This window comes from Anopheles moucheti, chromosome 3, assembly GCF_943734755.1.
Source record: "Anopheles moucheti chromosome 3, idAnoMoucSN_F20_07, whole genome shotgun sequence".
Classification (NCBI taxonomy): Eukaryota; Metazoa; Arthropoda; class Insecta; order Diptera; family Culicidae; genus Anopheles; species Anopheles moucheti.
In genome coordinates this window covers 83,418,048-83,664,803 of record NC_069141.1, presented here as the reverse complement: position 1 = coordinate 83,664,803, position 246,756 = coordinate 83,418,048, and the positions used below count along the sequence as shown (strand labels likewise).

The 246,756-nt window shown below is 44.1% G+C and overlaps 3 protein-coding genes across 3 annotated transcripts; 2 read left to right on the top strand and 1 right to left on the bottom strand.

The window, feature by feature from the left end:
- Positions 1-12,606: 12,606 nt before the first annotated feature.
- On the top strand, positions 12,607-136,186 carry LOC128303064 (uncharacterized). Its single transcript, XM_053039918.1, has 19 exons — positions 12,607-13,663; positions 32,854-33,921; positions 99,587-99,678; positions 117,010-117,077; positions 120,951-121,303; positions 121,378-121,673; positions 121,760-122,749; positions 122,827-123,978; positions 124,053-124,322; positions 124,392-125,293; positions 125,373-125,710; positions 126,653-126,808; positions 127,705-127,772; positions 127,840-128,012; positions 128,086-128,294; positions 128,365-128,794; positions 128,864-128,938; positions 129,036-129,063; positions 129,269-136,186. Exons 1-19 carry the CDS (start codon positions 12,607-12,609, stop codon positions 129,389-129,391), a joined length of 7,848 nt encoding a protein of 2,615 aa, XP_052895878.1. The 3' UTR covers positions 129,392-136,186.
- A 7,510-nt stretch (positions 136,187-143,696) lies between these two features.
- Positions 143,697-155,009, top strand: LOC128300905 (elongation of very long chain fatty acids protein 7-like). Its single transcript, XM_053037153.1, has 6 exons — positions 143,697-143,838; positions 152,038-152,228; positions 152,301-152,381; positions 152,445-152,607; positions 153,238-153,362; positions 153,890-155,009. Exons 1-6 carry the CDS (start codon positions 143,697-143,699, stop codon positions 154,472-154,474), a joined length of 1,287 nt encoding a protein of 428 aa, XP_052893113.1. The 3' UTR covers positions 154,475-155,009.
- Positions 155,010-158,379: 3,370 nt separating this feature from the next.
- On the bottom strand, positions 158,380-189,237 carry LOC128300904 (RING finger protein nhl-1). The gene is made up of 12 exons (XM_053037152.1): positions 189,104-189,237; positions 184,403-184,543; positions 183,002-183,137; positions 181,470-182,926; positions 179,150-179,913; positions 178,817-179,056; positions 177,842-178,555; positions 177,596-177,755; positions 176,515-176,655; positions 175,773-175,849; positions 158,867-159,093; positions 158,380-158,794 (listed from the first exon to the last, which is right to left on the bottom strand). The coding sequence occupies exons 2-11, from the start codon at positions 184,535-184,537 to the stop codon at positions 158,880-158,882; spliced, it is 4,038 nt and encodes a 1,345-aa protein (XP_052893112.1). The 5' UTR covers positions 184,538-184,543; positions 189,104-189,237; the 3' UTR covers positions 158,380-158,794; positions 158,867-158,879.
- Positions 189,238-246,756: the final 57,519 nt, after the last annotated feature.

Below are 246,756 nucleotides of genomic sequence, written 5' to 3'. Positions count from 1 at the left end.
ATCGGAAGCATCTACACTACACTGTCCCTCGGCACCGCACAGGCCCACGCCACCCATACAAGATCACAACCTGAAAGGTGTCGTCCTTGGCAAAGACGACGCTGTATCAGTTCGTGTAATGACGGGCGTACGGGTTTTGCAACACGGCAACATACACCCACACACATACACACCGGCGTGTCGTCCGCTCCGGCAGCCGAAAGGTTGGGACTTAAATTAGCAATAAATTCGCCATAATTAATATTGAAGTTGTTTATGCAAATAGCGGAACAGATTTTAGCTACTGTGTTTGCCTACCGCTTGGTCGTTTCCGATCCGCCAGCCTCGATGTCCCGGGCTTTGTTCTGTTATTGTTGTGCGTTATTGCACCTTCGTGTTGCAGCACCGTGTGGCGTATACGCGCCATCCCAGCCTGGGATCACTTTAGCATGGTAAAATTATTGGCAAAACGGTTCGCTTACAGCGCGTGCCGTTGTGCACGGGGTGGCCGGTATCCTTTCGGGACGCGCGGTGCTGGAGCTGGAGTTGGCCATGTTTATAGCAAAAGTCGGTTTTGCGTGCCACCTGGCGAGGTCTTGGGCCTCGTTTATCGCGCGTGTGTGTGTGTGTTGGTGGGAGTTAGCGCTCGATCGAAATGAATCTATCGCAAAAGGAGTTACTCGGATTGCATTGCCGGTGGCAAGGGAGCGGACAGGTGTTTAAGAAGTGGCAAGCACTGGTAAGAATGTTTTGCCTTGCCGTCTTCCCGTGCACCTTCGTACGGTGGCGTGTAACGTGTGCGGCTTGCAAACGGTTGCTGGTGGCTTTGTTTTGTTGCGTGCAGCGAACTACGCCGCTTAAATTACGTCGCGAAGGACAATCTGTGTTTTCTCAGCCGGAGCGGATACAGCGTTCCGGGTTCCTGGCGCTTTCCGGGTGATGGGGAAATTTATTTTAATTGTATCGTCTGTCGTATAAAGTCTGGTACCCGGACGCGAAGTGAGTTGGAATTGAGTGGACTAAATATAACACATATTTAACGACATTAAGTACGTTTTGGTTGCTGAAAGGGTCGCAAGAAATAGATATAGTTTGATATTAAGCGAAGTATTTGTAAGGTAAATGAGGGAACTTCAAGAGTTTGAAGCTATCACCAATAAAAACCCACAAATATCCTTACGTATCATATTAATAAAATCGTAATATTATGCCACTATGTGCTTTTGCGTAGTAATTAGAGAATTATTGGTAAGAAATGGCTTTTTTTTAGACGAGAAGCCATCACTCCTCAAATGAATCTCAATTCTATAAATTGTTTTATGTTCAGGATATTTATCAATTAGGACTTTTTAATATTTCCTTTGGATAATAAATATTTCACTCTCTGTCTCCCTCTCTTGGAATGTTGCACTTCATAATAAGTGTGATTAACAATTTACCACCTTTATCCTCATAATTCCCATAAATCCCCATACTGAGCGGAATTAGAAGCATCACTTCGAGTCCAAATTTATGGACCTATCTGCCAAATGTTCCTGCTAATCCATCCAGGACAATTTACAAGGCATTATGGAAAATCGTTCTCAGTAAGACCGATTGCCATCGTCCCGGTATCGTTCGGAAACCCGTCGACCGTCGAAACCGAGCAATGCAATTCTTCTCCTGCACTTTCATTAGATTTTCGCAATGGTTCCACCCGGCCGGTGGATGCTTGTCCGGGACAGCCGGATGCCGTATTTCCGTAAAGAGTGTTTTCCGCTTTTTTTTCGCAATCGATCGAGACCATCGAACCACGGTGTGCAGCTAGGTGTAGATTTTGATCAAGTGCCATTCAGTGTCTCAAAATAATCGAAGCGCTTAAATCTTCATTGCACAAGCCGTGATGGTAATTCGGTTTTTGTGAGCTTATCCAACTGTGTTCCCTTCCTGTGTACGTGCTTCGTTTGGAAACGGCTGCACTGTTATATACCTTTGGCCAGTGTATCGGCACGGCCAATGGAATCGATAATTCTATTCCCATGCCAGCACTCTGTACGCCCCCCCGTGTGTATGTGCGTGTTCTCGCTTGGAGCAGACAAGAAATCTTCTGTCAAGGCTTGCATAAGAAGATCCATTGACATTTCCGTCCCCAATCATGCGTTTTCCTGAGGATGCCCCGAGGCATCGCTCGAGTAGCGGGAAATGGGGAAGAAGAGCGTCCGAAACATAAAAGTAAAGCTGGACAAAGAAACTTGCCACAAAAACAGTACTACTACATGTGACGCAAAAGAGAGAGAGAGAGAGAGAGAGAGAGAGAGAGAGAGAGAGAGAGAGGAAGGAATTGAGTCTATCCGGCCATCTAACCGGCCTGGCGGGCATCGAATTTGACGTTGGCATTGACGTCGCTATTTCGGGTGTCCTTATCGCGTGGATGTTTCGTTTACGCAATGCTTGACCGAAAATTGATACTGTCAGTAAGATGGCCCTTCACCGCTGCCGGTGCCGCTTCGTCCCGTTCCTCCTCTCCCCTCCCCCCTTCTCCCATTTGTCCCATTCTTGAAGCGCCGTAGGACATTACTGGTAACGCACTTCAATAGGATGCTTCGGTCCTTGATTCGATTTTACGACCGACGAGGCGAGACGGTAAGGCCCTTCCGGATGCTTGCCGATTCAAAGTTAATTTGTCTTTGCCCGGGCCTGTACGGCCGTGAATGTTTGACAGAAAACTTGTGTCCAAGCACAGGACGGAAAGGACGGACAAAAGTTTTGCCCCTTTCTGGGACGCGCTGGGCGCGGGAGCGGCGTGGATGTTTTGCTTGACCGAATGCGTGGCACAACCAGCGTGTGGTACCAGTTTCGCTTCGAAACACACTGGAAAACCGAACAACAAAACACGTTGGACCCCTTGTCAGTGTATTAAATCGCGTGTTGAAGCATTTGTTCTTGTACTTGTGCGTGTTTGGTGACAGGATTTTCATCAATTGACAACTGTGTGCTTAATCTCTTTACGAAGAATTCCAATGTATGGTGCCGTCCAAACGGTACAAAAACAACAAACAAGCAAAAAGAAAGTGAATCAGTAACAAGAAGTGAGAGAAAATTGCGTTTGTCCTTGTGTTTTTTTCCTTCCTTCCTCTCGTTGGAGCCCACGAACAACGGATAACAAACGGTAGGGAGAATGTTTCGCTGGAAAGATCTCCAGCGAGCGACATCGTTTCGAAAGGAATATTTGTTCACTTAATAACATAATCAAATATCTGTCCCGAGCATTCGTCCCACGCACCGGGGTTGTTTTGACGATCGGTCTGCACGGGGGTCTGTATGCCGCTCTGCTTCGGAATGACGACAGTGGCCCACACCCTGCTGCGGGAAGCGTTGGTATAGGTAAGTGATTGGTTGGTAGTTATCGAGCTATTGAGTGATGGTATCCGTTTATGCGTGCAACGGACAAAATACGTTTGAAGGGCGGTTGTGTTTGTGTGTTGTTTATGGGTGAAGATATTCGTGTGAGGTGATGGTATTTTTTTATCTCTCTTCGCTTCTGTGCGGATGAAGTTCATCATTTGTCTATGAAGTCCTAGCGATTGATTGTATCAGCTCGTGTGTCTGGAATGTGTGGGACGTGATAAACGAATAACAGCTGATGGGTTATCAACCTCAATTTCACGGGTTTTGTGGGGTTTTGTGCTATAATAAGTTTTGATGCTATTTATAAGGTAGACGAAACCGAAGAATAAAGATATATATTTAGGTTTCTGTTATTTTTTGAAGAACTAACTGAAATTCACAAACCTGGATCTTCTATTGATTATCTTTGATGTGGACTTCGAAGAATTCTTGTTTTTGCTGCTCAAGGTCGTTGGAAGCTTTCAATTTAATGTACTTTAAGGGTGTCGATTCCAATCAAATTGAATCCGAACTCAATGCAAAGGAATGGTTAGATCAAACTGTGATAACATTGATTGCTTTGACGTTCAGCTAAAGTGAAAGAAAATCCCGAAGGCCTCTGAATATGGACAGTCGAAGCTAACATACCTCTAGGAAGGAAGATAAGAAGGAAAATGAAATAGGAAGTCAGATATGTAAGACTGTGGACATCAGTGGACGAATTAGAAGAATATACTACATAGACTATACTCCAAGCATAAGTAAACATAAAAAAGGAATTTTGTTTTTAAAAACTGATTAATAGACTTAACCACGTTACATTTTAAAAGGTTTAGACTTTAATTTTAAAATTAAACGAAGTCCTTTTAAACAACTACATTAAGGAATCCCAGACATATGCATACTCTGTTTGCATAAGTTACGTTGTTCCAAGAAATGTACATCCGCTTACGACAGTTGCATTACGTCGACTCCGATGAAAACACACGGAAAAATCATGCAAATGTAATGTGTGGCTTAAGCATGCATTCGTGAGCAAAACTTTCATCAATCGTAGTAGTCCTGCGTCAGTGAGCTCATTAGGGCGGAAGCCGTGTAACAAGAGCGCCATTTCGGGGCGCCTTACCGATGTCACCCAGTTACGATGCGACGCCGAGTGCATGATGACGTCGGATTTGAAAGTTTGGTCACAAATCTCATAAATCTCTGCCCCAGTACGTGTGACCTTCCATCCCATACGTTCCGTTCGAAGATTGATGGAAAACTTTTCGACACCTTTTCCTGGCTGCACGGGGTTAATGGTACGTTTTTTTGTGCTCTTGCTCTGTTTTTATTGGACCAAACTGCGGATGGTGCTTTGATGCATGCAGTTAACCGGTTTTTGCTTCCAGCGGTACCGCGGAGAACCTGGAGGCAGAACTGGCAGAAGATTTGCATATGAAAGCTGGTACTCGTGGCGTTTACCGACCGAGAAGGTCGCTCTCGAACGTCTTTGACGGTTGCAACGATTATGCGCTGACGTAAACAGGGACCGTGTTTGCAGGCATCGTCTTTCGCCGCCCGGGTTTTCTCGCCCATTGGACCCCGGGAATCGGGTGCTCGTGTAGATGGGCATTCCTTGCCCGGGGGGATGGAATATACGCGGGCGTGTGTGAAACTGTGGCCAAAGTGGGCAGAAGCGCACTTATGAAGATATCCTGTTGCACGAGCTCATAAATCTTCCCGCGTCAGAGTGAATTCCGGCAACCGAACGTTCGACCCTTTCCATCATCGTTCCACCATGCACTCCGGCAAGGGATAGACGGTCTGTCTAATGTGTTAAAGGCCACGGCGTCAGCTAATACCGTAAGGCTTGCGGGACACAGCATGAGCTCGATGTGAAGGAAGGAATGAAGCCGGAATCGAGTTACAGTGAAACTCGCGGCAAATAGCTCATGAATTAACGGTTAGCCACAGGCCAGGAAGGCAGGGAAAGGATGCGTTTGATAAGCTCTGCCCGGATGAGTCTGTTTAACCTACATACACTCTATTCATTTGTCGAAATTTTCGCCGAAAAGTTCAGTAACCGAACGTAGATGGGTAGATAGTTTCTGGGATGTGGGAATGGGATAAAGTCGGTTTTTGTGGGTAATGAGCCTGCGGCATCGAGAAACGCTGAAGAATGTTGCCGAAATGTGTAGAGCTTTGTGCAGGGTTCGGAATACCATTGCAGAATTGTGTTCCTCGTATTAGCTAGCAAACAATTTTGTTATATAATAGAAATTGTGCTTAAAAATGATAAAATTGTTTTGGAAAGCATATTTGGTTTATAAAAAATTACGTAATTTAAATGAAAGCATAGCTAGAATACATAACTCCCTTAAGTCTTTAAGTTGAAATATATCATTGTCAATGAGTTTGCTGTCTTAAAAATGCATGTTGGGATATTTTCATTTTGCATTTTCAATGATCGCGCTATACGAGATTTATAATCTGAAATAAACAAACTAAACTCAATTAGTTAGTAATTAGCATAAATTCGCTTAAATCCAGAAAGATTTTTCTATTCCATTATCAGCGTTTTTCTTGGAAAATGAAAATAAATGAGCCGTGGCTTTGGCTTACATCAAAACGACGCTGGTAGCAAACTGGAATGATAGCTACCGGTATAAAATGTTTGCACCACCTTTTTCCACTTATCGCAAGTCTCCCCCCCCCCACCACCCCATTTCCCGATCAGGATGGCGGCGTGTAGCAGTTCTTTGTGCAAAACCGGGTTTTGTTACTTACTTAATTCCGTATCCCAAGCGTCGAGCCATCGTCGTCGTCAGCGCGGTATTCTCGTCGCATGCCGAGACTTTCAGAAACAAAACCGACTTACACAAGGGCACGGTTTTGTAAGGGCCGTTAATCATTCTTACGAGCTCCTGGGGTAGGACAGAGAGAGCGCAGGAGAAGGAGGTTCTCTTTTACAAATGCTTAAAGCACCGGGAAAGAGAAACGCTCGTTTGGCTCCAAATTTATGACAAAGTTGAAAAGTTATTCGACAAAGTTCTTCTGTGTTTTGCATCCACGGAGTGGAAAGAAGGTGGCGTTTTTTTTTAAAGCAGGCTATGGAAGGACCAGATTTTTTTCGGCTTCGTCGTTGAGTACACTCGCTCACAGACAGATACATAAACAGCGAATTCCCTTCACTGCTCTTGATGGTTCGCGTTGTCAACCGATGAGCGATTTCCAGCTCATGGCGTGAGGAATTCTTTCCCGCTGATTGGAGATATCATCGTTTGCTTTAAAGCGGTGGGAGAGAAATATGAATTTCTTTTCGGTTTACATTTTTCTTGATTTCTTCGCTTCGTCATACTGCAAAAGCAGTGTGAAGGAAGCTGAAAGGTGCGTACTGTCAAGAAGAAAGTTTCTGTTCCTTTTTATTGACCAATTTTTATCGTATCTTCAAGGACCGACTTTACGCTTGCCGGCTTTGGCTACGAGGCTTGCTGGAAAGCAAATCAATGCCGGTTGCCAGACACGCAGTGAGTATTTCGCTACGTTTCTTACGGCAAGTGGCAGGATGATTGGAGCATTCAATTGTTTTCCGTACATTGATTGAAGATGTATCCGTCGGTTTGGGTGAGAATGCCTCTTTCTTTTCTCAACAACCAAGGTGAAATGTGTGTGTGTGGGTGCGTTTAGACAAGTTTTTTGATTAATGATTTGCATTAAATGGTCGTAACGTTTGTCGGGAAATTTTTGTGAAACAATATTTTCTCACCCAAATGGCATGGCATGTTTGAAGACAGTCTTAAGCAAGGTAATTTTAAGAAAAAAAAAAGAACGTCTGAAGAACTTGGCAAATCAAGCATGAAATATGAAATCCTTCAGAGAAAATGTTTATTAATTTTCAGCAAATCTATATTAACTTAGTGAGATATATAAAGTAAGCAAAAGTACTTAAAGTACTAAAGGTGTAATATGAATAGTAAACTTATGCATTTGGAGTTGAATAAATTATTAGTTATATCTCAATTGTAATGGATATAAATGGCTTTCGGGTTCAATTAAGCTGTTCGTTCTTTATGAATAAAAGATTGTTATTTTTACTTACCAGTTTAGAGGTTTAAGCTATATTTTAATACCTTCAACCACTTCACAAATTTCATCCTTAATTACATATTTTCTTTGGTGACGATTTAAATGATCTGATCAGAATTCACTTTCATTCGCATCATTTCAGTCAAAACCTTTTTAACCTTTAAATTGATTCAATTAAAAACTTTTCTATAGAACACGAAACAAACAAACAAACAAAAAAACATTCGTGCTACTTCCCTTCGCTCAGTGATCAATCATTCGAATGTCCACGTCTAGGTGGATTGTGATCACGTTTACACCTTTGTACACCGACCGTCAGCGGGGACACGTCCTCGATGTGGTCTTGTCAGCAGAATGGATTCCGCTCGTCACAGCTCTGGCCTCCATTGCGTACATCTGAGGTGAGGTGTCTCGTGAAGAATAGCACAGAGAAAGAGAGAGGCAGCAGGGAAAAGCAAATTTATGCCCGAAACGCGTTAGCCAAAGTTGGAAAGCTTGGTTGGTTGGCGCCGTAGCAAAAAGGGCGGAAGTGGAAATGGTTTTCTTTTCTTCAACTTTTCACCCAAATCTTGTGGGCTAAAGGTTCGTTTTGTTGCTCTTGCTCTATCGAACCTATCCGCTGTGTTTCCCCGCGCCGTTCCCATTCTCCACCCGACCGGTTATAATGATGATCTTTTAAGTTATTTATTATTCATGCATTTGTTGAACATCGCGAACGTCGAAGAAGTTACAGTCGTAACTGTGCGCTGGTGGGATGGAATGTGATTTGTGGCGTGATAAGGCCGTAGTGTGTGAGGGGGGGGGGGGGGGGGTGATTTTTCTTCATGGGATTTTTCTTTTCAGTGTAAGAAAGCAGCACTTGAAGTTAGCGATTCATCGTACTACATGATGGAATTGTGTGGATAATGTTTTCGTTGTAGTAGAGCCGTGAGCATATGTACTCACAATCAAACTCGGCCTGAAAAGCGTTGGCCGGGTTCGCCACACGGGTTCCGTTTTTCGTATGCTTTTTTTTCTTTACATAATCTTATCAAAAAAAAAGGTCTCCAATAAATGAAGGTACACGCCATTCGTTCCACAGCTTCACCTCGTCTTCGTTTCAAAAGCGCTCGGTATTCAATAGAGCAATGCGAATGCGAAAGGAAAATGTTACCTTTTTGTCGGGGTTATCGTTTTATCAAAAGTCGGGCTTGGGTGTTTTTTTTGCTGTGTGTTGTGTCATGTCTCGTCAAGACAATGAAGTTCGTTGCTGGTCAATGATCTAGCATGGAAGAAAAATGAAGGTTAAACCAATAAAAGATTCTTGCGGCCTGGAAAAGGTAAAAACCCCGTTGCCGGTGTAACCGGCAAATGGCTTACGGGAACAATTTTAAAACCTTTTGTACCCCCACGGGGAAACTTGTTTCTGGGCGAAGGGTTTTCCTTCCTTTTTTTTTGTGTCGGAACGGCTACGATCGTAAGGATGGCGATAGAGATGTGAGCGCACGCACGCCAGGAAGATAAAGCGAGCTCGGGTGGAAAATAATCTAAATTATGATGAAGGGTAATGCCTTCTAGGAATTGGCCCGGCATCATGTTGTATGCTATTTAGAAAATGAAATTTGACCATGTAATTTCTCCGCTGCGTTTTCGTCGCAATAAGTGGCAGAATTTATGTCGTACTTGTCGTATATATTATTTTTATTTTGGAAGATTTTTGCTTCAGGTTTTAGCAGTGCATACGTTTTTTAAGGATTTTCATTAATTTTGCCCTTTTATTGTTCTTCTTGCAGAGAAATCACCAAGGCACATGCTAATCCACAAATAATCAGTGCGTGAAGATGAAAGTCAATTTGCTTCAACATCCGTCAATCAAGTAGAAGAACGTCTGGCGTCCAGCGATGACGTCACAAGCCGTGTATTGTCTAAGTCTTCAGATACGTAAGTATTAGAGGAATATAAACCGCAATTAGGGTGACTTTTTACAAATCAATTTTATTGCTCAAATCTCATCTTCTAAATCGTCGTAGAATGTTCGTCTAAAATTCTGATTTTTTGCAATTGTACCATGTACCAATTTCCATACCGAGGGATGGATTGTCCCATTTTTTTCGTTTTTCGACTCCTAAATCAAACCACTCGATACATAACCGTGTACCGTGTAGGTGATAATTTCGTTCCCAGAGTACGCACAAAATGGTAAAATGTTTACGAATTTATGGTGGTGTAATTTTACGACCATCAGCAGATTTGTGGATCCAACATACTAGGTTCTGTGGGCGTTTAATTTGTGCTTGTTTACACTCCGCACCATTTCAATCGGGATGATGCTAGTGCGCTGCTATTTTGTGTGATGAGGTGTTGTTTATAATTAGAACGTTCGGAAGGCACAAGGGAGCGGATGGGTAGAATGGGAGGTGGCCACAATGTTTAACAAATGACCAGTCGTTGAAGTCAACGATTTCATTGATTGTTACGCCGGGTATCGGTATGGGTGTGCAACAAAATCGTTGTCAATTTCTTGTGCCAAAGTTCCGTAGCGGATGTGCATTACGGATGTGATAATTTTGGAATAATTTATGGTGATAAATGAACTGCTGAATGTGAGCTATTGGTGTTTTATGAGGCATGTATTGTTCGACAGTTAGAAATATTTGTTAAAGCGATGTTTTTTACATAAATTTTTTGGATTAAATATTTCAATTTTAAAATTTCTTTGTAAAGGGAAAAAAAAATTTCCTCCACTGTTTTTATAAACAGTTGAAGAGTATGGCAAGAGGTGTTTCTCACCATGTGCTCGTGTTGTTTTATTTATTAAGGTATCAGTACAGTAATCTGCAAACAACCTTCGCAAGTTTTGCCTACCTAGTGGAACTTTTCCACTAACCTTGTTTGCTCACGTACAAGCGCTCGCGGGTAGCATCTTGTGGAGTTCGAGTAAACAGAATTTACCGTGCCCGTGTGTTGTTGTTTCCCCCCCCCCCCCCCCAAAAAAAAAAACCATACGTGTACCGCATTTGCACGTACGGCCCACGGTGTAATGCTCACCAACGTTAGGCGGTCCTTTCACCCCCACGGGCACGTCCCATCGCCCAAAAAACCCCCATCGGGTGTGGTAAATGCATCGTAAATTACTTACCAAAGTGGGTGGATGCACTCTTGGTCGGCACGAAGCCGCATTTTAACTGCTTTCTTCGTTCGTGGCGCGATCTGTCCTGAAAGGCACGAACAGCTTAAAAATATTAAACGGCCAAACGGGTGCGCTCCCGGGCACATTTTATTCGCGCTCGTGGAAGAACGGGCAGGGAAGGACAAAAGTGCACGCAAAAGGGCTAAAATAAAACAATAAAACTGGGCAACGAAACGAGCCGGGTGGGTATGTGGGATGCAGAATGAAAAGAACAGAAGAAAAGGCAACTTAAGGCAAAACCCCATTCGAGCGTGGGGTGCACGAAACAAAACAACGAAAAGCAAATGAAAAATGACGGAAAATGCAAAACAATTGTCATTAGTTGTAGTTAGGCGCGGTGGAAATGTGGCGCAGCTTGGGGGGGACTACCAACGGAAGGAGGAACTTATTTAAAGTTGCTTATTATGCCGCCGTTGTTGTTGTTGTGTGTATTTTGCGAAAGCAATCTAATTTGGCCGAAAAAGTTGTACCGTGTGTTGTGTTGTGCGCGAAATAGAGTAAGAGAATGGTAAACGCAATTGCATTTGTTCAAGCCTCCCTCGCCGAGTAAGCACGCTTTAAGGCAAATGTCATAAATCGATTTTTGCTGGATAACAATAATTAGAATGGTAATGTTTTTTTTTGGCTAGTTTGCAATAAATTATCATTCATTGCTTTCTGCTTTCCGGAGTTAATGAACATTTATATTGATTAATTAGAAAATGACTCAGTTTAACATGCTTTGGAAGAGCTTGAGCTACAAGAATTTATGTATTATCCTTATATTATTACCCTAATATTATCCTTCTATAAAACAGTTCCGGAATCTTTTAACTAATAATGAACCTTATTTATTTTGAGTTATAATTTATCTTCAAAAACTTGAAATCAAAATAATCAATAAGAAATCTCTTAAGCTCCGAACTGTTTGCTCTGTTTGCTCTGCCCTACCGTGCTTAAACTAAGGTATGTTCTCTTATTAAACTTATTCCCGTGCGATACGTAAGCGTAATCGCTTACGCACTGTTCACCGTTTGTTTCTGTGGCGAAAAGGTTCATTGAGAATGATTGATTCCATTACTTACGCTCAATTTAATGTCATCGAGCTGGATAGTGGCAGCGGCATCGTCGCTGGCCCGCTGGTTGACGTTTCGTGATTAGTCCGTTAAACGAGCATCCCGGAAGAGCAATCGTGATCCGGATGGCATATTGGCCGTTTAATCTCACCTCACTCCAGCACGATTCATTACCCTTATAGCTGGTGCTTGTGTTTGTGTGCATAGGAAAATAGCTCAACGATTTGATGTTCCCCTCGGTGTAGCACACGGTCGACGGTTGGTAGAAGGAAGTCGAAGACGTCTTGATGCCGTTGAAGACCAACTCCATGATAACGACAACGACGACAATCGTTTTGTTCGTCCTGATGGGGTGTATCAATTGTGAGGGTGGAATAATGGAGTCGTGTTTGCGAATGTGTGTGTGTCTGTGTATTTCTATTGTTTGAAAGGAAAACCTCGTTCGATGCCATCTTCCGTACTCAATTAGAGAAGGCATAGACACGGAAAAAACCCGTTCATCCAGAAGCAGGGCAGCTTTCCGGGGTTGTTTGAGTCTAGACTCTATATATTTGCCAGGGAATACTGTCAGAGAAATGATGACTCTTGCAATACCGGTAAGAAGCCACTGGAATATTGGTGTGTCTGTGTGTGTTTTATGCTCTCATTGACGACTGTGCAGCATAACGTACGACTGTGATATGGTTTCTGTTACATATTATTAGATGATACTGGCATCACTGCCCTACAATATCTGCCAGAATGCGAATTACGAATTATAGAAGGTTCTGGCAGCACTGAACTACAATTACTACAATAACGATAGGAAGCGTCAGTCGGAATTTTGGAGGGAACAGCAACAGCAGAAATAAAGAACGGAATTAATAAATACAACAGTTTGGCGACGAGGAAGTTCGAAATTGCGCGTGTTATAGGAGAAAACTGCTACATACTTCTCGTTCTGCGGAAATACTACGTTTTTCGCTTCGAATGGCACCTTTATCTAAACGTGCTAACGCGGATAAAGCTGTTGCTTCTACTTCTTCTACCGGTTCTACTGCTGCTGCCGGTAATACTGCTCCTGCCGGTTTTTCTACTGCTGCTGCCGGTAATACTGCTCCTGCCGGTTCTACTGCTGCTGCCGGTAATACTGCTCCTGCCGGTTCTACTACTATGCTGCCTGCTGCTGAGGTTGCGAAAATGATGCCAACGCTGTGCGTGTTTGAGCCATTCGACTCTACTAAATCTAATTTCGATAGATGGCTGGAACGTCTGCAAATTTCTTTTCGCATTAACCACATTGCGGAAGAGGACAAACGCGATCATTTGCTCCATTACATGGGTGGTCCTACATACGACGTGCTTTGTAATAAGCTACAAAATTCTGCACCGCATACTAAGTCATTTGATGAGATCGTAAGCTTGCTGAAAAACCATTTCAGTCCTACACCGTTGGAAATACTAGAAAACTTCAAGTTTGCTAGCCGCAAGCAGATGGATCAAGAATCATTAAGTGCTTACTTGATGGAATTGGAAAAATTATCCCAAACATGCAATTTTGGGAACTACCTGGACAAAGCTCTACGGAATCAGTTCGTATTTGGGATCCGGAATCGCGTGATAAAGTCCCGATTGCTAGAGGTTCGCGATTTGACATTAGTAAGAGCAAAGGAAATCGCTTTTAGTATGGAAATGTCTCACCGTGGTACTGATGAGATGCACGGATCGCATAAAACGGAAGTACAACATATTGAACATGGTGCAAAAAAGACTAAGAAAAAGGCTCTACCATCGATGGCACAAAAGAATATTGGACTTCACACAGTTAACCGGAATACACAACGGAAAGCATGTTTCCGATGCGGTGATCCTGATCATATGGCGGATAAGTGTAAACACAAAACCACCGTCTGCAACGGCTGCAAGAAAAAAGGTCATCTGGAAAAAGTATGTTTGTCAAAGGACAAAAAGAAGCCGGAGAATACGCATCATTTGGAGGAGTCGCGGGTCATCAAAAGCGTTTTTCACCTCAGCGCAGGAAATGCTGGTAAGTTCTGGTTGAGTCTAAGAGTAAGTCAGAGGGTATTGAATTTCGAAATCGACACCGGATCTCCCGTTACACTCATAAATATGCAGGATAAAGAAAAATTCTTTAATAATTTGGAAATCTTACCGACAAACATAAGGCTAATAAGCTATTGCGATAATGATATTGGCGTGTTAGGAAAAGTGATGGTTGCAATTACTAACAATGACAAAAAGCTCATGCTACCTTTGCATGTAGCAAAATCTAACAGGCACCCTTTGCTGGGACGCGATTGGCTAAGTGCTTTAAACTTAGATTTAAATCGTGTTTTCAAACCCGGTACACACTCTGTCTCTTACTGTGACAGTGAGAAACAAACTGCTTCCAGTGAATTAAATAATTTACTTAAAAAATTTCCACAAGTTTTTAGTGAAACTATGGGTAAAATCAATGGCATTCAAGCTTCCCTAACGATTAGGAAAAATACGAAACCTGTGTACATTAAAGCAAGACAGGTACCTTTTGCATTGCGTGATGCAGTGGATAAAGAAATGGAAAAGTTAATTAAAGATGGAATATTGCAAAAGGTGGATCATGCAGAATGGGCAACTCCTGTAGTTGCAGTGAAAAAGGCTGGGGGCAAAGTACGTTTATGCGGGGACTACAAAATAACAGTGAACCCAAACTTAATGATTGATGATCATCCATTGCCAACGGTTGAAGAATTGTTTGCCACCGTTGCGGGAGGAGAAACATTTTCTAAACTCGACTTATCCCAGGCTTATCTGCAACTCGAAGTGCGTCAAGAAGATAGAGACTTACTCACGTTAAGTACTCATAGAGGGTTATTCCGCCCTACCCGCCTAATGTATGGTGTCGCCTCTGCCCCAGCGATATTCCAACGACTTATGGAGGAAATCTTACAAGGGATACCAGGTGTAACCGTCTTTATTGACGATATTAGGGTTACGGGTCCAGATAAAAACTCCCATTTACAGAGACTGGAACAAGTATTAGAAAGGCTGAACAGGTACAACCTTCGGGTTAATAGATCCAAATGCGAATTCTTTTCCGACAAAATTGAGTATTGTGGATACATGGTGGATAAAGAAGGGATCCACAAATTACAGGAAAAAATCGAGGCAATTCAAAATATGCCAGCTCCGGAAAACAAGGATCAAGTGCGTTCCTTCGTTGGGCTTATAAATTACTATGGTCGATTTTTTCCTCACCTCAGCACAATACTATTTCCCTTAAACAATCTTTTAAAAGACGATGTGCCTTTCGTCTGGAATAAAAATTGCGAAAAATCATTTGAATACGTAAAAAAAGAGATGCAATCAGATAGATTTTTAGTACACTACGACCCGAATCTACCAGTAATTTTGGCTACTGACGCGTCTCCGTACGGAGTCGGGGCAGTACTCAGTCATCAGTTCCCTGATGGAACAGAAAAACCTCTACAATACGCCTCGCAGACATTAACGAGAACACAACAGAAGTACTCACAAATTGATAAAGAGGCTTATTCTATAATATTCGGTATACGAAAATTTCACCAATACCTTTATGGCCGTAAGTTTATATTGATCACTGATAATAAACCTATAAGCCAAATTTTCTCGGAAACAAAGGGACTTCCTACAATGTCTGCAATTCGTATGCAACACTACGCTGCATTCTTACAAGCCTACGAGTACAAAATTAAACACCGTCGTTCATCAGAACACTTTAATGCCGATGCTATGTCCCGTCTACCAATTTCCTCTACAGATCCTGAGAAGGAAATCGAAGAACCAGACTTTATAGAAGTTAACTCTATAGAGACACTACCTCTCACAGTTGAAGAACTAGGCTCTGCAACTGTAGCGGACAGTAGCGTTCGTGAACTCTTACGTGCATTAAGAATGGGGAAAAGAGTAGATGGTAAATTCAGATTTGGTGTAGATCAGGAACAGTTCAGTCTTCAGAAGAATTGTCTGATGCGAGGAACCCGGGTGTATGTACCACCTGCTTTACGAATGAAAGTTTTACGTGAACTTCATTCAACCCATTTCGGGATCTGTCGGATTAAATCCTTAGCTCGTTCCTATTGCTGGTGGGAAGGCATGGATCGAGATATTGAGGAATTGATCAAGAACTGTGTTCCTTGTCAAGCTGCTAAATCAAACCCACCTAAAGTGTCTTTCCACTGCTGGAATACACCTACAGAACCTTTTCAAAGAGTCCATATAGACTACGCTGGTCCATTCATGGGATTCTATTACCTAATATTGGTTGATGCCTACACCAAGTGGCCGTGTGTTTACGTAGTAAACAACATGACCACTGAGACAACTATACGAATGTGTAGAGAGTTCTTTAGTACTTTCGGATTACCTTCAGTTTTAGTAAGTGACAATGGAACTCAATTCACTTCAGGAGAGTTCGGAAAATTTCTAATATTAAATGGAATTGTACACAAACTCACAGCCCCGTACCATCCAGCCACGAATGGACAGGCTGAAAGATTCATACAAACGATGAAGGCAAAACTCAAATGTTTAAACTGCGATCGCTCCCAGGTACACAGCGAAGTTTGCAATATATTGCTAACGTATCGTAAAATGATCCACCCAGCTACTGGTTTCTCACCTTCTATGCTAGTTTTTGGACGACAAATGCACTGTAGACTCGATCTAATGATTCCATCAAAGGATTCCAATGCAAGTGAAATACAAGGAAAAATTAGAGAATTTACAGTAGGTTCAAAAGTTGCCGCTAGGGAATATCTTCACGATAATAAGTGGAATTTCGGTACCATCAAAGAAAGACTAGGAAAACTGCATTATATGGTACAACTGAGTGATGGGCGAGTCTGGAAGCGCCACATTGATCAGTTGCGAAGTGTTGGTGCAAATTTCCCAAGCTCGGAGGTCGACGCATTTTCTTCACCTCCCGAAGAGACCAGTCGTCAAATTGATAATGCAACCGTACCTTCTTCTAGCATGCCTTACAATACAATATCGGAAGATAACATTGATATTATTACAAAAAATAATTCTCCTCAGACCACGTTAATTCCTGCTACTACACCAGAGATCCAGTCGAGTTCGAAAGGAAATGCTAACTTTGAGGGAATCTTGGGCTCGACAGGTTTGCCAGCAAATTCAGCGATACGCCGATCCAAACGAATTACCAAACCTCCAGAAAGGTTAAATTGTAACATGCTAGGATGTAGTTAATTTTGCGGGGAAGAGTTGTTACATATTATTAGATGATACTGGCATCACTGCCCTACAATATCTGCCAGAATGCGAATTACGAATTATAGAAGGTTCTGGCAGCACTGAACTACAATTACTACAATAACGATAGGAAGCGTCAGTCGGAATTTTGGAGGGAACAGCAACAGCAGAAATAAAGAACGGAATTAATAAATACAACAGTTTCTATGGGAGACAATGGCATGGTTCCTTTTCTTATGGGTTTGGATGGAAGGTTAAGATGAATAAATCTAGCAAATAGGTAAGAAAATGATTCAAATAATGAAAATAGAAGCCCACGCGAGACAACCAATTGCGAAAAAGTAACGTTAAAAAGACTCGCTTTCAAGTGGAAGTTTGAAGACATTTTCTACTTCACACGATGTCGATGCTATTCTTCCTCTCGCACCAGAAACAATAGCTCCGGAATCGTCTGGAATGGCCGCAGGAAATATCGTGCCAGCTCGTGTTTTTTTTACCCCCCTCCCAGGAACACTTTGCAAAACAATCGTTTCTCTCCGTTTTCGGGCATTAGTCAGCGTCAGCGAGAGACGATCCGCCTGCTTCGGATTAGCAAAAGTTTTCCATCTTTTCCATTTCGCATGAAAACGCTCGTTACGTTTCGTATCGTGAAGACACACGCGTATTATCTCCCTGGATTGTCCTTCCCGGAAGCGTTCGCTCGCCCGTGCCATGTAACGCTGCGTTTTTTTTAAGAACTTCATAAAAGAAGTTAATTTTCTGAAGTGGAATTCGGATGATAAAAATATCCGTAAATCTCGTCCGTTTGGTTTGCTTTTGAAGCGTGGTTGCTTTCGCTCTGTGTGTAGCCAAGGAACAGCCAAATCCGTGTCGGTCGGGCATATGGGCATGGGACTGGGGGGGAAAATCATCCAAAGCCATTCGGAAGTGCTGTTCACTTTTGTGCAGAAAACCAAAAAAAAAAGAAAGTGAAGAAATTGCTCAAATTACACGCACACATACAGACACATTTATGGTGCTGTAATGGGGTGTGAAATAGTGAATGTTTCGAGATCAAAAGTAACTGATAAAGGTTGTGTTTTTCATGGTGTTTTCCGAGCGGAACGGAAACGGAACTGCGGTGTTGGGAAAGCGATACAGGTTTCGTGACCGTTTGCCAGATTGTTTGCTATAGCAGGCCCCGGTGTCGTTAAGATATTGCTATAATTTGACGCTTTGGCCAGTGCCAGAATCATTCGCGTTTAATTTTACAATTGTATGTTCGAAACTGTTTCGATATTCTCCATGTTTCGAAGCTACATTAATGCGAATAAAACAGTTTTCTCTTTCCATCGTTGTTACCGACGACTGTGCAGCTAATTTTCCTAACGTATTACATATGTCCTTCCGTTTGTTCGCACTTCCTACCCCGAGTTGGGGGCTAACATTCAGTCGTGTCATGACGCTATCCATCACGCTGTGAAACGTTCGGTTAGACTTAGGAGTTTGCGCTCGGTGAGAAAAAAAAACTAACCCCGGCGGTTGGCTTCACCGTGAAGCATCATGCCATTATTGGGGTGGGTTGTGTTCTTTCTGCTCTTATAAATGACTCTCTGTCATGCATCGTACATCATCGTAATGAACATAAGGAAATCCGTTTTTCGCAACCAGTAACGAACCCGGCTTTTACGTGCCGGCCAGAAATGGGTCGGGGTTTTGGATTGGGGAGCTTTTTTTTATATACGGTTCCTCCAGCCAGCAAATTCATTTTGATAGTGGTGTGTTTGTTTTAAGGGATCAGAAACTAAAACATGTGAAGCATGTGAAGGGTGAAATTTTTTTTTGCTTAAAAAAGGTCTTGCGTATTTAGTACGCGATGGTATTTTAAATTGGCACTTACCTTTGCCGTCCTTGTGGTTTGGAACGCATCAAAATAAATTACGAGCGAAGGCACATACGAAGGTAAAAGGGAAGATAAAAGGCATATATGTGAAGGTTGTTACGATGCTTTTAAATTTGAGGAAAAGGAAGGTTTCATTAAGTAAGTTTAACTTTTTTGAGTAAGACATAAAAATAAGAGTATTGTTCAACCTCTGGCAGGGTGAGCTATACATTCACGAGGAAAAAAGTTGAGCGTAACTCTTTTTCGGTTTGGTTTTGCTTTCCAATAAGCAGTCCGATAAGAGCCCGATAATAGACGGATTATAGACGGATAATCCTAAAATAGTCCGATCACAGTCCAATCACATTGCGATTATAGTCCAAAAATAGTCCGATAAGAGCCCGATAAAGTCCGATAATAGTCAAATCATAGTTCGGTCTGAATTTTGAACTCCTAGAAAGGACATCTAATAATTATAATACATATGGTGTTTAATTGCAGATTAAGATTTGAACTTAAATAAGATATTGGAACTTATAAAGATACGTAAGCAATAATACTGGCGAATAAATGTGTCCAAATATTTGCGCATGCTTCAGCTTTAGTTTAACTGATAAATGATTAACATAAAAGAAAACTATGATCGAACCGTAAATTGACTTTGTCAAAAGCAGTCAGCAATTTAATATATTTTAATATGTTTTTAGATGAAGAAATAACGGTTGAAATTTATTTGCATACGAATTTAAGGGACTTTTCAGCTGTAAGAAAAAATGCCTTCTTCAAAGAGTCATTTCCATTTATCCTACCATCATGCCGCAACACGAACACTTGTGGGGCCCCATCGGGTTGTCCCGATGGGAAAATGCACCGTTCTTTGAATGAAAATTCTATGATGCAAAAAAAAACATCTAAAATCTTCCAACACCAACCGTACGGAGGCCGATGGATGCGACAGCAGTGTTACGTTCCTCCAACGCTGCATTCCACAGTTCCAAAGTTCAATTGGAATTGGAATTTCCGATTTCAATGTCGACAAAAATGGCTTGGAATTCCCGTCCCATGCCGCCAGGGGAGTACAGTTCGGCGTCACCGGAACGGTACATCATTGCCGGAATCCCAAAACCCGCCGTTGGAAGCATGTCGATCCAACACTCCAGTCGGTGTCAGTTTGTTTAGCCGGTTACCAATCGAGTCGTTACTTCGAGGGCTTAACGCTGGGGTGTGGGATGGGGGCAGGATGTTGTAAATGTTGTAACACTTGATTTCTGAGGCCGCCCCTGCAACCTCTCACCCCTGTTATACCCCATCGCGCTTGGGAAGCAGTTTTCCAGATCCATTTTCCGATACTGCGAACCGTTCACCGTGGATGGATGTTTCGAACACCTCGCGTATTGATTCATTTGGAAAGCGGCCAACGGGTACACGGCACTCTTCGCCACACGGGCCGGCACTTGCACCAGCACCAGAAAAGCAAATAGTCGACCGGTACGAGCTGCTTCGAATCATCCTGCCACATCCTTCCCTTCCCGAGCGTTTCCGGCGTGTTCTAACAAGGATTGGGTAAAAATGTCGAATATTCTCCGGACCAGAGCAACGTTTGGGGCGCGTTTGGGTTTGAGCATGATTTATTATGCACTTTGATGGTGTGTTTGCTTCCGGTCCCCTCACTCGGGCAGGGAGGCCCGTTTTGGGGGTGGTGCGGTGAAGGCTTTTTGGTTTCCCGTGGGCTTTTCTGCCCTTGTGGGAGTTTCGGGTTGTTGTTGTTGTAGTAAGACTCGCACGACCCTGAAGCAGGCGGCCCGGAGTTGGATAAGGGATGGTGGGTGAGCAATGAGAGCAAAACATACGATGTGGTATGCTGTATGGATTTCGCACGTACAGCTGTAAATGCAACAGGGACGGCTTTGATCGGTTGGTGCTGGAGCTTTCATTTCATTCCACGGTGAAGTTGAGTGCTGGTTGAGCAACACCAACAAACAGTAATGAGCAATCGTGGGTAAGTATGATGGTGTCGATGATTGGCATACAGGATTACTAACGATTTATTGACTGACTGGTATCATAATCTGCTTTATAAGTGGTGTATCCGATTATTTTTAATGGCATCGAGGCTTACGGTAGAGATACTCAAGTGTGTGATCTGACTTGTTTGAACGGAATTGTGAAAGGAATTAAGACTCATTTTGGTACGTTAAGGTATTCTGAAATACTGGTTCTGTTTGTGGTTCTGTTATGCAACGGTTATCTTCGTAGATAGTATATGTAATGAGTGAAATGGCGTAGAATATTTTATTTATTATACTTTCTATTAAGGATTTTACTGTTCATTCAATAATTGTACCAGGTACCAGGCGTGTTCTAGAATCTTTTATTACCAAATTTACTAAGTGACTGGTCTATAAGGGTCTATTTTTGAGAGTACTATTTTTACTATTTCTATTTTTGAGGCCGTTCAATCGAAAAAAAATATTTTATTAATCTCATAAATGTGACATAAGGGAAAGCGAGGAACTGAAATTCACATAATTGTACTTTTGTCGCCAAATAAGAAAAAAAATCTAGAATTATGTTCTCATAATAGTAAACGCATTTAAATCTCCAACGTTTTTATATCGATTGAAAGCCTTCGCACCCATCACGTCAGGAACAACCTTGTGCGAAGGTCATCCATGACTTCCTGCAAAGAAAGCGTAAAATCTCCGTTTGCTAACTGCCGCTTGAAAATGGTGAAATATGCACATAAGTTGAACCGATTCAACAAATGATAAATCACTTAACCACACCGATGACACACCACCCAAATTCCCCCACCGCTTCGCAGGGAGTTGGGTATTGATTTATTATGAGCTCGAGTTCTATCTTCCCGGCGTTATTCGGTTCGTTCCCGTGGAGCTGAGCGCCTGAGTTTGATTTAATTTATTTATGCATACGGTTCAGTTCGACAGTAACGCTCGTACCAATTTCCCCCCTCAGCACCGTTGTCATCGTGCGGGGTACACGTGGAGGTATGCTTGCACGCGTAAAATTATCCCACCTCGCATGCGTTCGTTCGTGGCGCGCGAGAAGAGCAAACGGAAGAAATAGATCGCAATCGTTCCGTAACATCGTCCTTCTTCCCACCGTGCATCGAAACCGTTGTAATACGAGCCCAATATCCTTTCTGGGAAGCGAGCTGAAGGGCGTGCGATTACCGGTTTTGCCAATAATGGCAAGGCAGTCTCGTGCCTTCAGTTGCGGGTGTGCGGGTGGCTAAATCTCCTTCAAAGCTGTCTGCTCGTCCGATCCTTGAAAGGGAATCAAAATCCTAAGCTCCACCGTTGGGCCGGTGGACAAGGGTGGAACAATCCGGTCCGGTGAAAGTGGCCGAAGAAAGGTACCGGAAATGTGAGCAACTTTCGGATCGTTGTACCGGAAGCAGAAGCTCACGGGGTCGATCGTGCCTTGAGGCAGAAGTGTTTGTTTGTGTGTGTGTGTGTGCGTGTACGGTGAGCCAGAAGACAAATAACGTCGAAGCACATAAACAACAACAGGTACTTATGGCTGTATTATTTATCGTTCCATTTTCCAATTGGCATATTTGCGCCTTCGCCGTTATCGGGCGGGCGGCCCATCGTTCCCCAAAAGGAACGGTTCGATTTTCTCCCACGGCACGTCCCGGAAGTAAGCCCGCCCTATTCCCGCTTTCCTGGCGAGGGGCGTGAGTGAGTAGGGTGCGTTTCCGGGTGATGACTTCGTTTGGCTAACTTCTTGCGCTGCGCTAAGGGGGTTTACGTTTCGCCGCCATAAATCATCGGAAGGTAATTGCACGGAATCGGTTTCACTCACGACAGGTTGTGGTTTTTGGGGGCCCGGGAAATTCCGGGAGCCCAGCGAAGACGTTCGCCCGGTAGACATTTCGCTTCCAATTGGCACAATTACTGCAAACATTCAAGTACACACAAACACACAATAACGTATCAGGTCACGCAAAGCTAGAACCGTTTAAGGGTGCCGAATGCGATTGTGTGCGTGTAATTGCAAGTGTGCAGTTCGCTTCAATTGCTCATTGCATTGAACACTCTCGAGGGGTCCGGGCCATCAATCAATTAATGCACTAATGATGATGAATAATTATTGGAACATAATACACCGGCTCGGTGCGCTTGACACTTTCGGCATCGGTTGGGAAGTTGAACGTGCCATTTGCAGTGCGAGGGAGCAGTGGCACGAAAATCGGTTCCGAGAATTACCAATTGATTAGAGTTTCAGTTGAGTAGCTAATCTTTTGAGCGCAACTGCACACTGGCGATTGGCAAGGTGTGAAGGCTCTAGAGACAGGACGATGGGGATTGATGGGCCCGAAGTAGCTTCTGATCGGTGTGATAAAGAGAGGGGTGTATTGTTTCGTCGTTAAATAATGAATGGAATTTCTGGGCATTATGCTACAAGTGTAAATCAGTTCCTTAACAGCAATCAGTGATGAAAAATCGTCGGATCGTAAATATTTGATGTCATGATGCCGCAGTATTGTGAATAGTATCCTAAAAAGTCTTTTTTGGATTTTGAAAATCACAATTTATAGGTTTTTAGAAAGAATTTTAAAATGTATATATGTTGTGATGTTTTAATAAGAAAATAATAAACTAATGTAATTTTATCGAAAAGAATGTTCCAAAGGTTTAATAATGGAACATGAACTAATGAAGAATGTAAAAAAAAACTTTCAAAACAATAAAACCCAAAAGAGAAAAACAGACATCAAAACAGGACAGCAACCTGCATTCAGACGCTTGGGTTGCTTGGATTGGCAAGTGGCGCGTGAAAGCAACCCATTACTTGTCGACTTTATTGCACCGCAAATTTTCAATTTACCTCAAAAGCAAATCTGTTTCTGAACAAGATTAATCTGTCCGGAGCATGCCAAATCGCTGTAATGAATGAAGCCACCCGTTTGGAACGGTGGAACTGTCCGTACAGCAGCGTGGTGGGTTGTAAATATGGGTATTTTATTGAAAATGGTCCTGAAGTTCTGGTAAAAAAAAAAAAAAAGGTGGCAAGTGTGTCTGCCACCCGGGAGCAACCCCGAGGTGTGTACCGCTTTGTGGGTGCCAATTGGTACGGTGCCGCGTCTGTCAGCGGGTGGGTGGTTTTTGGACCCCTCTTCGACCTGTTTGCCGCCCTCATCGCCGTAGCATAAATGGTACGTTTTCCCGTGGTGTGTGCATAATACGGGTGTATGTTTAACATTTTATTGCTCCATTTTTGCTGACCCGTACCCACGGCGCGACCCGTTGTCACGGTGAACCGTTTGAGGTGTACACGGGGAGATTGCATATATTTTGGGTATGCGATTTCAATTTTCGCCCTTTGCATGTTTGCATGAAAGCGTGAAGTGCCGGCGGTTGTAGAGATTGTAGAGATTATCTTGATGCGTTGAACATTTGTTACTTTTTAAGTAGTTGTCGCTTTTGTCGCTGATGGTGAGTGTAACAAATTGACAAAACATGTTCATGCGATTGTTGAGAGATGAAGGCTCCATCTGCATTACATCTTCAGCGTATTGTAGCGGTGAGATGTCTGCGAACACGGGATCGCAAGTTTACTAGAATAAGGTAAACAAATAAATTACCTTACAAAATACAGAAAAGATAAACAAAAAAACAACTTTTCCCACGATGAAGTTTTTGGAGGCAAAGAAACAAAAAAGCAATGATAAGAAGGTATCGGAATCTTTCATCATGTTTCGCTGATATCATTAACAGAAATTGCCGTTCCGCTCTGATGGTAAGCGAAATAAATCCTCTTTCGCGCCCACTACTCTCGCCTGTGCCAACACAAAACCCATAAAAATGTTGCTCCACTGGCGCGTTTGGCACATTCCCCCCCCCCTGAATGTGACGCCGGTTTCGGAACGTGTCAACTTATTATACGGTGTGGTTTTTTGCCCTGTGCAAAAACCTCCGCACCGTCAAGTGCGGTTTTCGCCAAAACCGACGATTTGACGGAACGACCGTTGTTGGGGAAAAGGAGGCGTTGTGGAAAAAGTTTTTGCTTGCACGGAAAGTAGATAATTTTGTCAGCACCAACGATACTCGCGGGCCGTAAGTGTATGCACGCTGCCTGTATGACGCACGGAAGGGTGGACCGGTGGGTTGGTGGCTGATTTCGGACCAGGATCTCTCTCCGGAGTAGTTGTTAATTTTTTATTAACTTTTCCGCAAAGTTACTGAATCACTGCCACATGGTGGGGAATGCGAGCGAAAGCGTTGTCTTTCGTCGTGTCGTTTCGGAGAACCCGTGGTACGCACATGTGTGCGCACCGTTCAAGTGTCAGGATGGTGTGCTTTTCCCCCAGGGAACCCAAACACACAGCTTCCGACCAGGAAAACGTTCCTGCGGTGTGTGGAATGGTGCGAAATTTGAGATGGATTTTCTTCGCTCGCGTTAGTTGTCACCGTGCGAAACCACACGAAATTGGTTCAGGAGCACTCGGTGTGAGCGCGCGGTTGGCATTCCACTTCTCTATGCGTGGCGTTACTCCGCAGCCGAAAAAGGGTGAACAGGGCCTTTTGTGCGATTAAATGCGTGTGCGTGTAAAGTAAGAAATACGGCAGCTAATAATTTCAAATCTACAACGATTCGGTGCCAAATACCCCACGGCTGCCGGTACAAACGGGATCGTTAGTGAAGTATGTAATTCGGTTCAGCTGGTATCTGGCGGATGCTCATAAACAAAGCAATCCACCACACGGGATGGAGGTGGTTTTGGGCATTGGTACGGTATCGAGATTTATCTAAGCTTCGCGTTGTGGGTCGCAAACATTCGGCTCATTGTCAGATTGAAACATTGCGTGATGATCTCTTTGTTCTAGGGGGTTTGGAAGCGTTCTGAATAAAGGGAGTGTAGAATGTAGAAGGTAGTATATTACGTCTCGAATTATCAAATATCTTTTAGTATATAATCAAATATTTAGCAAGACAGTAGGTTTGTATTTTGGAAGGAAATTCTAAGGACTTTGTCATTTTCCGTATGACTAACTGTTTGGATTAAATTTGTTTCATTTTTTAAAATAATACAATGTTCGGCAGTGAGAGTCAGATAGTTTTGAAGAATTATTCTGGTCACGGCACCAGGCTAAAAATGATGGAAAAGTTAAATGAAAGATAGCCAGTTTATTGGTTATTTGCCAGGATAAGCTTGCATGAATTTGATTTAGCTTCAAACATATTTCTTTGGAATTTACAATAACTAACAGAAATAAGAAACGAATATAAAATAATACATTACAAACGCTCACAAAACATATCTACCGCATTCTGTGAATTCATACTCAAAACGGCCCATAGCTGCCCCATTCATTGCTGCTTCCATTAGCAATACAGGAATAAAATTTCTATTAGCCATCTCGTAAATGTCATCATCTCAATTTTCAAACCGACGCTACAGTGCCGGCTAGTGTCCCTTTAGCCCTTTTTTTGTTGTTGCTGTTGATGTTCCCCGAGCAGTCGGTCGTGTTATTTATGGTGCATTCTATTTATTAGCCAATGGTCAGCCATAAATTTCCGCACCCTATCGGTGCGTTCAGATCGGGCGTTTCGGGCTTATCTGGCGGTGGAAGAACGTGGCGCACGCTTGACCGTAAGAGTTTTTTAATGTGACTCAATTATGGAAAGAGATTACAGTTTATGATCGTTCTGGCTGATATCTTTTTTGAGGAACGATGGTTTGTGTGAGTGGCATGTCTGCAATGTTTATGCATCCAAGTAGGTGGTGGTCAGATTTTTGTTGCTCTTAAAAAAAGGAGCTGTTGGGAGAAAACATAAAGTGAAAGGGACGGTGTAAAATTTGTATTTTTTTCAGTTACTCACAGTACCATTATTAATCACATCAAATATAAAATTTGTTGTTAAAAAACTAATGTAAAAAATGTAGTCCGTTTGGCTTAAGCAAAAACTCTTCCAACCACACAAAACGTTCACTAACAATTGCTGTTCCGAGGGCCATTTGTGGTTTCGTACGCCTTTCAGCAAATTAATAAAATAACAAACCACCGTTCCATTTATCACCACCACCAAAGCCACGCGGCCGTGTGCAGTGACGACATTTAACATTGACCAAACGTACCGTGAGGGAAGGAGCGACTGTTTTCTTTTTACGTTTTGGGACTGTGGTTAAAACGTCGGACATTGCAAATGCAGCGCTATTGTCCCTCGGATAAGTTCGCCACAAAGCGGAAGGCCAGTTTTGAGGATGGTCATTTTTATCCTCTCGGTTTCTGTTGGGTTTTGAAGTGGTTGGCTTTCCGATATTCGTGTAACAGATACGACAGGAGCGAGAGCAGAAAGGATGGACCGGAAAAAGGGGTGTCCTTGTTTTTGGGGTTTTACTGTTTTGCTTTTTTATTCCAAGCGCTTTGCTCATCCTCAGCTTCGCCCGATGGTCGTTTGCATGCAAACAGGCTTCCCCCCGTTTGATGTAAACCAACACAATGGCGAACAATAAGTGGCGCTGCTTCACGTTGCTCGCTCCGTATGGCCCAGCGAGGACCAGCAGTGTGGCAGCGAACTACTCTCGGCTATTGTTCATGTTTGTGGAAAATCCTTAGTTTTAATGTTTTCGGTTTGCGTTCTTCTTGCTGCTTGCGATTCAATATTGAGCTGGTACGCTGGAGAGTTCGTCCAATGTACAGGATGCTCCTGCACTGCTGGTTGGGTGCTGCTGTTTGATTGCAGGACGCGTGTCCTTCCAGCAGTCCAACAGATCCAACAGTGGTGTTTGAGTAGAGGGTTGCAACTAACCGACTGCCGGTCTTACCCCGGGATGAGACACCGGTTAGCGAGGATTGAGAAAAGTAAACCACACAAAGTCATAATTAGTAGAGCGCGCGACAGGCAAGCGTACCGGTACGGGACCATTTCGGTACTGGGATGTGTATTTTGTCTGTTTGTTCTGTGTGCTGCTGTTGTGTTGCTGTCCCATTTTCTTACCTATCGAGATCAGCCAGCTTGCTGACGGTGAGTTTTTATTATCAAGCGGTACTGCATAAATCAATGGAGACATAATTTATGCGCTTAATTTCATATTAATACATTTATTGCTGGAGAGTCCTTTTTCTTCCTCGCAATGGGTGCATTAGTTTCGGAATATTGTGGTGTTTTTTTTTGTTTAATTGAAAAGTAGTAGTTGGTAGATAGTGGAACACGTAATTGGATTATTTAATTATTAATTAAAAGGAGCGTGGCGCTCTGTACATAATCTGCAGATTTAAGCGTAGTGAGAGTAAGTTGTCCTGGAATATTCTCTTTTTTAAGTGTGTCGTTTATAGTACTAGAGTTGCTTAAACATTTTTTGTGACTGGAATTACTTGGAAATAAATCAATAATAAAATAAATGTTCTTTTTAATAAAGGAATGAATGAATATTACTGATCCCAACATTACTTCAACTTCATATTTCCTCGTGCAGTTCCTCGCTTTAAACTGGAACACGGTTCACCTGATTTTTAATGGATACCGAAAAGGTCACGGAAAAACCCAACGAAGACACCAATATTACTTCGAATCGTATCACCATTCCGTCTGCGATAGTTGACTAATATTTTTGTTCCGCATCCTCCCTTTTGTAGCATGAAAACATGCAAAACAATCCTTACGACCATCAAACCACACATTCAGAGATGACCAAAGGATAAGCCTTTATTTTGTTTGTTTATTTGCTTGTGTAAGCAATAAAGCGAAACGGAGCCAAACAAAAAAGGTACCCCTTGGTAAAAGGACCATGCGAGTGTCAGAAGGAAAAGATTAACGGGAAGCGAAAAAGGCGAAAAGACAAAACGGCGTTTCCAAAGTTCGCGATGTCCTTTATTAAATATTTTTATAGCCCTTTTTGTTTTGTCGTGTGGGTAGTGCGCGTTGTCTTGTCCCGCTGTACGGGAAGTTGCATTTGACTTCTCCCGTGGCCTATGTTTTGGCGGTGTGAGATAAAGGTTTGCTGAAGCGGAAGATGGATGGATAGTATCTTTAGCTTTATGCTGCAGAGTGTGTCTGTAACATTTAATATTTGTGTTGTTCGATTGTTGCAAGAGCTCTACCTTTCAACTTTTGTTTAGGTAATATGTTGATCGTTGCGTTTTCTTTATTTATTTGTCAGTATTCGGAGTGAAATCTGTGAGTCCTGTTTTGTAATAGACCACATATGTATACACATTGCACAACGAAGACTTTTAAAATTAAATTTCCAAAGTACAACCAACAAACTAAAACAAACCAATTAAAAAAACTTTACATAGCACTATAATTCAGCGAGCGAGTACAACCACGCGGAATTTAATTATCCACCCATAACTTTACAGCTCGTTCACTAGTTTTGTAAAGCAGCATCGCTTAAGGCGGTCACATTTTTCGCTGTCGCTTCCAATGTGGAGACCGTTAGCAGGGTGGATGTATGGTCGCGTTGGAAACATTGTTTCCTTTTATTGCATTGGGGTTTTATTTGCACTTGTTTTCCGTCCGGTACACCGCTCGCGCTGAAGTGGTAAGGAACCATTTTCCCCAGAACGAGTCAACGACATCTGTCGTCATTATCCATTCATCTCGGTTGATTTTAGACAAAGTTTACGAGTGAGTTAACTACTGGCTAGTGCTGGTACATACTACATCGTTGATGATGGCGGTTGTTTACTTTGACGGGTTGTAGTAGGAATATGTTCTGAATGCGAGAAGGAGGATTTTTTTTTGCCTTCAGTTATAAGAATTTGTTGGTAGACGTGTGGAAATGATCGTCACATCGGCAAGAGCTGCAAAAAAGATCAATTTAAGTAAGAACCTTTCCTCCTGCGTCAAGCCGTATTTTTTCGACTGAAATAATTACCGAAAGTTTTCGGCACAATTGAAACAGAAACAATCTGCCCGCGTTCCTTTCGATCGTGTTTCTAGCGTGTCAGTCCCTTCCAGAGCCACTGTCAGTCCTTTCGTAACGGGGGTATCTGTTTGCTTTGGTTTTAGTTTTGCGTTTTTGCATAATATTCACTATGCGAAAGCACGTACACACCGCCCCACAGGCACGGCACGGAACGTGGTGGGAACATTTCGGTGGTGGGATTTTGTGTGATGCTAGCTGGCTACAACTGGCCAAAACTCGCCCCTTCCGGTTACGCGGTAGTACGAAACGAAACGAAACACAAAAGAAAAAATACAGCACTTTTCGGCGATACACAACCCGGACCCGGAGACAGTTACGGTTAGCCGACAGTTTTACCCGATTTTTATTTAATCCCACTGCCAATCCGGATCCGGACTTGAAGCGGAAGTACCAGTGGAGCACTTCGATTGGGAAGCACGGCACGGGAACGTACGTACTGGCCAATTGGAGTTCAGGCACGCGGGCCAGCAACTCACAGTTCTTAGATTCAATTATCATATTCGTGATGATTGCCTACGGCTTTGCTTAACCGAAACCGAGCCCGGTTCGGTCCGGAAGCTCTTGCATGGAAATTGCCACCGGGAGGATTGGACACACTAAATCCTTTGGGGGGAAAAAAGTAAGAAAAACAAACGACATGCATCAGCATCGAGGGCTAGCTTAAGGGTGGCAAAAGCCAAAGTGAAGCTCATTTGCGTTGCGAATGTATGCGACTCGCGGACTAGGCAAGTGAGTATCGAAGCAGAGAAAAACGGACAAATGAAGTAGCTTGTCCGGTGCGTGATGAGACGGATGATGGGGGGGAGTATTGGGAGTGCAAAGGGGCAACACAAAGTTTTAATTATAACCCTTGAGAAGATGTTAGGCAAGCCTAAGGCCTTATCCCGCTAAGAGTACTCGAATGTTTCGCTGCTTATTCCGAATGGACGTACGCTTCGTTTGCGTGTTTTTTCCTCCTGTTTTCGGTGCGCTCACTAAAGAAAACTATGCACGTTTATGTCAGGGAGGGACCCACCGTTGGGTCACCGACGGTGACAGTGGGAAGAAAACCGGGTGGGGTGAAACGAATGACACAGCCTATTCCGTGGAAAAGGTGTACGTGATCTGCAAGGGAATGTCTTATTTTTAATAAGTGACTTACCGCTTTACCGAGGGCCCGTGCGCGTTCGGCACGGGCGGCAGTTTCGTGCGGGAAAATGGATCGAATCTTCCCACCCTCAGTCGGTCGTGTACGGTGAAAAGCGGATTGTGAGTTGACAGAGTTATCTATCGAGTCCTTCGGCTAGGGATGTACATGGCATTGGGTTATGTGAATCCCGATGCGGTTTCATGTCGATGGTCTATCGTTAAGATGCGATCGGTATCGTGACGTAAATTTGCGAATGAAATAGTGAGTGGATGTGGCGCAGGGTTTTATGCAAGAGTTGCTCTGTTGGGATGAGATCTAATGACTTTTTCCCGTTAGAAAGTGTTATGCATTGTCGGTATATGTGTGCGTATTTGTCCCTGGAATATTCCTCGGATAATGCTTTATTTCGTAATTTTTTCTACAAAATAAACGAACATTTGAAAATATTTTATATTAAGTAGTGATAATGACAAACCCTGCTTAGAGCCACCATATTGGTTTCGCAAGAATTATTTTGAAGAATTTTTATAATACTTCAATTAGGGTTTTATTTAAGTGAGCTCCACTATTGTCAAACCTATAATATTACATTTATGCCCCAACGCCATTTTGCTCGAGTCAGCGCCAGAAGTATCAATAGACAAAATAGTTTTTCTTTATCCATAATTCTGATTTTTTACCAAGAATTAGGGAGGTTCTACTATTACTCGCCATAAAATGTTCTGGGATAGAACTATAAATTCCACATAATTCCTTCTGTTTAGTATTGAAATTACTAATCATTCATAGGTTTAGAGATGAATATCTCTGTTGGATCTTCTGCTCCGAGGAGCCAAGGAAAACAAAGAAAAAGGCGGAGTTCTTAAAATTCATTAATGTTTTAATGAGTTTGAACTGATAACTACTCACTTAATCTAAGAGTTATTTCTAGCAAAATTCATAACTTAAAAGGTATAGGCCATCTGACACGTTTACTCCAAACTGCGCACCCATGCAGAACTTTTTCACATTTTAAAATTTCCCAATTCCCAATTCCAGGTGGGAACGTTGGCTAGTTGCGATATTTATCGGTTGTTTGTATCGTTATTTACTTTCACAGCGGTTTGGCGGGTAACTGGTTTGAGGTGGGGTGCATGAACGAGGTGATAGTTTGTTTGGGAAAACATTAGCCTACCTTACCACCCGTTTCCAATCCACTCGAGCACTTGCCGTCCGATAGCTCGTGTTGGTAGCTACTGGTGGAAGGAACCGAACATTCACTTCACTCGTCCATCAGGCGAGTCGTCTGCCACACGCCGGAAGTTTATCGATGCTAACTGATTTTACAACTCGCTCTCGGTGGTGCAGAACGTTCTAACGTGCTCACGGCCGAACCGGTGCGCTAGGGATGCTGCCACAGGACGAAATGGGCAACACGGAAGTATATATCCGGCTATGGGTATGGCCATTAAATTGATCCTTTGCCACTTGCACGTCGAACGGGATGCAGCTCGTTAGAAGGGCCGTTTGTCCTGGAAGCGGGCAGTTTAGTTTTGGGAAGTTTTATAGCCCTGCGAGCCATTTGTAAATGATCGAAATTAGTTAAATGTTCCATTGCCGGAGTGAAATTAATTACCATCGGTGTGGCCATATTTCGTTCCATTTGATGGGCAGATATCCGGTCTGTGATAGGGGTTTGGCTTCCGTCTTTTTAGTGTGTTTTATTTGCTTACCAATAATTGTGCCAGACGCGTGTAAGGTGAAACTATCGAACTATCGATAATGGAATGAACTCGCTTTCGAGAGTTGTCGATTGGGAGCTATGGCTTCCTGTTGTAAAGGATGTTGGAACGTTGCAGTTTTTGTGTGCTGTGTTGTGAGGATATTGCGTTTTGTGATGAAGATAAATTATAGAGTAGAGAATTGGAGGTATCGTAATTGAATTTAATAAGAAATTGATTTTTGCATAGAAAAATTGCATCAATCAGTGCCTTTGAAACTGTTTATTTCATCGTACGTTTCTCCAGTTATTAAATATTAAATGTAAAATATGCTTAATTTAATACAACCTTAATGCTGATATCACGAATTATTTATTGTTCCTTTGCACAGGTCCAACGGCCGAGGAGGGCAATGCAACCGCAGGTTCAGCAAACGGTGGCAATGAGCAACAGCAGCTGGGTGGTAAATCGGTGGCGACGGCTCCCGGGTCGGCTACGATGGTATCGAACGCGTCCACCATGGTCACCACCAGCGGGGCAACAATTCTAAGCGGGCTGGAAAAGTCCGGCGTTACCATCTCGGCCGAAGCATCCCGTGCGCTGCAATCTCACGCCCTGCAGATCGCTCATTCGCAGATCGTAACGACCAGCCAGAGTCCGGCCACCGTTACCGTGGCCACCTCACAGCATCAACAGCAGCAACAGCACAGCAACATCATCCTGGTCCGTGGTTCACGCTCCGAAAACGGGCAGATTATACTGCAAAACACGCACGAACTGTTGAGCCTGCTGAGCGATGAGGATAAGCCGATCTTCCTGCAGCACCAGCGTCTCACAACGAACAGTGCCGGTGCGACCATCACGAAGGCACACGCTACCAAAACGCTGACCGAGTCCGGTACCGGTGGGGCTAGTACGATCCTGTTCCAGCCGGCCATTAAGAGCGGTACGCTGGAGGGTATCAGTGGTGGCGGTAGTACGATTCTGCTGCAATCGGACGCACTCAAGAAAGGTACCACGCTGGAGGTGGGCACATCGTCCGCATCGGGCAGTACCGGTGGGCCGATCTTTCTACAGCAACGGTTGAGCAAAAATGGCACCGAAGGTCCGATTCTGTTGCGCACGCTTAAACGACTTGATAAATCGCAGTCGATTTTGGTGATTCGGAATGCCACCACGGCCGGTACGGTTGCAACGGCCGGCAGTACGATGGTGGCGGCTTCGGCCGCTGCTTCCGGCGGTATCTCGGTGTCGACGGCCGGTGGTGCCACGCTGGCCAAAGTGAAACCGATTTCGACGCCTACAACGACGGTGGTCACTGTGACGGCTGCTCCGGTCGGTGCCGGCAATGTCGGCGGTGCAATCGCGCGGCGCGTGCAGGAGGAAGCGGAAGAGAAAAAGGAACCGGTCGTGGTGGCGAAGGTAGTCCACAAGACGAACAACATGCCGTTGGGAACAGGTAAGTGGATTGCAAATAATGGAGTTCTCTGGAGTTAATTTATTGTGAACATTTCTTATTCTTTTGACCATAATAATTGTCTTGACGCTACTATAACCTAAGCAGACAATTATTAGAGCTATAGTCGCAAAAGTGTTATTATTGACATTAATTTTAAATCTGATGAGCAAGCAGTGAGTTAATAATATTCTTAAGAATTTTTGAGACATATACGTTCTGAGACCTCTTATCGATATTGTAAGGGTTGCAAGATTTTTAATATCATTTATGTTGTCTTTGGACGGAGTCTAGATCACTGTCCTTTTCAATTAAATAAGGACTCCGTAAATATGGTAAATAGTGGAGTTTTAGACAATAAGTTTAAGCTATTGTATACAATTCCACAATTGCTATCTTGAGATATATTTGTCGATACGGCCAGGCCGTTCTAACGAAACAAAAAAAAAAAAAATCTTGAGATATACCAGTTATGTCTAAACATTAACTGTCACCCTGCAAGAAACGACGAAGATTTGACATTAGAATATTCAGCAGAGAGTACAGGAATTAGTTAACTGTCAGCAACATAAAATCCACTGCGATTTGCATGCTCCTTTTTTGAATCAGCATTGGTAATGAATCACTGCGCACTAACAGGTGTTCACATGTATCACTGCATTATGTTTGCCTTTTTCGTTAACGGAAGAAATATGATTCTTCCCATCGAAAAGCTATCATTGCATCCCAGACACGTTCCGTTTCTTCGGCGATGCGAGGGTTTAATATTTGCCGTCTCGACACCCACTCATTGCAACGTTAATAATTCACCGGCAAAAGTATTGATCGGCGTCGGCAAAAAACGGGGGAAAAAGGGTAACCCACCGTACTCCAGGACCGAGCGTACAGGACTCCTGGTCTCAGTCATCATTACGATCTCCGAAACGTAATCAATGGTTCGGTGCTGTGAACTTTTGTGCTGCAAGTCAAACACCTCATAAATTATGAACCAAAACCCAGGCAGTTGGGGACGCGAAAAACAATACAGCAAAGAAACATAAATCACCAAATTGCACTCGCGTGACGTGCCGATTTGGAGTGTGTACGTTGTTTGTTCCATGTTCTCTCTTTCCTTTTTTTTTGTTCGTCCAAAAACGGATTTATCTGGCTGGGTTCTTGATAGTTGGTTTGTGTGTGTGTATCCCTGTTTGTGTACCGCGAACGGATAACAACGATAACCTACCCCCTGAGCGGCTGTTAATGGGCGGGTGGATGCAGTTGGGGTAAACAGAGAAAAAAATACGTAAAATTGATTTCGTTTTCTTCTTTCGGTTGCGGACTAACGGAAAAAAACAACCAAATTAATTCAACACACTTTTGCTCACACTGGCCCACCAGTGTCAGCCAATGCGAGCGAAACCGGCGTGAAGCGAAGGAAACAGCAGCACTACATCAAAAACAATCGATAAAGAAAACAGGGAGTGAAATAGAAAATAAATCCTTTAACGCTTCGTTTGGTGCCACCTTCGAGTGTGTGGCAGCAAATATCAAAGCTACGCTTTTGTGCCGGGTTCGGTTTTCACAAACTGCCGGGTCCACCAGAGACAATAAAGGAAGAGAAATATGCGATCACAATTGCTTCGATTTGTTTTTTTTCTTCTTTCTCTGTTGGTTGAAGCGCACCATTCCTATCGGACACTCGAAAAGAAGTTGCCGTTAAGGAAGTGATTTTTGGTACAATCGACGCTGGGATTCCTTTTAACCGAGGGGCAGACACAGATGGGAAGGCTGAAATGAGGCGTAAAGGTTGCTGAATAAATTGAACAAAATCGTTTCTTTGAAGCGATGGGTTTCGGAATTGGATTCGTTCAATAGCGAGTCCGTGCGCCTAGCGGAACGTTTCGAGTAGCGCTTAATTCATCGTTTACGTTTTGTTTTTTCCCCGTAGACGACAAACACCAGCAAAAGTGGTAGCGAAACGCGAGGAAGAAAAAAATAGAAACTCTTTCTCTCGACCCTACTTGAGCCCGATAATGAGTGTAACGAGACAGTGATCGGTGGTAGGGTTGGTTTTCGCTCGCTGGGTGAGCAATGGGTGACACACCGGGTTGGTTGTCGTGTTTGGTGGCAAGCACGACAGCGATTGATCAGCCCAGGAACATGCTTTTCGACACGATATTTGTCAACCCTTGTTTTGCACGGTAGGCTGTTTAAGCGCGGACTACAGAAGGGGTAGCAACAATAACACGAAATGAAAAATATCTTCGCCTATGGTAAGGGGGAGTTTGAAAAATGGTTCGATAGGAAGGAAAAAAATAAATTTGTTAGTAGATTCGACGGTCCCTAGGAAAGAGCTTTTTGAGAGGGTTTTTCATGAAGTATAAATAAATATTCAACCGATGGAATGGTTGAAACCTGGTGGAATGGAATGGTTGGGAAAATGAATAAACTTTCTGGAATTTCCTTGAGAACTGAATAAAATCAAGGAATTCTTGAACCATTTGACGTGTTATATATAGTAGCGAATTTAATATCAAGCGTTAAAATACACGGGATTCAATCACAATAAATAAGTGTAAAAAGCATTAATGAAGCTCTCAATGAAGTTATATGAGATGAAATATGAAATGGATGAGATCCTTTCACAATAGTGAGTTGACAATAGTGAGGTCGTCACTCGCCACTTTAGTGACCATCTCTTTCTGTTAAACTTATGTCAGCTGTATTGTTTATCAATTTACAATTTTCTTGCCTTCTTGATAAGAAATCTCACGGTACGAGAAACTGTCTACATGGCAAATTGTACTTCCACTGTCCACGTACGCAGTATCAAAAACCACCCTTATTTACAACACCATTCTGTTCGTTTCAACACGCGCTGCCGTCCCCAATCTTTACGGCCACTTTCCCACCGAAACCCAAACGGACGAACGAACGAACTCATCGTTCATTGTCAGTTGTCTTTTCCAGGCCAGTGAAAAGGACAAATATTATTAAATAAAATCATCACGAGAAACATCTTGAGCGCCAACGATAGCTTTTCTTGCGCCGTGTTCGAGAAGCTGGAACCGTACCGGAGTCAGGGAACAATTTGTCAGGCTCAGCAGGCAAGTGCAAGTGCAAAGTTCAATTGCAACCACTTGGCAAACGACGTCTCGCAGGCCTTTGGTAGGTAGTTTTTCGTGTCGATACCACCAAGAGGAGCATCAAAATATTGTACCATCGAATGTGTCTATTGGCTGGCTCCATTCCGTACCCTTATAGCTACGGGCAGTATCGTAGGATGTTGAAAATCAACCGAGAAAAATGGAACCGTAACGATGGGTTTGTCTAGCAGTGGCCAAGCGTACCGAAGGCAGATGATGCAGGGAAACGTTTCTAGCTATGTACAGTCAGTAGTCAGCAGTTTTTGTTTCCCTTTTCGTGGTAAGTTCTGATGCGCTTGCAGAAAGTATCTTTGCGAGTTACCATTGATTGCCCGTGGTGAATAACTAATAAAGAGACGGAGAAGAAAGAACATGTGGGATAAAGAAAGTTTTAAGATAAGTTAAGTTTTTGGGGACCTAGGGCAGTAAAGTTTGGGATAACAATGCATGTGCTTGTGGGTAAAACAACAAAAAACTAGTTTTCAATATTTTTATGATGTTACAAAAGTATTGCAAGATTGTTGCCAGATGCTTCTGGTGTCGCTTCGTTATGTTCACATTTAGTATTCATTTTTCCTTCGTCCATCGTTATGACGCTGGGAGGATTTGTTTCGCAACATGTTTTCTCGTTTCTTTCCAATCGTATGCGAATGCCATCCCTGGCCCTTTGTGAGTCCTTAGGCAGCCTTCTCACGTATGGTGAGAAAATCCTACTTTATCAATTTTAGAGCGTAAACCATAAGCACGAGCAGAAGGGAAATTGAATTACTAATATGCTGCTAGCGAACCGGCCTGCCGGCCTGGTCAGGCGAGCAGAGGCGACCTTCGCCAGAACAGTTTCCCAATGTCCGCCATCCCTGTTTCCATCGCAACGGTCGAGGAAGAAAAAAAAATGAAACCAATGGACACCATCAATACCACCAGCGCAATAATCTTCATCATCGTTGGTGTCATTATCGACACCATCAGCGCTGGAACCATTCAGGACTCGTTCTGGCGTTGCCTTCGATTGCCGAACGACGAACCGGGAGCAACCAGTCAATTGGTTTTATCACTTCCTTTTTCACCGTCACCGCTTTTTTTCTCGACCTTTCCCCTTGCGGTGTGCTTTTTTTTCTCTCCTGTGGTTGCTTAGTGTGCTTTTCTTTTTCACACTTCCGCTAGCACAACCACGCACACACACCCACCCACACACATGTTCAAGGGCAGACGGTGTCGATGGTGTTCGGATTCCCGGCCGGACCCTAGGCAGTTCTTTCGATACCAATTTGGCGTGCTAATGAATTAACTTGTCTAAATAAGAAATAATTAGTACATGCGATCGGTTGTGGTGGTTGTCGTCTGGTTTGGAGTTTCTTACACTTTGGTCAACCGTGCACACACGGTTGCATGTTTGGCCTCCAGGGTAAGGATTCAATTTGCTAGACTGTCGGCCGACTGGGCCGGGCTTCCGGTTGCCAATCAATAATTAATCGAATTTTGTTCGCTTCCATTCCCCGGTTCGGATCGGCGCTGGGTACGGTTTGATGCGATGAAAACAATAAATGTGCGGGATGTGTTAGTTTTTATTTCATTGCTAGTTTATGTTATTCTTTCTCTCGATCGCGTTGGCATATCCTTTTTCTTCTTCGTATGGCAGTGTTTCGTGCGTACAAATTTCCATTAGGTGTTGATTACGTATTCTGTGGGTTCAAGGTGATTGATGCAGGAGTGCAGTAGTGGAGGATGATTTTGTATTTTTTTTTCAAATGTTTAAAATTTTGGCTTTCGGTTTATATTAAAATGTTGAGTGAGCTAAATACTATTTTATTGACTGCCAATAAGTCAATTAAATAATACACAAATTGAATGCGAAAGAGAAATTTCGAATGTTTTCGATTAGGTGTATATTCCACAATTCTTGTTGGTCTATTAAATCTATTTAGATTTCTGTAGCAGTTTAGTTGGTAAATTCATTTCCGCCGTATTCCTGTTTCAAATGAATAAGTAAATACCTTATTTGAGTAAATACCTTATATACCTTATATGAAAAATCCTCTAGACCGAAATATCAATAAAAAAAACGGAAGGATTCATTTAAGGACTCTTGAAAATAAAACCATTATCAAACACAGTTTTTTTGAGGGATCGTGCAAACAAGCTAACCATACACACCCCTGTGTGACCTTTTCCAAAATTACTCACCATAGCTCTAACAAGTCTTAATTTCTTGTCAACATAATCTCCACAAGTGCGAGGTCCGCATAGCTAACTTGGTTGCATGTAGTAGCGCGTGTAAATCTCTCCAAACAAATCTCTGAAATCCCCCCCCCACCCCCCCTCTGGCCATACGCCCACCCTGAAACGGTTCCGCTCCGTCTCGGTGCTCGGTGGGGGCATTTAGGAAGAAAGGATACCACTTTTCTGGCCCTCTGACCCGTGGCCCCTACTCGTCAACAGATGACCTGCAGTTAATTTGCGATCATCATCTGTGTCGTTGTGAGACGTCCTTCGGGTGAATCACAAGTCCAAAGGTCAGAAGAAATGGGATCTCCCGGTTTTTTGGGGACCGGTGCAGACGGCTAGGCACGCACCCGAACGAGCCGACCTTTCGTCACTTATCTGTCAGACTCCGTCATCACTCATCACAGCGGGCTGTGGGTTTTTGGCTGAGCGGGAGTCAAGAAAATGACCTTCGCATCCGCATCAGCACAGCACACAGCCCCGTTCGCCGTATCCATTATGGCACATTCAAACGGGCCTGCCCCTTCCGGGAGGAAATGAGTTACATGAAGACATTCCCTGACAATGGGGCAATTTAAACCTTTTCATCCGTTGACGATGGTTGGTCGGCATTGTTTGGTGTGGGGTTTGGTTTTTCGTTCGGAGTAATATTTCTAGCCAATTTGTGCTGTTACTTCACCGGTTCTTTCACGCTTATCTCATGAGTGTTCTTTTTTTCCCTCCTCGTTCTTTCACTTCGACGACGAAAGCGATACGTTCTGTGAGGCTACTGCGTTTAAGCGTGTTAGTTTCATTGAATGTAGGTTGATGGATGTGTTTTTCCGAGCGAGGAGGTCGGTGTTTACAAGCAAAAGGAAAACATTGGATAAGATCAGTCGTCATTGGGTAGAAAGCGAACCGGTTAGTTGGTTGCACACTGGTGATGATGATGATGATGATGATGGTGATGCAATCCCGTCGTCCAGGTCAAGTCCGATGGCAATCGTCATCAGCATCGCTTCATCGCACCGAACGCCTTCATTATCGGGGATTTTGTCATTTTCTTCGCACTGTACGTCCCGTCCCGGGAGCGGGACATTGGACGCTCGAGGACTTATGAAACGCTACCGCTCATCCAGTAGCGCCTGGCAATCAGCGGAGAAAGAAAAACAAGTGTGCACGAGGGTAAGCGGAAAAAAAACAACCAACGGATCAAAAGATCCCGCACTGTCCCGAAGGAGGGAAGTCAGCTCTTGAAGTACAAAAATACAGCAAAACCATCCCATCGACATGACAAAAGCGCGAACAAACGGACGAAGCTTATGACATTACTTCGCCCATTAAAGACTAATTAGCTTTACACTTTTGTTCCGTTCGCCGCTTGCGCCTCGACAGTGGATTAATTTTGTGCAAGCATCATCTTGTGACGGTGAAGGCGTTTGCGATGGGCCACACCGTGTGCTACCCAAGAAGTCGACGATGGCACTAGGTGGGTTGTGATTTTTTATTATCCCTCCACCGGTTGGAACCCATCCATCCATCCATCCAGCGGGGACGTCCAAAGTTGCAACCCGGACGCACCTGGGGGTGAGCGAGTTCGTGAAGCGCAAGTCGGTGGAAGCGGATCATTTATCAATTATCAGGTGGTGCAGGTGAAAATTTCGTTTTAAAGCGGTTCTGTCCCCCAGCTGCTCATTATAGCACCGCCCGGTCGTGCACGTACAGCACGCGATGAGCAGAATAATGGCCGAATTTTACGACGAAGTTTTCTGAAGCTTAATGAGAGCCGAAACCATCATCATCTTACAGCGCCAAGGGAGCGGCGTTGAGTGTGTGTTCGGATAATGAAGAGTTGGCATATAAAAATTGAACAAGCGAAACAAGAGATCCAATTTCAAGGAGCTACATTGTCATACGCTTGTGACAGCGTTGCGTTGTGGTGGAAAGTTTTAATTGTGTGTGTTTTTCGTACTGAAGAGGTACTTCAAGAGGATATTTTTATGACAAAAAAGAGATGATAAGTGATCCTAAAAACAAAGCAAAAGATGTTGAGAGAAAGCCGAATCCTTTCTGTTGGGATTAACGATTATAATTCTCCGAAGTTGCAGAGCAGACGATTCACGATAATATTCCCATCAATCGTCTCCCTTCCCGGTATGTCTAGTGCACTTGATTTCGTCTACAGGTACTTGAGATGGTCCATTTAACCTTTGTGACGCTTTCATTTTCACTTGCTTCCTTTAATTTTCCGAGAAGGTTATCGGTGGCTGTCTGGAGGAAAAAAGTTATAATTTGATATAACTATATATAAAAAAAATAAAAAGTATATTAAAAAAGTATAAAAGTAGTAAAATATATAATATTATTAACGAAAAGGAATATAAACCCCTGTATCTTTTTGCTTGTAATACTGATCATTTGAATGCTTTATACCAACCTGTGCAACCTTTTTTAACGAGTCCAATACAATTCTGTCAACTCTCCTCTTCAGTTGTCCACTTTTCTTCGGGGTCATTCACTTTGTGATGCGTTTTTTTTTTCATCTCTTCATCGTTTCAAGTTGACCATCATTTGCCAGCCGAAGGTACGCTGGAAACTGTTTATAAAAATAGAAAACCAGTCAAGTGGAAAACCGTTCCATTCTTGGTGCCGGCGGGGGGGGGGGGGGGGGGGGGGGGGAAGCGATCCCGGGTGCAAGTGCAATGGGCGTGTGGCGACAAATTAAAATTCAAGTCGCATCTCGAGGACACTAATTACTTAAGCCAGCGTGTACCGGCGTAACCGTAGGCCGATGAGAGCGGACCAACGATGCTGACGATGCTTCAGATAATTCGTGTTCTGCCCGATAGGGCGGACCGAACCGAAGAAAACGAATGGGAAGGAAAAAAAATGTTATTAGTTTTTCCGCATGCCCTCCCACGGTTCGGTGCTGTTTGGTGAAGGATCTCCACATGGATAAGCCCGGGGATCCCACCGGGATGCGCGACAATGGGATGGATATTTCTTCGCCGTGTTCGGTAAATCGTTGTTAATTAAATTATCAACTTTGGCTACGGACGAAAAGAAGCCATGGTTCGCAACACTGTTCCTCGCTCGCTATCGCTTCCTTCCGAACGCGAAGAAATGAGACATTTTTACCCATTTTACATTATTCGTTCACCTTGTCGCTTCACCTCCCAGGGCTCAACCTTGCGACCTTCAATTTCACCGGACCGCGAGGCATTTATCTTTTATGGCAAACGAATGAACCGCCGTCGCACACTCCCCCACCCCGGCAAGAAAAGGCGGCCGAAAAATGGCCGCGACATGATGACGGTGCTTAACGAAATTGAATGGAATAAACGGAAAGGCTGATGCGAAACGAAGCGAGAAACCAACGAATCTTTTCTCGCTTCTACTTGAAAGGGGATGGGGGGCGGTGGAAAATGGGCAACCAAAATGCTTGGGAAAAGTCCATCACCCTCCCACCCACCAGACGAGCACCGGTGCGCTGGAGTGTCGTGGGTGATGGTCATTCAATTTGCTCGGAAGAATGCCGCGTGCCGCCGGCCGTTTGGCCGAGGAAAATGACTCCTGCTCATGGTGGGGCACCTAAACAAAACCTCCCCAGAGATGGACCGGAACGGGAAATAGATTTTCAGCAAGATGAAGCGTAAAGCGCAAGCGGTTGGTTCGAGGGGGAGGGTTCTGGGGTGGTTTGGTTATGCTCACGGAGCTTTCGGGCTTTATTTTGATTTATGGCTACAGATACGAAGGCTTGTTGCGATGCTAGCGCGGATGTTACGGCAATGAGTGATGAGTTTTCCATTCACCGTGGAAATCATCCGGGGCAGCAGCGGACTTCAGAAGCAGTAGGAGGTGATTTCCGTTTTACTCGTGCGGAAATGAGGCGGACACTCGGAAGCTGTTTTATGTCTGTTTGCTCCTTGTGTTTTCCTCTTTTTTTCTGATAAGGCTTTCCTTCCGCTACTTCTACTCGCCCACGTTGGTTAATCTCACTGCAAATAGGAAGGATTGTGCAAATGAAGCTCGGTGGAAGAGGAGGAGGCTCCTTGCGAGATTATCTGATGGGATAAAATATCGATCGTGTGCAGGTTAAGCGGAAGGTCTCGGTTGGAACGAAAGTCCGTGTAAGAAGACCATTTCTTCCTGACGTCGGGCAATCATTTTGAGGAGTGTAAATCTCGTTGATTAAATTCCGAAAGATAAATGTTTGCCTGTTGATTTTTGTTGGCGCGCGAGAATGGTTCGGGAGCGACTAGGGGACTGGGATGGATCGGTTGGTCGTGGCGGAATGAGGTATAATAATTGTAAAATGTTCGAACATATTTTTGTTTGGATGTGCATTATAAAACGGGTATTAAACGATACTGACAGCGATTACAAATTGCTTGGCATGAGAAATATGATTTAATTATCCAGCTTTTGCTTATTTATTTGCTGAGATTAGCGAAACAAAACTGTTTTTTGCTAGTATTTAAAGTATGAAATTAAATAAATAAAAGTAATTTAAGTAAACTTTCGTCGAATATTTGTAAAATGTGATAAGAAAAAAAAATGCAAGCCTATCGGTTTACAAGATTTCATTGAATTTTCGAGACGGATGATTGTCCTGAGGGTTTATAGTTTGATTGAATTTCCCGAATTTCTTATAAATTTTATGTGTTATTATAATTCAGTTCTACCACAAAATTGGCTGAGTTTTTAGTCGTGGACCTCCTTTGGGGGGTACCAGTTACTGCTAGTGGGGAATAAATTTTGAAGTTTTGGGCAGGAATTTTCAATTTCGTCTAAAGCGACATTTAAACTTAAACCACCAAGTTCGGTGCTGTTAGTTCCCAACAAAGACCAGTTTCGTTTTATGCAGTTGGTGGTCTTTTATGTTGTCGGAAAATTTCAAAGCAACAGTCAATATCTAGCAGATTCATTGATTGGTATTGGCGGTAATGGTGCTTGATGCCCTGTGCCGAAAGACAGTTGATTGGAGAAGTAAACATCAATCGAAAATACATAAAACTGAAATGAGTTGAGCTTTGGGGTATGAGAGAGCGCCAAGAACAATGGTTTGATGTTTTTGTTACAAAAAAAAACGAAAGTTTCACCACTGAAATTGGTCCCGAGTGCATTTCTGGGGCGGAGTTTTCGGTAGAAGTTTTGGTTAAAGTTTGAAGCGTTGAGTTGAATTTCTAATTTCAAATTGGTTGTTTTTACGTGTGGAAGTATTTGAAGAGATGTTTATTTGAATTTGACAATAAATTTTCATGATCTTTTGAACATAAATGTAGGTTGAAATATTGTCAAAATTGTAAAGAATGTTCTTTCGAACCTCGATTATTCTTATGCGAGTGAAATATTTATGGCGTCTGAGTGCATTTTAAATTATCTTTATTGTCAACAAGCTCGTTAAAGTGGGTGTTAAATTCCACTTGACCCTCCGCGCAAACACTTTCTGATAAAGCCATAAAGTCTATCCTTTATGTCGTCGTCCATTTCGCTGCCAGAAAGCAAATGGCCCCACGAAACCGGAAACCTTTTAATAACTTGATAAAAAGTTAGGCGTTTTGTTTTGTGGCCAGTACCAGACAATGATGATAAACTTTATGTGTTAACGCGTTGGTTAATAATGGCATTCGATTGGTACGGGAGCAAACGTAAAAGGAAACGGAAGCATCCTCCCCACGCCCGCAGAAAAAGAACTTGGTTTGTCAATTGGTTTTTTTTTAGAGAGGACTTTTTGTCCACACTAAAGCACTGTAAGGAACGCGTGCGGTGCCGGAAGTTCGGAAAGAATATTGACACAAAACTTTTAAGCTAAGTCTAAGCAGGGGAAAGACTTGAAGGGAGGGATTTCGCTTCCGGTTTTTTGGAGGATGCCATGTAATAAAATGAATTGTTTTCTTGCTGTCCCATCCCTTATGGTGGTTGACCTTTTTATGAGGTTTCTATGAAAATTTTTATCTGGCTCTGGAAGTCGTTGAGGGGCAAGGGCAATGTTTTTGTGTGTCTTAAAAGCCGGTAAAGTGGCTGCTTGTATTTTATGTGGTTAATTTCGTAAGACATCATTAAGATAATTTGTGTGTGTGGATGGATGGTAAGAAAATTAGAGTAGTAAAATATGGTTTGTGTGATGGAGGGGGAGAGAATAGGAGTTTCTAAGATCGAATCATGCTGTGAAGATCAGTTAGAAAATATCGAAATAATGTAAACAAAGCAAACTTCGGTACGATTCGCGCACAATTTGCTTCTGAACCATCGGAACGCAATTCGTATTGATTGCCGTTACGAAGCAGGATTGATTCACCAACGGTTAGCGAGGTTGAGAGACGTAATTCAAAGCCGGGTCAGCCATAAAAACACGTTGACGTCGTCAAAAAATATGGTACGCTTCCGGCGTACGATTGCACGTACGCCAAAGAGCGACCCGATCCGTGCGGCGTGCGCGCTCCGGAAGGAAGCAAATTTATTTTATCAGTTTCAAAAGTTTACGACTCTAGTTTCCTCTTTGCGTGGAAAACTTTTGACCTTTCTCTTCCGTGTGGCCCTTTGTGGCTCCTGTGCCGTTTGTGCGCTACGCTATCCATCCCGAAACATATGCTACTGATGATTCTTCCGAGTGCGGTACCATTCGACTAAGGGAAGGTTGAAGTTAAAAAGAGTGATTCCTTTTTTTATCGTGCCGCCCCGTTCATGCGCCCCGTTGTTGTTTGTTCTTCTGGCTTCTGGCCTGCAAGTGTGAGTTGTCGCTCCGTACGATAGGGGTCGATTCGTACGACAGCAAAATATGATTTGTGATAACGGGGTAGTGTGCTCGATATGCTGCGGGGAGTGGAACGGTAGGCGGATAAATATGCTCTCATGAATATCGTACACGACGCCCGTTTGCTGCGAGTGACTTGACGAGGTTGGTTTTCCTTTCTGATTTTTTTTTGTTTGCGTACCCGAGAAAGGGTCGCCCTCCCAGGACGGTTAGGCGTGAGTGCGAAAGGGAATGCAAAGGCGGATGTTATCGAATTGATTGCACTTTAACGCTTGCCAGAAGCTCGTTCGTGTGGAGCACGGTTGAGTTGGTTGAAAGTAACTATGATATGATGAATGTGTTGACCTTTGAGAAACTGTGAGAGACTTTAAATTCGTTGACGTTGGCAAGATCATCTGCGTTGTGATGTTTATGAGATTTTTGTTTTGCTCGTCATTGAGTTAAATTTAATTCGTTCTTTTATATTATTGTTCTTTTAACTGGCTAACGAAATGTTATTTTATTTCTCATTACAGGTGAGTCTATGCTCTATATAAAGTTTCCAAGAAAGAAGCCTCATTAATGCAGGTTTGTATCACCACAATTTAAATATAACACGCATTTAGTTACAATTTTTCAACCCAGAAATTCAGCTAATCAGATACGAAAATAAACGCACGCATAGGTTGCGATATCGTGTAGACTACCATTGGCCAACAATCATGAAAATATAACGCGCTATCGTCGAATCGGCTACAATTTAATCGCCTAATGCCTACAGAGCATTTCATGCCAATTAATCACCAACCGATCGACCATTTCCTGGCTTTCCGGCGTGACCCGACAGCCAAACAAACGCGCTAGTTGCCCCTTATCACCAGTCCCGGTGTCAGGTAACAAACAAATTAATTTCCACTCCTATCGAACCCGAAATCACAGCAAAAGAGGGAAAAAATAACGGGTAACGCACTGATATGTTTAGATTGCTGCTAAATAGTCAATGTGAGCCACGGAAAGCGCACTAAATCATTGAATTGAGGGGTTTTTTTTTTCTCGGCGGTGCCAAAGTGCTGGTGCTGGTTCTTTATTTTGGACTACTGCGCGACTGCAAAGCCACGGTTTGGCTACTAACCCTTTTCTAAATTCTGGTGCGGACGGCGCGTGGCACGAGCTCTACTTTTTACCACTAATTGTCGGTCGTTTATTATAACCGGAACCATTACCGGGAAATAAATTAGCCAACGGAGGCCACTTTCGACGGCCGGAGGTTGTTTTTTTTGTTTGACGGCCGGGGGGGCGTTGTTGCTGACCGCAATCTCGCGATTTTGGCCAACGATTTTTCACCCGCAAACTTCAATCCATTCGCTCGTTTTCACGGGAAGGCCAAGCCGGCAGAGTTTCGTGTCGATCTTTCGCGCATCTAATTTTTATGTTGATGGTAGTAAATATTTCATAAGCCTAAACGAAACAAAGAAGAGAAAAAAAACATAAACACCCAACAGTTACCGGAGGTATCATAAAGCATTGGCCATGTTGTGCTGGCGGTTGGTACCTGGTGTGTGTTTTTCGTTCGGAACCCGGGTTAAAACCCACAAGAAAAAAGGGGTTAAAATGGGACTAATGGATGGGTTTTGGGGCGTACCGAGGTTTTGCAATCTGTGGCGCCAATGTTTTGTTGATATTAGATAAGGGATCGGTGGGTTTTATAATCCGTGGTTTTGTTTGCCAGTGGTTGGAAAAATGCGCCTTAATGAACAAAGTAAAACAAAACAGCCAGGCAAATCCTTTGCCCGAAACGATGAAGAATGGTTTTTAGTAGTTCTGAGATCGTTAAATATTAACAGAGGTGGAAATAAAACCATCAAACTTGATGAATAATCTAAGCGCCTAAACTAAAAACCACGCGTCCCAACCACGGTGGGGTAGCCGGGTGAAAAGATTTAATGACCTTGTTAGCGACATTACGTCCATTAAAATTTGTCCCCGAGTGGTCGTTGCAAAACCCCCGTGTCCCGGACAGTGTGCACGCGCGTTACGGTGTCGGTGTGGCGTTTAATTTGGCATCATAAAAGAATTATGCTGCCCGCGAGTACGCGGCCCTGTCAAGGCACGCGGACAGGTTTTTGCAGGTAAGGTGTGTAATGTTTGGTTTGCTTCTTAGTTTCGTTCCTTTTTTTTCGGTCGCTTCCAAACGCACGTGTGGCCAATAATGTAATGCACACGAACTCTAGCGTACGGGCGCGCGGTCGCCTCTAATGCGCGTTCGCGTGAAGAACGGCGTACATGAAGTACATGCTGTTCACGGTTGGGAACCGAACCTCGTAAAAACCTTGTACTCATAAAAATCAACTAGAAACACACGACACACACACCCGGCCTTTCATGCAGTTGTGGACGCGTAGTGTCCCGGGCTACAAAATATGTGCCACCATTAAGCACCGCCGAAGCAATACGAATTCATTACACTTGATGCTAGGCATTAACACCGCAGGAGATAAGCAGTAACACAATGCGAATGTGTGAGTATCGCGAAATAAAACATCGTGGCACAGAACACAGAAGTGTGGCATGTGGCTGATAGCGTCGAATAAAACAAAAGTCAAGTATGTTGGCATTTATCTCTTAGTGAAGCGAAGAATAAGCAGCGACGCACAATGAGCGGCTGAAAGAAGGGAATGAATGTCTTGTACTGACGAGCGAATAAAACATGGTGAATTAGGAAAGTGATATATTCGGACTTCTTGTCTTTGGATTAGATTCATGCTGTTTCGGCAATAAATTCCTTTCCCGTAAGAGATTTAGTTCATGAATACAATAAGGAAGCGCTCTGTAATGTTCAACGAATACATATAAAATTTTTGAACATATAAAATCCTTAGAAATTCCTCAATTGTTGCAACAGTGATTCAAAATAATTCATTCTAGTGAAAAAGGCTTTCAGATTCAGCAATCTCGTTCAGTTTCACTCAAAAATCATTACGTCAAACATCATCTTCTCACTGCAGTGAAACACGAAGTAGGCGAGTTTCTCATACCTATGATGTAGGCGAAGTAGGCGAGTTTCTCATACCTACTACACATGATGTCAAGCAGCTCGCGTGTCCCATAAATGACCGATAGTCATTATCTTTCGAGTTCTTGCGCTTCGCTTATCTGGGCACATTTTTTTGTTGTGCCCCCAGTGCCAAACGATCATCATTTGATAAGCCACCATAAACTGCACCATAACTTTCAAGGTTTTCTTGCCATGGGGACAGACGCTGTAGTCTTGTTGGTAGTGAACAACAATTTGAACAAGTTGACTCACTCACGAGATCGGCTGCCGGTGACAAGCGTTTGCTGTTTGTCACGAATTATGCACGGACAGGATCATCCGAGCCGGAAATGAAAAACGTCCAAATTCGCTGACACAAATCTTGTTGGTGGCAGTTGGTTTTTTGGCGGAGTTTGCTTTTTGGCAAAAACTAGACTGACGTGATTAAAGTTTGTCGAGGTGCAGTAAGTTTTTTGGGCGAAATTGGCGAAAGACATTCGTCCCCGGAAATGGTCGCGAAACTGTCACACGCCACCAAAACATGCCAGGATGTCCTGGGTGTTTGGTTTCCCGAAAACGCCGGTTTTCGTGAAACGAAACCGTGAAAGTTAACCAAGCGCGCAACAAATCAGTCAGCGAAGGCCTTGAACCGGGTTGGGCGAAGCATCGCGGGAAGTTGGTGGTGGTGTGCGGCAGGTCTGCAACTGAACCGCGGTTTCAATTAACATCCCTCAGCCTTATTATTAGCTCGTTTTACAGCAGATTGGGGCGTCTTGTGCGTTTCTGCTGGGGGTTATTCGGGCAGACGATTGTTGCTGTTCGAGTTTTGGTATGGAATGGATGGAAATGGGGGTCTGGTTCTGTGCTACCAAACCGAACAGCAAAATCAAGCAAAGCCGTGCCGTGAGCAACGAAGCAACAAATTTAATTTATTTCATCCATTCAAACCGGAAGACCGATGGCATCCGTCTCAGGACATGCGTTTGTTGAGGTTTGTGTGTGTGCACTGTGAGCCAAGCAGACGCCACCGGTAGACAGGCTTCTACCGAAACGGGACCACGAGCTTTACCATTAGCAGGTTTGTGAAGGGCCGTTCGGAAGCCCTGCAAGAGCAAGGGCCCGAAAATGAGGCTTTTAAAATAAGCCAAACAAATAATTTAGTGTATATTGTGGCCAAAACTTTTTCCCATCCAGCACAATCCACCCCGAAACTGATGGAAAATTCTGGGCAAAAGGGGAAAACTTCCTGCGCCTCATTATTGCCATACTCTCTTGCTTGAGCGGTCATTCGAGAGTAGGTTTATTTTTCATCGCTTTCGTAAGTACTTCCAGGCGAAGCGCTCGAAGCGCATATCTCGTCATCGCTGCTGGTACAATTCCAGTCGACGTTGCTCTACACCAGAGCACGGTTGAGCGAGTTAGAATAATGAGGCTCGTTTGAAATTTTGTAATAAAATTTGAATCATAATGAGTCGTTGTTTGGGAGTAGTTTACGGGGAGAACAGGGAGTTTGAAAAAGGCCTATCTTTTCAACAAGTTTTCGGAAGTTTTCGATAAGGTGCTACTTGTAAATTCCACCGGCATACTACACGCCAATCAATCTATCAATCACACATCGATTTATATGGGCAAATGATAATGAAGCTGCAACTGTATTGTGTTGTACATTGAATGGTGAGGGTTTTTGTTCATCCTTCTTTTATTATGTGTTTTTATTTATTTTTTAGCCGGCTTGCTTGGTAAAAAGCAACGAAGCAAGCGTGGTGATGAGTAAATCGTGCAGTTGAACTTGCACGGGAACGCTTGATTTATGCATACGGCCCAACTCGCATGCAGCACTCATCGCAGCAGCACTCTGTGCTGTGGGATGGAAATAAAAATCATAATCGCATCAACGGCCATCAGCTAACAGTGAGCTGTCGCATTCGCAAATCACATTCATACCCGAACCCATTCGGCAGCCGATTCGCGTAAATCTCTGCAACAATAATCAAATTATCGCACACTGATGAAGGGATAATTCGAGGAAATTGCTCCACTAACAAACTTCGCACCTTCGTCGCCCGTCACCTGGAACGGCGCTAGCGTCTTGTGTTTCGTCGCTCGCATGTTTATGATTTACGATCGAAATTGGAATCCGACCCACCAACGCCAGGGCTCACCATCCCGCGTACGGGTAGCTTTGGACCGGGTGGGTTCGGAGCGACACGAAGTCATTGATAATTTATTACGATGGGACTAAGATGAGGGACAAGGAACGGGCTAACGGTCGCGTTGGAACAACGCTGGGAACGGAACACCTTCGACACCATGGGAACATTACCACTGCTGGCACCCGGCTTCATGTCCATCTTTTCCCCGTCCCCCATCGGTGGGTAATTCCGTGTCATAAAGTATCTGCTTTTTGGATTCGGATCGCGGCATTGCCTTGGGTCGCGCTGGAAGGGAACGATGGAGCTTAAGAGCGACAAAGTTTACTTATTTCCGCGGTTTATCGGATGGTTCGGCTGTGTCCACGTAGGGGGGGGGTGGTATCGGGTGTCGTGGCCGGAAAACCGGATTACTGGCTAATTGAGTGACGCGAATGATGAATCGTGAACTGAAGGTGGCAATCGGTCCACTTGCACCGTTACTGCCGTGGTGTGTTTCGTTTCGTTGAGGGTTTTAGGAGTGGGACGGATGAAGCCGGAAAGCTGACACACGGAAGCCAACAGGGATTATTCGATCAACCGGAGTGGTTTTGATGGGTAGAGCTTTAGCTGAAGCTTATCGTGAATAATGCATTGGCTCGAACGGTGATGAGGATTTTCGTGGTTGTCTTTTGATGAGCATCGGCAGGAAGAGGATGTTGGAGAGGTACGGGAACAGCAGAAATCATTTACATTGATCATATTTAATTGCTCAACGCATTCATTCTGATGTGTGAGCAAAAAATGAACAAATAAAACCTCGTAAACTACAGCAATCGTAGCTGTTCTTCAGCCAAAGCTGTAGCTCTCGTAACGTTAGGGAAGTATATTAAATTAAAGATTTTTTTCTTGTTCTGATGTTTATTTGTTTCATGTTTACCTTCTCGTTTTATTTCCCTTCGTGGTTTTCAATTCATGTTGAATAAGTTTCATTACAAATTTAATTAAAATATATATTGTTTTAAGGATCTGAAAATTAACTAGGACTTTGAGTGGATTGATTTTGATCTACTCAAAGATAATCAATATTTAGAATATATTTCTGATATTTATGGAGGTTTACTCCACTTCGGCAAATTGGCAATGTTTGTAAATTGTTTTTTTATTTTATTGTCTTCTGTTTTCTTTTTTTTTTGTTGTAAAAGATTCAATTCACAATATTCCTTTAAAATATTTTATACAAATTATGTTGGTATATTTCGATGTTTTCGGAAGTAAATGCCTGAATTGTTAGGGCTTATACATAATGGGGTATTGGCTGGTTATTGAACATTTCGCTAAATTTAATGATTTAGAATTTGTGAGAATATAAATTATGCGAAAATCCATTTTCCAAATTCTTTTCGAACGCAATTCGCATAGCATAAAACAATACCAGAATCGGAAAAATGGAAACACGTTTTTTGGCACACGACACGGTACCAACGCTTTCGTTGCCTGTGTCGTCACGTAAATCTCCACCGTTCTGCACACAACCAGTTTCGTCCTTTCGAGTGTGCTGCCCGAACACCCGAATCGATGAAACTTGGAACGTTTGCACGCAAGTTTGCTCGATTTTCCACTGAGTACTTGCATCCAAGCGCTTGAATGAGGTGAAACATCCCTTGCAAGGATACACGTGAACGAAAGAATCGACGAAACGGATGCGACCCGAATGTGGAGCCGAGATGGTCACACCGGGGCATAGACGAACAATCCGAACATGCACGAGTTTCGGTTCGGCCAAAGGAAAAACCACAACAAAACAGCTGAACGGTTCGGTTTTCCTTTTTTGCATGCCGAAATACATTTCGGGTACGGTTTTCCACATGGTAGACAGTTGTACGGTGTATTCACTCGCTCCGTTAGTGTGTTGGAGACTCCCGTTGGTACGTACGCTAATGTCATCCTTTTTCAACCTCCAACATCGCACCCGCTGAGGGGTATAAAATTATACTTAATGGATATCACAGCCGATCCTTTGCTGGCATTTCGACCGTGTAGTTGTCTCGCTCTAGTACCGTAAAAGACCCTGCGAGCTGTACCGTTTGTATTGCTTTTTCATCAAAATCGGCTAACCTCCCCACCAGGCCAAGGAATTTCCCCCCTGGTTGGGAAGTTTTGCGTGACTTCACTCGCTGGCTACCGGAATTTCGGGATCGGAATGCTCGGGCTGGCGAGAAACTGGGCTTTTGCCAACGGTGGGTCAACCCGTTACTTTCAGTGCCGTTTATCCTTCCGCCGGGATAGGAAGCTATTGAACGCCTGGAGCGTACGCGTGTATTCGCCCACCCTTAGTTCTTCTCCTCGCGTCTTTTTCCACACACACACTCTCTCTCTCGCTCGCTCTCCTGCTCTCTCTCACTCTCTCTCTATGTGTCCGTGTCCGTGTGTTTGTGTACATCGCCGTCTAGTGTCCGTGTGTTTATCGCTGTAAATGTCCTGTGGGAGGCAGTAAATCCTTAGGAAAAACCGCCCCAAAACCTGGAACCCTTCAGGCAGGACAGCGCCGGAAGGGTCTCAAGGAAGAGACCCTGAAACTGTGCCGAAAACGAGCCTCCTGCCCCAGAAGAGGCGTATGAAATCGAAAATTATTGCATATGCGAAGGGCACCTGTGTCCTGTCCTTGAATTTGCATCCTGGAGAGGTCAGGAAAATGAAGGAATTCTTTTGATCAGAGTGACCTCAAAACGTATCCAAAGTACACTGGAAGATGTTTGCGAAGAAAAGCAGATACTCGGTGTGGTTTAAGCATTAAACAAGCAACTTAAACCTAATGCTTGCTTACGGTAGCATAAAAGATCTGTAAATATCTGGATGTATTTGGTTATTTCTGGAGTGAGAGAGAGACCCTTTGGTTCGATTCGATCCGTTCCCGTTGTGCGTGTCTCTGTGTCGTATGTGTGTGTGTGTGTATTTGTGTAAAGTTGGTGTCGTGCAAAATAGTAGAACGTCGGTGTTTTCCGTGCTCTAAATGTGGTTACATTGATTTTCCACGTTTGAATGTCGTGTAAACTCGCTGTCGCAAATGAGCCTTAAGCTAGATGGTGCGAATGTCGGAAGAATTGAAAATGCATTAAAACGATAATTTCAAAATAATTGTACGTGTATGGATTGGTACACAATGACCACTGGAGAACTTCACCGGAGAAATTGATCAAGTGGTGCAGATCGTATGTTGAAATATACGAACAAATAGAGTTCCAAAAACGTCAGTATTAGTGCGGTTTAGTCGTTGCGTGAAAATGTCATTAAACAGAAGAACAAACATGAAGGTATATCCATTGTGAACCTGTTCGTAATGTTACGCGAGTTAAGTAAAAACCGACACCAAAGTACTGTCGTAAGTGTGATGGAAAAATGTTTAAAAATAATTACGTTTGGTCGTTCGTTTGCGCCATCAGCTCGGTTGTTTGACGTAACTGGGAAGAAAATTATCATTTTCAAAGCAATAATGCGTTAGAACCCTCATATAGAAAAAATACTGTTTTAATGATGGAAACACTTCCATTAACCAAGATCTGTTTAGTGCAGACGATAATACTCCAATACGTTTGGAGACTTAAATTTGCGCTAAGAGAGGGAAAATGTAATAGCATGTTGATGGATGGCTTGTGGTTGATTTGAACATTTTAGATCAATCCAGAATAGCGATCCGGTCAGCAGATGCTGTGGTGAATATCAAGTAAAACAAAATTTGTCATTACGATTCTGCAATGACCCTTTGATGTGAAATATAAGTCACTTATAATTTGCAAAGAGCATTTGTGAAACGTTTGCAAAAAATCATGTTTGAAAATGAGAGTTTTATTGAATAGCAATGGTTTATTGCGAACGAATAACAGAACATGAGTCTTCTATATTGTATGATAGAATATAATATCTGACCACATATGTGTCGAATTGAATCTTTTCACCAAGTGTTTTGGAACTTCAATCGTCCTTTTTTTGCGATTGCTAGCAACAATATTGTACAAAGTTAATGAAATGTTCTTTTAAACAGTGACCCAAAGAGTGATTGCATTATAGTTCGATTAGCTTTCGATCGGGAAACTCAGTGCTCTCAATGGACCCATTAGGGTGTCCCATCGTCACCAAATGCGAAATTGATTGGTTTACCTATTTGCAGTGGTAGAAAAGAATCTATACCCAAATTTTCCGTAACCATCGATCGACGTGCGCGTTAATATTCACGCAAATTTATTTCTACCGCAAACAATTTTCCCAAATCATCACCCGTGTCTAAATTTCCGCGACAGGGGTGGAAAACCCCCGAAAAACCTCAAACCCAATTTTGGAAAGTCAATGAAATCGAGTATGTTGCACGTTTTGCTACGGTTCGGTCAAGTAGGCGCTGGCTCTGGGTGGTGAGCAAACATTTGCAGGGGGAAAATCTATCAACACATTTCCTCATACACACATGCACACAGGCATGCACACAACAATTGATCCAATTTATCATTCGAAGTGCAGTGCTGAATCTGGACGATTTGTGGACCATTCGTGGAACGATGATTACCTCCGGGAAACGAGAAACTAATTGCTAGAATGTATATATGTACACCCGCGCACACCTTACCATCCAAGTGTGTCATCAAATAGAAATACTGACACTGGGAGAATGCATTTAAAATATTTAGTTTTGCTGCAAACATATGATGCACACAGTGTGTGTGTGTGTTTTTTTTTGTTCCCCTCTCGATCCGAAATCACATCACCACGCATTCCATGGTGATGGTGTTGCTTGACTGACTGCCACAACACAGTGCGCCGTTGCTTGCAAACTGTATCCAAGTGTGCCGAGTTTCATGGTAACGAAATTTCGATAGTTGCCAAATTAAATAGTTTGTCAAATGTGTATGCACACTCGCACACACGGTTCCTGATCATCAAAACAACAAAAAGATGAGGCGGGTGGTTATGGGGGATGATGGTGATTTGTTTCGCGCCATTAAAATGGGTCTATTTATCACACCCTTGTACGCTCGCCTGTACAGACGTACGCACGTGTGCAAACATATGGCGCCCATATCCACCATATTGGTCAGTGTGAATGTTGCACCGAGTGAGTGGTGCACTGTGACGGCCGTAGCGAATGCCGTTTGCATCGACAAATGAGAGTCGAATCAAATTTGGAATATTTAAATTGAAATTCAATTTGTTGGGGGTTGGAGGAAAAATATTTATCTAGCAGATTCCTGTACCGATCGTGCGGAGGTAGCGTAGTGTAATTGGAGACCCGTATGGTTTGCTGTGCCCCAGTGGAATGTGCTAGGCAAGGATGTGAAATTGAAAGTGGCGAGCAGAAAGGATGTTCTGTTCGTACCGTTTCATGTATAGGAGACGTTTTTGAGAGGCTTAATGTGAGATTTTAGATGGAATGGATTTAATTAATATGTTATAAAAAATTCATTTAAATGTATAAGTCTAAAAGATAGTAACTTAATACTTTCACTAACTTCTCGTGAGCTTCACTTCAAACAACACAACGATACGCGACTCAATTTGTATGTGTGTGTGTGTGTGTCTCTATCATTTAGATAGATTGCGAGTCGTTGTGAGGTACTGGGCGCCTCCATCCATACGAGCTCACCGGACACGGGTGCAGCTCAACTGCTGCTTGTTTGCTGCGAGGCACTTTGGTGCTAAACATTTCAGTGATTTATATTTACATATTATTTGGGAGGATTTTCCGAAATTTTCCAACCACACCCTGCGCTTCATTCATCGCATCTCTCGCTACCCCTCGTGCAATAACGTTCGATGGGATCCAATTGTGGAATCAGTTAAGTGGCCAACCAATAAGTGGGCATGGGTGATGGGTGGAGCAGTGCGTCGTGTTTGGTTTTCGGTGCTCGGGGATATGCGTAGCGGTGAGGGTTACGAGGTCTGTCCGGAGCATCAGGAATCGCTTGAACGCAATAGCATATGTTGGATAGCGATTTCAGGAATCACAAAAAGAGAACGGATAGCATCGGGTGGAATGTAAACGATTTATGCAATAGGCTTTGTTGGAATGCTCGGGGTGGAGGAGACGTGCGCCATACGCAGAGGGAAGGTATATTTCGGTGTTAAACATTCAAACAAATACTGATAAAGCACCATGTGCGTCCGGGCGTGTGGGAAACCCGAGGTGGTGCGAGGTGAAATGGGTGGAAGAAAATTTGCTATTAAAATAAATTTTTCACTTCATCAACCCCCGTGGTCAAACGCTTCCCTGGGAGAAGAGTGATTCTGAGCGTGATAGATCAGGATTTAGAGTGAGCGGAATGAGCTGTGGCGTAGAGGGGAAAATTAGAAAATTGTTTATTTATTCTATGTAGATTAGCTGGTGATTTGTGGTTTTTGTCGGATTTTAACAGATTTCCCACGATGGAATGAGATTATCATTTCTCCGTGGGGGAATGAGCAGCAGAACTCGGTGGGCTTATAGGTGGAAACCAAGTGGGTTCGAATAGGGTAAGAATTTATTATTATCGATAAATGGACCGTGATATCCCGTGGGGGTCCCCCTTGCATTTCGAGGGACAGAAAAATTTGCACCAATCGGGTTTGGCAAATAGGTGGGAGTGTCCTGTTTGGCATGGAAAATATGTGATGGTGCTATTTTTCGGTGATTAGGATGTTTATACTAGTTTGTTTTAAAAGTACAGCACCGTGTGAAAATTAAACTTGTTGTTCGGAATGTTTGCTGCGGGAAGGGAAAAATAAATGTTGTCACAAATCTGATGGAAATAGTAATTAGTTAGGTTGGAAGAGATGGTCAGTTATTAAACTGCTATGCATAATATTATAGCCAAAAGAACATATTATCCATATGTATCACCAAAAATTGTTTTCCTTTGTTAGGATAACATTTGTCTGTCATGTGAATTTTATTGTAATTGTATAAACTCCCCAAAGTCAAGAGATATCGGAATGCTAGCGTTGAAATCTTTTGTGTTACATAAAATTCTCATTATTTTTAATTTATTTTTGGTAAATTGTATTTAAATTAATAGATAAGGAGTTTCTTTTTTAAATGGTAATTCGCAAACTTAACAAAATTCTCAAGCATATGCTTTCATGTTTGTTATATTATCGCTTTTATATTGGCATACAAGATTTAATTCGTTTTATCGTCATCACATTATTAAAATATGTTGTTGTGTTGCCAAACGAATGCAACGCAATGAAGTCGTTTCGGTGCCGTGACCTACGTCTCCTCAGTTTTGGTTAGCCACTCCATGGCCGCACGGTTAAACTGAAGAATGGAAGAAAATAGAAACACACAAACGATTACCTGACGGAGGGTGCAGGCGGATCAAACAATTCGCGAAAAAGGTACAATCGAACTTCACGGCACCCCTCTAGGTACTAGGTCAGCTCGAGCACGCAGCACCGTTATAAATATAATTTAATTTCTCACTATCGTCACTCACAACCGACAAGCGACTGCCCATGCGAAGCAATGTTCCTTTCGATTTCGAAACCCCGTTTGCTGTTGCCTTCAAACGGGGTTTTTTTTAAGAAGCCGGGAACCGGGTGTACTGGAGCTGGTACGTTTGTACTGACCCAGTCAGCAGTTCGCCCCGCGACCTTCTTCGGTCGGACGAGCGTGGTGCGTGCAGTCCGCTTTGTTTATGTTGTTTCGGGCCCGTTATTTTTATGTATGTTGTTATAAACAAATCTTCGATTGGGTGCTTTTCCGTGCATTTTTGGAGAGATTTTGCACCCGTTCTCTCCCGGGGGTGGGGGTATGTTTTTGATTGAGCAAAACAATACGTCGCTTGCCGTTCTAGCCGATGGGTTTTACGCCGTACGAGCCCGTAGAAGGGCGTAAATCGAAGGCGCTCGATAAGATGCACACACAAATCCAGTGCAGAAAAAGGGGGCTTTGTTGGCGTTATCCCAATTGAAGTTTACGGGCCGGATTTGATCGATGTTGGGTGCACACGAAACACACGGCCATACTTTTTAATTCCACCACGTGCAAGCATGGAATCCGGTGTGTTTCGAGGCGAAAAAAAAACACAAATAAATAAAATACAATTCCGTAAGACAAGGCACGATATGGCCACGGACATGGAAATGGTTCACAGACCACAAAAGAAGGGTGTGATTGGAAGGAAAAGGTGCGAAAAGGGGAGGGAAAGCCATAGTTTTTTTTGCGCCACTCCAAATTGAAGTTCTAAATTGTGTGGAGAGTTTTGGGAAGAGGACCGAATAATTTGATCGTTAAACGCACCGCTAGATGGCGGTACGAGGTGTTGGAAAACCGGCCCACTACCGAACACCGACATGTGTTGACATATCAATGGCTATCGCGATGGGGGCACGGTGGAAATATGTAGGCCCCTGTGGGCGTTTGAGAAATCCCCGTAGCATGCCCCCGGGGGCTTGCGACTGGGTGTGTTTGTGTGTCAATTCCGTGTCGTGTTGGTTCCGTGTTGGCCTGCCAGATTGGTAAGTGTGTTAGATGCCTCACATCCCTGATGTCATGATGGCCCTGATGGCGATGGCCAACGACGTATGGCAGTTTTGCACATGCCATCATGCCTCGTGACCGGGCCATGATCGGGTACGGCAAACCCGTCAAACGGTGCTACGTCTGACGGAGCCGAAACATGGCACCCGTTGCTGATGGTGGTTGCCAATAATTCGGTGGGTTGTCGAACGGAGCCAATCGCTTAGGAAAATTGTATGTATGTGTGTGTGTGTGTGTGTGTGTGGGATAAAATTAGGAAATGAAAAAAAAGAGAGTGAAACACACAAATCCAAAATCACCTTTGCATTGTTTGCCATTGAATCACAAATGTAGGAAAGCGTGAAATGGAAAAAAAACCCCGATTAATATTAAACAGTCAAAAGTGTGGGCCCGGTGGGCACAAGCCATATCCGGCAATGGGCCGAAAAACGGGTCAAATGTGTGGCGGGTTATGTGACACCAAATCATTATCACATGTAAATAAATGGATTTCTGGTCGATGAAATAAATTGGAGTCGTTTTGGTTTTTTTATTTGGCACTTTCGTTACGGTCGGTGCATTCCAGTACGGTTCCGTGTATGACAACAGCACCGCGCCCCGCGGAAGACTCCTCCGGTGGGGACTAGACTTAACAGCTGTTGATAGATGGTGCTTGCCCGGTTGCAAACAAACACCAGACATGTCGGTTAGTAGCGAATTGGTCTCGCTGCACACGAGGATAGGCCACGTGGCATACGGTTGGGCCATTTTTGATTGAAGTCTGTACGATAGTGAGACCAGCGAAAACTCGACAACCAATCCGCCAAATATCTGGTTGACTATTGGGCGGGTGCTGAAAACATGCGTCACATTTGCACATTTCGTGGTTTGTGTGTGATTTTTTTTTTGTGAACATGTGGTGAAAAATCACGCGGGTACGGAGTTCGAAAAAACAGTTCGTTATTCTTTTTTTCTGGGGGGGACAGTAGCACTAGTCTAATGTGTCCATTTTTGGTTGAATGCATATTTTTGTTGCTGAAAATTGGATGTCCTCGTGTATCGCACTCGGTTATCGAAATGTCGATTCTAGTGCGCGACATATTGAGGACTTTGTGGGCGAATGTGTGATGGTTCTTGGTGCAACAATCGAGGGCATCGCTTGAAATTGGTACAAACTGCTCCGGAAGAGCTATTACTTTTATTAAAAAGCCATTTAAAGGCATTAAATATTTCGGACACATGTGGTTTTAATCATGAGAGGAATAAGTCTAAATTACGAATTAAAGCAAAATAACTTTTAACTAAAAGTACTCATTATTTTGGGGTCATTATCTCGTCCGTAATTCATATGTTAGTGAAATAATTTCGAAGATCTATGAAACAAATCTTTAATTTATTATAAAAGTTATCTCTTAAATATCGGTCATGAAATCAAACTATGACTTATACCTTGATTGCCTTTTCCCAAATCTGAAGCGAAATTCCTTTGCCCAGCAGACGGGAGATACTTGCTGCTACTTCTCAACAACAACCACAAGCAGCTGATGTGACAAATTGACTGCCATTTATCTCGTGCAAGATTCGCCCAGGGATCGTTCAACGGTCCAACAAGTTGCGTCTCCACACGGGTCGGAGTAAACGATGGTACACTTCCCGTGCGTACGGTTCACCGCCTGTGGGTGAGTGGGTGTTGATAATGCCGATAACGATGATGACCCTCGTCTAGGGCGAGAATGATGAGACTGCTGTGTTGTTTTGGTTGGTCGTATCCCGACCGTTCGGTGTCCTGCCACCCGCCCCCCGGGACGGACGTCTATCACAACGCACACGTCCCGCATACGCGTTACCAAGAACACCAGATTGCGGGTGACAATTGATTACTGCCATTTCACTTTCTCCTCCCCGATGAGCGCGCGCCCATCCCGTACCGAGACCGAACCGCGCTGTGCACGGTTATGTTAATGGACCATATTGTTCCGTCGCACACTGGTACAGTCCGTCGCTTTCGGCTCCCCAAACATAGATCAAAAAAGTTTTTCAATAAAGCCCTTTTAGCGTGTTTCTTCCCTTTCGTGTGCCGGTGATGCTTACCGGGCAAAAGCCAATCACAGCGGTGGAAGCTTTTCTCGACGATCGGTTTTGTCGCTGTAACGGTCGCAACCGTCTGAAGCCGACGGTCCACTCATGACACATGTCTGTATTTATCGAAATGGGTCTATAATAGTCGCACCGCTGGATGCATTCCGCCTCGTTCTGGGCAGTTTCAGTTACTTAAAACCGCTACGGATGGCAGCTGGACAGTGCGATGAGCAGAAAAGAGGGTGAAAATTCCAACAGAACAAGAAAACATCCAAAACTAAAATCCCACAACAAAAACCGACACGAAAATCCCGGCTCCCCGTTCACTGATAAATGATGGCCATTATCCGAGGTACTTATTGCCAAGTGACATTTATCATACGAGCTCAGTACATGAATCAAAATAGTTGTTGATAAATATTTATCATTGCCCTTCACGGACCACTCTTTCTTTCTCTCTTTCTCTCGATCTCTCTCTCGATCTCTTCTTGCTCGCTTTTCACTGTACACATTTTCGTATGTGTACTGGTTTTAAAGACTGTCGTATGAGTTGATATCCTCGTCGCGATATTCCTTTCGGGCATTATTTTCTTCTGGTACCATTGTGATTTTTATCTCGCTCTCTCTCCTTTCTCTTCTCTTCCTGGCGACACGCGCAGGAAGAAGCACAGCCGGTGGAGGAAATGATGCGTTATGAAACATAAAGCAAGCGGATTATGTTGCTCGTCCAAATTGTTGCGTAATGTAGTGCACTTGGCATTTCGATTGCATTTATTTGGTTATGGTGTTGTCTCCACCCGGCATTTTTTTGTTTGTTTGTTCGTTGGCGCACGAAGCTGAATCACAACCTTATACGTGGATGGCTAGCGCGTAGTAGCGGTGGGTGCGGATGCATGCGCTGTGTATTGTTTAACAACAGTCACAATGGCTTGTAATGCTTATCTCAGGCTGGTACCTGATGCTTAACGGGGAATTATTATTCGTACGTGCACCATGGTTGGTTTCGAGGTTGTATGACGATGAGTAATGGTTGCTGGTGGAATTTGAATCTCACCAGGGAAGCATGGAAGAGGAATCGTTGGTTTTTGGTGTGTTTCGTTCAGCTGAGCTGTTTTTTTTTATAATGCAAATTTATGATATTTTTAGAACCTTTACTAAATTCTTTAACATGACTGTACTGACTCTCTACACGTAGTATAAAGTTGTATAATATTTTATTAATTTCTATAAGAGACTGATCTAATGATGAAGCGCAGTATCAGTTGACCTTATATTCTCCAAATGGTATCACCGTTCTACGCATTGTTGTGCGTCTTGAGGGACTTATTAAAAATTATTGCTCAACGGTCTTATCTCTTCTGTTTTGCTACAGTTTTCCAGTATCAAACGAATTATAAAATATTCATACTTGACTCATTTTATTCTCCACCGTAACACGGTTTATCAAGCCAGATAGTGAGCCAACGCTGCTGTTGGAAACGTGCAGAGCAGTGGAAAGTTATTTAAAAACATCGTGTGACAGGTGTGGTATAAAAATGAGACAATTATGATAACTCCAATGTTGGCGCTGAAATTTATCTTTCAACTATAGCGAGTTCAAGGTGTTTGCTTCAATTATCCAATTGCGTTATCGCTTGCTTGAGGAATAAAAAGATAAATTCACGAGAAACTAATCAAAATTAAATTAAAACTGATCAACTTTCGCAACATGTCGTTCGGCAAATGGTGTGGTTAGGTTTAGGTTGGGAAGCAAATTATTTTTTTAATTAGACGACCCCCACGACTATCGCACGCGATGTCAAACGATGCCGATAATAGGGGTAGTTTTGGGGATTTAGTTGTTTTCTTGTTGTCTCTAGGAATCGTATCGGAAGTAACTACAGCTAATAAATGGGAACCAAAACCTACCGTGAGACAGTGGTCTGGTCAGCACGGGGTAGCGCATCGTTCTTTTATCGTGACTTTGCTACCTTGCGATGAGGTTTGGGATTTAAGCTAGATACACGAAACGATAAGACAGATAAGACCCGAGCTGGGAAAGCGTGGAAGCAACAAATACATAGCCGTGGCGGTGGCGATACGAGTTTTGTAGTACACGGCCGTTCCGTGAATGTACAGTGAAGGAAGTTCGCTTAAAAGGCTTAGTTCAAATTTACATTAATCTATTCCTGTTGAATTAATATAGACATATGCATTTTTAAATATGGTAGTTATATTTAATTTTGAAAAGAATGAATTTCAAAGACCTCCATGTGCTCGTACGGCAAATGTTTCGTACCGCACTGTGTACATCATCATCCACAAACCTATCCGCGGTGCCGTGTGTAATCGTAATCGTCTGATGCTCCCTGGTGCTCCATGGTGGGGTCTCCACCGGTGTAATCGGATTTTCGGCGTGCAGTGATTTTTGCGCTGTCGTCGCGTTTCGTTGCGGTGTTTTTTTCCTGCTATTTTTGGTGTTTTGCGAATGCCCTAAATGCGTTCCAATGTGAGTTCTGGCGCGGTTCGCTAAAGGGTTCATGTAAAACCCAATCGTTCGGTTGTGTTATAAGTGGAAATGATAAACCGTAAATTAATTAGTCCAATATTTGGACAATATTGGACTGCCTGAGAGGCTGGTCGATGTCGGGGAATAGATGCAAAACACGATGTGGTCTTGGGAAAATTTCGTTTGATAGTGTTTTTTGGTAGAAGATGGATATTAATAAAAAAGACACACCACCAACAGTTCAATGCTGAACGAATTGTGAAAGTGTAAAAAGGATTGGGCAGATAAACGGAAGATTTAGTGCTGTTTTGGGTCACTTCTTCTGCCGTAAACCATGGCACATTATGTGTGCCGTGCCGTCGAATGGCTTACCGAGAAGAAAAAGTAGTGTGAAATCGATAAAAACGAATCATCCTCGTGTGAAATGAAAACTCCATTCTCGGACCAGATTTGTACGTGGAAAGTGATTTTTGTCCATCCTTAAAAGACCGCGCAGCAGGAATACCATATGGTGTAACTTTGTGGCACGGTGACGGCGTCTACTAGTGGCATCGTAAAAATAAAACTGTCTCCAGCCTTAAATATGGGTCGGGTGCAAATGAATTCGATTTCGTTCCGAGCCCTGTTTCATCGATAGAAATCGAAAGTCAAACATGACATAAAACTGGTGATGTTTCGGTGCTTTTGGTGCCTAGCATTGGATCGGTTCCCTTCAAAGAGGTTCGTTTTCAATGGCGCATATGATTCGCACAAGTCTCCACCCACGGTGCGAATGCAAACGTTGTCTGTTTGCCCGTTACTTTTATTTGTGCGCTACTGTCCAGAATCGTAGCAAGCGTGTAAATAGAGTAATAAAATGTGAACGCTCATAAAAATGGTAGTTCAGTAGAGAGCGAATGCAAAAGGGAGGAGGATTTTTTTTCTCTTCGACATGGATGAATAAAATCAAATAGACAACAAAACAGCCGATAAGTTGAGGTTATCTTGTGGCGTAAGCTTCATGATGATGCTGATGGCGATGTGCATGCATGGAGATGCGTGGTAATACATTGGGCCGGGTGTTGTCATCTATCATGTAGTCTTGTTTTTATACTTGTCTTCACATTGGGCTACACCATTTTATTCCACCGTGTGATGATGGCTAGTGTTGGGCGTGAGAAATTATGACCCAAAAGGATTGTTTCTTGTTCGGTTGTTAAAAAAGAATCACAGTTAAGTAGAGGGGTTCCTACTGTTTATTAATATCGTTTTGCGATAGAGGTGGCTTTTGAACACTTATCAGGATTTATCGAACAAAATTTTAATTAAACTCGATTATGTCACATACGTATTATGAGTGTTGTGCTACACAATTGCAAATGAGACCGTTGCAGAATGGATGTTTAGTGTAAAGTAGGAAGTTTTATCACGATAAGTCATACAGATTTTTTTATGTTGCTGATGTGTGTGTGTACGTGCATTTTTTATAACTCGAAATATCCGTTTACAAATAAAATAAAATGACGAAAGTACCACACACATGCACGGATTGGCCGTTTCGTGAGCCGATCAACAACAGGAGGGATGACAGTTGCAGGCCTGCATATTACAGCGGCAGGTGTCTGAAGGAAAATCAAAACCATTGAAAAGTGGTAGTAAAAAAAGGGGGAGAATGAAAGCAACATAATAAAAATAAAGTCAAACAACAAATAAAACATAAAAGCTGGGAGAAAATATTAATAACAATAAAGTGCACAGTAATAAATGTGTTACGATTTTAAGCAAACCTCTGCACACACTGCGAAGAGTTGGTTGATGAGAAAATTCCACGGCTGGATCGGAACGGGAAATCAGTTAAAACAAACAAGGATCATCTGCTTTCTCTTGTGTGTGTGTAAAAACCGCACCGTTCAATTTTCCTTCGCGATATTCTGGGAGTTTGTGCGTACGGTGAAAATAAAACAGCATCATGCGTAAATGAAATAAAGCATCAAAGAAAAAACACACACAATAACACAAATTAAAGGCTATTACGTGACAGCGGCATGTACCGCTGGGGTGAGTTTAGGATTGCGCGATGCTTGGTACAGATACGCGCGAAACGATCCCAGTTTATCCGTTCCCTTTTATGCGCGGTTTGCTTACGCGAAAATCGAATCGGTCAGCCAAACGTTGATTATAAATTTAAAACAAAGTAATAAATTCAACGTGCATTCTTTTGGGGACAAATAAAAAGGGGTGTGAAGTTAACGGTGGTCGTTCGAATGGGGTTGCGTATCGTTTTCCTTTGCTGTTCGCGTGGCCCATAATGAGGTTGTATATGACTGCTGAGAGTTTAGATATTTATGAAATGGACAGCAAAGCTCGGTACGTGTTTTTAAGGGTACAATTTGAGTGTTGTTTGGGGAACGCGTTGGTTTACGATTGACAGTGTTGGGGTTTATTTCATATCAAAATTGTTGATAGCGGAGGTGCTATGAAGGTGTGTTAATTAATTGTGTAACATTTAAAACCCCTTAAAAACTTCAAAAAAATGAACCTACTTTTGAATTAAAAACTCACAGGGATTTAGGGTGAATGTAGTGGCAAAATAGGATCTATATTTTTTTCTTCCCACTTTATGGAATTTGTTTAACACACTTGGAGCTTTGCTAACACTCCAGAAAGTGATAAGAATTTCAATTCAATTCCAGCCAATCTTGAAAATAGGACAGAAAAAGATCTAACTTCACCATTTGTACTCGAATTCCCTGTATTTCCTATTTCTAAGGTTTTTGACGATTATGTTCAGATGAACAACACTGAGAATGTGTCGAGAAAAAGACAGCAGATGTTTAAAAAAATGTTCATGGCTTCACACGAGTTCCAATATTAAACAATGCGCTGATAATGAATTATCGCTGACACGAGCAGCACGTGGAAGAAATATGATTCCGATCGATATTTTAAGCCATTCATTCATCTACGCCCAAAATACTCCCAAGCAAGCTGAGGTTATCACTAATTTCCTATCACAAATCGGAACGAACATCGGCCAGTGTGGCCGATTAGATTGAACCGGATTGAAAGCACCGTGCTACGCTTCGCGGCTGACATTATCTTATCCGGTTTTGTAACCCGTGCTGAAAGAAAAACCTTGAAACCATGATCTTGCACAGCCGGAGTTTGTGTGTGTTGCGCTTTTGCTACAGGCCGACAAATGGCGACGTAAGTTCACGTGCGACGCCGGTCCTTGCATGACTTGTAACTAAATATCCTGACCGTTTTAAATTCGATGTGTTGCTCGGTGGGTGCCACTGTGTGTGAAGGGTTAAAGCTTTCGTGATCGATCCTTAGTGGACGACGGAGGTGAAGACGGGATGGTTTGAGGCGCATACGAACGACCAACGACACAGCCCATTAGCACCGGGTAGCAATGGGTAACCGATTGCTACCAGGCTTACTGGTGCTAATGGACAAACCAGTAGCAAATCGAGAAACAAAACAGAATCATAGCAAACACAGCTACAAAAAACGCCAGTTACCGACAGCAATTAAACGTACTTCCATTTTAGATTATGTTAGATTGAGCGATAAACGTTAAAACAATTATAAATCATCGCTGAGTGCGCCAACCATCGGCGGCATGTTGGAGAAAAGTGAGACCCGTGGGTCAGGCAAGCGGAACAAAGTGAGTGAAGTGAACGATTGTGACCAGTTGTGAGCGGTGGCGTAGGTGAACCGGTTTCGTGCAATTAGTGAATAAGTGCAGGGATCGAGACTTCTGGAAGTAACTCAAAGGATTACCCGAGACATTTGGCGAATGGAAATGTCAAAATGAAAAATGAAAAGTGTGACAACATCGTTACATCGTGTTCCAGCATTAGGAAAACGTATTTAAAGCAATCGCACAGCACAACTTATTATTCTTAAAGCATTGGGAGTTGTTTTGTTTAAAAAAACCACACACACAAACTTTTCACTTAACACCCGTCACGCAAACCATTCCAAGAGAGGCGAAACTACACACCAAGCCTGTTCGCTCACTGTGCAAACGAACATCACGTGCGGCTTAGTGTCACACGCGCGTGTCACGGTCCGGCATTGCGTCCGCCAGTTTCCGGAGTGCTGGTTGCACCCAGTGCACAGAGCGCACAAGTTTTGACCGATTGGGTCGACATAATAACATAATTATTAGCCCACGGATGGAGGGAAAAAATTAAAACCCAGCGTACACATACACTTTCAACCGTAATGATATTATCCGAAGACAATGTGAGGGTAATTTATGCGCGCGAAGCAAATGGATGGACAGCGTCCATATATTAATAACACAATAGTAAAGTAATATTAATGATAATCGTGCTACATTATCCAACCGGTGCGTACGTGACACTAATAGAAAAAAAGGCGTCCCATTGCTCGGGGGAACGTACGACAGCAAAAAAAAAAGGTTTGGTCGTTTAAACTGAGTGAATCATTAAAAAATGCTTGATTTATTGACCGGTGGTTGAGTGCGGTTAAGTGTGTGGTAGTGTGCGTAAAGGATTAATGTGCCACCTGGCGGTTAGCCGAGCCTATTGAGTGGTTATGGATTCAATTATGAGCTTTGTTGAGGCTATAAGCGTGACAAGCTAACAACATACAGCACTGTTGAGGTGCTCGTTAGTGGCACCAGATACAAGTGATGTTTAAACACTGATTAAGAGTGTTACGCAAGCTGCTTAAGAGCTGTTTTTGACGAACTACATGAAATGAAGAATAAAACATAGTGGTAACACAGCTCTGGTATCGAATAAAAAGACACCAATAGAAACTATCGGTGAACGATCGTACATCTGTAGTACGTCAGCTTTGCCACCGGAACCAACCCCACAAACACCGGAAAGCTGGACCACGCACCGGTTTCCATGATGGCCGGCTATCGGCATCTACCGCCGCATCACCAAGCCCGGCCCGGGATGTACCATCCACTGGCCGGGCACGGTATGCTCTATCCGCCGCAACCGGCCCACGGTGGTCCGACAATGAACAGTCTGCAGCAGCAGCAGCAGCAACAGCAGCATCAGCAGCAGCAAGCCGCTGCCCAAATGGCCTCCCATTCCCACCATCCGCAACAGCAGCAACAACAGCAGCAGCAGGGTGGCTCATCAGCTGGCCATCATCAACCACCGATACCTCCACCGTTACCTCCCATGCACACGATGCACCCGCAACAGTCGCAAGCGCATCATCCGGCTGCGGCACATGCACATCCGGCCCATCCGCACCATATGCTGACGCGGCACTACCTCGGCATGCATGCGGGCCATCCGCGGTTGCATGGGCTCAACATGACCTCCAGTATGCCACTAAATGCAAGTAAGTAATGAACATCGGTGTAGTAACGGCCTTTCAAAGAGCTCCAAGGGATGATATACAGGAGACACTGGAGCAAGTGATCTTGTATAGGATCTTAACAACTGTAGCTCGCTATTGGAGTTTCTTAAAGGGAGTTGAGAAAAAGTGCCTGAAGATCGCTTCCTAAGAAGTTTCCAGGGATTCACAAGCTCTCTGAGATCTCTGAGAGGTCATTTAACACTGTGAATCCAATTTATTTATTGGATCTTATCAGTTCAATTGAATTTATCAGTTCAAGGCTTCACTAAAAAAATCTAAAACGATCTCTTTACAATCACGCCTACCTAACTGACTCTGAGTCGTCTCTCATACTCCTCACCCATGACACAAAATGCAGTCACGTGTTTTGTATCACTTCCAGGCGTTCGATCGTGCTAAGTCACTGGCGCGAGAGTGTAATTATGGCAGTGCAAATGTTTTAGTTCAAGTGCAGGCCAATATTGCCGTGAGTTCGAACAAGTCAAACAATCAATTACATCTGATTTTTCCAACCCGCGAAAATAGTTCGTTTTTGTGGACCGTTGCTGGAGTTGCAACGGGAGAAAAAAAAACGAGTAAAGAAATAATAAAATGAATTGGTAGGGAAAGCGAAAGAACAAACAATCTGCACGTCGGAAAGTAAGTGTAAAGGAAGGTAGGAAAAACTTTCCACAAAAAGAAACGGAAAGTTGAACTCGTTTGGCCCGGAACTTGCCAGTTCCTTCCTGCTTCGATCGAACCCTCTACGTGAGTTTTCATTTGCAGCAAGCTCTGTGCTAAGCGGATCGGTTGTAAGTGAAAAGTCAACCTTGTTTCACTCCTTCTCCAAGCTCACCCTCTGCAGGGTGGTTCATTTTTGTTGGTGCAGTTTGCTGGGTTCGATTTTTCGTCCAACCATCATAATCCACGGCATCCGCGCGAATTCGCATCCTGTTCCTGGTGAGGGAAACTTAAATTTTTCACAAAGCACATAAGAGTGTGAATGTGTGTGTGTATGTAAGGAAAAGTTTACATTTCTTCCTATCACTCTTATTCGCCCTCTTTCCCTCTCTTGGTAAGCAAACTTTGTTGCACAACCGTAAACGTTTGGCTGTTTTTTGTGTTTGCGCTCACTGGCTCACACCGGTGGCACAGTTTTTTTTAAGGTGAGGATTGATGAAAAATAGCAATTTGTAAAGTAATGAATGCAAGTCTGAATCGGACAGTTAAAACCAGCACGCCACTGGGATTAACTTTTCTCTCTCGTTCTTGAAGGCGACCGAGTTTTGATCGAGCCAAGTAGAAATTAGTTTGCTAAGCGTTGTTGTCTGTTTTTTGGTTTTCGTTGATGTGTAATTTCTTTTAATGTTACGAATGCTTGGAAAAGGGGTTTAAAAGAATTTGAGGTGTTATTTTTTACTTGAAAAATGTGTAATGAAAAATATTTCCTTACTCAATTGCCCACTTGCGGTGATGCGAGATGGCAATTTCTTGCATGATTTTTTAGTTTTCCGTTTCCAATTTTTCTCAGAAGCTAGACGACCTATTCACTTCACGCTGAATGTTTGATGAGCTGGGAATGTGAGGTTAGCGTAATGATAGTACAGCCTTCCACCAGCACAATCGCCGGTTCACTACGGTACAAGTCGGTAAAGCAACTGCCAGCACTGATTTTCGTTCCCTCGCTAGCACATAAAAGCGTTCTGTCAGTTCTACCGAACCTACCCAACGTGGTTTGGCTCGACAAGACTCACCAAGCGAGAGAGGCCACCGCCTAAAGCGCCAACTTTTTACCACTCTCCAGACATGTAACAGTTTGCTAAAGTGAACGATCGTTCCGATTGCATTTATTCTTAGATCTCGAGGCGCTGACCATTCCCGGCACCGTGCAGTGGCGTGCATGACGGAGAGTCATGAATGGCCGGAATTGGTCCGTTACTTACCCGTCGACACATATGCAACCAATAAATGTCACCGGTGTTTGAAAGTTGTGCCACTTCCGCTTATTCTTACGACCCGCACCGGATCCGCTCGGAATGGTGGACGGTTTATGTCGAGGGTGTCTCTCAATTCTTGCTTAAAGTGGAGTTTTTTTTGTACCGAACGCGTTTGTAACACATATACTACCTTCGTAGTTTCTCTTTAACGATATCTTAGTAGAAAAAGCTTTGCCAGATGCACATGAAAATCTAATCGATATTAAAAACCTCGCTGCTTCCCGGAGCACTTCAGTCGGCATGTCAGCCAAAGCTTGGAAGGATAAAAGGTTTAAGGCTCGAGAGCGTCTTATTTTGCATTTCGTAAATGTAATCGATGCTTACGGCTTTCCTTGTCCGCTCGGAAGCTTTCTAGCATCGTGACATATCGATTGTTGGGAGTACTGTTGCTACCGGTAACCTTCACCAAGGAATCCCGTGTACTCCGTGAAGGTGTTTTTCGACAACTGGTCAGAAAAGGTGCAGCTGGTTTCTGGAAACGTCTTTCCCGGCCGTAAATATAAAAGTAAAAGCAATAAAACTACGACACCGTAAGTAGGTTTATATATTTGTGAAATATCCACTTCCCGCTGGAGCACGTGTCGTTGGCCATTTTGTGTGTGTGTGTGTGTGTGTCCAAAAGGTACGTCGCCTGTGCGGTCGTTAAACTGGCTTCGGCACTGGTCGCAGCAGGCAAATTCGCTGTCAACAGGGTTCACGTTGAAATCCACACGGGGGAGAGATGGTTTTTATTTCGAAAGTGACACCTTTCCCGCCAGGGATGCAATGACTTTACGGGACACGGGACACGGAAGAAGCAATAAAACGTTAAACTGGTGGCTGCAGGGAAAAGGTCGAAAAGGGGACAATCTTTCGCTGGGAGCATGATCTGTCCGAAGTTGGGTCGTGTTTTTGGGCAATGAGATGAGTTTAGTTTTGTTGAATAAAACTCTACCAGGAATGGGAGTTGTTTTTAATTCGTAAAGTTAAAGAGAGAGAGAGTATTTAATGTGATGCATTGCTTGATCTTCATGTTTGTTGTAGACAGACAGTTTGAAGAATAACGCAATCATGCAATCGGCTTAGGTTTTTTTCTTCTCGCCACCAACACACATTCGTCAAGATAAACGGTTCCTTTCCATGTGATGCTGGTGCATCGCAATAAATCTCTTGCGTATACACTCGTACATTACCTCCGGGACCATTACTAGCACTAGTTTTGCTTTTTTTTTGGTTTGTTTATTTCTTTTAGTCTGACATCGCGAAGCTTTCCGCGTCTGTCTTCATGTGGCTTAGCGCTAGCTGGAGCCCTTTTCCGATATCATAACCAGTCCTTTTTCGTGGGTTGAAATCATCCATACGAACCTGTGGGCCAGCACGGTGTTTTTCCAAACAGCCAACCATATGGCCACCGACCACCGGCTTTTACACCCACACCGGATTTGGGGTTGGGAAAAAAGCTGACTGGTGGTTCAGGTCTATAATTCCATCTAGATAAAAAGTAATTAATTTCATAAATGTAATTTGTTAACAGAATGTTTTCCCGTCTGCCGAAATGGATGGTCTGGCAGAAGCGAATGAAAAAGATTGTGAGGTAATTGTAGAGCTTCCTTTACTTGGCATTTCTGCAGCTAGCACTGTCGGTAAAAAAAGGCTTTTGAAGGGCGAAATATTTTAACAAATAAATATCGCATGTATTTATTTAGTATATAAGATCATTTTGTTAAATTGTAAATAATAGAACTAATATAATATTTCTATTAAAGTAGTTGAGAATCTTTTCGAAACCCCAAAAATACCTCTACGAAACGTTGTTACTATCTTTCCAGCTCATTTCGGGCAAATGTTTAATTAAAGCACCACCACCACCAACAGTCTCGGTGGGGAACGCCAAATGGCAATGAAAATAGTGGTCTGGTAGTGAAAATAATTACATTAGGCAAATGTGTTACCATTTACCGAGCAGGCCGGTAAATAAGGACGGTACACCGTAAGGCAAAACGGTTGAAACGGTGGCTCATTCGCATTCATTCGAATCATTTTCGGTGGTGTTAAATTTAGGAAAACAACCGAAGTTGAACGCAGGCAATCGCTTTGGGGCGATTTTCAGCTGCTAGCCTTAAGAACGATCGCTTGTGTACGCTTTTCTCGCATTGCTTCCGGTCAAGAAGAGCGACATTCGTGTGACTTTTTTGGTAGCTTATTTTAAGCAGTTTCTAAAAGCCAAAAATACAATGAAAGAAATATCAAATCATACCAAGAAGAAATGAATTTTCCGTCCATTCAATCAGAGGGAAAATTTTCGTTCATTCTGACGCCCGCTTTGCCAAACAAAGCGCCGTAACACGATAAGCGCACGACAGAAACGAAAGGTGGTAAATTGGAATTGCATAAATAAGACGTTTCAAAAATTGATGTGTGACTATTTACAGCTCCTGCCCTATCCAATTCACCACCCCCCTCCCGGGCACCCGTCAACCAATCCGACAATTGAACAATCTGGAATGGTCCGTGACACTGCAAGCGTGACACTGGCACTGGTTCATGCCCTCGCTCGAGGAGTACCGAAGGCATGGAAGGAAACAACAAAAAAAGGGGTTAAAGAACACGCTCTTACAGCAAAAGTGGCTGTGCATAATTTTTCTTTCTCCCAAACCGATAACATTCCCCGACGAGGGGAAATTTCTGTTCGGTGGCGTGTGTGCGTTCCTTCCCTTTTGTGCATGGTTAACCATTTTCGACGAATTTCCTATGATTGCATTACATGCTCGAGCTCCGGCCAGTTCGTGTGACGATGTAAGCGTTTTCTTTCATGCATTATTATGATTTTTCCTCGTGTTTTGTTGTACCCTGGCTGTCTAACAAGTGCCCGGCATAGTTGAACGATGAGTGAACAATGTTTGACGAAGCAGCGAAACATCAGCCAACGAAAATTCAGTGGAAAATAAAGGGAAAATCGCATACAAAAAGAAAAGCTAACCACACATTGATTTTCGAGCGTTTCTCTTGGCAGAAGCTAGCGCTAGCTTCTGAAACGTATCGCTGTCTTATTACGTTTTCGTTTGTTAGCTTGAGCCATTTTGCCAATTTTTTGCTCAATCTTCTCACCCCTCATCTTTTCATTTGCAACATAATGTATTCAATAGTTTTTGTTTTGTCGACCATGGCTATGATGTCGAATTATACTTTTATTCGAAAGGATTGTTCTTATCGCTTATGTTTTACTTGATTGCGTGAGCTTGTATCGTTGGAGACCACCAAAAACCCGGGTGGGTGTAATAGATGCATGGGAAGGTGCATGTGCAACAACTTAAGTGGAATCAACAATATGCAGGTTGTTAGGTAAATGATATTGTTTGATTGAATTCTTATACTTATTGAATGTTGCATTTTTCTACGAAAAGAAGCATTTATTCCATTACATTGATTTATTTATTTATTATATTTTACGATTTGAAAATTTAACATCTAATTATCGGAAAACTTTAAACTATTTAAAACAAAATGTTATTTTTTTGTTTGCAATTTAAAAACATGTTGCTGTATGTCAAGGATAGCAGAAATATCTCATTTCATGTTTTGCATAATGTGCCATATTATCACCTAATTATTCTCCAGGGATGATGAACGATCCCATCCGTTGATGGCAATAAATTTGGGACATTATTTATTGAACACCAATGGCCACCGATACGATCACAATCAGCCAGCACAATCCCGGGGCATGACAAAATTGAGCTTTTCTCCGGTTTAAAAAAAAGTATCGGATTTTGCCTGAAGTCCATGCGATGCGATGATTGAGTGACAATTTCCGTACAAAAATGTAGTTTCCGGATAAACAAAACAGAAAACGTCAAAGTGGTAAATTATGTCCCTTAGTGCAAACACAATCCCTGGCTTCCCTGGCTAACTGGTCCCTGGTGGTGAAAAATTCTTACAGCACCTAAATTGCAAAGCTCACACGGGAAATGAATTATCTGGCTGGAGCTGGAAGCTTTCTTCATTATCAGAGTGACCGGGCTAGTTCACCTATCACGAAATGGAACCATTTGGCATTCCTTCCCCGTTTATTATACAACATTAACACCCGGCCATCGATGTTCCACCCAGGGTAACCCGGTTACTATAAAATGGGTGTAAATTTTAACGTCCGAGCGTCTGCTTCTGGATGGGCTTGGTTCGGCCGGACCGAATCAAGTGACGACGTGCCTTGATAGCTTAATAAATCATAATCGGTAACAATAAAATTGATGTCGAACGGGGCCGAAAAGTTTCGACTGAAGGTCCAGGAAAGGCCACAAGGGAAGGGCCATCGTGCAGGCCGGCACTGTGTCGACGTTTCCCGACATCCGAACGCAACGTCCGGAAGGAAGTAAATTTATGGACTAGAATCATGGACCTACACGCACACACTCGCACGTCCCGGCCAGGACGCAGGAACGGGGAAGAATGGACCAGGAACCGTACAGAGAAAAAAAATCATTAAAAACGAACGCAGCACGGCAACAACCACGACCGGTTTCGTACAAATAAACAAACATTGACCAACATGGCACTCTCGTGTGCACGCACGCACAACCGTGTTTTGGTTCTGGTGGTGTTGTGCGGCCCAGGGTAGCTGCAAATAATGTGCGGTGTGACCGTGTTGCCGAAGACTCCAGACTCGATGGCACGGGATGAGTTATTAAAATGAATAGATGTAATCAGCATTGAATTATGAAAATGATTAATTTCCACTCGTTTGTGTGTGACCCACGCAACAGCATCGAACCGATCCAGAGGTTTCCATGCCCAAACGGCACCGGTGTACCGTTGGCTGGCCCTGGCATGGCGAGCGCTAGCTATGGCTAACCCGTTTTGGGCACTTTGTCGCAAGCCACAGATTGTGACTGTGATGCAATCCCGGAAAGGTTCTTGGTGTGGGGCGGTTTTTGGAATTTTTCAACACACACACACACACGGCCGAACCGGGAAACAGTGGGTTGAACGAGGCATGAAAAGTATTGCCCAAAACCGGGCTCGCACGTGTAGAATATTTATAACGAGAAAAAGCCAATTTATCGGAAAGCAATTCCGGAGGCCCGTTTGATTATTTATTTGCGTTTTAACCTTTTCTCGCGGACTGAGCATGTTTTGCTTTTTCCTACCGAGGGGGCGACCCACCAGTCGCAGCGAACCTGCACCTGATCGTGTTCTCTGATTGCACCTTCTGGTGCTTGGTGCCCGTGTACAGCGAGACAACAGGGCGTGCGAGCGAACCCCGTGTTGATACATTTTATTGAAGGTGTCACCCGGTGCCGTGCCGTGGGCGACGGGGTTTGCAAAAGGTGGTGCACATTCTAATGGTGCTCTATCGGCGGATAATTTGAATCCAATCGAACGTAGCAAAACGAATGCCGTCCCGAGTAGATGTGCAAGTGAAAATAAAACTAAGCCCACTGTTTTGGGCCTCCCCGTTTTTGACACCAAACATCTACCGTGCCTGTTATTCAGCGAGCTTTATTTTTTACAACATTAAGTGTAGCTTTCTGTTGTGTACCAGTAGTTTAAGGGGGAGAAAATACGTCCCAACTACACTCGAAACATCGCAGGATTAGCTGGACGATAAAAAAAAACCTGGGAGGAAAAAAAGGGGAACAGTTCCAGCTGGTTCCCGTGCCCGGTGGTTCGCGGTCAGTACATGGCCCCCCCCATTTTGCCGGTGGTTAACCGTTGGTGTGATTTGAAAAATTATTGCCTAGGCTATAAATTAATCTCTCCTATCTATTTGAGGCCAGTTTTAGGGTGATAAATTTGATATGCTACACCAATGCGTTAGCGTTGTGTCGATGAACATATTCTTTTTTGACCGTTTTTATTGTGTGGGTTTTACATTTTCCTGGTAAAAACTGAAAATGCTTATTAAGTTATAAAATTAAACAAATTGCGAAAGAGTTTACAATTCATTACTGGGGTTTTTGAACCACACTGTGTCATTTCTTCGGAATTATTTGCGGAGTTTTCCAGTAGAACTAGAATAGGTCAACGTAGATTGGATATCATTCCGCACTTTTGGAAATTTGTTGGAAAGAATCAGTTTCGGCTTCAGCAATGTTTTGGAAGGTGCTCAGGATGTCTAATTTTCTAAAACACATTTTAGTTCAACTTGAAAAGAATCCAGATATAGCAAAAACTTGCCTTTTAACTTCAAAAATTCGGTATGTTCTTCTATTCATTTAATTACAGGTATCCTTTGTGTCACAATCAGTCGTACAATTTTTTATTCTACATAATTTATAATTACATAACATGTTTCATTAAATGACTTTTTTTGCTACAATACAATGTTTTCTTTTTCCTTTGCTTCCAGGTATGTGTTTCTGCCAGAGGGCCAACCTTTCTGAGGATGAGTATCTAAACATTAGTAGCAAGTAGTAATCAATGTGCATGTCCAGCTCTTCACCATGTGCGTTTTTGCAGCACAACAGGAGTAGTAATAACACTCAATTTATGGCTATAAAAAGTCATGTAGGACACATCAAGCACTTTGACAATCGAGTGCCTGCTTCCAGCTCAAGTGTCGCTCACTTGCCCGTGCTGCATGCTAATTTGCACCTTTCACGCACGACAACCAGGAGCGTGTGTGAGTGTGAGAAAGCTGTCCTTACAAAAAAAAAAAAAAACAGACAGGACGAATCCCGGCAAAGGATGACCCGATTGTAAGCGAACGTACGCTGAGGAGCGATTGTTAAATGACATGCAAATGAAAACGGGAAAATATGCTACCCGTTATCCTTTAATATCCATTCCCGGGACGGGCCTGCCCGGGCGCAAACGGTTCGGTGCCAATAAATATGCACTTGGAAACATTGCGTCCTCGGATCCGATTGTTACAGTGGTCAGAAAAAAAAGACAACAGATAGGACACGTTGACACGCGGTGGAGGCTTTCCACTGGAGTGGACCCCTTGAAAAAAAGGGTTCAAGTCGAGATTTTTCGCTTTCTCGTTTTTGTAGCACCCGGGCGTTGTAAATGTGCAACCGGGCGTTTCTTCGGATGTTGTAAACACTTGGCCGATTCCTGCGGATCGGGTCGGGAAAGAAAAATTGAAAATAAAAAATTCAAATCTAGTAAAAAGCAAATAGCCGGACCGACCATTCGACGCATTCGAATTCGCTGTGCAAGAATTCCGTTGCCGATGTTCCCATTACACAAGGGTGCGCACGTTCGAACGGTGGACAACGATCCGGCATAAGCCGAGTAAGGTCATCTACAAACAAACGATCTACGGGACCCCCCCAGAGGGGGCCGGGTGTGCCCGATACCAGGGAATCCAAAACCAACCGCGTCCGCACCGTGCGTCGGGTTCGTGTGAAAGCGGAAGTATGACCTTTTGAATAAATATTCCACTTCATGTGGTGTGGGGTTTGAAGTTGTGAAGTATCTGCTGTGAGTTGTTGTTGTTGTTGTGTGGTCTGTTCTTCGGTGTTCAGAAGAAGGTGTGATTCCTTTCGCCTCAATGAAACGGGACACTTTTTGCCCATACGGAAACACTCGTTACTATGCAGCGAGGGAGAGAGCTCAGCGGCAAGGGATTTTCGGTGGTGTAAACTTCACTTTCCGGTCACCCCGGTTAGCACCTTTGTTTATTTGCATTCGCGCACTTTGTAGTCGTCCGAATCCAGCAAAGATGCCTCCCGGAAGTTGAGGGGTGGCCAACGGCAAAACACTGGCATGTGAACGGAACGGAGCATAAAAGAAAACAAAAACCAACGACTGTTGACTGTTGTGAGGATGACTAAGGGCAAGGAAAAAAAAAGAACCCGAACGCATATACAGCCATAAGAATGACCACGGCCAGCAGAACACTTTGTGTCGGGGAACTGGCGAGCCTGGCACAGCCAAAAAATGGGTTAAAAAAGAGGGTTCACAAGAATAAAGAATGAACAAAATGTCGAATATCGAGGATATAAATTGGTGCCTTCTCTACCGGGTACTCCTAGCAACAGCAAGTCTCTACAGTGGACACACGCTCCCAGAGTCTCATCCCCGACACAGTGTGGCATAGTTTACTGCCGATGGACGGTGTACGGTGCTGTGTGTTTGGGGTTTCCGTTGAAAATTTTCGGCGGTTAATTTGCATACCGCTTTGACTTTACTTACCGGTTTGGATTATTGTTTTCATTTCGGCGTTTCTTTTGTCGGTAATCGTTTTTCGTCTACTATTCCTGGGCATTCTGGAGAAATGTCCGTGTTTGTTTTTATTTTGGGAAGTCGGACGGTGAAAGGATGAATTATTTTCAACAAGTGGAGTTTATGCAAATATAAATAGGATGGAAGTAAAACCCTATCTTTAGGATAATTACAGTAGCTAAATGCTATGTCAACAACGGAATGAGTAGAAACGGGAGGACATAAATGGTAGAGTATGTTTTATGTAAAAACGCTTTGTTTAGAAAAGGTTAAAAAAGTTCTACAAAGAAACCATTCTCAATTTTCCTAAAACTACTCACCTAGTAGCGAAGTAAATAAATATCGCAAACTCGCTGTGGCATGGTGCGTTTGCGGATAAATCAAAATAATTGGACCGACCGGTCACGAGTCGAGCGTCAAGCTCGAGTTCGAGTTGGAAAATTCCGGATGTGATAGATATTCCCCTCACGGAAGGATGCAATTGAAATGGACAAGGAAGTGGGTATGCAAAAAAGCCCCACCAAACTGAAGGAAAATCAGGAGTAAAATGAACATAAAACAGAGCAACAGTAAATATCACGAATCGCGCTCAGGATGGAAGGGCTAAGAAAACAAAAAAAAGCTCCTCGAAAAAAAAGTGGAAAATGGATGCATATCGATGGCGTTTTACAGAAGAGCCCTGACTAAAGTGAAGAAATTTATGGTCCCGGTTTGGGGAAGTTTCCGTGGTTAAATAAGTGAATTCGAAGGCCGGAAGCACGGAAACCCAAAATTGAAATTCTGTAAAATTTTTTTGCATCGGACTCTTGCACTGGGTGTGATATATGTAGTGCGAGAGCGAGAGGCAGCGAGTTAAAAACAAGCAACATTTTCTGTTGTTATTTTGTTGCGTTTGTTTTTCCCTTCAAAAAACACACCACCGAATGGGACAGGTCTTTCAAATTACAGAATAATTGCATTTCCCCAGTGTGGTGTGATGAAATGAGGCACGGAAAGTGGTCGCGATTTGTCAGGCAAGCGAAAATAAAGGAACGAATAAATAAAATATGTAGTGGCCGTTTTGGCGCTTAACAAAAAAACAGGCCCAGCAAAACTAGCTCTGCTGGACAAAAGGATTTCGGTTGGGCAAAGAAAGTGACCCACCCGTGAGACGCCCGTGCAAAGTGCCGAAATTTCTCGTACGAACTGCTCTGGAGAGTCGCGCCCAATAGTTCATGAATAAAACGCTTCTAAACATTATGTTAAATAGATATCATTAGAAACGAGCCCGAGGAGGTTCGCCCGGAAGCGGCCAGTTTGGATGGGCCGGTTCGAGACTTCCGAAGGAAGTCGGTAGTGGCAAATTATGGCAAATATCCGGACAGCTTATGGCACGGTTTCGAAAGGAATGGCCAAAAATCTTTCACTAAAGATTGTAAATGGTAGTGTGCTTTTTGGCAGGCATGGAACCTCCTTAAACAAACACGATACGATACGAAAAAGGAAACCCATTGCTGGTGTGTGTCCTTCCTTTGCTCTCGCTCACGCCGTTCGTGAGCAAATTCTAATCGACGGGGCAGAACACAACAAAAAGCATCCGAAAGTTTTACGTGGGGATAGCATATTTTGGTAGAAATAAATTATACATCCTTGCATTTGATTACACGCCGTGTGTTTGTTGGGTGGCCGAAGGACGCTACTGCTAAATAGTGGCCAGCGAAACCAGCGATCGCGGCTCGGCTGGCCGTACGAACGGAAAGGTGTCTTGTTTTTTTTGGCACCAATAAATTAACAGCTCGTGAAACATGCCTTTTTGCACTGTTCCGTGTGTAGCGCTAGGAAGCGGATGGTTTAGATGAAATGCTGAGTGATTATGCTTTGACCGGCGGCCAATGTTTTTCACCCGGCTGATGGATGGGTCCGGTAGTGGAACAGTTGATTTAAGATTGTTGAACATGTGCCACGTTTGACGGAGCATGTTTTCACCGAACGGCGGCTTGTAAATTTTGCTGCGTGAGAAAACTTCCGTCAGCACGAACATTGACGAATTGTTGCTGAGTTGTGAGGAAAACATGTTTCATCTACATTTGAGGTAATGATATTCATTTGAATTTAGGTTGGTTGCTTAATGTACAACAAGCAACGCAACGTGATCGTTTTCATTTGGTCTTGTCGCTTTTCTAGAACAATCTTAGGTCAAACTCATCGACTTTCTGTGTTTTTTGACGTTAAGGCTCTTGAGAGTATGTACGGTCAAGGATCGTAAGGAGCGCAGGAGTAGTACAGGATTATTCAGAGCAAAAACAGGAACACAGCCAGCACATTAAATTAAGAAATATGAAATGATACACAGATGCTTAATCGTGTGTTGAATCTTGATGATGTTAAAGAGTAAAATGGAGCTTAGTCAACTCTTTGCTAGATTCTACATCGGCATGTTCCTATTCTTTTGGTAATTGAAGCATTTTCAATTCATATATGATGTTTTACTGATGATTCCGTAGCATTGTGCGATAATTCGATCGTCAAACAATTTAATGACCATTAGTATAATTGTCGTACAGCTCCACCTAAGAGGTAACTTCTTAAGTACGTTTTCCGTCGCTGCTAGCAGCCTCCCGTCCCGTCCCGAAACAACATCGAAAGCAGCAAGTAATGAAACATAAAAAGGTACTACATTACCGGAGCATAAAATAAACATAATTTCTTTTTTATGTTTACGACAGCAAATTAATTGTTCAGATAATTGAAACTGTCATCGGACTGTTTTTCTGTTTGCCCAGCGCAAAATTAAACCAACAAACAAAATGAACCGTTGAACGAAAGGGCCAGACAGTTGCACTTGCGGGCGGGTCGAGTTCTTGCACCCCCGGGAGGGAGTGTAGTAAAGATAGCCTCCTGCGGGAGGGAAACACACGCCCCGGGGCTCGTAATCGTTGGAGGTTTTCTTTTTTATGGTTAAATAGCATTTTTTTTGCATCGAAATCACCGAGTTACCGGCATTCATAAAAGGACCTCCGGTTATGGGACGGGATGGAAGGGGGAGGGGTGATTTGTGAATCGCTGTCACTTTCTTTATTTCCACTTTCACTCTGTGAAACGATTGCGGTTTTCTCGCGCTTTCCATTGCTGGCATGAATAACACATTCGTCTAAGGTTCCGTTTTATGCTTACGATCTTTGGGGCATTTGATTGTTATGATACTTTTTTTTATTATTTTTACTATCCCCATCGATGATGGCATAAAATGAAGTAAGAAAAGCAATCCCTTCGTAACTGAGGGCGGTTTTGCCTGCCGTTTGGCCATTGGAAGTTGACGGCGTGTAATTTTGGTTGTGCACAAAACGTCACCATTAATGACACTCGCACTAATAAAGCACGTAAGACCCTGAGCCCGAGGGTCCGCGCCCGATGGGTTCGATTGGATAGCAATGGAACGTTTCACTTTCGTTTCGGATGTTTATGCGGCGCTGCAGTGACTGTTGACTTCGATCACACAAGATCGAACGGAAAGGTTAGTCCAGGAAGCCAGGTGATAGCACATAACATATCGCGTGAACATTAACCACAAATTTGTGCCCACAACTTTCTTCTGCGTGCGCTGAACCGGGAATTGATGCGTTAAAGTTGCATGAATTGTGTGGATCATTATTATAACTATAACCGTTTAATATTGTTTATTGCAAAACAATGTTGTGCTGAAGGACTATTATTGTACCGTGCTGCCGTAAATTACGTTTCATCAGTGTCGCATTGCAATACGGCTTTTATTGTTAATGCGAAATATATTAATTCCAGTCATTGCTAGTATCGATGACATTAGATCATCATCCTGGTGGTAGCTCGCTCTATGTAGGTTAATTTAAATGACAAATAAAGTGTACCTCTCGCAACCAACGACCTGCTTCAAACACACATCAGAAACGTCAAATCACGAGTGTGTGGAGTGATTAGAATGAAAGCAAATACTTTTGTCAGTAAAAACCAAGGGTTGGGGAATGATTTGTGTACTAAGCCATAAATAACACGTTCGCAGCTCAAGCTCTAAGGCACCTTTTCTTCGCGGTTGTCAAATGCATGAAATAGTATAGTTGAAATGTTGTTTTTTTTACTCGAATTTCCTACCCTCTCTGGTGGGATCGCTTAGAAGCAAGAGGATTATTTCATTGTGAAAAATGCCACTGAGGTGAGCTAAATACACAATAGCGTAGCGAGGTGCGTGAAATGATACGATTCTACGCAATAGCTATTGGACAGCCCAATCGATTGACGATTGACTGACGGGGGCTTTTTTCTTTAGACAAAATACATATTTTAGACAATTTTTCAAGCCCGTCCGGTTGGTGGGTTATGCGTGCTATGCGTGTGTGTCTGCCCGCGTAGAAGAGCAAACCTGTATGCATTTCACTATCAGGTGCAGACATCCATCGATCGAATGCAGGCCAAAAATTATTCTCACTTCGAATGGGCAAAGTGCATCGAACAGGTCGAATGCAATCGACCCGAAGGTTATACCCTTGCACTCCTTTCGGTTCCGGTTGGTTGTCCGCTGTGCGAATCCTTCTCGCGAGCAGCAGAGCTTAGAATACCCTTTCCCGGGTGAGGGTTTTCGGGTAAAGCCTAGAAAAAGGAAAACCCGAACCGTGTCGGGTACAGATTTTTTGGAACGGCTTATGATTTATTTTCTATAATTTGAGTGCACGTTTAAAATATTTTTCACACATCGTCCGTCCGGAACGTCGTGCGGGGCCGTCGTTTGGAAATTGAGATTGGGTTTGAGGTTATGCGCGCCATCGGACGCCGTTGTAGGACGCGAGTCCATGGAGGGTCGTGAGGCTTTTCAGGCGTTTGCGTTTCATTTAGAGCAGAAGAGCTGTGGCAAATATTTTTCGGGCGAATCGCACCGAAAGGTTAGTTTGGCTAATTTATTGCAAATTTATGCAAAACGACCTCAAGGAGTTTATGGAGAATTAACGTCCAATTAAGGTGTCTTGCAAAGGGGATTCTAATTTAAAGAGTAGTTTTTCTATCATTTTCGGTTTTGTCCAAAATGTCTAAATTTAATAATTGATGATTTCTCACACTGACATCTTTCTCCAGAGCACAGGTCAACATGATGTTGCAAATGATCATGCAACTTAGCAGGGTCGGCAAAAAGGTCCCTATTTGTTGCTGTCAACCATGCTCGGCTAATCGATCAAATAACCTCATCAGTGCAATGCTCCATGTACTTGTCGCGGGTTCGGCAGGTGTGTTGTTTATCATTCATCGTGATTCCAAACTGTCAGCGACATGCTGCCAATTGTCAAAACCCATCTCTCGTTTGCAAAGTGGAAGCGCACCCGAAATAAAATAAATTGCACACCATTTTTTATCGTCGTCCTTGCGCGACCCCTACCTGTCAGCAACGTGTTGGACGTTGCCGTTTTTACTCGTTGGAGTGTGATTTATGAAGTGCATCTTGTTTTCGTATGCGAAAATGCAAACCGACCCTTATCACCGGACGGCCGTCGGTCGTTTTTGGGCGGTAGACGATTTAAATTCAATTATCCATCAAACCCACCGGTGGAGCACCGGAGGCGAACGATAGAAAAGGAATCGAAATCAAGGAAGTTGGGTTGTGTTTTGTTTCTTCTTAGAGAAACAGAAGAATTGGCTTGCAACAGCTAATAGGGGTTGATGTTTACTTTCTGCTGAAAAGGTGAATTTCCTCCCCAATTCCAGCCCTTCCCAACTTCGTAATTATGAGCATAATCAAATTTGAATTATTTAGTCGAAAAACCCCCGAACCGGGCATGTCGCGGTTCACCTTTCTATGGGATGGTTGTGTGGAAAGGCCATTGAAGTCATTTCTAGTTTGCATAGCATTGTTTTCCAGCGTTCCGTAGCCGTATCAAACGGTGTACAAATTTCGGCATAAATAAATAACAGTTTAATGTACATTTCCTTTTCGAATTTGGAGCGTCTAGTCGTTGCCAGAAATTGTTACTTCTTGGTGTCCGTCTAGGCAGCTCCCCCGTTGAGAACAGGTGTATCAAGCCAGGTTTTCTTTTCGAGGAAAATTGATGATCGATGGACTAGAAGGCATTTGCTTTCTATCGTACAGCTTACCTTCTCCTGTTGAGCTTTCCCATTTGTATTTTGAATGTTTGTTTCCGGTGTTGTCAGTGTTGGTAGGACGACAGCACTGAGCAAAAGGTGAATTATTGCGGGAAGGAGTTGAAATTTGGCATACAGATTGAAAAGGCAGTAGAGGTAGTTCACATTTGAAGAAGCATTTAGCAGAAAAAGAAAAGGAGGCATTGAGTAGTAGTCGATATAATAGATAGAATTACAGATATTTTTGTACGAATTTCAAATTGTGAGAATTAAGACTTGTTTTAAATTCTGACAAAACATGTTTACCACGCTTTGAAGTTGTAATATTTAAAAATATGTGTTATCAAGTATTTTAAAAAGATCGAAACTATTTACGAAATCTTTTATAAATGTACCATAGACTTCGTTTTGTTCAGTTTTAACGTTAAATAAACCTCCATAAACATGGTTCCAATCAAACGAAGTTTATGCTCCAAGGCAATCGCATTGTCAACATTCCGTTGCTGTGGCTTATTAAAACAATTCATAAATTTAAATTGAAAATCTCACCCGGGCTGAAGGCTGTCCAAAATGAGCCCCAAAAGCCTAGCGTTCCTCCCGCACCTACTCCTTCTCCATCACAGCCTCTCCACTGTTACTGTGCGTTAACAGCGAACAGTGGAACAGTTAACACTTATCTCTGAATCGCGATCCTTGGCCGGGGTGCATTGCATTTTCCCCTTGCGAGTGAACATTTGTTTTCCCGTTCCGTTTTCCACAGCGACACGTTTCTTGCACATTTTTTCGGTGTGTTTGATTCCGTTGGCACCTCAAATTTGTTACCGTTTCCGGGATGCAATAATAACGTCGCGTTAACGTTGCTGCTGCTGCTGATGGTTTACGTTCGCACCGGACCAACACTGTACACCCCGAAACAAGCGAGTGTCCACGCTGGCAAGGGATGAACGCATTCGGTTGGATTTGGTAGCCCCCGAAAGCCGTGCATGTCAGGCGCGAGTAATAAGCAGCATTTTGGCCACAATTTAATTATTGTGTAATTAAAGTAAATGATACGGTCCGTATAATTTCATATTAAAGTAGCATTAATATGCACGCTCGCTCGCTCGACAAAAGGCGAAAAGGGATAAATTGAGTGCGAGAGCAATCGGAATAGATGGCAAGGGCAGTCGGTGCTGGAAAATAATGGCAAGAGTGGACATAGTAGTCGCGAGTTGGAGTGCGAAAAATGGATTGCATGCGAAATGGAGCGGTGTGTGAGAAGATGGCACCGAGATGGCTTTAAAAATGGTCATGAATAAATTGGAAAATGGGGATAAATTGATATTGAAAACTGTCCGTTTTTCGGTGCCAGGTTTGAGCCGGTGCATCGAATACCATCCTGTTGAGCAGCTGTCCATGCTGTGGGGGTGTGAGAAAAACAACAACAAAGCCATGTTTCGTTAAATTAAAGTATTCATCCTAAAAATATTCAATTAACAAAGTGCAGCGACGTGTGCGGAGTGCAGCGTGGGAGAAGGAGATTTTTTTTCTGCTGTCATGAAAAGGAAAATGTGTGTTAATGGACTTCCTGTTCACCGTTTCATCAGATTTATCCGTGAACGGAATAATAAGTGTTGAGAGCAAATACACAATCCCCGGACCTCGGTGATGGACAACCGAAAGCCGCGAGCTCGGGAGGCAGTCATTTTCGTCCTTTTTTTTCCTTTTTGCCTCACTCCCACAGGGATCGTTTGTGCAGTGCGTGATATAAACAAATTGTATAAATTATTGACGGAGTTTAAATTGTTATAAACGATCGGTGGCTCAATTGTTGAATTTATTATAAAAATAAATCAAATCATTAGCTAGCTAGCTTTCACCGCTCGCAGCTAGCCAATTAAAGTCGAATGGGAATTAAATTTATGTAAGCGTCCCGTTTCCATCGAAATGAATACATATCAATGGAGTGGCGTGACACACATTAGGCAAAAAACGCAAAATAGAATGGTGATGGAAATTAACAAAACAAAAAATAGATGGTACAATCATACCCACTCTCACTCGAGCTGCTCCCTCCCCACACGATTGGCCGGAAAACGCTCCCCGATGGCAGCAGGGGAGTTTGGAATAAAAAGTGTTAAAAATTTGCCACCGTCCAAGTGGTGGCATTCGCTGATAACTTAATTAGCATTAAACTACCATCAATTACGCCGTGTCAAAGCGAGGTGCTGTGCCACGTCCCTACGCAACAGAGCAGTGTTATTTTGTTTTTATTTTGTGGCGGTCTAGGGAAACCTTTTGAATGACAAACCCGGAAGTGCAAAACTGTGGCCACCCACCGCCATTACTGCCCTTACTCCAACGGTCACCCTTTCCTGTGTGTGTATGTTCGAAAAACTGACGATGAAATGGTAGAAAAAACACATTTTGAAGCAGAATTAGTTTTATTGAACCTTGGATAGAGGTTAAGCGGTAAACTTTGTACAAAAATTCATCTAATCTTGGATAAAACTTTCTAACCAACACGAAGAAAAAAGGCAAAACAAAACTACAAACCTCCCATATACCACCTTAAACTATCAAAACAAAACTTCCCAACACAGTAATGGCAAATTCAACTTTTATCATTAAAAGAGAGTTTTTTTATTCTCTGGAGTATGGGTGTGTGTGTAAGTGTGGCTAAAAAAATTCACAACTTTCGCAACCTTCGAAGATGGACTCAAATTTCACCCACCTTTTCAACAAGCTCCCAGGGAGCGAAGTACGAAAAAAAAACGAAAAAGAAGGACCCACACGAACACGAACCTCCCGTGCGGTTCCACGACCAAGCGGGAAGTTAATAGCATTTTTATTTGAATATGATAATGTATACAAATTAAAATTGTTTATTATAGAATTTTAGCATGCAAGTTTTAAAGCCCGGCAGATCCAACGAACCGCTTGCCCAAAAGAGGCGGAGTACAAATGCCCAACCGGCACGGCATGGCAACGGGGATTCCTTTCTTCGACGGTGGCACGGAATGGAACAACCACAGTGCACCACACTTCCCCGGCGATCAAGCTCCCAAAGGCCAATGGTCGGTATGGGCGGTATGATGGGCTTTCTTTGTTTGGTTAGGAAAATTACCGTACCCTGTTTGAAGTGGCCCTGATAGAACGCGTATGGCGTCATGTTTTTTCGGTTCATTCCGATCGTTTCGAACGCGACGATGATGAGGTACGAAGACGAAATGGGTGATGACTTCGTGATGGACGCAGGACGAGTGTCGAACTTCGGTCCCACGTAGGGGCCGCGGATGGGAAGGTGCTAATGATGGGTTTCTAATGATTGGTGAAGAGCAAACAGTTAATTTTCCGGAGTTTTGTGAAGTTTCCGTGTAACACATTGTCAGTGGTTGTTAGCATTAAAGGACTGGCGAATGCAACAGGAAAATGTTTTAAAGAGGAAAAGCGGGAATGGTTATGCTGGCAATATATTCAAACACTATTTTAATGGATGGATTGGTATACAAATATGTTTGGAAAATGAGGAACAAATGTACCTCCACAATACAGAGCTTCTGTGCGATCATTGAGCTTTGCTTCTGAGCTGTACTGTACGCAAAGTTGAGCTGTACAAAATTCTCCTAGGCATTGGTTTTGTGCACTATTAAATATTCGAGGATCATTACTAGAGGCCTCTTTAGCATATAGAATACTGCAACATAAACCGATTAAACATTAAACTGAATTATTGCATTTGTAAAGTCAATTCGTTGAAATTTGGTGCATGTGAAGGTATTGGATGTCTAATCTAAGTTGATGAGAATAGAAGTGTATCATTAGATTCAAGTATATTGGTCATTTAATTGGTAGTAATTCCAGAATCAGAAGTCCAAATCATAGATCACAAACTCAGGGCACCAGACGTGACTCTGCTATCGTATTTATGTTTAAGAAGTACCAAGATGGTTTAGAGAATACCAAAACGCAACTTCGTTCATCATTTAATTTCATTGCAACAGAACAGAAAGAAAAAAACCTCATTAAACCACAACAAGTCACTTACCGCTGTCATTGATCTGGTACCCTATGTGCCACGCAACGCATTCGCTCGTGCTCTAATTCAATTATTTTACGATGTCTTATCAATTAAAAGTGGGTACAAAATTGACCTTCCGCTGGGTTTATTTTCAGTGCATGCCCACATTTACGACCCTCGTTGTTGGTTTCCTTCACAAAACGGCTCGCTTTCTCTAGCGAGTACCGGCAACAAAATGGAACGGACGGGACGGAAGCAGGGGGCAAGCGCGTAAGGGCAGACCGCTCGTAAAGGCGCTTCCTAATTTTACGCGAGCTCTTTTGGTTACAGCTCGTTCCGTTGGCCATGGCCATCGTGGACGAGGGGGGAGGGGGACGCAGGAGGAAAACTCGGATTTACGACCGCGAGTGGCATAAATCATCGCCTATAAATTATGGCATTTCTTACATGCAGAACAGTAATCTGTTATAGTTGACCGGGGTGCTTAAAGCGGAAGGTGCAGAGAGAGAGAGAGAGAGTGGAGAACGAACCCTGCACGGAGAGATGGTGGGAATGGATTCGCAGGAGCATGTGGGGTACAAAGGTTGCAAGGGTCCTCTTTTCATGCGAGTCCATTTTTAGTCCTTCTTTTTCCCCTGTTTTTAGTTCTTTCCAAACGAAAAAAAAGGCCTCTTTAGCTCGTCCGGCGTAGCAGGGCAGGGTTGGCGGTACACCCCGCTAGCCGCGATTTTATTTTCCCCATTTACAACAAACTGTCCCGTGTGGCAGTCCGGTGTGGCAGTACTGGGCTGAAGCAATCAGATAGTGGGGGCACTATTAGAGGTGTTTTTTTGTTCGCTCTAAATGACCTTAATTAATGATGCCTTCGCAGGGAGCAAAACCCCCACGAGGCATTGCTCGTTTTTTTAGAAGAAAGAGAACCTGCTCCTATCTGTAGTTCGCACTATTTTAGTACCTTTTAGTTTTCCTGTGTTTTTTTTTCTCTTGCTGTGTGTTGGATAAGCTTCCGAGAAAAGTGGAATTACCAGCAAGTCTTTTAGATAGGCACGTGAGGTAAGAAAACGAAACAAAAACAGTTATGAAGGTTCCATTGCTCCTTACGGCCTTGCCTGAAGTCAATCATTCATCGTGTGGTGAGATTTACGTCTTTCCAGCCCTGTCCACCGTTCTTCTCTTGCTTCCTTTTCCCCCTGCAACTGGGGTGAAGCCAATAAATGTAAAAATTACGAGTCCTTCACGCACTCGGCCAGCGGGGTTTTTGGGGTAGTAATCCCCATCCGTTTTGGCTTGTCGTGATTAGGGGTGACCGTGAGAAACGATGCTCGAATGTCGCTGCAAATGGTTGCTGTTGATGCGATGAGAAACGCTTAATGACGCCATCCGTTTGACAAACGGTCCTGTACCATCCAACACGCATCCCCAGACCGGGCGGTATGGAATGACATGAAATTCAACCAAATCGCTGTGACCCACGGTGGTGTGGGGACACATACACACCGAGTCGCATAATTTAGCCTGCGGAAGGCTCAAACCAACAAGGATGAAAACTAATAAATTTAATGCTACCGGTCACGATTTTCCGATTTGTCGTTTCGAGGCTTGTGTCTTTTAATCAACGGCCCTTTCTTCCACCATTGGCAGTTATCGCTTTATGCTTGCGATCCCCTTCCGTTTTTCGTTCGGATCGCATTTGCGGTGCAGAGCGATTGAGTGATGCCAAAGGTGGCATAAAATACGAACCGGAGTGTCAATGAAGGTTTGGCGTTCCGGAACTACGGGAAACCGAAGCAACATGACACACATTTTTGCACCCTGCAAATCAACCGTTCGAAACGAACGCTCGCGGTTGATTTGCTGCCATTGCCCTGCAGCGCAGCCCCGAAGCCCCGAAAGCATATTTGTTATGTTTACACGGATGATGTACTACGCCGGAACGGAACGGTAAGAGCCCGGCACGGCCGGCAGTTGAATCGAAAGCGGGCAGCCATAATTTCGGGCAATAAAATTAGAATCAAGTCGTAAAAGTTCACAATCGAAAGCCATTAATCTGGCGGGCACGATTGGGTTGGGGGGTTTGAGCGTTCTGCTTCTTTTTTTTGCCGAGTACTTTTGTGGTGGATTAAATGTGTCTTATTAGTTTTTAACACGTTTTTCGTGTTCTTCGTGCAGTGGATGACTGCGGGAAGGGATCGGCTTGCAGCAGCAGCACGCGTTAGATTCGGCAATCGAGATTTTGTTCTTCCGTGTTGTTGCTTTTTTTATGATGCTTTTGTTAATTTAATATAGTTCATTAAAAGGTGAAATGGGCTGTTTTAACGGGGACAATGATTTTACAACTGTTTGCTGAGTTTAAACAATCGTTCTAGCATCTCGCCAAACGGTATGACTTGTTGAACCATGAGGGCTGCCGTGTAATGCCTAGAAGTGCCCATATGTTTTTGGAAGAAATTATCGAAAATAATAAATAAAAATGAAACAATGAAACAAAAACTTAGAACATGAAAAAAAAATAACAAAAACATAAAAAAGTGAAAAAAACATATAAAATAAATTAATAAAGCAAAGCATCAGTCGTAAAAAAGAAAGAAAAATATGGATGGTTATACAGTTTGCATTAAAAGAAGGAAAACAAATAAAACTTGAACTACTACAATCAGTACAAAACCCGTTCCAGGCACATTCTAACCGCGCTTATGTTTTACGATCATGTTTACTGTTCATGTTGTTATCCCATTTTATTCTTCATTTATCTGTTTTTGTATCCCCTCCCGCAGCACCGCACCACTTCCCACCCCTTCATTTACTCACTCGGGCGAGCATAAGTTTTAAACGCTCCATAAACGCCCGCGTCATATCTGTGGCATGCAAAATGGGTCGTAATAAATGGCCACAAAAAAATAAAACAACAACTGGACTGGATTCATCCGCTAGCCAGTTGGAAAAGTCTTCGGGAAGAAAGGAACAAACGCGGTTCTCGCCTATACTCACCGATCGTCTAGCAGTAAAAGGCTGCTGCTGTTGTTGGCTGTCAATAAAAACCCGCTAATTGTGGTGGCAAAACATTCGCCCGGGTTTGGCTGGGCGCGAGGAACCCCTGGAGGGCGGGGAGCAGGGCGAGGACTCGAGGACCGTAGACACCCGTAAAATTCCATTTCATGGCTCGTTTTCATGTACTAGAAATAATTCCAAACTTTTCTCCCCGTACCCCGTGTGTGGCGGGTCCTGGCGTGGTGGTTTCGGTTGTCGGAGCACCATTTCATCAGGGTAATGCATGTGCGCGTAGTGGATAATAAGCCGGTTGACGACTTTGGCTGGAGGTAGCCTATCAGTAGCTAATTTTATAGCCAGCCAATGTCGGATGGTGGCGGAAGGGCACACCATACGGTGGTTGAACAATTTTGCATTCCGTGCCAAAGCGAGCTGCGTTTCGTGCTCCGATGTGTGGCCATATGGCTTAGGGATGGCACAGTTTGGGATTTTATTCACCCAGCATTCGTGCATCCATTTATCGGATGAATTCACCAGGCTTGGGTCGTGGTTCGTAATCTTTGCTTTCCGAAAAGCATTTCCTTCTTCGAAGCGAAGGCCAAAAGCATCCGTCAATCGTGTCACGATTCTTTCGTAAACTAGCAGTACGTTGTGATGGTGCCCCCAAAAGTGCACGTACGTAGGCCGAATTCATAACGCACATCATCACCCTTTTTTACCCCCCCGGGGGTTTGGTTTTGGATTTTATTCCACAGAAAACAACCGGAACCCAAATCTTGAGGGTGTTGGAGGTCGCCACAGGGCAGACGGGCGAACAATCCGGCAGCAGGCATTTTTCAATCAATCTTCATTCACTCTACTTTCGAATTCAGCGTACCGATCGTATCGTAAAGTGAGTGAGCGTTGCTACCAGCGTTCGAATTGCAAAATTGCGAGAGTTTGCTGTAATTGTGTGTAAGTTAGTTTCAATTTAGAATTCATTGCAACCCTCTGACACATTTAACGTTTGCCATACGGCGAACGGCCAATCAGGTCCCAGATTGCCGAGGGTTTGCGGAGCGCTTGGTGTTTAATTTACCATACGCGCACGCCAGTTCGTTCTTCCGTCTCATCCGGATCTTGGTAGTAGGGGGCAAAGAGTAGGAACTACAGCGAAAAGAAACAAAAAGACAAACCAACAGTAAACAGTAAAGCCTGTAAATCGACGACTTTTGTAGCGGCGCGTGAGAGATTTACAAGTCTAATGCCATCCGTGTCGCCATCCCGCACGAGCTTCCGCACATCGGAACGTTTCGATACAATTGTCACAAGCCGTTCTGTTCGGGGCTTTCTTCGCCTTTGTAACCCCATTAGAACGTGGGTTCGGTGAAATAATGGATCGAATAATAATTTCTCTCCGTGCACTTTACGGATTCCGCGGTCGGACAAGGGGTTGATGCCAAGAGAGCATCGCGTTTGATTTCGAAACGGCGATTTGTTAGTTCGGTAGGCTTGCTGACAGGATAAACGGACTCTCGGCGCTCCGTTCTCTGTTTCGCTTCCCCCTTTTACGGATGGTATTATTTATTCCGCTCAAGTGTGTATATTTTACGATTATGGGAATTAGAAATAGTAAATTCTGGTCCCCCTCCCCCCCAACCTCTAACCCCTTTTTTGCCGTGTGTTACATTGTTTTGGGTTGTTTTCCTTCTGGCTGTTTTCCTACGGCTGCTCGCTAGGTCCGGTTTTGGTCCGGTGGTTAACGGATGGGTTCCGAATCCAATCTACAAATTCCCGCCAACACTGACACCATACGCGTCTTTTGTACGGGTGAATGTGTGTGTGCCATGGCGAGGACGATGTGTTACCACTCTGAAATGTATAACGTGCGAGGACCTTGCGACATTCTAAGTCCTCGCCGTCATTGCCATCCAAACCCGGGGGGGCTTTTTGCGGAATTGCATACAGAACCATCGTTGGTCTTGGTGAGGGAATTGTAAACGTTTTGTGTTGGAGAACTGTTGAAGAATAAGTTCGTGTACTTGTATCAGAATTTTAAGATGAATTTTGGAACTCTTAAAAACTGAGCTTATTTATACAAAATTATTTCAAGTCAGACTTCTTTTCTATATAAAATCATAAATAGCATGTGGTAAAGTTAAACCTACAGGTGTTAAATCGAAATAGAATATTTGTAAATCCATATGTTGCACACTCAACTTTCATCTCTGTCGGTTGCATATTACAATGAATTTATCCTTAATAGAACCGAAGATCGTTACACTCATCGAAAACGAGCACCGTAGGGGTTTAGTTCCCATGTGCTGTGCTCACCGGGGAATAAAGTGCATGCTTTGCCATACAAATCGCGCCACACTCATACGTGACATTAAAGAGCGTTTTGTTTGAAATAAAGTCTGTCTTTAAAAGAGCGACTCCCCGCAAAGCTACACCCCCATATGCGGGGGTACAATAATGCTAAATGGAAGAAAGTAGAAAAAATGGTCTATTGTATCCTTTCCACTGTTCGCGAAAGATGTCCTCGGTACGGTCTTTCCAGCGCGAATAGAACCACCAGTAACGGTTACCATTCTGCTTTTAAGCCATGTGGCACAACCGGCTAAGCCACAACCGGTGTGGGTGGAATTTATATTTCCGGACTCCCGGTTCCCTCCCAGTCGGGTCGGTGTGAGCATGTGTGTGTGTGTGTGTGGCCGGATGCAATCGTTCGTGCAGTTGTTATTTTTTGCTGTTGCTTGGCTTGAGCCTTGGCCTGTAGTTGGCCAGGAGCGTATAAGCTTCTCGCTAGCATATGTTGCGAACTTGTTGGCCATTATGTGCAAAAGCAATCGGTCCACATTTCGGGTGTGCCCCGATGGTTGATCTGGAGGCTTGCTTTTAATAAGAAAATATACAGCGCACCTAATTCGGGACGATAAATACTGTTTTGTGGACGGTGGTGGATGCTAATGAGTGTGTTATACTTTTTTTAACCTCTGCATGTTCTTAATGACCAGCTACTTAGAAGGTTATTTGTAAATTGTTGTAAAAAGAGTGAAAATTTTATAACACTTAAAGTGACTAACAAATAACTCATATCATCATCAAATATCTCTTCCAATAGCAAAAGCACTTGTTTAATTCCACAAAGAAAATAGCAAGAAAATGACCAACGCGACCGACTCCGTGTACGTTTCGTGACCGAAAGTGGCCGCCATATTTCACGCCTTAACTAAACTGGTCCCCCCAAAACACTGTGTGGCCTTACGAATACTATCTTCAGTGCACCGTTGTCCGACCAGACCCCGGGTGCCCTCCGACAGCTTTGGGTGCTAATGTTGTGTAAACATGCTCTCGCGCTAATAGGAGGCAAGCCATTTCATTTGTCGTTTTTAATTCGCTCCGGTTACGGATACGGTTCGCTTTGTGACGACAGCCCAGGGCTAGGGGAAAAGGCACAGGGCGAGAAGGAAAGATCCCACGAAGAAAAAAAAAACAATCTCTCTTGGTTTTGGTTACAAAAAGCTTACAACAAAGTAACGAAAATAAAAAAAAAAAACAAGTAGTGTGACACGAAGTGTGGAAAGAAAATTTTACACCGACAAGAATTTAGCACGCGAAAATCAACACACCGTGCTTCGGGTTTCTCCTGCTTTGTGTCCCGTGGCTCGCTCTGTGCTTCGCTCATTATGAAATAATAATAAGTTTTTCCCGGCTAATTTGTAATGTTTTGTTCGACGTTTACCTTCTTTCGCTACTGTTTGAAGCGAGTGGAAGGAGACGCTTCTTTTCGTTTCTTGAGAGCAGAAAGACATTGACACTCTTGGCAGTAAGGGATGGAAAGAACAAACAAGGTAATAGGGTTTTTGGTCAAAGTAGCGACTGAAACACCAGATGAAGTACCAGATGGCCGTGCTGGAGATTAAAAGACAGTTATTCAGTTAGAAAAAGAAGCAAAAAAAAACCTCAGCAACCTGACAGGATAAAGCCACTACCCACAACCCTTGCAACGACTAGACGGCAGAGACAGAAAGAAATAAAAGCCCGAAAGTATGTCCTGCTCTGGTCCCCTTAGCCACGGTGAGCAAAGTCCCAGGGCTAGCAGAAGTTTCGACATCTTTAAAACCACACCTTACCATAATGTCCCAACCAACGATTCGGCCCATTCTGTTCGGTGTCGATGCATTAAAAATGTATGTCCACCGGGTTTGGAAGGCACTCGAAAGCCAGGCAGCTCGATTGCTTTTGGTGTGACTCTCGGTGGGACCATCAATTTGTCATCTTTCGGTTGCGCGCGAACGTTTCGCGGCCAATCGGATGAAATGTGCCCGTAGGGATGCGTCCGGGAAGAGCGGGATGGGCATGGGTGGACAGCGGAACGCCGTGCAACGCTGTTCAAACATGACCCCAGCGGTGGTGAGATTTTCCTGTGGGCGTCCGGTGGCATTGTAACGCGGGTTTAAACTGGTTACACCCGCCACGGAAACGGTTTGTCGGTTTTTGTTAAGTTTTTCTTGTAAGTTGTGTCTTTTTTTTCAATTCTTGTTTTTTTTTCGTCTTGCCGAAAACTTTGCCCAACAAACTCTTTCCAGCTTTTCCGGTACATTTCCCGGTGCTCCAAGTGGTCGTTTAAATTGTGCTCATTTAACCTCAAAAATTTGGTGCATTTTTCTCCCTGCTGTGGTCCAACTCGGAAGTTTCGTTACATTCCGTATTGCTGGAAGTTGGGTGCTTGGATGAAGTTTACGCTTTGCATTCGCTCAACAGCTTCCGACGTTGGGCGAGAGTTGAGCAATCCGACGACAAAGTTTTATCGTTCACCGTCGTTTGCCGGGCGTCTGTCACAACAATTACAGCATCAACTACAACTGTTTGTGATTGTCGGCGTATTGGCATATCGCTTTGTGTACGGTTAGAGAGTAGGAAGGCGCAGGTAGGGCTTGGGATGGTTTTGCTAGTTTTTGGGATGACTTTTCTGTCAGTCTTGGCACGTGCTGGAAGAGACAGCGAAATTGATCCTTTCAATTATGTTCCGTCGAGCAGAAATTCAGGGAAGTGCACTCAATACGGAAACGTATGTAAATGAATGTTGTTAAAGAGTACGGACTTTATTAATTGAAGTTTATAAAAATAATTAAATTTAACTGTCAACAAGTGAAAAAGTGAAAGATATAATAGTTTTTATTAGTTTATTTATATATTTTATAATAATCAATAAGTCAATCAAAATTGGTTAGTTTTCTCGACAGATTTATCTACTTTTGTTCTAATTTTTATCGCTCAATAGTATGTACCATATGCTCAATTGGCGTACAAGTTCCAGATCATTATTGTCCTTCTCAATGATCTCAATGTCGTTCCCTCATTCCCTCAAATGGTCTCACCATCCGTCTACGCGTTCGAGTGCAGGGAACGTTTCCACTCATTTACATAGCTATCAGTTAACATCGGTGAGAAAGAAAGTCCATACCGTCAGTTCCTGGCTCCTGTTACTAGCTTCCTTTCAATCCTCCAGAGAACAAAGAACCTCGCACGACATCATAATCAATTAGGAGGTCTTTCGGTGCAGGAAAGATTGGCATCGATTACGGCACAGCACCGACTCGTGGCAGTTGAGTGTTGACATAGTGACACGGGTTGACATACAGGTGCTTAGCTGCGTCGTTTGCTGCAACGCGCCCGTAAATAGGTTACGGCAGCATGTGGCCACGTGGGCCCAAACCCATCAATCACCTTCAAGCGGCGTTACGGTCGGTGGAGAAAATGTGAAAGCTCATAAGGAAATGAAAACGAAGTGTTAAAATAAAATTATGTTATTGATAAAGCGGATTAAGATTGTTCCTGTTTTCGCGTTTCCAGTGTAAGTTCTTCTTGTACCGTGTTGGCGTAACGCGATTGGTTTGTGGTGTTGTATCTTGAAAAACCATCTCAGGAAAGGCAAACGACCGGAAACATTCCACTACGGAAAGGCAGGAAGGAAATTTGTTAACGAACCGAGGATTAGCCTCGTTAGCGTAAGGAGAGAACGGCAAGAGCGGAGGTGCAATTACTTCAAGCTCGCGCGTTTGTACGCTGATACGCGAAAAGAAATCGTTGGCCGTTCAGTTTAGTTCGCTTTTCTTCTCGATTGGGCAGCGATTGCTTTGGGCAGGGTTGAAACTAACTAGTTCACCGGTTGGTTTGGCGTCAGGGCCGGAAACATATTTCGCTTTATCGCTTCCCCATTATCACTGACGCGTTCTAGACGCCCGCGCTGCTTGGGAAAGTGTGCCATTTGCTAAGTGTGAGCTAATTTACAGGTACAGGTTACGCATGGACACGTGTTTTGGTAGAGTGTAGGGTGTATACAATGGGTTGAAGTTGTGTGATATGTTGTCATTCGTTTCCTATTTTGGTATTGGGGTGGTTTTTTTTGTTCGGTCAGTTCACAGTGATACATCATTTGCAATCTGAAAAAAGGTGTCGGATGAAGCAGGAAATATGATTGTATCATGCAAATAAGGTGAAATTAATTGATTACCGCCGCAATTGAAGAAGGTTATTAGTTTTTTGGCGGGTGGTGATTGTTTGCTGGTAATGTTTGTACAGTTTGATGGAAAATTGTGTTAAAAAGGAGTAAAATGTAAGGATTTAAATTGCGATTTCCTTAAACAAAACTAATGTTCTTTTCATATAATAACACTCACTCTACAGTGAAAAATTTACACAAAAAAAACACATAGAAATATTTCTCACAAATGTAGTACCGATTGTTACCGTCAAAATCGAGATGCTATACACAAATAATAAATTACCCTTAAAGCATTGCAATGGCATTATTTAAGTTCCTTCCTAACCAGAGCTCTTTTCTCGATCCACTATCGGGATGCATTCCTTTTCAGATGGTGAACCGATCAAACTTCCGGATAATTTGGAGAGTTTACCCCGGGCAGACCATTTCCCAACCCAACGACACCGGTGGAATACCAATGAGGTGAGTAACTAAAGACAAACGTAGCAATGGGTGTGTGTTTTTTCTTTTCCCTCTCTCGTTACTTCTTCTGCACAGATCTTATCGACCCCGGGGTTTTCGGGGCAAAGAGATTCTCTGTCAACTAAAAATCTTGTGTTTATTGTTTTGTGAGATTTGGTTTCGGTACATGTAGCGCTTATCTTAATACTTTCTTCATCAAAGTTGGCATTGGAAGAATTGAATATGTTTTTAAAGTGTATTTTACATACAAAATAGGGAAGTTACTACTGTTACCCGAATTGTCTCGAGTAAAATCGTACAAAACGAAGCTCGAGCACAAGTTTGTAGTTCACACAAAATTCTATCAACCAACCTCAACCCATCGCCAGTAAACAAGTTTTGTTGCTTTCCTTTTCCATTTTCCACACTGTTTACCTTGTCTGGCCACAGCCGCCGCGTCGTGTGGTCGATAAAGCGGTGGCCAGGAGATGTTTAATATTTTCGATTGAATTGTTTTATACACACTTGCTTTATTGGATTACACCGGTCCCAACCCCTTGGCGTTTTGTGGACTGTGCACCGAAACAAAACAACAACGAAAAGGAAGCAAAACCCGGTTTGGCCGTGATCGGCATTATTTAGCCCATGCTTGCATCAGTTGTGCTTTTGAAGACTCGTGCAAAATAATGTACAAATAAAGAAAGCAAAACACCCCCGACATCTTCTCACACTGAACTGGTTACTGTTTGGAACGAAAATTGGAACTGTTAACTTTGTATCCTTTTGCTTTTTTCGGGTGTGTGTCCCTGAATTCTCACCCGCCCTTCTGGCTTGTTATTATTTTTGCCTATTTTTGTTCAATGATTTCGCTTATGTTCACGTACTTGATTTCTTGGATTGTTGTACGACGTCAGCATAAGTGACAGGCAGACCGGAGGGCACAGTTGAGGTTCTACCTTGTACGGTCCAACTGGTAATGGGTTGTGTGGAGCAGAAAACTTCTGACGTCTTGCTGGTACAGTTCAGCGTCCCGACAATGTAGTTTGCACCGAAAACACACGCTGGCACAGAGACAGTGAGATTTGCACGTGGAATCGAAAGCATTCACAGCGTAACCATGCAACGCCACACGATTCGATCGAAGTGCACAGCGACAGTAACGAACGCAATAATAGTGAATACAAGTTATAAATTCTTGATCTCTGCAAATCTTAATTTTGAATAATTATTAAGGGTATTATCGCAAAACACCATATTGTATTACTCTAAAATGCATACAATCCGAATTTTAATATGCATCTTATTATTGAGTATTTTAAAACTACTTCGTTTTGCCAGATTATTTGTTTTAAACTAACTCCAAACTCTAATAATTTTCCCCGAGAAAATCATCACTTTATTACTATTGCATATTTGTGATAAGTATACATATTCTATTCGTCATTGTATTTGCAACAAATGTACGAAACGACAGAAAGTGTGACCCATTGTATGCAGGTTTATAGATGAGTAGAAGGAAGCAACCGGCCCACCAAAAACCGGCACCGGCACTGTTCGTGCCAGTGAAAATATGCTCCAATGGTTGCATTCATTGTCCCATCGGAAGGCCGGAGAGGTAGGCCGAAGTAAATAGCCTCCGGGGGTCGTTTGGTGTTTCGCGGTCGGGTGGAAAATCACCCACCCGTCCATTCGCCACCCCATCGCACCCACCATGGAGAACTCTTAGCGTGAAGTGGGTTGTTGATTTTATATCCGGGGAGCGAACTACGTACGGTTCGCCCACTCAGTCGTACACAACAACACACCAGCACGGGGCAGTGCATGGCTAAGGAAAAAAAGTGCGAGAAACATAAACGAAACCTCAAAATTTGAAACCCATCCCACCGTGTCCCAGTAGGGGCGGAAGGATGGTGGAACAGCAGAAGGCAGCTTATTTGCGCGAACCGAGGCGGAAAATGTGTGTACGCGAGCAATAATAAACTCTTGCCAGAGGATTACTAGCCGACAGCTAGTACGGGGAAGTTGGGTTGACCGAGTAGCGAGGACATACCACCGGGCTGGGTGGAAGCGGGGACACGGACGCAGGTGGGTGGTTTTTGCCGACTGTTTAGACAGCACGTTGGACGTGCTCCGATAGACAATCCGGCCAATAAGTGTCCCCGTGTCCGGTAACGAGGTGTGCCGAGCCACCTACAATGAATGACCAGATAGTTTGCCACCATTCCGACGGGAGCATTCACTCACACCGCTTTCCGGTTCGGACCCGCCGTGCCGTCGGTGCGTTCGCACTTATGCAATGCGCCGGCACGCGAGTCAGCCAAGAACGTGGCCGGGCAGTAGGGCCGTGATCCGGGATCGTTCCCATGGGGGATGATGATGTGTGGTTTAATTTTGTGTCCATCGCACTTCGCACTGAAGCGGTGTACGGGTGCCTTCCGGGCTTCGGGAGAAGTTCCGTTGAGCTTCCGGTTTCCCGGTGGTGATAAAATTCATATTTTATAACCTCATTTAGGGCGGTGCGTTTCATTAGGTTTCGGCAAAAGGGTTTCTGGAAGGAATTTCCGTCCGTCATACAATTATGTTGTGATGTTTGGTCAGGTAGAGCTGTTTGAAAATGGGTTTATATGTCAGAATGCGAAAATATTTCTGAAATCTTACTGAATGTTACGATAATTCCAAGAAATTAAATGCATTTTATGCAAACTGTTGTGAATGAAATCCAAAAATGGCGATGTGTATAATCTACCAGACAACGTCATAAACGTCACACGGATGGAAGAATTTTTCATTTTACAGCGCTTGAATAAGAGATCAATGTTTGTCCCGTCGGATTGCTAACCGGAGCTGCTAGACCAACAAGAACAAAGGCCCAACCACAGTTGTACATTGTGTCAGACTTCCTTTGCTACATTTCTCTCCCTTCATAGTTTACTACCCATCGGATCGGTTCGATTTAGTGCCTTGCGATGGGAACAATAGGAAATCACTCGACCACGGCTTCCATGGTCCAGGGTCACCGTCAGAGTAAACCGTCGCTAGACAACGCTGGTGCCGGGGACAAAAGAGCAACGATAAATATTTTGTCTTTCCCAAGAGTCGTGCAAAACAGCAGCGAAAAAAGGCCGCCCTCTAGCGAAACGCCATAATAAACCGTCCATATTGTACTGGCGTACTGGTTCAGCCTCCCAAGACGGCGGCACCATCGGTTGCATCGGTGCATATGATTTTTACCACCAAATTCCCCACGGGGTAAGGACCACCCGGCTCGTACTTGCGCAACAGTCGTCGAGCCCGGTTTGCTAGCGGAACGGCTAGAAGTCGTTGAAAAATGTGGATCAGCTTCCGGGGAAAACCGAGGCGAAAGTTCCCATAACTCTCACTGTTGTTTGCATACGAGCTGGTGAAAGTTATTCGCCTTCCGTGTTCCGTGTGCCGTGTTGGCAAATGTGGCAAGACTCATCGATAGTGGTTCTAACGGTGGTAAAATTCCTTTGCGTGGAAACCACCAAAGCCAAACCGATAAACATAATCCCCGGTTGTGGGTTTGTTGAGGATGGGAGATGAAAGGTTTTCTTTTTTTGTTACCAAGATGGCTTTGAGCCAACAGTGCACTGGTAACGAGACACACATGACCTTCGAAATCAGACTGTTCGAGGGGTGGAAACATGGCCCTTGTTCGGTTTTGTAAGAATGTCGTTTGCAGCGTTGTCGATAGGTAGATGACGAAGTTGGTGATCCGATTTGAAGCTTTATAATCGCTGTAAACACTTACGAATCAATGCTTTCTCAACACGGATTAAGGAACAAGGGATGAAGTTTTCTTCGTTTAAGTATCCTTTCAAGTATAACGCTCTTAAAACTGTACTACAACTTTTATTATGTGGCCGAAAAAATTGAATCTTTGTTAAGGGTTGATCTTTCCAATTGAGATTCGATCCTCGATCTTCGGTGTATTGGACCGTATATTGCAATGCGTATATGATCATCATGATGTCAAATGAGTTTATTATAATTATGAAAAAATTTTTTAATGATTTATTTAGATATTTTTATCTAAATTTGTTGAAAATAAACCACTCTATATTATACTTTTTTACTCAATTTTGGCTCCTTAGTTTGTAAACCCTTTTTAGTCAAACGATAATCATCGGACTACAACATGACTGTTCATTCTCATTTTTCCATGCGTTAGGAATAACGTATTAATTTGGCCAAAGTAGCAGCGCCACTAAACACCTTTGCTAATTAAAATTTACACACCATAAATAATGGTAACGGTGGACCAAATGTACGCGACACATCCGCGCACCTTTCCACACGGTGCACCGGACCCAACCACCGGGTGTTCGGTTCACTCGGTAAAGGTGCAGTTAATTTCGCACTTGAAGGCACTTACGAGACACCAGTTGAGCAATAGGAATGTGATTTTAATGACAGTTGCTCTGTCTGTTGGTGAGGAGTTCCTTTTTTTGTTGGTTCCGTTGCTCAGTCCCTGAAACGCGCTGGTCCATTTTATTAGGTGTGCTGATAGAGAGAGAGAGAGAAGGGAAGGAATTAGAGCGAAAGCAGCAGGGAAGTGGATAATCTCAACTCGACTAAATCCAGTTCGGACATTCAGGGGCAAAATGGTGTGAGAAGTTGTCCGGGGGGTTTTGTTATTTGTTGGGCCCGTCGTTTCCTTTCTGTCGAGGTAGCCAGCTCGAAATAAAAGCATTCACCCTATCGGAGTTACTTTTTCCCAAATTTTTCAATGGGGGAACGGTGCAGGAACAGTGGAACAGGTTGGGACCGTATGTTTAGATTGTTATGTGGCCGTTTCTTTGACCATTTAGATGGGTATGGGATAATGTAGCCCAACAGGACGAGATTGCATACCTGACGGTACATGCACGACAAGCAGCGAAACCTCAAGCCAAGTTATGAACTCGGGTTCCAGTGCGAAACATCCACTGTGGGTACGGTCTAACAGCTTACCCGCTCGGTGGCTTCTCGAGTCCAATTAGCTATGGTCCCAGGACTTTCATCATGATAAGCAGCCGCATCTATACAAAGCGCATAACTTTACGAGCGCCTGTACGCACGCAGCGAGAGTACGGCCTTTTAGCGTTCCGGGGGCAGCGAGAGCGTGTTCGTGTGGGGACAGGCACAGGGTTTACTTCACTCAGCAAAATGAGCCTCCGTCGTCGTGTTTAGCGCCAAGTGCATGTAACGTTAAATGATCTCATATTCATCAAATGATTCCCTGAAGAGAGGTGATGTTTCTTCGGCGACTAGACGTCAAGTGTGTCTGCGTGTGGTAGAGCACGATGCTTGCAGCAGGTTTACATCAGTGTCGTAGAACATCGCAGATTGAACATTTGTGTATTAACTTTGAAAACAGTAAGATGCTTGATGCAGTACAGCAATTACAGTATATCCAAAATAATATTAATTATCTGAAAGTGATGCGAAACCCCGAGTAAGTTACTATTTTTTCATTTTCAATTGAAAATCTCGACACTTTAAAAATGTTTTACGATATTATTTTTCTTTCTTAAAGTGTTGCTGAATTTTGTGACCGATTGTTCGGTGTTGCATGCTAGCCATCCACTACTGTATTTTGATTCTCAGTCGTCAGTAGCATCCTTCCAGTACCAATGTGCATCGACCGAAAGCCGATATGTGATAGTTAATGTTGCGCTTGGTTCAAGGATGGTGGGATTGTCGTAAAACCCACCAAAAGCACCGAATGGCATGAAGCGAAAACACACCTTCCGGTGGTAGTTTCGTTCGGTCGAGGCACAGTACAGACTCAGCGAGATAGCGAGACCACAGTGACGCGAATGGCATGCAAATGAACCGGAGCTGCCGGAGAAGGCGAGTAAGTCAACGTGTGCAGCAAGTGAACGTTTCCGGCCTTCGCGAATGTATGTCCAATTTGGATATGACGTGGGCCCATCCCGCGGTTGACGAGCGTACACCGTTTTGATGGAGATCTTATGTCCGTGGTGGAGAGTTGTTCAAGTAGTATGTGATGAAACGATGAGACTTGGCATGAAAGAGTACATAGAAGGAAAGAATAAGTAACATGAAAGAGAGATATGGAAGGAGAGAAAGAGAGATAAAGAGAAGTGGAAGAGAGAGAAAAATAAAAAAGATGAAACAAGATAAGGTAATCAACCATGCGCCTCCATTTTTTTGGGGGCTGTATGTATTTTGGGTGTATGATCACATAAAAAGGAAACACATTTCCCCGGCAAACGGGAGTACAGGTCGCGTGGTACGCTTCTTTGCTTACCCTTCCGTTATACCCCTGGCCACTACCGCCAAACCCTTCCGCCACCGCGCCATCGTGCCGTTTCGTGCCCGGCGGATGAAACGGAACGTGAAAGTTTAGTTCCGAATTAAGTTATTCTAATTTGATCGTAAAAATACACGAAATTGAAATGGTTTTTTCGTTCACTTTGGGCATAAAATTCGGAAAAATATGTGCGCAGCGGGCCGGTAGGCAGGCAGCAAACACAAACAAAACGCACTGCACGGAGCCGGGAGATATAAAAAGGAAGCTAATGTTGAAAGAGAAATCCATTCCTCATCGTAAGCGAATGGGCAGGAATGGGAGAGTGAAGCGAAAGCTGTTTGTATGCACGTATACAGAGTGTATGAGCAAAGTGGATATGATTTTGTGGTTTTTTCCACCGTAAGAGGTTTTCATGGCTAAACATACTTTTATTTCCAATACACCTTCTTCTTTGGGGCGAGGGTTTTTTGTTCAGTTCCGTCGCGTCTTTCCGGCACACCGGAAGCGCCACCAGAAAGGGTATGAAGTGGAAAATTGAATGACCACGTACTGTTTATGATAGTGCTAGACTTTGTGTGTGTGTGTGTGAGTTTTTCTTTTCCTTACGCCAGGCCAGAAAAAAGCGATGAGAAAACTCATGTTTAGCTGTGTGCTTCCAGAGTTCTAAACTCCCGGGCTGTTTCGTGGCCAGTTAAAGTTTTTCGTTTGATGCTGTTGAGTTTGTGGAATTTGTATTCCTTTTTGGAGCAAACCACCCGTTTGATCGGTGAATTGTCTTGTTTTTTTTAAGGCAAATTTCCCATTTTTTTCGTACAAGTTAGAGTTGGTGTTTTTTTTTTCGAACGTAAATAATTTAGTCCCCATGAGCAGTAGAAGCGAAACGAAAAATCTATTGGTGTGGTACAAAAGGGGAATAAAAAAAACAGCCATCGACAAAGATAGTTTGTTCGGTTGAGAATTTCAGACACACAAACAAAGGGTTCTGCAGCTAGATATGAGGAACGAGATAGGAACGGACAGTCTGGACACTGATGCGCCTGGTGCGCCTGTTGAAGAAAATCATCGTGTGCAGGATGAAAGCATTTCCCATACGATCAGATAAAAGGCCAACGAATGTGTACATCGGCCAGCGTCTTGACGATACAACACCATGCAGACGTCGAAAAAGCTCTTCAAAAAGGAAGGACACTGCCATACTTTGGCGCTCGTCCGTCGCTCGAAATGTGAGCGGAAAATATTAAACTGCACGATAGGAACAAAAAACTCCCTCACGAAGTGAACGGAAGCTCCATAAATTTGCACCAAACAAAAGGAAGGTTAATTTTATCTTCTCCTCACTTGTGAATGTCCTGTTCCATTTTTCTCGTACTCTGAGTGCTGAGCAAAGGGAAGTACTTCATACTTGTAACGGTTTTTTTTTTGTGGGGCCTCCCCTATAAACAAGCGATCGTGACTCTTACCCACGTAGAATGTTTTGAAGCGTACATTAAGTGATTTTTGGTTCAACTTCGTAAACACCCGAATGAATTATTGGTGTCTTTTTTTCTGTTGTTGATTCTCCTCTCTGACGCTTATCGGGACGCTTCTTTAAGATTCCGTTTTCGCTCGCTGTTCTTATGTTTTTTTTCCGATTCCAAAAACAAACTATCTTATCTCCGTGCTTGCCGTGTATTTCAGATGGACATTTATTTGCAATTTTAGCTGGCGTCGCTTGTTGTTGCGCGCGAGTTCCCATTTTGCTGCCAAACGAAATGGAAGAAATGTAGGGAGGCACAAAACGCAAACAAAAAAAAAACACGGGCATAACACTCTCTGCTTTCTTTGGCCGAGTGAGGTGAATTATGTCTTAATTTATGGTTCGCTGCTTGCCTGCTTCGCTTACCTCTTCCGCTGTGACAAACACGGTTCGGCGAGGGAGCAAACCGAGCCGTGCCTGCACTGACCTCGGACTCGGGGACAGCGATAGCGGCGGGAGCTCGATTTTTCCATCGGGCGATTTGTGTGGGCCACTACATAATGTGCCACTCGGAATGGGCCGATTTTTATGGACGACGTGAGGTGCTTTATTTGCTTCGTACGGTCTGGGAAAATGCAAACACAGACACACACACGCTCGCTCGGTTCTGAAATCGGATGTACTGGAACTTAGACCAGTCTGTCCAGTTATCGTCTGACCGCTCGATATAATGGAACGGCACCGTATCGCACCATAGCGTACGATGGTTATGTTCGGGACGATTCATTTCTGCTGTCATCAAGGCCATGGATCGAGCTCATGAGGCTCTGTGAAAAGAACTCCCCCCTCTCTCGCTGGGTGCATGGGCTGGGAGCGAAAAATAATCTCGGAAAATGGATATAAATACGGGGACACATTAAAATAAATTTCCCATAGCCGTGCACCGGGTTCCACGTAATATCAAAGGTTGTGGCACGGTTTTGCTGAACACGCCTTGTACATGATGTACAAGACGGATAAAGCAAGGCCAGTTTGCAAAGTGTCTTTGAGAAAACCCGGAACGAGTTCGGCATGGTACGAGCAGGATTGGCAGGATTAGAGAAAGGCGTGCTGAAGGTTTTGCGGTTGGTTTTGTAAAACTACTTGTACCGGAGTGTTACGTAGGTGTAGGTCATAATTGCCATCACTTTGGGACATTTAAAGGGATTAGCAATGGACAAGCATAAGCCTTTATATCTTGCTTCTTGGAATGATCTTTTGAGAAGGAGTTCATTTTCGCTTTACAACTTGTAAGCTAATCTTTCCCTGTGCATTGAGCGTTGTGTGGGTTTTGATTTCTCTGTTTGTCATTTCTGACAACTGGAGATACACAGTTGCATGACATACTATGTTCTTGCATGTTGTTGCTTAACGATTTTAAATAAAGAAAATGATTGTACATCCAAAGGACAAACAAACCTTTTAACATTACGCTTGAGCCATATCAGCCCGAAAGTATGCAATATTGACAACACTTATTCGTAAGTTATGCAATGTGTGTAACAAAGGACGTTTAATTCTCATTTCTTTACAGCTTGGTAATCATTAAGCATCATGAATAAGTTGATAAAATATTTTTTTTAAATGGTTCAACAACAACTTAAAAGATGGTCATACTTGCTAATTCAAAAAATGAAAAGTAAATTGGTTTTATCTAACTTCCTTCATAAAACGATTTAAATAAATACAAACTACGATAGTTATCACATTCTCTCGCAAGAACTCATTCTGCTAAGGACTTTTCCTCACTTGGAACGGCTAGAAAACAATGGATAAAGTGTTCAGGCGATGAACTCCGCACGGCGTACCCGAACGGTGTTGATAATGAACGTTTAATGAACACGAATCATTGTTTCGTAATAATTTATCGCTCACCGACTCATAATTGACCTCAATGGTCCGATGCAAAATTTATGAACTTTACGGCGCGTTCGCCAGGCTCCACAAGGTGGTGAAAAATGCCAAAAGGGCCCAACCAAGGATGTGTATCCGCACTTATCGGAAAATCTCTTCTAGCGTACCCGGGCGACTATCAAGGACTGTGCTATGCCAGTATCGTAACAGACTCCCCAGAACGGATCAGGCGTATAGTTAAAGGACCAACAAAACACACACACAAAAAAACACTCACACTGTGTTCTCCACGAGAACACCAAAGAGATGAATCAGAAAAAAAAATAAAACAATGTCCCCAGCAGGAACGGTGAGGCACTAAAACGGAACAGGATGCCGCCAGTTGGATGGAAAATTTACAACGTGCAAACCGGATGTGCAACTTGATTTTTATCAAAATTCTCATTATGTAATAAATAAAGTTTGCTCGTTCTCGGCACGATGTCCTCGCCAATGTTCCGGGCGGTATGGTGGCTGCTATCACGGGAACTTCACAGCAGGACCATGGAAATGAAGGGAGAAAAAAACGTAACACTCACACGCTTTGCTCATTCGCTCCGAACAGGGAGGGGGTTAGATTTGGCGACAAGATATGTCAGCGCCGTGGTAGCTTCCTTCCACCCGTGTGGAACAAGTGCATCCTACAGGTCAGTGGACTTGGCTTTGGTTCTGACTGTGTGTGGACGGACCCATCCTTCCGGGAATGAGCACTTTTTTGCTTTCCCATCTTTCCTTTTCGCCTGTCTCGTTGGCTGGTGCCGCTACTAGGCCAACGAGTAGGTACATTTTTGCACCCGGTCGCTTTATCTTGCACCGTGTACGGAGCGAAAAACATCCTCCAATTCGTGTCGGGTTTCATTTTCACGTCGTGGAGAATGTGTGTGTGTTTTTTTCGTGTTTCTTTCGGTTGAATGTGTGGCTGGCCTGTTCGGTAACGCACTCCGGCCCATTCCCAACGTATGAATATGTGTTGTTGAGAATTGGTTTTTGTTGTGATGTTTTTGGAATACATTTGTTCACAGTGCCTTGTTAGAAGATGGAATGGTGTTTTTTTTTGTCGCTGTGTGTTTTAGATGGCCTCTTTCCGACTGTCTTTGGTGTGGACTGGAGTACGTCACGAGAAGTCGGAAGGGAAGGGCTTAACGGAAGATGAAATTTATACGACTTGATGTCGTCACAGCAAGCAACAAACTTTCATGTGGCGAATAGAAATATTTTTATAGCAAAAAAATAATGGCATGGGTTGCTAGTTTTTGTATAGGAATTCTATGTATGGTTTCAGCTGTATGTGGCATTAGCAATACAGTAGATTGAATAACAAATTTAATAAGAAATATCAGCTATTTAAAAAATTGAAGTCGAAGAGATGAAATAGTTTGTTAAAAACAATATTATTTGCTGTTCTTTAAGCTACATCCTCACTAGGTCAAACTTTTTGATTTATTCTGGTTTTATTTATTGGTTTTATAATTAAAATTTCCCCAGATTTGTGTTTTTTTCAACTTTTCCTTAAAACCTCCATTGTTCGATCGTTCCAACAGCCCAAAATCTAACGAAAGCAGCACAATAATAAAGCACTCCTTCGCCCCTTACGCTTAAGATACAGCGTGGCCCATTAATTTATTAAGACATTCTGAAGCAAATCTGTTCTGACGGAAGTATTCGGCCGCGAATCACGATAAATGGTCATAAATTAGCGCCGATTAGCACGCGTTTCGGCCACTAACGCCACAACCAAAACTGGCGACCGAAATGCGGCACACAGATAGGTGAAAGGTGAAGGCATGCGTTCGAACATACAGACCGGGCACACACACCCACCCAAAGGCAACCGAACGAGGCGCCAAAGATGGAAAACTGGTAGCAAAACGGAAAACAGGAAAAATTAATCACCTCTCGACCGGTTTTTGGGGGGGTACGGGCGTATCGGAGATTGGTCGAATTTTCCGGCCGGTTCGCCCGTGGCGTTTGCCACTCGGAGCTACACATTCGATCAAGCTGAACCACCCCCTAGACACCCCCTGGAGGTGTTGTTTAAAGAAAAAGTTCTAGGAAAGTTAGGACCGTACACGGTTGAAGTGAAGTTATTTTTGATGGTTTGGTTCAGTCGTGTAGCCAAATGAGGCTCTTGCTTTGTGGCCCAAACCACAAAGCAATCTTTCCATCATGGCAGCGAGTGGAAAGGCATGGGCGACTTGCTCAAAAAGCAACACAACAACGCGTACAGAATGACCCGAACGCACGGCAGGAAGGCTTAGTGCAATGGTTGTAATTTTTATGGGTTTTGCGATAATTATCGTGACGGAAGCAGCAAATCCGGCCGAATCGTGTTGCCGGACCGTCGTACGGAACGAGCCTTTCACGGGGGCTTTTTTTCTGGCCGCCCGGGACCATTGTTGAACCGGTCGCTTGAATCTTGGATAAAGTGATTAAATTGATTTCGATAAGCCGTCAAAGCGAAACAAAAGGAAATGGTCGTGGGCTTCTTGTCGAGGTCGTGGAGTGTGTTATCGGGTGGCCATTGGTGGTCAACGCGTGGATGCGATTGCCATTTTGGTTGCGGGTACAAATTGGTGCTGGCTGAGGCGATTGAGAGTTGGGGAGGAGGTTAGTATTTACATAATTTCGTTATGATTATTTGCCGATAAGTGATAATTAGGGCCATGCAATATGCACACGACCGCACAATTTGTGAATGGGCCAACAAACGCCCTTAAGCTTAAGTCTATCGTTCCGATAAGTCGTTCCGCCGTGAAAGTGTGTTTCGTTGTTTCACTGTTAAGAAGCATACGTTTACTGTTACCGCGTCTTTTGAAGGGAGGTGTTATTTGGAAACAAAGAGTAAAGAATGAATTTAATGTATTCTATTGAGCTCTTTTTTTGGTACGATTTTCCGAGCTAATTCAATGGAGAATAGGAAGAGATATTGTTTGATCTCGAAGCTTATTGAAATTCATGCCTATTCGTGAACCGAATTAGGTGCACAAATGGCACAAATCAGGCCAACGATAGAGTGTGTTTTTTTTTCGGTATGCCCGTTAGAATAAGTGTCTAGTGTGCTGAAATTCGCACGTAGTGCATTAAAATTCATCCGCTACCGGACGACTTTGGTACATGTTCAATTGATTTGCTATCTGAAATCGATCAAAAGTGCACCGTCGTCAATCGTTCCTGTAGGTCGTTTCGGGCGTGCCCAATTCGATTATTATATTGAAACACACAGCATTAGTTCCGAAAGTAGAACGACAAGAGAGGCTAAAAAAAACCCCCCTCAAACTCTAACATTCAGTTTGCATTCGAATACCGAAACGTACTTGAAAAAAATAAATTCAACAGAAGCAAGAGATAATCATTTATCTCGATTGATTTTGTCTCGCACTCTTTAATCACACGGAGCGCATAAAATATTTGCCTGAATTTTCGCTCCTCGCCGCCACGAGGAGGTACTGTGCACAGCCCGAATGGAAGAAATAAAACGTCGGAATGGCTTTTTCTTAGCCCACGTGCACGCTTACAAGGCACTTGCAGCCGGCCGATTCTGGTTCTGGCCGGGTTCCGGAATGAATTGAACGGTGTGGAAAATTCGGCAAATGGGTTTCGGCCGTATCTGCTGAATGGGTTGGAAAAATGGAGAATGGTTCTTCACCCCGAATTCCCATCGTCCCATAATCCAACCCCTGTTTACCCCTCCTCCCGGACGCATCAAGGGAACTCTTTATCAGATTTATAAAATCCATAAAAACAATAATACGGTTTTAATATAATCATACATTAAATTTTATAGGACATCATTCAGTGTGTTATTATGTGCAAATGTGCGAGCGCCAGCGGACTCGGAGAAACGATCGGGGTTTCTGGCAAAAGGGCAAACCAGGCAATTCTTCTCCTAGCTGAAAAGAATGGGTTTGAGCTTGACTATTGGAGAAATTCTATCGACGCCAGACACACTGGACCACCCCTGGCAAACCGTACCGTACCGCCCATACCCACACATAAAGGTGCATCAAGGACTTTCCAATAAAGATGTAGCTTCACTTTATTCCTCATGGGAGAGCCAAACTGTTATGGCCTGTTGTTTGGCCGTTGTTATTATTTGTCGTACAGGTTTTATGCATCGTTCTGGGGCTGCTTTCACCTCCGCCATGGATTGGGGGGTTCGAGTACAAGTAGAAGAGTTCCGTTGATGCCAATAGACTCGAACAGTGGATGTGCTCGATGCGATGGCTTCGGGTTGCACACAGTAAACGGTCAGCTTGCTTTCCATTCACGTTCGAGAGCGAGCGATTACATGATTTATATTAGTGTTATTTTATTGTTCCTCAAAGTGTGTGCTTCTTTCGGGTGGCATTACTCGGTGCTGGAGGTATGGGCGGGAGCACCGAGCACCAGAGACAGTAATAGGACATCTTACAGTACAGTAACTGGGGGTTGTGTAATTGAGGTGTATGTGATTGGAATGGTTTAATTTAATGCACATTGGCTTTACACTCAGGCAGAATTTACGGCAATCGCTTCTTAGAGGAATAAAAGAAGTATTGATGAGAAAGTAATGATGTTGTCATTTTAGAAGAAAATCCTTCGACGAGTTTAAAGTTTAAAGGGCATTTTAAACCTCATGCAAACTAAGTATCATGGAACAATAATGAAAATTTTACAATATTCGTAGTTAGTAGAAGTAAAATACGAAGTAATATATCGTTCTTTTTTTATGGAATTCCGACATTTATCATGTAACGGCTCAAAGTTCTATGGTAAATCATGTTTCTATGTGTTTTTTAGCTTATTGTCACATCAATATCACTTACATAATTTGTCCAACTCCTTCCTTTCTTGCATTCTTTTTTAAGTCATTTAACTTTCTTAAATCTGAAGTAATTATGGACTCATTTTTTATAGAACTGCACAGTTGCGTTTTACAGTATTACAATGTTCTAATGAATTTAGTTTCAATAAGATGTCTCCAGTCCGCCATTCCGTGATAGTCTTTATGTAAAGCAGTGCATTACGAAGATGCTGAGGCTCTTCTTCATATGAGCACATTAAATTAAATCACACTGCTCGAGCACCATTTGCTGATCAGATTGTATTACACGACGCGACGCGGTCAATCCTTACTTAGTCATGTAAAAGAAAGAACATCTAAGCACAGCTTTTGCCTGCCAGAATAGAAGAAAATTCCAGATTACCAAAGTAAATTCGTTCACCATGAAAAGAACGCTCATTGCATTGTCAATTTACCCGATTGAAATCGTTGCAACACGTTTGCACAGCAGGAATCCCATCCTCCATAGCCACATTTGCATCGGTTCATTGCATTGGAAACCTCATGCCGGAAACATGGTTGCAAGAAAGATTGTCGTTTGCATCTCATTAGCTCGGCGACATGCAACAGCAACAAGCGGTAAGGGAAGAATTTGCTAGAAAGCATCTTCCTGCTCCACCGAGTAATTTTAGGAACGAGATTGAATTTCATGCTCACGGTCGGCAGCGTGTGCGACAGTAAATGTTGCCCGGAATTGGTTACTTTTGGCACACACTATCGGTACAGTAACCTGTCGGAACTGGGCCACTGGGTGCCCGTTCGTTGTGTGCCACAGCGCACACAAAAAAATGTGTTCTTCTACTGAGCAAACATCTTCCTTCACGGGGAAAGAACACACACAAGTACTTCCTTACGTGTGCTCACATTAAATTTATTCCATTCGTTTGCCAGTTGGCAATTTCTTGGGCCTTTTCGTTGCCTAAAACTGCACACAAAGATCGCAAGCCGGGGCGGTTTTTCTTTCCTTTATCGTGATAAAGAAGCTCGCCGAGAAATGGTAAGAATCATTACTCCACCCGCGAAATGGAAGGGACAGACCCACTCGCAAGAGCTGGCAGGGTGGAAAACCCAAAGAATCAGTAATCGTACCACCTTCATCTACTCGTTGGGCGCAAAATCGTGCCCTTGGCGGTGTTATCGGTCGGTCTGGTACGATGCTTCCCACGCCCATCCACGAGCAACTAGCTGGAAAATGCAGGAAACTCGCGCAAAACTCCCCAATCGCAGGGTTAGCGTTTTCCCGAGGCCTGTTATTTTTTGCTTGCCCATTTCCCAGACACAGCAAACGGAACGACGTCAGCAAGGGATAGAATGCATAAATTTAACCACCTCACCCTGAGTTTACTCCCACCGAAAGCGGAAAGCTAGCCCGAGATAATTAGATAAACGAGTCCTAGGAACGAAGAAAAGCATACGCCTTCGTGGCCAACTAAGGCCTTTTGGGCACACAAGCGAGTGTAAGCGTGCGGGCGACAACGAAGAACCCATCACACGGAACGGTTTGGTGATCAGGGCCTACTGCGACTGTTCGTATGGCATTTTTTTTTCTCTTTGTTGTTGCAAACGTCAAGCCTGATCGCGTTAAAACGAGAGCTTCGGGAAAAGCTTTAACGCCACGCTTTGGTTGGTGGAAAAAGCCGTGCAACCGCACCGAGGAAACCCGAGCGTGAGCAGGAGGCAAAGCGCATTTGGTTGTCGGAAAAAAGTAGCAACCCTCGTATAGATAACACGGGTGCGAACAGGATGGAGCCAAGAGGGAGATAGCAGGGATGTTTTTCCATCGGACGAAAAAGAGAGGCTAGCGTGGGAAAAAGCTGTCGTCGACCGAAACGAGACGACCTAACGACGATGGAATGCCTGATAACGACAACTGACGACGAACATAGTCGTTTCCCTGGGCAAACGGGGACGCGCGTTCATCGTATCGTCTTTATCGAAATCCCTCTCCACCCCAGAAGCAGAAGGTGGTGGGCAAAACAACAACAACAACAAAATAAAACATCCCCAATTAGGTGGGGTGGGAAGGCCGAGGGAGGAATGAGTGGTGTGAGTTGTGTTGCGGGTGTAGGTAGCGTGAGAAAACGTGTTTTATGTACGAAGGGCAACAAAAAAAAAAAAGGAAAACATCCACCCCACCCATACAGGACGGGGGTGGATGCTTTTTTGGATGCTTCGTGTCGGAGCAGGATGGCTCTATGTGCGGCATGATACGGCACGGAGTGCACGGCATTCAAAGCTACTGTACCTGCGTGGTAAGCATTTTCTTTCGGCGTGGGTGGCTGGACCAAAGTGTCTCATCCCGCAACGAGAGCAAGCGAGCAGAGATAGGACGGAGGGTGGAAGGAAACTTTTCACAAAATTGAATGTTTCGCAGATGGGTTTTTTCGGGGTAGCGCTTCTTGCTGGCTCGATCGTGGATGAGAGTGCGTGTTTTCGGAGTAAATTGAATGCTTCAATGTGAGACGAACCGAGACGATTCATTAGAGAAGAGAAAAATGGTTACTTTGATTAATTGATGTTAATTGATGTGTAATAAATGTTTGATTAAAGTTTGTAATCTGTAGTGTGTGTTTTTTTTTAAATAAGTTCGATCATTATCCCATTTTTCTGTAGTATTAAATTTTCTTGTTTACATTTTTTTTAACTTCAGAAGATGAATTAGTATTAATAGAAACTTTGTATGTTTGTATGATAAATTTGATTTTTTAGTATTATGAATTTAAAAAAATAGTAATATTAGTGTATTTCCTCCATTCAAGCACATAACACAATGCAATGATTAATACCGGCCTACTTATATTGATGGCTGGCATGTTAAAGTTTGTTCGATCCTAACATTTCCTTTTTCTTCTGTTTTTCCAGGAAATTGCGGCCATCCTAATCAGCTTCGACAAACATTCCGAGTGGCAGTCGAAGGAGGTGAAAACCAGGTAGGTTTAAAGCTGTCTGCACGTTCACCCAAGACGCACTCCCCCTTTTTTTTATCCCCCACATCCAACCCCAGCTCATAAAGCACGAAACAAATTAATAATAAACCGAGCGAGACATGGCTCACCCGTGTTGTCGTAAAAAAAGAATATGTCGCGACTCGTTAGCCACTGTCGGCTAACTCGGGGGAGATGTGTGAGCGAAATTCACACACCCGTGGGAGAAGCATAAACGTGGATGTTCATAAATTTGTCTGTACGTAAAAGCCGCCGTGCCGCTGAAGACGACTCATCTTTCCCCGGCTGTGTCGCGCGAAACATGGTAAACGGTTTATGATGATTTTCTTTCCAAGACCGTAAAAACATGTACCACCCAAAACGCCTTCTGCGAACATTCTGAGTGCGAGTAGGGCTTGCGCTAGCTGCCAGGTGGCAGGACACTGAACGACTCACTCATCGTCTTGGGACATCTTGTTCCAGGTTGACGGTCGGGACCGTTCCTTTTGCTGCCATTTCGACTCTCCAGGGAAGATTTATTCTCACAAACACATATTAATTTAACTTTATCACACCTCTCAAACATCCAGCGGTGCGGAAAAGGAGCCGAATCCGCTCGGATATTATCCCACGAGTATCCTCGAAATGGCGAGCCCCAGTGAGCCCCCTGTCTCACTCGGCGGGAAGCATATTATCAACATCACGCGCCAACTCCGGCCCAAACACCGGAGATACCTATTTATGATTATTGTGTGATGTAATTTTAAACATTTTATTTCTCACCATCGTCGGATGACAGCGGACGCGGGATGATTTCGTAGGGGTGTGGTGGTGCCATCGCTAGCAGTCTTATCGTTCGTGCTTGTTGCTCGGTTGATGAGGTGTAAATAAACGAAAAAAAAGAACAACAAACAAACGGGTCAACCCGAAACAGCATCGAATGGTTTATTGGGTGTTTGCATTAGCTCGCAAATTTATTGCTCGGTCCCTTTTTTACAGCTGACGTAGGCTTCGTGTTGGGGGGGTTCGCGAATGAGGACGTGGTCATTTTTGGAGTCGCCCAACCATGGGATTTAGTCAAACCGGTGGGGTGGCCTAGTTTTCCGTTAACCGATAAGGCTTGCATTGGAAGGGGATATATTCTGTTGACTTTAATGTCCTGTTCTTCATAAGTCAATGTTATGAATGGTAGCGGATGGGATTTAGATAATGGAAAATTGTGCAGAAAAGCTTAAAGATTGTGGCTAACACGGCATTTAAGGCTAGGGCTGATAGTGGAATCAATTTGGGTTTAATTTTAAATTTAACTCTACACAACATGGCCGAAAAAGAACTTCAAAAATGTTTAGCTTAATATTTTAATTGTTAAGGAATCTCTATAATAAAATATTTACAGATAGTAAAACTTAAATAATAAACCATATACTAATTGCTATAAGTCATTATATACTTTATGATTTGGAGCTTAAGATGCAATTTATTTGGGTAATATTTTTATATTTAATGCATATCATTAAATAAGCTTATACACATTCGGAGTTGCGTACATCAGACTTCAGAGAGCTTAGCTTTAATGAAGTGCTCAATATGGCGTTAATGATGCTCATAAACTGTCTTCATAGTTTGCAAAAACGTTCCGAAACACGCTACAGGTTTGCCATTCAACAATCAGCAACAACGACCGTTCTCGAGAATGATTGGCCGGGAACAATTACTCAAAACAGGAATGCAAGCATCGTTCGGCGCTACGAGCCTGAACGCCATGGCCGTGTGCGAGAACCATGCCGCATGGTTGTCCAGCATTCGCGAACAACCAATATGCACTTTTCCGCGATTTAATTAAGGATCCGCCAAGCACAAGGGAAAGTTTCAAACGCATTCCTGCACTTCCGCGCGAGGCTGTTCGGAAAGTTAGGTTGAACATTTCGCGTCGCGCACAGCACAGCGAACGTGCTACTACGGTAGGGAAAGGAACAGTGGGCCCTGTTGAAGGGTAATTTATATCCTTTGGCACGCTTAGAAATCCTGTGCAAGGAAGCGACGGCCTGTGAGTATTTGTGGGGCTGTTAGTGTACGCGTACGCCGTACCGTGATGTTCTCCAACCAGTGCAGCCCCACGACCGGTGGAAAACTATGCCTAAACGCACCCCGCACACGTGGGTGGCTTCTTTTGCCAGTCGCCAACACGTACAAACTCGATGTCGCGTCGATGTTCCGCGGGTGCGTTCGGGAAGCGTTTGGTCTTACCGTCTGCCCGGCTGGCTGGTTGGGAAAAATATGTGAGAAGTTAATTATTCGCTTCCAGTCCGGAAGTGTGTTGGAAGCTCGTGCCCGGCAGCTGCTAAGGACTTCGGAACAGGGGACGGGAAAAGGCATGTAGTGGGATCGGAAATTTATTAGCATCACTGATAAACTGGTTGGCTTTTTCACATCGGTTGACAAATAAATTGGGTTAAGCTAGTTAGTGTGGCCTCGGCCTGGCTAATATATGCAATACAATAGTTTTGCGTGTAATACGATGCGCGCCGTCTTGTGCCGAGCGGAATGCTCCTGCGGGCTGCAGAATTGTTTGAGATTTGGGCTGAAAAATGGCTAACGCTTTCCGCTCCCGTCCGTAGCGGGGTAGATTAACGCGGAAAGCGGATGAAGATAGTTGGCTGAAGAAGTAATTAAATGAGTGCCGCTCATGTGTAATTATAGCACGAGCCTATTCTCGCAGGGGCCGAAGCGTTTGAAGGCGTTTAAACAACTGCTTCTGTTGGTGCGAAGGTGCGAGCTATTTGTCCCGGAAGAATTAAACTCACAAAACATGCGTTAAAACACGGCCTCTATCGTGGTGCATGGATCTTAACCCGAGGTAGTTTATGATCCGTTTGGTAGGGGCGGGGACCGTTTTTCACTCTCCTTATAATTACTACGCTTAGCATCCCGTATCATCCCGCAATGTGAGTGATACTGTTTGAATGGGAACACCTTCATAATTGATACTTACAGCAATACAGGGCAGCAGCAATTGATAATTATGTCATTACGAGCTGACCCGGCAGTCATTGCGAACGCCCGATAATAGCCACCGGAGATTGTCTCCTAAATGGCCCTCCCGCTGACTCCCGTTGCCGCCCGTCGCCTCGCCTCGTCCGGGACGTTGATGTCAATATAATTAAATTTAATAACATATCCAATCGACTCCACCTTCACACCTCTGGGAGGGTTTGTCCAATTTTCACATTTTTACTACACCCACAGGTGATGGAACGTGCCGTGTGGGCCGTCCTCCAGCAGCACCGTACGTAACCACAAACCCACGCTCGTGGAATGTTTCTTCCAAGTAGCATCACCTTCGTACCGTACGCAGGAGGGTTTTAAGTGTTCGGTTTTCCCGCTTCCCACCACCACGCTCGGCCCGGTCCGAGCGACGCACGGAGCAGGCACGTTAAGGATTATCATCGCCACGTGCCATGTGGCCCGGTTGCGTTGAGGAGCAATGGAAATTAAAACGGGTCATTAAATTTCATTCGACGGTAACGATCCATTTCTTTACGCCTCACACACTTTGCTGGTGTCAGTCTCTCAGGGGGTGCCGGTCTACCGGAACCAATTGGTGCTGTGGGGGTGTCAAAGAGTAGCTCTTTGGGTACTAGAGCACCTGGAATATGGGGATTGGGATATTAACCTCAGAAGCCTTGGAAAAGAGACAGGGAGTTAACAGAGAGGTTATTTGTGTTTATTAATTTCTATCGATTTATTTTATTAGTTATTTACGAACCAGCTATAAAGAACCTATGAAAGTTTTTCAAAATATAGAAATTCATTCTAATTCTTTAATAAAGCTTAAAGTTATTTTATTTTAATTATGCAAAATTACATTTATTTTTCCAGACCAAAAAGTGGTTCGATGCTGTTATACTCCCGGAAAAAAGTGCGCTACCGACGCGATGGTTACTGCTGGAAAAAGCGCAAAGATGGCAAAACAACCCGCGAAGACCACATGAAGCTGAAGGTGCAGGGTACGGAATGCATCTACGGTTGCTATGTCCACTCGGCCATCCTGCCAACGTTTCATCGGCGCTGCTACTGGCTGCTGCAGAACCCCGACATCGTGCTCGTACACTACCTGAACGTTCCATACCCGGACGACAACAAGATGGCAGTGATCACACCGAACCTGGCGCTCTGGGGTGACAAGAAGGAATGGACGAAGGAGGAGCTGGTAAGCCAGCTGAAGCCAATGTGTAAGTAGAGTTTGTATTGTTTGCGCTGTACGACGGGGTCGAAAAGTTACACCCTTCACTGACGGAGCGATTAGTTTTTCCCACAGTTTTCAGCGAGGACGAACCGGACACGGCGAACGAGATTGAAATCTCGACGGCCGAAACGGTGGAAGCGATCGTAAGCCAGCTGATGGAGAAGCAGCGAATGGCGCGGCAAACCGCCCTGGTGAAGCAGCTCGAGTGTGGCTGCCCGGATGCGAACTGTGCCGATGGGAAATCGTGTTCCCATCCGATGCGACGCATCAGCGCAGCGAAGAGCGTACAGGAGCTGGGCAAACGGACGGATGGACATGGTGGTGGGACGGCACCGAATGTGCTGATCGGTTCCCGGGTAGGTATTGCAGGGAAGCAGCAATTGTCGCTTGCCACAAAATCTCAATTATAACCAAGAAGCATGTTTGCACTGTACCGTCACAGATGTATCCCCGGTGGTTGGATAATCGAAGGATGGCAACGGGACGGGTTGAGCAGCAGCAGCAGCAGCAACAGCAGCAACCGCAACAGCAACACCCGCAGCACACCATCCTCGACCCGAATGGTGCGCGTGCCATCACGCCGAAGACGCTCGATTCGTCGATACACTTCCAAGTCATTCCTACCTCGGCCCAGAGCCTCACCGGCCAGAATTCAATTAGGCCCGGCAATCAGAACCCATCCGGGCTGGTTTCGCTGAGCGGCAGTAACAGTAGCTCACAATTAACAAGTGTCAGTAGTCACATTACAAACGGCATTGGCGGTGGCTCGCAGGGCAATCATCTCGGAGGACATCGATCGGCCATGATTATCACAACCAATCAGCATCAGCAGCAACACCACCAACAGCAGCAGCAACACCCACATCACCATCCCCAGCAACAGCATCCCAATGTGCATTCGCACCATGGACATCCTCAGCATGCTCAACAGCAACATACGCTTACGATGAACGGTAGCAGTAATACGTCCAGCAGCAGCAGCAGCAGCAACAGCAACAGCACCAACAGCAATAACACCACCAACACCAGCGGTAGCAATCAATTAACCGCGATTGGCCACTCCAATCAAGTGACATCATCGAATGGCAGCGGTGCCGGCACTGGCACGGACCGGTCCAGCACTGTGAACGGTGTACCTGCGGGAGCCCGGGATGCGAACATCAATCTAAACGGCAGCAACGAGAATCATATATCAATGATCGGGTCCACCGGTCAAACCAATCGTCCATCGAATACGCACGGTGCGAATCAGCGGTCCGGCACGGATGACTCGAGTGGAGTTGCGAATGGGTCTGGACTGATGTCGAGCGGACCAAGTGCCAACGGACAGGGCGGCCAGAGTGCGACGGTTCATCATAATCGAATTACGATTAATGGCAACAGTGCATCGGTTGCGACATCGACCCCACCGCTGGTGCTTAGCTTGGGTCAGGTTAGTAATGCTTTCGTTTTCGGCAGTGTAGTGTCCATTCAGTGGAATTATTTTTTATCCTCCTTTATCCTTTTCAGAACCTTGGAGCGCCTGGTAGTTTGTTGATACTAAACGGCCAACAGCAGTCGTACGTGTGCCAATCGCAGCACCCAAAGCCGAACGATAAGGATGCGGATGCGACCATCAAAACGGAAGCTTCTTCCAGCTCGATCGCGAAGCAAGAAATGATGGATGCATCATCATCACCCGTACCATCCCTAACGCACCATCAGACGAGACAGCCCTCACAACCAGCGAGTAGTTCACCGTCTTCGGCCGCAACGGGCGGGTCCACCTCCGAGAAGCAATCGTTCGAGAGTATATTCGGCTATCAGGACCACACGCCAATGGCGAGCCCGGTGCAGAGCATGGAGAACAGTGGCCCCGCACATCACCACGACAATCTGCCCTTCTTCAACGAAACGCTCGATCTGTCCCAGGAGGATATTCAGAAGACGCTTAGCGCCAATATGCCGCTGGGAGGGCACGTTCCCGGGCACGACAGCACGCCGACCGATGACGCGATGAACGGTGAGATCAACCCGATGGACTTCATCGAGAACTGTGGTGATGTGAACCACGGTACGGTGGATGATGATGTGTTCGTTAATCTGGATGCGTTTGACATGCTGGTGGAGTTCCCGGAGCTGGAGCTGGACGCAAAGAATGAGTTTTTGCGCGATGGCACCGATGACGGGACGGACGATACGACCGGTGGTGGAGACCTCGCTGGCGATAGTGGTAGCGAGCTCGGGCAGTACAAGCACCACGTGCAGAACGAGCAGCAGCAACAACCATCCCAGCCGATCACGAACGCGTCCACCATTACGGACTTTAGTCCGGAGTGGGCATATCCGGAGGGTGGCATCAAGGTGCTGGTGACCGGACCGTGGAGTGCCAGCTCCGCCTATACAGTATTATTCGATTCGTTCCCGGTGCCGACAACGCTCGTGCAGGACGGTGTGCTCCGGTGCTACTGTCCGGCGCACGAGGTCGGCGTCGTGACGCTGCAGGTCGCCTGTGATGGTTTTGTGATATCCAATGCGGTCAACTTTGAGTACAAATCTCCGCCAAAGTTCGAGACGAAATGTGAGGGTAACGGTAACGATATGCTGTACAAGTTTAATCTGCTGAACCGTCTCGAATCGATCGACGAGAAGCTACAGATAAAGGTCGAACCGGGGGAGTTGGTAAGTTCCATGGAGTGTTGGGAGTTTCTGGAATACTCTTTATTTATTGTGTTGGGTTTCTTTTATTCTTCTAGCCCGAAGATACGCTTCTCTTTAAGCAAAACAACTTTGAGGATCGTCTGGTCAACTATTGTGAGACACTGACGGCAAAAATGTGGCGCTCCGTAACTCCGGGACCGTTTATCGATAAGCACCAGGGAATGACACTGCTCCATCTGGCAGCGGCACTCGGATATGCTAAGCTGGTGCGCACGATGCTCACCTGGAAGGCAGAAAACTCGAACGTCATCCTGGAGGCTGAAATCGACGCACTCAGCCAAGATAAGGACGGTTACACGCCTCTGGTAAGTGTTGAAAGTGCTCTCGGAAGTAGAAATCTCGACAATGAAAACGAATTCTTTGTCCTTCGTTAGACACTGGCCTGCGCCCGGGGACATACCGAGACGGCCATCATACTGTACAAGTGGAACCAGAACGCGCTGAACGTACGCAACCACGCGCAGAAGAGCCCGGTCGAGGTGGCCCGTGACTACGGCCACGGTGAGCTAGCGCGGGAACTCGAACGGCAGGAAAAGGAGCGACTCCACATCCAGCAGCGCACACCAACGAGTGCTTCCATTCCGACGCTTGCCTCCATCTCGTCGTCCACGACGGCTTCTTCCAGCACGATTTCCGCTTCCTCCGCTTCGCCAAACACATTGCCAACCAGCTGCTCGAACCACTCTTCCAGCGCCTCGTCACCGGCGGTCTCACCCGCGCAGACATCCGCCGGACCGGATGCCGCTGGTACAACCGGCTCGACGACCGGTCGATTTTCCGGTACCGATCTTCTTAGCAATCTGAACGAAAGCAATAGTAGCAGTAGTAACAGTAGCAACAGCAGTTCCGCCAGCAATAGCAGCAGTACCGGTGCGGACTGCAAGCCGACGGACGGTAATAACAACCTGCACGCCAATGCCGGGGGCGATATGCATTCGCTGGCGAACGATGTATCCGGCACGATGCACAACTTCCTGAACCTGAATCAAATCTTCAGCTACGGCGAGGGCTTACATGGTGCGAATAGTGACAGCTGTAGTAACGACAACTTCGGTCTGGTGGCGGCCTTTAATCCATCCCTCTCGCCGACCGCCTTGTCGCCGTACAGCGAGATGAAGGGTTCCTGCTCGTCAACGGGTTCCCAGTCGGGAGGGTTGCACTATGGGCTGGAGAATACCAACTCCAATCCGATGCTGTCCAATGCGCTGTCACCGAACTCGGACAGCAATCGTAGCCACGATGGTGTGTTCTTACGTCCCGGTGCCGTCTATTCGAGGTTTGTTATCGCTCAATTTACAAATACTTTTAGCGTCACTTAGCTCACTTTATTTTCATCCTTCCCATACCGTTCTCAGTCAAAGTCCTCCGGGTGCGCGGCTTTCCAAACGCTCCTCGATCGACAGTGGCATCAATATGGACAACCGCTCCGGCGGGCTTAGCCGGACGGGCAAAACGTTCCGCGATGCGCAGCGCACAAACCGCATGGATCGGAGCATGTCACTACCGCTGGCATCGGGCGGTGGACAGCCGAGTGGCAAAATTCAACCCGGTACACCTTCCAGCACTGCTGGCGGTGATCGAGATACGGACAGCTTCTCGCTGTCGCTAAGCGAACGCACTACCGAGTCACCGTCGCAGGTGTCGAGCAATGTGTCGCTGTTGTCACCATTGCGCAAAATGGACTTTGCACTGTGTAAGTAACAATTTGTGTCGACAATCATCATACTTTGGGAACTTATTATAAGAGTTTATAACTCTCCAATATACCATGAGGGGGGTACCGCGATCAGAATGATCACTCTGAGTTTAGTGTGCGCATCGTTTGATGCTATTTGAAGCATTTTTGGTGCTGTGCATTTTTCTTAAACTCCGCATTATTATAACTCCGTTACAATATTTAATGATAAGCTAACAAAACAGTCTTAAATCTAGATACTCGATTATACTACATATCAAAACACATCACTAGTTAGTATAGGATTGGCTTCGTTGCATTGCTATTTTGTACACTTTTTTCCAGAGTTTTGATCGTTCTCAAATTTGCTTCTTCATTCACTAGAACTGTATCACCGCAATGGTGTGATCTTCCACCTCAGTAAAGCTTATTTGTTTTCAGTACCAACATAAGCTCTTCTTTTTGTGGTAGCAATTGATTGTAGTAGCCAATTTCGTTTGGATATGTTGAAGCTTTTTTGTTTTTGCTGTTCGAGAATGTCATATCATTTGATTTGCTTCAGTTTCTATTTACCCGTTGCTCTCATTCGCTAGTAGCATCCTCCTCGATAGTGGCCTTTTGTTGCAGATTGCAAACAGCCCAGACATGGTAACCTGCATAGCGAGAACGAAGCAAAAAAAGACAACACATCCGACCGTTGTCTGTCTATCGTTTGTACGCTTTCGTCCTTTAAGTGCAGCTGCTCGATTTGTCTAAATTCTTGTCTTGTACGATTTATGCTCTGACGAATTGTTCATTTTATCGTTGTGTTGTTTTCTTTGCAACCGTTTTTTTTTCTTTTTTCTTCCGTTTTCATTTGCAATTCTTCACGCGACCACCACCCGGTTTCGCAAAACTGAACGTTACCCCTTTATCCGATATCTGCGACCTGTATGCGCACAACTGGCCCCGTTCGTGCAGGTGAGGTATCGGCCACGGAAAGCAGCCCAATGTGCGAGGACGCTGACTCACTGCAGGAGGATGACTGTCACCTGCCGCACCATCAGCTTCCCGATAGTATGGATATGGGTCAGGGGGCCAGTGGGAATGGTGCCGGTGCCGTGACGAACGCCGTAGGTCAGTTCACTGTCGTCGTTCTGTCGGTTTAGCGGTTATGTTATTTATTCGTTTGTTTGTTTGTTTGTTTGTTTGTTTGTTGTGTTTAGTATTCCATCTGTTCCCTCTTGTACCACTGGGTGTAATGTTTTAGATTTTGTTTATGTTTTAGTTTTAGTATCACACTCTCTGTCTCCTGTTCTATTTTTTTACCCCTCTCAGTGTGCGCGCGTGTGTGTTAGATGTATTTTCTTTTTTCTTTTAAACGTATTTTCTTGTGTTTTAGAAATCTGGTTTGTGCCATTCAGTTACGTTCTTGATGTTTTGTAAAATTTTCTAGGTTTATTGTGTAACTTCTAGTGTTCTCTATGGACAGATGACATGAATCAAATATTCTTACTACTGCAAATTACAATTACTTTCCTATGTTACTTAAGTTTCTTCAATTTGATGATACGTTTCCTTTATTTACAGTTTGGTTTTCATTGTACATATGTTGACACAAATTTCATTTGTTAATTACACTAGAAACCGATTTAAAGGAAATCAATTGGGAATTATTGTAAACCAAACACATTTTGTTGTTATAAACAATCCAATGAATCGATCTTCCATAATATTCATTTTAAAACGAATATTTAAACAGCAATTCTTAAGCAAACACAACACAATACTCACGATGAAGGTATTTATGCAACTTAAAGTACTGTTTTTGTTTTATTTTATACAAACAGGTGAGTATTAGCACGATGATGTCTTTTCTTTCACTTCATTACGTCGCTTTTGCTTGTGCTTCGTAGTGGAATGTTACCGTATGTGTTGTGATGTGATGTTAGATATTATTGAATAGATAATTGCTTCGTTTCGAGAGATCTGTGTGATAATTGGACCATATTTTGCCTTTCCATCATTCGCAGGGGATTCCGATGCGAAGGTACTTACACTAGCCGAGCAGATCATCGCCGCCATGCCAGAGCGTATTAAGGTAAGTAAGCTGCATGGAGCAGTACTGTGTGGAAGGAATGTTCTTAGAATGATGATGGTTTTTACAGAACGAATCCGAAGAAACTATGTACCTTGGCAGTCCGTTGCCAGATTCTTTGAACGAGGATACATCCGGAATGGGTATATTGAATGATACCTTCATGGAGCCGTTGCTCGATTCGCTTCCTTCGTCACAGTTTGATCAGGAGTTTAATTTTGAGTTCAGCGACCATAACTACCGGTAAGATGAGCAGGTTCGAATGCATTGTATGTAAGGGTCCGTACTGATCAGAGGCTTGTGTTTCATGTGGCAGTTATCATGACGTCGGTACACCCTGCTCTAGCCTCAGTCCAGCATCTTCTGGTCCGCTTCAGTCGCCTGCCAGTTATTCCATACCGCAAGATCATCCGGTTGGGTCACCGAGTCCACCTCCAACTACGCAAGACTTTACCGAATTTCTACAGTCCTCGAACAGTACTGTGCGACCGTTTGAAGCCGATTTCTCCAACCTGAAGCTAAATGGTACGTCATTAGAGAAACAACCATACAGTCCTAAATTCTAATAGGAGTTTCTCAATTACTACGTCCATAGATCGTGAGCAGCGTGAACTTTACGAGGCGGCAAAATGCATCCAGAAGGCGTACCGGTCCTACAAAGGGCGGAAAAGCCGCATGGAGGAACAGGACAAGGAGCGTACGGCGGCCGTTGTGATACAGAACTACTATCGGCGGTACAAGCAGTACGCGTACTACCGGCAGATGACGCAGGCCGCCCTCGTCATCCAGAACGGTTACCGGTCGTACTGTGAGAACAAGCGGTTCAAAAAATCCCAAACCTCCCAGCAGCAGCAGCAGCCGGTGACGAGCAGCGAGGAAGACAAGGCATCCGCACAGTGTCTCGAAACGTACTACCAAAACTTCCGCAACGAGCAGAAGCAGCAACAATCGCCTCAGCAGCAACAGCAGAACAATCAACCGGGAGGTTCCATCTCGAAGGAACCAAGTCCGTCGGGTCCCTTAAAGTGAGTTTGGTGGTTGGACTGGGTAATGTTGGGATGTACTCATGGGATCTCTCACTCACTATTTCGCAGACGAACCTATTCGCAACGAACACAAAATCAGGCCGCTAGAAAGATACAGCAGTTTATGAGACAATCGAAAAATAAGTAAGTATTGCACGAAGGTGGATTGCATTGATAATGAAGGAGTTGCGGAAGTACTCAAACTAATGCATGATTCATTAATCCATACGCTTACCATCAGTACATGGGATGAGCAAATGACTAACTTGGTGAGATATTCATCCTACAGTTACTGTTTTCCACTATCTAGTCAAATTTTTACTGTAGAGTCCTTTTGTTCTTAGCCAAATGAATATATTTTATTGAACCTTTATTATATTTTCTTTCTATATTCTAAACCTTATTTGATGAAACTGCTGATTCGTGTGTGACTTACGGTACTATTTCTTTTATATCATCCCTCACCGTTAACAGGCTACAGAGAGAACGAGCCGAAAAAGAGAGGCTGGTCCACCTACGCAGGGTGGAGTACCTCCAAAGCTTGCAGTGTCACGAACACCCCGAGGCACAGCCTACCAACGCTCCAAAGTGAACTGAAGCAGGTTGCAAACATACGGTTGGCGTTACTCGAATAGATGACTGGCCGCGCTTGGCGTCATCAAACTCCAATGCGCATAAGGCATCGCCAAAATGCATCACATCAAGTAGACGTTACTTACATTAGCTATTAGCATTCGGTATTTGTTTGACCTTTAGGGAAATATTTGCGTTCACGTAGCCTTTACTCGTGTAGCAAATCGTAATTTGTTCTGTTACTTTCTTTACCGTAGCACGTCAAACGAATGCTTCGTTGTTATGTTTTTAAAGTTAATAGAACATACAAGAACAAAAATTAACAGCCGTCCCAGCATTGCGTTACGTAGCGTTTCGTTTGCATCGCGCGCGTGTGAAATATTTCACACCGGGTAACGCTCGACTGAAATGTTTCAGCAACATTGCGCTAGGTGGCGCTAGCAATGCGTTGAGAGATGTTAGGACTACCGCCGTTAAAAAGTGCAGTTGGTGGTTAAAAAAAAAGTTATCAAACAAAGCAAATAATGTAAAATATATAAAAAAGCAAACTGGTGTTAATGGGAGCGTTTAATCTGATACCTGAAATTTTAGTAGAAAATTCTAGTTAAATAATGTTCTCGAGCGCGTGTTACAAGTGGAGAGCAGGATGGAAACCGCAAGAAGAAAAGTAATACTACACTAGCAAAACGTCAAAGGACGAAGAAATGCTGATACAAATGTGATTTCCAACTCTTTTTAAACAAACACGTGCTCGTCTCTCTCTCGAGTATTGTTAGTTGTGGAGCGCAAGTGCGTGTCCCGAGTGCGAGTGTTGCCAATGTACTGGGAAGGCGTGCAAGGCAGAGCAGACTTATTTTCAATGATGAAATGAAAATGGCAAAATGGCTACCGAGGATACGGTACAAAGTAGTGTAGAAACGATTATTTATATATAGACAATGCAGACAAACGACACACACCGTCGTGTGCATCGTTGGTCTATGGTGGTGAAGAAAATAGATGATAAAGTTCATCGGTCGAAAGAATCCTTCGCAATGGGGATAGTTGGAGGTATGTCGATGTACAGGCTAGAAGCAGTTGTTACGGTTCTTGTTTTATTTAACTGATGAAACTTTTTTACACTAGACACCACGTAGTGATTATCGAGGGATGGGAAAATAGAAACATCTATTTATAGTCTTGCGATCAAAACCACACCTACACACATACACAGTGCAAGTTTGCTGACTTTAGCTCTAAGCATATTCCCGGCACCATTTCACAGTCGCGCTGGGAAAGCGTTTTGTACATACACAGGTTGATCAGGCGTGGAATATATGGGTACCGTCAAACAGTGATTTTCTATTTAATTGTTAACTTTTGTTAAATTGAACTAGATGCTATACCTAAAGCTAACATCATTCACAACTCGAACAAAACAGCTCTAGCAAAAGGGTGGATGGTTACACTACCATTTAGCGAGTGCGTGCGTGTGTGCGTGTGTATATTTGTGTAAAAAATTGCGAATTAAACAGTTTGTAGCGTGAGGAACAGAGCAATGGCGAGGATGCGGACGATAACGAGAAAGGAGGAAGAAACGAAAGCGATCAATGCTACCTATATAGACATATACATAAAAGTGACATATACATATATACAAGCTAACTATTTATCTCTTTTTTACAACGTTTCGAAACTGATAAACGTAAAGGCAGAAAACGTGAAGTATGAATCGCGCCCCATTCGCAACCATCCCTTTCAAGCGATTAGACACAACAAAACCTGTTAAAAATCTGTGAGGCACTAGCCGGTAGGGAAATGCAGCTGCCCAGCTGCCGTTGTTTACTCGTCGCTCGAATGGGTTGACACTGTGTGCGTCCATCTTATGACTTTCAAGCAGTAAAATTACAAATCTATCTACAATCTGGTAAGCAGATACGTCACGGGTCAGGTGGATCTAAATCAAATCAAAGCAAAAGTGTAGTACATTACACGCAAAAGTAAAACGAAGTCTAATACCTGAATAACAAGGATACGAAGGAGACAAAAGAAAGACGGAGGTGCATTGTGAGATAAGAAAGGCAAGTACCGATCCGTTTCGTACCAGTGTTCTCTTTCGGCTGGCAAAAACTAAACCAGGCAAAAAGGCTTCATATAAGAAATAAAATTAAAAAAAAAACAATGAGGAAGATAAAAAGCCATGGACAACAACAAAGAAATGTGACAAAATTTTGAAACTTGAAACAATTTACACTCTCAGCTACTTGCCATTTTGCACTATCAAGCGCGCGTATTCGATTTTCCCGATCGCGGATCGATTAATAACTCTAACGGTATCGATTATATACATTAACTAAAGCTAATCTGCTACAGCGGGGCTGGGGTGAAATCGATCGTTTGCAGCACATTCGTACACCAGTGTATATACTTAAAACGAAAAAAAAAACATATATATTTGACAGAAATGCGATGAGAGCTATATATATACATATACATACATTATATATATGCATACATTACATAAACAAATCATGCATAGTTACATACCTACTTACCTTACCGGTTTAAGCAGCAGAGACGCAAGGAGTTAACGACGAGTTCCAGTTTAAAATTTTTCTCCATTTGCATAAGAAAGAAAACAAACACAACAACAACAAAAAAACGACAACACTAGAAAATTGATAGATGACAAATGATAGGTACGGTTTAAGCATTCTTTACATTCTTCTTGCGATAGGAAAGTAGAATAGCATTACGAAAAACAAAAGCAAAACAAAAAAAAACTCTTCATACACACAGCAGAACGTACTAAATCTAAAACTAACATCAATCTTTACGCATTAAATCATGTAAGGAGAGCAAAAAAACAAAGAATTAAAGTTTAAAACCCGCAAACACATATATAAAAACACACAAATAGGATAGCGCTAGTATAAGACAGGTAACAAAGCAAAACAACAGATGGAACAGGAAACAAAAAAGAGTACCACATTACAACAATACGGAATTGAATGTCGTTCCGAAATAGTTCCGGTTTGAAGAGTTTAAAGACAGCGTGGTAAACGAGTGTTTGGTTGGAGTTTTTTCGCATTCACACTGCACAAAAGGAAACATGAGTTAATGAAAAACAAAACGAGACATGGGAAGGATGTAATGTTTAAGAAATTGCTTAGAAAACATAGAAGAGAAGGAGTTTACTTAGAACGAGCGAAACAATGTGTTAAACAGAAGCGTGAAAGCAATTTTTCTTGTATTGTGTATCATTTGTTGCTCTTCGGTTATGTCTTTTCGGAGGCTTTGCGTTTATGGAATCTGTTAGATACACAGCAGTAACTATCGTACGGTGTACAGCTTTAAACCAAACACGCATTACAGTGAAGTTGTGCTCTTTTTACGGTTTTTTCCTAGTTGGATAAGGAAGTTCGGTCTCGTTTCAGTAAGTTAGTTTTTCAAATTTTCCTTATTGAATTCCATTTTACGGCAAAACCCCAGCAAGAGAATGCCCTGTCCTTCTAAGCAATCAGGAAGGCTTGAACAGTTCCGGCAGCTGCACCGCAACATACCGTCGCAACATATCAAAACACCCGCGCGACAAGGAAAGGCGCTACGCTTCGCCTGCCCAACGGAGGTCACACGTGCTTGGCCGTTGCCGTATTTTCACTTTTGAATGGCAGCAACAATGTTGAACGCGGAAAGAAATGGTTCAAAGTCAGGTCGGAAAATCGGGGAAATCCTTCCTGCTAATTGGGCGTTACATTTACGCAACGGACAGTTCCGCCGATGCGTGACAGATGAGACGCTGCTGGTGCATAATTTCCACGCATCGTAACGCGCGCCCAAAAACGGTAGGAAGATGGAGTTGGTTTAAAGTTTTGCCAAACTGTGAAGTAAGCGGTTTTTTTTTCTCTCCATCGATTCACCTGACCATGGTGGCTCTGCTGGGGGAGGTGTTGCAGCATCGAGACGTTGCAAAAAAGCCGACGCTTGATCGTACCGGTAAAGGTTACTTCAGCACAGCTGATAACAATGTTTATCGTTCTTTCGTTTGGTTTTGTGTCGGTTTCGGTTGCACCTTCATTAGCGTACGATTGCTTTTTTCACGTATAGTGGCAACTGGCGAAGTGTGTATCATATCAGGGAAAATCGAAAGTTTGGCCCAGTCAGCGGGTCAGAGCATGGTGATGCAAACTTTTCGGAACAAATCGGAAAATTACCAACAACTAAATACGTCCAATGGGAAAATTTCAGGATCCCACAATCACAGTACATAGCCATAGTTCACACAATTCCAACCGCAGAAACGCAATGCAATTTCTCAGCTACTATTTAGTCAAGTAAACTCGAAACGGAAACGGCTTTAAGCGAGTGTGGAAAGGAAGCTGTGTGCAACAACATACATGAAGGTGTGATACAGCTGGTGGAAAACGGTTACAACGGTTGTGTGGTTCAGAGGGAAGAATCTGGCGGTTCACAACCTTCTTTTCCCAACACTGCACCACCCTTTTTCTTACACCCATTTTACAACGTTCAACCTGTTACAAGGCACTTAGAAACACTTAAACCTCTCTCTTTCTCTCTCTCTCTCTTCCTTCATCAGGCTCATGGAGAGTTCAGAGTCTGACGACTGTGAAGGATACGAAAAGTATTAAACACAAACACCTTTCTCACGCGCAACCATGCACATTATCCAAGATGGTGCAACTCTAGAGTGATCTATTAATGAATTTATCTAGCTAGGCCTCAAAACTGTAGTGACAATGGAATGGAAGCGGGATGATGTGAAAATGGAAGCAAAAGAAAAACAAAACGAAATTTACCCACTTCTATGGTAGAGCGAAAACTTCCTCCTTTAGTGAATGAGCGTGAATGAAAGCAGTAACAAATCAAATCAATCTTAAATGCTAACTCCCAAACCGAATGCTGCGATTCAAACCAATTGATACAAAACAAGCAAGCATAGAGAAGTTTCTAGTGATATTCGATTTCTTCTGTCTTCTTATAATATAATACACAGAACGATATACTTCACAGCCATACTTCACACACCGACACATAGAATAAATGCCCTGTGCCCTCGTTACTTATGGGGGCAAGCGTTACTAAATCTCGTTGAGGACAGAGACACTGGGACGGCTACGTTTATAACTCTATTTTTATACAGCAAAGCTAGTTATCTTATGCTACCGTAGAACCGTAGTGATCAGAGGTAAATTGACACTAACCGTGTACTCTCCCTCCCTTCCCCTCTCCCGCTCCCTTCCCTTCTCCCTTCCTTTCTATTTACATCTCAATCTCTCTTACACTCTGCAACTAGAGCGTTAGCAAGGTGCCATAAGCAATCACAGTCTACTTCGACCGTAGTAATAATACTTTTGCTAAGCTAAATTCTCGCAACGATCAATAAGGGAGAGATGGTAAGGGTGAATAAATGGGTGAATCCACAAGACAAAAACAATCTACCCAAGAACGTGTTCTTTCATTCCAACTATTTCCCGTGACTATGCGTGACTATGCAAATCGTGGTGATCGGTAGCTTTTCTGCGCACGTAGGTATAGGTTTTAGGAGACCTATGAGTCCTAGAGGGTTCTTTCTCCCGTTTCGAGCTCCCATTTTGTATGAATTGGATGATCGCTTTGAAGACAAGCAAAACAAACTACCTTTAAATTTCGCGTTGACCTACTTTACTTTTCACTGACACACACACACATTCTCTTTCACTCTTTATCTCTATCTCGCTCTCTTTCTCTCTTGCATAATCTGTTCTATGTTGGAAGTGAAAGAAAATGGGGACGATAGTTTGCTTCAAGGGTTTTTTGGTGGTCTGGTAGGGACAGTTTTCTAAGGCACATACACATAGTTGACACAGCACACCCTCTCTCACGGTTACCACCCTCTGGTTCCTCTGCGCAAATCGTTCATTGTCGATAGGAAGCTACCAATCCAGGGAATGTAGATGGGAGAAATGTGTTAGAACAAATACGATATCCAGTCAGTGCACGTCACTTACAGCAAGATTAGGAGCAAATTTTCCCTGTTTGAAGCTAGTTTATTTCCGTAACGCACATACTTATCAATCTAAGATGAACTTGATGAACTTAAACCTAAACATCACACATACACTGAACAAAAACCTAGCAATTACCGCTCCTAATCGAACGAAATGGTACTAAGAACGAAGAAAATGAATTGGGAAAGAGGAAAAAAGAGAACTAAAAACAAAAATAGAACAAAAGTTCTACACAAAAAACAATAGAAAATAAAAGTGAGATATGTAAAGGTAACAGTTAAGCAACAAAACACACCACATACAACTATTACAACACAGCAACGTAAAGGTAACGATATGGCTGGGCAAGAGAGTAGGGAAGAGCGAAAAATAATATTTGAATAAACACTACAAAAACACATGATTAAAAATAACAAGCAAGCTTTAAAATATTTTTAAACAAAAGCCACAGCTCAGGTGCGTGGCAAGTTAAGTAAAAAAAGAGAGCGAGAGAAGTAAAAACAAAAGAAGAGGAACTTAGAAAAGCAACGCAAGAGGAAGAAAATGCTATAAATAAATATATAAATCATTTCCCACACACACACACAACCACACCTATGCGAATGATAACAATTACTAGATTTGACAAGTTCTCAACGCAAAACAAAAAAGAAACAGTAATGTTGTTTTGCGAAAAACCGATTGCACTAGACACGCGCATAAGCAGAAGAGAATTAATTGTTAAGTAAAAAACACCAATAAAAAAGAGTAAATAAAGCAAAACAAAACAAAACGAAATAAACACAAAAAAAAACATAGCATCTCCTGTGACAAATCAAGCTTAGTGACCGCGTGTTGTGTCGCACGGTATAATAAAACACTGAATGACGAATGAGTGAAAGTAAGCAAACAAGTTTTGCGACAAGTTGAAAATAAAAAAAGGAAATCTCCTTAACCAATATTGTTCATGAATCGGTAGTGTGTTTCGCAAAGCTCTGTCTCTCTCTCTCTCTTTCCCTCTTTCTCTTTATCTATTCCCTGGGAAGGAGACAGTTAGACGAGTAAGGCAGAACAGGATCGTGTTGATAACGTTTGATAAAGGTAACTACTTCCTAGCACACATCAGGACGCGAAACAGCTACCGTTCCGTAATGGGGAGGGTAAAACGCTTCGCGCACTACGCGTTTCTTTTTTGTGCAACCATTTTGCATGTTTACGCTTAAAACATAACGACGCCCTGTTGCTGCCGTAGTCCTGACACCCGTGTTAGCACGTTCCCCGTCTATCGAGCGCAGCAATCACCGGAGAGAATTTTGAGAAAAGTCTGATAGTGTTCCCTCGCTCCTCTTCCCCGCTCCTCCCACCCTCGCTCCCTTTTCCACATCGGTCTGCTGGTTTTGTGCGAATAAAAAGTAAGACTAGTACACGGTTTGACAGCCACGAAGGTAAGCTGTGTTGGAACCAGATGAGATCGCGATGAAGCAAAACGAGGTTCGGTGAAATCGTGCACTAGGAACGATCACGAAATCCGTCGAAGCATTTTGGTTGTGAGCTTTTGTGTTTTTCTGCGCTGTGTGTGACTTGTTTGATACGGAGTTCAGTCTTACTTTATCACGATACGAAGCGTTGTTTGGAAGACGTCCAGCTAGACACACCCAATTTACCTAGCGAACGGAATAGTGTTCTCGTGTTCTTGTTCAAAACGATGTAGATAGAGTGGTTTATCACTTTTTTCTTCAAGAAAGCAAGAAAAACAAAGGCATACATACTAACAAAACAACAATAAAAAAAGCGCGATAAAAAATAGTACGAAGCAAAACTATAGCTTTAAACCGTTTTCACTACACTCTAAACACTAATAAACTACGCTCTAGCAAGTAAAATGCCTAGTGAACGGCAAGTCCTTGCCCTTGCATATTGCTTAAGGTTGATTAATTTCGTACGCGGTACCAACCCAGAAGTTTGATAGAACAGGCAAAGCAGCGCATCATCACAAAGGGTGCAAATGAATCTTCTCCTCTGAGCAACAAGCGTGTTAATATTGGCATTAAGTTTAATGAATGGGAAACATAAAAAGAACACAGAAGTGACGCAAAAACTGGTGGTTGACATGAAAAAGTGTTGGGTTTATCCATATTTTGCTGAAAACTAACAAGAAACAAGCAAAGAATGGGAAAACTGTGACGAAAAGAAACTTGAAACAATGAATTAAAAAATTTGGAAACGTATAAAGATAAAGCAAAACAAGCACGGAAAACTGAGAAGATGTAGAAAAGAAAAGTAAACATTACTTTATATCAAATGTACCAATAGCGAACAACAAACACCCACAACAAAGAGGCAAAGACAGGATGGAAAAATGATAGTCAAATGCAACATGCAGATAGAACACCAAGTGAAAAACACATCAAATGGATGAAAGCGAATAAATAACGACAGTTAAGAATGGCAAAAATTCAATGAATTTTCGTTACATTGCATTGTGTATTGCAGATAGTGGGAGAGAGAAAACGAAAAGCACATGAAAAGAAGAATGTTGGCAAAATTAATAACTAATTTGTCTCTTATTTTTACATAGCACTTGTAAAGCATCCAAGTCAATCAAATGTAAGATCAAGCTGTTGAAAACTGACCTCTCGTAAATATTCTCTTGTGATGATGCTGGATGCATTTGGCTTCTGATTCTCATTAATTGCACGGATAAAACTTGTTCGATGTTTCATTTAACTATTGAGTGTATATAAAACAGGGGCAAGAAAAAGCACGACATTTGTTGAGACATCATACACTAGCACGGCATGTGTCGGCGGAAATACGCAATAAATCAAATTATAAGCGAATTGGTGATGTGCAGCAAACATTAACATCCGTACCATCTTTCAAACCGAATGGGCAGGTACGATCATTGTTGGAATGACATCAAATGTGGCGTAACAGTCACGACCACAACAAGAAAAACAAGCAAACATAAACACGAAGGTTCTTATATGCAACTGCACGACTGAAAAGCATATCCTTGAACTTTCCCCGTTCCGTGTAAACAATTCGGTGCACTAGGAAGAAAAAAGATTTCCGGAGGGGAAAAAATACTTGTGCAATTACAAAACCTCTACCACGTTACGTTGAACGGTCCTGGAAAGTTTGGACAAAGCAAAACAAACACTACAATTTGTAAAGAAAATACATCAAAGAACAAACGACACGACTATTAACGTATCTTTAAAAAAGAATCCTTCCCTGCTTTTCCATGGCACGAGAATAAAACATCAAATCACTCATAGAATGATTGTTTCAAACCCAAAATGGCCACCACGTTCACGAGCGTTCAGCGTGTGGTGTAATCCTGTGGAAAAGGTTATTTGTTTCTCGATCGTCTGGGTGTGCGATCGCATATTTTGCCATGTTTGTAATATATTAAGAAGCAAAAGTCCCCCAATAGCCCCCCCCCTCCCTTCCGATTTTCCCTCAAGCTTTCTGCACTCTGTACCTTCCGGCACTTCTGCCGCGAGCGTGTTTGTGAAGTAAAAGAGAGAGACAAAGAAAATACGAAGGCACGTTGAATGAACTTATCATTGCTATCGATTTATGCAATACTCCTTACACTACTGTGAATTCACTTTGCAAACTCAAACCTACACGGATAGATTGTTTGATTTGATCGCTAGCTATAGTCCTGGCGGAAGAGTAGAAGAAATGGAAGAACAGAATTGGAAGGGAAAATGAAAGTAAACAAGGATAGCAAGCAAACAAGGAAAGAACAACAACAAAAAAACTACAAAAAAAAACAATTACAACAATTTTAACAATTTCAAAAATAAAAACACTTTAAAAATGAAACAGTTTGAGGTTGTGTTTTATGTTTGTTATTTAAAACATTCACACGAAAGAACAAGCAAATTGAAGTTGATCGGATGATCCAGAGGCAGTAAATCGCACCCTTGAAGTAGCCCCAGAGTAGAGCGAATTATTAGTCGCCGGGTTTCGGTGGGCTGGTCATTTCAATAGAATGATATCGAACAACCCTGTCTGTAAAGTAATTTTCCTGTTTTTAGGTGAGTTTATGGTTGTGCTCATTCATACAGCTCATTCTCACGAGTGAGTCTTGCGGCTTCTCAAGTGATATCAAGTATTCAAACTAGAGCAGCATGCCATGAATTTCGCGTTCATGGCCTTAATGTCATCGATTTCGTTCACAGCATTGGGATAGTTCAATACCATGCTTAATATAAGCAACCCTAAAATGAAATAAAGGAAGAAGACACTACACTTCCTATAAGCTCGGTATGGGTTCGTTGCACTTGTTCATCCGGCGGCCACTCGAAAGCTATAGCAAAAATTCCGCCACAGATGAGGAGGGTTCATCACACACCGTACAGAACAGAACAGGTTATTCCTGTTATGATGATGGAAAGATGTTCTAAAAATTGAACCCGTTTGGCACGACTTTTGGAGCGATATTAACCGCTGATTTCCGCATCTCGCTTGAAGTTGTTGCAAAAAAGGCTTCACAGCTAAGCCGAAGGTCGTTCGTTGCCGTTCGTGGGTGATTTTGTTCCTGCTTCCGACTGCAGCAGGAGCTGTTGTTTTTTTTTATCATAATCCCATGTTGAAAATGATAATTAAAACACATATAGAATGATTCACGACATATTATATTATATGCTAAAGACATGAAAAGATAAGAGATCTTTCGTTTCATGCTAGAAACATTTTTATTCGTTCAATGTTGCAATAAACGATGTGGAAAATTGCACGATAAAGCGGTGCTTTATTCCTCGGTAGTTATGAGCTATATCAAAATTTTATTACTGCAATTGTAACAGTTGGTTGACCGATTCCATTACGTTGATTGCTGCTGCAATAATTGTACGGTTGAGCACTTTACTAACAAATCGTTCGATGGGTGCTCTACAGATCGGCAGAATTGCAGCGTAAAGTTGATTTCTTATTTACTGTAAGATTTATAAAAAGCTTTGAAAACAGGAGCATGAAGCTACCAAATGAAACATGTTGTTAGTTATTCAAGGATTTACTATTTAAATGTGTCTAATTTTATGAAAATGAATGCAACGGCATTTAAATATTCTCTCTGTTTACCATCACTTAAATGCCGAAGATGCTGTTCGCTGTGTTCGATGAAAATGGGCTCCACTTCCTTGCGTGTGGGCACCTTGACGCGATGGCCTCCGTACTCGATCGCAGCACACACGCTCAGCCGTTGTAGCAATCGTGTGCACTTTGCCCCCGCGGTCGACAGAAAAAGAAAACCTTGCCCGATGGTCGGTAGGTACCCAATCGGGCGCTGTATAAATATTAATTAATGATGCGATATGCTGCTCGGTGTTCAGATTCACGCCCTTGCATCCGATGCCACGCCGACTAGCCGAGGAGTGAAACACAATGAGCAAATGAATTCGATTCCATTCCACTCTGTCACCACGGATCGTATCGGAATCGAAAAAACCTAAATCAATCTAATCGGGTATGCTTATATGGATCAACACGCTTCTAGCAGATCGTCATCGAGCGTTGGAAATGCCGAGCGTGTCGGGCCGAGTGGGGCAAGTGGAGAAGACGGAGATTTTTCGATGTATTATTATAGACCGGGCAGGATTGCCCACGGTGGGTGAGAGATTGTGTAATCGATTGTTTCAAAGTGTTGGCGCTCGGGTATGCAACGCCTAAATGGCGGGGATTGTGTCGTGACCGCCACGTTTTGAAGGACAAACCGCGAAAATGAGGAATGTTTTAAGGTTTTGAGTGAAAATTCTCTGTGACCGTGGCTTTTGTTTCATAATTATTGTAAACAAAAAGTCAATTTAGTCAGTCGGTACGAGTCGATGTACGATTATAGTCCTTGAGATTCATCACCATTTATGCCAGCCTACTTTAATGACGTACAATAATTTGTCCACCATCCATAGGTCAGCGGAAGTCGTAGGGATATTTTAATCCACTCCGATCGTTACTACCACGGATATGCACGGCTGCGGTCGATTAAAGATGTGCGGTCAATGGCATCCTTACGGTCGGTATTGGGTTCGGTAATTCGTCATCCACCCTTTTGAACCGCATCAGAAAAAAACCCACTCCCCGTCTGAGGTGCGTCTAGTGACGTCAACTACCCCATCATCATCATGATCGAGCAAAACATCATCGTTAGTATGGATCGAATCGGCACGGCGAAACAAATCACAGCGTTTGGTTAATTAATCCTACCGAACATTACCAGACGTTTCCGACACGGAAGAGCGCACCAGAATCGTTCTACCTCGGACCGTTTTAAAGACGCCTCTAACAGAGTGCTTGCGAAATTAATTTCCTTACCCACATTGATCCACGACAATCCGGTGCGTTCCTTCCCGTGGCGGCTTCAAACGAAACGCTGTTGGGTTGGACCAAGTCCGGCCAATAAAATTGCTGACCCAGTCCCATCACGACGCCACCCGTCCGATGCCTCAATCCCACGTGTCATACGATCGCGCGTGGGTTGTGTGGTGTTTGTGCATAAGGGAGTTGGTTTCCAACCTGCCCAACCCTTGGAATGTTACAGTGTGGCCTAGTTTGGGTGGATATTTTCGCCCTCTTTTTTGTTGACACGGTCGTTTCGATTGCATATGGTCGAAAATGTGGATGCACTGTTTATGGGGTGGATGAAAACAAACAAATTTGATTGCGAACGAAAGCTGCTGATGGGACAGAAAAAGCGATCGCAGCGCTTGATGGCCCGATCGCATAGAGCGCTGGCGGTATGTTAGTGAGAACTTTGGCTGTTTCGACGGGTGCGCAAAGAACGATCCGGTTCGAAAGGTGGAACGGTAAGGTGCGTTATCGCTTTATCGTTCTCGCCAAACGTGAAACGATACGTTCATAGAACGATTTGCATATTTTATTGTAATATTTTTTGAATATTAATTAAAACTATAATAGCTTTTAAAGAGAAAGGGGAAATCACTCCCCTTGTGGAGAAAAGAAATTAAGATTGAAAATCTTTATATCATTATTATCACATTCCATTTCGAAACACTTATCACATGCAGCAACCCTTCGCCTAGGGGATGATTGGTCGATCAAGCATAGCGGATATCGTGGGGGAGGGATGAACAGGCACGATCAGCATACCGTTTGCATGTATGCAGTTTGTGCCCGGGGGTTGCCTAACGATTTTGACCACACGGTTACACGGCGAACCTTCGCCGCCCTACTACGACTACCACACATCGACTACCCTACTGTCTCCGAAGGACTCCGCTGAACTTGGGCGAACTCGCGTCGATCTCACCGCAAAGCTCTTTCCCGCTCTCACGCATACCAGCCCGGCAGATCTATGGTCGCAAGCTTTCGCTTCGCGGCATCTCGGCGGCGAACCTCATCATCATCAGTAGATCGCACATTGCCTGTCTATCGAAACGCGCATCGTGCTACATCGGTGTGCGTTTGCTTACGGAGGCCCTGTCCGACCCACCGGGCAGTGGGGTGGTACGGACCAACTCGCGAAAGCTTTGTAGTTTGTCACATTGTTCCGCGGCGTTGGACCGTTGGACGGGCGAATGTTTTAGTGTGCGTCCGAAGGAATCGTTGGATCAGCGGCCGCCGCAGCAGCAGCAGTAGCACCGGGCAAACCATCGATCGTGCATCTGTCGCAAGATCGTCTAGCGCTGTTACCGCATCCCGCTCGTGTGACCTCCGGGTGGTGAGAAGGGGACTGCCAAATTTTCCGTTCAAGTGACTAGAGCCGAACCGGGGCGATTTTGGGGTGGCCCACCCGAAGGAGTCGCGCTACAGTTCGTACGCCCGTCAGTTGCTGGTGTTTTGTCGTGTGGGACGGTCGAGTCGCGAAAGATTGGTCTGCTGGGTACCGTTCCACAGCATGCGTCTATCGGTCGGTCGCAGTGAGCTACAAACGAAGAAGAATTAATTTAAAAAAAAAAAACAAACACGGATATCAGTGCGTGCGTGATCCTGTGCTTGTGTTTTTTTAATGTATTTGTGTGGGTGTGAGTGTGCGTGATCGCTATCAGTTTTCAGAAGACAACTTAAAAAATGTCCAGCTCGACTGTGGTGTATGCGATGGATTTTATTAGACAACATCTAGGTCAGCGCCATTATTGAGCAAGATATAGGCCGTCCTGTATGATTCCTAGGTGTAACTAGTGCAAGTGTATCCTCCTTTCGATAGTGACCCTATCCTATCGAAGGACCGCTGTGAGGAGCTTTCAAGTGACAAATTCCACCCCCTTAAGTTAATCGCCTCAAAGGGATACCTGAAGAACAGCATTTGGGCAGCAAAACGTGCCACGTCACATCACCTGTCCGGCTAGTGCGCCCCGTGGAAAACCCCGTGAGCACCAAAATAACCAAACATGAGCGTCGCGGACAACTTTACCGACTTCTACTCCGGCACGTCGTTCGTCTTTCGGATGGCGGTGGACGAGTACAACAGTGAGCGCAACTGGACCGGCCTCATCGATCGCTACTGGTTGATCGTGGAGGAACTGATCGCTGGTAAGTCGACCGACACCGTACGGTCCGCACGGTTTGCAATTTGCATCGAGCGACGTAATTATCAACCGACCTTCCTCCAATCGCCATCGGTGGCCTCCTGGTTGAACAATCAGTTTTTCTGCACCGCACAGCACGGGCCGGGTTTTTCGCCCCGGTACGGGTTTGGCGGGGAAGCGTTAGACACATTAGGGTGGGCAAATTATAGTGATTCCAATCGATCGAAGGGTTTGATGAAGGCTGTCCACAACCATGCGAATGGCGCTTTTTCGCTGCCGAGTGTTTGGTGGACCGATGATAAAGGAGTTTAAGCATTGGGGCTGCAGAAGAGATCAACGCTTTTTGTGAGCGGAATAGGACAGGGAGAATGCGAGAGGATTTTTGGGGTGAAAGATGGAATTTTTCTCCTATTCCACTTTTAAACAGCTTCCCTGAGAACCTGTTTCACGAGTTCGTCTTCGTATCAGCGATGTTGAATGCCTTGGGATCGCTGTGGGACTCACAAGAATTGGTGAATGACCGTAGTTTTTTTTGCATTTAAAACAAGTTTTTTGCCCAATATTTGAGTGCCAAATAACCTTATCACTTCCAAATGTTGATTTACGCTGAAAAAATCCGTGCCAGACGGCTAAACTTGACCCAAATATCACACCCCGTGCAGAAAACACATCAAAACACCAACCTAGAACAACCGGACGTCCGAGATTGGAGAAAATCCATCGAAAGTGGTGTATTCCAATCGCTCGTAGTCCATGATCCACATAAACGTACACGGAAACGACAAGCCAAACTACAAGGCGGTCAGACCACACCACTGCCGTATCGCATACACCACCGCGGGGCCTATCGGACCAGTTGGCACGGTTGCCGATCAGCGGGTGCGCGGCGGTGTTTAAGGTGGGTGCATAAAGACAAGTGATTAGAAATCGTAAAACCGCTCCAGCTAGAGGTCACTCTTGAGCTGCGGAACTGTGCGGAACGCGAGCGGGCGAGACCGACCGAGGCTTCTTTCCCCGAAAAGACCTTCGGTGGCGTTGATGCGTTAAAATGGCTTAAAATCGTCAGAGTGTCAGCGTGCACAACGCATGATGATGATGATGATAATTGTGGGAGATGATCTTTTGTTTGTGTGTTGTTCCGTGTCTGGCTGTTTGGTTGAGGTTGGGTAGAGATCGTTTGATCGCGAAGATCATGTAAAATACTTCCTACTGAAAGACGGAAGAGTATTGTTGTGACGATTGTGCGAGTTGCTGTGATAACATCATTTGCAGCCGATGTGTACATTATTGTTATGATGCGGTGACTTAGTTTTAACTTGTCTACAAAGCAAATGACTAATATCTGCTTAAATACCCTCGTAAACAATCTGAAAAGTTGCATTTTTTTCGCATTATTAAGTAGAAAAAAGATTCTTTCACTGTGGGACTGCAAATTGAAAGAAACATTTTGTATTAACAGATGGTATTTTGTATTAATGTTTTATTTTCTGGATATCTTAGGCTTACCTAAGTAGTTCTTTTAGTTACCCGAAAAAATTGAAATTGTAATTGTGTTATTTCACTCACTAATGACACTTTCTTCAATCGATCAGGCATTGAATAACACGATCATGCGTTAAAATTTAGATTAATAATTAATTAAATAGCGTTAGATAGGTGAAAGTAAGATACATATGTAAATGATTATTGAGTCTGAAAGATTTCAGGATTTTACAAGTCTTTCACCAATACATCAGATGTATCATCATGAGTCACATTCATTGGTTGGTCATCTGTCTCTAAAATTGCGTCATTGTTTTTGGGAATTTTACATCTTTAATGCGAAGAACAGTGCGTACTGGAATACATAATTTGCCAGAAAGTAGGGGAAAAGTTGTAGCCTGTATTGTACGTCTTTATAAACTTACATAAACAATATTTTGCAAAAAAGTATCAAAGTTAAATAAATAGTGAAAAACTTGTTAAACTTATTTTAGCACTACTTTCTTTAATAAACTTATTAGGAGCTTTCAATACTGTAGGAATATGAGTAAGGCTGGTTTCAAAAGATCAATCAGGCTTCGGCTAGTTGTGTCGATCGGCAAACTGATGCAACACACAAGAAACGATCGAAGAAATAGCTAAACAATACTTCTGCATAGAGAAACACAATGCATCTAACAGTTGCAGACATATAAGCCCTACTGACCACTGATCTACATGGCTATCCACTCTCCCGTAAAGCGCTCGATTAGATGGCAATTTATTACCAACATTCCCCACATCAGGAAGCGAACAAAACGTACGATCACTACCTGCTTGGAAACTTCAACAACGACGACGGCAACGACAGCTTCCAACCCACAGTTTGGTCGTTATCTCACAAAGTCGACCTTCACCCAGAAAAGAAAATCAATTCCTTAGACCAAACCGTACACTCTCGCCCCCATTTGCTCTCCACCCCTTTCACGCACCTTTCCCAGCATCGCTATGAGTCTTCGGGGTGTTTGCTGCACCGGGCAACAGCACCATTGCGTGATGGGATCGGGCCAGTGTGTTGCGAGTGCCGTGCGTTACAGCACCACGGCTGTTGGAATATGCATGCGTTTGATTCGCTTACGGTGCGGTAAGGGGTGGTAGGGGGAAGCGGGAGGGAACCGTCTCGTCGGCATGGGGAGATGTTGTGTTTTTATAATTTGTTTTTCCTACGTTTTTTTTCTCTCTGGCTCGAACACCTTCCAAAACCATGCGCGATCGCAACCGTTCGTGGCCACGTTGGTTGGTGGCGTCTTATTAGAGGGAGGCCCCAAAGCAAAAGTTGCATCGTAGGCAGATTTAGTTTTCCTTCGATCACCTGCTCCGTCTCCGTCAACAATAAAACAAACAAAAAAAAAACGCGAGAGAATTGTAGCAGAATCGATGCCGACACAGGGTGGCAAAAAAGGGGTTGGCACACAGGGTGTGCTGGATCGGTTGGCCTGATTGAGCGTGTGTTTTTGATTTGAATGAAACAAAAAAAAAAAAGAAATGTTGTAAGCAACATAAAATGCAACTGCTGCAAATATGCATAAAGCCACAAAGCGGGTCGATAAAACAAGAAACTCGTTCTTGTACCGAAAACAAACCCGCTTCCAACCACCGAAAGGGACCTCCGAAAAGGGTTTCCGAATGTTGGCCATCTTCCATCAGCATGAATTTAAAATAAAGGTTGCGCGATGATGCGTTAGCTATCTCGACAACGGGCAGCAAGCACCAGATAAGGGCGTGATCGTTTCCAAATGTGTGAGGTAACAACTGGCGAGAAAAATGAACCGTTCTACCTTGAGCCCTATCCTGTTTTGTGATCGTTTGTTGATCTTTTTGTTTCTTTTTTTCATCCCCTTTAACATATTCACCTTTTTGCTCTGTGTGCGCGTGAGTGAATGTATTTCATCATCAGGTGTGTTTTAGCAATTTTTTAACAAAACCAAAACACCGCGCTGCTATCGATCGGCGCATGACCTTCCTTCCCGATAGCTAAATATCCTATTCTGAAGCGTTCAAACATTGGCTTATATTCAAATACCATTTCCGTCTTGAGGCAACAGAAGGCTGTCGCGGTGTCGTCATGTTTGCCTTGCCAATGAGAATGATGATAATGAGGATGGTGGCGTTGATGCTTGGCGTAACGGCACCGGACCTGGTCTGTCACAATGAAAGCGTGCGTTGCCATTGAACTTATGATAATGATGGCTCGTTTGCTTACGTTTCCAAAGTATTTCTGTTGCAATCGGTATTCTGGCACGCACTAGTGGCTTGATGTGGCTTAATTCGTTGGCCATATGTGAAGGCTGATTAAGTTGGAGATTTAGGCAGACAAAATCAGTTAGCACCAATAAACAAATCAAATGTATTTCGCCTAAACGATAGCATGAGATGGAAGATAAAAGAAATATTACAATTGCATAATCTCGTGTACCCGAGACAGTTTTTTTTTTGCAATGACGTACGATGTCTGTGTCCACTTGATCGACTTTTCCTGTCTTTGAAATGGGTTCAAACACAAACTGGTTCACTTTCTCTGGATACGTTCCAGTTAGGGGCATAACCAGGGAAGCAAGGGATAAACGTGCCAAACCTGTAGGTGGTTTTTGCTTACACTCAATGGTTTTATGCGCTTGTTTTAATAGTCAATAAAAAATAGGTAAACCCAACATCCAGTTGCCTAAAATGTTCAATCCGGGCCCAACAGCATGATCTCGATTAGACAACCGAACCGCGACTATGGACGTAACCATGTTCGATTGATCGATGTCTACAGTTTTCTCACCGCTTCGTCCAAAGCAAGACGAAAGAACTGGCACAAGCATAGGCACTGCAGCAAAGCCAAAGCCATCTCGGCTAAACCATTATTGTGCAATTAGATGCCAGACGTCTCGAGCAACGGCAATTCGAATTTGAATGCCAACGCCAACTTGCAATAACGGTGCTACGTACGAAGCGAGCCTTGAACCTTTCGAGGACCCTTTTGGCTGCTGTCTACACTGACCTTCACCAGCACGCGTACTGCACTTCGCGGGTGCACTTGAAGTGGCGTTCTGTGGCGTCTTGCCACACTGCCATTACTCGCACTCGCTTCACTCCACCTGTGTGCATGTGTGGTCGGTTTTGAGATTTGAAGCATAATTTCACGTTCATGACCATGGGTGGTGGATGCTGGCGTGTTGCGCAGTAGAGTGGCCCCGCCACGCTGAAACGTTCGTCGCCGCTACGCACGTTGGAATCTTTCGTCGGGTCTCTCACTCTCAAGCGTCGATTAAATTGCGCAACGGCACACAGACGCATGGCCGCTGGCGATGCGGGTAGACCGGTGGTGGTACCGTTGTGGCCACGCACTCTCCCCCTTTCTATCTCATTCGTCTATGCATACACACACACGCGCACACACACGCACAACACCAAATAAATAAAACCGTTCCTACGCTCACCGTCCGTTCGATCCATGAGTGAATGAATGAAAGTAAAATTGATCTGCCAAAACCGATTACGAACGTTAAAAGTGAAGAGATGGAACGCGTGCTTGGTTGGTGGCGTTGGACAGCCAAACCAACCCGGCCTTCCCACCCAATCCATCCAACCAACGAACAGCGAATTTAAAAATTGCAAAAGCTCAGCTGACGTAGGTACGCTTGCACTGAATGTGAACCGGGCAAATGGGATGATATTGCACTTGAATTTGTTGCCGACGCACTGACGTACAGTACACTTATCCGCCCAATCCGGTTTTGTTTTTCTTTCCCACAACCGCCGCTAGAAGGAAGGCATCACATTTGAGTGCATGCGGTACACTCTCGGTTTCATGATCATTACCACCAGTCAGTCAGGGGTGGGTCAATTACGCTTCGATTCTTACTGCTGCTGCTTTTTTGTTTGCTGCTGAGGTACTGGGGTGGGTATGTTTGCGCTTGTGTATTACGCGCGACGATTAACTGCGGTGCTTGAGCCGGTACTGTGCGCAGCGGTAAATGCGCATGAGCACGTGCTTGTTTGCGGTCAGCTCTGTTGTCGATCGTTTCCTGATTGACGGGTGTCGTTACATGCGGGTTTCGAAGCAATGGTGTTGAACTATTCAATTCATTTTTTTAATGTAAAATAAATAACTATTCATTTTTTTAACAAATATAATTTTAATAACTACAGCAAGAAGGTATTTGGCTTAGCGAATAGAAATAAATGTATTTTTTTTCAATTAGGATTTAAATTTGAAAACTTTGTTAATAACAAAATATTTGAATAATTAATCCATACTGTCATGCCTCAACAGTGGTTTAATCTATCCATAGCTAGTATTCTTTAATCAGCGATTTTTCTTGCCTTGTGTTACCTTCCACATTGTAATACGAATCACAATAACATACACTTAATTTTAATTTCTTAGTTAGCCTCGACTCTCCTGGTAACTCACTGTGGAATAATTACCAGTAAAAGAACTAAATTGATCGTCTCACTTCCGAGAAATTCTTCACTCACATTAAGGCAGGTGTTGGGTCGCACTGGCTAATCTTCTTGGTGGAGTGCAATTTCATACACTCATCATCAGCGAACGTCAACATTGACGCTTTCCGACAGTACCACTTTCGCAATTATTCATACTCTATGTAATAATTCATTAAACATATTGAGAGAATATTAAGCCTCAGAAAGGAAAAGGAAAATTGGAGCTGCATGGTAGCTGTTTAAGAGAGTCTTTTACAATATTGATTGAAGAATACGGTGGAGTACTTTTCCGTCGCTTAATCTTCCTTATTAATAGAAAAATTGAAACATATTTTTAACACGTTTACGTAAACTTTAGTTTGTTTTGTATGAAGTAAATATTATAAATTCCAAGTAAATATTCAGTTCCATAAAAGTGCATTGATTTCTCCCTTTTTCGCACTTTACACTTCCACACAAAACCCATTCATATGGGGCGATAAATCTTCGCTTAATCTTTTTATAATACAATAATTAATTGCACTCAATTGTACACCATAAAAACAAAACCACTCGCACTCGATCGTAAATCACCCTATGCCACCGTTAGCCTACCGTTTCTACGCAGCGGTGAGCGAAAAAGCTTTACGACTGGACCGAAACCAAACGTCCACTAAATGTGGTTTCGTTGCGAAATAGTTTGCCAGTACATTGGTTTCACATTTTACCGACTCGCACGCTTTACCACACGCTTTTTTTTTTTGGGAACCGGGTGGACGTTCTAAGCGATCGATTAGCATAGACAATCGACTTAAAGGGGGGTGTTTTCTGGTTTACATCTTGTTTCTCTTGCCGTGCGCTAACCGCTCCGAAATGCGCTCAACCGGAATCGTCCGGTCAGAATGGTAGCTTTAGTTATGTTTTCTATTTTCCGCTCGAGCACTCAACATAACGTAGCACACTTACGCGTTCGCGATAATGAAGTTCAGCGTGACGCGTTGGTTTGGAGCTTCCTCGCACGGAATGCACTTGAGCCCGCCATGCATTCAGGCCCAAGTTCAAGCTCGACCGGCCGACAAGCGCAAGGGTAGAAAGCTTGCGAAAGCTTCGATCCGCACTCAGGGTCCGCTTGTTTATTTTGATTGTGTCCGTATCTAGAACAAGGGAAACAAGCGGGACGATGTTTCCATGTGCGTGTCGATGCCGGTGCAGTTTGCTGCACGTGCATTACGCAATGTTGCGGCCGGTTTGTTTTTTTGTTGGGCGTGTGATGATGCATCGAATGTTTCGGGGCTTTGGAAAGGGAAGTAGTGGCGCTTTTAGGACGTTTGGGTGCTCGTTCTAATGGAGATGGTAAAGTAGGGCTTGGGTGCGATGAGTTTTTGCACCTTCCTATAATAACTTCTTACGCACCGTGCTCAGGATCCAGTGCATCGTTCTTGGTGGAAGCGTAAGGAGCGCAATCGCAACGCAAACACAGCGCGATTTTGGCAGTGTCGGAAAACCCTTAAAAAGTGGCCACGTGATTGTGTGTGTGTGATTTACTTTTGAGTGCTTAGTGGTTGACAAACAACATGGCTACAATGGCGGAGTTGTACACTCCGGTTGATATGATTAAATCGGAGGTGCTGCTCACGATGGATGGCTACGTGCGAGGAAGCTCCATCTCGTCGCTGATTGCTCACTGGTGGCGTGCGCTGGTGGAGCTGATCGCGGGTTGGTATATTCGGGGCGAATGAATGAATGGGGTGGTGGTGTCGCAGTGTAGAGGGAAAAAGGGTCATGAAGTTGATGGTCTCGCCAGCGGGTTTGCTCTTCTCGATGATCTTGCCGCTGCTTGGGAATGATTAATGATGGGGTGGAGTTCGGTGAAGGACCAATCGGTTTGGATCAATAGCCATTTGCCGTTGTGGAGATCAACTGATCGTTAATGGAAGAGTGTTGCTTGTTGAAGGAAACAACCAACTACGTGCTATTGTAAAGTGCAGCATTTAATCGAAAAGCTTTGTGGTGTTGTTTGTTACGACAGGAGGCAGGATCATTAAAATAAGAATAGAAATAGATGTTTTTAATCTTAAAGATGGGTTTGAGGATCGTCAACAGTCTCATACGGATTTGAGAATGCACTTTTTAAATGTATAAAGCTCTTAATATTATTCTCGAGTTCCGTTGCTCGATTATTCATAAATAAGCAGGTTTACTTCATGGTTAGCTAAGTTGGACGAAATTCCCAACTAATAATATTTTCCACCTCTTCAAATCGCTTCAGATCCCCGAGCGAAACAGCTTCCCTTCATGGACAATCCACTGCCAACGCTAGGCATGATCATCTGCTACCTCCTGTGGGTTCTCCTGATCGGTCCGATGTACATGCGCGACCGGAAGCCGATGGACTTGCGACGAGTGATCATCTTCTACAACCTGTTTCAGGTGCTCCTCAGTGGTTACATGTTCTACGAGGTAAGATCACCCCCGAATTGTGACGACCGAAACGGTGACCATTTAAGCCTGATCGTGTACATTCTTTTCCAGCATCTGATGGCCGGTTGGGTGAGGGGTTACAGTCTAACATGCCAAACGGTAGACTACAGCGATAGTCCCTTGTCGAGAAGAGTAAGTAAATGGGAATCGGTTGACGGTGCAGCAAACCAACCAATACACATGTGAATCTTCCAGATGTTCAACCTTTGCTACGTGTACTATCTCTCGAAGCTGTCCGAGTTTGCCGACACGGTGTTCTTCGTGCTCCGCAAGAAGCAGTCACAAATTACCGACCTGCACGTCTATCACCATTCGCTGACACCGATGGAGGCGTGGATACTGACAAAGTTCATTGCCGGTAGGTAACCCCCGGGGAAGTTTTCCGGCTTTTGTTCTCTGATTCTGCCCCTCCACAGTACATCCCCAGCAGGTGGTCGTGGAATCAAACAGGGACCAAAAAAGGGACACAGCTAAAAAAAAAAAGAAGACAGTGTACACAATTTCCGGACCAATAATTACATACCGCAAGGCGAAGTTGGTGGTGTTGGCGGTACCATTATTTATTATTCCCGGCAATTGAATAATTGAAAATATTCCATCACGCACGATTTAACCGGGGCGGTGAGATGGAAAATTGATTGTGAAACGGGCATTGAATCGACCACAATATTGTTGTTTTGTTTCCGGCTGTCAAAAGCAATCGGTATCCGCTCGATTGGCAGGATAGCGCCATCTGCCGGGAGGAAACAAAGAAAAAAAACATATTCGGTTTCGCGTGTAATTTCATTCGCCGTTTAGGGGATGCATTAAAGCGAAAATCTTTTGTGTATTCCAATGAATCGGATAAGTATCGGGAGCCGAGAAAATAGAGCTTCCGATTTGTAAATAGCGCCTTTGCTACAATTTTCTCGCTACACACACACACACCCACACGCACATACATTAATCTTGGTCTTTCTTTTCTTCCTTTCCTGCGATGCGTGAACAGGTGGTAACGCGACGCTGCCGAACGTGATTAACAACTTCGTCCATGTGCTAATGTACTTCTACTACATGCTGTCGGCGATGGGATATAAAATCTGGTGGAAAAAATACATGACAGAAGTTCAAATTGTAAGTACCGCACGCGACTAGGGATGGGCGGGTGGAACATTTATGGGGCTCGGGTGGTAGGAACCATTACCAACCACCCTTTTCTGTTGGGAGGAAGGGAAAAAGAATTAGCTGTTGATTGCTTGATTGGCGGGATAAAAGATTTAATGGGACTTCGTTTTGATTCCCGGAGTTATGTTGTTGTTGTTCAATGCTTATTGCTTTATGTTAATGGAAATGTTGAGCTGGGTGAATTTATTAGCGTGCCATAAAAAAAAAAACTCCGGCGAGGAAAACTTTTCTCGACCACGTTCGTGTTGGTAATCAATTGAGTTACATCTTAGTTAAGAAGTTGCCTAATGACACGTTTCGTCATTTGGGGCGAAAATCGTTTTACAATGAATTTTATCGATTTTTGTATTGCTCTGGTTCGATCAATGACAGGATTTTTGCAATAAGTGAAGAATGCATGAATACATTTCTTTGTGAAATTCCAAAAGTGACAGTATTGTAATCAAACTAAACTCGTTTTCTTTTCTACCTTCTAGATTCAATTTATTATCTGTATCGCGCACTGTATCAATGCCCTCGCCACCGGTTGCCCATTCCCGCGATTCATCACCACCCTGCTGCTCATCAACGCAACCATCTTTTTGGCGCTGTTCATGAACTTCTACATCGAAAGCTACAAGCGTAAAGCGAAATCCGCGGCCGGTAAGGTCAGCACGAACGCTACATCAGCGATCGAACCGATGAAGGATGTTTCCGGCGTCCAGGAGCTTCCAACGGGGGAGTCATCCGACGCAGTAACGGTGCTAGTCATTCCCCAACCTGAAACACACAACACTCAGTCACTTAAAGACGACCCTGAAGTCGCCCGATCGGAAGACATCAACAACAACAGTAGCAGCCGACCAGCACTGGAGTCCGAGAAGGTACCCATGGAGGAGTCATCGGTGGAAAAGAAGCACGAAAGCGAGCTGGATTGCGAAGGAAGTACCGTCGAGGAGGTAACCATGGAGACGACGAAACAGCAGCAGGACGCTACTGGACTGAGGCAACGGTTAGTGACGGAGGCCGCCGACGAGACTCGAACGGGGTCAACGAAAATGGTGGAACTTGCGAGCGGTTGAGTATGCCCTACACACACCTAATGGAGGGATGAAAAGGAAAATCCTGTGTACGTGTGTCCGTGTGTGTGTGTGCGTGTGTAAGTGTGTGAATGTGTGTGAAGTTATGTATGGTTGAGTCGCATTTCTTTTTCTTTTTAAACAAAAAACACACACAAACACACTTCGAAATAGTCCGAGCTAGATGATAGATCACTCAGTTTAGTCAGTCAGTGGGTGTCGCGGGGGCCCTTCCCAGGTTTGGGGGAGGTTGTCGTGTACCGTAGGGAAGAGAGCGAATCGAAACCTTTTTAGCAGTGTAAAGAATAGCGTGCAGAAAAGAAAATCTGTATCGAACAGGGCGGGCCAGGTGCTGGACTGCAGTGTCCTTGCGCTAGCTCGCGGTACGGTACGCGGAAGAGCTTTAGCATTAAGTCAACAATGTGTGAGTGAGAGAGAAACAAAAACAAAACAAAAAACAAGACACAAAATGCAGTAACACATCCTAACGAAACCCGTGTCACGTTCTTGTACTGGTGTTTCGGTTTTTGGGACCCAAAGGGTGGGGGCTGTGGGTATCTTCGCTTCGGTTAACTAGGTTCCCGGATTTCCCACACCGGGACGATCGATGTGCAATTTTGCATTTTGTCTGCGGCGAACGGAAAGTCCACCTTTCCGTCCATTTCACACCTCCACCACGCTGTATTCTGGTTAAGCTGGTAGTCGGCCGCTCGATCGGAGCCAACGGTCGCTGCATCCAACACCGTCCAACAACAGCAAGAAGCGTCTCGTCTGAAGGGTTTTGTGCTTTTCAAATCATTACAGAGCTCATTCTCAATCGTTGTCGTTTCTTTACTGTTTTTTCTTTGCCTCCGGCCAAAGCACGGCTCTATCAAGCACGCTGAATCTGGTTTGCGATGAAGGGGGTGCAATTTATCTTCTCCTTTTTCCTACCCCATAAGCGCTGCACGGTTCGAATTTACTCGTCCATTTCGGGGAGCTGTTTTGGGGAGCATTCAGCTTTTCAACTCGCACCTAGTCATTTCGTTTTCCATTTTACATTTCTCCACAACCGGTCGGTTTTAGGAAATGTGGTTTTGCTCAAGCACGAAACTTTTTTGTTACAACTGCTGTACATCAAGTTTTTTTTATTATATTACAAACTTTTCACGGAGAGTTGAACACACCTGTGCGTAACGATTCAAAAAACAAAAAAAACACTTTCCTGTAACTACAAAAGGGGAAGAATTTTTTTTTCTGGCTGTGTGAACCCTTTTTGAAACTATTCTCGTAATGGCGTTGGGTGGATTCTCCACTTTATTCCATCCGATTAGGCAAAGATGGCGGTTGTATTGGAGTTGCAATTGCACTTCAATTGCAGCATGTACGTTTCGCTCAATTGAATCCGTGATGGTGTCTTCGGTTCTGGTTCGCACCAGACCACACGGACAATCCGCAGGAATGGCGCAATCGAAGTGCAGCTGATTGTTCTCTAGTGGTAAGGCACCTCTTACCATTACACCATACATCAAGTTGCACTTCAATTTGCCGACCCGAGGGATGGAGTAGTGAACACACAAAGTCGAAAGGGATGCTATTAGCCTTTACTTTGTGAGGGTTTCAATATATGGGAAAAAATCACACGGAACGGACTCTCAACGGTCGCGAACGGCAGCAGGCGAGTGGTTTGTCATGATTAATATGAATTGTATAGGCTTCTTTGCCTACTCAGGACACTTTTGGCAAAGTATAAAGCCTTTTGAAAACATCGTGCAGAAAAAAAGCACACAACATAACAACGCTTAGCGTCAGGAATCAAACGAAACTGTGAAGACTGATTTTTTTTTCGAGGAGTCCTGATAGCAAATCGGTTTTTCCAGGAGTCCTGATAGCAAAACGCAAAACCAATCGAAACCGATTGCATATAACTGGCACCATTATTGAACATTACCATTGTGGATTGTGTTTTCTTGCCACTTGTCTATTATTCGCGGTTGTTTTTTTTTATTTTTTGGTGATGCAAAATCTACCAAATGGAAAAGTATGATGAATGCAAGATGAATGCACAATAATGCGCCTTCATTAGGCTCGTTAATCATTAGCCGACTTGTAGTCCGTGCCTTACAGCGGTATTCATAATTTGGTGCAATTTATTTTTCCACCGTTTAATCCAATGCTCTCGTCAGATTCAAACCGCTGAATGATAAAAGTTGTTCTTTCGTTTGCTTTCACTCACCGTCGGTAGAACGTTTGATGGAAGAGAATGTCTAACTAATGTTGCAAATTGCTTTTGTAAAGATGGTATTCGATAGTGAAGCGAACGTAATAGCGCACAACTCAGTCAGAATGGATGTGCTTTTAAATTGAGGATATTGGTACGATTACGCTTAGAACTTGGTATGAAATTTGTAGAACGGTATGGTTGATGTTTTAAATAAAGATTTTCATAAGCTTGAGAGTAGAATGAGTCCTAAGTTAACATTTTGATCTTTTCTAGCCTATTTTCCACCAAGGAAATGGTTCAATATGTAGTGTTCTTAATTGCCGGAAAAATTTAACTTAATTCATGGACATAAATCAAGATATTCCGTTATAATGCAATCTCTGAAAATCCTTGAATAAGTAATATTACAATTTAAACGACAAAACTAAAAATATAAGTAATGTTTGGGTAAGTCAGCGCTGTAGCGCATAGCCCCTGATGCTATGCAATACGCAGCACAGTGTGCGTTATTTGAGCCTGAAATCTTTCATGCTCAGTTATTTTCTCTTTGCTGCAGCAAACTATTGCAACTAAACAGTTGACTGCACATAACTACAAACATTTTTAATGCAAGGCAGAATACACACACAGCCCTCACCGTACAAATCCTCAAACACGGTAGCTTAGATAGAACGGCAATAGCTTAGATTAAAATGTGGTCGAACGTGGGTGCTTGCTTAGAAAATGTTGCGCGCCTTTTGTACGCCGTTAGTTGTATTTATCACAAAACGTCTCAGCCAACAGACAACAACCGATAGGATGCAAACAAAAACTCGGCAACGTTTCGTAGAAAGCTTCTGCTTGCAAGGTAGTTGTATAAAAGGAAACTCCCTGCACGTACGAATTTGCAACACCACAAGTCACCGTCGGCAGATGTCGACCGGGTGTGCGTGCGAAGGTATTGTTGCACCAACATGTTCGTCCCAGCAAATGGTATGCATCAAGCACTACCGGAGTTATTTGGTTGTCAGCATTCAAAGCGGCAGCGTACGAAACGTAGAAATAGAAATAGAATTCCTGAACTGTTGCACTTTACAAAATTAAATCTGCTTTTTCCATACTGGATGCCGGATTCTTTACTTTCTATAAAACCATAGCATGCCATGCATGGAAAGGTTTTCAACGATTTTAACTCGGCACTGTTACCTTGCCATTCACAAAATTCTTGACTCGATGCAACGGTAAAAGCATGACTTGATAGCACCAATTGTAATTGCATTTTTATTGACAATCCGATGGTATTGATTTTCATGGCAGCGTTTTTGTTTCGTTCGCCATACATCCAAACGCAAACCTCGCTTCGGTCAGCTCGACACGTCCCATATAAACCGCTTATCCTGCGGCAGTGCAGTAATCGTATATCAAGCGTCCCAACCAACTTCATCCCGTACCGATCGGAACCCGCGTACGCACCAAAAATGCGCCGAGATATAAGTAATCTAGCACAAAAGCTCGAAACCAGGTTTTGGTTGATGGTGACCACCGGAAAAAAAGAACAAAGCATTCCGCTATTCGGTATTGCAATATTGAATTTCGGATGCAGATTGTTGCGGTGCGACAGTTGCTATCGTTAATGATAAATGCCAATTCCAAGCGGCATTAATTTCGTTGCATTTTTCGGACCCCCGTGTATGAAAACGTGGCTTCAAGGCGGTCACAATGAAAACTCCAGACAAAAAAACACTTTTATTCCATCTAACTATCTAGCAAAAAAGGCAATGCGGTAATGGTAAGGTCCATGCCGTTTGAGTGACTGCTTACGATTACACTAAAGTCGGCTGCTTTACAATACACTAGCGAGCGATTGGTGTGTTACATTCTTTTGCTTTACGGTTTTGTATTTAATGAGACGTATGCTGCTGATGGAGACAAAAATGGATATAACTATTGGTTGTACCGATGAAAGAGAAAAGATTTGTTTTTGTGTTGGCTGTTGGGACAGTTGAAATAGGGAAAGCACGATGCATATCGGTTGAGGTTGAGCTTGTTTGGGAGCCTAACATAACCGATGGGTACGATTCACTCTTCAAAGGACAATTGTCACTGCACGTTATCACTGTTGCCTCGTTTCGATTAAACGTCTTCGCGAAACAAAATAGAAAGAAAATAATTATTATCAGCATTAAAGGCCGTTTATCACAACGCTTAGTTACCTTAACAGTGGCTCTAAAACACCTGCACACGATGATTTTCGCGATCGCACACCAGTATGTTGCCGTTCGACATGATCGCGACACCTTCGAGTCCCTTGAACTCCGCATCGCCGGAACCCCAGGAACCGAACGCACGCAGGAAGCTACCGTCGGGATGGAAGATCTGGATGCGGTTGTTGCCCGAGTCGGCCACACAGATGTAGCCCTGATCGTCAACCGCAACACCCCTGAAGGAGAGAGAAAAAAATGAAGAGGTTTTATTGCTATACTTTTATTACATTTCATTTCATTTAAAATGGGTCATATAGTTATGCTACGCACTGTATGGTAACGCAGTAACGCCTGAAGAAATATTTCAACAACGTGGAAGAGAGTGCTGCCATTCCAGCACAAAAAAGAGAAAGCAATAAATCATTAAGCTTGCATCATGAAGAATTTGTTTGTCTAAGCCACTTAAATACAAAACATCAACAAAGTGTAATAAACTCTTGACTTTTGCTTGATCCCCACCAAGTTCCAAATGCTGGCAACAGTGCTGATAACGTGAAATCTCGCTGACACTAACCGCGCTCGGTTCGCAGACAGATGACCAATCTTTCCTCGATAGCTCCATCATTGGATTAGTGTCAATCAAAGGACAACGCTTCAATGACAAAGAAAGCCAAAGAAAGGGCTTACCATTACCGCCGTCGCAGCCATGCGGTGCTGAAAACAGTGAAATATCACGGGCGCGAAAGCGACCCTCACCAACGATTATGGGGCGCCCCGGTCGCTGAAACCAATGTCACTGCCACTGGGTGGCACGGCAGCCATCGCGGCTCGATAACATTGTGTAAATTAAAGTGAGGAAATAATTTCAGAAAGCAAAATTCAATTACGCACGCAAATTGGATGAGCGCGAAGGATGCTGAAGCTGGAGAATTCTTCGATGTGCGCCGCCACGTCTTGTCGCGTGCTGGTTTATGCAATGTAAATAGCTACAGTTTTTGTTCCAACAAAACAGAGGGAGAAGAAAAACATTGCCAATGAAGGATCAAATTGACCGTAAAAGAAAAAAGCATCGTCTTCTTTCAGCGATGATTCCAAGAAGCTAAGGCACGCCGTTTCAATGTGGTGCGTGAGTGTCTGGGTATGGTGTGAACGAGCAATTCGCCCCATTTCCACAAACACGTGACATTATTTTGTGTGCTAGCTTAAAAAAAATTACGCATTGTTATAAGATCGTTCTTGCGTTCGTGTGTCACATTCTTAAACTCCGATCCCACGGGTCTCGCCGCTGGGAAACCCGCGCTGAAGAGATTGTTTCCCGTCCTCTCATTTTATGATTGAATTTGTGTAACAGTTTGAACGGGAAGGCATTTCATTTCGTTACATGCACCCAACGCAAGCTTTTCTCCAACAAAAAAAAAACGGGCCGACGGCAAGTAGTACGGGACGGAAAACCGCACACGCACGGTACACGTTTAACGAAATTAAACGCCAATGACAATCATCAATCATTCCACCTTTTTTCTGCTTCTTCTCGGTAGTTGAACTTGCGGTTATGGTGAAAAGAAAAAGAAAAGGAGAGTGAAAAAAACATTTCCATCATCGCCTGGAGGTTTACAGTGAGGCCAATGTGTACAGCAATTCGAGCTTTATCACGTGACCGGGAAGCGTAAATAACGAATCGTAAGGGCATGGGAAATGGAAAACTAGCGGAAAACTCATCCCCTACCCGGTAGCAACATGCAGATGTAATCTGTCATCCGACAATGGCCGTGTGGCTACATGCAAGAAGTAATTTTCTTCAAGCGGCTTTCCACGAACTGGTCATTCGGCAGCTGAGTGGGAGTGCATTGCGGAAATGATTTTGCGACCAACATTTTGGGAATTCTTTTTATTTCGTTTGGCTTTATTTTAAGAAGCATGAATCAGGATTGTGAGAATTGTTTCTGTTGTATATTGTACTTTAATCAGATTTTTTTTGTGAAACATTTAAAAACGTCTATTTTAGGTAAACAAAATCCATAGTGAGTACTAATATTCATTGACAGGCTTGACGTCAAGTAACGTTTTCGACTCGATAATGTGTGAATGATGTGTGATTTAAGTGTTCAATTGTGGCGTATAAACATGGATTGTCTAAATGTGTGCGTGAAACTCAATCTAAAGGCAGGAGTTTGTGACTAGTTTTGTAATAATTTTATAATTACAGTAATGAACGGAAACGTTATTTTTTCTCTACTTCCAATATGAATGGTACGTACATTGAATAATTATTTTATTCTTCTGTGAATACGGTTCCCTTTATTGTCCTTTGTTGTTATTGCAAATCGAATAGAAATAAACCACCGGGCGCCTCCATGACAAATAACCATAACGAATAAATTTAAATTTGAAATTTTAGTACGTTAGCGTTCAAAATATTTTCAAATATTTAAAGTAAATAATTCACATATTTTCTATGAACTGTTTAATGTAAACCTAAAAAAATGCATACATTTGCATTGCAGCATCTTCCAAAAAAATAATTCTTTGAGGAATATTCAGTACTGTTACAAATAAAGAACCATGACGCAGAATTTCTACTGAATCATCATTTAGGCAAATTATTACAATCGTTTTACACCTCTGATAGGCTTTCAACATGATTCTCCTTATTGTTATGTGAATAGCTTTATGCTTCCCTCTACGGTTTCTACCGTGACGCATAGAATAGATCGTTTCTGTTTTCGGTGTTTCGACTTACAAATCCGGCATCCTGTTCCGGCAACGTGTCACTGTTTGTTGTTATGCATATCACATGTAACGTGCGGCCTGCCTGTTATCGCTTCCAACTCAATGATGCACAAAACATAGAAACACTTCCACTGGGGGTGTCATGATGTCGGAACACATTTTCGCATTCATTGCGTGCTGCCAACGCAAAACACGATTTATGCCAGCCGGGTCGATCTGAAACCAAGCATCGCCTCAAACCGCAATAGATGCCATACAAAGTGCGGCCCAAAAGAAGCACCCATCAAAATGGAAGCTACTGCCATCTTGGGGTGTGCGTGTGTTTTGATCCAATATTGATCTGTGACGGGCTGGCACGTTTATTTCATACTTTTGACGCTGCGTTTTGGTCCGTGTTTCACTGGGCCATCCTTGGCTAGAAAATGGAACCACGTTCCGGCACGGAGAGTTCGCTGTGCGGTGCAAAGCTTTGATCTTCGACAATCCGAAATGGAATAAGGAATGGATCAAATTATTTCCGAAATTTAATAAATCATTCATTTTCGAACTCATGCTGGTCGGCCATCAAGGTTCAAGGGAGCTGGCTCCACGGACAAAAGCCGAAATGTACGAATAGTCAGCGAGAAGTGTGCCAGAAGTTGGCAGAATGTTGTTGGCCTTTTTTTGCAGTGAAAGTCGTGCCAGAGATGATTCGAAGAGCTTTGCATCATTTGATCCATTGCAAGCCGTACTCGGTACCGGCGATGGTTCGATTCGGTCCAGTACAGCGCTTCGAGCAGCATAACTCGATGCGGGCGTAATTGTAAAACTTTCCCGGAACTATAATTTGCTCTGCCCGATGGCCAGGATGATGAACGCTAGAACGGGCGAAGCTGTCGCAAACGATAATCTGACCGATGTCGTACCTAGCCGGAAGATCATGACCGAGGCTGGGCTGTTTCTCGAATCAGCAATTAGATTTTCGCAAATAATTCGCTGCGGCCTGTCATCGTGTCCACGGCATGAATTGTAATTAAAGTTTTACCAAAGGGCAGGTCATGGCTCGGCAAACTGTACATTTATGCCTGCCTTCATGTGTCAGCGAGCTGTATCGCTAGGCAATGGATATTGGGCCGGCAGGATCAATTGCATCGATGATAGTGACGCAATGTGACGGTGGTACAGTAATCAGAACGGACCAACGGAACTTTGCTCAACAAAACTTTAATTGCTTCGTTAAGATATGATAAATTGCATGGGGATTACGGTTTGGTATGATTTTAGTTGTCGTAATCATAGGAATTTGGACGAAACAATGTGCGGTTTTAAACGAATTTCTTCAGCCGTTGTACATTCGCCTTGAATGGGAAGTTAGAAGGGCTTTAAAAAAAATTAACACAGAAAAGGAAAAATGTTATCTTATTGCTTACCTTCAGGCGGACAAAAATATGAAATGTATAAACAACATTAAATGAACTAAAACTTTGAAAATAATAATTCGAGTGGTTTTCCCATGGGTGCGTAACAGCATTTATCGATTAAAAATGCGTACAACATCTTTCCTACTCCGTCAGCAAAAGCAACATCGCCGTTCGCCTGCCTGACCACAGCCATCGTAATGATACGAATCGAACTTTTCTAGGCCTCTTACCGAATCCACCCAGCACGGACTGTTGCCAATAACAGCGCAACATTGTTGGGGCGAGCGGTGGCTGTTTTCAAAAGCAATCCATCAAAAATCGACATTAAGCTACTTTGACCAGCGGAACCAACCCATCAAATGACAAACATTTCCAAATACAAAAACAAGTCAAAGTTGGCATAAAGTCGAACACACACACATACACACAGGCACCGATATAATGTTCCTCTTATTTATAACGCTGAAAGGAAGTTGCTTAACGTTGGTTCCGTTCCAAACGGCCAAACGACATTCAACTTATGCTGAACTTATGTTGACCTTCCGTGTCTTCACGCGTCTCACCACTTCACGCTCACGCGGTATGTTCCGAGTACACTCTCACACGCACACACACACACACACAAAAGCGTAAATGGGTCCCGACTGTGTTTTCTCAGTAGGGCGAAATCGTAAATAATTGGAACGCTGAAATGATCGATCTGCCACCGTTTGGTTGCAAGCGAATGGTGCTTTTCTTGTTGCTGTTGGTTTTGTTTCATCGCTTGCGGCAAAGTTTTTCCCGAAGCCTAATGAGATTCCATTGGCCTATGGCACCTTCCCGCCATCGCCATAGCGGAATTGTGTTTTCTAGGCGTCTTATGCTATTGTTTATCGTTTTGCTTCATTCTTCGCCCACTCTCCATTCGGTGGTGCCCTTGTTCGCCCCAGGAACGAACGGCGTCGAGCGTTTGCTCTGTCACGTCGCCCAGGATGGACCGGATTGGATTATGTTCCCGAACGCTAAGGACACTCGAAGGACATGCCGCGAAGGAGTTTGGGGTGACAAAAGTTCCATTTTTTGTATCTATTTTCTTTTCCCTTTTTTTTTTTGGTTCATCCATCTCATGACCATTTCGGTTCCCACTACATCCGCCGCCGTTATGAAAAAGGGTCGTGGAGATTTTGGACCAAAACAAAAAAAAAAAAATGTGGCAAGACACCGGGAAGGACATGTGTTGTAATTTAGCGGAAAATTAATAAACAAACCAGCACCAGCAGCTGATGCTGCTAGGGTGTGAGGTGTGCGCAGCAAGGAATGTTTTCAATAAAAATAGCTTTTTGCGAGTTGTTCGCTTGCTCAGGCTTGCGAGATTGATGGGATGCGAAATATGCGGAAAATGTTGTAATGAAAGTTTCGCCCAAGTTCCGTCGAACCCGAGCACCGAGAGGTGACATATTTTTAAACCGTTGAAGATGTTCCTTGCGTAATGGAACCACACAGGGTTAGGAGTTTGAGGTGCGAAAGTTGTAACCATTTCGAGATTCTTGTTTGTGTCTTGGTGTGGAATATTTCGATTCCTTACCAAACTTACAAGCAACTGACGATTCTAAAAGCTTTTGCAAATGTGTGAATTGAGAAAGTTTCCTTATGGAATATATATCATATATATTTATTTGCACATCCACATGCTGCCGTTCGGCTTGAGCGGCTAATGGTTTCAACTTTAAAGTTACACCTCAAAAACCTGTGTAAGCATGTTACTTAAATTCTTACTATCTTCAAGGATTATTCAAATTCTTGAAGTTGTAATCATTCTCGGAAGACTCGTTGTGTCATTTGTCGATTGTTTCAAGTGCTAATAGTCTTTACAAGTCTTTACGTGCCAACAGATACAGAAAGGGTGCAAGGAGTTCATAGTAAATCAAAGCAATGACCTTAAAAAGCAGAGTCTCTGATACTACCACAACCTCCGTCATCAACCTCCGTCATCCTATCTAACCACGGCACGGTATCACTATCCAACGTAAGCATTGCTTTGAGAAGGTGTAGAACAACAGTCGACTACAGCACGCCATAGTTACTCGCCCGTAGTCAAAACTTTCGCAAGCCTCACCGAGAGCAAAAGGGGTTTCCCGGAATCTGCCAACACACACACACCCTTTGTGCTGCCTTTTGTGGTGTACTGCTTTTGTGGCCAGAGCACCAGAATTAGTTTGCTGTAACAACATAGTAACGGATCGACTTGATCCGAATCGGTTTCGTTTGATATCATTTGCCGTATCTACACATCGTTCATGGTGCGCAAGGATTGCCCAATTTCGGGGTAGTTAAATTTGAAAAGTTCGCAGGGCGAGTACCGTATAAGCGTTGGTAAGAATTATTTGATACACCCATGTTACGACTTGCTTGATAACATATTTGCTGACGATTAGCCAAATGGTTGGATGAATATAATTGATGAAATTAGAACTGTGTTTTATTTTACATTATAGTATGACTGTTGAGGATTCAATATTTCCAATAAATAAACATTCAAATCGGAAATGGTTATAAAGCTGCAACAAAATCAATTAATTAATGTTAGTTCCAGTGCTATGAAGTTCGTCAACAACCGTCAGCTGAATCGAACAAAATGTACTAACTTTCAGGGAAATTGTATTTGAAAAAGTAAACTTTACTTTCCACCAGTTCACTTGCAGCAATCAGCCATACCTGCAATGTTTGTGTTGAAAACGTTGGCCAAACCTACTCGTAACCGAAAATAACCCACCACCGGCTCAATGACATTGAAATGCTGAAACTATTTGACGCTCGCCCGCATTTTTCACGTCAATAAGGCATACCTTTGATTGCTTTTAATTACTTGGTGCTGAAAACTATGCTGGTGGATGGCCCTGCGTCGGGACACGTATCATATCGAAGCCCCACGGCAGCCCTATCGATAAATTCCAGTGCATTGAACCGAGGGACAAACACAGCAAGAGCCAATCAAAATACTTTCCACCGAAGCGATACTTCTGTAGCGATATCCCTGAAGGTGTGTTTTGCAGAGTGGTACCCTGCCCGAGAGGACTGTTAATCGCGAAGAAAAGTGTCAAAATCCTGTTCGAAGAATTGAGCAACACCCCGAAGAGAGGTTGACATGGCAACGAAACCGAACACGGTGTGGCCGGGCAGTTCTCGGAACTAATTTGCCAGGTGCCCGGCGGTGGTTCGAGCCAGCCTGCCAATTTCGTCCACGCTACCAATCCATCCTTACACGAACTCCCTCACGAAAACCCTCACAAGCCGGGTCGTCCGATATCCTTTTGACCCGTTAGCATCGACTTTGCAGATTGGTGAGTGATTGCGCATGATGGTGTCATACCAACCGGGGTCGTCTTTCTCGCTCGCTTCTCGCCCGTACCAGCACAACTGCTGGGGCATGTCGTTAACAAGATACGGAACGATAAATCTCCCGGACGGGAACGGCAAAAAAGGGTTCGTGCTGGTTAATTTATGAACAATGGCAACCCTGTACCCCCCCTCCCCCCACCCATCGGTTCCGGATGCGTCAATTCCCGGGATTTTGACCGAGTTTGGTTGAGCTGGTACTTGTAAAATGGTTGAAACGCGTTGACAAAAATTCCACCGGCAACAACACATACACACCTTGTTGTACACACCTCACGGTCACATTAAGGCGCACTTCCGGCGCATGAAACATGAAACAAGCGGAGGGAGAGAAAAAAGGTTCAGTGAGCAGGGAAGTTGATTTCTGGCGCTTGACAATTTTCCACCAGCTCGACCGGTTTGGGACGGCGGCTCGCGGAATGGCAACATGTTTTATTTTTGTTTGTTATATACGCCATTTTGCCAGGTGCGCTTCGGTGGTTCATGGCTTGCTGATTGACACGCCGCTGACAGCTATCCACGTGCGGTTGAGTTTGGGGCACCGGGAAGATTGAACGTTCGTTGTTCGTTTATGTTTATCATGAAAGAAGTATATGATCGTTCGTAAAATAATACGTGTAGCAGAAGTGTACTGAGTGCTATTTGATCATACTTCCACAGAAATCATATTTTCAAATTTGCAATTTGTATTAGAACTGTTGAATGCTATATGCTATGCAATGTTTTAAAGTTTTCATAGAAAGGTAGTGCACAATGCGACATCAATCAACTATAGTCGCTATGGAGGCCCTACTTCATGACAAGCGACGACTAGTGTGACAAGTAAATGCATGAACATAATTAAGTAAATTTAGGAATTTACCCTTTGTTATAGGCTCACTTTACGTTCCAAATATCAAAGACAAAGAGCTAATCAGAAGCAGAAATTGTTTCACACCTCTCTGCTATGTGATACACTGGATAAAGCTATCGTACCCAGTGGTGAATTGTATGTGTCACTTATCACAGTCTCCCGATGAAGCGATATCATCTAACCGATTCACCTGATAATCTCACGTATTGGCCACACCGTTTTGCATCACTCGTTTGCCGCTCGGTACACACCGTGTAGTAGGACAATCTTGTTAAAATTGTTATTCGCTTCGTCGACCTGCCTCGGTTCCTGAGTGTAACAAACCACGACCAGAATGTCCTCCTATCCTGTTCATTAGCTTTAAGCCATTACTTTGCTTAAACGACATTAACCAGCGTTTCAGCGCTGCCAAGCACCTGTTTATAACGGTCACTAATTGAACGTTTCAAAATTGATGAGACGGTCAGTGCGGTAAATTAGGGTTTGCAGCAACCAACGCTCCTGCTGCAGCTCATCGTCGCGTGTAATCGAACAAGCCACACATCCACAACCCGGAAGCATACCTCATGCACACGGCGGCGGTATTCACCCTTAAGAGCAGAACGTAAGCTATCGCCATCGAGCGTTCGTGGCCGTCATCGTAGTGTGCCATGAGACAAAGCTTTGCATAGAATAACATTGACACAAGCGTGTACACCGGTAACATCCGTGCTGGGGCTTAATTTACTAGCGCACACACAATTTTCCATGTGGGAAATGAGTGCTTCAACCAGCATTCGAAGGGTTCGGTCCGTGTCCGGGGTGTTTGGGAACGACTATCGCTGGATGCTTCTTAGATGCAACCCCGCAAAAAAATAAACCTGAACATAGCCCAGCGTTTGGATCCGAATTCCGGCACGTCTTTGATGTACGGCGTACAATTTCCCCTTGTCGGGTGACAATGACGGCTGATGCGCACTACGACGACAGACTGGCTGACTTTTTTGACACCAACACCATCCATGTTCTTATGCATCGTTGGCTTCTTTATCTCTAAACCCGTAGGCGAATCCTTAAGCCAGCCCGGTGACACGTAAGGACAATTTGCAGCTACATTGGCGTGATTTCGTCACGTCCAACAGTTGCACGTTTCCGTCCCCGTGCTGACCTTGCTTTGATCTTTGGACACATTTTTGTGTCACATTTTAAAGTGTGCCAAGGAGCAGATTTCACCGGTACCGTGTGAGCAACCGGTCACGGGTAATGCTTGATACCACACAGCCACACACCTTAAGGGAAATTGCAATCATCACGGAAGGTGAGATGATGATGGGAGATGGGAATAAAGAAAGAACGTGCGGAAAAGATGTGCGCATTCGACTAACGGCAGGACGCACCGGTATGTCAACACATCCAACATGGGTGACTGGCTCGGTACGGTATGCAATGGCATGCAATTGGATTCACACCGGGACAAATCCGATTTCCCATCGTCCAGGCATTGCATTGGCCTGGTTTGCTGCCGTGTGTTCCGGCGTTCCGCCATGGTCAAACGTCCGGAAGCAAAACATTTATCGTACGGTGGTACAACATTTTCATTTTAATCCCCGTTCCCCAAGGGACAGTCGTTTTGTGTGCCCAAGAACGCCGGCAAGCGACGAGTGGCACGGACGAAGATCCTTTGCGGCTAGCGTACGTGTTGGGGGAATCTCATTTTTGGCACCGTTCGTGATAAAATGTCACCATCCGGACCCTGCGGGAAGGTTGTGTGTCGTGTTCCAGCGAAAATTGTTTGCACATGTATGGATGTGTGAGTGTGCGAGAGTGGTATATGGTAACTAAATTAATGTTATTTTATGTGATTGTAATCGGACCAACCAAGGGAATGGTCCGAAGAATCCCTTTCGGGCAAATAAGGGCTTGTCCAAGAATGACCATTTGAAAGGTGAATAGGTTCGAGGTTTTATTAGGTAGACAAGCGAGTTTCAAGTGATCGTTGTGGTAATGAAATCGGTTAGAGTGTGATTTCATGTTTTCCCGAGTTTCAGTAAATGTTTTAATAGCTCAAAACCATATATTTACATTACTTGTACTTAATTGAGTGAGTCAAATAATGTGTAGTTCCCACTGGATGCATTAATGTCAACTGAATAAAGTGTCGGAATGAAAATCGAATATCTAAAGCAGTCGTAACGTCTGTCGACTCGAACTCTTTTCCACAACAATGGCACACATATTGAACAAAACTCGCCTCAAATGTCTTTCAATAATCTTGAATATGATTTTTAAGTGACAAATATATCAAACTTCTTAAGCCTAACCCTCTAACCCCTCACAATATAAATGAATACACCCTATTGGATGTCGCTGTTTTGAATAATAAAAATATTAGTAATAAGAATGAATTTCCGAATTCATTGAGGATTCTCTAAGTCATTACTTCACTAGGATAGCAAGTTTCTCTAAGATGGTTAGAGACATTTTCTAGTATTTGTTTCATAAAAGGTAGAAGTTTGTCTTAGGCAGTCGTACCTTCAAGTTGCTTGGAGAAGCTTGCTTGTTTACTCAAATGCTACACCGTACCATGGATAGCAATACTTTTTCAAACACCTAACAGCTATCTAAACATGCCCGACCAAAGGGTAAAATGGAAATTGAAACTCTCGTCAACATTTGTCATAATTTCAATCACAAACGATGATGTCTAGGTTGATGAAATTTCCACTTCTTGTACAGCTTCCGCAGCCGCAGTGGTGCGTTGCATAGTTGGAAATTTCCTCCTTCTTGTAATTCGTAACCTGCATAGGAAATGTGCCATTCAAATGTTCCCATCTCATCGCTCACCGGCCTGTCAGGCGCAAATGAGGTTAGGGCACAATTTCAACCAAACCCCCCGCTATGGGGCGCTATGGTGAAACTTTTTTCACCTAATGAATTGCTCTGCAAAAAATACATTATTTCAATGCGGTTCACAAACTTTCCACCGCTGGAAATTAACTTCAAAACATACTCGGCCCTATTCCGTAACAGACACACCCTGTGTGTGCACACCCGGGTCAGCCGTAAGGCGTTAGCGTCTTGCCAGCAGTGTGGCGTAATCGAAAAAGGGGGTTACCCTAATGAGAGCAGAGGATACTTGGCAAGTTAATATGTCAAAAAACTTTCCTCGTGCTGAGCACGCTGGATGGTAAAGGAGGACGTTTGGGCGCCGCTAAATAATACATTGCGCGAAACTTTCACACACGATTTAGTCCGCAAACGGAGCATTCCCACAAAGCGTTCAGTGGGTTGGGAGCGTCGGAGATATAGAGTATGATAAACACATGGCCGCCGTACGGATCAGGGAAGGATACGCACCATTCCCGTTTCTACATGAGGCATGTTCGTTCTAAACTTTATTCCTACACAAGACATTCAACCACCACGATCAACACCGGCTGCATCCGTCAGGGAGTGTCTTAATAAACCATTGCGCCACCGTCATTCTCGAGGGACACACGGGCTGCGGGGTGTGTGGCCAGGACGAGTAAGGCGAGTAGCATCAATTTTATTTCCAGCTGGCCGTGGTGAAGAAAAAGCTCACCAGTTGCCAGCACGGGGAAAGGTTCGGGCAACCCAACCCAAACTCCCAACGGAAGAGGCCTTGTTTGGCAGTTTCCCTTGAGATACACGTTTCATAAATCAACCCCCAGTGCCGCGATGCTGGTACGTGATACCATTTAACCAGTGCAACCAACTCCCATGCGCACGGCTATTTGAAAGGTTGGGTGGGTTCCACAGAAACATGGCTTGCAAGTTGATGGTGATGGAAGTGGTTTGGAAACAATAACAACAACAACAAAATAACTTACTTTCTTCAGACAGAAGGGGGCTAACATAAAAACAATACTAAAAATACCATATAAGGCTAGATTTGGAAGAGTGCACACCAACACGGTAGCCACTAGCTGCGAGGTTTACGGTCGATTTTCCACTCGAAAAGCGGCATACGTGCCAAGCGTTAACTAGTCATTTAAGGTGCGTACGAGAAATGGATAAATAAGTAGGTAAATGAAATCTTTACCCAGCGACACACGCTACAGGAATGGAAAATAGCTCGTATTTGAGTAGATCTTCGCGCTCCAAAGAAGCGAACGTTTGTTCGCTCAATTTGACTATTCAAAGGCTCATTGAAGAGGTGAATCTTTTAAGGTGTTATACGCCTGCTATTCTGTACACCCAGGACATGATTATTTGATGATATCATGAGATTAAGCGACTGAGTGAGAGACTTCAACGTTTAGATTGCAAGTTGAAGCGAAATGAGTCGAAATAGAGCAGAAATTGATCGATGTTGCGCAACATCTGGCATGCAACATCTTACATGCAACAACATGGGATTGCAACTACCGGGAAGCGCGTGATTTGTTCTTGCTCGGCTGGTACCAGGTGTTACCCCTTGAAAAACATGCTCTCCTGGTATCAGAAATTTGAAAACAGCTGGTTTTGTATGGAATTTCGTATGGAATTGCATACTTAGTTGCGCGCCATCTACCGGCATCTTGCCGCCATCTTGCTCGGCTGGTACCAGGTGTCACCTCTGGAAAAACATGCTCTCCTGGTACCGGAAATCAGAAAACAATTGTGTGCGCTGCAACGGTATAGTGTTTTTTTTGCAGTTGACAAGCTGATTTTGTCACTTGACGAATTTGTCAGCATTTTGTCAACTCTGGTGACCCTGCACCTATTGATTTAAACATGCCCAACTTTCGAAAGATGCATTAAGAATTGTATATCTATCTCGTCATAGTCTAGTTCAACAGGAGCAAAATCCCGAATTGGCTAAAAACTTGCTTCTTTCATCCACAATCTCTTCGCATAACGGTTTGTAGTGTCATATATTCCATATGTGTATTATTTTTAAAGCTATTGTTGCACATTATTGAATTTGTCTGTGCGGTTAAACGAAGAGGCATGATAGATCTTTTCAGCCGTATTGTTTCGTTTATCGATTGGAATCTATCCGTCGATTACATAAATCACAACAACAACAATAACAAAAAGCACAAACTCCAAATGAAGATGGACAAGTAGAAAACCATACACACATACAGCTGCAGGTGATGGATTTCGCTATTCCTCAATTTTACCTTTTTCTCATGCGAAAGCACAATTTTTTCCCATTCGAAAGAAAAGAAAATTTTCCACACAAACCCAATACACACGTTCGATACGGTGCGGGAAAACCAGTTCGATATTATTTCCACCGAGAAAACATGCTACCGTTCCGATTAAACCACCCAATCGAACACAGCGCCCAGCCCGCACTTGTTGGTGTGGAGCGAAGCAATCGTAATATGGTAGGAGCGTATAACACAGGGAAAGTTTTGCTGTTGCCTAGGAGGCATAAAAGAAAAACCGACGATTACTACGATTGCTTTATTTTTTGCCGTTACTGTATCGATCTTATCGACAAGCTGTAGAGAACCCATGTGTATGACGGTGAAAACCCACCGCTACTTGCTATTAATACTACTTGCTTCCATTGGAATGGTGGATGGGTTTTCTTGGTTAATAATCATTTCTTTAATAAAATAAATCCAATTAAACAGGAAATTTTTCTAATACGGAAAAAGCGAAAATAAATTAAAAAAAAAAACAACACGAAATTTGTAACATTATGCTTTACCAATCGATCCGTAATCACGTTATTGCGAATCAAATTGAAGCGAATGCTAACAATTGCTTGCTAACAAAACAAACAACGTGCCACAAATACATACAGCAACCAAGTTCAACCTACCCTGAAGCGAATCAATGGATTGCGAATCTAGTGATTGCTGTCCGCTTGTTTGCCATGTTTGCCATATGTGTGGATGCTTTTTTTTCTCCTTTCTACCGCCCCTACCGAATGGATGCTAACCATAGCGTAGAAATGTCGCAATCACCCTTAGGGGACGATGGAAACTCTGTTGCCTGCCTGTTGGAGCGTTTCCAACCATCAGAATGGCATTATTTCTTCATAAAGACAGTTTGTGATGATAATCGGGAAATTATCAACAAACATACTGCACGTACACGGCATTGTTATGCTAATGTATCGTCGCGATTGTTGGCCGGTTCAGGCTCGGTTGGTTCGAGCTTTCAAGCGATCCATTGTCTTCGCTCGTGTTTTCCGGGAGCTGGTACTATGCTGCCAGGGCGATGGCAAGTGTTTTGCAAGGATTGTGAACAGTACGCGGCACGAACGGAATGGAGGGAAGAATTTAATGCGCAGACAAATAGGTTTGGAAAATTGAAGCATTGTATCGTAGACAACTGATATAAGAGGATGTCGGTTGCTGGGTTTCGGAAGATAACAATTTGCAGATTTAATGGTCAATTAGAGTTTCGTTGGGTGGAATACGTTGAAGCACAGTCGAAAATATTAACGACATTTGAATACATTTTTTTATAACAAATTAATGGAAGCTTAATATAAATATATCCATTAAAAACCAAGTCTCGTAAAGTAGTTGATGTCTACTCCTTATGCCACACCACAACACGGTGAGCGTTAAATACATCCGCATTCCTCTCAAGCGCATTGTTTAAATAGCACAGATGGACAAAATAAAATGCGATGGAAAATAAATCCTCTCGTTGATGAATTCCCACCAATTCTAGTGATCTTTATGATGATTCGTCCCAGCGGGTCCTTATGTAGCTGCAGCCCACTTCGGCATCATTCGAGTGGCTTGTTGTTTTCCGCATCGTTTCCATGCCTACGCACCCGCCTACCCGGTTGGCAGCTTGGATGGGAAAAACAGCTACTCCAGAAGCTACTCTACCACTCGGGTGTGACTGGAGCGCATTGTCGCCATCGATCATCGAACATTCGGAATTCGGTTATGAATGATGGGACCTGGATAGGCTCGCTTTTCTGGAGTATTTTTTCCCCATTTTATCGTACCGCCATCTCTCCTTCCGGGAGCTTTCCATCATTTTCACGCAAGGTCGGCACTCATGTCCCAGCCACCCATCCGTAGCCGGACGGGTATGGGGCAAAGGAGAACAGTTCGATTTCGATTGCCATTGTCCGTACGACGGTGGTCCAATGGTAAGCGACTGACAGCTTCCCCGCTGGGAAACAAACATACGGCAAAACATACCACCATCGTTACGGAAGCACTGGCCCACACGTGAGTTTTCTTAGCAGCGCATGTCGGCGTGTATGTGTTTTTGCTTTTTCTCACCTCAAGGCGGTGGAGCTTTTCCATCTTTGCAGTGCAAACGTCACCGTCTGAGCTTGTCAAGCGTTCGTTGTTGGTTGTTCTTTTCCGCTCGAATAGCGAACGGGATTGTCCCCCGGGTGTAGAATTCTCACGCTAGATGATGTTTTGAAGAAATGCGAAACGCGTTTCACGCGATTGCTTTGAAATTGATCCTTGCCGTTATGTTTACTATGTCGTTTGGAACGGTTACAAATATGGGTATGAGTAGAGTAGGATTTTTTTTAAACCATATTTTGTAAAGGTTCGGTTCGGTTTTGGAAGTTTTGGAAGTTTACGACCCATCTGAATAGTAGCCGATTGTATCTGATTCGTATATTATATTCCTATACCTATTTCGAGTATTTTAGTCCCAATGGGTATACACATTGTGGTAATTCTGACACCATTTTTTACACCATTCAATGCAATTTATCATCTTTTTTGACATTCAAATTGCAATCCATCAAAACTCGCTTCTAAGCTGGTCGAAATTGACTTATATTTGTTTAAACTACTCGATAAGAACATTCTAAGGAATATTGAGATCTATTTAATGCTTTAATAATACTTGAATGCTTAATAATGAACCTTGAATGCTTGTTGGAGTAATTCAAATTCACTTGTAGCAAAAGACCTTCATTCAGCAACGTAAGTGTGTGCAAGAACAAAAAGTAAGACATATTTAATTGGAACCCCGCAATGGAACACACTGCATTGAGTACTGCATTAACGGTGCACTATTCGTCCCGAAATGCACACACTGCTGCCAGCAAAATGTTCCCTAATGAGATCATGCTCGATGTCAAAATAAATATAAGTAGAAATAGCACATTCCACCTGAACGGTCATATCATCGTGAAAGCAAAGCGTGCGTTACCAAGCTTCAGCATGTTTTTTTTTTCTTGCTGCCTCGTACTCCAAACTACAAGCGCCGAGGGAGAAAACCGAATTATCTCAAGCACAAGAAAGCTTATCCACGCGCATCTAAAGACAGGACAGGTAGTTTCACAGACAGTTTCCGTTATCACTTTTGGCGTGCCGCTAGGTGTCTTGTGTCTCACTTGCACTTCCGCTCGAGTGGAGTTCAACTACTTGCCGACAGCGCGCTGCCCCGTTTTGTACGACACTCTGACTGGTAGGGATCTGAAGGCATCCAAAAAAGCTTCATTTTCACTCTTCTCAGGACGCCAACATCAGGAAACATAACCATCCCGAGTGAGACCGTATGCAAACTATCACAGAAGAACGTGCCTCAGAATGGAAGCGCAATAGCGCTCCATACACGAAACAACACAAAAAAAGGAAAGCTACAACCGAAACCGGCTCTACCGTCCGCTAGAACTTACCTTGGGAATTTAAATTGACCTTCTTCGGAGCCCTCACCGCCGAACGTCGTCAGGACGCGACCATTGACGTCAAAAATCTGTTGAGAAAAAGAAAAGAAAATTGGAATCAGAGCAACAAAAAAAAAAAAAACACCAAGAATGGACCAACAATGTTCAACCAATGCTACACCATGACGGGACGCTTTCTGGCAGCGTGAATGAATTTCTGTGTTTGGGTGTGTGCCTTCTTTTGGCCTAGCGGGGAACACACGGGCCAGTGACGGGCAGCTGTCAGTGGCCGGAAATTCAAATGAGCAGATTCGCCTTTCACACCCATGCACACCATGGAGACGAGCTGGAGCGAAGGACGGCAGGTTTCGACAGAGAGGAGAGGAGTTTGGATGAAAATAGCAGGTGTTCACTAGAACGAGCCTGCACACACACACACCAAGAAAAAAGCCAACGCGGCAAAGAACGGCAAAAAAAATGGCGAATGGAAACTTCCGCAGAACCAACACCGGAAATTACATATTACATGACCGCTCGCTTCCGGTTCTGTGCGGATTACGATCGTCCTGGGCCAAACCTGAGCTGACAAGGGTCTTCCGGTCGGGTGGACAATTTCGTGTGCCGTGGCCGTGTGTTCCCGTTTCGGAATGCTAATCAGTATGCGGTGGGTAACGGCACAAACGGAGCAAAACAAACAAAACAAAACAAAAAAATGGCGCACGGTGTAGCTTCCCACCATCAGCAGTCAACCTACCTGCACCCGGTGATTGTTCGAGTCGGATACGATGACGCGGTTCGTGTTCGAGACGGCAATGTAGTGCGGATGTTCGAGCTGACCCTTTTCCTTGCCGCAGGTGCCAAACTTGCCAATAAATGATCCATCGGATTGGAATACCTGTGGAGGTGGAAATGGAAGTTGGGCGTGAGAGGCGGATTTGGTTTGGTTTGGTCTGGTTTGGTTTGGTGTGTGTATGAACGAGGCTTTGGTCGAGCTCCACCGAAGTATGCCATTACCAAACGGGAAGCATCTGGTTTCGGCACCGGTAACCGAAATTGGGTCACTGTGTTCAATTGGCCGTTCGGGGTTGCTCGGAAGCTGTTGTTAGATCGTAATGAAATTGCAATAGGGCTTTTCACCTGGCAAATGTTTGCCTTCTGTTATTGTGCTTCACCAGGAGGAGCTGCTGAGTCGGTAATAAGGTGGTCAACTTGATTAAACATTTCAATTCAGTGGGGTTCTACGTTAGATCATACTTTGTTTTTTTTTTTTAACACGATGCCGTTCAGTTTTACATAAAATTTTGAGGTGTGAATAATTTGTTGTAGACAAATTATCGTCAAGTAAGTTTTAACATTTTGGAGTTCTTAAACTTTGTTCAATATTTAGCAGCGCAGGATTCATTTTCTTCATTTTGTTTATAGCATCCCCATTTTGAAGGACTACCGTAGAGGTATTACAATGAGAAAACAATTCTCTAATGGGTCATGTATCAATAAAGATATCTAAATGGAGTAGTCGGATAGATACTTGTAGATTTAGTTAAGAACTTTCTTGCTTCGTTTCTGGATTCTATTCTAGTTGACGTAGAACAACTACAGCGTAAAGTTAAACAGTTCATATCCTCCCTCTGGAGATTTAAAATTCTTTTTAAATTTGTCAAGGATCGTGAATAAAGGAAGGGATTAAGAATCATTAATTCGGTCTAATGTTTCATCAATTTTATGGGTAATGCTGACCATTACCAGAGCTTTCAATTAGATTTTAATATTTAACTGATTTGGCAATCAAACAAGTTTTCCTTTTTGTTGCGACCGAGTGCAGATGACTCACTCACCTGAATTCTGTGATTTTCCTTATCGCAAACGTAGATGAACCCTAGCGCATCGGTAGTGATGCCCCAGGGGTAGTTGAATTTTCCATCGGTGGTGCCCTGCGAGCCGAACGATCGCAGAAAACGACCGGCCGGATCAAGCACCTGTATCCGATGGTTGTATCTGTGCGCATCATGAAGGGGAGAGAGAGAAGATGTTACATTTCACGTACACAGACACGATCTCGCTCTCTCTCATTGGACTCATACCTATCGGCTATAATGAACTGACCGATACGGTTAACCGCAACACCGGCCAAACAGTCAAACTCGCCATCCCCGTTACCGTACTGGCCGAACTCCTTGACGAAGATGCCATTGGAGTCGAACACCTGGACGCGATGGTTGGACGAGTCCGCCACGACGATACTGTTGTCCGGGCCGACGGCGATACCGCGCGGCCACGTGAAGGAACCTGGTTCGCTCCCCCGACCTCCTATCTGGAACAGCTGCCGGCGCTTCTGCAGGTACTGCGTCCTAGGGGACATACCTGCTGCTCCGGGTATACCGGCTACTGCCGCCGCTGCCGTAGGAGAGGTAGGGGAGCCTACCCCGTTTTTTGAATCATCGTCCGAGCTGAGTAGATCGGTCTGGCGCAACGGCAAACCGAGGCTGAGACGCCGGGCGGCAGCCGAAGCCGACGCGCTCGACGTGGACGAGGACGAGGGGGAGGAGAGCGAGGACGAACCGACGCCCGACGACAGGCTGGACGAGCTGGGTGTATCCTTCCCGTCCTTGGTCGTGCGGTTGCCGTACTTGTTCTTGAGGTACCGCGCCCAGGAGCTGAGGGCGGCCCCATCCTTATCGCCACCGGCAGCCGAGCTGTTCCGTTCCGGCGACGGTTCCCGCGACTTCAGTGCGTGTGTCGACCGGCTGCGGGACAGGTCCGCTGGTTGGGAGGCGAGCGAAGACGACGCTCCATACCTGTGCGTTGAAACAATGCGGAGAAAAACACAATCAGCACACGCTCGTACGCAATCACGCAGCGCAACACCCGCGGATGTTCGCAAATAGCTGCGGTTTACATTCGAAATTGGAAGATTGGCAAGCCTGACGGAAATGGGTGGAATGGACTTGTTCTAAACCCGTGGCAAAGAATCAATACAAACGAGGGAGGTTCATGTGCAACGCAGGAAGTCAGTGGTGCCGTGACCAGGATTAGATTTGAAGCAGCCTTTGCCGTACCTGGAAGCCAAATAGGCAGACGGCGATGTGGTCGTCGGTGATACGGGCTCATCTTCCTCATCGTCATTGCCAAAGTTGTGGGACGAGCGACTGCGGGCCAACCGATTGCGGCGGTCCTGCAGCGCGGTGAACCGGCTGCGTCCGCCAGCACCGTACCGGCTGTCCGAGTCATCCGTGGCTTCGTCCTCCGGTGCTACCACCGCCGTGCTCTTGCTCTTGTTCAGGAACCGGCTCGTGTATCTGAAAGAATGGAACGTGTCCTACAAAAAAGAACGAAAACGGAAAGCGAAAGCTAGTTGCACACGCAGCACAAGCACAAGCACGTCAGTTTACCCAGAGCCGCTGCCGTACTTGCTGTCCTCTGGTTCGGCCGCATGGCTAGTGGTGCGTGAGCGCAGGGCCGACGAACCGGACGACCCGTACTTGGGGCTTTCGTCCCGCTCGTAGTGGTTCTGGCTCCGGTAGCTGGTCGGGCTGGAGTAACCACTGGACGTGCGCAGCTCATCGCGCGAGCTTTTGCGCGAGTTCTCGGACGAGTCTTGGCGCGATACGCGACCGAACAGGGGGCTGCTCGGTGTGTGCGTATCGTGCGAGCGAGACGACACCGTCGAGGAGGTGTTGGTGGTGATCGGTGACGATCTGGCCGCGGTACTAGCGGCCGGCGTTGCCGCTGGCTTCTCCTCCTCCTCCTCTTCCTCCTCCTCGGATTCCTCCTCGGAGGATGTTTCCTCCTCGGAGCTGCTTTCCGACTCTTCCTTCTTTTCCGGCGCCGCCTGCGTCTGGGGCAGGAACCGACTCTGGAACGGCTTTTTGGCCGTCTCCGTGTTCGTTGGGCTGGCCGTACCATTGCGCTGTACGCTGCTCTCGTTAGCGTTCTTGAGGATGGTTTTGGGTTTGACCTCCGGCTCGGTTGCGGTACGCGTCGACGGTGGCACCGGCGAAGCGCTGGAGCTTTCGCTGGACGAGTTCGATTCGCTGCTCGCGGAACGGGTCACCGGTTTTTTCTGCGCGGCCGTTGCGGCTACCGTTTTGTTGCCGGTGGACGATTGGCGCGAGTTTCGACGGTTCGATTCCGACTCGTCTTGATCACTATCGGCCTGATGGCGACCGAACATGACGGTGAATGTGGATGTGAAGGACAAACATGACGGGGGTGGCAGTTGAAAGGGAAAGAGAGAGAAAAAAGAACACAAAACATGGATTATGAGCGTGGAATGAGCGTGACCCGGTGACAAGCCGAGGGGACATCAGTATCATCAGTTATATGCGAGAGGGTTTGTATGACTGTTCCCAGGCAGGATGTGTGAAGGCAACACCGGTTTCCGGCAATGGGCCTAGCTGTTCGATTGAATGTCGAAGTTTCTCAAAGCGCGTGTTATTGATGACGATGCTGTTGACGGGTGGAAGTGAAGGGTTAAAGGTGCCAGCCGTTACAATGCCATCAAGTTTCCTGTTACGTTTCCTAATGAATGTGGTCAGTGTGGTGCATGATGAAGGTTTAGGGCAAGTATTTGTTAAATAAAAAAAAAACCAATAACTCCAGGAATAAATTCAACCCTCCGAAGAAGAATAATTAACCTCCAGGGTGTTATATGAAGTTTAGCATAAAAATAGGAAAGGTACTGGCACGATACAACAAACAACCCATGGATCGATCGATCCAGCTGTGGTGAATACTTTGGGGATGGAATTTTATCGTGTGCGTGTTTTATGTGTTTTAGAACCAATGGGAAACACCAACCGTCACTAGCGCTTCCTAGGCCCCCCGCGCGTTGCATCCGCCTTCCGTGAATCGCATTTCGAGACCACAAGCTTCACGGTGGACAGCATACAAGGTATTCCGCCTGCATTGTGTCCTCACTGTTTTTTTTTTGGCAAACACTCTTCACCATCGGACTTCGAACTCGCGCTACTGTGGCTAGTGATCGGTGAGCGTGTGCAGAGTTTTGTAGTGTTTTGATGTTTGCACCACGTGGCGTGGGTTTTGCCCATCCCCACCCGGAAGTGGGTTGCGAATTGGCTGGTTTGGGCTGGCGCTGTGCGTTGGGTCGGTACAGTCGTTGGGTCAGTGGTTTTGGACGTGTGTCGGTACATAAAACCCCCTGGTTGATGCAGCGACCACAAGCTGCCCAATGAATTCCAGTGCGGTTCGTTTCCACGGTTACTGAGGTGGAAGAGGGCATAGTCGTAGTAGCGCCAAATTGTTGGCCTTTTTGCTACGCGGTGGGTTTTTTTTTTTTTTGGTGGTTACAGCGCGAGCGCGAGAGAGAGACAGAGTGATAGAGGTAAGGTACTGTGTAGACGTCTTCTAGTTTCTAATAATACAATGCTGGTCCTCATCCCGTGAGGCATCTCGTACAGCTACTCAGAAATGTCTTAAGATAGGTTGCCTTGTGCACTACTAAGCGTTCGATAATCGCCACTTCGTTCGAAACGTCCCCCCGGTGGAGCAAGTGTCCAGATGTGTTGTATGTGTGTGTGGTAATCGGTAGGAAAGAGAGGTGGTGGAGACTAAGACGACGGCGAAGATAGGAAGAATTGAGGCTGGAATACGCGCAGAGTTGGGGACGGATATCCTAGATTTCGCCTGCCTGTGTCACTATAAGGGAAGAACCCGTTTACGCGGGCGTGTTTACTCTTCATCGGATCTCACCTCGACGTGGGGTGATGATCGACGCGCCGGTGACGTTGGGCTATCGCTGTCATCGCTACCGGCTGACGTTGGCGTCGCGGTACGTCCTGCCTTCAGTGCTGATACCCGATCGGCCGTCGGTCGCTCCGGTTCCGGTGCCGGTGCCGCTGTAACGCCCGTCGTCTGGGTGGCCGTGTTCGACCCGGACGCACCCTTGTTCTGGCGCTTGATCTTCGCGATCTCATCGTCCTCGGACAGCTGGCGGGCGGTGGCCGTTGGTGGACCGGTCTTCGGCTTCACACCCAACGGGGACGGTTTGTTCAGGGTGGGCGTGGTGGCCGGTGAGGCTTTCTTTTCCTTCTTGCCCTTTTCCTGATCCTGCAGACGCTTCATGACGCGCGGCGAGTCCATCAGGCGGAAGATGCCACTGAGCGGACCCTTGGCACAGTCCTCCGTACTGGTGACCTTGTTGCGTTCCTTCTCGAGCTCGGCCGCCGACTTCGCGGTCGTCTTCGACTCGTTGTCCGAATCGTTGTCGAGCTGATGCGAGCGGGCAAAGCGGGACCGAAACCGGCCCTTGCCGGTGCGGCTGGATGAGGTCGTATCGTCATCGTAGTCGTAATCGGTCGTACCGCGTCCGTAGCGCGATTCACCCCCGTACCGATCGCGCTCCTGAGCTACCGGTTTCGGTGGCCGCTCGCCAAACTTACGCCCACCGAGCAGCGGCTCCTCGTCCGCGTTCCAGGGCTGGGCTTCCTGCTGCTGGCGGAACTGAGCCGCCAGCCGGTGGTCACTCTTCGAGCGCATCAGGCCCGGCCCGGGCGGTGGCTGCAGCATGCCCTGACTCTGGCTAGTGGCCGCCCCACCGTGGTTCGGCAGGTTCAGATCACCGTACGAGGACACCTCGTTGATCAGCTTGTTCGGATCGATGTTCATGATGAAGCGCACCTTCCGGCTGTAGTCCATCGTTTCGCAGTCAAAGTTGCGGATAAAGTCCACCGTGCGCAGGAAGATCTCCTTCGTGTCCATCAGCTCACAGTCATCCCACTCGACCGCATCGTTCATGTACTTCTCGGCCAGATCCGCGTTGCTCTGAATGTTGGCGATCTCCAGCTCGAGGTTCTCCTTGAGCGTGACCACATTCTTCAGCTCGGTCGACATGTACTTGTCCATCTCGTGCCGCAGATGGTCGGTACGGTCCTTGAGCGCCTTCTGCAGCCGGCGATAGATTTCGTCGATTTCCTCCGACACGCTCGTGCAGTTGTTCTGCAGATTCGAGGCATTCTTCTCCACCACCGCCAGCACCTCCTTCAGGCGATGCAGACCGCGCCGGATCTGGTTGTTGATGCGGCTGATCTCACGGCGCAGGATGTCCATGTGGGCGCCCTTGCAGTCCGCACAGATCTTCTTGTCGCAGTGCACGCACAGCGCACAGTATGCCTTCTCCGAGCACACGTTGCACCGTTCCATCACCTGACCTGTGGAGCATAAACCGGGCAATGGGCAATCGTTCCATCATCAATCAGTTCCAGCAGCTGGCACGCAACACTTACCGGACGTTGGATCTGGCAGTTCGCCAGTAATTTCGATGTGCAGCTCGAGAAACCGCTGCAGGGTGACGTTGGTCGGGAACCCCTGCACGCCCTGGTACGGTATCCGGTGCTCGGCCCGACATTCTGGACACTTGACCTGAAGGAAGGGAAAAGTTAAGGCAGAAGAAGTTTAATTATAGTTTCCGCGATTGAGCGGTAAACACTGGCGCTTTATGACGTCGTGTTTAATGTTAGAAAATGGGTAAACAGCCATGGCGGACCAGCTGAGCAAGTTTTCGTCGGTTGGACGAGCTCTTGTGCGCTCAATCGCACACTTTATCGTAACCGATCTGGCTCGAAACCGCTATTTACGACGATTCGTTATCACAACACAAGGGATAAATTGTTGCTAGCCCGTATCTTGCGCCACAAAGTCGGCCAACCGTTCATGAACTTTCAATCAAATTGGAGCAAATTCTATTCATACTGCTGCAGTGCAAGCACTGCGCATACGTGTCACAATGTCAACCGTAGCGCCGAACAGCTTCAGGAATTGATTTGTCGACTGAATCTCCATAAAAGCGCAGCCATTCGTTGTGCATCGCAACAAAACAAGCGGGCGAATAGTGGCCGTCGCTTCCGGGCGAAACCTTTCTGCTCGACGTGGAATCGTTTCGATGGTGCGCAAAGCTGTTTGGTATTGGGTTTCATATTTTATTTCTTGCCCGGCATGGTGTGGTGTCGTGTGCGGTTTGGTAAGTGCGAAATTTCACACACGATGCCCGAGGGTCGCTCAGTCGCACAGGCAGGAAGCATTTCTCTGCTGCCGACAGATGCATTCAGACAGAAATTGGATTCCACAACTATCTTGTTGCCACGATTCCACCCCCCCCCGGAAGGTGGCGAATATTGCATCGGTTTGCATTGAAGATGGTACGTAATTTCTTTTTTTAACGTTTTTGTTTGTGCATAAACTGTGCACCCGGCTGGAATGAAGGAATCCCCGAAGAATGGATTCTTGCTGAGTAGTTTGCTGTCAGGACAAGGGCGCATGCTGCTGACTGTCGATTCCGGTACGCCTCCGGTACGATTTGATCGTGTTTGCGCTTGATGTTCTTTATCAATTTTCGCACAACTTTCCCTCAAACCAATAAATCTTCCTATTGGCAGAGCGCTATTTAATATCTGGAAAAGGGTAGTTACAACACGAAGGAAAACTAGTGTTCACTTCCTCCGTGTAAGTTTCACGCCTCGGAACTCGGAATGCTCGTTAGCATGAAAGAAAGTTCGCTTTATTGTTTCGTTTATCGCACTTGAAAATCTCCTCCCCGGGGCATCACGGGGTGCCACAGCTGGCCACGGATGTGGAAGATGTGCAGTAGCGCTTGCCGGAAGGGCGGTGGAGTCATCGCTAACACTTACCTGTCGCTTGACGTAGTCGATCAGACCGTCCATGCACGGTTCCATGCAGAACGAATGCTGGCATGGTAGCAGCTTCGGGTTGCGGTATCGATCGAGACACACGCAACACGTGAGTAGTTGCTCAAATTGCTCCATTTTTCACTGCAACGAAAGAAACCGGGAAGAGATGAAATCGGCGGCAACGAAAACGAACGAACGTCCGCGTTACTGATGGGTATGGGTTACTGAGTTTTAGGGAGGGTTTATAAATAGGTACGTGCAGCACAGAAACCGAGCGCACTCGCACATGCGGCACGGGTTGCAGACGCACACTCTGCATTATAAAACACTCATGCATACTTATATTCAATTTCGATCGGTAGATGGGATGAAGTTCGGTACGGCAAACACTTGATGATAATCTACTAAGGGTGCGAAAAGGAGTTTTTTTTTTTGTGTGGGTCCCTCTCCCCCGGTATCGATACCCAGTGACGAGCTGAACATGGTTTACGTTGATGAAGGTTTGTGAGTGTGTATGAATAGAGAACTTCATCGATAAGCGGATCAAACACTTGAATGTTCGTTTTAGTGAAAGTAATCATAGGAGAAATAAACTCTATTACTTGTCATATCGCTGAAGCAGGTGGATGTTATGAGTTATGTAAAAACGGTTTCAATATTTTCAATCTTTCATTTTATTTTTATCAACGGAATTTCCACAGCAACTTGAAATAAAAAAAAATATCCCATTTTTCTGTGGATAACTACAGTGGAGCGCCTATTAAAACGGATGCCATTAAATCGGGAGTTTGATTATCCGTAAGGACGGATTCCAAAGGAGATTTGACGTAAATATTGCAATACCATTTGCCGAAGAAATAAAAGGTAGAATGGATTAAGATGGAATGCGCTCGTACTCTAAACCAATCTACAATTTCTTTCGTTTGTCACAATAAACGCGTACCTCGTCACTGAATTATGGGAGTCAAGAATTGATCCAAAGGATCCGAAGTGACACAGACTCAGGAGCATTATGAATAAAATATTCATTTGCTCTTTTGATACGGAATCGAACAAGCTCCATATTGTAATTTAGGTATGAACATTGAAATAGTATTTGATTTTAGTTAATATTAAAGATAAAACTACTAAACTGTATCTATTTTTGACCATTCTCTCATGGAGTTAAGTGTTTACAGTAGTATTTTTGAAACAAAATCAAAAATAAACATCGGTCCCGACAAAAACATCAACAAGGTAACGTTTTCCACTTCCCGGGCCTTGTTGTGGAGACATCTTTCTGCCGAGGGAAGGACACACAAGTGAAACAAAACAACAAGTTCTCACAAACCAACCGGACCGGACCAAAACAACCCTGCTGCCTGGGAAAATCTGTTCCGATCCTCCCGATCGTTTTTCATCCGCCCACGCTGTTCATACATTTTCATTCATTCGGAGGGCATTTTGTGACTCTGGTTTGTTTTTTTTTTCCTGCTTTTGCTCGATTGGTACGCAAATCCGAACCACAAATATAGCGATGACGGTTCGATAGCGGACCTGTTCGAACCAATAACGCCAGATAAATCAGGAAATGTTTTAACTTTTTTAACCCAAAGCATCACAACAGTTTACTTGCATCAGCGGATGTATTTAATCGTGATAAATTGAAGCGGTACCATAAGCTTCGTAAAGGTACATATTTGCTGTTGAATGATTGTTTGCCCGTGTTTTGTTTTCCTCCATTTCCATTTGGCTGAAGAATTGTGCAACCAAAATGTAATTAATGGCGCTTCAAAAGCCTTTATGAATATTCAATTTTATTTACTCTTTCATATGTGCGGCAAGTATACAACAAGTTGCATCATGCAAACCTCCATTTTGATAGCACCGAATCGAATGGCACACACGTTTGCATCGAAACAAAGCTGCACCGAATTTGTAGCGAAACAAATCGTAAAGTGGTGCCGGTCGGAACATGGTTCTTGATTCAATTTTCCGAATTGAAGAAGGAAAAACTTGTAAAACCAAACCAACCCGATACGGAGTGATGTTTGCATCGGCTGTAGCGGCACACCCCACCAAGCGGCAAGCCGAGGGGGATAGTGGAAAAAACGGGGCTGTAAACTTTCCGACTACTAGATGCATCCGACATGATTATTAGCTTTGTCATGTGCAGCTGGCAATACCGGTGCTGCATGCACGAGTACGTGAAACCCGCGACTCACGGCACCCGCTGGAAGGTTGCAAGGCTGCAGATTTCTTTTTTATTACTTTCCGTCCATCTTTGAGCAAACTGGTACCGTACCGTGCATTTTCCGCATCCGGAGTTTATAGTCGCCCTCTATCTCTCTCTCTCTCTCTCTCTCTCTCTCTCTCTCTCTCTCTCTCTCTCTCTCTCTTTCGCTCTGTCTTTTTCTCGCCAGATGTATGCAAAATATGCAACCGGAAGCACCGGAGGTCCCAGATGCACATTTTCCGGTTGTGCATTTTAAAATGGAATGCGTGCTTGGAATTGGGTTGGGCTGCCCTGTTCTGCCCGGCATCGTTCGTTTTGACGTGATCTATTATTTTTCGCTGCACAGTTCTGGAAGGATCCATCTAGTTTTGAGTGCCGCTGATACGATGTAAGAAACAGACGCCAAATGCACTCCCGCTGCAGTGGAAATACCGAATGGTAGACCGTTTGTTTGCTTAAGGGCATGCGAAACTTCTGGCCCTCGACATCGACACGCATCTGTCGTTTTCTATAAATAATTCACCCGATGAGATCAATGCTGTTCACGGTCATTGTAAGCATTTTCCAATTCCCTCCATCAGGGATCTCACAGCGAGACTGGGAACATGCGGGAGGACGGCCGCGTGGGGCACGACGATGAACGGTTTACGATTTGTTTCCGAAAAATGTTCACCAAAAAACAAAAAAAAAAACACTCACACACACACTCGACAGACGCACGTAAATGGCTCGTGGTTGCCATAAAAATGCCTTTTAACGAATGTCGAATGTTTCCATTTTCCGTGCAATGTGCGTCACAAGCGCACTGGGTACGGTAAATGGTTTCAAGATCGTTGAAATGTGGAGCAAACGTGAGCAATTTTACAAACCGACTGAAACTAATTTCAGAGACTTCGATCCGCACGGAGCAGAAATAGAAGAATACACAGTCCTTCAAACCGGATATTCGGAGTGCTCGCTGCAGGTCTTTGAACCGTGCGTACACCCAAGACACCCAGACAGTCGCGTGGTTCGTGGACGTATTTTGCACGGAGAGCGATTAGGTTCAAGGTGATGAACAGGGGTTTGCGATGTCAAGGACTTAGTCGTTCCGTAAATTATCGCCGGAAACACCGGTGAAGGATTATTGAAGTACGGCATATCCGACATGGGGGACAAAAACCGGACATGGTAGCTGAAACACCTAAGGGCATCTCCACCGGTGCGATGTTGATTTCAAAGTGGCACTTCCGGTTGTTGGTACACGCGATGTTGGTGGTGTCGTGCAACAAAAAGACAAAACCATCATGTCAAAAAATACACAATACTTGTTTACCTCAGGCAAACGTCGCTCTTGCTCGACGTATGACTACCAGGAACTATTAATAGCAGCGGCACAATCATTAGTCACGTTCTCAAATAAATCACCCAATCATCCAAACCTTGCGCGCCGTACGTCTTGGTGTCACCTTCGTGCTCGCGCGTGTGTAAGGCATAAAGCGAACACCCGAAAGCAAACCCGACGGTGACGGCCCGTGTGTGCCAGGACAGTGTTCCCACGGACGACACCGGCACGTAAACTCTCCCGTTCAACACCTTCACTAACTCTGGCGAAGATAGTTGCTAAACCAACCGGTAAAAGTCGAGCATCGTAGGAGGCTGGGCAAGGCATGGGTAAACAACACAATAACCCCGAAGGTGTACTGTTCGCCGAAAGTTATATCCCTGACAACGGTGCAGCATGGGTTGGGCATCGTTGCGTACTAGACGCTAACCGCACTAACGAGCAGCAAGGTGTTGGATGTAGAAGACACTGCCCTGATTGCGTTAAGTGAATGCCGGCTAGCGTAGAGTAATGCAACCCGTATCGTTGCAGTTTAAACTTCACGGTGAAAACTATAAAACACACACACACACACACACACATACACATACACGTCCACTAATGCATTAGACACAGATACGGACATATTTGAGTGCTATAACTTCTTGCGTCCTGGCACGGTAACCACTAGAAGAAAATCGGCACCAAAGCAACCAAAGACTCGCTTTTAGCGCATCAGGTGATGCGAACAAGTGGAGCGAGAGTTTGCCCACCGGCGCCCACGGGTGGGGTGAACATTTTCTTCATTAAAGTCAGCTCTGGTCGCTTCACAAAAAGCAGAGCACCACATTCTTGAAGGTTTGAAGATAAACACACACACATACACACACGGGCACATACAATTGGAGAGCGTTTGCAGATAGCATGCCATGAATTCCCGGACCCGCATTAAGCACAGCAATTACTGAGCAACTACTTTCTTACAGTTTGCAGTGATGCAGTTTTTTTTGTTGTTGCGATTTTGCGTTCCCTGTTTCGATGTTTTTGAAACAATATGCGGCAAAAAAATACGGACACTCCCGTGACCCCGCCAAAAGCACACACACAGCACAAATTCCTCGCTAATGTCGATGCATTCCACACTGTCGCCCGAAAGTGCTGGTAGAGGGTGTAAGTGACGTACTTGTATTTCGGTATGGTTCGGATGAATTGCCCACTGTGCTACGTCCGGCTATGCGGGTGATTAGGGTGTGATTCGTAATTTTACTCCACTTTTACTTCCGTCGATCGTTTATCTACTTGAGAGTTGTATAGTTGGCTATGTTCGATCGTTTACTCTCAACCGATTGACTTGACTCCGTGACAAGCGAACGGAGAACACATCGACTGCACAGACTGTGAGGTTGGCGCGTGCTCCAAAGATGGAACCGGGACGAGAACTAAAATGGCTGCCGATCGTGTGAACGCGATTCGCGATCTGGCAGCGCAACTAGATCACTTTACGCCCACATGCAACCCCGAGTGCCGAGTGCACACGTGTGTTGGTGTTCCGGAAGGGAGAGAACAAACAAAGCTACGAGAGCGAATCCCCATTCGGCTCCAAATGCACTCGGCTGGGTGTGCAACACCCTAGGACAACACGGACCCACTAGAGACCGAGATCATTCTGCGTCAGGTGCGTCACTCGCGGCTGTTTAACGTGCGGGAATGAATGTGCGCGCGTTGCTGGTGGTAGTTTTACTTGGTTCCCCATTAAAAAAAAAACCGTTTGCGGAACTATAAATAGTATTGTACGAACACACGGTGCCAGGTTGTGTTGGTCTGTGCGAGTTGCGTACGGTAGAGGGGGTGGAAAAAAAAAAGATTTGGAGAATCAGATGGGATGAGAGGTTGGGAAGGCACTGGGGACGTTAGGGCATTTCGTTGAGTTCTCCGAACTTTCCGCTCTCTTTGTTGAGTCTATAAATAGGGTCCGTTTTGGTTGAGGATTTTTTGGACAGACCACTACAGATCTGAGTGCGAGCTGGTGGCGATGCAAAACACCGCCTGTGACGTGGCTAATGCCTGCATGCATGCTGATGATGCTGTGTTTTTCCCCCTTCCCGAGCAACGTTACCACATCGGTAACGCACCGGTAACGCTGGTCCATGCTGGTAACAATAGACCACTTAGGACGTGGGACTTACCCACTTAGCTATTCGCCCGTTGGGAGTTTGGTGATACTGATCTGCCCGCCTTTTTTCATCCTCTCTTTGCGCCACATCACATCTCATCACCCGGAACTGGGTCAGTCGTTACAGTTGCGGATGGTAGTTGTGTTTGCCATTCGATATTTATTCAGATGCAACACCGCACCGGGTGTCCGATGAGGAACAACCGAGGACTACTTTACGACACCCACTCCTGTCCATCGGTATGAAATAAAAATATCACATTCATCGCAAATCGGAAGGGAAACTCGGGGACTCGGCCATCTCGTTTGCTGGTTGGTTCCGTAGTCGTACGCTCTCGCCTAGTTCAAAGGGGATCGTATTGCTGTGCCACATTGAATGATACACCAGCTTGTTTTTTTTCTTAATACGAATTGGAGCTCAAGATTCTGCAACATAACCTCACTTTCCTATCTATTCTTTATTATCCTTTGTAGAAGACCTGCTTATGGTATATGTATATAAAATTGATTCAATTTCTCAGCAGACTGATATTACTCAACAATAGAGATAAGAGACAAGGTTAGCAATAATTTACTATCCTTAAGAAAAAACCGAATACTGCCACTTTTCATTTTCCATCCCATTATTACTGGACGCCGTCATCATCAGTTCATTAAAATTACAATATTCATCAAAGTTTTCACCCCCTTTCGATCTCGATAACGACCGACAGTAATGAACATTCAATGGAATTGATAACAAGAATTAATACCACCCAGAAACCCGATGTCAGCTCACTGCCTTCCGCTTGTCACCAGCAAGCACCACGGTGTATCGCTGTGATCTAGAACATCTCCTGTTTGTGCTACGCGAGCGTTTTTGTTTTCCCATAGAATCGCGCTCTCGGCAGCAAACTTTAAAAAGAACACAAGCGTACGCCAAGTGAACCAAAATGTCGCGCGTAAGAAACAATGGAAAACCACCGATCAAGCAAAATCAACTGCAAGCAAGTTTTCCGTACGCCGTTTGAATAATCGGCAGTTGGTACTGATATGGCGGTGGCAAAAATGAGGAACTCCGCGATGCTTAGTATTGACCAAATGAATTGACTTCCTTCCGGTGGGGTAGGAGTGCAAAAACAGTAGTGAAAGTTGTTCAGAACTTTCATCGAATCGATGAGTCATTCTGCATCATTAGTCTTGCCGGTCGGTGGAGACGCCTGGTGTGCCACAGTACTGAGGGAGTTTCTGCCGGCTAGATGAGGCTTGTTGCGCTTAGCTTTCTGTTTGTCATTTATGGCGTATAATTTCATTAGAGTGACGTTGATTCGACTGTCGAAATGATGAATCAGGGCTGATAGTAAAATGTAATAAGCATGGCGTTTTTTAATTTACCATTGTTTTCTAGCATTCATTTGCAATTCCTTTACGCTGCAAACTTTAAATTGGTAAACATATTACAAACTATAACAGAAAACTATTTGGAAGGAAGTGGGGAAAGTTCTAGTGTTAAATACTTTTTTTATACAAGTGAGTTAAGAAAATAGTTTACATTTTGGTTGAAAACAGAGCTCTACCACATGTTGTATTACATACTCAAAAAAAAAAAAAACAAGCTGTGTGTAGCTCAACTTCTAAATTCAAAAGCCTTTTTCATTCAAATTAGTTCCATAAAACCTTCACGCTTTACGGTAGCTCACACGATTTCTATTTGACAGCTTTTCAATTCTTTCACATAAAACTTCCATTTTATGACATTCTGGTACGCCGTAACCAAAGATAATCGAATCGACGTTGAATGCCTTGCTCACATATGCTTCGGTGCTGTGCAACACAACCTGTCTGAACAGCACAGGTGTGATCGTGGAAGGGGGAAGAAGAGGGGGGGGGGGGGTGGGGTGGGGAAGGAACCATGCAGGAAAAGTTGGCCAGTACCACCCGGTGCAAGAGAAACAAAACCACTGGTTTTTCACACTCACTATCGCTGTCGCTTCCGGGCACGATCACTCCGTCGCTGATGGAGTTTCAATGAAATTTGACAGATACACCGGTGCGATGTGGAAGGCCTGTTTTTTTTTTTTTTTGGTGCAAAAAAGTACCAAATTTATGTCACACACGCTCGCACACTCTTTTTGGATGCTCTTTTTAGCATGAAATTTTCTACACGTGTTACAGTTCAAATGCCATCTTGTTGGGTGTTTTTCTTTTGCTCAGTCGATCGGAGGGTTTTTTGTTGCATTCTTACGCATCCGTTCCCATCCTCACCGGTGCGTTTTACACGACACCACCACCACCACCTCTGCACTGTCTGCGAAATGTGATACATTATTATTTATGACGATAAAAATTTATGACTTTGTTTTTCTGCCAGTCAACATACTCGGTTGGACCGGGGCCGGTTTCTTCCCGTGCCAGTTATTTTCGTTCCTGTTCGTTAGTCTGTGGGGCGTTTGCTTGCCTTGTCAAGCATCCTCCCTGACGTGGAGGGAAATGGTATTGTGTGTGTGTGTCAGGGAGGGTTTGGTCTTTTTTTCCATCGGTATCGAAGCGGGATCGTGCTCGATGTGTTCGACGGGCAAGCACCGAAGTTGATTGATAAAGCGTCAGGTTGCGTTCTGGCTACGTCAAACGGTTAATGGGCAGAAGAAGTTGAAATCTGTGCAGAAGCGTCTATGCTCTTTTTTTGTTGCAGCGCACGTATGCGCGTTTCTGGTGAGATACGACAGTAACGGATGGATCGATACCGGTCGATCATGGCCGGTAAGGGGCAAATCTTACGAAGTGCGTGAGCAAAATGCAAAAAAACATTCCTCAAAAGCGAAGCAGCTTTGATTCCGATTCCGAGTTGCAACGTTTAAGTTTGTTTGGATATAAATATTGTTAGGAAAGGAGTGTTATCGTCTGTTTCTGTGGATTTGTTTTCAAATGCTTAACATCAAATAAAAATTTTCTGATTGTACATGATTACAGCGCAGTGCGAAAAAAACAACTCAAATTCATACGGTGACACTTTCACTTTGAACACTTTCATCTCGAGCAGCTTTCCGGTGAAACGGAGTTCTATAAGGTGCTTTGATGTTTCACTGCCACACGTGCCCGCTAAAAAGGTATCACTTCAACTTAAAATTCAAACATGCGCTCGTACTGTTCAGCATTCATACCGCACCATTTCTGTCACACTTAGTTTTAGCAGTGCTTTCGAACAATGTGCATCACTCAAGCAGCACAGTTAAGCTTAAGTTTTCTTGTGTGCATTCTTTTATGTTGAGCTTCACTCACAGTGCTTTTTGTTTCATCCTTTGCTAGCTTTACTCGAAATTTTCACGAAAAACAAAGCCAGTAAAAAACCGTTTAATGGAGAGTACCCAGCGCACCATGGGTGTAAGCGCATATTAAATGACAAACTTTACACATTACACGCCAAATGGTTCGGTGTGTATGTGTGTGTATGCGATTGTGTCCCTTTGTATTTACACAATTGCCAAAAAACGATTACTTTTGTGTGTGTATGTGCGAATTTGGGTGAGCGTGCCGGAATGCTTTCCACGTTTGTGTCCCGAGCAGGAGCACACGACGCGGTATTCGCCGGCATACGTAAACCATTGCATCGGTAAGCTACGTAATGGTCGGACCCGATCGTAAAGTCGTGTTATTGATGTTCGTTTGGTAGCGTTTTGAGCGCAGATGACTATAGTTTTGCAATATACGCCAATACGAGACCGAATCGATGGAACAATTGACGGAAGGCCGGTGCTGAAAGAAGTTTCACTTTAATTTGCCTTTATTGAAGGTTGGCTTGGTTTGAATAATTGGTGCGTCAACAGGACAGAGTAATTATTATTATTGCTAGCACTTAAGAAACGCTTTACTATAAATGAGGTGTAAAGAGTTTGTTTAATTTTTGCATAATTGGGTTTTACAAATAATATATTCATTGCATTTGTAATACGAAGCAATGGTGGTAGAGCCATCTGTGTACTATTTGCAAATTGAAATGACATGTACCGATGCAGAATCTTTCTTCCTTTTCAGAACTTTTGCATGATGGCTAGCTATTAAATTTAAAGCATTTTCGACGAAAATGTCATCTCGAACATAATCCAGCAATGTCCTCCACTGCGTTGTAATCGAAAATCCCTGTAATGGCCTAATAAAATTAATTGATAAAATTTAAAAATTGATGATTAAAACTAGATGGTTGATTGATAATATCAATGATAGTGCCATAAAACCATAAATTTGCTATGAACCATACGACATATTAAGCAGTCCTCCTGATTAATCCCTTTTCCTTTCGTAATGATAACAATGTAGTATGTCATGCATAATTGTTCCACAAACCCTTCAATCAATCCCATGTTCCTTTGATGCCAAATTGTCACACGCTTTCGATGTATGCTGCATTACAGTATCAATTCCCTTCCGGCACCGTGCGGTCGCGCAACAGTCCACCAACGGTCAACCGAAGCCACAGGACACCGGTACCGGGCTGTTAATTGTCCTCCATGGGGTGTGAAAAAGAATCCTTCCCTAGTGGGGCCCGGTGATATCGACATCGACATTATCGCCCATCATCGCACAGTTGTCAATGATAGTGACGCGGTAAGGCCCAACCCGTCCCGTGAAGGTCACCCGTCCATCATTCAATGTCCGCGGTGTTAACCTATATATGTGTATGTGTGTATGTGTGTGTGTGCGGAGACCATCCTGTACCATTATATTCGCACGAATCGTTGACGGAAGGTTCGCTGAAATGTGTCACTGTCGTGTGTGGCGTACGGAGTATGGTGTTTATTTGTTTAACTTTGCACACCAGCGCGTTCCTATTTCGTCCTTTAAGTTGCGCGAGTGCTAGGGTAGTAACAATATTGCTCGTCCCGTATTATGTTACGCTGTGAGTGGTTAAAGGCTTTGGTTGTGAAAGTTGGTGACGGTTTTATTATCAGCTTTGTTGTTGTTGCTGTTGTTGTTGTTGTTGGCTGGCCTTGCTTTACGCTTCATTGTCACGTCCCCTGCGGGCCAGGAATAGATGTGATGGATGTACAAGGGTACAAGGACACTGGATGGAATCGTGTTTGCTAAAGCGTATGTACGCATTTACGCACTCTCTGCCATTTTTTTGTTGTTGCGGTTGTTGTTGTTTGCACCCTGAAAACATTTCTACAGACAGACGGTGATGGAATTCGATTATGGCCCGCTCATGTGTGGCCTGCGTATCAAACACTCTCGCACACGTTCGGTTTACTACTCGAAGGGCATGCACACATACACACGGATGATCGTCCAGCGTGACAGGTTTGTGGTGTGCTGTGGTTTGTATTTCTTTTTACCACCCTGCTGTGTTTATCGCAGGATCCGTTGTGGCCGTTCGGTTTGATCCCCGCCGGTAGAAGCCATGCGATAAAATAAATTGATGTCACATTCAAAAGCTGCTTTCGGTCCATGCATATGTAAATGGCTGTCGAAGTGGTTCCGATAGTCAGGTGTCGTTAGTGTCTGCTTGTCTATCGTGTACACTAAACTCCAACAGCACACCTATTCAATCTTATTTCTTCCACTTTTTTTCCCCATCCAGAAGAATAGCAATCAGCCAATGGCGCACACTTTGTGTGTATTGATTTTCTCTCGCTTGACGTTACCGATGTCTTTGTTGGAGGTTGGGTTGCTATGTTCTTCGTTCATCCCTTAGCCGAAAAACACCCCCAAGTAGCAGATAGTAACCGAAGGTTCAACTAACACCGCAACCGCAACCGTAAAAATGATAACAACAACAATTAAGAAGATGAATTGAATCGATTAACTGTCACCGGACGAGGGAGCTTTTCGGGCCGGCGTAGCGAAACGAATGAAGAACCCGTGCTATTATTCCGAATCGAACTTCTCTACACACTGCTGTGACAATTTGACACGAGCGCGATTCCTGCAGGAATGTGACCTTTGGTGGGGTTTTGGGTCATTTCAGCGCGCGTTCCGTCCCCGTCACAGGTTGCCCATAAACCGTGCGGCAGGTTGAAGGTTGGAAGTAAATTGCGAACCACCCATTCGCCACTGATTCCCGCGTTCACACTGCTCACACTTACGCCACTGCCGCCGAAACCGAAATGGTGACCGTCAGGGCTTTGGAGCGAATTTATGGGTGCGGAAAACCGGATAGAGAGTATCACCGCCATCACCCAACCCTCGGTGCTTCTTGTCCGATTCGCATCGCATGCGATCAATTTCAATTGTACGTTGTGCGCGGAAGCAAGCGTAAAAAAGCAAAAAAAATCAAATACACATCGATACCGCATGTACCGCAAACCCAAAAAACGGAAAAAGCACACGTACAGACATTGGGAAAAAATACAAAATTTAAATGGAAGGCAGTGGAGAGATTGCGAGTGGGAGGTTGGATGAGAAGAAAAGAGTTTGTGATAAATGGTGGCAAGCGGCGCAAGCTGGAGGTGTAATCGGGTTTTATCACCGTGAAAACCACCACCCGGCAGGACATCGATTCAGCTTCACTGTTCGCGCCGTTTCGATGCGCATCGACGAATCGCTATCAATCACTGGGCGTCTCCATCGGGGATGCCACCACCAGTCCAAAAGTATGATGTCAGTCCACAAACGGAAGGAAGCGCTGACTGCGCCTGGTTCGTTTTGTTTCGATGCTTACCAACCTCCTCCTGCGATCGTCAGTGACAGTTGATTATATTCAGAGGAAAAATAACCTTTACCGCTATCTCGCGCATCGCGTCCTAGCGCCGGCTGGGGGAAAACCATATTGGAACGATGTATCGCGTATTGCCTACTGTACGGGCGCAACAGGTTCGGTGCTGTGCAAATAGTCTACCCCGTAGGCGCAAATAGACAGTGGAGTCACGGTACGTGTATGGTTTGTGCCATCAAGTGGCGAGAAGGGGGTTTTTTCATTCGCCCAGTGGGGATCGGAATCTGGAAAAGTTATTTACATTTTTCGGCATTTCACAATGGAAGCATTTTTATCGCTAACATCAACCAAATAAATGACGATCAGATTATGAGAGAGCCACTACCAAATTAGGTATTTTTAATATTCCGTTTTCTTCAAATCATACTAAATAGTGATGTTTAACAATTTTTCTGTACTAAATGAAAATTTTCCCATAGAGCTTCTCTCATGTACAAATCCAAAACCAAAAATTTTGTTCGAAACTGTTCTTAAAGTAGTCACCAATGATTACTTACGGTTGTGCACTTTACGGGCTGGGTCGTTCGGTGTCACTATAACGACATGACCTGCCCATCGGAGCCTGGACTGTTCAATCAATCGTATTAATTGAACGGAAGTAAGTTCGTCGTACAGATTGTAAGCAATAATCTGTGCTACAGTCAGCTTTTGAATTAACAACAATCAATTACAACAGCGCTATCAATCATAAGTTCGTTTGAATGGATAACGTCTTGGGAAAGCATTACACAACTGCTGATGATATAATTTGCCTGCCTTAGTGTTAAGAAATCCTCTACAAGCCATCAAACTTGGGGGGCTGGTTTGATGGTCTACGAAATACCCCCGACATAAAAAAAGAACGCGATCGTGAATGACAATCCACCATAAAATCGGATGGCGTGATTTTATTTCTTCTGAAACGGCGTGCATGGCTGCGTGTCTACCTCGTAAACAACAGCCTCGTTCCATCCAACCCACCCACACGCCCCACCAGTCAGCGTGTGGTGATAATAAATCTTTCCGTTCTTGTCATAACTTCTGCACCATCCTGACATCATAATGACAGCTCATTCATGAGATGGTGGTTCAATTGAAAATATCGGCAAGCAAATTGAATCTCACGCAAAACGAATCGTACCTCCGCATCGCGTTTCGATGGTCATCGATCGGTTTTGATGGAGAAACTTTTTGATCGTACTAACCTCTAAGCCACTTTCGTCCGTCGGTTGATCGACTTTTCATGACCGGGCGACGATTTGTTTGGGTGTATTTGAGTTGGTGAATGGTTTCCTTTTTTTCCGTATATTATTAGGTTTTTATTCATTATTGCGTTCGTTATCGATAACTTTATGGTTTTTATTGCGGTGTTTATATTTTCTCTGTCTAGCAGCATCGCTGAGACATAGTCACGTCATAGCAAGCGTTACCGTGCAAATAGACATGCAGCGATTTTTCTCAGTGAGACATTTCGCAATGCTATTCGATGAAATGCGATGATAGATTCATATATAAAAAAACGGCTTGTCGTTTTCATCGCGTGTATGAAATAGCTCAATTTTTGCTGTCATTGATTACCAACAGAAATAAAGCAATTTTGATCGAAAGGTATGCAATTTTTAAACACTAACTTTCCCGTTTTTCGTGAAAAATTTCTTCGAAAACTACCAGTTTTCGAATGTATAGTACCAGGAGAGCATACCACGGAAGAGGTAGCACCTAGTACAGCAATTTTGCTCGAAAACCACCGAAATACTGCTTCAAAAACTACCAGTTTTCGAATGTATAGTACCAGGAGAGCATACCACGGAAGAGGTAGCACCTAGTAATTTTGCCCGCCTAAACGTATGCAATGTTTAAACACTAGCTTTCCATAGAAACCAGCTGTTTTCAGATTTCCGATACCAGGAGAGCATGTTTTTCAAGAGGTAACACCTGGTACCAGGATGTTGCACAACACATGTTGCACAACATATGTTGCGCAACATATGTTGCACCGCATCTAGCATGCAACATATGTTGCGCAGCATATGTCGCGCAACATATGTTGCGCAACATTTGGCATGCAACATCTTACATGCAACAACTTGAGATTGCAACTACCGGGAAACGCGTGATTTGTGCATGCTTTGCTGCTACTAGGTGTTACCTCTTGAAAAACATGCCCTCCTGGTATCGGAAATCTGAAAACAGCTGGTTTGTATGGAAAGTTAGTGTTTAAAAATTGCATACCTTTAGACGGGCAAAATTACCAGGTGCTACCTCTTCCGTGGTATGCTCTCCTGGTACTAAACATTCAAAAACTGGTAGTTTTCGGAGAAATTTCTCTCGACCAACGGGAAAGTTAGTGTTTAAAAATTGCATACCTTTCGACGGTTTACAGCAAAAATTGTATCAATGACAGCAAAAATTGCGCTAATTCATACACGCGATGAAACGACAAGCCGTTTTTTTTATATATGAACTTAAATTTATCATCGCATTTCCTCGAATAGCATTGCGAAATGTCTCACTGAGAAAAATCGCTGCATGTCTATTTGCACGGTTACATTTGAAGGGTGTGCAAAGTTTTCACACAACACGACACAAAAAGTGAGACGCTTTAGTGTGTTGTTCTAACCAAAACAACAAAGATATCTCTTTGAGGACTCAGTGCGCATCACAAAAACTGGCAAATGTGTCATTTTTATGTGCGCGAAAGGCACACTTCTTAAAACCGCATTTTCTTACTTCAACTTGGTATGTAAAAATGTGGTCAGAGTGTGTTTCTTCCTTACTCCACGCGTACGCAGTAATCATACAACGATAGAAAACTATATACGAAAACTAAATAAAACTACAAAAACGAAGAAGAAAAATCACACACAGACACACAGCCACACCCAACAAAGACGGACCAATAACGGTTATGGGCAGAATGAAATGCGCTCGTAGATGATAAAAGGGAAACCAACGAGCGTGCTACTCAATTACCGTGCGCCATTTGCTTTGCTTTCCTTCACTATTCCTATTCAGCTCTAGTTCGTGAATCGATCGTTAGTCTGGTGGTTTGGATTGGGGAGGGCGATGAAAAGACCGTCATCCCACCCACCTAGTTGCTAGTTTCTATTTGCTTCTTCGTCAATCAATTCCCAATGAACTGAAGATGATTGCCGGGCAGAAGTGGCAATCAAAGGAGAAGCAGGACATGGGCGAGATTGGGCGGGTGTGGCATGGTTTGGGAATTCAAACTCGATGAGACATCCACGCGATGGTTTGCATTTCATGGCCAATTACGCCGCGAGCACGCGTTACTTGTGAGTAACGCTCTTATTTGCAAAGCATTACGCAAGCAATTGTGTAGCGCAAATAAGGAGCAAGTCGCTTGGCTGTGCGGCAAGCCGAAACCTGCCAATCAGCGGCAATCAGTCTTGTGCTGTGATATGTATAGCACTTTTGCCCAGCACTCACCGCCCACAAGAGCATCAATTTGTGCGACATTTTGAAGTCTATTCATCTTTGCAATGCAATTCAACCGGACAACGTCTTTCTTGGGTACACAAATGTGTGTGTGTGTGTGTGGAGAGGGTTTATTTGCATGCATGAGCGAGTTTGCACGATTACCATTCATAATTTTATTTATGTAGCTTCACACAAAAAAAACCCACACACACACACACACATACAAATATGCACACACTCGCAGTATAAGGTACAGGTATGCAAGGGCTATGATCGTCCTTGTCCTCGAGGAGCACAACATTATTGCTTCACTCGTGAATGATGAGTGCTCTGTGCGGCGTAATGCATTTGCTGCGTTAATAGTATGGCGCTTTATCTTCTTATTAAGCTATCATATCCTTTCTTTAGCAATCTTTCAGTGTAAGTTTCTGTCCATGTGGAAAAACATACGAATGGAATTCTGTACTGTTGCGCATCGCCGGATTTATACACCAATTCGCCGTTACTCGATTGCGATAGGAGCGTTTTTGCGGTATGGTAGCACGCAGGGTGGGACTCACACATTCATACGGGGACTGTTTTGGGAGGACACTGTGGTGGGCCGCCGGCCGTTGAAGGGTGCACCCGTACGGGACAGGTACAAAGCGGGATAAAAATAAATCTTCTCGTACGAGATCTTCCGTAATCGTGTAGCGGCCACCGTAAATGCTCGCTACACAGAATCTAATGCACAGTTTTCCCTCCCTCGAGGTGGAAAAGGAAGTTGGTACTTTTCGACACAAATACACACACACACGCTCGGTGTGGGATAGTGTAGACGCGGGCAAAAAAGCAATTGAGTCTAGGATCATGCACGAAGCATGTGGATTAATAAGTGAAATTTAATGAAAATATATTAAAATAAAATTAAAAAAGCATCCATTAAAGAAATAATTAAATCTACTGAAAATTGAAGTGAGAAAATCACATCAATATTCTTAATACATCCTCATATGTAATATCAATTAATTTGTAAATCCGTTCTTACTGCACTCGACATGGTTTTCATCACTTAAAAGCAAACACAAGACCTACTAGACTATCTCCCCCCTCCCCTCCCCACCCAAAACGCACAATGACATCAAATCGGTCCCGCACGAGCAATGGCGCTGCGCGAAAAAAAAAATGAATCAGACGGACCCGCTAAAAATAAAGCATCACCTAGTGAGGAAAAGCAATCGCACAAACAACCAATTTATCCTTCACCGAAAGATTAACGCTGTTGCGCGATGTGTTGCGTTAAGGTGTGAACCTACAACTAGCAAATCTGTATCTGTTGTGTGTTTTATCACTAATGCGTCCTTCACTGTCAAACAAACCGTGGGTGTGTGATGCGTTGTTGTTGTTGTGTGTGTGTTCGTTTTATAAAATATTTGTGCTGTTGTCTTTTTTACGCAATATTGCTATGAAATCATTTCCATATTTAAAGTTTGCACATGTTCAAAGGAACTAATGATGATCGTTATGCTTTACAAAAATTAACATTAATTATAGCATATCGAATGGAAGTGGCCATTAAAATATCGTACAACCACAACAAACCACGAGTGTCATTTTAGTTTGAATTAATACTTTCGTTTGGTATTAATTATAACAATTTTGATGTGGAAGGCTTACAGACCTTTGAAGTATCCAGAGCGGAAAAACAAAATAAGCCCTTTGGATTGTATACAATCATCCTTTTCATTTTTTTGTTACATTGTAACCGAATCGTACCGATCAGATTATCCCTTTAAATTGCGTTCCAACCCATCGAAACACATGGAGAAAAAAGGGTCACACCAGATAAATACTTTCATAAGCTGGTTTGCCACTCGTGTCTCCCAGTTATCGTGCATCATTATCCTCCTCGATCGGTTGCCGGCTACTGACACCGCGGCTGGCGGAAATTAAAAATCACCCATTGCGACCCACTTTTGTCTCCTAACCGCATGGGTCAATTGTCGAAGGAAACCGAAGGAAAGTTTTATATTCGCTTGCCTGCATGTACTTCTCTTCGTTTTTTGATACTGGTCACACCACCACCCATTGTTCAACTCCGGACCCGGCTTGAGTGTTTGAGGCTGCCCAACTAACAAATCGGTTAAACAGTAAGCGATTAGTCGATGTCACTCGGCCATGGGGTGGGTTTCGGGGTTTCGGACCCAGTTGCGGCGGGCAAAACATTCCGCTGGTTTTATTGCCTCTGGTCGTTTATTGTTCGCTGTTTTCGCTTGCTTCCGAAAATAAGACGATAATGGTAGAGTTTTCTCTGTTTGAGCGAGATGAAAATGTCCGTTGCGTTCAATTCGTGTCACTTATTTCGTTGAAATATTGGGTATGCAAGTAAGTTTTTAGCGCTTAAACGTAAGTAAGGTGGTAGATACAGCCATGCTGGAATGAATGAAAAGAAGTACGTAATATGTCTACAAACACTGTTAGTACCAAAGTATCTGATCGGACAGGAATGGCTGACGGAATGTCTCATGTTTTTGACGCTTTCTTTTATATGTTTCAACATATAGAATTATTAATATAGACAACATTTACTTATTTTTTACTTACTTATTTTTTTAATGAGACAGTACCGCAAATTTCATTCTCTAAATATCATGGGACCAGAAGAATAACAAATATACCAGAAGAATAACTACCAAGTAGTCAACTCTTTACTGGCGAATGGAATAGAAAAAAATTGAAGAAAACCCGTCCAGAATATTTAATTTCACATCATCAGTCAGTAATCTTTCTGGTTACTACTTTCTTCTATAAATTATTTAAAGATAAGTTATTTGGAATTGCAGTCAAGTGTTTCTCGTAGTCTAGACTACGCCTTGGAATTGCAAAAACTTACAAATCATTGTTGGAAAATACATTTCAAAGCAACTGTAGAATAATACTAAAAATGCTAAAATGTTGCGTGCACAAAAGCTGACAACTTACTTGTACACCCAATACGCTTCGATTTATGTTTAGGAAAAATGTTTTAATAATGTTGAAGCTTTTTTTTCTTGTGTTGAAAAAATCTCCTCCAAACGGTCTACTCACTTCTGCAATGGTTCGGTGATGGCGCTGTGTGAATCCGGGGCACACACACAAAAAAACACAGCTCCGTGAGTGTCGCTCGGATGCGCGCACACCCACGGGCAAAACGAACCGTACGGATGGACCCTCCCAAGTGGGCCGGTGGGTGTTTGACCACTTTTTCTTTCACTTTCCACGCCTTCCTGCTTCTGCAACTGCTTACTCGCCTTGCTCTCTAACACACGTTACACACTGCACGCTGGTGCTTTTGCCAACCCTTGTGCAGCAATCCACTATCAAACCGTGGGGCACGTTAATGTGCGCCCACCACTAAACACCTTCAAACACCGTAAGAGAAAAACAAATAAAGGTAAAAAATGTATAAAACAAAGCAGGCAAGAAAAAAAAAGGCACACACAAACACGCAATTTCACTCTTCACGGTTGCATTACGGCATCCGTGTGCATCCGCGGTGTGTTCTGGCAAGCCTTTTTTTTTTGTTTGCTGTTGTTGGTTTTCCACGTGTTATGCTGCGATCTTTTTGCTGTGTACTCTGCCCGGTGGACTTTCGGAGGTGCTTTATACGGTCACTTGAGAAACAATTTGCAGCAGACATCACCAGAAACACTTCACCGCGAATTTCTTTTCCGTTGTGCTGAACATATAAGTGAGCAAACCGAGGCGAATGAAAAGCGAACAGTTTTGGTGGCCATACCACGTGGGCCAAATGATGATGGTGCGGGCCACCAAAAAAAAAAACACACACACACACACACACGATCAAGTACGGCACTTGTCATCGCGCACTGGTACGCCGTTCATCACAGTTTCACCGCAAGAGACTCAGCTTTTAATGATGCTTTATTTGTTTGATTTAGTTTGCCTTTGGAATAATCATATTTGCGAAGGAAGTGTATAAAATGGTAGAAATATACTGTACGTACGGATACGCGAAGGAACGGGCCCGAAGGCCTGCCGTCGTTCGACTGACGGTGCTAAGCTGGCTATCCGGGTGCGGGCGAACGTACCGGCGTTTGCGCAAGTGGCATGCGCAACCTGGCAAACTGAACGTACGCGCCTTTCCGTCCATTGACCATGAGAGAGAGGACGGTACGGTTTAGCACGAACGGAAAAGCAACGTTCGAAACTAAATCGAAAGAACGTTCGTTGACCATAGGTGGTACCGTCCACGGTACGGGTGAGAAAATGGGAGCTAGCGAGCGAGATAAAGTGAGATAATCCTCTAAATACCGAGCAGAGCAGAGAATAGAAGCGTCAGCATGACAACAAAAAACAAAAAACCAGCCAAGAAACACCGACCAGAGTGTGGTCCTAATTTCGGCAGTGGCGAGTGGCCGACAGCGCGGTGGCCGTACGCACATTTTTTCGCCGTTCTATTGAACATTGAACTGAGTAGTTTCGGCTTTGCGCGAGAATTGGGATACGCTGCTGATACAGACCGCTACCCATCGCGAACCTGCCGCACTTTGTGTTTGCGTGGGGACGGGCCCCAACACACACACACACACACACACGCACAGTGGGTGCTGCAGTTGCAGACGGATGGTGGGATTTATTTGTGGGGACATGTTTCGTTCGTGAAAATTGATAGTGATTAATTAATTTAAGCAAATGGATATATGATTTTTGTTTGTCCATTTGTCCTTATGAAACTTTTTATTTCAGTTCCAGTAAATTACTTTACATTAAGGGGCGAAACGCACAAAACACTTGCTTAAAGCCACATCAATCATTTTAATGCCCTTTTGATTGTTGTGCAGCACGTTTCCCGGCGGGGGAAAATTACGACCTGCAAAACGAACAAGTACGGGAAAACACACACACACACACACCCGCGTACAAGAATCCTACCATCCTTCGTAACATTCGAGGTAAGATTCATTGTCATCATCATCAACAACGGTACCATCATCATCGTCGCTATGCAATGGCATTGAATATGTTAAGCGACATGTATTACTCACACAAACGTCACAAAATCTCATCCACGGAGCTTCACGGCTGGTGGCGTGGAGTGGTTTTCGGCCAAAAATTCTGCTTTCGCTTGCGTGTGTGTGTGCGTGTCACGGTGCGGCGCAAAAACGGCACGAAGTGGGACTCCCGTTTGGCCATCCCCCAACCCACTACCCCGCGTGGTTAACTCATTGACACGGTTCAGACCGTCAGACGGGCGACACACGGGAAAAAAGTGTAACATCACCGCCACCCCCGCTCATCCAACCCTCCCTCGCCTCCCTGGTACGCACAGGTCCTTCACTTCGTGACCGATTGTGCGCCCGCGTTGTTCGGGGCCAATGCGAGTGATGTAATACCCGCCACCGTTGGGTTGGAGGTCTTTAAAAAGAGTAAAACAGCGGGCAACAGAAACGTAATCGTACTTAAGTCACCAAAAGATGCGTCGTGGGGCGTTGGATGGAAATTGCTGAAGAATCGCTCATAGAATCCAGTGAAGGTTGTTCAATGTTGAAAAATGTTTATATTGCAGAAAAGAAAGAAGAAGGAAATAAGATTTTAAAAACGATTAGAAATACGTGAAAAAAGGAAAAGTAATAAAATTTTGCCTCTAATTGTCACAGGAAAGGATCGGAACCAAATGTCGTCAGGATCCATTTTGATGCCATTTAGATTAACTGTCCTGGAACTAGCCAATGACGGTAAAGAAATATAGCACTATGGTGTAATATAAGGATGGTGAATGCTTAAAAGAGTTCTTTTAAAATGTTCTTTAATAAAGAAAATCTTTTCGCAAGTGTCCTTTTTTCATCAATATGTTTTCTAATTGAATCTTATCTCAATCCTCAACACTGATTATAAGGGTCGAAGGTTAATTGTTAATTCTAATAATTTATGTGCTATTTATTGTTTACGGGATATCCGTTAGGAAATCATTTGTTTATTGAAGATAATTATGGCATACAAATATTCTTAGGAATAGGTATAGTGTCTAGAAACATAAATAACACATTAGGTACACGATGAGATTCTTTGGTAAAATCACGCACACTTTTACGAACTTCTGGCAATAAATACTCTTTTCGTTTATAATTCAATTCAACAATGAAAAATTATTCAACTTCTTTTGATTAAACTCATTCGGTGTCCAAGAATTTCACGTAACCATTTTTTTGTTTTCATCATCAGTTACAGTTTCATTTTCTAAAACTTGTTCTAACACATTTACGCTTTATCGAACCATTATTCATTACCATTGATCTACAAGTCAGTATCCCAATCTCGATGGGGTTCTAGAATTACTCGCTGATTTACCTGCTTCATCTTTAGCCAACGAAGACAAAAGACAACAACAAAAATCTTCATTACGAATGCTCCTTCACACCTTCACCATTACGCGCGATGATTGGGCGCGACATAGGAAAAGATTGCATCCAGAAGCCGCATGAATACTAAAAATAACATTTCAATCAGAAATACTTTTTCCTCCGTACGTCACACCATTCAACCTGCTGTGGCGTTCTACCTTACGTTTGAGGAAAGAAAAACGCGACCTACACCTTCGCGTACATTGCTTGGCTCATTCCATTATTCACCCCCAACCGTATTCCCGCCCATTAGCGTGCGGCCTGATCTGTGCCGTGTTGTTTATTAGCGAAATTTTTAACCAAACGTGAACGTTGATTGCAAATGACGCCCGCTCGGTTTAATTTTGATAAATTGATTTCAAACCCCACATCGACCGCGTCTCGGGGCGGGATGTTGTTATTTTTTTTGGATTCTCACCAGCGTACCCCGGTGTGCTAGTGGCCGACGGTGGGCGAAAGGACATGCCCGGCCCGACAAAGAGGCTGCTGTTTGTAGGAAAATATTTTTACTGACCCTGTTGCGCGTGTATGTGTGCGTGCGTATACAATGTGGGCGTAGAATCTGTTGCTGTTGGGAATGTGATTCGGGCGAAATCCGGCAGACCTTGAAACACCACGGCCGAGCAATCGTGTTTCAGTTCCTCGTGCCGTCTTTTTCGCTTCTGCTTACATTTGGTTGAAAGTTGTTTGGTGTTTTTTTTTTCGCTGCTTGTTACTGCCATCTTAATCGTTCTGCCATTGAGATTGCATGCCGCTTCCGAGTAACCATGCTGCCTGGGATATAGCAGCAGGGATCATGTCACCTTGCCGCCAACAGCACTACCTCAGCACAACCCTCCCAGATCGGTGTAGCCGGTCAGCCGTAACGAAGCGCTCCGTTTCGGATGATTGGTTTGCGCGTGTGGTATGGAAATGGGGACGGCATGGAGGTAGGACACTAGCATACGAACAAATGTTGACATACCATTAGCAGGATTGACCTAGCCTAGGCAAAACCGCCCCAATCGGCCCTTCCGCGGTCGTTCCCGCCCATCGTTTGATCCTGCCTACCAAATTAAACGCTACCGATTGGCTTATGATCGTAGTGTTTTACATGGAGACAGGATTGTTGCAAACAGGAAGGTGACTCGGGGCAACAACTTTTGCTTAAAAACATTCAATCTGACCACCGTTGATTGCTTCTAGCTTGTAGTCGATTTGTTTTGTTATATTCATAAGCAAGACATTTCTCTTGACACACTTATGTAAACAGCTCAAATTAAAATGAGCGAGAGGCAATAAAACCCGACCGAAATGTATATTTGATTCCTTTCAATTGAATTCACTTTTGTACAAGGAAAAGAAAACTCTGTTTGTAATAAAAGGTTCTGAAGTAAATTTAAAAAAAAATGTCTTACCGTGTCAAATAAATGAAATTATTTTATTGGAGTCGATGTTTCGATATGATTTGTTGCTGGATGTATGTTGTGATGTGCAATTTTATTCGAACTGAACGTTCTATTTACAATCCCAATCAATTATAATTTTCCTCTCCAAACAATAACATATCGTAAACAAATATCGTTTGAAATCAATGCCACAATTATCTCACGTCCGATTCGCACCTCACTCGCAGCATCACGCCCATCTCATACGGTGAAGTGGTCTACTCATCCGTCATCCATGCACGTGAGATGAGACGGTATCATTAATGAGCGTGAGTGTCGGCGTTTTCACCAGCTAACCAGCTCACCATTGCGAGAACGCATGCGTTCCGATCGATTCCACTAGACCAGCAGCCGGATGGGCGCACACGATGCTGACATCTGGTACCAGTACGGTACGGTGCAACACTTGGTTATAGTGCCTGACCCACCACAGACACACCACGGCTCTGTCGTGCCAGCAGCATCGCAATGGAACGACACGAAACGAGTTGCGCTAGAAGACCTTGAACATGCAATCTGTTGAGACTATCGATGACGATGATGATAGTGATGATGATGATGATGAAGGGAAAGAGGGTAGCATTTTTTGTTTCGGTACGGTATGGAACAGGAGCTCATCGATCCTCTCTATAAGCTCCTCACACACGCCCATACCAGAAAGTTGTGGCGATACAGGGTATTACTGCTATGCACGACGTTCTGCACACGTTGTGGAGGTGCGTTTTACGCGAGGGTATTATAGTGCGGTGGGAAATCGTGAGTGCCTCCATCCAACCGCTGCTATCATCAGCCTAAGGTCACGAACGGAACACACCGTAATTAGTCGAAACGGTCGTAAGTAATCAACCAGTGGGCAACGCTATAAGATGCCGAACGAGAATGCGTGTGGCGAGACCGATGAACTTTTTCCCGCAGTGGTCGATTTGACGAGTTGACAAACACAAACATCCCGACACTTTTATCTGCATCTTCGGCAGCACTGCTTATTGGTTTGCAATCAACTTTAGCACGTGTTGATGTGTGCGCTGGTGTGTGATGTAATGTTTGTTGAACCCACAGGCTGACAGGTTGGCTTGTTCCGTTTTGTTTCCATCGTTTGAACAAGACGAGTCTTGAAATTACATTCCCATGCCACCTGATGATCCCGGAATGGTTTGACTAGGTTAATAAGACAGAAATCTTTAGTTCAATATACAGTAGGCGGTGAAGGGAGCAGAATAATGAAAGAGAAAGAGAGAGAGAGAGAACGAGCAAGAGAACATCCCAACTCTAAGATGCACTGCATTGCCTTTTTCCGGTAACCGGAGCAATGTGGCCTTCAATCTGGTGCGTCTAATGGTACGCTATTCACTCGCAAATGGTCCATTACGGGGAAAACGAGGAATGATTAGTGACCTTAATTAGTGTTTGATGGGCACATGTTGTACCGGGTGGTCAGTGCGTCTTTTAGCATGGAAGGGAGTGTAATGATAGTTAGTCGGATAGGTTAGTTTGCTGGGTAAATACACACGATTGGAGGCAAATGGTGCATTACCGGCATTGTGTTACGATGCTGTTCGTCGATGCTGGGAGCATTTCTGTGTAGCTTTATTTTGCTATATATTATTCCTAGCTAAAAATATGTTTCATTGCTATAGTGTTGATCTTTTTGAAGTCTTTTTGTAAGATCTACGAAATGGAAACAATGCGGAATTTTCAGGACATTCACTTGAAGTGAGTACGTGTGGAAGGTCTATATGAAGGTAGAAACATCTATCCACTAGATGAATGGCTTCAGGGAATCCTACAGCAAATTTATGGAATTCCAATCACCTAAGCGATTGTTACACGAGGCACATGAATAAGTAATTGATACCGTAAATTGGTTCTAGAGTATTCCTGAATAAACACTACAGTGAAATGGATTAAATTATTATTTTTAATACCTCTATAGATAAGCATGTTCTATTCTCTGGCATATTGCAAATAGTAAGTCTTTCTTACCCTTTTCAACCAAATACATGATCATCATTTTTTCCATCAATTCGCTAAAAGTATTCTTAGTTTTCTGCACCAAATTTTCCTTTACCATCAAACGATCCAAACCATGGTTCCAAAGCCATTTCGAAGCTCCATCCCTGCAAGGGCTCATTTGTTGCTCCAAAGACGCAAAGAAAACACACCACACGCAGTCAACTGCCTGGAAGGATTTAAAACACATAAATAGCTACTCAACAATAACCATTGCCTTTTCCTTTCGTGTTATCTCACTTCATCAGGTTTTTCGCTCCCGTGCGAGATCGGCTGAGAGAACGCATGAATGCATCCGACAAAGCACGCGTAACACGTTTACCAACAATCCCTTTTCACTCTCACTTTTTCATTGCGTTCACACACACCTACACACACACCCCTCCCAAACACGAGGGGTGAAGCCATCGACGGACGGATGCTGATGCGTGAGCAGTATCTCATCGTACGTGAGCCATATGCTCTCACGCTCGTCCTCAGCATCATCCGGATCATGCTCATGCTAATCGTTGCCATCATCACCGTCAGTGCACCGCCGTCATCGATGTGCGAAGTTCTCGGAGAAAAGCTCCGAGAGCGCTGGAGAGCGAACGTGGCAACGGTGGCCTTCCGGTGGATACCGATGCGCTGTTCGTGCGTCAGTTTGTCAGCTCAGTTCGGTGCGTTCGGTAGCTCCCAGCCAAAAAACAGGTAGCAGCACCCGGTAAGCATCCTCGCAGTCGACTACGCGGTGCTTTTTTACACGGATCTGTTTCGGCAAAGGGACCTTTTTGGTGGCGAATGCTTGGAGCGAGTGGGAGCGAGTGTAAGTGTACATGAGGGGCGTAAATATATTGACTGGTGACTGGCGAGGGTGTGTGAGCTGGTTAGGTGAGCATTCGACCAGCTGGGTCAGTGGTAGTCCTTGGAGAGTTGAAGTTAAAGTTTAGTCAGCCAGAAACTCGCGTTAAGTGTCGCAATAACAAAAAGACGGTTCCTCCAAAAACAAGGTGACCAGAGCGGGAGTGTCACCAGCTATTGTTTATGTTCGCAAAAGTGCGCTTAATGTCACGCATGGGCGAAGAAGCAACCGGTTCCTTCTACAGATGATATCCTGTGCATGAACTAAACCTACACAAACCGTACACAAAAACTCTTCCTGGGTTTGTTTTTGCCGATAGCGTCCTGCTTCACCTTCGCCTGCACGATTTTGCTTGCGTAAACGTTGAAAAACGGATTGTAAAGTGATTACAGTGTACGCGGACGGTAAATCCCACGACACGTGCGGTGAAAGTGCGTGACGCGCTGTGTCGTACGGACGGCAACGGCAGAAGGTTCTCCGTAAACGATGTAATACACTCTTGCCGCTTTCAAACGCGCATAAATGTGGACCCACCCCCAAGGCGAGAACCTTCGTGCAAGACACGGCAGCTTTCGCCAGGCGGGTAACGGTTTTGGATCATCTGTCGGTTCGGCTGGTTGGTTGGCGCAGTAGGCCAGCATTGAAAAAGTTTGCTTCTTCTTTGCTTGTGTGTGTGTGTGTGTTACACGTCCATATGTGGTTATATTCCGACATAGTAAAACCCTCCCGGTAGTGACGGTTTTTCCTTCGAAGGAAAGTGAAAGTTCACGCGTTTGAGGAAGGAAAAATAAACGCCACAACGCAACTCACATCTAAGGCACTTACTGTCGGTACGCCGGAACTCAGCCTTAACCAACCGGTGGGTGTGTGCGTCCGAATGTGTGTATGTGTGTGTGTGTGTCTGTCATGTTACTTCAGTCGTGCGTAAAAAAGTGCCATCAGCCATCAGCGCGCCAGAGAACAAACGAACGAAGAAAACGAATTTCGTAACGATGAAGTTGATTCCGAGACCGGAACGGTCCAGAAGAGCGCAACCAAACAATGCGCGTAACGTAGACCAACCACCTTTGCATCTTGCCATCCACCATCCATTGAACCTAGCATCTGCCGGTAGCAGTTATGTTTCGGTGCTTTTGTCCGCTTCTGTTTGACTCCTTTTTTTATCACACTCTTAAAGCGCGGTTGATGGTTGTTGATGTACCTTTTTTTTTCATCTATTTCTTCGTGTCTTCCGTAGCCAAAATCGTAACGGATCGGATCGTCCGGATGTCCGGATGTCGTGGTGCCTCTCGGTCACTGGCGGTGTTTGGTCATTGTTGAAGTCCGGATTCCGGGCAGTTCCGGCTCAACGTTACCCAAGTTGCTTGGAGTGTGTTATTTTTGTTTCCCTTCCTTAAGCGTGTCGGTGTGCGTGCGTGAGCCCACCCCCCCTTCCGGGTGCCGGGTGTAGCTATTCTCCAGACAGCCATCAGGCAGCCGGCTTCGAATAAAACACTGGTGCCACGCCAAAGTGCCGTAGATGAGTGAAATAAAAAGAGTTTTCCCGAGGTGATGCGTGTGTGTATGTGTGTGTGTGAGTCTGTATGTGTGAAAGTGTGTGTGTGACGGGTTGGCGTGGTGAGCAGGGTGACACGGCGCTTCGTGCTCGACGTGCTAACGACGATAATATACGTTTGTAAGCGCCGTTGACAGACGAACACGGTCAGCATTTGTGTCCGTTTCTGCACGCGGCAACGGCACGTAGCTCGTGCTGTCGTGCTAAAAAGTTTTGCCAGCGAAAGTTAATAGTACCCGTCAGCGTCCGGATCACTGTTTCCCGTTTGTAACCGCTTCACGTCAAACTATCGTCACCTTACGCGCACCGTTGTTAAGGTAAGCCATTTCATTACAGCTCGAGAACAGTCCCATCATTTCAACTTTCACATCTCTCAGCCTTTGTGCACCCGACAAGCCCGACTTTGCACAAATGCAAGGTCGAAAGGGTAATTCCTTCGGCGGAGGGAGAGGGGCACACTGTGCTTGTGGCAGCGTTTGCCGCTGCTGGTCGCAGTCCTAACCGCACGTTTGCTATTGAAGCGTAACGCCACATCGGATCGATGGATGCGCTTGGCATGCTTCGATTCGTGTCAAGATTCGTGAGCAAACAATTAAACCGCAATGAGATGGATTCGAGTTTCATCCGGTGTCGCATGGAAAGCGGGAACTGGCTGTGTACCATTGCGAACGTGACCGTCGTTCCGATCGATGCCACGCGATTGATATATGATCTGTTTCGTACGTGGCGCGGCATTGGCTGGCGGTTAAGCGAAAGGGCGCGCGATGGGTTAACATGGCACGGCACAGTGATATGAACAGAACAGCTGGGCTGGGATTGGTTTTTGCAGTTTATACACGTCACATTCGCTCATCTGTTGATTGATGAGCCTTTTTGCCATTTGCGAACGAACGACGGGCGCGTTGTTTGGTTGCCGCGGCAAAAGGTTCCGACGACGATTCGGTAATTAAGCGGAGTTGAGGATGAGCTTTTGTGAGTGTTGCTTTCAACGGTCCCGGCCTGACCTTTTTGAAGTGTGGTGAAGGTACAGGCCGTACAGGAACATCAAATAATCGTGGAATCATTTAGACGGCAAGGTCATCTAAAGGTTGCTGGTAATGATTCCTGTAATGATGATGTACGGTATTGAATGCGACTGTTTGGTATACTGGGATAAATTCGCTATCAAAACCACAGGCCAGTGGAATAATAATCCGCTTTCAAGCGAACTCTGATATGTAAAATATTCAAACAAGCGAACATCAGCGAATCGTTTGGCTAGATCTTGCTTGAAAGATTTTAATCATGGCAATTGTTTTTCGATGCATTCCGTAAGAAATGTTTGCATTTAACTTTATTCATTAATCTGTTTTTTTTTGTATTTTATTTGCAATATAAACATCTTTGCATTATATACTTTTAGTTGCTTACAGGCTGAAGAGTATTCTCAAGGTCGAAGGCCTTTCCTCCTTGTCTATTGTCTTACCTCAAGCATGTAATCACCATTTTGTGCCCCAATGAAAGGCATTTTTAATCTTTAAGCTACGAAATGTAAAAAATGTAGAGTTCATTCGAAGCTGGTGGAATGTGTACACTTTCTAAATAATTGGTAATGGTTATTGTTTTCTATGTTAAAATTTTTCGTTTTTTGCTATTAGCTTCTTCATGTTTATTTTCTCTTAATTGCCTAAATGTATGCAATTTGCACCACGTCACCCATATTCATGATTATTTCTTTTTTATCTACTACAATACATTATCTACTGAGTCTAACTGCTGCAAGAAAGTTCTTCAAAATCAGTGCATCAATTTTAAATCGTGATGGAGATGAATAGTTTAAAAGGATGCCAGCAATACAAATTAATGCTATGTTCCACACACGCTCAAAAGCCATTGTATTTTTGTCCGTATTTTTGTGTTGAACTCACAGTATTTGGGTCCCTCATTGTAATAATGCACGATAGTTGACATGCGGCTTGTGGAGCCAACAATGGAAACGACTAAACATGTGTTGACACTCTTACACTCTCTGGTAGTGCCGGAGAATTCGGTCGAAAATTCTTGCATTGTTCGCTGCATAAGACAACGATGTCCGTTTCCTTCCGTCCGTCCCAGGAACTTGTTGACATTACGGAAATTTAAGGAATATTTCCCCCAGTTCCAAGAACAATACCTTCCCAATCAACACGCACAGCATTCAGACAACGATATTCATCTTCCGTTCGTCTGCTTGCGCCGGTCCCTGGCAATGCGGTTCCAAAACAATTGAAACGAAACTACATTCCAAGCGAGAAATTTTCAGCTCGAAGCTTTAATTGGAGCATTCATACCATGCCAGCAGCGTTGGCAAGCTTATCGTCAACATTATGGCTGGTTGTTTCAAATCAGACCGGCCGGTAAATTCAGCCAGCACCATACCCCCGTCGTTACCCCCTAGTGGAAGGAAAACGTTGCCGTTCGAGCGGAAAATGAGAATATTTCAGCAGAAGCTTGGGCCGGATCTCTTATCGTTCGCAAGGGCCACGGCTTATCGGAGTGTTCATTGCAGGCCTCCACACTGTATCACGCCACACAAATGTGCACGATTGACCGCACATCGATTAATCTGCTTTGTGCGCTCCGTTCAAGGTCTGGAGAGCGAACAGACGGCACTGATGGCAAGCGGTGTCATCATTTCTTTTTTGAATATATGTAGCAATCTGGTACGAACTGATACAAGTCATGCATACTTCAAAGCCCTTTTCTTTTTTATTGAGCAGATCAGAACAAACGTACGGCGTTGAAGAGTGAAAGGCTTTACTGTTTGGTCATTGCATATCAACCATTGTGAGGGCTCGCTGTCAAGTGTCAAATACAATAAGGCCGACGAGACCAGGTCGAAAAGGTTTTCAAGCTGTTAAACTGTGCGACGTCTAGATTGCCTTCTTGTAACCCTATCTTACGATGTTTGCCTCGTGACCATCCGCTCACTGCCTCGCTGCCCTGCCTTCCAACGCCGTCGCCAATGGTGTGTAAACGGAATTGACTTCTGTAAGCAAAGAACGTTTTCGTTCTCCAAGTTTCATTCACGCCGGTAAGCTCACATGGCAGAACCTTGGCCAACAATGTACGAGTTTTTGAAAAATAAAATCAGCTAGCGCCATATTCCAGCAAGTCAACCCCATCGGCTACAAAATGGTAACAGACTGCTTTCCGCTGCTGGCTAGTACTTTTTAACACAACGTTAGTGAAATCATCTTTCGCGTTGGTGCGATCATCTTCCATACTTCTGATTCCGCCACTCGTCAATTTTCAAGCCCGACTGATGTTTTTGTAAGCATCGACTACACTTTATGCCGCCAGCTGCGCCCCTTGTGCTCGGGCAGAATCAGCAAAGAACCGTTTAGGTGTGCTTCACAGTAGCTGCCGTGCAGATTCGGTTGGATTTGGGCTCTTTGTCGCGCTTTGGACTTGATTTCCTGACGACTTCCGGACTTGGCACGGCTCACCGCGAATCCAGCGAAGCGCGAAAAGATCAGAAGATGTAGTGTTTTGAATGCTTCAACCATTCAGCTTTCTGCCGGCGGCATTCACCATTTGTGGGACGGGCATTGTTCGGTATGGCTTGCAGCGCGAATGTTCCATTGTTGTGAAGTTTCATTGAGTGTGGTGGAATTTATGTAGTGTCGGGTATTTTGCTCACATGTTCACAAAGAAAGCGTGCTTCGTCTTTCGAGACAAGAAGCTGCTGTAAATTGTACCTTACTTTTATGTAATATGTTTAAAAGATCTCACTGAACCACAGAAGGGACATACCAGAATCATGCGTTATTAAAAAATCTTATGTAATTGTTTCAATGTTTGTCGCCTTTTGGTTCGTTTCATATAACTTACAGTACGTTTAATGGGTGTGGTATTTTCGTGGCTTCTCTTCAACAGCGCAGGTGTGTCGAAAGAATCGTAATTATAATAATAGTTACCAAACATCAAAACAAAATCGATTCGAATGACAAGAGGTAGGAAAATAAAATGGATCTCTCCATGGTCGATGGAAACGCCCGGTTGATTGGGAAAATTGTCATCTCTCAAATAACCTTAACCATCGTATCAATCTGCCCGAAAGGGCATATCAGCCAATGTTAATTTATGCCTTCTTTTATCCTGCAACCAATCGTTATTTGAATGGTAATTAATGGGAACAGAATAATGAAAAATATTTTTTTCCCAAATGTGATGGAGGCGCCTGGTTAATTGTACCAATCACTGGTAAAAAACTCCCACAAAACATAATTTTCCGATCATTCATGAATGAGTAGTTTCTACCGCCTATGATTGGTAGTCTTATTTTATCTGTTAAGCAATCGTTAATCTACTGGTAATTAACGGGAACAGAATATTGAAAAATATTTTTTCCCAAATGTGATGGAGGCGCCTGGTCATCTACTATTGCCCAAACACTTCTACCATCTGCATTCATCATTAAAGTGCACTTCTGTTGGCTGTTTTCGCAGAATTTCTTGAACGTTGAACGCTCTTCAACTTTGCCCCTTATGATGACGGTATTCCATTAACGGGGCGCGTGTGTTTCCCGCGGGACAACACATGCCCATTAGCAGATGCACATTTTCTTGACACTGTTTCTCGTGGTCCCGTTGCCCAATGCTCGCCGCACCATCGGTTCCAGTCCGTGGTGGTGTTCGCGAACACCGATGAATATTTAACATGCCACAACCTTTTGACACCAGCAGCAGATACGCTGCTGCAAGACACACGCCGAAAAGCCCCGCAAAGGTTCGAACCATCACACAATGCGTGGTGCGAGCGAAACGGCGCTACATCATGCTAAACTGCTGTATGGTAGGGCATCTAACATGTGAGCATGGTAAATAATTAAACGATGCCTTTCGCAACATCCTGCGTGTGCAGCACTGGTAAACTTATTCTTGTCTTTAAGGAACCAGCTGTTGCAATAGTGAGGACAAGTAGCTTAGCAGATTATTTTAAGCGCACAGCAGTTAGGACTGTTTAGGTTCTCAAAAAACAAACTCAAATTAATGAAATGTTTTGGAAGATAGAAACGAAAGGTAATACTTGCAATGAACTCCGAACAAATTAATGTTAAGACTATTACTCACCCAAATAACTACAGCACAGGAATTAGGCGACGTCATAATAAACAACAACCTTTAAGCAGAAATCATAAATATAAACACATTTCAGAACGATTACCCTGAATGCCACACTGCAGTTCACTTTCATCACACACTAAAACAAAAAGCATTATCTGATTAAATCCAGCATGATGCTAATGAAACTTTACAACTATCGCACCAAGAACAACCGGGTCGATAAATTTTCAGCCCAATATATAAATATATTTCAGCCCCACTGACAACATGCTATTCATTGGCTAGCTGGTGGAGTAAAATCAGGTAAAATAAAAACAAACGACTATTCTAATCCAATTGCTTCATCAAACACATTATTCACCGTACTACTATAAGCTCATTAACGTGCATTTCGATGCACGCCGGTATTGCGTAACGCGAAAAGCAGAGCGTTGGGGTTTTGCGATTAAATTGAATTATGTAATGATGCACGGGACCCTGCCCTACTGCGGTCCAGCAACTGCGGTCAAATCAAACCGTGTACCGTGCCTGGCGTGTGAGGCTTCAAATTTAGCCACAGCCCAACGACGCTGATTCGTACCATAATCACGTCATTATGCATTGCACATTCGCAAACAAAATGCAACAGCCCCGTGCGTTGATAGCAATCATGTGCCAAAGGTTGCCGGTGCTGTTTGATGCGCATGCAACATCAATTCAATCAGCCACGGACCTAAAGCAAATTCACCAACCAGCACGTTTTGATGCACGTCACCATTCGCAACGTATCGTCGTAATCGTAATTTGCCAACCATCGTACATTTTGATGAGCAGCGAATCGTGCATTAATTTAACTGAATTGCCAAACAATATCGGCATGCGTTATTGTTTTACGTTTTTTTTGTTGTTGTTTGGGATTAACGCTTCACTATCCCGGTGCGTTGAGCTATCGATTGTGGTGGCGGTGATGTAGAGCAGCAATTTGTTGCCTACGCTACCTTCCAATCACTGTTATCCGTGCAGAGTTCCGTGCTGGCTGAGCGTGGAGCTGAAGCAACACGCTTTACGAAACGGATAAGGATGAACTTGAAGTTTGCAATTCCGATTCGTAGGGCCGTCTTTGGCGCCGAGTGGCTTCGATCCGGATTTTGCACACAAACAGAACGCGGCGCACAGGTTGGCTGTCCCGAACCGAACGGTATCCCTGCGACGTTTCGCTCTAATCTGGCATACGGTCAATTTATTCTAAGCCGATCAACATATTGAGATTGATAGGATCGTTCCGGTTCGTTCATTCACGAACGGTAAATGCCGTTTGCCGTACGAACGGATGCCACTACTAAGGGACAAACACACAGATCGAACGTGGGCGCATATATGAGTGTGTTTGTGATTGCGTGTGTGTGTGAGACAGTAAATGGAAGGTTCTGTCGTTTCTGCTCGATTTACCTTTGCTCGTTGTGTGATGGCTGATCTTGGGCGGGTGCGTCCGATTCAAACCTCGTAAAGGATATCAGCAGCCGGGCGGTGTTTTTTTTTCTCCAATTTCTGCTGTCATTGCTGCTTTCCGGTGTATCGGTAGTGAACATTTTATTGATCGGATAAAGTTTTATTCGCGCACGAACCTAGGACGTACGTACAAACAGTGAAAAAGAAATGTGATTCAGATTCGAGTTCATACGTCTAATCGTCTGAAAAGTTCTTTTCCTCATTCGACAGGAAGATTTTTTTTAGAATTTCCCCTGATATTATATCTACGACTGAAGGAATTTGTGGCTTTCTAATATTGGCCATTGATTGGATTGATGATTTGACATCTTTACCTTCAAAAAACTATTCTGTGTGCTACAGAACTCACAAATTATTTCATTTATCTTATTTACACGACACGCATTCTGGACCCATTGTCCCCTCACGAAGCGGACACAAGCGGTTTGTTCTGCGGGGGTTATGCTTTCCACTATTTGCGTTCCACAAACACAACCCCGAACGATACCCGATCATCAATAATGGGGCCAAGCACGCTGTGTCGTGGTGAAAGAAAAATGACACACACTTACTGTTGCTGATGGCCGGAAATCACAAGACGATGGTAACTGCGTGATGAGATCACTGGGAACGGATTTTACGGCAAGTGGCTTTACGAGAACAGGACCATGCGGTAAGGGGTGAGATAGGGATTTGACCAGCAAACCTCCAACCTCCCCGAACAGCAAAACCCTTCGGAAGCCCCGTGGATTTGTCAACTATCAAGGTTCTGTTGTGTTCTTGATGTGCCCTCCCCCCGGGAAGGCGGCCGGATATCGTGTATTTTGCTCACGTGAATGAAACATGACGTGAATCATCAACCGGAAATGAGCTGCTTTTTTCAGATCGGAGATTTGCTTTATTTTTTTTGGGCCAGTAACTGCGAAGTGTGCGAAGTGGATTTTATTGCCTGAAAGTGAAGTATAACTGTTTATCGTGTGTTGTACGGTGCATTTTTTGGATTGAGTCAACGGGTGTTGAGTTTGGTCAAATTAAAGCGGGTGTTGTAAACAATTGGTTAAGTTACTTCATCGTTTTATTGAGATGCTGAATTCAATCTCGTGACAGAGAAAAACACAAAAGCATGCTTTTGCTTTCATCTTTTGCTTGAATGCATTTAAGTCCAAACACCATCTCCAGCATAGTGTCATCTCCACGAAAGCAGCACAAACCGACGGCTACTTACACCAACCCAATCACTACTGAAACGAAAATTCTGAACCTCGTTAGTAGTGCTTCGCATAAAAGCGCTCAGTAAACCAATCATAAGTGAATGGATTAATTTTCATTTCTCATCCCACCCAGGGTGGAAGCTCACATCGTACGCAGTGGTTGGTTTTGGATGCTTGTGTTTCAATGTCATTATCTTGAGAACCAGCTACCACCATTCCGCTCGGCAGTGCCTCGTTTGGAAAGCGGGCACCAAACCACACCAGCAGGGACATTGTTATAATTCTCGGGAAAACTTGATACCAATGCAAACAGTCCCAGATAGCGAGGCTGGAGAGCATGTTACAACTACAATCATTCGTGGTCGGGATGGTTCAAAGTGGGTTAATGTAAGGGTTTTTCACGAAGTGTTTACAATTGCCTCGATCGCGTATTATGCACGTATCTAGCTACCATGTAATTAACCTTTGCTGTTAATGTAACAACCTGTACAGGGTGTACCTGTCAGTAGCACTGGATGGTTTTTTTCTATTAATGATTTAAAACCCAGATGACAGTTCACCATGTTTGTTTACGTTTAAGAAACGTCAGTTCAGTGAGATTTTACAGCAAGATAAATATGACATTTAACTCACAGAAACTCACCTAGAACAATAACACCAACAACAAAACAGAGAAATAGACACAAGTCACCCTCTTTCACACACAGGGTGATACGCCTCTTAATGCGGATTTAACTCCGACTCCGAATTTCACACCTGAAATACTTCTAAGTTAACACCGGAGTTTTCGCCGGAGTGGACTACGGTGCTTAGTTTTCTTTTAGATTGCTCCAGTCTATCTTCTTTTTTCTTCGTTTTGCATAGGTTGTTAGCATAGTTTTCCATGGATATCAGTGGAATTTTCTATAAATTTTTTGAGGGTCTTGTGGTTAGCTCCCCACAGCAGCAGATTAGTTAGTAAGACTAACTAACCAGGAAAAAAAAAATCAACTAGCAGTACCAGAGACAAAAAGGACATTAGTTCAACTCCGAAAAAAAAGGAATTTTACAAAACAAGAGTGGCCACGTTTTGGATGGCATCTTAAATAGAAAAGTGAACAATTTAGAAAAATGTCATTTTCTTTGAAAGTGATAATGAATATCCCGTGAAAATGTGTCGCATGATCGCGCTGGTTTATTAGCACCAGTAAAATGTTCGCCACGATACCACCATGCTGATACATGCACTTTCCCAAATTTAATAACAAAAACCCCACGCGCAAACAAGCCCCATTCGCCATCGTCCCGGATTGACATGGTTCCATTAAAACTTGTACCGTGTACTATCCGGGGAAAGGGCCCACACAATCCTATTTGGCGGTGCCTATTACACTTAAGCCGTTCGCCAATCCCTTCGCACCGAGGCCGGGATGCAAGCACGGGATCTCGCTAATGAGACTGTTGATTTCGTTAAGCTGATTCCCGGCATTATCCGAACGCTCCCACGCGCCAATTCCTGCAAAAGCTCGAGCGGTATGATTATGTTTGTGCCGACAGGCACACACGCGCGTGTGTGTGTGTGTGTGTGTGTCTCAACGATAGGACGTCTTCCGGTTGTGTGTCTTGGGATGAGAGGCAGGTCGGTTGGCCGAATGGCCTGGATGGCAAGGTCTCGCAAGGAAAGTTAAGCTGTTGGCAAATCTTTTGTGTCTGTTCCTTTTTGTTGGCGGCTGGCTGGGGTTCGGTTCGCCCTGGGATTCGTCATTTTTCATCCACAATTTTACACGGAAGGCAACACGCCGTGGTTGGATTTGGTGTGTTGATAATTTTTAAATCGTGAATTTCATAATCTCTTTCCCACTCTTTCTCTCTCTCTCGCGCGCTCTCTCTTTCTCGTGAGCTTTAGTTCAGTTGAAGCGATTTGTGGCCCTTTGTTTGTTTGCTCGTTCATTTGCATTCGGAGAACCGGCCATCAACACCCGGCCTTGTTTGGGATGGGTGCAAAGCATTCCTAATCTTTCGGTAATGATATTCGTTGTTTGCAAAAGCAGCTTGCGGACCATGGCAAGGGTGCGCAACCCGGGTGCCCGAAGCTCGAAGCGCTTGGAACAATCGCACTAATGCGGATACTGGGGAATTATCACCCGCTGTGATGTTTTTCGATGCGAGATCCTGCTCCGGGGTCACCTAACCCCGATCCTCCCATCGCCCACCTCCCACCCCCCTTCTCCTTCACGTCCCCGCGCACACACACACATACACAAAGTGTGACCCGTTGAACAATAGCTCGCATCGGGAAAAGGGAAGGAGAAAGAAATTATCATAGCAAATCGACAGTTCGTCGCTTCACGCACATAAGTACACTACACTGCTTTGCAACATCATCCCCTAGTGGCACGGTACGGTGGAAAAAGTTTTAGTGTTTTCCCTTTTTTTTTTCTTCTCCTTCTTTCTATCCACCATTAACGAACCCAACCGGTCACAGCAGTGCGCTGTCACGAGGGGTGGTGCCCAGGGTTTGACTTTGGTGCGCTGAAAGTTGGTGCTTTGGCCCGATCTTTTTGCATTGTTGCTTTGTGTAGCATGTGTGTGTGTATGTGTGCGTTATTTATTTGACTACAATACACCCCTTGGCCACTTGGTGTGCCGCTGAATGGGCGAATGGTTTGTGTTCTTTGCTAGCACACTCTCTTTTTTTTGTTGTTTTGTTTTGTTGTGTGTTGTTGCTTTTTCACTCTCCTCATGAATGGAAATGAATTATTCATTTGACGCTTTCACTCGGCGGGAGCACTGATCCTGACTGGCTTCATTTTTATCATCATCATCATCATCATCGGTAGCAGTAGCAGCAGCACCATCTCGCGTGATCTCGTTTGTTTGGTGCGTCGGCACACGTACTGCGTGGGTTCACATACGCTTTCACTTAAAATAAAATAGCACCAAATGGAGCGAAGTGAAGGTCCTGTACTGTTTTTGGGTTTTGCCCGTATAAATACACACACACACCCGCATCAAGGTAGATAAGGATCGTGGGATGTTTTGTGGGGAAGAGGTGCAAAGATGTGCGTTACATGCATCCATCGTCAGTGTCGAGTTGATGTGTTGGGAGCTCGCTTTTGTAGAAAAACGAGGCTCGTGAGTGATAAATTTCGCGTGTTTTTTTTTTCACTCTCTCTCTCTCGTGGAGTTTTTCATCACACGCAAAAGAAGGGTAAACTGGGTAAACGTCAGTCTTGAGTTCTCGCTGTTAGCGTCAGTTTTTTTTTGTTGCTGTCCGAGATTGATATTTTTCATGAATTTCGACACAAAATAAAAGAAAATACACACATGCACAGCGTGCCCCGCATGCTTCGGTTCGGTTACACAGATTGGAAAGTTTGATCCCTTTTTAAGAGGTAAAAATGCGGCATCAGCCAGAAAAACCTCAGACCTGTCACTTCAGCTCAACCCAACCGTTGCCTTTACCGCCACCCATGGCCAGCAACAGCCGGTCCCGCAGGCTGTACCGCTGTACCGGAAAACCCATTTCGGGCCTGTACGGATCGTTTCCAATTTCGGGCGCCGACGTGGATTAAATTTAATCAATTATGTTAATAACATTCACATTTTGTTGCTGGCGAGCTGGCGAGGGTTCTGGGCACCCCGATGCCATAGGCTTTACGCCTCCCGGGGCCGCCTCATGTCCGATCGGGCGGGAGATTGATTTTCCATTTCGCTTTTGCTCGTCCGTCACCGTTTGCCACAGCACATCCGGCTTTTCAGCCGGTTCAGGTGGGCTGGGTTGTCGGTTGAACGGTTTGGCACACACGCACGCACACACAGCATCAACGCTAGTGCATTTGTTGCTGTTATTTCGTATGAGTTTTTTTCCTGTCCCACTAGCCTCTGACAGCTTCTAGCCGGTGCGCCGGTGTTCCTCGGCAGCTGTGCTGATGCGGTTTGTTAGCGCATCCCTAAAGGGGCACCAGATGGCCCAACGAGCTGGATGAAACTACACTTTGATCAAACAATTCATTGATGAATGTTTCATCCACGTAGAGCATACGGGCACACAGACCAGCAGATGACTTTCGGGAAAGTCTATGCCCGGTGGCTTGGCACAGGGCCAAATTCGTGCTGCTGGAAGCGCTGACAGCACCGAGATCGAAGTAATGGATGAGTGATGCACGGCTTCCCTTTCATCCATCACATTATTTGTCGATTTTGTGGTACGATTGCTCGACGAGATGCATTTCCTTCGGTGGAGCAGAATAAACGATGACGGTTGCATGAGTGTGCCTGATTAACTTTGAGGCGAGATTCTCGAGAAATTGATCATCCGGTGGGTTGATAAATTCGATTTTAATTACAAGAGTAGCGCTACACATCATCCAACAAGCTGGGAATTGTTTCCACACAGCTCACAAATACCACGAATGTGTACATTTGAAATGAGTAATAATTTAACTGAATAAGCTGGAACTTTTATCTTACATCCCGTACTCAGCACTTATTTTAGTAAATGCATCACTGCCAAAGATTTCAGCTCCCCGAAACGCTGACATGATGCGACCTCCGAGACCCAAACGGCTCGGTCTTGCATGGTTTTCCGGGGGCTCCTGTTGAAAAAAAAAGGTCAATCAAAAGTCGTCCCACGTTTTTTGGAGGTCACAGGCTCCGACATCAGCTTGCCGAAACAAAGCGGCCCGATCTAAATCTGCGACTGACAGCGTCGACATACGGCACAAAGGCGGCCTCTTATCGTCGTTTAAAGCCACTTGTCTGCCACCGAAAACCCGACCACTGGAGCTGGTCCCGGGCCGGCACCGGGAATGGGAATGATCCTAAAAGCCATCCTGTTGGAAACCACCAGAGATTGGCACATCACATCCCAGGGTGGAGGGCTGCACTTCAGAGGCTGTGGGTTTTGCCGAAAGCACTATCACCCGTTCTGTGTCCAATGAAAAAAAAAACACGAGTCTCAGCATTGGACAAAAAGACGCCAATGCCAAGGCCTAACAGGATCTTAAAAGCGCATATCCTCGTTGTCAGGGTTCAGATTTTTATGGCCTTGCTTGGCAGGCCTTTGCCATTTCGGAGCAATATAAACGAGAAGTCTATGGAGCTGTGTTTGTGGGAATGGGGCGGGTGCTTCAATTTTCTCCCTGTGTGGATGCCCCCACCTTTCTTTGTACTGCGTTGCTGCGAAGTGGCCTGCCTAAACATGCCTAAACAGCGCAACCTCAACCACATTTGCTGCCGATGATGAATGATTGTTGTTCCTCCCATTGTACCCGTTGAAACGAGTCCGATTTTGACTAGTGAATTCACACCGAAAAGCACCATCATCATTTTGCCCCCTTTTTTTTCTACACCACCGGCGGCCATGGCTTTCTGGCATCGGTAAGGAGCGTGTGTGACATTTAATGTGGCGGCCCATTTCCCGAGCATTTCGTCGCGCAACCGATGATGAAGGTTTTAACGGACGCATCGGCACGAACTAATCGTTTGCCCCCAGGGGGAAGGGCCAAACGTTAAACGGATGTGTGTGATTCACCCAAATCACCGTACCGTAGGACATGTGTTTGCTTACGCCTGCCGCTGTGTGCGTGAATATTTTAAACGCCTTTCAGTGCGTTCCTGGTGCGGGGGGATGTTTTTTTTTCTTTTTTGGTCTCATCCCCTATTGCGGCAAGTTAAATCTGGCCCGAATGGAAACTGCTGGCCCGGTCAGTGCCAGTTTTATTTTGTCGTAAAATTTATTTATTACTTTCATTTTTATGTGTCCGTCCACGCGCAAACCGTGCGACGATGACGCGCTTCTCGTGGGAAAAGTTCTGGGCCTGCCCTGTTGGCCTGGCCGGATCGCTCCAAGGGCTGGTTGGATTATTTACATTCCGGCTTTTGTGCGGGCGAGATTGAAGCATTGGACTGGAACTCGGTCAACAGATGCTACGACCGGCATGCACGTAAGGTAGCAACACTCCGTACCAGCTGGACCGTTCTGGTAGCGATAAAGTTGTGATTGGTGCTGTCGGGCATCGAGTGGACAGGGTTAGGACGGCACTGGTACGGAGCTAGTTAGTGCTTTCGATGATTGAAATGCTAAGCTGTTTGTGATAAAGAGGTTTTGCATTGAAATGTGTCTGCGATCTGACTGAGAGCGGGAGTTACCATGGCTTAGATACACCGACACTGTTTCAAATGTTTTGCATCTGTTCAGAGATACAATAAAAGAAGTGAAGCTGTAGATGAACTCGTGAAAAGAAATTTAAAAAATTCCTTGAAAATACTTTAAACAAACAAAATAAAAACAATATTTTCAAGTTGCGGCGAGTTGCATATCGACGATATTAATATCATCATCAAATCACTTCCGTTTGCACAATGTTTTTTTCTAAACGGACATGTAGTATTATAGAAAGTAAATCCAATTCTTGTGAGGTACGATTATCACCTCATTTTTACTTAGCTATACTCCCGTTCTTCCGATGATACAAAGAACCTCATTTTCATCTCTCATTCATGTTTTAATCTGCACATTTCCCATTCTTTGAATTGCTTTGGAAGCCTAAAAGATTTTCTCAGACTCATGCGGACAACATTGTTGCATGTGGATCTCTCTTATGCTGCGTTGCTAAACTATGACCGTTTCAGTCAAAATGCTTATTGTGGCCAGCAAACAGAGCAAATATTCGCAACGGATCATACTTTCATAATTACTTTGAAGTTATCGATCTGGATCGGTATGGACACATCTACCCGTTTGCATCTTTCTGTCCCAAGTACGCTACTTGTGTTCTACGAGCATCACAGAGCCCGCACCAACAGTAAGGCAAAGGATTAATTTCTTCCCGGCGCACAACACTACAACACATCATTCTCGATGACACGAACAAACACGGGTGCTGCTCATATGCCAACGGTTTGAAGAGCTCTTCTACGTTCGCTTCAGATCCTATTCAAGCGAAAAGATGAAAGGAATACATATCCTTCTCCTTAAGCACTCCTTACGTGCCGGGCATGGATTCATCTACCGGCAGTTCGCTGGGCGAAGTATAAGTGCCCTTTACCACTGTATGCCGCCTTGCTCGGAAGCACCCAGCAGCTATCCATCATTTGCAGTTAACGGATTGCCTTGGGACACACTTAAAACCACACACAGCCCGGCACAAACGTTTGCAAATAAAGTAGAGTAGATCGGTCCCTATCAGAACGAAATGGCCACCATCGGGCGGTGCACATAATTTAAGTCATCAGGGCAGAACACATTACCGGTCGGTAAAGTGTGCTGAACATATTGCTAAGCTGGTTAGACCACCAACTCGTAGGATAGGAATTGGCACAGATGGAGATGGGTGTGTGTGTGTGTGTGTGTGTTGTGCCGATTCTATTCATCTCGAGTGATTGAGGCAGGCAACAATCTATGCCAGTAATGATGGGAAAAATAACGAGTCAATGCTTTATGGGGATGATCTTGATTCCAGCTTTCTTCGTGGTATTCACAGAACAGAGATAACCTGAGAAGTGAAGTAGATAATGGCATTTTGTATTTAACTATGTACCGATAATTTGTTCATTTTAACAACAAACAGTTTGTTTGTTATTGTAATTCGATATACAAATATCTGAATCAAATAAAGAACTGATGCAAGAACCCTAAAGTATACAAAATGGTAGTTAGATACAGGACGTGCAATTTGACAAGCTCTTCTTCAAAAAAGCAATGTAACTTAGGTTGAATGAAAATGTAACTGACAGCAGCTGTCAAAGTTGTTTGACACAATCTGCCCGTTATGAAGAATTGCAGTTTGCAACGCATGACGGAAGAGGGCGCTACCATCAGTGAGGGTTGCATTTCGAGCATTGAGCCCTATTCCAACTGCATACCAGTAAAAGCCCAATAAAAAAACTTGAACGTCTCTCATCGTAATCGAGGCTGTTAAAGATTTTATTGAGCAGCATTCTTATACATTTCTGCATTCAATATAGCTCTACGTCTTCAGCATTTACAATACATCGCGTGCCACTCAAGCCATCTGCAACTGGGCAAAAAACGTGTACAATTGGCACTCCATGCGCTGCTTGATGCTCAATTATTTTGCAATTTTTCACAAAACCCTCTGCACAGACTTGGTGTAATGTTTCACCCAATGGATGTCAATAACGTCGCGAATCGTTCGTATCGTACCGTATGCGTCCTGTTGGTCCTGTGCGAAGCGTCTGCGCGCATCATTAATTTCCATTATGCTTAACGTCATCCATCAGACAGGCTGTCGAAGTGTGGCCACCGGGAATGCATGCGAGAGGGGAAGCGTTACCGAAAGCACAACAAGATTGACAGTCGCCATTCCGGTGACGGTACCCGGGATTGATGGTGTCACATTTTTCTCCCGCCTTTGCCTTAACTGGTCCCATTCAATCAGCTGCCAAAAATGTCCACACCTAGCCAGTGTGCGCACGGGCGGTGGACTCATGGAACATGGAGGTGGTTGCTGTGGAAAATGCAATTACACTTTTCGTTTGACTTTGATCTGAGAAATTTGGAACTGTTTGAGAAATGATTTTCCAAGGATTTGCTAAACGTTTCGCAACGAGCGGGGTGGTTTTAAGGCGGGATCGTTTATTGCTTTCATGTTTTGCAAATGTATTTTATTGAGTGCATTCTAGGAATTATAGCTTGGTAGACGTCTTCTGGTACACGCACAGTGAAATGAAATAGTGATCAAGCAAACTGATTGCTTAATTGTTTGACTTATCTAAACAGTTTGTAATGACATAAAATTTTGCACAATTCCTTAGAGTCATTTGGGAAACTGTACGGTGAAAATCTCTAATGACAATATTGAATTGGTACTTACTAAAATTGTTCATCTACCGAGCGCATCCTCCCATTGTGCAGTGGTTCAGCGTCGTTGCATATACGTGTGAGCTAAGAAGCTAAATAAATCTCAGCCGCTCACGTGCACAACCATCAGCAACATCAACCGCTTTCGATCACTGCTGCAACATTGTAGCGCTCTGCGAAATTGACCGAAGGCAAATAAATCTTACCATACTCTCACCGCCCGGGGTTGGGGCGAACCACCATCCCTTCGGCGTAGACATGGTTTATCTCACTGAACCGTCCGAAACGTTTTGCCTGGGCGGACAGGCAGCATGCCGTCCGTGCGATCGTGCATCGTGCTGTAAACTTTTACCATCTTGGCCCATCAACGTAAACAACGGTTAACGAGCTGGACCGATGTTAACCGCACCATCGGGGCGGACTGTGCGGAACAGCAGGCCATTGGCCGCGCGCACCGTGCGGAAACATGTTCCGCGCACGTGTTGGTGTGGTCCACTGCTTCCGGTGCCGGTGGTAAAGTTTACCACCGAAGTAGTCATACTTTTGCAAAAATAAACATCGATTTTATGGCCAGCACACAGACCGGGACGGGAAGCCCTGCGAGGCCGTTTGGCTTCGACTGTACGCGGCACCAGGCGTCTCCATTGGATGGTTTCTTTATTTTTTCGGAGATGTATAAAGAATAAAAAACGGAAGCTAACAGAAATGCAACGACACAAAGCAAGAACAAGAAAACATGTCATGTTTATGATGGCTATTTCGGAGGGTTTACGTGTGTGTGTGTGTGTTTATGTCCCACGGATAAAAGATGATTCGTCTTTCACATGGACGATCGATGGCTATTTGAAGCGGTTGGGTTTAAAGAGAGAAAGAGAGACAAAGAGGGATAGGGAAGGAGAAAAAAATATACACACAGGAACCAAGATCGAATCGGCACCTCGGCAAAAGCTCTGCAAACGGGCAGACAATTTATGATTTATTTATTTATAATTCAATTTCCCTCCGGTTACTCGCAAACGGGTCGCGCCTGTCAGCGAGTTACAGCGTAAAGAAGCAATTTTTTCCCATTTTCACGCCATCCATTGTGCGTGTGTGATCGCCTTTTTCCCATTCATTCGCGGAATCGTTCAGCCACTTAGATGGTGCAAAAAAAAAGGAAAATATACGCGAATCGCTTTTGAACCCCCTAAGAAAACATCGTAAATCGGTTTTAGAGCAAAAAGGAAGAATAACACTCACAACCGTCCGCCCTTTTGTTTAACACCGAGGGGGCATTTTCACACAGCGTACGGGGGTGCGGAAAATTATTTCGTCACCCGGGCTAAGTTTATTTAGATAGTAATTTAGTGCATATTGGAAACGGAAGCAAGATTTATTGTTTTTTTTTTCTGGCGAGGTGGGGATTTTTTGTCGCTTCTTTTCTTTTTGTGTTGTTACCATTATTTTGCTCCCAGCTCAAGTTGCTGCGCGGCCGCAGGGAAACATGACGTTCATTGATTGGCCCGCATTGTCGCGACCATTTGTGCAAGCGTAATCGAATCTATAAAAGGGATTGATTTATTTGCACGATTACAAGGGGTAAATAAGCAAATGACATATTGGCACGATATTAAGTGTCCGCTCGATGGTTGATGCGATTCGATTAGGTCGTGCAAGTGTTATCGGAATCAGTGATGATTTGTTAGGTTTCGATTACATCGCATCGCTTCCTTGCTGATACCGTGACAGTGAAGAATCGCTCAATTTTTAACAAAGGAGTTGTCAGTGGTTTTTTTGCAACACTGTTATTTGTGAAACATTTTAATATTTCGCAATAAAAAACTGATAGTTCAGCCATCATTATATTAAACTTTTTTAAAATTACGTATCAATCTAACCATTAATTAAACTGTAAACAAAAGAACGAGAGAAATCCAATTAAACGCATTGCAAAGACTTCCATTTAGAGAATGTTTACAAAATGATCTAATTCTTATCCGTTTACTGCAAGAGCAGGAAACATTTTTTTATGACACTTCTCGTTCGTTACCCCACCAAATGAATACGGTTAATTGTTACCGAAGCTCTTATGCTTTTATCCCTCGAATTATCATTTTAATGCGCATAACACCGTAGCTACCGTACCAGTAATTGGAGTTCACCGTCCCTCCTTAGAAAGACACCAGAACACTCACATTACCTTCCGATGTTTTTTTTTGCTCTGTGGTCTCAATATTCCACTTAATGGGGCAATTCAGCGTATTTTTTGTTTTCCTGCTTTCTGGGTGGCCTTTTTAAACACCGGAGCAAACTGACTGACAACCTGCCCAAAATTATCCGCTCGTAAATTCATTACCGGATCGAGTTGGAGCACCAGTTGAAGCGAGCTGAATGGCGCTGAACCGTGAAGCATGCGTCCCCGGGTCAGTCCACGGACCGAAAGGCTCCACCGTAAAGCGTGCGAAACAAGGGCAAGAAAAATCATTTTCACATCACGCGAGGGTACAAACACAAAGTAACGCAGCGAATTGACGGTGATGAGCATAAAAATTAACCTGAGGCATTTTGGTGCCGTTAAAGATCCTCGCACGCAACGTCCAAAGGAGAGGGCCTTGGCGTGGTCATGATGCAGATAAGGGAAGGGATTCGAGAAATTTTGGCAAACTTTGCTCGCATACACACACATAGAGCAACATTCGCCCAACTTACGGGCTGAAAACAATTAAAACCAGGATGCAGCCCTACAAAGGAGGCAACGGGAGGCGGGCAAATGGAAAGGAAGCAAAAACGGAGGCAAATCTAACGATGCGAATAAGGTAGAACTTTGTGAAAGGATTCCTGCCATCCACCAGAAGGGCGGCGTACCACTCAGCCGGGCGCAGTGAATTGAATTTTCAGGTGTCGAGTGGTACGGGCTTCGAATTGTGCTGTGCTTTGAGTGGAAGCTGCACAAATAAACTTTTCCCGGGTGAACATTTTAGCGCATCCATCCATTCGCTGCAGAAACCCGACAAAGGAAGCAAACGGGCAGTGGAAAAAGCGCGAGGCTATTGTTTTGTGTTGGTGATTAGTTCAGCTGGAATGTTTTATGCTTTATGCAAATGGAAAATGTAGCACCGTTGCACTGTTACATCAGCAAAGTTTCCGAGTCCAAGCAGCTTTAGGAGGTATGGCAAAATGTTTACTATTTAGCGTACGATTATCGGATTAAGTCGAGGCAAACCATCGTCCAGCGTGGGTAGGCGTTGCATTACTGAGTGCCAGGCTGAGTGGCTTTGATGTAGCCGCGCTTGGTAAAATCTGGTCCGATTAAGTGGTTGCTTGTTTTTACATCGATTTTTTTACTACCAATAGAACCATTTCAAACAACGTAGCAATCAGTCAATTTAGTTTGAGTTCTGTTTGCAAACAACAATTTGAAAGGATTTTCTTAATATTTTAAAGGGTTTCATAGGGGCATGGGACTCCAAGACAGATTCCACAAGGCAAGATTCCATACAGTTGTTTGTTTGGCGCAGATCAATAACATTAATAACATCCAGTACAGCGAATATCTTAGCCAACGACTAGCCTTCAACGATTGCAGTCACGGGGACGTGATGAAGTAACCTTATCAAAGATTAACGCTATCATATAAAATAAGACAGCAAACAACAGGAATAACGAGCAATTGTCGGTGTAATTCAACACTGTTATCGGGTTCGAGCCCACAAAAAGGCACACACGCGCGCAAGCAATGGGTGACATCTTTTTCAACACATTTTAAACGTCACAAAAACAAACCCCATCGAAACTACCCATTTGAGGATATTAGAAGTGCTTTTTGGTGCGTTCAAGAATTCACACTTCGCGTAAAAGCCAGCGCCCTGCTGCGTAAAGTCTCCACCTCACAAAAACCATAATCGTTATCATTCCATTTCGATCACACTCCACGTGAGGGGAAAAAAACCCCCACCGTGAGCGAAGCAAAGCGCAAATAAAAAACCACTCAGCTTTTGGGCTGGTAAAATCACAAACGAGGCGCCAAAAAAAAAAAAAACAAGAAACCAACAACCCAGCGGGGCACTTTGGGTCATTACATAAAGTCTCATACTTTTGGGAGGTTCCTCCGATTTCGCCAACCTTCCGATTGCTTCGTTCGCGATCGAGATCGGTAAAAGCCGCCATTTTACCCCCCCGCCGGTAAGATGGAACACGTGTGGGCTGCCATTTTCTTTCCTGATCTTTCGGACGATGAATGTGTGGGTGAGCGCCCTGGTTTTCTTTTTCAGCCAGCGGAAGAGTGCGTCACTTTCCTCCTTTATTGCCGGCATTCGAAAGGGGTCGCTAATGTGGGCTAAAATATATAATCCGAAACGGGTCGTAACGAGGAGCCAGCTTTTTCTTCCGATAGCGAACCTATCGTTCCGGATTATAGCGCACTTGCTTTCGCCATCGTGGAGCGAAAGCTCATAAACATCGATTAAAGCCAACAACATGTAATCTTCTGCTCGCATCTTTTAAAACCGGATCAAAAGAATACATTCCTGCGATGCGGAGCGCATTGGGCATTCGCTTGCACAACAACAAAGGAAGGAACAAAGTGCGTTCCGCTAACGTGCCGCTCCGGCGCTGTCACGCTATGTGCGGTGGTTGTGTTTTCGTTTTTCGCCGCTTCCAATGCTTTATGAGAACGATAAAAATCTCCCAGAAGCTTTCGGCTTGGGGGCTGCTACCCCCACCGGGTGAACCGGGGACCGATGCTAACTTTTGCGCATAAAAATATACATGAAAATCCACACCATTCATAAATAAGAGTTAGGCAAAATTAAATTATTACAACCGCAAACAATTACCATTCTCGGTCGGTTCGGTCAGCCCCCGTCACGGCGAAACCGAGCGAATGGATTGATGGTGAAACGTTCCGGACGAGAAACAACACTGGCTGCTGCAACCGGCCAGCAGCAGCAACACAGCACACTCGCCACAGTGGCAAAAAGTTTGTTACTTTTTGCTTAGCAAATGTTGTTTGGGCAACTGTTTCCCTTTTTACTGTTGGGCGCGTTGGGACAGGGACGCCGTTTACCACGCCGGAGTATCTTATTTTGCTAAAGTTTCCCGCTCACTTCATGCATCCGTGCTGTTTTTCTTTCAAGTTGTGTGAGTTTGTGAAGTTTTTCTATTTTTTTTGGTTACATTTGTTGTTGTCTGCCCTATGTGCTCTCTCTCTCGCTCACTCTCTCTCCTTCTCTCTTGTTTTTGCCGCACTGTTGCAGCGAGCGTGTGTCCGCTTTTTTTTCGTCTTGCATTTATTATTTTTTCGTTCATTTTCGTGAGCCCTTTTTGGCCTCTCGATTCACTGGGCTGTTTATATTTCACCGTGCTCCAACCCCACTTGACGCCTGGAGGTTGTGAATCAAGCGGGTGAAATAATTCGCTGCAAGTTTTTCGCCAGGTTTGTTTAATTTTTTTCACTCTCTATTTTGTTGCTCTGTTCCATTCTTTTTTTTCTGGGCTAAATCTGGGACGGTTGTTGGGTACCGGCGATGAATGTTTTACAATTTAGCAGCGTGCGTCATTATGCGCACATAATGGGAAGCTTTAGAACCACAATAATCCTTCGCCCCTTTACGCTGCTGCTTGCATTGTTGCGTTTTTCTCTAAGGAAATTAATGAAAACTCTGCCCGGTGGGATGGTGGCGTGACGCGAACAGCATATTGTTCTCCATCGGTGAGCCCAAAAGAGCTTTATCGTGTACTTTCGGGGACACGGTGGTGCGTTGTCAGTATTGTTAATTGTGGTATAAATGTTTCATGTAGCAAAGGAATGTCTAATGCAAGGGCAAACAACAATGTACCTTTGGCTGTGCTTTGGTTTGTTTTGTTGAATATTTTCCAACACAATGGATAAACTGTGTTGTTTCAAACTGAAGGCGTAAGGCGTAAGGATCCTGTAACAATGCCTATGACCCAAGATTGTTTTTTAAATCGAAGGGAAGAGGTTATTCAAACAACAGTTCGAAGTAACAGTGAAAAAGTGTAACTATTTCATTGTTATTGTGAACAAAAATCCCAAATTTTCGTTGCTGTAATAAGCAAAAGCATGCAAACAAAATCAGAAAAGATTAAATTAAAGATAATAAAAAAGAATATGAAATACAAAAACACAGGTTAATCGAAAGAAATGATTATTTTGGTGTCGCATTGTCTGTAGCAGCATAAAGTACCGTACAAAGAGTAATTTTATCCAAGAATGGAAACTCTAATGGTTAATGCTCAAGCACGTCACAAAACAATGTTAAGCAAGTCAATATCTTCAATTTCTATGATATCAGTAAACTGATACTCTTGACAGATGTTCTTTACAATCTTGCTAGAACTTCGCCAAAATCGTGGGTGTTACGTTGGTTTTCGGTTGAAAAATGGCTTAGTTACAGACAAGCTTTTAGTAAAGAAGCACTTTGTGAACTTCAAGCGTTGAAATTCCGATCCACCTAGAGATAGTTTATAACAACTTCTTTTACAATATCATTAAAATGTTAGACTCCGATAGCTTCCAGGCACGATTTTTTCAGGAGTTCTTCTCGAAGTTCATTACAATATAATGCTTGCTTGGAAAACCGAGCCATTGCATCAAGACACCTTACAGAGTCGTCTTGAAGGAACAAAACCCGAATAATTCCCGGAGACTATTCGGTACGAGCTGATGCATAATGGCATTCTAATCAATTATTCTGCTGCTACCAAAACGATAATGCCATCACGTTCACGAATGGGATGGAAAATGAGTTCCTCCCGGTAGGCTTGCAAAGGGATGTGCGGTACGAACCTAATCTCCACAGTTTCTATTTGCTTTGCCCCGAATGCAATCATCGTTAGGCGGCATTGTTCCGCTGCTCCGCTGGGCAACCGTGCTTCGGAATCATAATCGACTGTAATCGGGTTTAAATTGTTTCACTGCCAATATGCAACGGCAATCATAAGTGGGCCGGGCTGTGTGATGACTTCAGTGCGGTGCGTTTGTTTGAAATTTTGATTGTTCATTAAATTTCTAGCGCATTCTCCCGAACGTTTCGTTTTCCTCGGTAATGAATATAAAGATAGCTTTAGTTTTTCAATTTTGCTAGCAAACGGATGCACCAGAGGCCATGCCAAGGTTGGTGGGAAAGCAAATAAGCGCACGGAAAGCTTTGCTCCGTTACCGAACGAAATACTGCATCTGAAATGCCAAGTGAAAGAAACATCTTGTGATGTATTTGCTGCGGGAAGATATCACACAGCAGGATGCAGCGCGTGGGCTGTGACGGAAACGGTAGCGCAACAATTTCCCAATCGCTGCATCCCGTGATGCAAATAATGCGAAGTGATGCACGGATCGTATGTGGCGCGTAATAGGATTTTCTGCTGCCATTTTTCACAAGCAGCTTTGCCACGCTGGGCCAGCTGTAGCTGCTCTTTGTGATGCACTTTTCATGCACATCTTGCTTGTGTTGCGCTACCCATCATCAACATCATCATCATCGTTTGGGATGCACGTGTCGAACGTGCCGGGAGCAGAATGGACCAGCGCCAAATTGTGGCTACGTGCTTTTGGGTAACATTCCACGGACGAACACGTGGTGTGATCATGCCGGAGACTTTAGAAATTGCAATTTTCTTCTGCAAACTGGTGCCGGGTCGGACCTGTCGGCGCGCGGTGCGATAAGTAAAATGATCTTGTTTACAATATAACAACAGCCGACCGGTTGGTTCATACGTGAAACGAATGTTCTACGATATCGCTGATTTTACATATGCAGTACGAGTTCCGGTGTGACTGCACCGTTGCAGATCGTATGTTCCTTACTACCAAATAAAGTATTTTTACCTTCACTTTCGTTACCACTGAACTACCGAGTCAAACTTAAAAGTTTCTTAACCTTTTCAAATTTACTAAAACGAAACTAGCAACTGAAAAATAAAAGAGATTAGTACATCATATTAACTTATCCTCATCAAGTAATATACAATAGCATAAAGTTAAAGCAAAATGCTTGTTTTTATTATTGATGCTGAAATTTTCTCTTTTATACACGAATTAAACTGATTTTAACTAATAGTTACATTTCTTTATATGCATAATTCTAAAATGCTAGTTTTGATAAACCAAACTGCAATGAATGAAGAAGCAGACATTCAGTCATTATAGTAAAGAATTTTGAATACTGCGGCGTCGTATGCGTGTGAGCTTTTGATATGCACATTGCATACTTTAAGGTACAAATAGAGTGACCTAGAGAGATATACATCGCGGACCAAACCAACAAACCAACAAATGTATCGAGATGAGTGAACGCGAAACAAAATCTGTTCCATGTTCAAAGAGAAAGAGAAAGAGAGAGAAAGAGAAAAAGAAAGAAGGAGAAGAAAGATCCTCTTGGACGTTACGTCCTTGATTTACGATGCTCGAATTCCAACCGAACCCGGACCCGTCGTTCGGTCTTATTTTCCTTTCATGTCAAACATTATTGCAATCCACCGATCCACCGATGCTAGTTCCATGGCCATTTTCTTTTCCTTCCCCTCCCATCACGCCTCTCTCCGGATTCCCTCCCGCCCAGGGGAAAAAAACCCTTTGCGTGGTACTTGTTGTGGGTTTGTTTTTGTTATGGTTAGTGGGTTTTAAATGTGCTACCATCGTTTGCCAGCCAGGAGAAACTTTGCAAAACCCCGTACCGACCACTTCCAGCACACTAGCCGGGTCGGTGTGCGAAGGCTGGCATTGTTGCCCGGCCCGAAAGGCACTCCACTAACGAAATTCCTGCACAACTCCCGTGGACGGGGTACCGGCCGTGCGCACAATGAACAGCATCTTCGGCCAGCAAATGTGGTCGAGCTTGGTTGCTGTGTATCCGCCTTTTGTATCCGGTTCGCGCATTTACCGTTGCTTTCCACTATTGGGTTTGTTTTCCCTCGTTAACGTCAACCATTTGTTCGGTACCACTTTTCCCGATTACCCGAGTGCCTTTTCCCTTGCTTTTGCCAGTGTAATATTTTTCGCTCCCGCTTCTGTCCACACGTGTGGGGTTTTGTGTGGTACGTGGTTCAGCACACATACTTTACCGCTTCATCAAACAGAATGATTCATTGCGCGTTGTTTTGCTGTTGATTTTCTTTGCATACATTTTCTACCCATCTGCCACGTCGCAGGCAGCGTTGCAAACGGCGAACCGGACCGGGCACGAGAGCCCGGTGCTGATTGGTATAATGGGAAACTAATCAGGCACACAGCTTGCAACGACAAACGATTTCTTATCATGGCGCTGGCGGAAAAATGGACATAATGAAATGGCTTATGGTTTTCTTTTCTCCCTTTCCGCACGCTTGAGCGTTGCCATGGAGATGGTTCAGATGGTTGGTTGTTTATTTTCCACTGAAGAAAGGCAGCAATTCGTGCAGCATTGATTCGATGGGCGTCGTTGTGAAACAATACACATCACACGACCGGTTTTTGCTTCACAACGCATTACGAGTGTGTGCTGGTAAAGCTTATTTTATTGTGGGTTGGACTGGAAAACGAATGCCATTAGCATGCCTTGTTTGGAAATAAATGCAAGAGTTTGTTTTACTATCGGCAATTAATCACATCACAGGGGTTTTTAATAAAAATGGCAACCTTTCATCAAACATAAAAGACAGCGCATCGTTGTAAGTGGCCAGCAATTTTGCACTAAAGTTCCATCTTCTTAAGCAATGGCTGCAAACATTGCTTTGCAGGCACATGCTCGCTCCGGTTTTGGCTATCCATCCTTTTTCCCAAAATCGTACGCCGATGCTATATTTCATTCCGATGGAATTATGGACACATTTTCCAAAACGCCGTTTCTCACGCCGCATACCCACTGTACGCTAGGCAAGGGATGGTCTAGCTTGTCTCGCTCTAAGCTTCTTATCTGTGCAACGCAGCCTGCCTGATCGTAGGCATCCTTATGGGAGCAAGGTCCTGGGATTTTGACCACCGCACACGTACGTACAATGCTTCACATTCGCTCCGAAAGCAATGCCTTCCGAAATGTTCCGTGCCGATAAATATTGACACAAAATATTATCACACCGAATGGCCCGTTCCTTCAACGTTCCATCTACAGGCAGGCAACCAACATTTATGCCCAGTTGTGGTGGATGGAGACAAACAAGAAAAAAAAAAAAACGAGCGACAGAAAGGAACGAGTTTGCAACATTTTATAAAACAAGCCCCTCGCAGCGCTAGAACAGCGGCAGGTTGTAAATAATGATTAGTAAAATCTGCACACCCTGCAATCGGCGATGCCACGCCGGGCTTTTGTAATTAGAAAATTTCGAAAAAGGAAAAACTTTAGAACATTTCCCCCGTGGCAACAGAACGTGGTGCTTCGGACAGCAGTTCTGGTTTAAGCGGTTCCATTCAGCAGTTTTTTCTCAATTTCCTACAAATAAAGCGTTTGCTTCGTTCGGTAGGCAGACCTGGTGTTAGACCTGGTCAAAGCCAACGAAATGGCACTTTGGCGTTTGTGGTGGTGTAGATGCGCTATCGTGGGCCGCTATACACGCTCCGGAAGGATGCATCTTGCTTACGAGATCCACTTTATTGCTTTTCTCAGCGGATTCGGTTCCGTTTGTTCCGGGGAATGGACCATATTGGAAGCTATCGTACGTACGTGACTTCGTACGTGTTTCCAATAAAAGGGGGAACAAAAATTCTCTCACCGATAACACATATGGCGCACATCTGTGGCATGATTTTGGAAGAGGTAGAATAAAGAAGGCTTTCGATTACATCAGTTGAATGTTTTGTTAATTGTTCCAATATCTCAACATTGTGCACAACTGTAGAGAACTTTGGATAATGTTTTGGTTTTTTTTATAATAAAAGAGGTTTCATATTCACACAAAAACAGAGGAAGATCGACTTAGATATAATCCATAAGGACTCAAGAGATCTAATGACTTACGAGCTTTGAATCTTATCAATCTATCTTATTCTGAAGTTTGAAACATGATAGGAACCAACTTTTGTTAATATAATATGAAAATAGCAAGGCATTAGTGATATCATAAGAATAGTTGAAAAAATACCACTCCTAATGGATATTGTTCAGGAATGGATTGAAATTCATTAAATTTTGTGCTGTACCAACACGACAACAATAACCACGACTTTCATGTGCATTTGTAATGTTTTGGTTTTTAAAACTGGCAAAAGAACAACTATCCATTCGAAGAAAAAAAAAGACCAAAATGTAAACAATAATTAATAATATGTTTGCTCTAATTAACCCGCACCAACCTAGCGAATGGTTAATCATTGCACATCGCACGGCGGTAATGATGGGGCCAGGGTGTACGAGCCTGTAATTAATAACCAGCAGCTGGACAAAATAATGAACTCTCGCATCATTTTGCACCATACATTATTCAACAGCCGCCTCGTAAATGTGCTTCCATTCGTGGCGCACAATTCGCCCACGTTGCCCATCACGCGGCTAGAAACCGCTTTCTCTTCCACTACATTAACGGCATCATTTCGATTATTTAAGCAGGATTAAAATAATTTATTTCTATCAAAACACAACTCAACCATTGTTTACTGCTCAGCCAGTGGTGTTTGTTACCGTTGTTGTTTTTTCCCTCCATCGTCCTCCGTCAGGCTTTAGCCAGCTGAAACCTTCTCAACAAGCGGCAAGCTAAAGGCACGAAAAAAAGAAATGAACGAAAAAAAAACAACATAAACCGTGAAGATAAAATGCGAAAGAAAAACTATAACCCGCTCGTGTGCCGTCCGCGTCTTGTATCTGTCAGGGAGAGAGAAGAAAAAAAGCGATCGCGCTCGGTGAGTGGGAGCTAATTTTTCTCATCCACTTGCTTTACGACCACAAACCGAGCACACACACATACACAAACACCGTGGCACGAAGGCACAAGTACACAAGGATTGTTTGGATTTCGGAAGGCTCCAATCGACTCTCGCATCCTGCGGCCATTATCTGAACCGGTGGCAGCAGAAAGGTGGCGACGGAAGCGGAAAAAACAACAACATCAACTCAAGAAGAACGCCGCAACAGGAGCCGTGGAGTCGAACCGTCCGGCTGTGGATAATTGAAACAAAAGGAAAGCATCTCGGCCGCGTTGCCGCGCAGTAAGTGGAAACGGAAAAGCAGCACACACACGCACACAAAAACGAAAGTGAAGAAGACGAGAAGTGGTCTTTCTAACCAGCCTAAGTGGTAGTTTCGACGTGGTGGTAGTAGCAGCAGCAATAGCAGCAGGAGTAGTGACCACTTTTGTGTAATATTCCGCTTAGTCCTGTTCGGTCTGGTTTGGAGCGTTTTTTGTTTGTGGAATTTCATTGCACGATGTGCTTGCAGTTCGGCCGGCTTGTACTTGGCAGCTTCTTAAAGCAAAAGCTTCTTCCCACGCCTTTGTTGGGCGGATAATTGCGTTCTTCGCTTGGAGCAACCATGCATAGTGGGGGTTCCTTCGTAATGTAACCAAAATGTGCTCGATTTCGAGAGGAAATTCTCTGCATTTAATATCCAGATCAACGATTAGTTTTTTTTGCAGTCCGTTTTATGAAATTTTGTCATGCATGGTGCAGGAATTTGCGTTAAAAAATCAGAATTTTCATTGAGATTTGAAAATCAGCTGGAACGGAAGAACGGATGCCGGCTTAAATGCTTGGGTGACTAGATTAAAATAAAATGGAGCACTTTGGTATTGTTGATCGCACTTTTAAAGTCTTCTTGCATTGTACATTTGCCACTCGAGGTATGGGGACCTTGTCCGAAAATGCCCTCTTTAACGAGTTGAGAATGCAATGCAAACTCCGTTGGGTTGGTCACCGGACAACTAAGCAAATAAACATTGAGTTCACACCGAGGAGCAGTGATGGCGTTGATGCTTCTCCCAAAAAAAAGTCAGAAATATGCTATTCAACAAGGCAACGCGATTGTTAGTAAGGTCAAGCTTTGGGTGCCAACACCTGTATGCATGTAAAATCGCTTTAGCAACATATTTCAAGATCAAAAGATATCTTGGACAGCTTACTACATATTTGACTTATACCTAGTCGGCATCTTGTTTATGGAAGTAACATTATGTTTATTAACATAATTTGAAATAATAGATTTTGAGCTAAAATATCGCATACAATGCGTTCATTTAACAGTTTTTCCAAACAATTTTTCTCACTTCACTATCTTTCATTATTTTTCACTCACCATTTAAACGCACGATTTCTTTATATGTTTTGATGCTTTCTTTCAACTACGTAACGAGAACTCGGTCACTAGCCAGGTAGAAGTGATGAAAATAAAAAAGCAGCAGCACAATTCAATCGTAAAGCGCCATAGGCAAAACCCACACTTTCCGCTCACTGTGGCTCACTCAATAGCGTGTTCGGTAGTGGCGCCGTTCTTCACAAAACAGGACCGATTCGCAATCCCGTTCGGACCCCGAACGCAGGGCAGTGACTATCCAGTTGCGGATTATACAAGCTAAAGAAAGGCAAAAATTACAGCCCTAAAGACCTCTTGAAGTGGAAGTGCCACAAAAGAAAACGAAGCTTACAATAACTCATTTAACGTTTAACTGGAAAGTGTATGTCAATGCACTATCGGTGAATGAGCTTTTCCAATTAATCGTTACTTAACGAGTGGGAACCGAGAAATACGTTCAGTTTACCCTTCGGGATGAAATCACTCGAGGGAATTGAGAAAGCATTGGTGGAAAACCACATTGATGGTAAACACCGGTACACCTGCTTTCAATCGAAATGAAATGTTATCACACGGGACGACCGTACCGCGATTGAGTTATTGAAACCATGCACATGTGCTGTAAATCACCACAGTGTTATCACGAAAATGTGTTACCGCGCGAACCAGCAATGCTACCGAAACTGTTTCAAATTTCTCCGATGAATACACGCCAGAAAGGCTTCAATAGATTATGCTAAATGAAATAAAATTCTTCGAAATGCACCAGGATGCTGTCATTCCAAGAAAAAACCGAAATGTTACGAGTACTGGCGCTTTGTTCTTTGTCTCTTGTTTCATTGTTTTGTTCATATTCTGCATAATATTAATTTTTAATTCAATAACAAAAGTGCTCACAAATATTTTCATTTGTAGCAACAAAACTCTTGAATGGAAGCGTGATCATGTTTTACTGAGTACGAAAGGGGACAAAAAAACCTATAACAATTTGCAACTCTTCTGATCCGTTTCGCTTCCACATCCCTCCTTCCTCACCGCTGTCCTCGGACCGGTACGAAATAATTGCAAACCTTTAACACATAGCGATACGCGCTACTTAACACTGGAGCCCTCCCGCGGGCAACCGGCTAGCAAACGCTCATGCATATATTAAATTATATTAAAGCGCTTTTTCGCAAGTACAAAGCGAACCCGTACAGCTCCGTGCGACAGATTATGGTGGAAAGAAAGGATTATTAAAAATGAGATGTTGCAAGCCACCGGAAAATGGAATCATGCTTCGAGCCACCAAAAGGGGAGCCCCGAAATCGGACGTTGGACCTTGGAACGAAATGCGAGTGAAAATGGCAAAGGAAAGATAAAATCATCAACCCTCCAACCATGGCAGCAGTGCTTCCGGCCGGTGCGCTCATCCGAAACGAATGACAAGTCATCCTGAGCAGCGTACAGGAAAGCTCGCACTAACGACGACTCTACACTGACTGTACTTTTTTCTTCTTCACTTTTCGCTTTCCCTTCTCAATATTGTTCCATCTCCCAACTCTAGTCTTGCGTACTGCAACTTCCCATTAAGTAACGGGGTCACTCGCTTGGTACCACGCTCAGTAGCGTGTACGAAGTTTGACGGTTGACGTAGCGATGACACGGTGTCGGAAGAACGTCTCATGTTCTTTGCTCCATTTGTGGCCAGTCCATTGTATTGTGTTTTATTGTTGACTTGATGGCTTTAGTAGCTGAGGAATTGTAAGACGTTGTACCTTAAAGATGTTCTTATTGAGTCGTTTCGATCTTTCTTGAGGATTGTTTGTTTTTTGACTCAACTTTGGACAAACTAAACTGACACACGCTTGGTTTTTTTTTTTTTGGTCAAAAAGAAACACGACCTATCATATATGACTCACTGCTCCAACCATGTTTATACGCTAATGGTTGGTTTTACATTTACTTCACTATTTTTCCGCTCATGCCAGGCAAACGTTAGAACCCAGATACTCAAAAGGAAGCTTATTCCCAGAACTGCTTTCAAGTCGGGCTCTCCGGTTAGGAAGCCAGTGTTCCGTGCTTTTAATTAGCACCCAAGAGTCGGGCCAAGCGGAGAGTTTCATTACCGTAACTCAATACACTCCCCGTAACATTGATGCGCCTCTGCCAGCGGAATAAATGGCTGTCTTTTACACCTGTTGTTATGTTGCTTGGCTGCTTGCGCGCCAAATGCGCTCTATCTATCCGAGGACTGTTGAATGAGTGCATATGATGGGTCATAAATGTGGGGTGGAGGTTTTTTTTTTTTTTTTACTCCCTTTACATCCCTAACAGGATGGGAATGAATGTGTTTACACCGGTGAATTGAGTTAAGAGTGGTAACATTCTCGTGCTTTGCTAGCGCTGGCAGTGCGGGGCGATGTAAGCTCATTTGTCAAAAAGAGTTTTATCCTCGAGGTTGTTTTAATGGGTCGCTTTTATGGCCTTTACCTCATTAGCAGGTTGTGTCATTTGCCGTGAGTGCCCTTTAATACCTGCAAAATGGCAATAAACTTTATTGCGAGCATGATGTGCGACCTGCAACAAACCAGCACATCTCGGTGTGAGTGTGTGTGTGCTATGTTTGCATTATGAAATGATGTTTAGTACGAACTCCATTTGTCTACATGGTTGCCATGGCTACAGACTGGTGTAGATAGTTGCAAACAAAGTATCGACAAACATTCCGTTGCTGTTGTAGCAAACATTCAAATGCCCGCAACAAAAATACGTACGGACTAGCATGATACCATCCGGGCTCTTTCCGCTTGGCAGATCAATTGAACCCTCCTGGGAAGGAACGCTAATTACGTAAACAGATCGAGACCAGAATTTGCTTTACATTTTCCAAACGCATCCAAACATCGCGACCCACACGGAGACGGATCTCTCAGATCTTGTCCGGTCAGATCTTGTCGCCCGTCCGCCACTTTAGCTCATTAGCGAACATTGCTCCGGCCGACTCATGTTCAATGGGGGTTCATTTGCTCTTCATTTTGACACATACCGCACCGTCAGCATCAGGCGCCCGAGCGCAGCTCACCAGGCAAACGGCTTACCGGAAGGAGCATTTGCCCGGACATGATGGTGAGTGCTGTACATGATGTGATTAGTTGAAAGCTCAAATGCTGCTGTTGTGCTGTCGGAAGTAGTGGAAGGCCAAAACCCGTCTCACAACCGTGCTAGAATACACAGCCCATACAGTGTAGTGCCTTGCGGGAAATTTGACGCGCGAGTGGTTCAACGCGAAAGGAAAGTTGTTTAAATGTGTACCAATGCAAGATACATTTCTGAAACAGTTTATTTAATCGACAAAAAGGAAAAAAAAAACAATCTTTGTTTTTGGTGTGGAAATATAGTAACTCACAAATTATGCTTGTTACAATTCGATAAATTAAACAACAGGTTAGGAACAAACATTTAGAAAGTAGGCATCAATGTTGAAATAAGGAAAGATAAACAAACATTCAAACATGACATAAATTAAAACGTTGAACATCAAACCTACTCTGTGATACCGGATAGGATTAAACTTAAAAAAAAATGCGTTTAAAGTGAGCATTGGACAAATGTCCCATCCTTCTGCTGGACTATAATTGTTATACTCCCATGGAAGCGAGTCAGCACGAACAAAACATAATCAACCGGTTGTATAAAAACGCTACCCACAGCACACCCAACAATACGTAACCGCTCAGCAAAGTGGAGATGGTTCTGGAGATGGGAAATTCAATTAACATGCAATAGTAGACCGATTTCGTAGCCGGGTTTGCTGATTAGTTTTGGTTTTTCGCAAGACTTTGCATCCTTGCGAGGGATGGTTTTGGCACTGGAAGCCAACAGCCAATGTGCGGGTCCATTGTACAGTTGTCGTTTGCCGTTGCTCCTATCCACCAGGATCCGATCAATGTGGCTGCGGGTACTAACTTTGTCGGTTGAAGGTAGTTGATAACTTTTCGTTCCTTGCTTCGTTCCCTGTGCCGGCGAGGAGCTGGCTGTACTGGTACTGGTGCGTTGAAATAGTATTTCATTACAACCACAAGGTATGGGGGGAGCTTTAGTGCTAGATTTAACGAGTAGTCTGACCGCAAGCAAATTAATTCTTGCGCTATGTACGTCCGACCTGAAGCTGTGTTATCGATCGCACAATTCCTTTTCCAGCTTATGGTTATCCGTTGTTGTCAGTTGCGTGGACATTTTAATAACACATAATTGGTGTTAAAATTAAGTGTATGTTGTGAATACAACAAATATATGTCAATTGAAACGCATAATTTCGCTTTGATCAATTTTACCGGCAGTGGAATGTTTCTCGCGAGGCAAGCTTAAATTAAACCCTGTCAAAACAAAATTAATTTCCACTTCACACATCAAACAAAAGCTTTACATCATCCCTGGCTTTTTACTTTGCCGATGCGATTAGTTTCGAATGGATAAGCTTTATTTGAATATATTTCGGGGGTTTCGATTCACTTTCTCCCCGTACTCCCATTTTCCTTTAGTGGTTCATAGAAAAAGCGGTAGTTAGATCCAACCGATAGGCTAATGGATCGGACA

Coding starts and splice junctions, on each gene's coding strand:
- LOC128303064 (XM_053039918.1), top strand. CDS start 12,607: ATGGCACCTTTATCTAAACGTGCTAACGCGGATAAAGCTGTTGCTTCT. Junction 125,294..125,372: donor CCCGGTGCCGTCTATTCGAG/GTTTGTTATCGC, acceptor TACCGTTCTCAG/TCAAAGTCCTCCGGGTGCGC. Junction 129,064..129,268: donor ATGAGCAAATGACTAACTTG/GTGAGATATTCA, acceptor CACCGTTAACAG/GCTACAGAGAGAACGAGCCG.
- LOC128300905 (XM_053037153.1), top strand. CDS start 143,697: ATGAGCGTCGCGGACAACTTTACCGACTTCTACTCCGGCACGTCGTTC. Junction 143,839..152,037: donor CGTGGAGGAACTGATCGCTG/GTAAGTCGACCG, acceptor AAATCGCTTCAG/ATCCCCGAGCGAAACAGCTT. Junction 152,382..152,444: donor ATAGTCCCTTGTCGAGAAGA/GTAAGTAAATGG, acceptor TGAATCTTCCAG/ATGTTCAACCTTTGCTACGT.
- LOC128300904 (XM_053037152.1), bottom strand. CDS start 184,537: ATGGAGCAATTTGAGCAACTACTCACGTGTTGCGTGTGTCTCGATCGA. Junction 183,138..184,402: donor TCGACTACGTCAAGCGACAG/GTAAGTGTTAGC, acceptor CCCTTCCTTCAG/GTCAAGTGTCCAGAATGTCG. Junction 176,656..177,595: donor AGGAAAATCACAGAATTCAG/GTGAGTGAGTCA, acceptor CCACCTCCACAG/GTATTCCAATCCGATGGATC.